Here is a 288,358-nt window from a genome sequence, read left to right as displayed (position 1 = left end):
TCAGAAGAGGATCTGGTTGCCCGGATAGTAGCAGCAGCAGGAACAATTCAGGATACTCCTGGGGTTTTTGCAAGTGTCAGACAGAACATGATTCGACGGTGTAACCTTTGTTTGCATGTCAATGGAGGCATTTTTGAAAATCTACTGTAATTGAAATTTGGTTGTGTTAATGTGTTGTCTCTTGGTCATAAAAAAATGGAAAAGTGTTTGTTGGTTTAATTAATTTGCCGCCAGATAAATCTTCCTCTACCGGTTTAAATAATCCTCATAGGAAAAAATGACATTAGGGAAAAATATTTGGTTTTATGTCCCCTACAACCTCCCAGAGTTTGTCGGTTTAAATACTTTTCACCCTGTAGAGATCCCTCTGACTGGGTATTACTGTCGTATTGGAGTGCTTACGGCATGAACATGGCTTAAATGATAGGCAGAAACCGGTTGCCAGCCAAAATAAACATTTGTTGTGGTAAACCACGTGGGTCAACTGAAACGATGCCCAGGCGACAAACGAAGACCGGGAAAACCGGGGGTGAATGAGCGGGACTTGTTCCAGAGGGGGTGAGTCGAGGAATCGTTAGTGCTAGGATTTCACCCAGAACAAGTCCCGCCCACTCACCCCCGGTTTTCCCGGTCTTTGTTCGGCGCCTGGGCATCGTATCAGTTGATCCACACGGTTTACCGCGTTCGGCTGCACTTGGAGAGAATGTTACATTAATATCTTGCTATGTCTTAAATTTTGCCAGATAGTTAAAAGACACGTTACAAAAAACGTGCCCAATTGGCCTCAGCTGTGCCAGTTACTTCTACAACAAACATAAGAGAAAACAATTTAGTAGTGAATTCTTTAAATACGAGAACTCAGTATTGAGATGCATAGCCTATGAAGAAGCATACTTCTATGTGAGAAAAAGTACCCAATCCTACAACAGGAAAAACCTACCCTGAAAGAATAATTTGCTTGGAGAAAGAGGAACCACAGTATACTTGACACTTAAGTTTCAGAACTCAGAGAGTATATGTGAAACAAGCTCCAATGTTCACTACACTTCCAGATGGCATCAAAATTACTTTGTTCTTGCTAGATCGATCCAAGCTGTTTTTGCGTGTTATTCACTGAATAGTTTTGCAGAAAAGTGTTAGGGGTGGAAGAAGAACTAGCACAACGTGAAGGACATTTTACAGCTGTGAAACACTGCAGCATTTATTTCCTCGACAACTGCTCTGTCACAAACGTACACCTCATCATTATTATTTAAAAAAATGGTTTGAATGATATTTACGCAATTAATAAATCTTTTGGTTAAAAACAGATATGACAAACAATAACGACAGGTTATTTTCCTGAGACGCTTGCAACAGCATATAGGACACTAATCACACAGAAACGCCACAATTCTTTATAACCTCGTTTATAATGCGCAGGTATGGCATTGGAAGAATTTACAACTTAAAATTCCACCCATTACTCATGCAAATACAAACGAAACATGGCATATAAGCAAATATCTTACTGCTTTCATTAGGCATTTCTACTTTATGGCACTCTTACATTCTTTAATTTTCGTGAGCCACTATGAGAGCCTACATAAACAAAACGACTTTCACTTATCCCCATATAACGTTGATTTTAGACAACAAAGTTAGTCGACTGCATCTGTGGCTTTACTACCGACATAACAGATTCGAGAGCATTGTTTTCGCACTGTATGTTTGCTATGCTGTTTCTGTCAAATAAACGTGTTATAAAAAGTGAATTAGTTAATGAAAATTTGTCCTTATTGCCCTTAAATAGCATCACGTTATTTTTTGTTTTCTGTTACTGGCGATGCTTTCAATTGTCTTTAAATACTTTTATTTCTTTAATAATGCACATTCATATTACATTACTATCCAGAAAAACTTAAATTTCTTATCATTACTGAATCTCATCACAGTGTAACATGTGTTGGACTGTGACGATAACAACTTTGATGTAGCTTCCAGTCTGTGGAACTGGCGGCTGTTTAGGGGAGGGCCTTACACTACGGATAGGTGTGGAGGGGGGTGAATGGGCGGGACTTGTTCCGGGTAAAATCCTAGCGCTAAGGGCAGGTGGTGAGTCGGCGGGACTTGTTCCGGGTGAAATCCTAGCGCTAACGATTCCTCATGAGAGGCAGTCTGCTGGCCAGCCGAGTGGAGAAAGCAGGGCCGCTACGAACAAGAACAATGCAGGCGCCTCGCTGCGCCGCAAACATTCCAGGAAGGAGAAAGCTCGGGACTGCCTAGGGCCGACTGCCACGGTCACTGCGCCGCCTTTAATAACGCTGTGTTTTGTACAGGAAAAATACTAAAACTAAAATCAAGACACACACATCATGTTCCGCATCTTGATTTCACGAGTTCGTTACAGCACTGCACTTAGCTATACGACCTCTAGGTCGGGAACAACATATCTTTTCGTACTAAGCCCCGTCCGAACAGCCGATGAAGGTCCAACGACACCGACCGACCGCCGTGTCATCCTTAGCCCACAGGCGTCACTGAAAGCGGATATGGAGGGGTCATTTAGTCAGCGCACCACTCTCATGGCCGCTGTCAGTTTTCGTGATCGGAGCCCCTACTTCCCCATCAAGTAGGTCCTCAATTGGCATCACAAGGGCTGAGTGCACCCCGCTTGCCCACACCGCTCGGCAGACCGGACGGTCACCCAGCCAAGTGCTGGCCCAGCCCGACAGCGCTTAACTTCGGTGATCTGATGGGAACCGGTGTTACCACTGCGGCAAGGCCGTTCTCTATATCTTTTTATAAGCTATGATTAATGAGAGGCACCCACTTGCCTTACTCATACTGTGGCATCAAGCAGTCAGGCCTGCAAGATGAGTGGTCTGCCAAGCGAGTGGATTCTTTCTTAATTTATCGAGTAACATGAACTCTAGTACTCACACTTAGTTACAAGTTATCCTCCTATATGATTACTACGCAACGGAAACGCATATCTGACTATCAGTGATTTACAGGACTCTGACTGTACACTACGCACTGGCAATACCACATTTTCTTTTTGTCTTTTATGTAACGGCTTTTATTAACACGTGGCCACCGCACTGAACATGAATGGCGCACACATTATAAATTCGGGACATTATGACAACATACAATTTGAAGGAATAGTCTACCAATCTCTTTCTTTTCACTATCTGATTTATTCCTATAAATTCTCTAACCTAAACACACAAATTCTATGACCTACAACAATATCACATCCGAAATTCCGCCCAGTGGGCATGGCTTTACATTAGTGAATCTCTATATTATGGTCTCGTAAATTATTTAACGCTACAGTGCACTTTCTGGATAGGATGGTGGATCCTTTATTATCTCTCACACTTTGACTCTCACAATCATCATCACTAAACTTTCCTCCAGACCGAGCGGTACCGAAGGAACATGCATAACCCGCTAATCTTTTGAAACTACCTTGCTACTCTCCCATGTAAACCACACATACCCAAATTACATAACATACACCACACAACAATATGAAATACAAAACACAAAATAGTCACAACATTATCACTTTCAACTTTCCCACTTCAATTTATATTTATCCCAGTTTCACACGACACTGCCCCATTTTGTAATTCTACTTTCCTATTGTGAACTCTGGAGATATTTGGACGTCTTCCTGTGCAATGCAAGCCATGTGGCGTTGCTGGATAGACGGCCGACTCACCTTGATTCTCTCTCAGAGTTTAAATCTAGCGTCACACGGAATCAAAGTAATATTAAGCACACACACGAGTCCTCAACTGATACCATGGACGAGTACTTCTCTTTATCCTTTGTCTCATACACAGATTGAGACTCACACAGTACTCACCACGTGGAAGTACTCGTCTCTAATTTCAAGTTCTGCACACGCCATTTCTTAAATATTTCAGCTTATGGTACACACGCTATTTCTCAAATATTTCAACTTATCGTACACACGCTAGTAATTCAGCTTAACTTAAGCACACGGAAGTATTTCAACTTATTGCTACACGTGGTTTCGTTGTGACCGTTGGTTACTTTCGAAGATTACTACAGTCCCACTAATACTACCTGCCTGACATTTAATTCTCCCCACAAAAGTTCCTGAGATAGAGAAATTATTAGTTCAAACTACTCTTAAATATTCCACATACATACCATGCCTCCACTCTTTCGTCATTACGGAGCACACTTAAAACAGTTCTTAACAGCACAAGATCCAGCGGCAGAGTGCTGAAACATGGCCGTTCTTTAGGTTCTCTCACACCTTTGCTGAAGTGGGGTGGCACCTTGCTACCCTATTGGTCAGCCACATTTCAGGCGCTCAAAGCTCTGGTAAAATTTTCATCTCTTTGGTCTCACGAAAGGTGGCCAAAGGATCGACTCAAAGATGATCATATATTCACATTCACTATCTGCGGTTAGCAGACGACCATACATTCATTCATTCCACAGATCTCACCAAACTGGATGTAGGGATTTACTTTGCGGGAGTGCACATGTGATCAATTAAATAAATACATTGTCATTCTTTCCCACATTGGTATTGGTATCCGGCTTCGCTGTATTAATTGAAATTGAGTTATTTTACAAAAAAAAATGTGTTGTTCTGACAAAAATAATGAAGTATTTCGTACCTATTTTCAATGTCTGGCGGTACTGTACCCTTTCATTAAAATTAACATTTTAGGTAGAACTGCCGATAAACGAATGCTACGACACTCAAGGGAAATTGTAGCACTCAGGTGCTGTAAACACACAATAACTTGGTTGATTTGAAACTCGAATAATACCGGAGTATCGACTGCTTTAATTAATACGATTCAGTCAGAGGAACTACAACTCAAAGTTATTCACAGAAGCTCGCAGTATGACTTCATCTACATTTTTTCCCCAAAATATGGTTAATGTTGGTTCTAAATGACATTTATCCACCAAGTTATGTATGACTTTGTTAGAGTGAAATAAAACATTTTGTAAATGACTCATAATTCAAATCGCGTGTGTGTTACCTACGAACTGAGTGCAGCACTAGAAAGTATAACAGCATGTTTCATTTACCTGCATATATTTACTTATGTTTCATCCATTCTAGAGTAGTACATGACGGCACATCTCAATGCTTTTATTGATAAATCACGTTAGAGTGATTTGGAAAGTGGTGGTGGGGTGGGGTGGGGGGGGGGGTAATCAGTGTAAGAAGACGCTTACCTGAGTATGTTCTATGGACATGAAATCTATGTAATTGTTGTAGACGGTAATTTTAACGACAGTTTTGTAACAAGCCGTGGTCTGATTTTCGAAGCTTGGAATAGACAGCGCTGGTGAATCTCATGGTCTGTCTTTTGATTGGTCGGAAGGCGACGGAGAGTGAGAACGCTGATTGGCAGTCAGGACGGAGTTTGAACAGGGTTGGGACTTGGTTTTTCTGATCGAGAGCACAGCCGCACCGTCAGAACATAGGATGGAGGAGTTGCCACATTTTCGAGTGTTGGGTTTTATCTCTCGAATGAAGGAAATTACATTTGGCGCATGTGATTGTACATCGTGATGAACCTTTTTCGAATAGTAGTGTAGATAACTGAGGAGGTTTCTCTGTCCTGTTTAGTCGGAATTTGGGCATTGAGATTATAAGTGGATCAGCTGAATGTATGGGGCACTCTGAAAATAGTTAGCTACCTTATGTAACGTGACTGCACTTGCTAAAATTTTCAGCATTCAACTAGAGGTGGAACAGACACGCTTGTAATAACCTTTTGTTGGGCCATATTATGTTTGAGTGAAATTTTCTGATAATACAGTGTTCCAGTTTTAATCAATCTCATCAATATGTTGTCTCCATCAGTCAATCATCTGTTGCTTAAAAACTTCAGTTTTATTTGAAACGTATTATCTATTAATTATTTATTTGCATTATTGCCTCACTTTATTTTTGCGTGACCAGTGTTTGCCTATAAAATCTTTCCATTAAACAATAGGTACTGATACTACGGTAAAAATTGTAGTGAAGTTCGTCCCCCCCCCCTCCCCCACACACCTCACAGACTTAGAACCAAATAAGTCTACTAGAGCAGCGTGCAATGACATCAGGGCATTTTTCCAGAGAGACTGAAATATGGCATTGTGAAATCCCACAGGAGGAAAGGTCTTAGATGTCAGGAACTACCGACCCATTTCACCACTGACATTTTCTACATTGTTTGTATTCTAGAATAGTATCCTACTTGAGCAACAATAATAGCCATAACAAATCACAGTTAGGATTTGAGAAGAGTTGTCCAACTGAGAATGTCGCTTACACGTTCAAAAAAATGTTCAGATGTGTGTGAATTCCTAAGGGACCAAACTGCTGAGGTCATCGTTCCCTAGACTTACACACTACTTAAACTAACACACGCAAATGACAACACACACACCCATGCCCTAGGGAGGACTCAAACTTCCGGCAGGAGGGGCGGCGCAATCTGTGATACGGCGTCTCAAACCGAGCGGCCACTCCGCGCTTCTTACACGTTCACTTACGAAATTTTACAAGCATTAAACAACAAAACAGCACTAGTACGTTTCTCCTGCGACTTATGTAATGCATTTGACTGTATGAATCACAATATTCTTCTAATAAACTTAGGTTTTTTGGAGGAGGAGGAGATTAGTGTTTAACGTCCCGTCGACAACGAGGTCATTAGAGACGGGGTGCAAGCTCGGGTGAGGGAAGGATGGGGAAGGAAATCGGCCGTGCCCTTTCAAAGGAACCATCCCGGCCTTTGCCTGAAGCGATTTAGGGAAATCACGGAAAACCTAAATCAGGATGGCCGGAGACGGGATTGAACCGTCGTCCTCCCGAATGCGAGTCCAGTGTGCTAACCACTGCGCCACCTCGCTCGGTTAGGTTTTTTTTTTTTAATTGTTGGTGTAGCCAACCAATGGATAATGTCATATCCAACCAAAATAATGTAGGAAGGTAACCGAAATCTAGCAATTTATATCTGTATCTGCATGACTACTCTGCTATTCACAGTTAGGTGCCCGGCAGAGGATTCATCGAACCACCTTCAGACTGTTTCTCTACCTCTCTACCATTCCACTCTCTAACAACTCTTCGGAAAAATGAGCTCTTAAGTCTTTCCGTACGAGCTCTGATTTCTCTTATTTTATTGCAATGATCATTTCTCTCTATGTAGGTTGGCGTCAAAAAAATATATTCGCATTCAGAAGAGAAAGTTGGTGTTTGAAATTTCGTGAAAATATCTCGCAGCGTTTTTTAACGATTGCAGACCCAATTCGCTTGTCATATCTGTGACACGCTCTCCGCTATTTCGCGGTGATACAAAAAAGGCTGCCCTTCTTTGGACTTTTTCGATATCTTCCGGCAATCCTGTCTGGTGAGGATCCCATACTGCACGGCAGCACTCTAGCAGCTTTAGTGTAGGCAGTCTCTTTAGTAAATCTGTTGCATGTTCTAAGCGTTCTGCCAATAAAACACAATCTTTGCTTCGCCCTCGCTACAACATGTTCTATGTGATCGTTCCAGTTTAAGTTGTTCGTAATTATAATACCAAGGTATTGAGTTGAACTGAGAGCCTTTACATTTGTGTGATTTGTCGTGTAACCGCAATTTAACTGATTCCTTTTTATTGGGTAGAGTCAACTACCATCATTCGCACCGTACACATTTCCTTTTGGTCATCAGTCTACTACCTGGTTTGACGCGGCCCGCCACGAATTCCTTTCCTTTGCTAACCTCTTCATCTCAGAGTAGCACTTGCAACCTACGTCCTCAATTATTTGCTTGACGTATTCCAATCTCTGTCTTCCTCTACAGTTTTTGCCCTCTACAGCTCCCTCTAGTACCATGGAAGTCATTCCCTCATGTCTTAGCAGATGTCCTATCATCCTGTCCCTTCTCCTTATGTGTTTTCCACATATTCCTTTCCTCTCCGATTCTGCGTAGAACCTCCTCATTCCTTACCTTATCAGTCCACCTAATTTTCAACATTCGTCTATAGCACCACATCTCAAATGCTTCGATTCTCTGCTGTTCCGGTTTTCCCACAGTCCATGTTTCACTACCATACAATGCTGTACTCCAGACGTACATCCTCAGAAATTTCTTCCTCAAATTAAGGCCGTTATTTGATATTAGTAGACTTCTCTTGGCCAGAAATGCCTTTTTTGCCATAGCGAGTCTGCTTTTGATGTCCTCCTTGCTCCGTCCGTCATTGGTTATTTTACTGCCTAGGTAGCAGAATTCCTTAACTTCATTGACTTCGTGACCATCAATCCTGATGTTAAGTTTCTCGCTGTTCTCATTTCTACTACTTCTCATTACCTTCGTCTTTCTCCGATTTACTCTCAAACCATACTGTGTACTCATTAGACTGTTCATTCCGTTCAGCAGATCATTTAATTCTTCTTCACTTTCACTCAGGATAGCAATGTCATCAGCGAATCGTATCATTGATATCCTTTCACCCTGTATTTTAATTCCACTCCTGAACCTGTCTTTTATTTCCATCATTGCTTCCTCGATGTACAGATTGAAGAGTAGGGATGAAAGGATACAGCCTTGTCTTACACCCTTCTTAATACGAGCACTTCGTTCTTGATCGTCCACTCTTATTATTCCCTCTTGGTTGTTGCACATATTGTATATGACCTGTCTCTCCCTATAGCTTACCCCTACTTTTTTCAGAATCTTGAACAGCTTGCACCATTTTATATTGTCGAACGCTTTTTCCAGGTAGACAAATCCTATGAAAGTGTCTTGATTTTTCTTTAGCCTTGCTTCCATTATTAGCCGTAACGTCTGAATTGCCTCTCTCGTCCCTTTAGTTTTCCTAAAGCCAAACTGATCGTCACCTAGCGCATTCTCAATTTTCTTTTCCATTCTTCTGTATATTATTCTTGTAAGCAGCTTCGATGCATGAGCTGTTAAGCCGATTGTGCGATAATTCTCGCACTTGTCAGCTCTTGCCGTCTTCGGAATTGTGTGGATGATGCTATTCCGAAAGTCAGATGGTATATCGCCAGACTCATATATTCTACACACCAACGTGAATAGTCGTTTTGTTGCCACTTCCCCCAATGATTTTAGAAATTCTAATGGAATGTTATCTATCCCTTCTGCCTTATTTGACCGTAAGTCCTCCAAAGCTCTTTTAAATTCCGACTCTAATACTGGATCCCCTATCTCTTCTAAATCGACTCCTGTTTCTTCTTCTATCACATCAGACAAATCTTCACCCTCATAGAGGCTTTCAATGTATTCTTTCCACCTATCTGCTCTCTCCTCTGCATTTAACAGTGGAATTCCCGTTGCACTCTTAATGTTACCACCGTTGCTTTTAATGTCACCAAAGGTTGTTTTGACTTTCCTGTATGCTGAGTCTGTCCTTCCGACAATCATATCTTTTTCGATGTCTTACACATACAGGATCACAATTATTGAACTATATGAAACAAAATCGTCATACATAACTTCTGAATGGATTTTGTTAGGATGTTCAAACTGCACAGTTGGCCATGGGGCATGATGGGAATCAGTATGCGCATGCCCATGTTTTGGTTTAGTGACGAAGCCCACTTTCATTTGGATGGGTTTGTCAGTAAGAAAAATTGGTGCATTTTGGGGACTGAGAATCCGCATTTTGCAATCAAGAAGTCTCTTCACCCTCAGTAGACGAATGTGTGGTGTGCAATGTCCAGTCACGAACTAGTCGATGCGATATTCCTTGATGGCACAGTGACTACCGAAGGGTACGTGAAGGTTTTGCAAGACGATTTCACCCCCGTTATCCAGAATGGCCCTGATTTCAACTATTTGTTGCTCATGCAAGAGGAAGCTCGACCTCGTCGAAGCAGGAGAGTGTTTGATGTCCTGGAGGAGCACTTTGTGGGCCGCGTTCTGGCTCTGGGGTACCCAGAGGCCACTGGAATTGGCCTCGATTGGCCATCGTATTCTCTGGATCTGAACACATGCGACTCCTTTTTGTGGTGCTGTATTAAAGATAAAGTGTACAGCAATAACCCCAAAACCATTGCTGAGCTGAAAATAGCCATTCTGGAGGTCATCGACAGCATCGATGTTCCGACACTTCAGCGGGTCGTACAGAATGTCGCTATTCCTCTGCGCCACGCCATCGTCATTGATGGCAGGCGTATCGAACACGTCATAACCTAAATCCTAATACGTGTATTGACGTTTACACGTTAAGTAAAGAGTGTGCACGCCGTAGTTGGTAACTAATTTACGTTTCCTTTTTTCATGTAATTCAATAAATGTCACCCTGTATCTTATCTAAATAGTTTTGCAATTGATTTTGATGTTCTGATTAGACCGTAAAGGACAGCATCGTCTGCAAACAATCTTAGAGGGCTGCTCAGATTGTCTCCAGAACCATTTGCATACACTCCTGGAAATGGAAAAAAGAACACATTGACACCGGTATGTCAGACCCACCATACTTGCTCCGGACACTGCGAGAGGGCTGTACAAGCAATGATCACACGCACGGCACAGCGGACACACCAGGAACCGCGGTGTTGGCCGTCGAATGGCGCTAGCTGCGCAGCATTTGTGCACCGCCGCCGTCAGTGTCAGCGAGTTTGCCGTGGCATACGGAGCTCCATCGCAGTCTTTAACACTGGTAGCATGCCGCGACAGCGTGGACGTGAACCGTATGTGCAGTTGACGGACTTTGAGCGAGGGCGTATAGTGGGCATGCGGGAGGCCGGGTGGACGTACCGCCGAATTGCTCAACACGTGGGGCGTGAGGTCTCCACAGTACATCGATGTTGTCGCCAGTGGTCGGCGGAAGGTGCACGTGCCCGTCGACCTGGGACCGGACCGCAGCGACGCACGGATGCACGCCAAGACCGTAGGATCCTACGCAGTGCCGTAGGGGACCGCACCGCCACTTCCCAGCAAATTAGGGACACTGTTGCTCCTGGGGTATCGGCGAGGACCATTCGCAACCGTCTCCATGAAGCTGGGCTACGGTCCCGCACACCGTTAGGCCGTCTTCCGCTCACGCCCCAACATCGTGCAGCCCGCCTCCAGTGGTGTCGCGACAGGCGTGAATGGACGGACGAATGGAGACGTGTCGTCTTCAGCGATGAGAGTCGCTTCTGCCTTGGTGCCAATGATGGTCGTATGCGTGTTTGGCGCCGTGCAGGTGAGCGCCACAATCAGGACTGCATACGACCGAGGCACACAGGGCCAACACCCGGCATCATGGTGTGGGGAGCGATCTCCTACACTGGCCGTACACCACTGGTGATCGTCGAGGGGACACTGAATAGCGCACGGTACATCCAAACCGTCATCGAACCCATCGTTCTACCATTCCTAGACCGGCAAGGGAACTTGCTGTTCCAACAGGACAATGCACGTCCGCATGTATCCCGTGCCACCCAACGTGCTCTAGAAGGTGTAAGTCAACTGCCCTGGCCAGCAAGATCTCCGGATCTGTCCCCCATTGAGCATGTTTGGGACTGGATGAAGCGTCGTCTCACGCGGTCTGCACGTCCAGCACGAACGCTGGTCCAACTGAGGCGCCAGGTGGAAATGGCATGGCAAGCCCTTCCACAGGACTACATCCGGCATCTCTACGATCGTCTCCATGGGAGAATAGCAGCCTGCATTGCTGCGAAAGGTGGATATACACTGTACTAGTGCCGACATTGTGCATGCTCTGTTGCCTGTGTCTATGTGCCTGTGGTTCTGTCAGTGTGATCATGTGATGTATCTGACCCCAGGAATGTGTCAATAAAGTTTCCCCTACCTGGGACAATGAATTCACGGTGTTCTTATTTCAATTTCCAGGAGTGTAGATTAGGAGCAGCAGAAGGCCTATAACACTTGCTTGGGGAACGTCAGATATCACTTCTCTTCTAAATGATGACTCTCCGTCACTTACTACGAACTGCGGACTTTCTGGCGGGAAATCACGAATTTAGTTGCACATACGCGGACAGTTTGATTACAAGTCTCTTGTGAGAAACGTAATCAAAAACTTCTGGAAATCTAGAAATACGCAATCAATTTGAGATCCTCTATCGACAGCACTTATTACTTTGTAACAGCCAATATTTTTCTTAATTTATGGCAAATTCTGAGCTTATATCCTGCAATATATGTTAACAACATAAAGTCAATCACTTGAAAATGGCATAATACGCCGAAAGTTGGGTCGCAATTAAATAAACAACAATACAATCAAATGGCGGTGTGTTCATTTAAAAATTATTGTATGAATGTTGCTCAGCAACATCACAAACTGAGAATAAAGAGTTGTGTTCCAAGACAACGATATTTTCTGAATCCGAGCTATGTGTCAATAGATAGGTTTCTTCGAGGTAATTCGTATTGTTCGAGCACAGTATATGTTCCAAAACCGTACTGCGAAAGGGCGCCAGTGATACTGGGCTGTAAATAACCCGATTACTCATGTTTCATTTCTTGGGTAAATGTGTGACATGTGCAGCGTTCAGGTCTTCAGGCACGGATCTTTCGTCGAGTGAGCGGTTGAATATGACTGCTCACTGTGGAGGTATTGTATCATCAAACTCTGAAAAGAACGAAACTGGTAAACAATCTGACCGGAAGACTTGCCTTTATTAAGTGATTTAAGCTGCAGTGTTACACCGAGGATATCTACTCATGTTGGTAGCTTTTCTTGATTCCAGTTCTGGAATGTTTACTTCGTCTTCGTTGGTGAAGGAGTTTCGGAAAAACGTGTTTAGTAACTCCGCTTTAGTGACCTGTTATTGATAATATTAGCATTGGTGCAGCGCACGGTATGTATTCAAAATGGTTCAAATGGCTCTGAGCACAATGGGACTTAACATCTGAGGTCATCAGTCCCCTAGAACTTACAACTACTTCAACCTAACTAACCTAAGGACATCACACACATCCATGCCCGAGGCAGGATTCGAACCAGCGACCGTATCAGTCGCGTGGTTCCGGACTACAGCGCCTAGAACCGCATGGCCACCGCGGCCGGCGGTATGTATTGATTGTGTGTCTTGGCGCTGGTGTACTTTACGTATAACCACAATCTCTTCAGATTATCTACCAGATTTCCTGACACAGTTTCGTTACAGAAGCTCTCAAAAGCACCTCACATTGAAGTCAATGTTAAATTTCCAGATGTAGCAAAACGTCGCCAACCTTGGAGTTTTTGCGTTCTTTTAAATTTGCCACGTGTTTTTCGTTGCTTCTGCAATCACTCGAAAGGAAGCTGTTAAGGAATGTGGGAATAATCAGAGTGTAGGCGTGACCAAGACAAACCGAGAATATGAGGAGAAGCAGAAGACCGTAAGTCCCCTCTGCAAACTCAAAGTTCCTGGTTTTGTTCGTCATCTCACAACCCCTGCCAGAGCGCTGAAATTGTGTGTCATGTCTTGACACTGGCTGGCCAAATATTAGCGCCAGCCAGTAGGAGATACCTACTCGGGGCTCCCCTTTTCCTCTCGATTCCCAGTTCCAAGAAGTTTAATTTCCGTACCCTGAAAGAAGTTTGCAACTGGTCACTAAGCAATGAACTGACATTGAACTTAAAGAAAACTAATGCCACGAATTTCAGTCTGAAGTGGGAAAATGACAGTGTTACATTACATTAGATTGCGCCTCTGTGTACTGTGTAACAAAACCAAAGTTTCTAGGAATGTATATCGATTCTCAGTTGAAGTGATGCGCACACACAAAGATACTTGCAAACAGCAGCATGTTGTACCCTTACAGTCCTGTCATCATTGTGCAACAGCCAGCATCTTTTAGTTACACACTGTTCATATACACACTCTATTCTTAACTACCGCATTCTTTTATGAGGATCAAATGTACAAAATATGAACACAGATATCAAACTGTAGAAAAGGACCATAAGAATAATAAAGAAAAATACTACTGGAGCTCAGTGTAAAGATGTGTTCAAGACACTAGGAAGCTACCTCCAAGTTCCCCTTCGCTTTCGTGAGGCGACAAGCAAAAAAACTACCTGCTAAACTCGGAATTTTATTTATTACCCAAGATTATCAATTAAATTTATGTATCTGGTAACATTCAATCAGAATCGCTGAAATCAGAGTTCATTACTCTGCCCAAAAAGCCAAATTAAAACATTGCGTAGATTATCGTAATATGAGCATAATGAGCCATATCTTGCAATTGTGCTTGAGGGTGACACACAGAAGGATATATAGACTATATGAGGAACAAAGAGCCCCTAATCAGTTTGGGTTTGTTAATGCCATTGGTACGAGAGAAACCTCGTTCAGTGTACAAGTATTGTTTCAGAGACGTAGAGATGCAAATAAAAATGTATTTGCTTGCTTAATAGATTACCAGAAGGCTTTTGACAGAGTAAAAAACGACAATTTGATGGAAATTTTGTGAAATATTGGTACGGACGAAAGAGATCTGCGAATCATCAAGAATCTGTACTGGAATCAAACAGCGGTGTTGCGTATTGATGGAGAACACAAAGAAGCAGTCAAAATTGTCAGGGGAGTAAGACAGGGATGTATCTTGTCACCCATACTATTTAATCTATACTCAGAATACATAGTTAGAGAATCCATGGAAGAAGTAACATAAGGGATTTTGGTAAATCGAATAAGATTAAACAACATTCGATATTCTGACGATGCTATTGTATTTTCTGACACTGTTCAAGCATGAATTATTGGCCGTGCGGTTCTAGGCGCTTCAGTCCGGAACCGCAGACTGCTTCGGTCGCAGGTTCGAATCCTGCCTCGGGCATGGATGTGTGTGATGTCCTTAGGTTAGTTAGGTTTAAGTAGTTCTAACTTCTAGGGGACTGATGACCTCAGATGTTAAGTCCCATAGTGCTCAGAGCCATTTGAACCATGAATTATTAATGGATAGAATTGCAAGACTTAGCAGTCAGTATGGGCTTGAAATAAAAAACACAAAGACAAAACTTATTCTCGTAAGTAAGGAAAATATTACAGGAGTAAACTTAGACATAAACCAAAGAACTGTAGAAAGATTAAATCAATATACATACCTTGGAATTATAATAAATGAAAATTGGGATAACTCGAAAGAAATCAAGAATCGCACTGGGAAAGCAAGAAGTGTGTTTCAGAAAATGAGTGTTGTCTTCAAAAGCTACAACTTAACCGTATGAACAAAAATGAGATTTTTGCACTGCTACGTGTATTCTGTCTTCCTATACGAGGTACAGCCATGCACCTCAAATAAAAACACGAAGAAGAAGCTGGAGGGCTTTGAATTGTGGCTTTATATGCCTACCCTGAGAATACCTTGGACCCAGAGAGTGACAAACGGAAAAGATGCGAGAAGAGTGAACACAACACCTAAATTAATCAAGACAGTGAAATGCCGAAAGTTGTAATATCTAGGACATATGCGTAATACAAATAGATATGATTTGCTACAAAAAATACTTGAAGGGAAAGTCAAAGGCAAAAGAGATCCTGGAAGAAGACGAATGTTTTGGTTTGAGAACCTTAGATGCTGGTTCAGTATGTCTTCAACAGAACTATTCTGTGTTGTTACCAAGAAGAGAAGGATAGCCCTCACGATCGCCAACATCTGGATAGGCATCGAAAGAAGAAGAATTTTATTTCAAATTCCCCGAATGCGATTCTTTCAATATATGTAGTCCGAAATACCGGGAAAGATAATCGGATTTATGATATTTGACAATTTACGTACATTAAAAAATCGAATTAAAGGTGGTGCCTCTTGAGTGTGGACAATTTAACATCTTAATTTAAATTTATCCATATTTTGCAGCTTCAAACGTGACGTGACAGTACTCAATACACTCGAGGTATGAATTAAAAATCGCCTTCAGTCACAATTTTTCGTGTTTTATTCAGTACACGATGCATTTCGGACACTGTGGGTCCATCTTCAGGTGAAATTAATCTTAATACATGCTTTAGTTGTTCTCTTGAATGAGATGAAATGCATATTCCTGTCACCGAAAGGTTTGATGTTAGGTTACGAATTTCGTAAGTCAGACGCGGAAAATATGTGCGAAATAGTGGAAAAGATGAATAGTGTAAACTTACCAAATAATACAAGAAAAACGTTTTTAACGTTTTAGTAACAGGATAAGTTCTTTCTCCATCGTTTTCAAGCATATCATTTCATTCAAGAGGCACATCCGCAAACACATGTTCGTAAACACTTCGCCGCGCGGGATTAGCGGAGCGGTCTGGGGCGCTGCTGCAGTCATGGACTGTGCGGCTGGTGCCGGCGGAGGTTCGAGTCCTCCCTCGGGCATGGGTGTGTGTGTTTGTCCTTAGCATGATTTAGGTTAAGTAGTGGGTGAGCTTAGGGACTGATGACCTTAGCTGTTAAGTCCCATGTCCCATAAGCTTTCACACACATTTGAACAGTTTTTTTTTTTTGAACAAACACTTCACAGGTGTTTTTGTACATGGTGTGGTCAAAGATGAATTTTTCATAGTGCTAAAGATATAATTATTAAACAATTGGCATATGCAGGAAACAATTGACAGATACAGGACATAACTTTAGAACAGATCTTTAAAATTACTGAAATAGCTGTGCTTGCGAAATCTGTTCTTTTAACATCGATTCTGGTTTTTTTAATTTGTGGCGGTAGGCCTGCAGTTCTAACAGATTTAGGGTCTTACCATTGGCTTCATTATTTAATACTACCAAACTGTTTTCTACATTGTTGATGACATGTTTCGTTTCCAACATATGTTGTGCAATGACTGATTTTTCAAAGTGGTTGAGACTGAAAAACAGGTTTTGAAGTTTCTGCCTGTTTGCCCTACATAGTAGGCAGGAGAACTTGGCCATGATATCTCGTACACTCGCTGTTGTTGTATGTTTGCCTATTTGATTTTATGTTATGGATGAGTAAGTTTCCTAATTTATTATTAGTTGAGAATGAAACTGTTACATTTGTTTTTTTGAAAAGGTTAGCTATTTTTTGTTATATGGGGCCTAGTTATGGGATACTGGCGTATATTTTCTCTTCTTTCATAGTGTTGTCATTCATTGTCTTGCTTTTGTGTATCTGTCTGTCTAAATTGTCAATTGTTTTGGCTGTGTAGCCATTGCTTATAGCAATACCCTTTATTGTATGTATCTCATTCTTGAGGCTGTTTCCTTCTAGATCCAGAGAGTGTACTCTGTGTAGCATGGACCTAAATGCAGCATGTTTCTGTGTGGTGGGATGGCATGATGAGTTGTCCACTGTTGTCTGTGTATGTGTGTTTTCTGTGTATGCTGAACTTATGTTTTTGTTGATGGTTAGTGATTTTAAGATACAAGAAATTTATACTTTTGTTTTCCTCATGATCTATTGTGAATTTTATGTTTTTTGGAAAGAATTGAATACTGCTAGTATTCTTCGATCTCGTTTTTTGTTCCATCAAATAGAAGCAAGGTATTATTAGCTGCATATGTCAATTGTTTCCTGAATATGTCCATTGTTTAATAATTATATATTTAGCACTATGACAAATTCATCTTTGACCACAATCTGTACAAAAACATCTGTGTAGTGTTTGCAAACATGTGTTTGCGAATGTGCCTCTTGGATGAAATGATATGCTTGAAAACGATGGAGGAAAAAACTTATGCTGTTACTAAAACGTTAAAAACGCTTTTCTTGGATTATTTGGTAAGTGTACGCTACTCATCTTTTCCACTATTCCGCACATATTTTCCGCGTCTGACTTAACGATATTCGTGACCTAACATCAGACCTTTTCGTGACAGGAATATGCATTTCGTCTCATTCAAGAGAACAAATGAAGCATGTATTCAGACGAACCACACTTGAAGATGGACCCACAGGGTCCGAAATGCATCGTGTACTGAATAAAACACGAAAAATTGTGACTGAAGGCGTTTTTCTATAATTCATACCCCGATTGTTAATATCTTAAGAAAGAGAAAGGAGTACGATACAAATCCACAACTACATAACTTAGCAATGTGGATTGGCACTTCCCCTTAACTGGATGAGAGCACAAGATTCTAGGTCACGTTCTTTCCATCCGAATCTAATCACAGAACTAACTACGAGGATGTACTGCAGTGCTCAATGGGTCGATGGCCATTCGTGTGACTTCTATAAGCTGTAAGGCCGATCGTGCTAGGCCGGACCTGCGTGTATTTCCCATTCTGCTCTTCCGCTCACCGACAGGGTCCGCAGCTGGTGTGGATCAGGTGTGACGTCAGCGCAACCACTAACCCACGCGTTAACGAGACAGTTCCGTGATAAACGGAGTTCGAGATAAGCTAGACAGCTACAGTGCAATTACTCCATATCGCACGGTACAGAGTACTGCGCGTCGACGAACAGATGCCGAAACGCGAGTTTCGGACCAGGTAAAATCGTGGAAAATGTCCGCACAACGCTCGAAACGGCCCTGGCGAGGCCAGCGCCCTCTGGGTTGCTGCTGTAGGTTGTAAAACTCGACCTTCGGGCTAACGTGTGGCCTGGCTTGGCGCATTTGTTACGTCTCCCTGAGTAAAATCTCTGACGAAACTCTGTCTGAAAAATTATGTGCACTTAACGCAACGCAGTGCGTTCTCGTTCCTCACGTCTGCTGGCCCAGCTTGAGGAACTATAAATTTGTTCACATCTGTGCTGCTCCTTTCATTACTGCCCAAATTACTGATTCAAAAATGCAAAGTGGTGATTGAAGTGGGCCTTGCACTTCCAATGCACAGCCCATATAGACTGCCGCTACGCAACATCGGGGATTTTAACTCGCTGTGTGAGTATTTGCCAACCAGTTGTGTATTACATTTACCAATAAACAATAAACATAAAATTCAAAACAGTATTTGCTACCAAGGAATAAAACTGTACAATATATTGCCAAAAGAGATTAAATAATTCGCTAAAACTAACTTACTTAAAAAAAAGGTTGTTGAAGAGTACTTGTAAAGCAGTACACTCTCTGCACTGAAGGATTACTCAGATAACACAGGGGAGGGGTTGAGTAAAAACTGTAGAACAAATGGAAATGAGCGTTTGGCGTCATTGGCCGGGAGGCCCCTTCAGGGGCAGGTCCGGCCGCCTTGGTGCAGGTCTTATTACAGTCGACGCCACATTGGGCGACCTGCGGGCCGAAAGAGGATGAAATGATGATTAAGACAACACAACAGCCAGTCCCTGAGCGGAGAAAATCACCGACCCAGCCGGGAATCGAACCCGGGCCCGTAGGACGGCAATCCGTCACGCTGACCACTCAGCTATCTTTTTTTTTTCTTTTTTTACTTTTACGCTCTATCCATCATTTTTTTAAAGAAATAAAACAAAATCGTAGCCATCCCTATGGGGCACCGCCTCTTGTGTCCCTTCCAAACAAAAATGAACTCTTGCCTCTTCAGGCTTTGCCTTCCCAACTATACGTAACCATCCCCCCATCTAAAATGTGAAGAAACTATACTACGAGGGCAGTTCAATAAGTAATGCAACACATTTTTTTTCTCGGCCAATTTTGGTTGAAAAAACCGGAAATTTCTAGTGGGATATTCTCAAACATTCCCGCTTCGTCTCGTATAGTTTCATTGACTTCTGACAGGTGGCAGCGCTGTACGGAGCTGTTAAAATGGCGTCTGTAACGGATGTGCGTTGCAAACAACAGGCAGTGATCGAGTTTCTTTTGGCGGAAAACCAGGGCATCTCAGATATTCATAGGCGCTTGCAGAATGTCTACGGTGATCTGGCAGTGGACAAAAGCACGGTGAGTCGTTGGGCAAAGCGTGTGTCATCATCGCCGCAAGGTCAAGCAAGACTGTCTGATCTCCCGTGTGCGGGACGGCCGTGCACAGCTGTGACTCCTGCAATGGCGGAGCGTGCGAACACACTCGTTCGAGATGATCGACGGATCACCATCAAACAACTCAGTGCTCAACTTGACATCTCTGTTGGTAGTGCTGTCACAATTCTTCACCAGTTGGGATATTCAAAGGTTTGTTCCCGCTGGGTCCCTCGTTGTCTAACCGAACACCATAAAGAGCAAAGGAGATCCATCTGTGCGGAATTGCTTGCTCGTCATGTGGCTGAGGGTGACAATTTCTTGTCAAAGATTGTTACAGGCGATGAAACATGGGTTCATCACTTCGAACCTGAAACAAAACGGCAATCAATGGAGTGGCGCCACACCCACTCCCCTACCAAGAAAAAGTTTAAAGCCATACCCTCAGCCGGTAAAGTCATGGTTACAGTCTTCTGGGACGCTGAAGGGGTTATTCTGTTCGATGTCCTTCCCCATGGTCAAACGATCAACTCTGAAGTGTATTGTGCTACTCTTCAGAAATTGAAGAAACGACTTCAGCGTGTTCGTAGGCACAAAAATCTGAACGAACTTCTCCTTCTTCGTGACAACGCAAGACCTCACACAAGTCTTCGCACCCGAGAGGAGCTCACAAAACTTCAGTGGACTGTTCTTCCTCATGCACCCTACAGCCCCGATCTCGCACCGTCGGATTTCCATATGTTTGGCCCAATGAAGGACGCAATCCGTGGGAGGCACTACGCGGATGATGAAGAAGTTATTGATGCAGTACGACGTTAGCTCCGACATCGACCAGTGGAATGGTACCGTGCAGGCATACAGGCCCTCATTTCAAGGTGGCGTAAGGCCGTAGCATTGAATGGAGATTACGTTGAAAAATAGTGTTGTGTAGCTAAAAGATTGGGGAATAACCTGGTGTATTTCAATGCTGAATAAAACAACCCCTGTTTCAGAAAAAAAAAATGTTGCATTACTTATTGAACTGCCCTCGTATATGGGACTAACGCGTGTGCGCCAATCTACAAAAACACGATGAAAGGAAGGGGGGAAGGGTATTTCTAGTAGGGTGCGGAACGAATTTTTTGTATATATTTTTTTAATTTTTTTATTTTTTATTTATATAGATATCAATGTGAGAACAGTCATAGTTAATCAAGCCTGGAGAACTAAAACAGAATGAAGACACCATCGAAAATAATAAACATAAATAACATGAAAATAAAGCCACCACTTCGTAGTTAGGCTTCCCAACGACTGCGCCCACTGATAAAGATAGTTCAATGTATGATCGTTTGCAGTTCGTTCTGACCTCATCTACCACTGCCTGGGACATTCCAACTACGGCGGCGGGTTGTGAAAGGCACTCCACTGGTAGTTTGCGAAGCATTGTCGATATCTGGTATGCCCGGCAAAAGCATGATGTCTTTCTTCCAAATAGAGCCGGAAGTCAAGTAAATTCTTGGGTCCGTCACGATAGAGGTAATGGACCGCATATCCACGTATCCAGGTGACGGAGTTGGTCCGAGTCTTGGGGCAAAATGTCTCATCCGGAAACAATAACGTGTGAGCAGATATATGCTCCGGCATAACTCGTAAGAGATAAGCCAGCATCTGCATCGCTAGGTGCCAAACCAGCTCCGCCTCTCCTCAGCTGAGGCGGTGCTCGTCAGAATCTACTGTATTACAACCTACACAGTTGGGAGATTCTGCCATGTGGATACTGTAGAGAAGCTATCGGGGCGGACTTGTAGAACAAATAAGTAACAATAACGATATTAAAACATCTATCATTCCATACAACACTTTCACACTATACTTTACCTTCTTTTCATCTTTTATGGAATAACGTACTCCCAAAGCTATGCAATGTATGATACCAAGTCCTCATCCTCTTCCTGAGCTCAATATCTCACTCGTTATAGAGGAGTGCTGACTCAGCTTCTCAGGCCAGCGGATGGGAAGCTGCAGAACACAAAATGGTCCTGATAACAGCTGATAGTGTGTGTACTGTGTGCAGCGGCTGGGGAAGAGAAATGAATAAACAGCGTAGCATCAGCTTCTCATCATTATTAAATAACTTATTTGTGAAAGAGAATTGTAGACTACGGGAATACTGAATGAGGTAGCACTGCTTTAGACAGAGTGACCTTGTTTTCAGGAGGGTGGAGGCTCCAATCTTCATCCAGCCAGCCCGCAACTCGTGGTGTAGTGGCCAGCACTGCACCGTCTGGATCACGGCGTCCCATGTTCGATTCCCGGCCAGGTTGGGATTTTCTCTGCCCGGGGACTGGGTGTTTGCGTTATTCTCATCATTTCAACATCGCCATGATCATTCGTGACAGTGGCTAGATTGGACTGTGCAAAAATTGGACTGTGAAAAAATTGGGACTTCGTACAGGCACTGATGACCGCGCAGTTGAGGGCACAACAAACCAAACATCATCATCATCTTCACCCAGACACGATGATTTAGGTTATCTGTTCTTTTCCTAAATTACTTCAGGCAAATGCCGGTAAGGTTCCTACTATGAGACCACGGCTGATTAACTATTCCATCGCTGACATACCGCAGGCCGAAGTGGCCGAGCGGCTCTAGGCGCTACAGTCTGGAACCGCGCGACCGAATCCTGCCTCGGGCATGGATGTGTGTGATGTCCTTATGTTAGTTAGGTTTAAGTAGCTCTAAGTTCTAGGGGACTGATGACCTCAGAAGTTAAGTCCCATAGTGCTCAGAGCCATTTGGACCATTTTTTTGCTGACATACCAGACCTACCCCTATAAGTATGTAAACGTCTGTGCACGTAAATAGCTTTATTTCTGTTGTTTTTAAATTGAAACTGTAATACCAAGACAAACCCAATATCCTTGTAAAAGAAATCTACAGATTAATTAAATTAGTACTTTCATGAGTTATGTTCCATCTCTACAGCTAAATCCTAGGCAGTTTGTTTTTTTGCGATACGCGTTTCACTTTTTTTATTTATGAAGCATCTTCAGTGGCCTATAGTACATGTTTGTTTTTGTATGTATAGTAAATGCAATCTGTAGTATTTACAACTATGTTATTATGTAACGTTTTCTCATGTTTATCACAACTTCTGTAGCCCACGTTTCGTGAGATTTAACTGTCATTTGGCGTTATTTACGATTTCAATTGTTGCTAGTCTATTTGTGTGCTCTTGGAGATGTGTTTACTCTGTCCCCATTCTCTAGATGGCCGATTCCCGGCGTTTTTCCACATACGTTTATTACAATACTTCACTTCCACTTTCCATTCTATATTGAACATATATGTACTGTAGGCAAACGAAGTTTGGAAGGTAGGAGACGAGGTACTGGCAGAAGTGAAGCTGTGAGGACGGGGCGTGAGTCGTGCTTAGGTAGCTCAGATGGTAGAGCATTTGCCCGCGAAAGGTAAAGGTCCCGAGTTCGAGTCTCGGTCCGGCACACAGTTTTAATCTGCCAGGAAGTTTCAACTTTCATTATGTCTATATCTTTCATCTTTTGCTTGTGTTGTGTCTGTGGTGTGATATTTGTCCGTTCGTTTTATATATATATATATATATATATATATATATATATGTGTGTGTGTGTGTGTGTGTGTGTGTGTGTGTGTGTGTGTGTGTGTGTGTGTGTTATTCTTTGTGTGACTGGATTGTGTGTGTGAGAGACAGAACAGAGAGAGAGAGAGAGAGAGAGAGAGAGAGAGAGAGAGAGAGAGAGAGAGACAGAGAGAGACAGAGAGAGAGAGGTAGAGGGTGGAAATTCATTAATTATTTACTCTGGTTATGTGTCGCATTTTTGTTCGTTATCGTTTCAGTGACTAAAAAACAAATCAACTCGCAGAAAGAATAACACATTGACACATAGCAAAACACACACATACACACGGAAAAATGAACAAACATCAAACCATACATATGGAAATGAAGTCCCATGCTTCTTGACAGAGTAGGGGAACGATGCGGGAGACCAGCACCGCCCTACTAGGCAAGATCCTAATGGAGGTGGTTTGCCGTTGCCTTCCTCCGACCCTAATGGGGAGGAATGATGATGATGAAGACGACACAGCAACACCCAGTCATCTCGGGACAGGTGAAAATCCCTGACCCCGCCGGGAATGGAACCCGGTACCCCGTGCTCGGGAAGCGAGAACGCTACCGCGAGACCACGAGCTGCTGACAACCATACGTCAGCATAAACATAAGCATAAACAGAAGACACACAGTGACAGCTGGCAACACTATTCCCTGATCACACACACGTTCAGCACACAGTGAAAAGTGAAACTAAAGTGTTGTAATAACTGTCTGAGCATGAGCATGTCTGCAGCATGAGCATCGACCAAACACTTCTCCAGGACCACACACATGGACTAGCAGAAAAGGAAATCGTAATAGCAAACGATAATTTAGTTCACGAAACTTGTTCTGCAATATAGAGATCACTGAAGGTGTTTCATAAATAAAAGAAGCGAAACGCGTATGGCAAAAAAAAAAAAAAAAAAAAAAACAAGTTGCCTTACCGTTATTTGCCGGCCGGGGTGGCCGAGCGGTTCTAGGCGCTACAACTGGAACCGCGCGACCTGCCTCGGGCATTGATGTCTGTGATGTCCTTAGGTTAGTTAGGTTTAAGTAGTTCTAAGTTCTAGGGGACTGATGACCTCAGAAGTTAAATCCCACAGTGCTCACAAGGGAACCTCCCCATCGCACCCACCTCAGATTTAGTTATAAGTTGGCACAGTGGATAGGCCTTGAAAAACTGAACACAGATCAATCGAGAAAACAGGAAGAAGTTGTGTGGAACTATGAAAAAAAATAAACAAAATATACAAACTGAGTAGTCGATGCGCAAGATATACAGCATCAAGGATAATGTTAGTTCAGGAGCACCGTGGTCCTGTGGTTAGCGTGAGTAGCTGAGGTCCTTGGTTCAAGTCTTCCCTCGACTGCAAATTTTACTTTCTTTATGTTCGCAAAGTTATAATCTGTCCGTTCGTTCATTGACGTCTCTGTTCACTGTAATAAGTTTAGTGTCTGTGTTTTGCGACCGCACCGCAGAACCGTGCGATTAGTAGACGAAAGGACGTGCCTCTTCAATGGGAACCGAAAACATTTGATCGCAAGGTCATAGGTCAACCGATTCCTCCACAGGAAAACACGACTGATATATTCTATACGACACTGGTGACGGCATGTGCGTCACATGACAGGAATATGTTGTCGGCCCACCTAACTTGCACACTTGGCGAATGGGTAAAAAGATTCTTATACCTTGCCCGATTTAGGTTTTCTTGTGGATGTGATAATCACTCCCAAAAAATTGATGAAAATATAAGCGTTTGTTACGTAAAATGAAAATAAGAAAAACTTTTCACTCGATGGAAGACTTGAATCTAGGACCCCTCGTTCCGTAGCTGCTCTCGCTAACCTCGGGACCACGGCGCTCCTTGACTCCCAATGTCCTTGATGTGGCCTATCTTTGCATGGACTACTCAGTTTGTATATTTTACTAATTTTTTTCATAGTTCCACACAACTTCATCCTGTTTTCTCGATTGATCTGTGTTCAGTTTTTCAAGGCCTATCCACTGTGCCAACTTATAACTAAATCTGAGGGGGTTGCGTTGGGGAGGTTCCCTTGTCAGAGCCATTTGAACCTTACCGTTATTTGCAAAGACGGAACATACCTCCATGAATTATGAAGCAACTACGCAACAAAATGGCTCTGAGCACTATGGGACTTGACTGCTGAGGTCATCAGTCACGCAACAACAGAAAGCGGTAAACAATGAAGTAAAGTACAGCTACTAACGCTACTGTGCAGGCGACCAGGCATTATTCTCAGTCTCGCAAGGTAGCAGCTCGCGGCGTGTTTGTAAACAAGTTCAGCTTTTCGGAGAAAACTCGGGGTGCGTCCCCATTCGCAGCTGCCAGCGCTGCCGACGTTTTTGTCTCCCGTTGTTTGTCTCCTGCCGAAGGTGCGGCCGTCCGCCTATCTCTGCTACTAACTGTGAGCCATTGACAACAAATACTAGCGGAATGCGCCGTTCCGCACGCTTCGTCTGCGCCGTGCTTTTCAGGAGTTACGAAGAACCTGAACAGCGCCGATATTCCTTTTATAGGTGGGAAGACTGCGTCCCAGCGGCGACGCCTCAGGCTGTTTCGTTCGATGTGGTGAAAATTACATAAACTATTACCAACGTTACCATCCTAACGAACGCCTGTTCTCGTACGTTTTTCACTTGTGAACTGAGGCAGATGGCGCGAAGATACAGGGTGATTATAGTTAAACTTACAAACCACTGTGGAAATAACACCACTGGTCAGAATGACGTCAAATTGCAACGGAATATTATCGGAAAAGGGAGAAAACTGAGGCAGAAGAAAAATAAATAGTTACAAAACGTAGCAATAGATGGCACTGCAAGCATCATAATTTATTAGTGGTCGACTACAAATGACAAATGAATGATACAACAATGCCTAAGGTGTATGTTGACAAACTGTACTACTCTGTGTGCATGGGTGTACAGGTGTGATGCTGTTCGTTACGTAAGCCCATCCACCATGGCAAGGTCTTATCACAGCGTATGGGAAAAATCAGTTTTTAATTGTCCTGAGGCCAGAAACCGCATAAAAGCATCAATCACATCAGTTTTTAATCGTCCTGAGGCCAAAAACAGCATAAAAAGCATCAATCACATCGGTTTTTTAACTAAGGCCAAAACCGTATAAAAAGAACCATTCAAAATCAAATCGGATTATTGATTTCCGCGTGACTGGCGCAAAAGTTGGAAATTTGTGGTAAAGTCTTATGGGACCAAACTGCAGAGGTCATCGGTCCCTATGCTTACACACTATTTAATATAACTTAAACTACTTTACGCTAAGGACGACACGCACACCCATGCCCGAGGGAGGACTCGAACCGCCGACGGGGGGAGCCGCGTGGACCGTGGCAAGACGCCTCAGACCACGCGGCTACCCCGCGCTGGGGCAAACCGTGCTCAATATGCTGTCCTCCGTTCTCTGCAACAAGTTGAGATCGAGGAACATCATGTTCCACAAGTGATAGAAGTGCTTCTGGGGTCACGTTCAGAAGGTGTTGCGCAATGCGTGCCTTCAATGCAGCTAAGTTTGCAATCGGAACACTGAACACAACATCTTACAGCCCCACAGCCAGAAGTCACACGGATTAAGATCGGGACGGCCAGGCTGTAGGGAAATGGCGGCTGATAATTCCAGCATTTCCGAAATAGCGCTTCAGCAGCTGCTTAACTGGATTTTCAATGTGCGGAGGTGCGCCATCTTGCAAAACAATGATCCCACGCACATATCCACACTGTTGGAGAGCTGGAATGCCGTGGTTGCGCAAAAGACACTCATAGCGCTTACCAGTGACGGTACAGGTAACAGGACCGGAAGCACCTGTTTCTTCGAAAAAATATGGCCCTATTTTAAATGATGCTGGTGAAACCGCACCACACAGTCACCTTTTCAGGATGAAGTGGTACTGGTTGATTTGTGTGTGGATTTTCCGTTGCCCATATTCGACAGTTTTGTGTGTTGACGATTCCTGTCAGATGGGAGTGGGCTTCATCTGTCCAAAAAATCTTCCACGGCCAGTCATTGTCCACGTCAATGCGATCAAGAAATTCTAAAGCAATGGTCTCTCTTGTTGGCAGGTCAACAGGAAGCAACTCGTGCACATGGGTAGTTTTGAATGGACGGCAAAGAAGGATGTTTCGTAGGATTTTACGCACGTGCTTGCGGGTATGTCCAATGTTGGGGCATTTCTCCGTGCACTACACGTTTGCACACCACCGCTCATCTCCTGCTGTATTGCTGTGGCCACTGCTTCCACTGATGTCGAATCAATTCGTTTCTTCCCTCTGCCAGGCTGCACACCAAGAGAACCAGTGGTTTCGAATTTCTGAATGATTTTCTCCAGATCTACGGCAGACATCGGACCAATGCCTTTTTTTTCAAACCCTACACTATCCGGAACTTCTGCAGAGAGACGTGTGCACAGTCATCATCCTTGTAATACATCTTCACAAGCAGAGCCCGATCCTGCATTGAGACAGTCATGGCATACGTCGCAGACGCGACAGGAAGGAAAGCCAGCTACCCTGCGTGTTTCTACCAACTTCAGTGGGTTGTGTGCATGACAGGTGTTTGGATTTACGTGTTCTGGCACATACAGCGCCATCTATTGATCAATTTTCACACTATTTTTGTTCTTCTGCCATACTTTTTTCCCTTCTCCTTTTCAATATCCTCATATAGTTTCTGTATCTCTTCATCTTCAGCGCCGGCCGATGTGGCCGAGCGGTTGTAGGCGCTACAGTCTGGAACCGCGCGATCGCTACGGTGGCAGGTTCGAAAACTGCCTCGGGCATGAATGTGTGTGATGTCCTTAGGTAAGTTAGGTTTAAGTAAGTTCTAGGGGACTGATGACCTCAGATGTTAAGTCCCATAGTGCTCAGAGCCATTTCAACCATTTCATTTTACATCTTCAGCTTGCGACGTCGGCATGTATACCTGAACTATCGTTGTCAGTGTTGGTTTGCTGTCGATTCTGACAAGAACAACCCTATTACTGAACTGTTGACAGTAACACATTCTCTGCCCTACCTTCCTGTTCGTAACGCATCCTATTACCATTATCCATTTTCTGCTGCTGTTGATATTACCCTATACTCATCTGACCAGAAATCCTTCTTTTTTCCACTTCACTGACCCCTACTATATCCAGATTGAGCCTTTTCAGATTTTCTAGTTTCCCCACCACGTTCAAGCTTCTGACATTCCACGCCCCGAGTCGTAAACGTTATCCTTTCGTTGATTATTCAATCTTTTTCTCGTGGTAACCTCCCCCATGGCAGTCCCCGCCCGGTGATCCGAATGGGGGACTATTCAGGAATCTTTTGACAATGAAGAGATCACCTACTACATCTACATCTACATCCATACTCCGCAAGCCACCTGACGATGTGTGGCGGAGGGTACCTTGAGTACCTCTATCGGTTCTCCCTTCTATTCCAGTCTCGTATTGTTCGTGGAAGGAAAGATTGTCGGTATGCCTCTGTGTGGGCTCTAATCTTTCTGTTTTTATCCTCATGGTCTCTTCGCGAGATATAAGTAGAAGGGAGCAATATAGTTCTTGACTCCTCGGTGAAGGTATGTTCTCGAATCTTCAACAAAAGCCCTTACCGAGCTACTGAGCGTCTCTCCTGCAGAGTCTTCCACTGGAGTTTATCTATCATCTCCGTAACACTTTCGCGATTACTAAATGATCCTGTAACGAGGCGCTCTCCAAGCGCTCATCATGACACTTCTTCAATTACAGGCCACATGTCCTGTGGATACACGTTACGTGTCTTTAATGCAGTGGTTTCCATTGCCTTCTGCATCCTCATGCCGTTGATCATTGCTGATTCTTCCGCAGTTTCCCACCCCTAGGACAAGAGAGTGCCCTTAACCTGTGTCCGCTCCTCCGCCCTCTTTGACAAGGCCGTTGGCAGAATGAGGGTAACTTCTTATGCCGGAAGTCTTCGGCTGCCAATGCTGATTATTAATTAAAACTTCAGTAGCGGCGGGTTTCAAACCTGGGACTGAGGAAGTTTTGATCAGTAATCAAAGACGCTACCGCTAGACCACTCGTGCCTGCTGTTGATATAATACGCCGGACAAAAGAAGGCAAGACACAATATTTATACTAAAAAATCATCCATAGAATACTTCAAAATGGCCTAAGGCCGAAATTGTACAATCGTACATGAAATGAAGGAAATGGAAGCGGAAGATATCACGAAATCTTTCAAAAAATGCATCGCAGCAGGAGACCCTATTGCACTGAAAATTGTACAGTATTAGGAGATATCGCATGACTTTTGTCACGCCGGCCACGGTGGCCGAGCGGTTCTAGGCGCTTCAGCCCGGCACCGCGCGACCGCTACGGTCGCAGGTTCGAATCCTGCCTCGGGCATGGATGTGTGTGATGTTCTTAGGTTAGTTATGTTTAAGTAGTTCTAAGTTCTAGGGGACTGATGACCTCAGATGTTAAGTCCCATAGTGCTCAGAGCCATTTTTGAACTTTTATCACCCCATTTACATTGAATGACATCCTTTGAAGGTTAGCTGGTATGTAGCTGCTTTGTTGAATTTGTCTACGGTGGTGTTTGCTATTTTCAATTTTGTCTGCAGTCTGGGTGTTAAAGGAAAACAATAGATGCTGTAATATTATTGGATTTCAGATACTTTGCGTATGAGATATTTGTCATAAAAGAAAAGGACAGCCAACGAGCTGTAGTTCGTAAAGATGCTAAGCCTCACAGCGCTAAAGTAAAGAGTCGAAATATTTTTTTTTTAATGTACGCCTATAGCAAAACGAGCGTCCAGCGTTTAAATACTCTAAATAAACGTTGTATTTAAAATCATTGCCGCAGCGCTTGATAGCAAGAAGCTGCGAAACAGAAGAAAGAACAATCTATCTTTTGTTAAGAAATATTCCAGAGACTTCATTATCACTTGTACTTTTGGTCGCCGACATGTTAAGACGTACTATATAGCATTGCTACAAGTTGTATTTTTATTTTGTCTAAAAACTATGTGAAACGCCGAACAAACATTTCGGTGACTCGGGTGAGGATACAATGTACTTACGCACATGCAAGGACATTTAATTTTAGGAAGGAACGGACTGACAGAGCAGCGATTATTCGACTGCGCCATTCACAAAGAAAACATGTAAGTCATGCATTTATTGTGTATTTGTCAGTGTCTAGAAGTTTAAAGCCAATTTGTTCAATATATATTAATATTTCACGATGCAGTAATTTTCTTCTTATTCTTTTCTTTCACTAACCAAAAATGATGTTCAAATTGTATATGAGCTTTGTTACTGGTTCGCTCTTTATCGCGGTGTCTCGCTTGTATTTGGGAGACGACTAATGTGTTCAACTTCCGATCTGTTAATCTTTCTCTTACGAAATTCCACTAATTTGCTTTCATTTCCATTTTTACATTCAAATAGGTCCCTTAGGTATTTTCATCGAAGATTCTGATTGCGTGAAGGCAATGCGGGTGAAAAGGTCAGTTAAGAAAACCTATTCGTGTAATCAATCCGTACGTCTCCTGAACAAAATCGAGAAGCGACGCATCGGTGACCAATTAATAATCTCTCTCTCTTTTTAAGTCGTACTAAAAAACGGCCACACAGGATAGCCGTAAGTACGCAATCTAGCGTTAGGTTGCATTTTGTTAGTAAATAACACCAACCAACAGTTACAGCATCACTATTATTATTTACTACTATTTCTTATACAGAATAAGCAAGTTCCTAACGCCAGAAAGCGTACTTGGAAAAAGGTGGACCCACTTTAATTTCGTAAAAATAATCTAGTGTTTACTGGGAGTGCCAGCAACTTCAATAAAAAGGGCCTTCGATCCTCAAGTACACAGAAATGTACGGGTGACGTCTGCTGTGAAGTCGCCTCTGCACTGCAGAATGCACAAGTCTGCTAACGTACGAGCAGCGCAAGCCAGGCGCGAAGCGATCAACTACCGGAAGTGATAACAGCACGCCAGACTAGCGCTGAGTGGAACTTCCGGCCACTTCGCAGACCCCATCGTCCGCCAAGCGCGCTTACCACCGATAGTGAAACCGCAACTAGCTGCGGCGCTGGCCACGTATAGTGACCGACGCTATGTAGTATCACTAAGGTCTTTCACGCCATAAGACGCGATTAAAAAGTTGTGCCTGAAAGATGAACCAAACAATAAAATTAACCAGTTAAACAAAGACGTAAATTCTGTTCATGATAAGATACACTACTGGCCATTAAAATTACTACACCAAGAAGAAATGCAGATGACAAACGGGTATTCATTCGACAAATATATTATACTAGAACTGACATGCAATTACATTTTCACGCAATTTGGGTGCATAGATCCTGAAAAATCAGTACCCAGAACAATCATCTCTGGCCTTAATAACGGCCTTGATGCGCCTGGGCATTGAGTCAAACAGAGCTCTGATGGCGTGTACAGGTACAGCTGCCCATGCAGCTTCAACACGGTACCACACAGTTCATCAAGAGTAGTGACTGCCGCATTGTGACGAGCCAGTTGCTCGGCCACCATTGACCAGACGTTTTCAATTGGTGAGATATCTGGAGAATGTGCTGGCCAGGGCAGCAGTTGAACATTTTCTGTATCCAGGAAAACCCGTACAGGACCTGCAACATGCGATAGTGCATTATCCTGCTGAAATGTAGGGTTTCGCAGGGATCGAATGAAGGGTAGAGCCACGGGTCGTAACACATCTGAAATGTAACGTCCACTGTTCAAAGTGCCGCCAATGCGAACAAGAGGTGACCGAGATATGTAACCAATGGCACCCCATACCATCACACCGGGTGATACGCCAGTATGGCGATGACGGATACACGCTTCCAATGCACGTTCACCGCGATGTCGCCAAACACGGATGCGACCACCATGATGCTGTAAACAGAACCTGGATGCATCCGAAAAAATGACGTTTTGCCATTCGTGCACCCAGGTTCGTCGTTGAGTACACCATCGCAGGCGCTCCTGTCTGCGATACAGCGTCAAGCGTAACCGCTGCCACGGTCTCCGAGCTGATAGTCCATGCTGCTGCAAACGTCGTAGAACTGTTCGTGCAGATAGCTGTTGTCTTGCAAACGGTCCCATCTGTTGACTCAGGGATCGAGACGTGGCTGCAGGATCAGTTACAGCCATGAGGATAAGATGCCTGCCATCTCGACTGCTAGTGATACGAGGCCGTTGGTATCCAGCACGGCGTTCCGTATTACCCTCCTGAACCCCCCGATTCCATATTCTGCTAACAGTCATTGGATCTCGACCAAAGCGATAAACCACAATCGCGATAGGCTACAATCCGACCTTTATCAAAGTCGGAAACGTGATGGTACGTATTTCTCCTCCTTACACGAGGCATCACAACAACGTTTCACTAGGCAGCGCCGGTCAACTGTTGTTTGTGTATGAGAAATCGATTGGAAACTTTCCTCATGTCAGCACGTTGAATGTGTCGCCACCAGCGCCAACCTTGTGTGAATGCTCTGAAAAGCTAATCATTTGCGTATCACAGCATCTTCTTCCTGTCGGTTAAATTTCACGTCTGTATCACGTCATCTTCATGGTGTAGCAATTTTAGAGGCCAGTAGTGTAAATTATACAATAGGGAAAGAGCAAAATAGACATTTCAATTTCTTGGACATCACCATAAAGATTCAAAACAACTAACACACATTTGCCATATACCGAAAACCGACAACAACAGACACAATTATACACGAGACATCACAACACCCCAATTCTCAAAAGCAGGTAGCACTTAAATACATGCTCCGCAGACTAAACATAGTACTACTAGATACAGACAAGTAGAAAAAAGAAGTCCACAGCTCGTGGTCGTGCGGTAGTGTTCTCGCTTCCCGCGCCCGGGTTCCCGGGTTCGATTCCCGGCGGTGTCAGGGATTTTCTCTGCCTTGTGATGACTGGGTGTTGTGTGTGTCCTTAGGTTAGTTACGTTTAAGTAGTTCTAAGTTCTAGGGGACTGATTACCATAGATGTTAAGTCCCATAGTGCTCAGAGCCATTTGAACCATTTGAGAAAAAAGAAATGAATACTATAATACAAATAGCCACAAACAATGGATACAAAGAGAACTTAGTAACAAAGCTGAACAATAAAATCAAGAAACAGAAAAGAAGAAACACCCAACTGTCACCAACACAAGGACAAAATCACACACAAAATACAAGAATAGAAACAGCATAAAGTGTGAAAGAAGCAGAAAGTAAAAGAAGGTATACAATTACATACAACCACAAATACACACACAGAATATCCAATATTTTCAAAAAACAAGGCATAAAAATAGCACACCAAACCAAACAACTTAATTCAGAAATGCTTCCCAGAAACATTAGGAAAAACCGATCTGTACCAGCAATCACGAATATACCAACTGAAATGCAATACACGTGATGGAAGATAGATAGGTCAAACCAGGAGGACATCTGACACCAGATAAAAAGAATATGTAAGAGCGTGTAAGTATAGGACAAATCATTCAACTTTTGCAGAACAGTTACACCAACACCAGCATAAAATTACAACCAGAGACACAGACATGGAAATCACAAGGATAAACAACAACAAAAAACACCTCCTCACCTTACAAGAAGACTACCACATGGCCCAAACTCATGACAAATTTAGCTTATTTCTGTCTTCATTGCAGTGAGTATTCATTAATAGGAACACTCCCTCTACGCTACACTCTGCGGCTTGAAAGAGACAAGCAGAACAAGTCTATTTTCGGCAGTTTGGAGCATTACTCTTCTGACAAACAGTTTTTGAAGAACAGTGCCCACTTTTTGATGGATAACAAACCACTGAATTCTGCGTCTGACTTATTTTTCTTCACAAAAAGACTTAAATTTCATTACCTGATCAAACAAAAGACAGTCATTCAGTGTTTACAAGGTGTACAACTTCGCTTCCGCCGTTTGCCGATAGGTGGCGACAACGGTAAGTAGTAGAGCAGAGATACAGAACGCGGACGTCAGGCAGTTAGCTTGGACCTCGGTCAACAAAACCTCCTTCAAACATTAGGCGATTTGTGTTTGCATCGTAAAGTTGTTCTTGACTGAAAATGTCAATTTACGAGCCTTTTGCGGGAGGTGTTACTGTTTTGTTTCAGTATGAAGCAAACAGCGGCTGAGTCTCATCGAATGCTCTCAAGTACGTACGGCAAGGACGCTATTAGTGAAAGAACGTGTCGGGAGTGGTTTCGGCACTTCAAGAACGGTGATTTCAACGTCGTAGACCGCCATAATGGTGGAAGAGGGAATTTTTTCGAAGATGCAGAATTGGAGACACTGCTGAGTGAAGACTCGCGTCAAACTCAAGAAGAATTGGCACGATTAGTGGAGTGACACAGCGAGCCATTTCAAAACTTCTCAAGGCTATGGGCATGATTCAGAAAGAAGGAACTTGGGTCCCTTGTGAGATGAAACCGAGAGACGTTGAACGGCGTTTCTGTGTTTGTGAACAGTTGCTTCAGAGGCAAAAACGGAAGGGATTTCTGCACAGCATTGTGACCGGGAACGAAAAATGGGTTCATTAAGATAACCCTAAATGCAAAAAAATCATGGGGATATCCCGGCCATGCTTGCACGTCGACGGCCAAACCGAATATTCACGGCTCCAAGATCATGCTCTGCATTTGGTGGGACCAGCTCGGCGTCGTGTACTACGAGGTGTTAAAACCAAGCGAAACAATCACAGGTGCTCGTTATCGAACGCAATTAATGTGTCTGAGCAAGACAAACGGCCGCAATACAGCGAGAGGAACGATAAAGTGAGTTTGCAGTACGACAACGCTCGACCCCACGTTGCAAAAAAGGTCTAAACGTACAAGGAAACCTTAAAATGGGAAGTCCTATCCCACCCGCCGTATTCTCCAGACATTGCTCCTTCTATCACCTGTTTAGATCAATGGCGCATGACCTGGCTGACCAACACTTCCGATCTCATGAAGAAGTCACAAATTGGATCGATTCGTGAATCGCTTCAAAAGACGAACATTTTTCCACGCGGGATTCGTACACTGCCCGACAGATGGGAGAAAGTAGTGGCCAGCGATGTAAAATACTTTGAATGATACATGTGTAACCAGTTTGTTTCATGAAAGCCTCAAATGTTGGGGAAAAAACGGCGGAAGCGAAGTTTTACACCTTGTAATTGCTATACTCATCCAGCCATTTGAAAGAATATACAACCTGATCCCATGTAACTATCATGTGCAGAAGTAATCAATCAACATATTGCAGTTGTAAAAGAGAGTCACTTCATTTCGACAGGTAGTCGACAGATGTTTCATAAAATGATATTCATTATCTCGAAACTTCACATATTGTGTATGTTGTGTTGGCAGAAGAGCCATCACCGTGTTACAACTGGAGGCCGAAATGCACGCGTTTTAGCTCACGCAGGCTGGCGTGAGGAGGGAAGAACTGTACTGACGTGAGGTCTGGAACATGACAAGGAATGAGAATTCAGAAAGCGGACGTAATTAGTTTGATACTTAACTTTAATCCATTAATGATGAACTTCGCTCTTGACGGTACATGAGTCACAATATTATCTGTTCAGAATACATTCATGAAGAATATGGCGCCTTGCTAGGTCGTAGCAAATGACGTAGCTGAAGGCTATGCTAAACTGTCGTCTCTGCAAATGAGAGCGTATGTAGACAGTGAACCGTCGCTAGCAAAGTCGGCTGTACAACTGGGGCAAGTGCTAGGGAGTCTCTCTAGACTGGACCTGCCGTGTGGCGGCGCTCGGTCTGCAATCACTGATAGTGGCGATACGCGGGTCCGATGTATACTAACGGACCGCGGCCGATTTAAAGGCCAGCACCTAGAAAGTGTGGTGTCTGGCGGTGACACCACAGTGTGCTTTTAGCAAGTCAGCTAGCAAGTCCTTCACTTTTATACTAATAAAGCCAGACTTCAGTCTTTCTATTAAAGTGTCATGTGGCACCACCCTAACCTACTCATCGGTGCCATGAGAAACCACAAATAAGCTTCGCAAACTTCACGTCAGAAGTAAAGGCTTCGGGACAACCGGACATTTGTCTACTGACACGAAATAAGATTTTAATATCCCAGACATATGTAAAAGCAGAGTATCAGACTGAATTCGCCGTTTGCAAATGGTTCAAATGGCTCTGAGCACTATGGGACTTAACATCTGAGGTCATCAGTCCCCTAGAACTTAGAACTACTTAAATCTAACTAACCTAAAGACATCACACACATCCATACCCGAGGCACGATTCGAACCTTGCGACCGTAGCAGTCGCACGGTTCCAGACTGAAGCGTCTAGAACCGCTCGGCTACAGCGGCCGGCCACCGTTTACAGTCTCATACAATTGTTAACATTCTGTAGAACACCGATGGGGTGGATTATCGAATTTTCATTCCCTTGAACTTTCCCCTTGTAGGTGGAGGAACAGGTGAAAGAGAGTTCAAGGGCTCGAGATCATTCACAACTCGAAAGCATGAAAATCCCTTGAGAGCCGAAGCTTACTAGTTCGAATGCGCCGTAATTTTCTAAGCATTTCCGTCTAAGTTTAGTAACTAACCTGGTTCCTGCTCACTCATTCTTTGTCTGTAGCGGGAGGGGAAACAGGCAGCCGCGGCGAAGGCCGCAGCTGCCGCAGGTGAGCGGGGTCGGTGACCTCGGACACGCCGGCTGGTTCCTCTTCACTGCCGCCTCCCTACGGCAGCATCGACATCGGCAAAACCGCCATCTGCCGTAAATGGCTAGCGCGCGCGGCCATAAAAGGTAGTACGCATAGCTGATTTTTGCAGTGTTTAATTTCTAAAATTTTAGGTGCCGGAACGTATCTTTTTCAAAACTTATGATAAAACTTACAATGGGAAGCCATTTTTCACAAAACATTGTCTTCAAATTAATATTTTTAAAACATTATTTCTTATATCTAATCAGGGATTTAGAAGCATATACCACTAGAGGGAAGATAGATACCGCGTACAGGAAAATTAAAGAGGCCCTTGGAGAAAAGAAAGCTGTATGAATATCAATAACTCAGATGAAAAACCAGTCCTAAGCAAAAAAGGGAAAGTTGAAAGGTTGAAGGTATACAGACACATCAAAAAAAGTTTTGCATCACCCCAACTCCCAGACGTTGACTGTGGATATTGTATCACACTGATTGTTCAGAGATGTCGCTAAACCCGCCCAGAGATGTATGAGCAGCGCCTATTAGACGGAGGGGGTCCGACAGCCGATCAGTTCCAGTCGTTCCACCAGGGAGGAGGTACACGGCTCGTGTTGTCTGTAGTTCAACCATGCCCACACGGTCAAAACCGCGATTCGATCGCGTCCGCATTGTTACTCTGTGCCACAAAGGGCTCTCAACAAGAGAAGTGTCCCGGCGTCTCGGAGTAAACCAAAGCTATGTTGTTCATGTGGTGTCACTGCCAGACACCACACTTGCTAGGTGGTAGCTTAAATCGGCCGCGGTCCATTAGTACATGTCGGACCCGCGTGTCGCCACTGTGTGATCGCAGACCGAGCGCCACCACACGGCAGGTCTCGAGAGACGTACGAGAACTCGCCCCAGTTGTACGACGACGTTGCTAGCGACTATACGGACGAAGCCTTTGCTCTCATTTGCCGAGAGACAGTTAGAATAGCCTTCCGCTAAGTCCATGTCTACTACCTAGCAAGGCGCAATTAGCCTTAGATAGCTTGTATCTAAAGAGTCGCACTTGTATCGCCACAATCTCCAGATGTCTCATCAAGAACGATGTATACAAAGGAAGGATTAAAAGTTAAGTAGTCCAGACGTTACGTATTTTCTTTATAGCATTCATTAAGTCTCCTGTTTCAGACCTCACTCCATCCTTCGTGAGTTAGCGCGTGCATCTTGGCCGCCTCTTTCAATTAGTGTACGTAGTGTTGGCAAGTCTGCCGACACTACAGTTCAAACATGGAGAAGATACAGAGAGAGACAGAAACTGTCGATGACATGCCTCGCTCAGGCCCCCAAGGGCTACTACTGCAGTGGATGACCGCTACCTACGGATTATGGCTCGGAGGAACCCTGACAGCAACGCCACCATGTTGAATAATGCTTTTCGTGCACCCTAGGACGTCGTGTTACGACTCAAACTGTGCACAATAGGCTGCATGATGCATAACTTCAGTCCTGACGTCCATGGCGAGGTCCATCTCTGCAACCACGACACCATGCAGCGCAGTACAGATGGGCCCAACAACACGCCGAATGGACCGCTCAGGACTGGCATCACGTTGTCTTCAGCGATCAGTGTCGCATATGCCGTCAACCAGACAATCGTCGGAGACGTGTGTGGAGGCAACCTGGTCAGGCTGAACGCCTTAGACACACTATCCAGAGAGTGCAGCAAGGTGGAGGTTCCCTGTTGTTTTGGGGTGGCATTATGAGGGGGCCGACGTACGCCGCTGGTGGTCATGGAAGGCGCCGTAACGGCTGTACGATACGTGAATGCCATCCTCCGACCGATAGTGCAATCATATCGGCAGCATATTGGCGAGGCATTCGTCTTCACGGAATACAATTCACGCCCCCATCGTGTATCCTCCAGGATAACGACATCGCCCGACTAGAATGGCCAACATGTTCTCCAGAAATGAACCCTATTGAACATTCGTGGGATGGACTGAATAGGGCTATTTATAGACGACGTGACCCACCAACAACTTTGAGGGATCTACGCCGAATCGCCGACGAGGAGTGAGACAATGTGGACCAACAGTGTCTTGATGAACTTGTGGATAGTATGCCACGACGAATACAGGCATCCATCAATGCAAGAGGACGTGCTACTAGGTATTAGAGGTGTGGTGTCACCGCCAGACACCACACTTGCTAGGTGGTAGCCTTTAAATCGGCCGCGGTCCATTAGTATACGTCGGACCCGCGCGTCGCCACTATCAGTGATTGCAGGCCGAACGCCGCCACACGGCAGGTCTAGAGAGACTCCCTAGCACTCGCCCCAGTTGTACAACCGACTTTGCTAGCGATGGTTCACTGACTACATACGTTCTCATTTGCCGAGACGATAGTTTAACATAGCCTTCAGCTACGTCATTTGCTACGACCTAGCAAGGCGCCATTATCAGTTACTATTGATATAGTGAATCATGTACCGTCAAGACCGACGTTCTTCATTAACGGATTAAAGTTAAGTATTCCACCAACTACGTCCGTTTTTCTAAATTCTAATTTCCTTGTCCTGTTCCAGACCTCACGCCAGCCTGCGTGAGCTAAAACGAGTGCCTTTCGGCCTCCTCTAGTAACACGGTGTTGGCTCTCCTGCCAACCAGAACAAGAGGTACTTTGGTGTGTACAGAAATCTGGACCGCCACCTCTGAAGGTCCTGCTGCATGGTGGTACAACATGCAATGTGTGGTTTTCATGAGCAATAAAAAGAGCGGAAACGATGCTTATGTTGATCTCTATCCCAATAGTCCCATTTTCTGTACAGGTTCAGGACGTCTCGGAAGCGAAGTGATGCAAAACTTTTTTTTATATGTATGTACAAGGGAGATGTACTTGAGGGCAATATTATAAAAGTGGAAGAGAACGTAGATGGAGATGAGATGGGAGATATGATACTGCGAGAAGCATCTGACAGACCAAAGAAAGAGTTATATTGAAACAAGGCCCTGTGAGCAGGCAACATTCCATTAGAACTACTGATAGCCTTGGGAGAAGCAGCTATGACAAAACTCTTCCATTTGGTAGGCAAGACGTATGAGGCAGGCGAAATACCATCAGACTTAAGGAAGAATATAATAATTCAGATTCCGAAGAAACTAAGTGCCGTCAGGTATGAATATTGCCGACTACCAGTTTAATAAATCTCGATTGTAAAATACTATCACGAATTCTTTACAGAAGAATGCATAAACTGCTAGAAACCGACCTCAGGGAAGATCAGTTTAGATTCTGGAGAAATGTAGGAACACGCGAGGCAATACGGACCCTACGACTTCTATTAGAAGTTGGGTTAACGAAAGGCAAGCACACATTTACCGTATTTGACAATGTTGAGTGGAGTACTCTCTTCGAAATTCCGAAGGTAGCAGGGGTGAAATACAAGGCGTGAAAGGCTGTTTACAACTTGTACAGAAACCAGACGGCAGGGAAGAGTCGAGGGGCATGAAAGGGAAGCAGTGGTTGAGAAGGGAGTGAGACAGGGTTATAGCCTATCGCTAATGTCATTTAATCTGTACACTGAGACTTTCGGAGAAAACAGAATTACCTGTACGAATATCAAGAACTCAAATGGAAAACCAGTCCTAAGCAACGAAGAGAAAGCTGAAAGGTGGAAGGAGTATACAGAGGGTCTATACAGAGGAGATGTACATCAAGGCACTATTACAGAAGTGGAAGAGGAAGTAGATGAAGATGAAATGGGAAATATGATACTGCGTGAGAAATTTGACAGAGCTCTGAATGACCTAAGTCGAAACAAGGCCCCTAGAGCAGACAAAATTCCGTTAGAACTACTGATAGCCTTGCGAGAGCCAGCCATGATAAAACTCTTCCACGTCGTGAGCAATACGTACAAGACAGACGAAATACCCTCAGACTTCAAGAAGGATGTAATAATTCCAGTTCCAAAGGAAGCAGGGGCTGCCAGGTGTGAAAATTACCATACTGTCAGTTTAATAAGTCATAGTTACAAAATACTAAAACGAATTCCTTAGAGAAGAATGGAAAAACTGGTAGAAGCCGACGTTGGGGAAGATCAGTTTGGATTCTGGAGAAATGTAGGAACACACGAGGCAATATTGACCCAACGACTTTTCAAAGAAGATAGGTTAACGAAAGATAAACCTATGTTTACAGCATTTGTAGACATAGAAAAGCTTTTGACAATGTTGACTGGAATACTCTCTTTCAAATTGTAATGGTGGCAAGAGTAAAATAAAAGGAGCTAAAGATTATTTACAATTTGTACAGAACCCAGATGACAGTTACAAGAGTCTAGGGGCACCAAAGGGAAGCAGTGATTGAGAAGGGAGTGAGAAAGGGTCTTAGCCTATCCCTGATGTTATTCAATCTGTATATATGAGCAAGCAGTAAAGGAAACAAAAGAAAAATTTGGAGTAGGAATTAAAGGACAGGGAGAAGAAATAAAAACTTCGAGGTTTCCCAATGACATTGTAATTCTGTCAGAAACAGCTAAGCACTTGGAATGCAACTGAATGGAATGGACAGTGCCATGAAAGGAGAATATGAGATGAACAACAAGAAAATCAAAATGAGGATAATGGAATGTAGTTGAACTAAGTCAGATGAAGTTGGTGGAATTAGATTAGGAAATAAGACAATTGAAATAGTAGTTGAGTTTTGCTATTTGGGCAGCAAAATAACTGTTATGGCCGAAGTAGAGAGGATATAAAATGTAGACTGGCAATGGCAAGGAAAGCATTTGTGAAAAAGGGAAGTTTGTTAACATCAAATATTGGTTTATGTGTCTGGAAGTCTTTTCTGAAAGTATTTGTATGGAGTGTGGCCATGTATGGAAGTGAAACATGGACGATAAGCAGTTTAGACAAGAATAGAATAGAAGCTTTTGAGAGGTGGTGCTACAGAATAACGCTGAAGATTAGATGGGTAGACCACGTAACTGATCAGGAGGTACTGAATAGAACTGCGGGAAAAGAAATATGTGGCAGAACATGACTAAAAGTAGCCATCTTTTGAGAGACCACTTTCTGAGACATCAAGGCATCACCAACTTATTACTGGAGGGAAGAGTGGGGGTAAAAACCGTATAGGGAGACCAAAAGATGAATACAGTAAACAGATTCAGAAGGATGTGGGTTGCAGTAGTTATTTGGAGATGGAGAGGCTCCCACAGGATAGAGTAGCATGGAGAGCTGCAGTGAACCAGTCTTCGGACTGGAGATCACTGCAACACTCTATAAACAATAAAACCACAAGATTTAATATAAACAACAGATGCTACCATGTCTGTCGCTATAGCAGTGTCGCTTTGCTTCCCATTTCTGCTCGATACATATCGGCATTAGTTGGTAGTGTTCATGAGTATGACGTCATGTTGTCAACTGGTGCCAGCTGCAGCGTTCAAGGAGCTCCAGTGTAGCAGCACAGTCAAGGTGTGTCCAATATTAACACTTAGCTTTGCAGGTCTTTTTTTGTCACAGTTTCCCACTATTTTTAAATAGCCATAAAAACTGCAGTTTGAGTGAAACATCACTGTTTTTTATGTAAAAGGTTGCATCAGTACCACACAGATAAATTTTAAAGTTTATTTTTAAGAAAAAACTCATTTAAACCAAAAAGTGCGCAAAATGAACATGAAAAAAAAAGATCGTATGGCATTGTTGGCCGGGAGGCCCGATGCGGGGCAGTTCAACCACCGTATCACAAGTTCTTAAAAAGTTGACACCACTTCGGCGACTCGCTTTCGTCATTGATAGTGGACACACAAGACCCAGTCATCACGAGGCAGAGAAAATCCCTGCCCCCGCCGGGAATCGAACCCGGGACTCGGTGCGCGGGAAGCGAGAACGCTACCGCAAGACCACGAGCGGCGGACAAAACGCTATGAAAACTCAAATACCCTGCACTCTAATTTTTACTTTCTGCTATATTTTTATTGTTTATTATACACGTAATAATAAAAACATAAAAAACTCCCATAAAACATTCAAAGTAAATGAAAATTCTGCTAGTAATTGGCTAAAGATTCAGTCTCTACAATTCTGTCTTCATCGCTTTGGTCACTTTTTTCAGTCAAGGATTTCACACGTGGCGAAACCAATCCGTTCCTATTCAGAATTATGTTCACTTTCAATTTCGTTGTCACTATGTAATCCAACATCTCTTCCTGAACTGTTCTCAAACAATTTTAAAAAAGTATCCTCAAAGTTACGGTCCGTAACATTGTAAGTTGGCTGATTAAATTAATGTTAATTTAGCACCTTGCATGAGAGATTTTATACATCGTAACGAGAAGATGAATATGTCACCTGACATACTTAAACGAATATGAGCAGATTTGCCTATTAAAAACTACAGTATGCAATGCAAAGGGATGACACTCAGTCGACGGTATTAACACAACGAACCTAAATGCTGCATATCAATGAGCAAGACGTGAAAAAAGCTTCTGGAGGAAATGTTTTAGTTTGGGGGCGGACGCGAGTAGCGCCGTCACGGCCCGAGTACAACGGAATGCTTTTAAGGCGACCCCTCGCGATGGACAACGAACGCGCCGGGCGACGCATGGGGGAGAAAAGGTAGCGGGCCAGTGATGCGGGCTACGGAAAGAATCTTTAGAAAACTGCGCTGGGGAATTTCCAGGCGGATACAAACAGACCAGCGACGCAGCTGATCACGTGAGAGGCGCCTGGTAGCCTCGTGGTGTACGCATGTAACTTTTAGGCGTCTGGAGCGGGCACAAACTGTTCGATTGGCTTAAGTGAACTAGGAAGGAGTAAAGTGCCGAAATTGCGACGCAGTTTGTAAAATATGAGGAATGTTGTGGGTACTTCACTCTGGTTTTAACGGTGGCACGGCGCGATCGCAAATGAGTGTGCTACGTCACATGAATTTTCTCGAGATTGGTGACGGATTGAGACCTCCACTCAAGACTAAGGAAAAATTCGATCATTATCATCATCTTGGACAGTTTCCAGCCACTGGCTGGGTCTGTCGGGAACACAAGCCTCTCCATCGTGTTCTGTCTTTCCACCATTCCCCCTCTTCCACCTTCGTCCAGTTCTCTCCTCTTCTCGTCACACATTCCTTCACTCCCTTCACCCATCTATCTATTGGTCTTCCTCTGGGCCTCTTCCCCTCCAGTTGCAGATCAAACATCCTCTTTGGAATTCTTCCCTCATCCATTCTCTTCATGTGTCCATACCACTGCAGTCTTGATTTTTCTATTCGATATGTTAGCTAAACTTCATATGCAGCAACATATTATGTAATATGCACCGAACACAAAGTCATAAGGACCCCTATTTTTCCAGAATGAGATTTTCACTCTGCAGTGGGGTGTGCGCTGATATGAAACTTCCTGGCACATTAAAACTGTGTGCCCGACCGAGACTCGAACTCGGGACCTTTGCCTTTCGTGGGCAAGTCCTCTACCAACTGAGCTACCCGGCTCACGCCCCGTCCTCACAACTTTACTTCTGCCAGTACCTCGTCTCCTACCTTCCAAACTTGACAGAAGCTCTCCTGCGAACCTTGCAGAACTAGCACTCCTGAAAGAAAGGATATTACGGAGACATGGCTTAGCCACAGCCTGGGGGATGTTTCCAGAATGAGATTTTCACTCTCCAGCGGAGTGTGCGCTGATATGAAACTTCCTGGCACATTAAAACTGTGTGCCCGACCGAGACTCGAACTCGGGACCTTTGCCTTTCGTGGGCAAGTGCTCTACCAACTGAGCTACCCGAGCACGGCTCACGCCCCGTCCTCACAACTTTACTTCTACCAGTACCTCGTCTCCTACTTTCCAAACTTTACAGGAGCTCTCCTGCGAACCCTGCAGAACTAGCACTCCTGAAAGAAAGGATACTGCGGAGACATGGCTTAGCCACAGCCTGGGGGATGTTTCCAGAATGAGATTTTCACTCTCCAGCGGAGGGTGCGCTGTTATGAAACTTCCTGGCGGATTAAAACTGTATTGTAGAGCACTTGCCCACGAAAGGCAAAGGTCCCCAGTTCGACTCTCGGTCCAGCCCACAGTTTTAATCTGCCAGGAAGTTTCATATCAGCGCACACTCCGCTGGAGAGTGAAAACCTCATTCTGGAAACATACCCCAGGCTGTGGCTAAGCCATGTCTCCGCAATATCCTTTCTTTCAGGAGTGCTAGTTCTGCAGGGTTCGCAGGAGAGCTTCTGTAAAGTTTGGAAGGTAGGAGACGAGATACTGGCAGACGTAAAGCTGTGAGGACGGGGCTTGAGTCGTGCTTCGGTAGCTCAGATGGTAGAGCACTTGCCCGCGAAAGGCAAAGGTCCCGAGTTCGACTCTCGGTCCAGCACACAGTTTTAATCTGCCAGGAAGTTTCATATCAGCGCACACTCCGCTGGAGAGTGAAAATCTCATTCTGGAAACATACCCCAGGCTGTGGCTAAGCCATGTGTCCGCAATATCCTTTCTTTCAGGAGTGCTAGTTCTGCAGGGTTCGCAGGAGAGCTTCTGTAAAGTTTGGAAGGTAGGAGACGAAATACTGGCAGAAGTAAAGCTGTGAGGACGGGGCGTGAGTCGTGCTTCGGTAGCTCAGATGGTAGAGCACTTGCCCGCGAGAGGCAAAGGTCCCAAGTTCGAGTCTCGGTCTGGCACACAGTTTTAATCTGCCAGGGAGTTTCGCCCCTATTTTTCATTCCAAACTTTTTAGAATTTCTCGCAGTGTCTTACTTCCATGTCAGCATCACAATAACTATGACCATAAACAAAACGATGGTCACATCATGATGAACCTGACATTTAAAGCTATAAGTAACGCAGAAATGATTTTTTTACCGAAATCGTCTGGGAAAGACTGTAGGGCGAACGCCTCGATTCCGTCATCGCCGATCGACCGAAAGGTGGCAGTCACAGTCGGCCTCCCCTTCTGAACAAACGAATGAACTCGTCCAGCTCTTTGAACGAAAATTCGTCACTGCGCATCGGCGGCTGTATCCTATGCGGACTCTCGCGCTCCTACCCTACGTCTTTAATTATTTGTTGGATAGATTGAAATCTCTACCTTCCCTGACAGTTTTTACCCTCTGAAGCACTCTCTAGTACCATGGAGGTTATTCCCTGATGTTGTACGATGGTCACTCCAAAAGAAATTCACTCTATTTTTTTTTTAATCCATCTTTTATTCTACATGTTTGAAAGTTTTACGGCGTGTGGATACATCCTTTAGCAAGAATATTTCCATTTCTCCACGTAATTTCCATCCCTCTCAACTGCCTTACGCCATCTTTGAACCAGCGTCTGTAAACATGCACGGTAAAATTCTGGACCAACCTGTTGGAGCCACTGTTTGGCAGCGTGCACAAGGCAGTCATCTTCAAACCTTGTTCCACGAAGAGAGTCTTTCAGGTTCCCAAAGAGATGATAGTCACATGGAGCCAGGTCAGGACTGAAAGGCGGGTGTTTCAGTGTTGTCCATCCGAGTGTTGTGATCGCTTCGGTGGTTTTTCGACTGACATGTGGCCGCGCATTGTCTTGCAACAGCGAAACATCCTGCTTTTGCCGATGTGATCGAACACGACTCAGTCGAGCTTGAAGTTTCTTCAGTGTCGTCACATATGCATCAGAATTTATGGTAGTTCCACTTGGCATGATGTCCACAAGCAAGAGTCCTTCGGAATCGAAAAACCCATAGCCATAACTTTTCCAGCAGAAGGTGTGGTTTTCAATTTTTTTTTTTCTTGGGTGAACTTGCATGATGCCACTCCATTGATTGCCTCTTCGTCTCTGGTGAAAAATGATGGAGCCACGTTTCATCACCTGTCACAATTCTTCCAAGAAATTCATCTCCACCATTCTCGTACTGTTCCAAAAGTTCGCTGCATACCGTTTTTCTTGTTTCTTTGGAGCCACTGTCAACATCCTGGGAACCCACGCCAACACTTTTAGCATTCTGCAAACACTTCCTTCTCCTATCCCAACGTAGCGTGACAATTCGTTCACTGTGATGCGTCTGTCAGCAGTCACCAATTCGTTACCTCTCTGCACATTGTCTGGAGTGTGTGCAGTACGAGGCCTGCCGCTTCGAGGACAATCCTCAATATTGCCGCCCGCTTTATCACGTAACCTGCTTGTCCACCGACTAACTGTACTGCGATCGACAGCAGCATCTCCATACACCTTTTTCAACCTCTTGTGGATGTTTCCCACTGTCTCGTTTTCACAGCACAGGAATTCTATGACAGCACGTAGCTTCTGACGAACGTCAAGTGTAGCCGCTATCTTGAAGACATGCTGTGACGGCGCCACTCACGGGAACAGGTTGAACTAAGTTTGAAAACAAGCGGGAAGGATGTATCTACACACTGTAAAACTTTCACGCATGCAGATTTAAAACCGTATTTTTACAAAAATAGTGTGCATTTCTTTTGGGGTGACCCTCGTAATACATGTCTTGTCATCCTGCCCCTCTTCTTATCAGTGTTTTCCATACGTTCCTTTCTTCGCCGATTGTGTGGAGAACCTCCTCATTCTTTATTTTACAGTCCACCTAATTCTCAACATTCGTCTGTAGCACCACATCTCATATACTTCGATTCTCTTCTCTTCTGTTTTTCTCACTGTCAGTGATTCAGTAACATACAATGATGTGCTCCAAAAGCACATCTTGGGATATTTCTTCGTCAAATTATGGCCTGTGTTTGATACCAATAGACTTGTCTCGGCCTGAAATGCCCACTTTGCCTGTACTAGTCTGCTCTTAGGTTTTCTTTGCTTCGTCTGTCATGGATAATTTTGCATCCAAGGCAGCAAAATTCCTTGACTTCGTCTAATAAGTGATCACCATCTTTGGTGCTAAATTTCTCGCTTTTCTCATTTCTGCTGCATCTCATTACCCTTGCCTTCTTTCGGTTTACTCTAAATCTGTATTCTGTACTCATTAGACTTTTAATTCCATTCAGAACATCCTGTAATTCTTCTTCACATTCACTGAGGGTAGCAATGTGATCAGTGAATCTTATCGCTGATATCCTCTCTCCCTAGATTTTAATCCCACTCTTGAAGCATTATTTTATTTCAGTCATTGCTTCTTCCATGTACAGACTTAAGAGTACTGGTGAAAGACTGCATCCCTGTCTTACACGAGCAGTTCGTTGGGTTGGGTTCTTGTGGGGGAGGAGACTAGACAGCGAGGTCATCGGTCTCATCGGATTAGGGAAGGACGGGGAAGGAAGTCGGCCGTGCCCTGTCGAAGGAACCATTCCGGCATTTGCCTGGAGCGATTTAGGCGAATCGCGGAAAACCTAAATCAGGATGGCCGGACGCGGGATTGAACAGTCGTCCTCCCGAATGCGAGTCCAGTGTGCTAACCACTGCGCACCTCGCTCGGTACGAGCAGTTCGTCGGTGGCCTTGCAATCTTATCGTTCTCTTGGTTATCACACATGTATATTACTCGCCTTTCCCGACAGCTTACTCCTATTTTTCTCAGAATCTCGAAAATCTTGCACAATTTTGCACTGTCGAACGCTTTTTCTAGGCTGGAGATTCCTATGAGTGTGTCTTAATTTTTCTTTAGTCTTGCTTCCATTATCAAGCATAACGTCTGAACTGGCTCCCTGGGGCATTTACCTTTCCTAAATCCAAACTGATTGCCATCTAATAGATCCTCAATTTTCTTTTCCAATGTTCGATATATTATTTTTGTCAGCAGCTTGGATGCATGAGCTGTTTTTCGCACTTATCTGCCCTTACCATCTTTGGAATCCTGTAAATAATATTTTTCCGGAAGTCTGACAGTACGTTGCCCGTCTCATGTATTCTACCCACTGACCAAAATAGTCGTTTGGTTGCCACTTCCCCCACTGACTTCAGAAATTCCGATGTAATGTAATCTATTCCTTCTGCCTTATATGATATCAAGTCTTCCACAGTTTTAAATTCCGACTCTAATACTGTATTCCCTATCTCTTCCATACAGACTCCAATGTTTTTTCTTAATTCACATCATCAGACAAGTACTTCCTTTCATAGAGGCCTTGAATGATACTTTTACATCTTCATCTACACATATATATCTGCTCTGAAAATCACACATAAGTGCCTGTCAGAGGGTAAATCGAACCACCTTCACAATAATTCCCTGTTATTCCACTCTCGAAAAGCATGCGGAAAAAGAACACTTAAATCTTTCAGTGCGCGCTCTGATCTCCGTTATTTTGTTATGACGATCATTTCTCCCTGTCTAGGTCGATGTCAACAAAATATTTTCGGATACAGAGGAGAAATTTGGTGATTGAAATTTCGCGAGATCTTGCGACAGCGAAGAATGCCTTTGTTTTAATGACGACCACTCCAAATTCTGTATCATGTCCGTGACACATTCTCCCTTGTTTCTCGATAGAACAAAACCTGCTGCCCTTCCTTGAACTTTCTCGACGCACTCCGGCAATTCTGTACGGTAAAGATCCCACACCAAGCAGCAGTTCTAAAAAAGAGGGTAGACAAGCGTAGTGCAGGCAATCTCTTCAGTATATCTGTTGCATCTCCTAAGTGTTCTGCCAGTAAAACGCAGTCTTTGGTTTATCTTCCCCCGCAACATTTTCTGTGTGTTCTTTCCAATTTAAGTTGTTGATGACTGCAATTCCCAGCTATGCAGTTGAATTTACGGCCTTTAGATTAGATTGATTTATCGTGTGACCGAAATTTAACGGATTCCTTGTAGCAAGCATGTGGATGACCCCACACCTAGCTGGCAGTGGAGCTTATGGCAATATACACATGAAGTGTTGAGTGCTATTGACAAAGGATTTCAGATCGATTCCGTATTTCTGGATTTCCGGAAGGCTTTTGACACTGTACCACACAAGCGGCCTGTAGTGGAATTGCGTGCGTATGGGATATCGTCTCAGTTATGTGACTGGATTTGTGATATCCGCCGGCCGGGGTGGCCAAGCGGTTAAAGGCGCTACAGTCTGGAACCGCGCGACCGCTGCGGTCGCAGGTTCGAATCCTGCCTCGGGCATGGATGTGTGTGATGTCCTTAGGTTAGTTAGGTTTAAGTAGTTCTAAGTTCTAGGGGACTGATGACCTTAGAAGTTAAGTCCCATAGTGCTCAGAGCCATTTGTGATATCCTGTCAGAGCGGCCACATTCCATAGTAATAGACGGAAAGTCATCTAGTAAAACAGAAGTGGTTTATGGCGTTCCCCAAGGTAGTGTTATAGACCCTTTGCTGTTCCTTATCTATATAAACGATTTGGGAGACAATCTGAGCAGTCGTCTTAGGTTGTTTGCAGATGACGCTGTAGTTTATCGACTAATAAAGTCATCATAAGATCAAATTGCAATGCTTATAATTATTTCGACAACGAAACTCAGACTCGGAATCTGGCAGAAATCCCAAAGAGATTCTGGTCATACATAAAGCACACCAGTGGTAAGACGCAATCAATACCGTCAACTGCGCGATGGAGGAGGAGGAGGAGGAGGAGATATGTGTTTAACGTCCCGTCGACAACGAGGTCATTAGAGACTAAGCACAAGCTCGGATTAGGGAAGGATGTGGAAGGAAATCGGCCGTGCCCTTTCGAAGGAACCATCCCGGCATTTGCCTGAAGTGATTTAGGGAAATCACGGAAAACCTAAATCAGGATGGCCGGACGCGGGATTGAACCGTCGTCCTCCCGAATGCGAGTCCAGTGTGCTAACCACTGCGCCACCTCGCTCGGTAACTGCGCGATAACAACAGTGAAGTCACTGATGACAGTGCCACTAAAGCAGAGTTATTAAACACGGTTTTCCGAAACTCCTTCACCAAAGAAAACGAAGTAAATATTCCCGAATTCCAATCAAGAACAACTGCCAAGATGAGAAACATACAAGCAGATCCCCTCGGTGTAGCAAAGCAGCTTAAATCACTAAATAAAGGCAAGGTCTCCGGTCCAGATTGTATACCAATCAAGTTCCTTTCAGAGTATGCTGATACAATAGCTCCATATTTAGCAGTTATATACAACAGCTCGCCCACAGAAAGATCCGCACCCGAAAGACTGGAAAATTGCTCAAGTCACACCAATACCCAAAAAGGGAAATAGGAGTAATTTGCTGAATTACATGCTCATATGACGCTATCGTTTATCGACTAATAAAGTCATCGGAAGTTCAAAAACTGCAAAACGATTTAGAAAAGATATCTGAATGGTGCGAAAGTTGGCAATTGACCCTAAATAACGAAAGTTTGAGGCCATCCACATGAGTGCTAAAACGCATTCGTTAAACTTCGGTTACACGATAAATCAGTCTAATCTAAAAGCCGTAAATTCAACTAAATACCTAGGTATTACAATTACGAACAACTTAAATTGGAAGGAGCTCATAGAAAATGTTGTGGGGAACGCTAACCATATACTGCGTTTTATTGGCAGGACTCTTAAGAAATGTAACAGATCTACTAAAGAGACTGCCTACACTACGCTTGTCCGTCCTCTTTCAGAATACTGCTGCGTGATGTGGGATCCTTACCAGATAGGACTGACGGAGAACATCGAAAAAGTTCAAAGACGGGCAGCACGTTTTGTATTATCGCGAAATATGGGAGAGATTGTCACAGAAATGATACAGGATTTGGGCTGGACATCATTAAAAGAAACGGGTTTTTTGTTGCGACGGAATCTTCTCACGAAATTCCAATGACCAACTTTCTCCTCCGAATGCGAAAATATTTTGTTGACACCGACATACACAGGGAGAAACGATCACGGAAATCAGAGCTCGTACAGAAAGGTATAGGTGTTCGTTCTTTCCGCGCGCTATACGAGATTGGAATAATAGAGAATTGTGAATGTGGTTCGATGAACCCTCAGCCAGGCACTTAAATGTGATTTGCAGAGTATTCATGTAGATCCAGATGTAGATGTATATTATAGGCCATAGTGACGTTATCTTCCAACAAGATAACAGAAGACCGCATGTTGTCCTTGCTGCCCTGACGTACCGCAATACAGACGGTGTAGTAGTGTTTGGCCTGGTGAGAACGCTACCCAGATACCTTACCAAGTGGAGACATCTGTTCATGGTTTCTTGAGATACTGGCACGACAACATTCAGCAGGCACGACAATTGATGAAATGTGGCATACGGTTGAAGCAGAAGGGAATCAGGGACCTGTATTTATCATCCAAGCTCAGTTAGACTCGATGTCCTACTGGGTTAGACTCGTTTTTGCTGCCAGAAGTAGCAGTTCGGCGTACTAAATTTGGCGTTCCATATACACTGAAGTAACAAATGCGATATACACATATACAGATGGCAGTAGTATCGCGTACACAAGTTACAAAAGGGTAGTGCATTGTCGGAGCTGTCATTTCTACTCAGGTGATCCATGTGAAAAGTATTCACAGCGTCAAGAGTGGCCAAGAATACCAAATATCAGGCATTACCTCTCACCATGGACAACGCAGTAGCAGGCGGCCTTCACTTGACCGAGAGGAGAGACAACTGCGTAGACTTATCAGTGCTAACAGACAAGCAACACTGCGGGAAATACCAGCAGAAATCTATGTGGGACGTACGACGCTTGTATTAGTTAGGACAATGCGGCGAAATTTGGCGTTAATGGGCTACGATAGCAACGATCAACCCAAGGGCCATTGCTAACAGCACTTGACATCGCCTGGAGCGCCTTTTCTGGGCTCGCGACCTTACCAGTTGGACCCTAGACGACTGGAAAACCGTGGCCTGGTCAGATGAGTTCCAATTTCAGTTGGTAAGAGCTTATGGTAGGGGCAGAATGTGGCGCAGATTCCAAGAAACCGTGGACCCACGATGTCAACGAGGGAATTTGCAAGCTGTTGGTGGCAGCATACGAGGGGCGTTTGAAAAGTCCGTGCAAAAATAAAAACTATTTACGTGTTTGGGGTAAACCTTTTTTATTTTTCGACATAGTGTCCTTTTAGACTTATACACTTCGTCCAACGCTGTTCTAATTTGTTGCCCGCGAAAGGCAAAGGTCCCGAGTTCGAGTCTCGGTCCGGCACACAGTTTTAATCTGCCAGGAAGCTTTTTTTTTCAAAGGAGTTTCCATTAAAAGTAGGGATACATCAAGGGTCTGCGCTTAGTCCCTACCTCTTTGACCTGATTATGGATGTGCTGGTGAAAGATGTGAAGAAGGAAGCACCGGGGAATATGATGTTTGCGGATGATGTGGTTCTTTGTGAGCAGAGCATCGACAGACTTGAGGAAAAGCCGGAGGATTGGAGGAAGGCACTAGAAGAAAGAGGGATGAAAATTAGCAGGACAAAGTCAGAGTATTTATCATTGAAGGATTTGCAGATGAGGTCTTGCAAGACCCAGGATGATGAGCTGAAATCGGTCTGCAAATTTAAATACCCGGGGTCGTACATACACGGGGATGGAGGACTGGAAAGCGAGATACAACACCGAATAAATTGCGGTTGGAACAACGGAGGAAAATGAGTGGAGTGTTGTATGACAAGAAGGTGAGCATTGGGTTGAAAGGGAAAGTGTACAAGTCGGTGGTAAGGCCTGCTATGATATACGGGGCAGAGACATGGCCAATCACAGTAGCCCAGGAAAGGAAGATGGAAGTGGCGGAAATGAGGATGCTGAAGTGGATGTGTGGGAAAACAAGGAAGGACAGGATTAGAAATAAATTTGTTAGAAGAGCTGTGAAAGTGGGACCCATGGGGAGAAAGATACAAGAGAGCAGACTAAGGTGGTACGGACACTTACAGAGAAAAGGGGAAGAGTGTATTGGAAACAGAGTTGAAGATATAAAGATTGAAGGAGCGAAAATGAGAGGAAGACCGAAGATGAGGTGGAAGGATAAGATATCCGGGGACCTAAGGGAGAAAGGATGGAAGAAGAAAGAGGCCATGGGTAGAGAACTATGGAGGAGAAGGATCCAGAAGAGCAACGCCGACCCTACATGACGTGGGACAAGGCGACGATAAAGAAGAAGAAGAAGAAGAATGGCATCTACCAGCAGGACAAAGCAACATGTCACTGAGATCACAGTGTATGTGCGTGTTTCAAAGACTAATAGTTTACAGTATTCCCCTGGCACCAAACTCCTTCGATTTAAACTGAATCGAGAATCTTTGGGACCACCTCAGTTGGGATTTTCGTGCCATGGATCCTCAACCGAGAAACCTGATGAAGCTGGCCCGGCGCTGGAGTCGGCATGGCTCCACATCCCCATCAGTACCTTCTTGCACGTCTCGCAGTGCTCCGCACTACAAATATCGATCATTCAGGCTTTTCACTGGTGGTCACGTTAATGTGACTGGACAGTGTAATTCCAAGATTATTAAAGAAGTCTTCTCTTCAATGTGTTTGGTTCCCTACTTAATACGATGTTCCCTTATAGAAGACATGAAATTGTTGACAAACAGGAAATGTGAGGAATGTAGGACAAGATCTAATGCTATAAGCCAACAGGAAGTTTCCCATAGAGAATTTACAACAGCAATGGACACGCTAAATAACGAAACACCGTCCCAGTCCACAGGGCAAACACATTTTCAGACAAGCAGCACAGGATGGATTATGCCTCGACTGCCTCATAAAGTAACAAACAACACAAAAGTGAATAGTTATCTTGATCTTTGTAAATCCCTGAACATGAGAATAGATACTGAGCTCTAACCCATGTAAACAATGACAGTGATCATCAAGTGACAGTCCAAAGAAGACATACCCCAGACAAAACTGTGATAAATCTCATCAAACGAACACAAAGGTACTACGAAAAAATAAACACTAAAAGTTTTCTCAGACAGTTTCGGAAGAGGGTTAGCTATAAAACTGAAAACAGATGATGCAGCAGGAAGGTTCAAAATTCGGGGACTGGTAAAACCTAATGCAAGATTAAGCCAAGTTGTTGACAGTGTTGAAGAAGAATGCAAGAATCCATCACCAAACGACTATGCAGTAATTATAGGAGGTGCTAATGATGTGTATCACAATGAAACAGTTCCACCAATAAAAGCACTGAAAGAGTCACTGCGTAAGCTAACACATACCAATGTAATAGTGGCTATAATACCTCACTGTTATGATCTAATAGAACAATCATGCGTGAACAACGAAATTGAAAAAGCAAATAACCTCTATGATTCATGTAAACATTTCAAAAATGTAACAGTGATTGACATGAATGATATTTCAGACTGCTGCCACACCACAATTGTCCCCCTTTGCAAACATTGTCACTGTAAGAGAGCTTGTCATACAAGTCATGGTCAGCATCTAAATGGCTTAGGAAAGTCACTTCTAAGCAAAAACTACTTGGGATTGTAAGAGAAAACTTAAGATCTGTTAATAAATCAATTTATAGGCTTCAGTTCAAAGATATGATACAGGGAAATTCTGAGTAGTGACCAAATCTAACACAAGTTGGATTTGGTCATAACAGTTTGCAAGGGACAGTAAAGATAATGCAACTGAAAAAGCAACAAGTATTTCTCCCAGTAACAAAAACGATTTAATATTAGTTCATGTTAATGTACAATCCCTAAGACATAAGGTTAATGAGTTACAGTACTTGGCATGCAAAATTAACTGTAGCATACTGTGTATTAATGAGCATTGGTTGCATGACTCAGAAATAGATTTGTGTGTACCTTATGGCTACATATTAGCCACAAAATATTGTAGGACAAATATTGCACATGGTGGAGTTGCAATCTACATCAAAGAAAACTTAAATCTACAGCATTCAGTGATAGACCTACACAAACATTGCATTGAAGATGTATTTGAAGTAGCAGCCCTAGTATTGCATACCCAAAAAACTATTATTGCTTCTGTGTACCGTGCACCAGCCTCTGATGAGGAAGTTCTTACAGATAAACTAAATTCACTAATCAAATTATTCACTAAACACAAAAACTACAACATTTTTATTGCAGATGACTTCAATATAGATATAACGAAAAGTAGAAAAAACGTAAATGACATGGTTTACAGCCTAAAGGCACTAAACTGCTACTGTATAAGTGAAAAACCTACTAGACTAGATGCATGCCTGGACAATGTAATTAGTAATGTAAATCAGCATGAACTAAAGCATGATGTGATTAAGTTAGAGTTATCTGATCATGATGGGATACGGGTCAGAATAGGCAGTATGAGCCCAGACAGAACTAAACAGCTAGTCACTTTCAGAATACTAAAAGAGAGCAATATTCTACAATTGAAACATGAACTAAAGGTGGTAGATTCGCCAAATACACTACACAATTTAAAAAGTCTTGGTGAATGTTTCTCCATGTTTTTATATATCATTAAAAATGCAGTAGATAGTCACTGTCCTCTTATCACAAAAAGATGCACCCCTAACAACAGAAAAAATCCTCAGCACTCTAACAAGTGGTACACTCCAGAGCTCAAGGAAATGACGACACTGCTACTTCTGCTAAAAGATAACAGTGATAAAAACGAGATAGCCAGGAAACATTATGTGACCCTTAAGAAGTTGTACAAATATGAAATAAAATCAGCTAAATGTAAAGTAAATGATGAATATATTGCAGGCTCAAAAAATGCCTGCCAAGGAGCTTGGAATATAATAAGAAATGAAATCAATATGGGCAAACAGGAAGTCACAGTGCCTATAGATCGCAACAATATTTTATAAATTGTACCAGTTCTCATTCTTCTTCTTCTTCTTCTTCTTCTTTTGGTAAAAATTATTCTGATAATATTTCAGCTGCTGAAACCCTTCTTAAACAACAAGCACCAGCAACCAAGAAATTCTCTTGGTCAAAAATCACCTCCGGCCACATTATCAAATCTATAAAGAAACTTAAAAAATCGAAAACAGAGGACTATTACGGGCTTAGTAACAGTACTGTTAAACACATAGCCACTGCTATCTTAATGCCAGTAACATATCTGACGAATCACATACTTGAAGAAGGAGTATTCCCTGAATGTCTGAAAATGACAGTTACACTCCCAATCTTTAAAAAGGTGACAGAAAAATGCCAAACAATTATAGACCTATATCAATAGTTCCCATTATATCAAAAATAATAGAAAACTGCATACATATCCAAATTTACAATTATTTTGAAAGCAATAAATTATTGAGTAAGAACCAGTTGAATGCCTCCTTAGTAATCTATACGAAGGATATGAAAACAAGGAACTCACTTGTGCTACACTGTTAGATTTAACAAAAGCTTTCGACTCAGTCACACATGAAATAATGATAAAAAACTAGAACATTATGGTATTGTAGATAAACCATTACAATTTTTTCAATCATACTTAAGCAATAGGTTACAATTAGTAAAAACAAACTATCAAAAGTCAACACCCATCAAAGAAAAGAGAGGAATTCCACAGGGCTCAGTGCTTGGCCCTTTTCTGTTCCTGTTTACATCAATGACTTCTCAAATTATATGCCATGCAACAATGTTCTGTAAGCTGATGATATGACACTAATAACAGATGGAGAAAATCTGCAAGATGTCATAGAATACAACAAAGTAGTAACTGAAATGAGCAGTGACTGGTGTAGAGCCAACCTTTTATCAATAAACAAACTGGAAACTGAAGAAATTTACTTCACCCTGAAACCAAATGAACAGAATACAAAAAATGTCAAGTTACTAGGTTACATACAGATCAAAAACTTACATAGGACAGGCACACAAATTATCTATGTGGCAAATTTGCTCGAACTCTCTTTCTATTACACAAGGTGAGACACGTTATCAGTAAAAATCTGCTAATCTCCACATACTTTGCTTTTTTTCATTCACAACTGCAATATGGGGTACTTCTTTGGGGTAACTCAGTGGGTTCAAGCACTATCATCAAGTGGCAGAAGAAAGCAGTTAGGTGCATTTTAGGACTAGCACCAAGACAAAATTGCAAAAATCATTTTAAAGAACTAAGCATAATGACACTACCAAGTATATACATTAATAATTGTTTAATATATGCTAAAGAGAACGTAAAGAACTTTAATTTAAGATCTGAAGTGCACGTTCATAATACTCGAAATAATAGTAACATAGACCTTCCATACACAAGGCTGAAATTATCACAAAAGAGCCATAAACACCTTAGCTTGAAATTTTATAACAATCTCTCAAAGGCTCTGAGTGAACTACTGATGAATGTACGCCGTGTTACTCACTTGATGAGTTTGTAATTAGTGACATGAAAGAGATATGCTACACGAAACAAAAAACTGCCAGATGAATTATACCTGTATGTTTGTGACAGTAATGTACCAACAAAGAGTTGTTACATGGATACACAAGATGTACCATAAATATATCTTGATACTATTGTATATTTAACTGTTATGATGTATTATTATTATTATTATTATTATTATTATTATTACTATTGAGAATGAATAATTGTTGTATTATCAATATTACTTTAGCATGTGTATCTACTTGCCCTGCACAGGCACAATTATATACGATAATAATTATTGTAATTTAAAAAAAAAATGTATTGAACACACTGACGATGCCAATTGTATGGAAAACATACTGAAGGGCAAATAAAGATTCCATTCTATTCTATTCTATTCTTACTAAACATATGTTTTTGGGTGGGGTCCGCCTTTAGCAATACACAATTTTGTTTTTTGTCCCAGACATGTTTCACTGCTGTTGCAGCATCATCAGTGAGTTTTTTATTTTATGGCTGTTAAACATAAGCAATGTTCTTTACTATATTACAGATTGTTGAAGAGCACATAAAATTATGTAATCATACCGTCTCACCACATGGTGTGGTTTTCTTGCTGTATTACGTTTTTATAGTGTCTGTTTTTCTTCATAGTTTGTCATCTGCAACCATACACTACTTAATGTAGATAGAGTATTTACGCAAAAATTACGGCTTCTAAACTGTTCTGACTATTCCTGCAATGAATTAGATTTATGTGTAAGGTTTTGTGTTTGTGTGTGTGTGTATGAGTGTGTGTGTGTCTGTGTGTATGTGTGTGTGTGTGTGTGTGTGTGTGTGTGTGTGTGTGTGTGTGTGTGTGTGTGAGTGAGTGTGTCTATTTACATTATGTTTCACTAACATTTTCTTTTTTCTCATGTTCTTTACTATCAAGTTATACGTATTGAGTTTTCACTTACATTTTCTTTTTTCTTATTTTCTTCACTATCAAGTTATATGTATTGAGTTATCACTGTCACTGTTCACCAGATGTGAAAACAAGATGGCGAAGGTGGAACAGTTGAAGGTGTGAAAAGAAGATGGCGGGCAGTGTAACAGTTGAAGACGTCATTGGTGGTTGTTTTGAACCTCTCAGAGGTGTGTGTGTGTGTGTGTGTGTGTGTGTGTGTGTGTGTGTGTGTGTCTGTGGTGTGTGTGTGTTTGTGTGTGAGTGAGAAAGAGAGAGAGAGAGAGAGAGAGAGAGAGAGAGAGAGAGAGAGTAGGTTTGAGAATTTATCATTATTATTATAATTATACATGTATATTTTAGAGAGTGGCATCTGTTCGAAGTCCCTCAAATTTCACATGTCAAACTGCAGTAGGGACTGCCACTCTCGAGTGGGACATTTTAGCCACAGTAGACGCTGCAGACTCTGAACCAAGAATGTTACATCATCATCCCTCAAGGATGGATGGATGCCATTATACATATATATTTATTGATTTTTAGTTTTATGTGTGTGTATGTATGTATGTATGTGTCTGTATGGGGAGGGGGGAGTGGGGTCTATAGGTTAGTATTATCTAATCATTATTTGAGGGCAGAGAACTAATTGATTTCAGGAATAGCCATAACAGTTTAGTAGTCGTAATTTCTGCATAAATATTTTGTAAAAAAGTAATAGAGCAAGAAAACCACACCATGTGGTAGGAAGGTATGATTACATAATTTTATGTGTTCTTCAAAAATCTGTAATTACGATTTAAAAACTAATATTTACATATTTATAAACAGTAAAGAACATTTCTTTTGTTTAACAGCCAAAAAATAAAAAACCCTCTGATGATGTAGCTACAGCAGTGAAACACGTCTGGGACAAAATACACAATTGTGTTTTGCTAAAGGTGGACCCCACCCAAAAACATATGTATTGTTAAAGCAAACAGAGACAAAAGAGCTTCAACCTCAAAAATGTTCTTACTGTTAACTTCTGCTGAATAAACATCTTCTTTACTCTGCTTGCACTGCTCCAGAGGATAATTACATAAGGCGACAAGGACAAAAAATGTGCAAGCTAAACCAATACTCTCACCTTGAAATCAGCACTAGACAGATGCTTCCGAGGGCAAAACATGCTGAGTTGAAGTTGTTGTTTAGTTTATCTATGTGCCGACTCCATTTTAATTTGTTATCCAAATGGAGCCTGAAGAAATTGACACATTCTGCATTATTTAATATGTGATTATTAATGTCTACTTGCGTGACTACAAGTTGTTTGAAACTGAATATGAATCTTTGTGAGATTAAGACTTAAAATTTTAAGCTTGCACCACTTATAGGGAATGATGGTGTACTCATGTAATTCGGGCCACTGGAAGACCTTTGTGTGGGAAAGATCTGTAGATCAACTACATATTCGGTCGTTTTGTGAGCCCTACCATGGAATGACTCAGATGGCAGTATGGAGAATTTCGGTGAGAGACACTTCTGGAGTTATGAGAAGCTGAACTTACAAATCCTTGAGAAACCAAAGCAATAGCTTGGTTACCTATCATCTGCTAAGACTGCATTTGTTTATGTCATTATTACATCTCTTGAACGATACTCTAAAATCATTGTAACATCATGTAGGTTAAGGATAAGAGTGAGCCAATTACCCCATGTGTCATGTTTCCTCTTTCCGAGTTTAGTTTCATGCTTGTACAATACACATTACATGGCTGAAGCAAGAAATAAAGAGCATGGATGTAAGTAGAGTGGGGTAGAAATAGTTTTCTTCTAAGGTAACTTCCCCTAAGAACAGTTTGCAAATTTGAGACTATGCAGATCACTAAGTTAACGCATTTTCATTCAATGATAATCTCAAGAAAAATATTTTTGAGAAACTTTTAAATTAAGTTAAATCTTACATATTACACCACAAGATACAAAAACTGTTTAAGCAGTTGAGATATTAACTACAGCTGCACTGCAGATTTATTGACTGATGAAATTCGTTGTGGGAAAGACTAACAGTAGGCCTAACAGATTGCTCCACTAATAGAATAATGGAAGGAAAAATTATTTGCATCACCCTCTGGGGCAGTGGCTCCCAACCTTTCTCAGGCCATTATGTCAGGTGTAAACAGACATTAGCCGGGACACTCTTGTCCCCAGCATCAACAGTAGCGCGTAAGATTTAAAATGAAAAAAAATTTTCTTTGAACATTTTTGTTTTTAAAGTGACAAAAGGTAAATGAAATTTAGATTTTTGCAGCTTCCTCCCCTTCTTAGAAAAGAAACCTAACTATCCAGTTTGAGGGCAGACATTTGCTACAAAATATGCTTCCTCTGCATGAATCCTCTACACAGCAACACTTGCTTCACCGATATCCTGCATTCCCATTTAAAAATAACCATGTTAAAATGTTTGCACAACACTTATTGTGTGTGAATCACTCGTTTGCTGGACTCCTTACTTCTGACCTAGCGGAAACTGGAAGACTTCAGACTGCCAATGATTTGGACTGACAACTGCTGTTCTTGGTTATAATAATGACAATAATAAATAATGTTGTGTAGGTCCTACAGCAATGTAGTACGCATTAAATGGTTACTGTTGTGCTGTCTATTAGTACAGTGAAAAATGAAGCAATTTGTGGTCCATTGCGGGAGCTACCTATAACTTGAAGGAGACATTTTCATGAGATATTTAAGCATATGTGACATTTATGTCTCAGTTTTACTGTCATAGATGCATGCTACAAAATACAATGAGTGGGGTGGGTGGGTTATATAAAGAAGATATTGTTCATACTTCAATTTCACAAAAAGTAGCCTCCATCACATAGTGTCATGTGTTAATGCCTTGTATTTGGAAAAATGTAATTGTTGGTAACTTACATAATCAGTATTATAGTCTTACAAAATAGTGATAATAGTAATGATTTTTAAAACATAATTTAATTTCAGGGTGGAAACACGGTAAAACACTTTTGTTTTTACCACTCAGAGAATCCCATTTAACCCTCAGGGCTGCAATTACCCCGATGTTGGAAATCGCTGCTCTACGGTATCTAGTTTTGCCACAAATTCTCTTGGACAATCAACTTACTGAAATTAAATGTCTGCAGATAGCACCAGTGCTGTGAAGTGCAGAATACAGTTGCTTCCCCTTGGAAACTTTTTTTGTAGTGTATAAGAATTCTTATACAAATTATAGAAGTTAATTACGAAACCGTACAATGAAGCCATATATCTTGAACATCCCAGTTATTTTATAAAAAAACAAAGAAATTAAATACTTTAACTGCCAGTGGGCATTGCCTTATATCCATGGAGCAAGTTAAAAAATTGTGTTGAACCGGGATTCGAACCCAGATCTCATGCTTACTAGACAGATGCACTGACTACTACACTATCCAGATACACTGGTCACCATCACATGGACTACCCTAGTACGCCTCCCACCAGACCCAAAACTCAAGTCACCACGCACTACTGATGTAGTGCCCCCGCAAATTAACCTTCAAGAGAACACACACCACAGATATACAATTAAGGCAATGGTGGCCATTGATCCCTTCAATGAAGATGCACAGCAAGTTGAAACTCGTGTTGGAATTGGCGAGATGCTGCAAGTAATGAGGCTAATGAACAGGGGCACTACATCAGTAGTGCGTGGTATAAGTTGAGAATTTGGATCTGACAGGAATGTGCTAGGGTAATATGCCAAAAATCCGCCTCAGCTGCGAAATTTTGCTGGTCTCTACCCAGGTTTTGCCTAGAGTAATCTAGCCTTCTTCAGAAGCACAAAATAAACTAATACATGCCAGAATAAGGCACGGTCAATGTAGCGTCCGCGGCTAACTGACCGCATTCCATGGAGTGGGGCTGGGGCTGTTCCTCAGCTAAGTAACGTAGCTTGACATGGTACCACGGTACTTTAGTTTTTTAAGTTTTACTGTGCCTTATTCTGGCATGTATTAGTTTATTTTATGCTTCTGAAGAAGGCTAGATTACTCTAGCTGAAAACTGAGTAAAGACCAGTAACATTTCGCAACTGAGGCGGATTTTTGACATATTAATTTTTCACAGTTTCTGACAGGGCTGCAACATGTTAAAAATTCTTATATGTGCTAGGGTAGTCTGTGTGGTTATGTTGACCACTGTGTCTGGATGGAACAGACGTCAGTGTGTCTGCCTAAAAAGTACAAGATGCAAGTTCAAATCCCAACGTGGTGCAAATTTTCAACTTACCCCACTGATATAAATCAGTGCCCACGGGCAGATAATATCTTTGATTCCTTTGTGTCTTGACTCATAGAAGCTGCAGGATAAAAAATGGTGCTCATCCATTTGGACATGTCTTTTTAACCACATTCAAAACCTCTTGGAATAAGTTCAAAATCTGCAGCGAAATTTTTGCAAAAATAGCTGGGTAATTTTTTGAACAGAAGTGCATAGATATATGGCAAAATGTGTTTATCCTGTGTTGAAATAGTCTCAGACCAGTGATAGAAATGGGACTTCGCAGGTTAGAGATTTTTAAAAATATGTATTTCAAGCAGTTTTCATTTTTCAATTACAAGCTAAGGACAGAGCAGATGGAATCCCAGCTAGAAATATTTGAGAGAGTATTTCCAGTTCTTACATTTGCCACACAACTGTGGAAAACCAAGGGATTTGAACTATTTTTAATTTATTTCTTGGATGATAAATCTTATACAAAAAAACAGAAGACTTTGTGAGTATCCATATATGTGTTTAAGACAGGACTTGCTTGTCATGTGCATTGATCTGATGAGGGACTTATTTTTCTCTATTGTTATTACAACTCCCCGTGAGGGCATGACTTGACACTGGATAAAATTGCTCTTCTGCTAAAGGTTTTACATGTTAAACAAAAGTTTCAATTACAGTGCCTGACAAAAAAATTGAAGTACCAAGAAGACACAGACAGATGTCAATACATGTGCAGTTCATTGGGACATATGTAAATAGTTAGAGTTGTAGTTCTCTGTGACAGGTAGAATGGCCACTGGAGCATTGTTAATCTTTAGCGTTCTTACCAGCCCTGGAAGGGTATACGGGAATTGAACAGTGTCAGATCTTGAGTGATCACAGTGTAGGAAACTGTGATGTTATTTACTCCTGTGAGACAGTATATCACAGAGTTTGAAAGGGGCCTCATTGTTTATCTCCATTTGACTGTCTGGTTGAATGGTACAGTATCTACATTAATCTGGCATTGAAATGGGACAGTGGCCCAATATTGGAGAGCATGAGAATGTGAGGACAAACATATTTGTCATCAAGTTTCCGATCATGTCTGAGAACTAGAAGGGACTCGCCACATTGTGCATGAAGCATATCACAACCCCTTCACATCTGTGCCAATCGACCAAGAACAATTAATGGACTCCCTGCAACATTTTGTATCATCCTGCACGACTGGTTGTTGACTAGCAGCAGCCGTACTAGCAAACTAATGTCCCATGGCGTAGCCTGCCATTAACATAACAACACAAATGACTGTGTTTGAAGTAGATATTGACTGGGAAGCATGTTGGTGAACGGCATCACATTGTGTTCAGGAATGAAACATAATTCTGCACTATCCCAGATGACTACTGTTGGCAAGTATTTACATGGTCTGTGGGGAGGTCCCATTTTACAGTATTTCAGAGAGGTACTGTGGTGTACTCCTGGCATCATGGTGCAAGGAGCCATTGGGTATGCTTTCAGGTCATGGCTGGTAATGACTGAGGGAACAGCACAACAGTACATCACAGACATCCTGCATCCTTATGTGTTAACTCTCATGAGACAGAACCACAGCACCATTTTTCAAAAGGATCATGCCCATTCACACATGGTATGGTCTCTACGGACTGTCTTCATGATGTTGAAGTACTCTCATGGCCAGCAAGATCACCAGGTCTATCCCCGATAGAATACCTGTGGGACCAGCTCGGACACCAATTCCATACCAGTGCCAGCATTGAGGATATCAAGGATCAGTAGCAACAGCTGTGTGACAGCCTGCCTCAGGAGATGATACAATATCTTTATTATAGCATTCGTGAGCAAATTCGTGTGTGTGCCCAGACCAGAGGGGGTGTAACATGATACTGATGAGCAGACTCATACTGCAAAGTTTTTTGTAAATATCATTAAGTTTTTTTAAATCACTGAAATAACATCACATATCCTTTCAATCAGTGCTTTTTTTAAAAAAAAAATTTGAGGGTACTCCGACATTGGCTATAATGCAGCGAAAATTACTTCTAACTGAGGCATGGGATACCACCCATCTGCTTTTAGCCATGACGTCATCAACATGTCGAACTACAAAAAACTGGTATTGGACTCTTCAGCTGACTTTACTACAGCTCAAATGAAGCAGGCGATACCGAGAAACACCCAAACATACAAGAGAATGTGGTACCGAACGCTTCAGTTTACATCACCTCAAATGAACCATTCGATTCCCGTCAACACCTGAACAATAAAAGAAAATGGTATCGTATACTTCAATTGACCTATAATACAACTCAAATGAAACAGGTGAGTCCAATCAATCAGTGCTCAGGTCTACAGTTTCACTTTCATCATCCACTGATGAACTTCCTGGCTTTTCACTCGCACACGAATTACTGACAGTTTTTGGTTTTTTATATGCAGGAGAACAAGTAAAATAGTTTGTTGGTTTTCTGCTCATCTCTCACCTCCAACTTAACTTTCAAGTTGCAACGAAAGACAGGACATATTGTAAAACTTTGCACAACCGACAAGCATGGAACAGCAAACGCAAATGAATAAAGAACAACAAAACAAAGAAGGCAATGAGTCGAGCAGGATCATGGTAGTGGGACCATAGAGACCTTTATCGGTAGCTCGGCATTTGAGCGCACGCATATCCGTTTAGCACTACCATCACCCACTATTAGCGGGTGAGGGCACTACATGCTTGTCGAACTGGCTGCCAGCGATTCAGTTGTCGAGAATGGTTGCCGCAGCTTCGAAATGCTTGAAACAGTCAATGACATCGCTTTTCCCACCAAAAACTGCACTAGTATCGTTCGTATTGCAATTACCAACACGAAAAAATGAAATAAAATATTTACGTCCGTGAAATGGCACTCGTCTAAGTTCTCAACATCGTAAAAAAATTACTTTGTCGACGAAAACGTTTAGGGGCACGCATCCCCCAGCGTTCCCCCAGAAAAACAGCACTGCTTTCAATCCACAAACTTTCATTTCATTTCCTCCTCCCCTTCTGCATGCTTCACTTTTTTGTCATGCAGGGTATACAAAAAATATGAAATAAATTCTTTTTGTGAAGACATAGATTGGTGAACATTGTTACAGTTTTCAATTCTTAGATGATTTTACATATCACTTAAAATGATGAAGGAGATGATGATAGTGACACTACTATGATATAACGGTGCTGAATGAAAATGATAACGTTGGTGTCACAAGGATGTGACAATTGTGTGAAATCAGTAGTGGGGAAGGCAAATAGAAGATTTAGATTTATTGGGGAAATGCAATCAATCTTTAAAGAAGTCTCATACAAGACTCCACCGCAACAAATTTTAGAGAATTTATCCAGTATTTGGAGTCACTATCAAGTAGACTACACAAGAGGTAGCCAACAAATTTAGAGACAAGCTATTAGGAGCGTCACGGAGTGGGACAGCACACACAAAAGTGTAATAGAAATGCCAGAGAACTTAAATGGTAATCCTTTAAAATGTGAAATTCTGCACTGCAAAAACAAGAAAGCATGGTATTCTTGTCTACGATATCAAAGAGTCTAAATTGGAATTAGTCAAGTCATACAAACTCCTGACTGTAAAAATTTCTAGACTTGCTCAAGTGTGTAGGACCCATGCCAAATGGGACTAACAGGGAATACTGGACATATGTAAAGAAGAGCAGATATGGAAGGTACTGAAAATTAAACATGGCAAACACTTGAAAATGGACATAAACAAGAGACAGTGAAAGCGTAATTATAAAGTTTCAAGAATCAGTTTTAAGAGACGAACTTAGGAATATACTAAAACCCCCTAACCTTCTATTTATCACTCCCAAACAGATCGTGAAGACAAGCTTAATTTAATTAAGGTGTGCATGCAGATGTTTAAGTAATAATTCTTCCTGCACTCCCTATGTGAAGGGAATGGAAAGAAGCCTTAATAAATTGTACAATAGGAAGTACTCTCTCTTGTGCAATTTACAGTGGTTTGCAGAGTATATATGTAGATGTAATGTGCCAATCTCAATGCTATTTAGCTTGCAAGTAATTGTAAACTTGTTACTGGAGCTGTTGGTGGCATGTGAGAGTGTCTGTCCTGTATATAATGATATTCCTCTGTAGAGACAATGGGATTCTTGGAAGACATAAAGAGCACTTGGAGAAGCAGGAGATGATCATGATAGGTAGTTCAGAATGGGATATGATTGGTAATTGATTTGTGATGATGTATTGTTGGAAAGCAGCCTTAGACTAAAATCATGCCTTTCAATTAGGTTGCAGATTTGAGCACGTTAGGTAATCCGGTCAGCATGTGTATGTCGCTGATTAGTCAGATTGGATAATTAAGTGGAGGTTCTGTCTTATCTCATACATGGGTGGGATCTGGAGAGGGACAGATAGGTGATCACTCCAAGTAGGATCCTGGTCTTGTGTTTTGCATGAAGAGGTTTACTATCAGGAGTGGTATGTACATCAGGTATGGTGTGGGCATGGATTTGGATTTCATAGCCAGTGAGGATATCAGTCAACTGATACCACCATTGTTTCGCAGCAGGGGGCTGAGAGAGCAGGCCAAGATCAGTATCAATAATGAACGTGAAGGTATGTTCCGGAGAGTGGGTTTGTGTTATCCGAGGGTTTTGCTAAGGAGACATTTGTTGAAGAGACCGATGTTTTGGTATAAGATGTCGTCTGTCTGTTGCGCCATTTTCAGTCAACGAGCAGGTTTTTGAATGTTAGATTTCAGTTTGTACTTTGAGATGGTTCAATAAGTGGGCTTGATTTTGACGCAGATGGCGAGGGTTTTTTGCTGTTGGGTGTGCGATTTTTTGAATGGATGGATACTCTGGAGAACTATGATTGTGAAATGGGTGTTATCTTCTTTGGTAGATGGAACAAAAAGGTTACTGGTACGAAATGACATGTCTACTGTAGTACCGTAAAATGGGATTACTTAAAACACTTTCGAATTTGTAATGTTTAAAGCTTTCCCGGCGTACTGATTGTTCCATAAAAACACGGGAGAACTGCCGGATATCAGTAACGTCCTGCCACAAAGTGTTTCAGAGTTACTGATATCCGGCAGTTCTCCTGTGTTTTTATGGAACTTTCGAATTTCCTCAACATCTTGCTTTTTCAATTTTACAAACATAATGAGTTAATCAACTTTAAAGTGCAGGTGACATTGCAGTGAAGATCTTGCTGCCAGAAAAAAACTATTTCTTAAATTTCTTTATGCTGATTTTTTACAAAAATGTTGGTGTTTCAAGTTCCCCCATAGGAGGGTGTTACTAGAAACACCACTAATTTCATACTGAAAACTTGCAGTTTGAACTACTGTGGGGTACTTGCAACAGTGAACTAACTACAAAAGAAGATATGTGACATATTTTCATATATCAAAAATACAAAACTGGGTACAAATTGTAAACATTAATGAAAAGTCTTATTGATGTAAATTTCAACTGGAATACATGAGGGTGAAATGAAGTACAAAATGCAAAATAATGATAGAAGTACCTCCAAATTAAAGTACAAAGTTATATTTCCAATGGAAAACAGTAACGTCCTCTTCCTTCAAATAACCACATGGATAGCGCTTTTTATGGTAATGGAGCCTATATCCTCTTCTTGAGGAAAAATATAGATATGTATGTTTGATGCGTTTGTTTATTTTCTCAAGAATTTCACATTATATTTGTCACCATTAATGCTCTGTATTTGAGCCGCAAAGTGTTTCAGAGTCTGTTTTTTTGTCCCTTCATCATATATAAGACACATTAAGATGAAATCATTTTGCTTTAGCTGTCTGTGGTCAATATTTCCAGGGCCTGCAGTTGCATGTGTTGTATGCTGATGAAACTTTTTATCATACTTTCATGTTCAGGAGAACTACCAGCAAGGTCTATGTCACTGTTAGAGTCATGCACAGAATAATCAACAGCATCACTGCTGCCGCCACTGACAGTACAATTCACCTTTGGTCTATTATGTTCCCTCGTTTTATTAGTGTTCTTGACCTGATGTTGTCCAGATTGCATTTGTTGCTCCTCAGATGGGTTATTCAGTCTTCTTTCTTCTGTTTGCCAGTACTGGAACCAGAAGGCTGCAAGTTTTTCATGTCAGTGTGCTGTAGCTACTCGGGTAGCAGAGTACTTGTGGCGGTGCACATGGGGTTTTTTTAGGCTAGGCAGTAGTGCAAGGTGTCCTGATGAACAATCACCAGTCGACATGCAGGCAGGGAAATCAGGACGTGCTCAGTGTAAAGATACTTCAGCTATCAAGATATCAGCAGTAAATTTTCAGAGTGTTCGGAATAAAGTTCCTGAATTTACTGCCCTCCAGGAAGCGAGTGGCGCGCAAATTATTCTCGGGACTGAGACCTGGCTGAACCATGAGATAGGAAGTTCTGAAATATTTAGTGAGGGTTGGAACGTGTATCGGAAAGACAGATTAAACACCATATGAGGTGGTGTCTTCATTACAGTAGACAAAAATATTTTGTCTACTGAGGTCGAAGTAGAGTGTGATTGTGAAGTTATCTTGACACGTTTAACAGGGCTAGTAGAAATAAAGTTAATTGTTCGGTGTTATTACCGGCCACCAGGTTCCACCGTGACAGTTCTATAATCATTCAAAGGGAGTCTACACTCTATATCGCAGAAGTACCCAGATCATGCTATATTAGTCGGAGGCGACTTCAACCTAGCTAGTATAGACTGGGATGTCTATGGATTCATTACAGGCGGTACAGACAAGCCGTCGTGTGAATTACTTTTGAACACATTATCCGAAAACTGCCTTGAGCAGCTAAATCGACAGCCAACGCGTAATGGAAATATTTTAGATCTGGTAGCCACGAACAGACCAGCCCTCATCGACTGTGTCAGTGTTGAGGCAGGGATTAGTGATCATGATGTTTTCATTAGGAGTATGGTTACGAAAGTTAAAAAGTCGGTCAAGAAAATTGGGAGAGTATTCTTACTAGAAAGAGCAGATAACCAGTTGTTAGCATCCCACTCAGTAAATGAATCGACTACATTTACTTCCGGTACGATGGACGTGGAAGAATTATGGGCAAATATTAAACACATTGTAAATCACGTATTGGACGAGTATCTGCCGAAAAAGTGGGTTACGGACGGAAAAGACCCACCGTGGTTTAACAGCGCAATTCGGAGAATGCTCAGGAAGCAAAGACAGTTGCACTCGCGGTACAAGAAAGATCGGGAGAATGAGGACAGGCAAAAGATAGCAGAGATTCGTGCTGCTGTAAAAGGATCGATGCGTGAAGCATACAACCACTACCACTATCACACCTTAGCAAAAGATCTTGCTGAAAACCCAAGGAAATTCTGGTCTTACGTAAAATCGGTAAGCGGGTCGAAGGCTTCCATCCAGTCACTCACTGATTAGTCTGGCCTGGCAACGGAAGACAGCAAAACGAATGGTGAAATTTTAAATTTAGCATTTGAGAAATCTTTCACGCAGGAGGATCGTACAAACATACCGCTGTTTGAGTCTCGTACAGATTCCCGTATGGAGGACATAGTGATAGACATCCCTGGGGCTGAGAAGCAGCTGAATGGGTTGAAAATAAATAAATCGCCAGGTCCTGATGGGATTGCAATTCGGTTTTACAGAGAGTACTCTACTGCATTGGCTCCTTACTTAGCTTGCATTTATCGCGAATCTCTTGCCCAACGTAAAGTCCCGAGCGACTGAGAAAAAGCGCAGGTGACGCCTGTATATAGGAAGGGTACAAGGACGGATCCTTAAAATTACAGACCAATATCCTTAACATCGGTTTGTTGCAGAATTCACGAACATATTCTCAGTTCGAATGTAATGAATTTCCTTGAGGCCGAGAAGTTGCTGTCCATGCATCAGCATGGCTTTAGAAAGCATCGCTCCTGCGAAACGCAACCCACCCTTTTTCACATGATATCTTGCGAACCATGGATGAAGGGTATCAGACGGATGCCATATTCCTTGACTTCCGGAAAGCGTTTGACTCGGTGCCCCACTACAGACTCCTAATTAAGGTACGAGCATATGGGATTGGTGCGAGTGGCTCGAAGACTTCTTAAGTAATAGAACCCAGTACGTTGTCCTCGATGGTGAGTGTTCATAGGATGTGAGGGTATCATCTGGAGTGCCCTAGGGAAGTGTGGTAGGTCCGCTGTTGTTTTCTGTCTGCATAAATGACCTTTGGATAGGGTGGATAGCAATGTGCGGCTGTTTGCTGATGATGCTGTGGTGTATGGGAAGGTGTCGTCGTTGAGTGACTTTAGGAGGATACAAGATGACTTGGACAGGATTTGTGATTGGTGTAAAGAATGGCAGCTAACTCTAAATATAGATAAATGTAAATTAATACAGATGCATAGGAAAAAGAATCCCGTAATGTCTGAATACTCCATTAGTAGTGTAAACTTGACACAGTCACGTCGATTAAATATTTGGGCGTAATATTGCAGAGCGATATGAAGTGGGACAAGTATGTAATGGCAGTTGTGGGGAAGGTTCATTGGCAGAATGTTGGGAAGATGTGGTTCATCTGTAAAGGAGACCACTTATAAAACACTAATACGACCTATTCTTGAGTACTGATCGAGCGTTTGGGATCCCTATCAGGTCAGATTGAGGGAGGACATAGAAGCAATTCAGAGGCGGGCTGCTATATTTGTTACTGGTAGGTTTGATCATCACGCGAGTGTTACGGAAATGCTTCAGGAACTCGGATGGGAGTCTCTAGAAGAAAGGAGGCGTTCTTTTCGTGAATCACTACTGAGGAAATTTAGAAAACCAGCATTTGAGGCTGACTGCAGTACAATTTCACTGCCGCCAACTTATATTTCGTGGAAAGACCACAAAGATAAGATAAGAGAGATTAGGGCTCGTACAGAGTCATATAGGCAGTCATTTTTCCCTCGTTCTGTTTGGGAGTGGAAAAGGGAGAGAAGATGCTAGTTGTGGTACGAGGTACCCTCCGCCTCGCACTGTATGGTGGATTGCGGAGTATGTATGTGGATGTAGATGTAGTTTCTGAACATCATCCACCGAAACACTTCTTCCTGGTGTTATAGCAAGGCACTTCTTCTTCCTGGACTGGGGTTTGGAGCACTGGCTGACTGAAGGTTTAGCACTGGTTTGTGAGGTTTCAGATTTCTTAAATTCCTCCCAAAACTCTTTTAAGCTGTCAGACCAAGATTCAACATCTTCAGTTTCTTCATTTACTTTTGGTACGTTTTTCAGAACCTAATCTTTAGTCAAAGGCATGACGCCTGTGGCCTCAAACCCTGCCATCAGGTTTTGCTTAGATGAACCATCTTTTTCTAATTGAGTCAAACACTTCTTCAGCAGATGAGGGAAACAATCTTTTGGAATGGGTCCTCTGTGCTTTGTCTTATATCCATCGAGAACCTTCCACCAAGACCTCTTAAGAGGCCTGAAATATGCTACATCAAGAGGTTGACACAAATGGGTAGTGTTTGGGGGAAGAAGAACAAAACGAATGTTGTTCTCTTTGCACTCACTGATAACTGTCAAAGAAATGTGGCTGCTGAGATTATCTCCAGTGAGTACTTTAGGAGAGACTTTATCAAACTTCTTGAAGCATGGCAAGGCAACACTTTGAAACCAGTCCTCAAAAACAAACCCATTTTTAGATCCGCTGTATCGAGAGCCAGCAGGGCCCCCTTCAGTCCATGACTCATACATGTGTTCAGCTTTGTAACAAACGTAGATTGCTAGAAAACTCCTGAGGCTGAAGCACTAAACATTACAGACACACTAGACTTTGAGTGATCAATTATTCGGTCTGGATGCTTATATCCCCTGTGAGTAGTAACTATTTTTCTTTGTGGGTCATCAGTCATGTTGCTCTCACCATAATTTACAATTGCATCTTGAGCCACCCCACCCAGTGATTTTCTCAGTCCCTCAAAATACTCTACAATCATTTCTGCAGTGAGAGCTGCTCTTGCTTGAGTTATATTCTGGCACAAGCGCTATGACAGTACTGATCGATGTCTATCAAGGAACTCTCTGACCTAATCAACGCCAGGCATATTTTTTGTTGTGTCTAGACCATACAGCCTAGACACAATGCTGTAGCCGATAGGGCACGCAATGCTAACGCAGACGGGCGTGAAGTCTGGAACATGAGACTTATAAATGAATAAGAAGAAAAGTACGTAGATGCTTGTTACTTAACTTTTCTTTAGTCCTTGGAATACATCTCTCTTGAATATTAGTAAGCTATAGGCACTGATACAAATGGCGCCTTGCTAGGTGGTCGCCAGTTAACTTAGCAGAGGGCTATTCTACTGTCTATCTCTCGGCAAATGAGAGCAAGGCTTAGCACGTCCAATCGCTAGCTATGTTGTCCGTACAACTGGGGCTGAGGTCTCCTCAGTCTCTCGAGACCTGCCTTGTGGTGGCGCTAGGTTTGCGATCCCACAGTGGCGACACGCGGGTCCGACATGTACTACAGGACCGCGGCCGATTTAAGTTACCACCTAGCAAGTGTGGTGTCTAGCGGTGACACCACATTCCTCCCCCGCAAATCGGCGAACGGTCATGAGATAAGGCTTCTGCCCGCCGTGGGGAGGACCGCATGTTGACGTATGCGATGAGGTGGGGAGCCTAACAACAGGCGAGGCTGTGCCACCCGCACCCGGCCATTCGGTCCGAGGGGAGCTAGGAAACGCCTGAAAACCTAGTCCAGGGTGCACGTCAACATGTGGTGTATGCGCACGTAATGAGACAGGAGGGGCCGAAAGGTCAACCTCCATTGCGTCGGGGAATCCGACGCGCGATGACGACATCTGGTCCGGAGCGGGCAAGAGGTCCATGGCGGAGGACGGCTGGTCACGGGAAGCGAGCGGCGGTGCGTGACCCTGGGAGGCGCCGGGCGGTTGCAGCGAAGCGTCCACTGCGGGCGGCGCCGGCGGCGGCTGCGGCGGCGGCGCGACGCCATGAGGCAAAAGGGAAGGCAGCGTCGGTAACACCTGGGGATGAGACGAGCCAGTAGATGGGTCCCCAAGGCGCTGACCGGACGGCTCCGTCGCTGAAAGGAGACGGGGAGTGGCAGAACCCAGGCGACGACAGAGGCGCAACTGATTGAGATGCCGACGCACCTCACCAGAGGCCCCCAAAACCAAATACATCGCGCGGCCGAGGCAGCGAAGAATGTGCCCTGCGAGCCAACGCCGTGAACCGCGATAATAGACAACGTCGCCAGGAGCAAAAGCAGGAGTCTGCCGCTGCACAGAAACCTGATGTGGCGGATGCAGCAAAGACATCAAGGTGCGATGAGAACGACCATGGAGCAATTCAGCCGGCGAGCGACCATCGCGGGGCTGAGAGCGATACGAAGACAAAAAGAGCAACAAAGCGTCCTCCCGAGAATGCGACTCTTTCAATTTCAACATCTGTGACTTGAAAGTCCGGACCAATCGTTCAGCGGCACCGTTTGACTGAGGCGAAAACGGCGCGGATGTCAGATGTTGAATACCATTGGCCTCGCAGAAGGACTGAAATTCTGCGGACATGAATTGTGGGCCATTGTCGGAAACAATAGTCTGCGGAAGACCTTCAATGCAAAAGATAGCAGACAAGGCTTGGATTGTGGCAGAAGACGTCGTAGAAGACATCCGGACAACAAAAGGAAAATTACTGAAAGCATCGACCACAACCAACCATCGAGCATTCCAGAATGGACCAGCAAAATCGATGTGCAAGCGTTGCCAAGGGGAAGTGGCTTTCGGCCATGCAAAGAATTTCCGCGGCGGTGCGGATTGTTGTTCGGCACACGCCACGCAAGAAGAGCACATATTCGTAATCGCCGCATCGATTCCGAACCAAGTACAGTGCTGACGAGCAAGTTGTTTCGTACGCACTATACCCCAATGTCCTTGGTGAAGAAGCTTTAAGACAGAGGACTGTAACGAACGTGGGACCACGACTCTGGACTGATCATTATCGGAACGCAACAACAAAACACCACGTCGGACAAAAAGTCTCTCCTTGTGAGCAAAAAAACGACGAACCAAAGGATCCTCGATCCGTGACTTTGACAAGGGCCATTGCGTAGCAACAAAACGCAAAACAGTAGCAAGGACAGGGTCAGCAGCTGTGGCTGTAGCTACACGACGAAAATCAATCGGAAACGATTCGACCACGTCATCGGTTTCCGAATCAATGAACATGCAAGCAAGTTCGGAAGAATCGAATGCTTTATCCTCAGCAACAGGCAAACGGGACAACGCATCAGCGTTTCCGTGCTTAGCAGTGGACCGATACAAGATATCGTAGCGGTACTGCGAGAGAAAAAGTGACCAGCGAATGAATTTCTGCGCTGTACGTGGAGGTACAGGCTTGGTCGGATGAAAAAGCGATGTCAACGGTTGGTGGTCCGTGATGAGTGTAAAGTGACGACCATACAAGAAATCGTGAAACTTTGTAACACCAAACACGAGAGCTAAAGCTTCTTTCTCTATCTGGGAATAATTTCTTTGCGCAGATGAGAGCAATTTGGACGCAAAGGCAATAGGGCGATCATGCGAGCCATCCTTTTGCGCAAGCACAGCACCGATCCCGAAATCCGATGCATCCACCATCAACAAAAGGGGTTTCTGGGGATCGAATGGCGTAAGGCACGTATTTGAAAGTAACGCCGATTTCAACTGGCGAAAGGCGCGTTCGCATTCCGTCGTCCAGACGAACGGAACACCTTTACGGCGTAAGCGATGAAGCGGAGCTGAAATGGAAGAAGCATTGCGCACAAACTTTGCATAATAAGTAATTTTACCCAGCACACTCTGTAGTTGTTTAACATCCCGTGGCGAAGGCAACTCCTGTATGGCACGGAGGTGCTCTGGACTCGGATGTATACCTTGGGCATTTATGACATGCCCCAGGTAGGGTAAGTCCCGAGCAAAAAACACACATTTGTCCTTCCTCAAGCGAAGACCATTCTGACGCAAGACCTGAAATAATGTTCGGAGATTTTGCAAATGTTCGGCTTCTGTCTTTCCTGAGATCACAATATCGTCCAGATAGTTCGCAGCAGTAGGGACCGACGCACAAACAGTTTGTAAATATTGCTGAAACAAAGCAGGGGCGGATGCACACCCGAACGGCAGTCTTTTGAAGCGATACAAGCCAAGATGCGTGTTTACCACTAAGACGCGCTGGGATTCTTCGTCCACAGGTATTTGCAAGTACGCATCTGCTAGGTCCAATTTTGAAAAATATTTTCCCGGGCACAGTTTTTCAAAAAGATCTTCCGGGCGGGGCAAAGGAAAAGTTGCAGTCACAAGTTGTGGATTCACTGTTGCTTTGAAGTCCACACAAAGTCTCAGTTTTCCGGAAGGTTTTGGCAAAATTACTAAGGGTGAGGCCCAGAGAGAAGCCTGCACACGTTCAATTACACCTTGAGATTCTAAATCGGCTAATGTTCTGGCGACCTCATCACGCAATGCGTGGGGAACATTGCGCGCTCTGAAAAATTTCGGTTGCGCGTTTTCTTGCAGTTCCAAATGCGCTTCATAGTTCTTAGCGCAACCAAGGCCCGGTGCAAAAATGTCTGCAAATTCTTCACAAAGACTAGAAACACTGGCGGAAGGCACAGTCTGATTCACTGATAGGACCTGATTTACTATAGACATATTAAACAATTTAAATAAATCTAAACCAAACAAGTTCACTGCAGAAGTAGAACGAAGAACGTAAAATGATACAAGTTTTGTCTGTCCCTTGTATGTGGCAAGAAGGCTGCACTGTCCTAACACAGGTATATGCTGTCCAGAGTAACTATGTAACTTAACATTTGCGGCACGCAATGGCGGTTTGCCCAGTTGTTTGTACGTGTCGTGATTGAGCAATGAAACTGCAGCTCCGGTATCGAGCTGGAATGGTATCACTTTGCCTTCAAAGTTTAAGTCCACAAAAAGTTTATTGTCCTGCTGACGACAAGAGCGACTGTCACGTGCAATTTGAACTGATACAGATACAGAAGCACTTGCGACTTCACGGGATTTTCGGCGACGTCGACGCACACTGTTTGTGGGACGAACACAGTCACCGTTAGCTAAAGTGTCACTGGACGGGTGGGAATGAACTACATGAATGTCCATGGGCGAAGGTCCACGAGCCTGATTGTCCTGGGTTCGATTCCGGCGCGAAGCAAAAGGCCTGGAAATATTGTGATTGTCTGATCTAAGCTTTTTCTGGCAAACACTTTGAACATGTCCTTTCTTTTGACAGTAAAAGCAAATAGCTTGGCGTGACGGGCAATTTTCACGCGAATGTCTAGTTGCACACCGCGGGCATGATTTCACTGCAGTTGCTTGCTTACGCGGCGCACGTGTTGGCAAGGGAGGCTGCCGCTGCTGTGACGGGCGCGAGGGCCGCGTAGCGTCCCGTGCAGCGGGCCCGGCGGGCCGGTTAATGTGACACACTGCTGGCGAAATTTCAAACGAGTCCTGAGCAAAGTCAAGTGTGTCTTGCCTATCCAATATGTCTATCACTTGTTGTAGGGAGGGATTAACGAGTTTCAAAATCTGTTCCCTTATGCGAACATCAGAAACGTTCTGTGCTATTGCATCACGCACCATTGTATCTGAATAAGGAAGTCCACAGTCACATTCAAATGCACACTCCCTAGTAAGTCCTTGCAAAGTTGCAACCCACTCCCTATTAGTCTGACCGGCCGTACGTTTTGTACGAAAGAACGATACCTTTTTGCAACGACATTCACTGTTTCTTTGAAATAGGCATCTAAAGCAGACAAAATTTCTTCGTAGGCCAGAGTTGCTACGTCGCGTCGGGGAAACAATTTCACTATCACACGGTAGGTGCACACACCGACACAAGAAAGCAAAAACGGCTGCCGCTCGTTACCTTGAATTCTGTAGGCTGTTAGATGAAACTGGAACTGGCGGGACCGTTCTTGCCATGTTTCTTCGGCCGCCACGTATGGCCTAAAGGGAGGTGCAACAGCGTTTTGTGGCAGCGGTAGCGAAGAAGCGGCGGCTGCCGCATCGGGTTGCAGCGCACGTTGACCCTGGACGAGCTGTCCAAGTGCATCCAATAACGCCTGCGTCTGCTGATTCTGCAAGCAATAAAATTCGGACAGTACATCCGGAGAATGTGGCGAAGCCATGACACAAACGAATTAATACAAACTCTTTTTCTCGTCGCCAATAATGTTGTGTCTAGACCATACAGCCTAGACACAATGCTGTAGCCGATAGGGCACGCAATGCTAACGCAGACGGTCGTGAAGTCTGGAACATGAGACTTATAAATGAATAAGAAGAAAAGTACGTAGATGCTTGTTACTTAACTTTTATTTAGTCCTTGGAATACATCTCTCTTGAATATTAGTAAGCTATAGGCACTGATACAAATGGCGCCTTGCTAGGTGGTCGCCAGTTAACTTAGCAGAGGGCTATTCTACTGTCTATCTCTCGGCAAATGAGAGCAAGGCTTAGCACGTCCAATCGCTAGCTATGTTGTCCGTACAACTGGGGCTGAGGTCTCCTCAGTCTCTCGAGACCTGCCTTGTGGTGGCGCTAGGTTTGCGATCCCACAGTGGCGACACGCGGGTCCGACATGTACTACAGGACCGCGGCCGATTTAAGTTACCACCTAGCAAGTGTGGTGCCTAGCGGTGACACCACATTTTTTGTTAAGCGATTCTCTACAATGCCTCTTCCATCTAAAAACCCTTTCACAATGAGACGAACGTCTAAATGAATCAACAGAAACCTCAATTCACTTGCCAGACTCTCGGCAAGACCTTTTTCATCCTCAGGTGTCAATATTGTTGGTTGGCCAACATTTTATTGTATGTTTTCCACATAACTTTTTGCTAATAAGAGTTCCTGCAGAGATTCTGTACTGCCTTATTCAATGAAATAACACCACTCTGTATTTCCTTCAAAGCCTCCTGTAAGGTTTCTTCTGAATAATTTCTGTATTTTCGAGAACCAGGGGTAGTTTTATACACTCTTGACATCTTGGACTGAAATAAACCAAAAGAAAAATATAAAATCACCATATTCTGTCTATCTAGCTATGTAATTACAGTGTGAAATGGTATTTATATTTCAGCCTGGGGGAACTTGAAATGTATAGGGGTACTTGAAACACCCATTCAAGTTACCCCACTCCTGTCATTAAAAATTAAAATGAAATATATATCAAAAAGATGGAGAGCTATTGCAAGATTGATACTGTAGCCATTTTGACAATAAGTGAGGTTAGACAGCTTCAGAGTTTCAATAATCTTACTTCTCTGTATTTCGTTTTACAGAAGAAGTTTACAGAGGTCTATTTTTAGGTTAAGAAATGTCCCTGTGATTAAAATTTCTTAAAAAGTACTTAATGTAGTAATTTATGAGAAATTTATTCCAGAAATCACATACAAAACTTCCTTCAACTGTCTGAACACACAACAAATGAAATACACTACAAATCAGAGTTGCCAAGAATGTAGAAGCAAGATATGACACAAGTATTTCAAGTAACCCCATTATTTCAAGTGACACCATTTGACGATATATGATTCAAGCTTTTGGGGACGGCGTTTGGATTTTAACTTGTGGGAGTAGCTATGTAGCAGGTAGGTGAGAATTTTTAGGTTTGGGCATTATTTATGAAGGTGATGTTGCTTCAGGAGAAAATAAGTATGCACCTTTGGCATTTGCAATTAGTCCCTGCGTCTACCCGCTTATATGCGGGCAGCCGTAATACACTTCTTGATTCCTACCATACAAGAAACCGCGAAGGATAGAAAACTGTGAAGAAATAAATATACGCTTCACATCTGTTTGCATCATTATTTCAACAACGTTTTAGTTATCGCAATATTTTCACAGAATACCACAACATAGCATCGGAAATACTACTTCCTAAAACAAAAATTTATGTTAACTAAAGCATTAATAATAGCGCTGTTGACACAAATGATCACCACTTTAAAGACTAAAGACGAAGTGTTGTTCGGCTTGGCTACTTTACTTTACAAACAATGCGATATACAAAATTATTGGTTATGAAATCAAGTACGTTTCTCTTTCTCAAGAAAAAACTCTGAAATATAATCTAATAACTGTCATGCTCCACTCATAATCCGGTACCAACTACATGCACCTCTTGCGTGTGCAATGAAAATAAATAAATATGAGGGCAGGTTTCTTAAATCCATAAACGTACACAAACGTTGGCAGTACTGTTGTAGTCACCATGTAGTTTCTACCTTTTTTTTGTGCTACTTGAGAACAATTGACGTCTAGCTTGTAAACATAATTTTATACGATGTTTGTGAAAGTTAGAGGACCTGGTAAACGAGTCGAAACTGTAACAACCACTTTGTCGATGCAGATAAAAGAATTGAAAGAAAAACTTGCCAATATTTTCTCTGTGGATCCAGAAGATCAACGACTGACACATAGACGGAAACAGGTACAATGTAATTCTTTTGTGTGTGTGCGTATATACGTGTTCTCGTTTGACAGGTGTGTGGTTTTTTTTCTAGTTAAAATAACATACCATTGTCCATTCCAGTTAGAAGACCAATATCAATTATTCGATTATGGTGTGAAAATTGGTGACCTGGTGTTGTTAACTGTAAACCGAATAGTAATTCAGAAAGAAGCTGTGACAGAAACCAAAGAACCTCTCAGTATAGAGAAACGTGTAAGTATAGCTTTTAACAGAACGTTGCTTTCGCTTTATTTCATTTGGCAGCGGCAGTTGCGAAACAGCAAGAGAAATCATAAGCGTTAAAATAAGCCTTCACAGGAAGTAAACCCCCCCCCCCCCCCCCCACCCCCGCCAGTAGCAATTGTTATTTTTCGCTGCCATTACCCTATATTTTGTGCACTGTATATTCAAAAAACTGCAGAAAGATATAAATGTTATTGTATGGAACAGTGATATGGTATAAGTACGGTTGACTGTTCTTGTATTATTAACTATTTGAACAAAAGCATGGACATTTGCTGCTGAGGATCGAAATGTTGAAGATGTTTGGTTGGATTTCATTTTTGTATCTAGTTTATTGATGGGCTATAAGCACTGTTGTAGCCTATGTTTTTAAAGTGTTAAGTTCTTTGTATTTTGTAGTTGGTTCAGCTAGAATTTTATATATACTAGACTTTGCTCAGACTTCACTGTTTTTCAATGGCATCAATGGTGATAATTTGTGGGAACATGAAAATAAGGAATTATTCAAACGTTACTGACTGTAATGCCCAATGTACCTTGGAGTGAGTGAATGTTGTTTGTCATGTTTCATAGGTTTTTACGTTTATCAGGACCTTTTTTTTAAGCACATGTTATAATTGTAAAATAATATAACAACAGTTGTGTTCATAGGCTAGGCATACAGCCAAAGGAAAGCATATAGTGACTTTCTGGTAAGCAAAATTCTTTTATTTAATTATGTACACACACATTTTTGTATAGCACAAAGCTGGCCAGAAGAAATTACATTCACATTGAGAAATTATGTATAGCACTGACATGTACTAACTACCACCTGTCAGTTTATGCTGGAAATAATTCTTTTTTGAATATTTTGCAGAAACGATTCTGTCAGTATGTATGTATATTCCCAGATGACACAGTATGTTTTGTGCAAATGAAATACATCTCTGTTGCTTACACGCCATGTTTTATGCAAAATAAATACATTTTTGTTGCTTATAAATCCTCTCCAATAGTGACTGTATGGGAGTAGTTAGTTGCTAGGTGGTTTCTATAGCTTAGCGATGGATATGCAGACAGACCACACAGGCAACCTCTGGATTGACTTGAGACGATGTAAGAATTTTACCTCGAGAGACAGAATCATTGCTATACTTGCCTGTATCTGCATTGCACAACATGAGATATTCTTCAATTACGATTGTGTTCTCTTAATTTCCCACATTGGAGATGACAGTATTGTGGCTAGATATGGAAGTGTGTTAGCTGAAATGCACTTAGAGTGCCAGCAACTCTTGTGTAACATGTTGAATCGGGTGATAGTATAGGTAACCGACTAGAACCACTGGTGCTAGTGATTTCTTTCAACAGATGATACAAATTGATTACATTTGTTTTTAATATGAGGAGCAGCAGAGTAGCTTTTACTGACCTGGCTGTTATGAATTTTGAAGTTGGTTACCGATTTTCATGTTTATTTGATGAAGGCGAAAGCAGGATGTGCTGAGAGACTGATCTGTATTGACGCTCAAGGCCTAGGTGAGGCTGGAATGTGAAAATTTGCATTAGAGTTGGTGAAGGCAATGAATCTGAACATGACAATAAGAGTGCCTGAATAGATTGCTGTGTAGAGTAGTCTGAGATATATGTTTGACTTCGAAATTACCTACTTGAATGCCTTATTTCCGATTTTGTTGAAAATTGTGACTCTGGGATTAAATTCTAACATGAAAGAACAAAATATATCTACACTTACATGACTGTTCTGTATGTCACCTGAAGTTTTTAGCAGAGGGTTCAGTAAGGACCTTCTTGATATTCCTATACCATCCAACTCTTAGTCTGCAGGAAAAATGAATGCTTAAGTATTTCTGTCCTACTCCTGATTTTTCTTATCTTATTATGATTATCATTTCTTCCTATGTAGCTGGGAATCAGAAAAATATCTTTGCATTTGCAGGTGATTGAAATTTCATGAAAAGACCTTGCTGCAACAAAAAACACCTTTTTATTAGCGATAACCACCCCAGCTCACTTATTGTATCTATGACCCTCTCTCCTACTTCATAATAATACAAAAGGAGCAGCCCTTCTTTGAATTTTTACAATGCCCTCCAGCTAACTTGATTTAAGGACTGCAGAAACTTACAAACGAATGTTTTGATTCTCTACTGACTGCCTTGTTCAGTTCCCATTGTTCATCACACAAATTGTTATCAACATTGACATGAAACACAACAGCTGCCAACCCCGTAAATGCTCTTTCACCAATTGTGTCGCAAACGGTGGCAACTTCTGTAAGGCATAATGCAACCTTTCGAAACTCAGAGGCTACAACTTCTGCTTATCCGTGTGGTAGTTTTCTGATGGGTAGATACTGCCTTCAACAAGCAATGTGACAATATTGATGAACAATGACAATATTTCTTTCCTGCCCATAATAGTTTCTGAAATGTAGGTTGCAGTGACAGACTGATCTGTAGACTAGCCCGAGGACTAAGTTAGGTTGGAAGGGGACAGTTTGATTGTGAGTAGGTGAAACCAACAAATGTGAGTATGAAATTTCAGATGTGACAACTTACTGAAGTGTAGCATTGTCAGAGGTCTAGGTTAGATTGAAAGGTGACAGTTTGGTTGTGAGTTGGCATACCGGTATCGGATTCTGCTGTTAATTCTTCATTTCAGTGCTGCACATCAGAAAAAATTCCTTCAAAATCTCTATAGATGGGAATGGACTACATTTTGTTGTGAGATATATCATAGCTCTATATATTGTAGGAAGACCTTAGTTTTACACTCTTAATTGTGTGTCAAATGGTTGGTGACCAGTTTTAGTTATATGTAATAATCACCTTTAGATTGAGTGTCCGCCATTGTTGATTGTTGGGAATCTTGTTGTAAGTACCTTGTTTGGACCTGCAATATGAATTGATTGTAATAATGTATAATATATTTACCAAGGATGTGATGTATTAGACTTATTTCTTGCATAATTTTGGGCTGATTATTTTTACCAGAAGATTTTGACCAGTTGCCAGTGATGAGTGCTCAAATCTGAAGATCAGTCTTTCGTTTATGATATACAACTGTAAAAATAAGCATTTCTTATCATTTGTACAGAATGTCCAGTACCTGTACTGATATGACATGATTTTTTTTGCAGTAATATGTTGTGTAAAATGCTTTACTCACATTTGAGCGTTTTTACTTTCCATTAGTGCCATCCAATAAATCATTAGTTAAATGACTATAAGCACAACATGTGCATACGTAACTTAGAAATAGATAACCGTGATGTAACCAAGCAACTTAAGTGACTCAGTAAAGATAGATCTTCCGGTCCTGATTTTGTACCATTTGATTCCTTTCGGGGTATTCTTATGAAACAGTTCTATTTTTAGCAACCATGTGCGACCACTGGCTCAGTGAATGAGCTGTACCTAAAGACATAGGAATAAGCTGCTGAATTATTGACCCTCATCACTGACATTGATTTGTAGTAGGATTTTTGAACGTATACTGTATTCAAACATTACAACATACACCTCCCGCCCCCCCCCCCCACCAAAAAAAAAAAAAAAAAAAAAAATCTATTGACATAACCGGGATGGTTTTAGAAAATTTCATTCTTGTGAAACTCGGCAGGCTCTTTATTCACACAAATTAATGAGGGCTATCAACCGGGGATCTCAAGTTGATTCAATATTTCTATACTTGCAGAAGACTTTTCCTCAAAAGTGACTTCTAATGACTTCTAATTGTATTGCTTGCCTATGGGGTATCATCTCAGTTGTCGACTGTATTTGTCATTTCCTGTCATCTGGTGGGATGGATGTGATGAATGCAGGCCACAACAATGTATTGACTGTCATATATGCATTACAGTTAATGTTTACTCACTCTGTGCAATGTTAGCCATGTTATGTATTTTACATACGCCTTCATATCACGTAATACGATGATAAATGTTATTTCAATTATGATAATGTGTCATGAGGGTAGGTCGGGCATTTTGACATTTCATCTTGCGCTTGAGAAAGGCTATAAAGATGAAATCATGATTGCATGAAAGAAATGAATTTGAATTTACAGTCAAATGTCGAAAATTTATTTCAAAATGGAAGGTCACAGTTCGTAGTAATCAACAGGAAGTCATAGAGTGAAAAAATGATGATATCTGGGGGTTCACAAGGAAGTGTTACAGGTGCTCTGCTGTTCTTAATCTATGTCAAAGACTTAGGGGACGATCTGAGCGGTCCTCTTACATTGTTTTCAGATGATGCTGTCAAGTACAATCTACTAAAGTCATAAGAAGATCAAAAGAAATTGCAAAATGATATAAACGAAATATCTTTATGGTGTGAACATTGGCAGTTGACCTGGAAGTAATAAAAAGTGCCAGGTCCTACACGTGAGTACTAAACAGGACCCATTAAATTTCAGTTATATGAGAAATCACAAAAATTTAAAATTTGTTGATTGAATTAAATGTTTAGGGATTAAACTGATGAACAACTTAAATTAGCCAGAATGAGATTTTCACTCTGCAGCGGAGTGTGCGCTGATATGAAACTTCCTGGCAGATTAAAACTGTGTGCCGGGCCGAGACTCGAACTCGGGACCTTTGCCTTTTGCGGGCGAGTGCTCTACCAACTGAGCTACCCAAGCACGACTCACGCCCCGCCCCACCCTCACAGGAGACGAGATACTGGCAGAAGTAAAGCTGTGAGGGCAGAGCATGAGTCATGCTTGGGTAGTTCAGTTGGTAGAGCACTTGGCCGCGAAAGGCAAAGGTCCCGAGTTCGAGTCTCGGTCCGGCACACAGTTTTAATCTGCCAGGAAGTTTCAACTTAAATTAGAACGATCATGTAGATAAAGTGGGGAAGGTGAACCACTGACTGTGTTTTATTGGTAGAATGCTTAGAAAATGCAACAGATCAACTAAAGAGAGTGCCTTCACTGTGCTTGTCCATCTTTTGGAATATCGCTATGCCGTATGGGATCCTTACCAGACAGGAATGACACAGGGGGAAGTTAAAAAAAGGGCGCAATATTTTGTATGTTGCGAGATGGGAGGGAGTGCGTCACAGATGTGATAAGCGAGTTGGTGTGGCACTCAGTAAAACAATGGCATTTTTTGTTGTGGCAAGATTTTCAATCACAAGCATTATCCTCTGACTAGTATGTCAAAATATTTTATCGACTCCCACCTCCATAGGGCAAAATGACAGTTGTAATAAGAAAAATCAGAGCTTGCACAGAAGAATTTGTGTGTTCATTTTTCCCACGTGCTGTTAGAAAATGGAGTGGTCGAAAAACAATCTGGAAGTTGTTCGATGAATCTGCTGCCAAGCTGTTAAGTGTGGATTGTGGAGTAGTTGTGTAGATATAGATGTAGACACAATAGTTAGCATTCTGTGTGGATGCAGATACTTGTGGATATATCAGCAGTAGTAATTACTTTGCAGATAAAATCCAACACAGATGTGGATATCCATAGATATGTTTGTGAATATCTGCAGTGATAATTACTATGTGGTTTTTGGAATGGACAGTTTGTTGGTAAACATAGATGTGGTGTTATATATGCAGTGTCTAAACATGGTGACATGCTCTTCTTCCTGCTTTTCCACACCTTTACACATGAAGGTAAATCTTATTATCCGCTATAGTTTTGTTCCACAGAATATCCGTACATATAGAGTTCACGTCAATCAAGAGCAATTTTATATATAAAATATGCTCTTAGGTTCTTGTTTACTGACATATTAACTTTAAGATAGCACAGTTTCTAAGTATTTCTTGTCAAAAATAAACCTTGCTATCTTCCTGGAACATATTTTAAAGCAAAATATAGACACTTTAATAAATTTATCACTGAAACAAACAATAATACGCTCTTATCAGAACCCTTCATTACCCTAGGATTTTCACAGATCATAAAGGGTTTTAATTTGCCATACCCTGCAGCGTTTCCTTCAAAAAGATATGTGCATCTGTCCTTGGTAGTCTTAAACCCAAGTGCTGTGTTTTCTTCAATAGAGCAATAGAAATGAGCATGTGGCTAGGCATTGGATTCCAAAATAAGCCTCTTCTTCAATTCCTTGGCTCCAACTTCATTTGCCACAGCTGCCTCTCTTGTCATTTTAATGTTGTAGAAGTCAGAACTATGCATCAATCAATCAGTCCAATCCAACCTGAACTGGCCGAGAAAGGTGCTGGATTGTCTTTTTTCATCATATCTGCATATGAGCTCGTGGCTTTAGTTTGAATAGCAGCCCCAGAGAGAGGCATATGCTTTTGTTGTGGTGCTCAGTCCAATGGCTTACATTTTTTCCATTCTACTCACCGCCTCCGAGTGAGATTTGCTGTCTCTAGTCACACTTCATTTAGTTGAGATTGAGCATTTTTTCGAACTGATACCACATTATCGTGACTAGTTGTTACAGTGGAGTCACTAAGTCCTAAAGCATGCTGGAATGTGAATATGCTCATATTTTTCATACTGGTCCAGAAGTTCTATCTTCGTTTCTAATGAATAGGACCTTCGTACATGCTTTTTTTTCTCTTGGCAAGCACACTTTCTTTCCTTTTATGTGACATTTTAAGTATAGGCCCTGTCAAGTGCAACTTCACAGCACTACTGACCTGAACTAGTAATTTACATTTCATCAAACACGACAGAAGATGCGCATCAAGACGCGCTAATGCATTATTGCTTCCACATGTTGTTAACGGATTGCAGCACTGGACTTAAATCTAAAATCACATATATGCCAAAATGTGGTTGACAAATCCACACAATGCAGTCTGCCTGTACCTACTGTTTCTGTAGTATTAGTATCTCACATAATACTAGGTACAGAAAGCTGGCTGAAACCTGAAATTGATAACAGTAAGATTTTTGGGTAAAATTTAAGTGTACATCAAAGGGGTAGGCAAATGGGAAATGAGGTGGTGTTTTTGTCATAGTAGACAAGAAACTCGAATCCACAGTGATAGAAATTGAAGCTGCATGTCAGGCTGATTGGGCAAGGCTCAGTATCAGTGGTGGGCATAAAATAATAATTGGATCCTTCTGTCACCCATCAGGTTCATCTCCTGATGTAACTGAAATTTTTAAAGAAAACCTCAGTTCACTTGAATGTTAAGTTCCCCAATCATACTGTAATCATCGATGGAGACTTTCATCATCCAACAATTAGTTAGAAAAATTACAGTTTTGTTGGTGGTGGGCATCCTGTGAAACTTTACTAAATGCCTTCTCTGAAAACAACCTGGAACAGATAGTTGGGAACCTCACTCATAGTGCAAATATATTGGGTCTAAAAGCAGCATCCCTTTGAGGATGTCCAAATCGAAACTAGTATCAGTGACCACGAAGCGGTTGTGGGAACAATTACACTAGACTCTCGCTAATCCGGCCATTTCTTGCACGTACGGGTGCCGGATTAGCGGCAGTGCCGTATTATTCAGTGTGTCTTAAATTTAGTGTAAAATAGGTGTAATACTGATCCAGAGACACATTCATTTTTGTAGAAAACAAAGTTATTGAGAATGTTCTTATATGGTAATATCCCTCACTATGAAACATGCCCCAAATTTTATTTGTCACAATGAAGACACTCGACGGCAGTATGCTTTACCACACAATGACTTTACAAGCATTACATCAGTATTGGACATTGGTAATCGAGGAAGATGTCTGCAGCTTTAGCTCCAGCAGTGTGAGATTTCTTCATGGCCTCTCCTCCTGCGTCCCCTCCTTCATCACTTTCATCATAACTTTTCTGCACGCTTTTTATCTTTTTAGTTTTGTCGCAAATAGTTGCATCGCAACATTGTACCCAGCAACAGTGGCTTCCTGTGAAGAACCTCAGTTCACCTTATGTCTGATTTCGAGTTTCTATTTGACATCTAACATAAGGTGCTTTTTTTCAGAAGCTTTGAATGAACAGTAAAAAAGTGACAATTTCAAACATGTGTAGTATTGTTTAACATTGTATTTAATAATAATGTTGTTACACATTAGAACTCAGTATTGTATGCGTCATCATTTCTGCTTGAGCAACTAGAAGCTGGATGTGAGCCGGATTACTGAGAGGCTGGACTACTGAGGGCCGCATTAGCGAGAGTCTAGGTTATTACCAAAGTACAAAGGACAACTAAAACAAACTGAAACTATATATGTTCAGTAAATTAAATAAAAATATCAAAAGTGTCGTATCTCAATGAGGAACTTGAAACTATCAGCACAAGTCAGGAGCATTTTGAGCAACTTTGGCTCAACTTTAAAAGAGTAGTTGACTCTACTCTGGCTAGATATATACCCAGTAGAACAGTTCACAATGGAAGGGAACCTCCATGTTATACAGTCACTATAAAGAAACTTTTAAAGAAACAGACATTATTGTATAATATGTGTAAAACAAAGTGTTGAACTATAGATACAGAAATGCTGGATGAAACTTGTTTAGCTGTCAAGAGAGCAATGTGTGATGCCTTCAATGACCAGTCTAGCAGTAAATTGCCGAATGACATTTCACAATATCCAAAACAATTCTGGTCTGTGTAAAGGCTGTTAGTGGTACCAAATTTAGTGTCCAGTCCCTAACGAACGAGGCAGGAACTGAAATTGAGGGTAGCAAAGCAAGAAATGAGATGCTAAACTCTTGTTTTCAATCATTCCATTACAAAGGAAAACCCAGAAGAATTGCCCCAATTAAATCCTCATGACACTGAAATGATGACTGAAATAAGTATTAGTGTCATGGTGTTGAAAACAGCTGAAATCGTTAAAATAGAGTAAAGCTCCAGGCCTGAATAAAACCAACATACTTTCAGAAAAAAATGTGTTGCGTTATTTATTGAACATACCTCATAAGTATTGTAGTGTATATACTTCTGCAGGTACATTCTGCCTGATACATAGATACTGTCTACAAACTGCATTGTGAATAAACTTAGCAGTATAGAAGTGATAAATTAAAAATCATGTCTGATGCAGTAGTTTTACTGTGTGAAGAGCAAAAATGTAGCATGTTATAAACATTTTTCCTTTCATCAATTTGTGTGTGTGTGTGTGGGGGGGGGGGGGGGGGACTGACAATGACAAAAAGTTTTGAAAAGGTTTGAAATTATGTCTTAAATTTGTTGGGCATCAGTAAGTGCTCTCATTCTCAACTACAGCTGTTTACTTACTGCTGCTTAGGCCTAATTTTTCGAGTGTGCATATTTAGCGTTATACCACAGTTGTAATTGCATTTGCTATAACTGATTAAATATGTCCATTAGGGTGCTTTTGAAGCTCACCATTAAAAGTTTTTCTTTTATTTGCGTATTGTTCCAGTAATCGCGAAAAGTTCTTTTCTTTACATTTCGCGGCTTTGCCTTACTTTCAGAGTATACGTACTTAGCGTTATACCGCAATCTTAAGTGCATTTGCTATAGATTAACTGATTAAATACGTTCATTAATGTGCTCTTCAAGCTTGCCATTAAACGTTTTTCTTTTATTTTCATATTCTTCCAGTAATTGCAAAAAGTTCATTTTGGTTACATTCAGCTGTTTAGGCCTAGTTTTTGAACATGCTTATTTAGCATTATACCACAAATTTAAGTGCATTTGCTAATAGTTTACTTACATATTAGTTTCCAAAACATATTTAGTGTCCTTTTACATCCATATTTAATATATTACCGTTATCACTTAGTAAATCTCTTAACTAATTTCCAAACTACCATGGATACTAAATGTGTGAGCTGCAGTAGGAAAGTTAGTTCAGGGGTTTTGTGCACTTATTGTGACAGGTGGTTTCATTGGGGAAATTGTAGCGGCATGGGAATTGGGGAAGCAAACGAGACTCTTCCATTATTTTGCAGGGTTTGCTAAAGAGATAGGATTATAGCTGAACAAGAGGAGAAAATTAGAGCCCTCCAGGCTGATTTGGACAGTGTGTGGGAGGAACTGAAGAGGTTAAGGGGGGGAGGAGGGTAAACAGTGGTGGGAAGTGGTAGCTGGGAACAGGGGCCACAGAAAGAGAACAGTGTCTCACAGTTTCCCAATTGGCACAGCCAATAGATTTACCTTGCTACCACGGTTAAGTAAGAAAGAGGCTCCAGTAGAAGTAGATGATGTTAAGATGCAACAAAATCTCACTAGGAAACCAACTGTATCAAAAAGAGTAGAAAGTAAGAGGAAAACTCTGTTGCTAGGTAGCAGCCATGGAAGAGGTGTGGGCCAGATTTTGCAGGAAAAATTAGGTGACAGGTACCAGGTCACAAACTTTTTCAAGCCAAGTGCATGTCTTACCCGGGTGGTAGAGAATATAGGTTCCTTGTGCAAGGGTTTCTCAAAGCAGGATCATGTGATGACAGTGGGTGGCGTGGTAAACAGTATTGATAGGGATCAGGGCTGCAGTATTGAGTGTGACCTGGTGAAAATAGCCTCGGCAACGACCCATACCAATGTTGGGCTGGTGCCTGCTTTCGTGCGGCATGATCAGCCCCAGTTGAACCACTCTGTTAGGAGGGTAAATATGGAGTTGGATCAGTTGTGTAGGGCGGCTACTCTGTCAGACATTGGATCGGTTCCTTTCGAGGCTATTGATAGGGCGGATTTCACAAGGCATGGCCTAAACCTCAGTAGAAAAGGGAAGGGTAAACTGGCAGGGTTGTTAGCGAAATCCATAAGGGGGGACACTGTTACTCATGGATATACCTCTTTTTTAGACTAATATCAGTGTCCAATGAGAAGTTCAGGCAGGCAGGTGCTAAAGAGGTCCATATCTCACAGTAAAGTAAATAATAATGTTACCATATTTAACCAAAATATTTGTAGATTAAAGAAAAAGTAGATTCTCACAAAAGTAAAGTAAAAAATAATGTTACCATTTTTCACCAAAATATTCCGGGGTTGAAGAATAAGGTAGATGAGCTCCTGGTTTGTTTAGATGACATTGAATCTGATAATGTAATAGATATACTATGCCTGTCTGAGCATCACATTGTGTCTGATATGGAAAAGGTAAATATCAGTGGTTAGAAACTAGCTGCACGTATGTGTAGAGAGAATAGTGAGAGGAGGAGTTGCCATGTATGTCAAAAGTTATCACTGTGTAAAAAGCTTAGATGCAAAAAAGTTTTGTCTACAGCAACATATGTAAGCATGTGCCTGTCAACTTAAACTGAAGGAGGGCTCTTTGATAAATGTAACAGTATATAGGTCCCCTCGGGAAACTTTCATTTATTCCTGGAAAACTTGGATGCCTTGTTGTGCTATTTGTCAGATAGGGGAAAGCAAATTATTATTTGTGGGGACTTCATTGTTGATTCACTGAAAGAGTGTAATGGGAAGAATGACCTGCAAGTCTTGCTCGGTTCTTTCAATTTGACATCTGTCTTGATTTTCCTACTCGGGTAGTAAAGGACAGCAGCACATTGGTAGATAACACTTTTATAGACCAAGATAAGTTTTAAAACATAAATTCGTGTCCTGTTGAGGATGGCCTTCCTGATCATGGTACTCATCTAGTTACAGTATATGACATAGCTCCATTCAGTAATTCAAAACTACTCTCCAAAGTTGTGCTTTCAATTAATGACTCGACAATTAGAAATTTCAGGCAAAATCTTCAGCAGTTAGACTGGGATGAGGTGTACAAGGAACCCGATGCTAATTTAAAATATAACTTATTTCAAGATACACTTGTAAGAGAATTTGAAAACTGTTTCCCCAAGAAAGTAGTCGAATCTAATTATAAGAAACCATGCAAAAAACCTTGGCTTACTAAAGAAATAAAAATATCTTGTAACCACAAAAGGGAACTCTATCTAACAACAAGAAAGAGTAATGACCCAGAACCAGCCAAATATTATAAAAACTACTGTGCTACATAAAGAAAGGTTATTAAAAAGTCCAGAAGCACGTGAATCATGTCTGAGATTAATACCCCTGATAACAAAATCAAAACAATTTGGAATATTATTACAAGGGAGACAGGGCAACCAAGAGTACAGGATGACGGCATTACCATCAAAGCGAATGGAAACTTGACAGACAACAAAACGGAAGTCAAAAACATTTTGAATAATCCTCTTTTAAATGTTGTAGAGAAAATAGGATCTAAATATTCATTAGAAGATGCAAGACAGTTAATGGAAGACGCCTTACCCACACCATTTGATACAGTTGAAATTCCACCCACCTTTTCTTGTGAAATTAGGAAGATCATAAACTCTCTCAAGAATAAGAGCCCACATGGAATTGATGGCATTTCCAGCAGGATAATAAAAGCTTGTTCCCAAGAAATAAGTGGGATTCTTAGCCACATATGTAATAGCTCTCTGAAGCAGGGTATTTTCCCAGGTAGACTGAAGTATGCCATTGTTCAACCACTGCATAAAATAGGGGATATGTCTGATGTCAACAACTATAGTCCAATCTCTCTTCTGGCTGCCTTATCCAAAATTCTTGAAAAAGCTTCACACCTTTGTAAAAATAAAGTTTTAACAAAATGTCAGTTTGGTTTCCAGAAAGGTTTTTCAATGGAAAATGCTATATATATTTTCGCTAATGAAATATTAAATGCTCTGAGTAACTGGAAGTCACCTGTTGGCATTTTTTTGTGATCTCTCAAAAGCTTTTGATTGTGTAAATCATGGAATACTTCTAGATAAGCTCAAGTACTATGATATGAATGGGACAGTGGTCAAATGGTTTAAATCATACCAAACTGGAAGAGTGCAGAAAGTTCACATAATATGCAAAAAACTGGTGATTTCTCAATCTGGGGAACAATCAAGAATGGGGTGCCGCAGGGTTCGGTCTTGGGTCCTCTGCTGTTTTTAATATATATTAATGACTTGCCATTCTATGTTCACAAACATGCAAAGCTGGTACTTTTTGCCAATGATAAAAGTATAGCTATCACACCCAACAGATCCGGGGATTAGAATAGGCCCGAGGTATTCCTGCCTGTCGTAAGAGGCGACTAAAAGGAGACCATCCCCCTCACGGGGGTAGTTAGCGCCTGCGTCCGGAGACGGACGGTTTCCCGACCTATAATCGTGGTCTTTTTGGTTTTTCACTTCTCGTTTCTTCATTCCTTTTGTTGGTTCCTTTTTTTTTGCTCTTCTCCACTTCACTGTCTTCCTTACTCTTTCCCTTGACTTCTCCTTGCCTTCTCATTGCCTTCTTCTCCTTGCCTTCTCATTGCCTTTTTCTCCTTGCCTTCTCATTGCCTTTTTCTCCTTGCCTTCTCATTGCCTTTTTCTCCTTGCCTTCTCATTGCCTTTTTCTCCTTGCCTTCTCATTGCCTTTTTCTCCTTGCCTTCTCATTGCCTTCCTCTCCTTGCCTTCTCCTTGCCTCCTTCTCCTTGCTTTCTCATTGCCTTCTTCTCCTTGCCTTCTCTGGTCTCCGCCTCGGCGTTTGAGACAGACTGTCCTCTTTCTCCCTCTCTCTTCTTTTTCCTCTTCTTCCTTCCTCCCTGTGCGTGTCTGAAGGCCGACCCACGCGTTCGCACGCGTAGCCGGTGACGGGGTAACGCGTAAGTCCCCGCCCTGGGTAGACATGTAAGGCACGCGCGTACCCCCTGGTAAAGGCCAGGCCCGGGGAGGGGTGATTGCCTGAGCTGATACCTCCTGACCATGCCGATTGGTCCCTCCGTCTGTTTCTCGGGAGGTGTGACCTGAGGTGTAAACATTCACCTAAGGCGGGAGTGCCCTCTGAGAGGGTCCCCACAAGGAAGGAGCGCGCCATCGGAGACGCTGGCAATCATGGGGGATTCCTCCGCAATGGATTCTACTCCATCGCTTTCGACTTCGACCCACAAACGGAAACGTGACCAGCCAACAGTGACAAAAATACTACCGCCTGCCCCACAGTTCCTCGTCGTTTCTCGATCTGAGGAAGGAAAGGATTTTTCCTCTGTCAACCCTTTCGTTATCCAGAAGGGCGTCGATGCCATAGCTGGATCTGTCAAATCTTGTACCAGATTGCGTAACGGTACCCTATTACTCGAAACTGAGAGCGCCTTTCAGGCACAAAAACTGCTTCGGGCCACACTCCTTCACACATTCCCTGTCCGGGTGGAGGCTCACCGAACTTTGAATTCGTCTCGTGGTGTGGTCTATACTAGATCCCTCGACGGCTTGACTGACGAGGAGATTCAATCTTTCCTCGCTGAGCAGGGCGTGACGGCTGTCCATAGGGTCATGAAAAAGGTCAACAATGACCTTGTACCGACCCGGACACTTTTCTTAACCTTCGATAGTGTTAAGCTGCCATCGCGCATCAAGGCGGGCTACGAGGTCATTTCAGTTCGCCCCTATGTCCCGACACCTACGCGCTGCTACCAGTGTCAGCGTTTCAATCACACTCGACAGTCTTGTTCCAATGCGGCTAATTGTGTCACTTGTGGCAGGGATGCCCATGAGGGTGACTGTCCACCTCCGTCTCCTCGTTGTGTGAACTGTCAGGGTGACCATGCCGCATCCTCCCGCGACTGTCCTGTCTATAAGGAAGAACGCTGTATCCAGGAAATTCGAGTCAAAGAGAAAGTGTCCACCTCGGCTGCTCGCAAGCTATTGGCTAGTAGGAAGCCCACGCTGCTCCCAGCGGGGAAATACAGCACTGTACTCGCCTCTCCTCGGACTACCCGGGAGGTAGCAACCCAGACATGCGATCTGACCTTCAGCACCACGGTCGTCCGTTCGGCCAGTGCTAAGATCGCGCGGTCGACGTCTCCTCTTCCTCCCATCACCCCACAGACACCAGCCACTTCCTCAGCTTCTGCTCAGTCGAAGACCCCGAAGTCAGATGCACGGGCCTTCAAGAAGGAACCATCCCGTGCAGACTTCCTCCGTTCCTCGACCTCCCAGCCTTCGACCGGTACTTCCACCAAACGTCCTTCTAAAAAGGCGCATAGGAAGCACAGTTCTCCTTCTCCGCCGCGGCGCCTTTCTTCTCCTGCGCCACCCAGCGGTTGCCGCCCCAGGCCGTCATCCGTTTCGCCTGGCCGCACCGCTGGTAGCCGAACATCTGGCCGTTCACCGGCGGAGGACGCTCCCCCTCCCGGCCATCCTCCTGCGATGGCCGATGACCCTATAGACCCCATGGACGATGACTGTCTGCCTCCTGCTAGCGGCGGCAGTGCTCGCTCGAAGCCAGGCCCTAAGCGGCCTTCGAGGTGACCCCTTCTCTCATCTTCCTTTTCTTACGATGGCACTTATTAACTGGAATATTCGCAGCATTCGCTCCAACCGAGAGGACTTGAAGTTGCTGCTCCGCTCGCATCGTCCGCTCGTCGTAGCCCTCCAGGAAACGAAGCTACGCCCATGCGATCACATTGCCTTGGCACACTACACCTCTGTGCGTTTTGACCTACCCCCTGTGGTAGGTATCCCAGCTCATGGAGGGGTTATGTTGCTGGTCCGGGATGATATTTACTATGATCCCATCACGTTGCACACCGGCCTGCAGGCAGTAGCCATCCGCATTACTCTCCCCACTTTCACGTTTTCCTTTTGTACCGTTTACGCTCCATCGTCATCTGCCGTTACCAGGGCAGACATGACGCAACTTATTACTCAGCTACCTGCACCATTTTTGTTAACTGGAGACTTCAATGCCCACCATCCTCTTTGGGGCTCTCCAGCATCCTGCCCGAGGGGCTCCTTGTTAGCAGACCTTTTCAACCAGCTCAATCTTGTCTGCCTCAATACTGGCGCCCCTACTTTTCTTTCGGACACATCTCATACCTATTCCCATTTAGACCTCTCTATATGTACTCCCCAACTTGCACGCCGGTTTGAGTGGTATGCACTTGCTGATGCATATTCGAGCGACCACTTCCCGTGTGTTATCCATCTCCTGCAGCATACTCCCTCTCCGTGCTCCTCTCGTTGGACCATCTCCAAGGCAGACTGGGGGCTCTTCTCTTCCAGGGCGACCTTTCAGGATCAAACCTTCACAAGCTGCGATCGTCAGGTCGCACACCTCACGGAAGTCATTCTCGCTGCTGCTGAATATTCCATCCCTCACCCTACTTCTTCTCCACGTCGCGTACCGGTCCCCTGGTGGACCGCAGCATGTAGGGACGCTTTACGTGCTCGTCGACGTGCTTTACGCACCTTTAAACGCCACCCTACAGTGGCGAATTGCATTAATTATAAACGATTACGTGCTCAGTGTCGTCGTATTATTAAAGAAAGCAAGAAAGCCAGCTGGGCTGCTTTCACCAGCACCTTCAACAGTTCTACTCCTTCTTCTGTTGTCTGGGGTAGCCTGCGCCGGCTATCTGGCACTAAGGTCCACTCCCCAGTTTCTGGCTTGAAGGTCGCGAATGAAGTCCTTGTGGCCCCTGAGGCTGTCTCCAATGCCTTCGGCCGCTTTTTCGCCGAGGTTTCGAGCTCCGCTCGTTACCACCCTGCCTTCCTCCCCCGCAAACAGGCAGAGGAGGCGAGGCCACCTAACTTCCGCTCCTCGAATCGTGAAGGTTATAATGCCCCATTCACCATGCGGGAACTGGAAAACGCACTTGGACGATCACGGTCCTCCGCTCCAGGGCCTGATTCTATTCATATCCAGATGCTGAAGAACCTTTCTCCTGCGGGTAAAGGTTTTCTTCTTCGTACTTACAATCGCATCTGGATTGAGGGACATGTTCCCGCATGCTGGCGCGAGTCTATTGTTGTCCCGATTCCTAAGCCGGGGAAGGACAAGCACTTGCCTTCCAGTTATCGACCTATCTCGCTTACCAGCTGTGTCTGTAAAGTGATGGAGCGAATGGTTAACTCTCGATTGGTTTGGCTGCTCGAGTCTCGACGCCTACTTACCAATGTACAATGTGGATTTCGAAGGCGCCGCTCTGCTGTCGACCATCTGGTTACCTTGTCGACCTTCATCATGAATAACTTCTTGCGAAAGCGCCCGACCGCGGCTGTGTTCTTTGATTTGGAGAAGGCTTACGACACCTGTTGGAGGGCGGGCATTCTCCGCACCATGCATACGTGGGGCTTTCGCGGTCGCCTCCCTCTTTTTATTCGTTCCTTTTTAATGGATCGACAGTTTCGGGTACGTGTGGGTTCTGTCCTGTCAGACACCTTTCGCCAGGAGAATGGGGTGCCACAGGGCTCAGTTTTGAGCGTCGCTCTCTTCGCCATCGCTATCAATCCAATAATGGATTGCCTCCCAGCTGATGTATCAGGCTCCCTTTTCGTGGACGATTTTACCATCTATTGCAGCGCGCAGTGTCCACGTGTCTTGGAGCGCTGTCTTCAGCGTTCTCTTGACCGTCTTTACTCCTGGAGTGTCGCCAATGGCTTCCGTTTTTCTGCCGAGAAGACGGTCTGTATTAACTTCTGGCGCTACAAAGAGTTTCTCCCACCGTCCTTACGACTCGGTCCCGTTGCTCTCCCACTCGTGGAGACAATCAAATTTTTAGGCCTTACCTTTGACAGGAAACTTAGCTGGTCTCCACATGTGTCATATTTGGCCGCCCGTTGTACCCGTTCTTTAAATGTCCTCCGTGTTCTCAGTGGTATGTCGTGGGGAGCGGATCGAACCGTCCTCCTTCGCCTATATCGGTCGATCGTCCGCTCCAAGCTGGATTATGGGAGCTTCGTATACTCCTCTGCACGGCCATCCATCTTACGCCGCCTCAACTCCATACAACATCGGGGTTTACGACTTGCGATCGGAGCATTTTATACCAGTCCCGTAGAGAGTCTTCATGCTGACGCTGGCGAATTGCCACTCACCTACCGGCGCGATATACTGCTTTGTCGGTATGCCTGTCGGCTACTGTCAATGCCCGACCATCCTTCTTATCGTTCCTTTTTTGACGACTCTCTTGACCTTCAATACGGGTTGTATGTCTCTGCCTTGCTACCCCCTGGAGTTCGCTTTCGTCGCCTCCTTCAACACCTTGATTTTTCACTCCCTGCAACCTTCCGAGTGGGCGAGAGCCGCACGCCACCTTGGCTCCAGGCTCAGGTCCGCGTTCACCTCGACCTCAGCTCGCTCCCAAAAGAGGTCACCTCCGGTTCGGTCTACCACTCCCGTTTTTTGGAACTTCGCTCGAAGTTCAACAACATGACTTTCATTTATACAGATGGCTCTAAGACCAATGACGGGGTCGGGTGTTCCTTTATTGTCGGGGCACAAAGTTTCCAATACCGGCTCCATGGCCATTGTTCGGTCTTCACAGCTGAGCTCTTTGCCCTCTACCAGGCTGTTCTGTACATCTGCCGCCACCGACATTCTGCTTATGTCATCTGCTCAGATTCCCTGAGCGCCATCCAGAGCCTCAGTGATCCGTACCCGGTTCACCCTTTCGTACACCGGATCCAACGCTCTCTTCGGCAGCTGGTGGACGTCGGTACGCCGGTTAGCTTTATGTGGGTTCCTGGCCATGTCGGTATCCCTGGGAACGAAGCTGCAGATGCCGCGGCCAAGGCTGCGGTCCTCCAGCCTCGGACAGCTTCTTGTTGTGTCCCTTCGTCCGATTTTAGCAGGGTCATTTGTCGGCGCGTTGTGTCGCTGTGGCATGCCGATTGGGCTGCACTTACCGACAACAAGCTTCGGGCCTTAAAACCTCTTCCCGTGGCTTGGACGTCCTCCTCACGCCCTTCTCGGCGGGAGGAGGTCGTTTTAGCAAGGTTACGAATTGGACACTGCCGGTTCAGCCATCGCCATCTGCTGACGGCTGCGCCGGCGCCGTTCTGCCCATGTGGGCACTTGCTGACGGTTAGTCACATTTTAATGTCCTGTCCCGATCTTAAAACACTGCGCCTCGATCTTAACCTGCCTACTACTTTAGATGCCATTTTAGCGGATGACCCACGAGCAGCTGCTCGTGTTCTTTGTTTTATCAATTTGACAAACCTCGCTAAGGACATTTGATGATGTTTTTTAATCCTATGCCTGTCAGTCTGTCTTTTATTGTGTTTTCCCTTTTAGTTGTTGTTGTCAACTTGTGCCTCGCGGTGCATTCTTAGAGTAGTCAGGGCGCTAATGACCATTGAAGTTGTGCGCCCGAAAACCACAAAAAAAAAAAAAAAAAAAAAAAAAAAAAACACCCAACAGACAAGAATTAACTGATGAAATTGTAAATGATGTTTTTCAGAAAATCATTAAGTGGTTCTCTGCAAATGGGCTCTCATTAAACTTTGACAAAACACAGTATATACATTTCCACACAGTAAATGGAATGACACCATTGATAAATATAGACTTCGATCAGAAATCGGTAGCTAAGGTAGAATATTCAAAATTTCTCGGTGTATGCATTGATGAGGGGTTGAACTGGAAAAAACACACTGAAGATCTGCTGAAACGTCTGAGTTCAGCTACTTACGTTATTAGGGTCATTGCAAATTTTGGCAATATACAGCTCAGTAAATTAGCTTACCACACCTATTTTCATTCTCTGCTTTCGTGTGGCATCATATTCTGGGATAACTCATCATTGAGTAAAAGAGTGTTCATTGCACAAGAGCGAGTAATCAGAGTAATTGCTGGAGCTCATCCAAGATCATCCTTATTTAAAGAGCTAGAAATCTTCACTATAGCCTCACAATATATATATATTCACTTATGAAATTTGTTATTAACAATCTAAACGAATTCAAAAGTAATAGGAGTGTACATGGCTACAACACTAAGAGAAAGGATGATCTTCACTACTCAAGGTTAAATCTAACTTTGGCTCAGAAGGGGGAAAATTATGCTGCCACAAAAGTCTTTGTTCACTTACCTAATAGCATCAAAAGTGCGACAGATAGCCATATAACATTTAAAAGGAAATTGAAAGAATTTCTGAATGGCAACTCCTTTCCTTCTACTCATTAGATGAATTTTTTGATATAGTAAGTGGGTAATCCCCCCCCCCCCCCCCAAAAAAAAAAAAAAAAAAAAATTAAAAAATATTAAGTGTCATGTAATATTTTGTGTAATGTAATATCTTGTATAGACACCTTTTATTAACCTGACACGTTTCACAACATTACGAAGTGTTGTATTCATGATCTATGGAACAAGTACTAATCTAATCTAATCTACTGGATATATCAGGTTTGCCACAAAACAAACACAGTTTCAAACTGTGATATTTGCCTTTTTGTGTTAAACTTTTAATACAAGATTATAGCTGTTAAGGAGTAGATTATAACAGCATTTTTAAATTTGGTCAGTAATCATATGAAATATTGAAAATCAAATTTTTGTTGCCAGTGGAAGCCATTAGATAGATGCCCAGCAACTGGCACTAGATTCTGGGTTCTAGGGCAGTCGCTTAGTAACTACACTGAAGTGCCAAAGAAACTGGTGTAGACATGTGTTTTCAAATACAGAGAGATGAAAACAAGCAGAATACAGCATTCCGGTCAGCAACACCTATATAAGAAAATAAGTGTCTGGAGCAGTTGTTAGATCAGTTACTGCTGCAGCAATGGCAGGTTAATCAAGATTTAAGTGAGTTTCAGTGTGATGTTACAGTAGGTGCACGAGCGATAGGACACATCTTCGAGGTACTGATGAAGTGGGGATTTTTCCGTGTGACCATTTCACGAGTGTATAGGGAATATCAGGAATCTGGAAAACATCTAATCTCTGATATCGCTATGGCTGGAAAAAGATCCCGCAAGAATGGGACCGACAATGATCGAAGAATCGTTGAATGTGACAGAAGTGCAACCCTTCCGTAAATTGCTGCAGATTTCAATGCTGGGCCACCAGCAAGTGTCAGCGCCCGAACCATTCAACGAAACATCATCGATATGGGCTTTCGGAGTCGAAGGCCCACTCGTGTACCCTTGATGACTGCGCGACACGAAGCTTTACACCTCACCTGGACCCATCAACATCGGCATTAGACTATTGATAACATGAAACATGTTGCCTGCTTGGACAAGTCTTGTTTCAAATTGTGTGGGTGTGGAGACAACCTCATGAATTTGAGGACCCTGCATGTCAGCAGGGGATTGTTCAAGCTTGTGGAGGCACTGTAATGGTAATGGTGTGGGGAATGTGTAGTTGGAGTGATCTGGGACCCCTGACATGTCTAGATGAGACTCTGACAAGTGACACATATGTAAGCATCATGCCTGATCCCCTACATCCATTCATGTCCATTGTACATTCAGATGGACTTGGGCAATCCTAGCAGTTTGATGTGACACACCATATGTTCAGAATTGCTACAGAGTGGCTTCAAGAACACTCTTCTGAGTTTAAACACTTCTGCTCGCCACCAAACTCCCAAGACATGACCATTATTGAGTATACCTGGGATCCCTTGCAACATGCTGTTCAGAGGAGATCTCCACTCATTCGTACGCTTACAGATTTGTGGACAGCCCTGCAGGATTCATGGTGTCAGTTCCCTCCAGCACTACTTCAGACGCCGGCCGGAGTGGCCGAGCGGTTCTAGGCGCTACAGTCTGGAACCGCGCGACTGCTACGCTCGCCGGTTTGAATCCTGCCTCGGGCGTGGATGTGTGTGCTGTCCTTCGGTTAGTTAGGTTTAAGTAGTTCTAAGTTCTAGGGGACTGATGACCTCTGAAGTTGAGTCCCATAGTGCTCAGAGCCAACCAACCAACTACTTCAGACATTAAGTCGAGTCCATGCCACATCGTGTTGCAGCACTTCTATGTGCTAGCTAGGGCCCTATGTGATATTAGGCAGGTGTACCAGTTTCTTTGGCTCTTAAGTGTATATGTGATTGATTTAACATTTCCAGCTTTAATAATACAAATTTACACGAGATATCATTCATTTTTGACAAGGTTTATATTTCAGAATAAAAACAGCCTTGGTTGCAAAATGATTTAATATAAGTGACATGGTTCACCCTTTTGGGCATCATCATATTGTGTAAAAATAGCTGGATATGTAACTCATCCATCATAAAGTCATATAAAATGGAGAATGGATGTAACAGTATGTGGATATGTAATCCATCTATCGTGAAATACAAGGTCGACCTTGACTACACTGACTGACTCCACCATAGCAGTACAAAATAGGGCCACACTTACAAAGCACATGCAGTATGAATTGCATGCAGCACAATGTCCATTTATATTACTGAATTTATTGCTTAATTATAAATAAAATTTTTTATATGAGATATCAAAGCTGTCGCGTATTATTAATTTTTGTGTACCACTTTTAATTCTTACCGTACTTGTTTTGTTGCAGTTGAGGGATTTGCCTCAGATATCAGAGAGTAAACACTTCAAGGTGAGTGCTGTTACTTGACTTTTGCTAGAATGTATTTTTCTTGTTGTTGCTGTAATTGGTGGTGGTGGTGGTGCAGGTCTGTACATTAATCTGTTCTGTGGAACAGATCCAATTCATCAGTAACTCGAAGATGATGTGTCCTATCACTCGTGCGCCTACTATAACATCACGCTCAAACTTGCTTAAATCTTGATAACCTGCCATTGCTGCAGCAGTAACCGATCTAACAACTGCGCCAGACACTTACTGTCTTATATAGGTGTAGCTGACCGCAGTGCCGTCCTATTAACAGCTTCCTTCTTTTAGTCAAGTGTGCCGTAACACTCCTTTTCCCCCAATTTGATTTAGTACCTTTTCATTAGTTACATGATGTACTCATCTAATTTTCAGCTTTCTTCTATAGCGCCACATATCAAAAGCATCTGTTCTATTCTTGCCCGAATTACTGACTGTCTGTGTTTCACTTCCATGCAATCCTACACTCCTAACAAATACCTACAGAAAAGACTTACAAACACTTAAATTTATAGTAGATGTTAAAAATTTTATAGTTTCCACAAATCAAACAATGGAAACTCCAGGGTGGAATATCAGCGGTGTAAGGAAAAGATTGCTGCTTACCATAAAAATGACACAGTAAGTTGGAGACAGACACAACTAAACGACACATGCATTCATAAAAGCAACCACATCTCACACACATGTGACTGTCGTCTCCATCAGCTCACTCTGGAGTTAGGTAAGAGCGTAGGGAAGGAGATAGGACAGACAGGTACACTGGAACAGAATGGAACACAAAAAGAGGATGAGGTAATGTGGAAGGTGTAGGGACAATAGGTTGCAGTGGGTTGAGGCCAGGATAATTTCAAGGGTGGAGAATTTATTCTTAGGACAACTTCCATCTGTGCAGTTCAGGAAAGCTTGTGGTGGAAGGGGGCCATCTGGATCTTCTCCTCCACCACCAGCTTTTCTGAAATGCATAGATGCGAGTTATCCTAACAAAACATTCTCCACTCCTGATATTATCCCTACCTCAACCCACGGTAATCTACTGCCCCCACACCCTCCACCCAACAGTTTCTGCCCCTTTGTCATATCACCTCCTCCCGTCTTGCATTCCCTCATCCTCTTTGTGTGTCACCCTCCTCTCCTTTTCTGCTCCAGTCCACTCCACTCCCTGCCCTTCCCCTCCTTTTCCGCTGTCCCCTCCTTTTCCGCTGTCCCCTCCTTTTCCGCTGTCCCCTCCTTTTCCGCTGTCCCCCTCTTTCGCTCCCTGTTCCTTTGTCTTTTTCTTAAATGCTTTTCTTGCTATTGTGAGTCTGCATTCTATATCTACTTCAGTCATCATCTCTTATTTTGCTTCCAAATTTGTAAAAACTGTTATTTTAGTGATTAAATTATATATCCTGATATAATGTGACTGTATACTGTTACCTTTCTCACATTTTATGAGCATTTCATATCCTCTTCTAACTGTTCTTCCAAGTCATTTCCCACATCTGATAAAATTACAATGTTGTTTGCAAATTTTAAGTCGTCCCCCCCTCTACCTACCCCAGTTTATCCTAGGTTTCTTTCACAGCTTGTCCATTGTAAAGATTGAATAACACCAAGGACTGTCTACAAACCTGTGTCATTCCCCCTCCACTACTGCTTCCCTTTCATGTCCTTGACCCCTTATAACTGTAGTCTTGTTTGTGTACAAGTTGTAAATAATGTTTGACTCCCTGTATTTTATCCATGCTACCTTTACAATTTCAATTAGAATATTCCAATAAACAATGTTAAAAGCTTTCTCTTAACATACAAATGCTATGCGCATTTGTTTGCATAGAATGCTGCATGCATAACATCTGCACTGGACAACAACAAAAGAGTGGAATACACTGAAGGGAAGGAGGAAACTAAATTCAACTTCCAGGGTTGAGAGGGTATGGGATGTTATTTCAGTGGTTACAAAATTGAGTCAGTTTGACAGTGAGCTAGGCAGTATGAGCCCATTTATTAATATAATGTCGCACCCCTCTGTCCTGGATGCACAGGTTGGTTTGGTTGTGAAGGGTGTCATGACGCCATTTTAGCCTCTCGTGAGGCAAGCTGGCCCACAACTGTTGTAACTTTTCCACAATGTCCTGGGGATACTGGTACAGGGATGGAGTTGATGTCCAAGCTGGTCCCACCTCAACATCAAGGAAACAGTCCAAGGCAAAACTTGTCATATGTGGATGAGCATTGTCCTATTGAAAAATACATCACGATACTGTCACACGAGAGGTAAGACGTGGTGATGCAGGATGTACTCGACATACTGCTGTGTCATCATAGTTCCCTCACTGACTACCAGCCGTGACCTGAGGTCATACCCGATGGCTCCCTACACTGTGATGCCAGGTGCGACTCTGCAAATCACTGGAACACTGGGACCTCTGCCCGGTGTCACTGTCATACTCACCAACGATGCCGATCTGGGGTAGTGCAGAACCACAATTTCTCACTTGACACAATGTGACACCATTCACTAGCAGTCCTCACTTCCCATACTTCCCGGTCATGACACCGCTCCAAACTCCAGCCATTTGTGTTATGGTGCAACGGGACCTATGCTAGGGATAGTAATTACCTAGTCTGCTAGTATCTAATGGTGGTGTGGAGTGACACAGAATGTTGTGTGAAGCCTCCAATGACTACCATAGTAGAATATTACCAAATGATCATTCACAAAATCCAAAGAAATTCTAGCCATAGTTAGTGGCTGTTAGTGGCATCAAAGTTAGTGTCCAGTCACTCAAAAAGTTCCTTTACAAAGGATAGATATTAGTGTCAGCTGTGTTGAGAAACAGCTGAAAGTGTTAAAATTGAACAAAGTCCCAGGGCCTGATAGAATCCCTATCATATTCTACACCCAATTTGCGGCTGAGTTAGCCCCTGTCTTAACTGTAATCTATTGTAGATGTGTCGAACGAGAATTTGTGCACAGCAGCTGGAAGAAATGATAGGTTACAATAGGTTAGAAGTGTAGCAGAAGTGATCCGCAAAACTAACGCCCAATATCCTTGACAGCTTTGTTGCAGAATCTTAGAACATTTTTAAGGTCAAACACAATGGCCTCATACATGCCAACATAGATCGTGCGAAACCCAACTCTCACTTTTCGCACCTGGCATTCTGAAAGCTGTTGGTCAGAGCAGTCGGGTAGATGCAGTATTTCTTGATTTCCAAAAGGCATTTGACTCAGTATCACATCTATGCTTATTATCAAAAGTATGATGATGTGGGTTATCAGATGAAATATGTGAGTGGATTAAGGATTTCTTGGTAGGAAGGACACAGCACGTTATCTAGGATGGAGAGTCATTGACAGATGTAGAAGTAATTTCAGCTGTACCCCAGCGAAACATGTCGAGCCCCTTGCTGTTTGTGTTATACATAATGATCTTGCCAACAGTATTAATAGTCACTTCAGACTTTTTGCACATGATGCAGTTATCTAGAATGAAGTGCAGTCAGAATGAAGCTGTACAAATATTCAGTCAAACCTTGATAAGGTTTCAAAGTGGTGTAGTGATTAGCAATTTGCTTTAAATGTTCAAAAATGTAAAACTGGGCACTTCGCAAAATGATAACATACAGTAGCCAATGAATATAATATTAATGAGTCAAAGTTGGAATCTGTAAACTCATACCTCATTGTAACACTTGGTAGGGACATGAAGTAGAATGATCACATAGGCTCAGTTGTGGGTTTATTGGTAGGTTACTGGGGAAGTGAAATCAGTCTACAAAGGAGATTGCTTACAAATCAGTTGTGCCACACATTCTAGGATATTGCTCAAGCATGTGGGACCTGTACTAGGACTAGCAAGGCATATTGAGTGTATACAGAGAAGGGCAGCATGAATGGTCACAAGTCTGTTTGACCCATGTGAGAGTGTCACTGAGATGTTGAAAGAACTGAACTTGTATACTCTTGAAAATAGACAGAAACTATACCAAGAAAGTGTGCCAACAAAGTTTTGGGCTCCAGCTTTAAATGTTGAGTCCAGGAATATTCTAGAAGTTCAACATATGGCTTCCATAGGGATCATGAGGGTGAGATTAGATTAATTACAACATGCACAGAAGCATTTAAACCATCATTTTTCCTGCCCTCCAAATGTGAATGGAACAAGAAAAAGCCCTAATAACTGGTACAGTGGGCTGTACCTTGTGCCATGCACTTCACAGTAGGTCATAGAGCATGGATGTGGATGTGGACATAGATGTAGAGGTAGATGTTGTTGTGGTCTTCAGTCCTGAGACTGGTTTGATGCAGCTCTCCATGCTACTCTATCCTGTGCAAGCTTCTTCATCTCCCAGTACCTACTGCAACCTACATCCTTCTGAATCTGCTTAGTGTATTGATCTCTTGGTCTCCCTCTACGATTTTTACCCTCCACACTGCCCTCCAATGCTAAATTTGTGATCCCTTGATGCCTCAAAACATGTCCTACCAACCGATCCCTTCTTCTAGTCAAGTTGTGCCACAAACTTCTCTTCTCCCCAATCCTATTCAATACCTCCTCATTAGTTACGTGATCTACCCACCTTCTCTTCAGCATTCTTCTGTAGCACCACATTTCGAAAGCTTCTATTCTCTTCTTGTCCAAACTGGTTATCGTCCATGTTTCACTTCCATACATGGCTACACTCCATACAAATACTTTCAGAAACGACTTCCTGACACTTAAATCTATACTCGATGTTAACAAATTTCTCTTCTTCAGAAACTATTTCCTTGCCATTGCCAGTCTACATTTTATATCCTCTCTACTTCGACCATCATCAGTTATTTTACTCCCTAAATAGCAAAACTCCTTTACTACTTCAAGTGTCTCATTTCCTAATCTAATCCCCTCAGCATCACCCGATTTAATTTGACTACATTCCATTATGCTCGTTTTGCTTTTGTTGATGTTCATCTTATATCCTCCTTTCAAGACACTGTCCATTCCGTTCAACTGCTCTTCCAAGTCCTTTGCTGTCTCTGACAGAATTACAATCTCATCGGCGAACCTCAAAAGTTTTTACTTCTTCTCCATGAATTTTAATACCTACTCCGAATTTTTCTTTTGTATCCTTTACTGCTTGCTCAATATACAGATTGAATAACATCGGGGAGAGGCTACAACCCTGTCTCACTCCTTTCCCAACCACTGCTTCCCTTTCATGCCCCTCGACTCTTATAACTGCCATCTGGTTTCTGTACAAATTGTAAATAGCCTTTCGCTCCCTGTATTTTACCCCTGCCTCCTTCAGAATTTGAAAGAGAGTATTCCAGTTAACATTGTCAAAAGCTTTCTCTAAGTCTACAAATGCTAGAAACGTAGGTTTGCCTTTTCTTAATCTTTCTTCTAAGATAAGTCGTAAGGTTAGTATTGCCTCACGTGTTCCAACATTTCTACGGAATCCAAACTGATCTTCCCCGAGGTCCGCTTCTACCAGTTTTTCCATTCGTCTGTAAAGAATTCGTGTTAGTATTTTGCAGCTGTGAGTTATTAAACTGATAGTTCGGTAATTTTGACATCTGTCAACACCTGCTTTCTTTGGTATTGGAATTATTATATTCTTCTTGAAGTCTGTGGGTATTTCGCCTGTCTCATACATCTTGCTCACCAGATGGTAGAGTTTTGTCATGACTGGCTCTCCCAAGGCCATCAGTAGTTCTAATGGAATGTTGTCTACTCCCGGGACCTTGTTTCGATTCAGGTCTTTCAGTGCTCTGTCAAACTCTTCACGCAGTATCTTATCTCCCATTTCATCTTCATCTACATCCTCTTCCATTTCCATAATATTGTCCTCAAGTACATCGCCCTTGTATAAACCCTCTATATACTCCTTCCACCTTTCTGCCTTCCCTTCTTTGCTTAGAACTGGGTTGCCATCTGAGCTCTTGATATTCATACAAGTGGTTCTCTTCTCTCCAAAGGTCTCTTTAATTTTCCTGTAGGCAGTATCTATCTTACCCCTAGTGAGACAAGCCTCTACATCCTTACATTTGTCCTCTAGCCATCCCTGCTTAGCCATTTTGCACTTTCTGTCGATCTCATTTTTGAGACGTTTGTATTCCCTTTTGCCTGTTTCATTTACTGCATTTTTATATTTTCTCCTTTCATCAATTAAATTCAATATTTCTTCTGTTACCCAAGGATTTCTATTAGCCCTCGTCTTTTTACCTACTTGATCCTCTGCTGCCTTCACTACTTCATCCCTCAGAGCTACCCATTCTTCTTCTACTGTATTTCTTTCCCCCATTCCTGTCAATTGTTCCCTTATGCTCTCCCTGAAACCCTCTACAACTTCTGGTTCTTTCAGTTTATCCAGGTCCCATCTCCTTAAATTCCCACCTTTTTGCAGTTTCTTCAGTTTCAATCTGCAGTTCATAACCAATAGATTGTGGTCAGAATCCACACCTGCCCCTGGAAATGTCTTACAATTTAAAACCTGGTTCCTAAGTCTCTGTCTTACCATTATATAATCTATCTGATACCTATTAGTATCTCCAGGATTCTTCCAGGTATACAACCTTCTTTTATGATTCTTGAACCAAGTGTAGAGGTAGATATAGATTCCATTACCGGCTCATGGATGGCAAGCAGATTTGGAGGGGTTACCATGTGCTCAGTGCATAATACAGTGATCTTCCCTTGTGGTGGTCAGAGGTATTCTACTGGAACCTCAACGATGAATTTTCCTGCTGTCAATATCCCACACAATATATCTTAAAGCCACTGTCACATCTGAATCCCCCACAAATCTGAATATTGCACAGTTAAACCTGCCAGCCAAATGGAGGCCCGCAATGAGGTCCTTTTCAAGCTACATTGCAGTTCTGTCTCACAAGAGTACACGAAATCTCTGTCTCTCTCACAGTAATCACTCGAGGCCTGATGCTGTTCACACCCTGTATATACCCTTATGGGCCTGGTATCAACACTAAACATGAACACCACTAATATACTCCGATGCTCGTTTTACGTGTTACGGAAAATTGCACTATTTATGGGCATTGGTTGGCTTTACTAGATATACAGGGAGCAGTACCTCACAATAAACTTAGTTTCGGTGCGGGCAGTGGCAGGTTAGACCTAAGCTGTTTTAGCTTCCCTGTTAAAATCAAATCACCGTTCTAGACGGGTCAAGTCCACTTGTACCAGACAACAGACTCAAGTGGCAAGTTTTCCATTACAATGGGGAGGGGAGAGATTCATGAGTCAAGGCTCCGAGCACCCGAGTTCAGAGATAATGTCACAGGACTCTCTGGTAAGTATATGGATCTCACTTATGTATTTATGATTTAAACACACACACACACACACACACACACACAGACAGACAGACAGACAGACAGACAGACAGACACACACACACACACACACACACACACACACACACACACACCTACTGTCATCTCCGGATGTTGAAGTGCAAATGTGGTGCACAGCTGTCAGGTTTGGGGTGAGTAGTATAGGGTACAGAACAGAGTTGGGGCGGGGAGGGATAGCAGGTAGAGGTTTGGGAAGGCACTGTAGGGCTTTCCTGTAGTAGAGTGCTTGGACATGACAGGGATCTGTGAGAGAGGAGACAACTGGAGAAGAGGTAAGGGCTGTGCAGGTGAGTCAGGGTGATAGCAGGTGTGGGTGAGGCTGGATTGGGAGCAGGGAAGGAGATAGAGGCAGTTGGGGACCGGATCTGGCGAAGTTTGAAGCCAGGAAGGTTACTCGAATGAATGGTGTGTTTTACGGAGAGTTACAACTGGTGCAGTTCAGAAAAGGTAATGATAGTGGGAAGAATCCTGATGGCATACAGGCTGTGTAGCAATTGTCGAAGTCGTGCCCACCGTGCTGTGCAACATACGTCTACATATATACTCCGCAAGCCACTGTGCAGTGCGTGGCGGAGGGTACCCTGTACCACTACAAATAAAAAGAATGTTGGCAGCCGTGGAATTGTTCTGCAGTCAGCTTCAAATGCCAGTTCTCTAAATATTCTAAACAGTGTTTCTCAAAAAGAAAGTCACCTTCCCACCCATTTGAGTTCCCGGAGCATCTCCGTAATACTTACGTGTTGTTCGAACCTACTGGTAACAAATCTAGCAGCCTGTCTCTGAATTGCTTTCATGTGTACCTTTACGAGGTGGCATCCAAAATTTTCGGGACTGGTGCTGCCATCTGGAAAGTAGGAGTAGTAGATCTTTTCACTGCTAAATGGCGCGAGCTGCATATCTGATGGGTCAGTGTGTGGAGTGGTATTCAGCTGGGAGGACGTGTTGCATGTCCACAGTGATTTCCGTAATAATCTGTGTTTGGTGTGTGCGATTTTACAATGGATCTGTGTACAGAACAGCGTGTGTGTATCAAATTCTGTGCGAATCTCGGGAAAAGTGCTACGGAGACCCTTGCAATGACTCAACAAGTGTTTGGGAGACAGAGCATGAGCTGTACGCGTGTGTTTGAGTGGCATGCTCAGTTCAGGCCGGCAGTACAGATGTCAAAGATGATGCTCACACTGGAGGGCCCGTTATCCACACAACTCCAGACATTGTTGCCAAATTTCTACAATTGGTTCGTGCGGATCGACGTCGAACGATTCGAGACCTTGCGGATGAAGTGGGTATTGCTTATGGGACATGTCAACGAATGTTGACTGATGAATTGGGTGTGCATCGTGTTGCTGTTTGTGCCAAGGATCTTAACTGCCGATCAGAAGGCACAGCATGCTGGAGTGTGCACGGACCTTCGTCAGACCACATCTGATGATCCAACCTTCTTGTCATGGGTTATCACCAGTGACAGGAGCTGGATTTACAGTTATGACCCAGAGACAAAGCAACACCTGGGATCAGTGGAAGAGCCTGGGCTCTCTAAGACCCAAAAAAGTGAGACAGGTGAAGAGCAAAGTGAAGAGCATGATCATAGTTTTCTTTGGTACCAAGGGAATCGTGCACAAAGAATTCATTCCATCCAACCAAACGGTGAATTCCGCGTACTACTGTGGTGTTTTGCAACGGCTCTGTGAAAATGTGTGGCAACGACGGCTCGAACTTTGGCGTCAAAGGAACTGGCCGCTGCATCACGACAGTGTACCCTGTCACAGGTCCTTGCTCACCAGGACCTTTTTGGCAAAAAACAACATGGCGGTTGTACCTCACTCATCGTACTTGCCAGATTTGGCACCTTGCGACTTCGCGCTATTCCCAAAACTGAAACTCAAGTTGAAAGGCCGTCGGTTTGACACTCTAGAGAGGATTCGAGAAGCATCACTGGCAGTGATAAACACCCTCAAAGAACAGGACTTCCAGAAAATGTTTGGCCAGTGACAGAAGCGCTGGGACCAATGTGTACGTGCGGATGGGAACTTCTTAAAGGTGATGGTGACCATTAGTCCAAAGGTAATGTTTTCAACAAATGGCAGCACCAGTCCCGAAAATTTTGGATAGCACTTCGTAATTCTATTGGGCACTGATCCTAAATGCTTGAGCAGTACTCACAAATAGGTTGTAGTAGTGTCCTATGTGCTGTCTTCTTTATAGATGAACCACACTTTCCCAAAATTCTCCCAGTAAACCCAAGATCATAAACCATTAGCCTTCCCTACCACAATCCTCACGTGCTCGTTTCATTTGATATTGCTTTCCAACGTTATGCCCAACTTTGTAAATGTCATGAATGTGTCAAGCAGCACACTGACAGTGTTGTATTCGATCATTACAGGATTGTTTTCCCTACTCATCTGTATTAACTTACATTTTTATAGGTTTAGAGCTAGGTGCCATTCGTGACACAAACTAGAAATTTTGTCAAGTCATCTAGTATCCTCCTACAGTCACCCAACTACTAAACGTTCGTGTACACCACAGCATCATCAGCAAACCGCTCCAGATTGCTGCTCACCCTGTCCAGCAGATCATTTATGTATACAGAAAATAATAGCAGTCCTTTGACATTTCCCTGAAGCACTCCTGATGATAACCTTGTCTCTGATGAACACTTGCCGTTGAGGACAACATTCGAATGACTCACACATCTGGGAACCTAATCCATACACTCACACCTTTGTTAACAGTCTGCAGTTGGGCACTGTATCAAATACGTTTCGGAAGTCTAAAAATATGGGATCTGCCTGTAGCCCTTCATCCATAGTTCGCAGGATATTGTAAGAGAAAAGGATAAGCTGTTGGTGGTGGCCATTCTTAAGGACAGATAGGTCGTCGGTGGTTGTGCCCACATAGAATTTCGCACACTGTTTACTGATAAGTTGGTAATGTCGTAGCTTTCACAGGCAGTCTTGCCTTTGATGGCAGTTGTGGAGTTGGTGGTAATGGGAAGATGGATGGGACAGGCCTTGTATGTAGGTCTCTTGGAGGGATATTAACTGTAGGGGCAGGGTTGAAATAGAGACAGACATGGATATTATTTGGGTTTGGTTTGTGGTGGAATGCCACAATCGAAGGAGTGAGCAGGATATTTCTCATTTCAGGGCATGACGAGAGGTGGTCAAAATGATGCCAGAGACCATGTTTAATTTACTCCGGTCCCAGATTGTACTGAATCGCAGCAAAGGAGTGGGGCTGGGGGCTTCTTTGTGATTTGTGGCTAGAAGAGACAAAGCATGAGAGTTCTGTTTCTGGATGAGGTAGGGAGGATAATTGTGGCCTGTGAAGGCCTCAAGGAGACCCCCAAAATTTGTACTGCGTAACACATAGGCTAGCATTGACGATGATCTCAAATCAGCGAATACACGAGTTCACAAGCTTCTCAAGATGTACGACATCCAGCCTGAGCCAATCATTATTCTTAGATTGCTTAGGGCCCCACCACACTGGGAACATTACAGCAGCACTGCAGTCTGGTGTTACAAGACACCTGAGGAATTTATAAGTTTGTGCACAGTTCAAGATCTAGTAGCTTTGTGTGTGACTTGGTTCAGCCATTAATTGCTGATCATGACGTAAATTGGTTATTTCACACTCTACAATTATTTAAGAAATTACAGTGTTAGATTCTTCATTTTCGTGAGTGTGTCAGTATATTAATTTGACAAATTAGTGGAGATCTCCCAAAATGAACTGAAGAAAAAGGACGCTGTTTTAAGGAAAGTCATCTAATTATTTGTTGTTTGCAGTAATATTTACAGTTTCAGCTGTAGCTGAAAGTTATAGTTAGAAGTGACGTTTCAGTTTTTATTTGAAAAGAACCTTGTTATAAACTCAAATTCAGTTTACATATGTTTTAAACCAAAAGTAGGAAGCCTGCTTCAGATGTTTATTTCTTAAAACAATGCTACCATATTGGACTCATTAACATCACTTGCTGCAGCAGGAGATGTAGCTGTGTTGTTTCAGTGTGAGAGTAGGTTTTGAGGAAAAATTTCCTGTCCCTGATAGGAAAGTGCTTCATCTGTGTTATAAAGTTCTTGTGACTGGAGTGGATCACCCAACCAACTAGTGTCCTGAAAATGCATTATTATAAGTATTTAGAATGCGATAGTAATGTGGAGGGACATGTTCTTGATACTGGATTTCATTTATATGGTACTCATGATTCCTACTGCATATTACCCCCCCCCCCCCCCCCCCATTTGCAATTTGAATAGATGGGAGATGAACTGTCACAAATTTCTAGTCTCATCTCAATCTCACAAATAAAAGATTCAGTGTCAAAACTATCCATAGCAAAAATGCAGAATTGGCTTTTGAAAGTGAGATTTTATCAAGGGCACAAGTGTTTCATTGGTAAAAAATGTTTTCTGGAGACAGAGCCAATGTCTAAGATGAACATCGCAGTGGACAACTGTCAAAAGCATGATTGGATGACAGCAGAACCGGGGCAAGTGAAGCTGTACGAGCTGATCAAATGTTAACCATGAAAATCGTTGCCCCGAGATTAAAAGTAAAAGTTGGCAGTGATGTTTGAAGGAATTGTGGAGACCAAAGAAAGCGTGCATGTTCAAGTCGAAGGTGAAATGTGTGATTGTGTGTTTCTTTGAATCCATGGGCGTTGTGCCCAAAGAGAGGCTACCTCATCTCCAGATAGTAAACCAATACTACAATTGAGAAATTCTCAACAGACTTTGAAAATGGGTCTATTGTGTTCGTCGACACATGACTAATGACTGGAACCCACTTCATGATAATGAACTGTCCTATACTGCATTATCTATTGGGCAGTTTTTGACATCAGAGTCCATTGCAGTGCTACCATGGCCCCATGTCATACTTTATTTGTTCCCGAAAGACGGTCGTTAAAGGGCAACATTTTTTGCCAGAAGATGAGTTCTAGGGATGCTACCGACAATGGAAGCATTGTGGAATAAGTGTTTGCAGACACAAGGGAATTGCTTTGAAGGTGATAGAAATGTAGTTGGTTGAAAATGTAAGTAAAGGTGTGTTGTGTGTTTTCCTAGCCAGTCTAGTTACTATATTGTTGCATGCCATTCCTCTGTGGTCATTATTGACTCAAATTCAAGTGACAACCTGATGCCAGTTCTGTACCATCTAAACTACCAGTCAAAAGTTTTTGATCACCTATCACAACTATGGATTTGTGCTTAAAAGAGGGATTTCGTTTTGAAAATTACATCATACCTGCATTCTGATAATAAAATAAGTATAAACATGTAAAGACTAAGCACCCCTGTTGTGTATTTGATGGGCTTTTGCCTAGAGGGGTACTAAAGAGTACCCAGAACAACACTGACGTATCTCTATGTAAGTCGGTTCAATTGAAACAGGCCTCATTCATTATACTTTATAAATCAGTTTGCTTTAGTTTACAGTACATTGTATGCATCTGACAGTGTTCGTATACCTGATCAGAATCCTACCATATTACGTCCTAACAGGAGACTGTAACTGAAAAACGTGCTGTAATTGTATATTGGCATCAGGAAGGCTATTCTAGTAAGACAATAGGAACAAAAGTTGGCATAGCCCAATCTGCAACCAAATGAGGTGGCTCAGTAGTTGGCACACTGGACTCGCTTTCGGGAAGACGATTATTTAAATCCTCACCTGACCATCCTGGTTTAGGTTTTTTGTGATTTCCCTAAATTGCTTCAGACAAATGCTGGGATAGTTCCTTTGAAAGGGCATGGCCAACTTCCTTCCCCATCCTTCCCTAATTTGATGGGATCAATGACTGCGCTGTTTGGTCCCTCCACCCGAATCGACCAACCATCCAAATCTGCAGGGGTGTGTACATTGCAGCAGTTCAGGCAAACTGGTGCCAATGCAAGTGTTTCATGATTTGAAGACCGCGAGTAACACCGTACAATGAACACCGGTTCATATGTATACAGAGTAAATGTCAGAGGACTTGCACTGCACCTGAAATTCATGAGGAAGTAAGTAGTATGCAAGCAGTTTCAGTCTCTGTCTCAACAATGCAATGCTGTCTCTGTGAGCAAGGTTTAAAGGGGTGGATATTGGGGAAAAAACCTTTGTTATTCAAACAAAATAAGATGAAACAATTGCATTGGCACAGCAACATAAAAACTGGAGTGTTCAGCAGTGGCCTAAGGCGTTATTCATGGACAAATTTAGGTTAGATATTTGGAAGCCGTCATCAAATGTATGTCTGTTGACTTTGCAGAGAACGCGTGAAGAATCAGTGTGTGACACCAATGGTGAAGGACGGTGGAGGGCTAGTCACGGTTTAGCAATGTTTTGTGGGTGACAAAGTTGGTGATCTAGTGAGAATTAATGGAACATTAAAGAAGGAAGGGTATCACGACACTGATCAACAATGCTTTTCCATCTGGTAAGAGAATTATTAGTCATGAGTTTGTTCTGCTTCAGAACAGTGATCCCAAACATGCTTCTAAATTGTACAGTGTGTATGTTGATGGAAAAGGGTCCAAAGAATAGGATTTGGCCAGGTCAGTCACCCGACTTAAATCCCATTGAACTCTTGTGGGCTGAACTTACCAGGAAGGTCGGAAAACTAAGGTCATCTGATATTTGAAGATCCATGGAATAATTCATTGGCGTGTTCGGTTGAAATAGCTACAAAAAATGCTACACAATCATGTATCCAGAATGCCAAGAGTTCGTGCAGCCATATTGTACTAGATGTAGAGGGGGAAAATATTTATTTTGTTGGTCTATTTAATTTGTATGATGTGTTTGTATATTGAAATAAAATATACAGTTTTCTTTCATGGGTGATCGAAAACTTTTGACCAGTAGTGCGTGATGCTGCAATATGATCTTTGTGCTCATTTAGGGAAGTGACTCATATTTTGTCCAGTGAGATTTTATTGTTATTTACTAAGACAAGTAATAGCCATACTAATGAAAGGGTAGTATGCAGAGAAATAGGGGAGCCTAAGGTTAGTTGCTGAAATTTTTTTTCTGATAATGTTTTTGTACAAGAAGGTTTTAGAGGATTTTTTTTTTTTTTTTATGCTCGGCTATCAAGAATATCACTGACTTGATATTATTTTTGGTCATGCACTCTGTAACAGTTTAGACACAGTGGGACATGGTGGTACAGTGTGTGGGGTAATTTGTTATACATTGTGTAGCCCATTAAGTATTGAAAAAAGTATTATATAGTTGTTATTTTCTCTTACAAATAATTTATCAATATCAATGTTTTGTTTTTAGAAATTACTGATGCAGAAAGTTAAAAATTTTCCTTAATAAATTTTTTAATAGCCAATATTGGAATTAAATATTATTATTTACATACTGTTATCAATATAATAGAGGGAAACATTCCACGTGGGAAAAATATATCTAAAAACAAAGATGATGTGACTTACCGAACAAAAGCGCTGGCAGGTCGATAGACACACAAACAAACACAAACACACACACAAAATTCAAGCTTTCGCAACAAACTGTTGCCTCATCAGGAAAGAGGGGAAGGAGAGGGAAAGACGAAAGGATGTGGGTTTTAAGGGAGAGGGTAAGGAGTCATTCCAATCCCGGGAGTGGAAAGACTTACCTAAGGTAAGTCTTAGTTTTAAGGGAGAGGGTAAGGAGTCATTCCAATCCCGGGAGTGGAAAGACTTACCCTTAAAACCCACATCCTTTCGTCTTTCCCTCTCCTTCCCCTCTTTCCTGGTGAGGAAAGCTTGAATTTTGTGTGTGTGTTTGTGTTTGTTTGTGTGTCTATCGACCTGCCAGCGCTTTCGTTTGGTAAGTCACATCATCTTTGTTTTTAGATATATTTACATACTGTTGTTTACTTGTGATCTTGACTATTAAAAGATTTTAAGGACAATTTTTTTAAACTTTTTGTAAAATATTTAGATCATTTGTCCCCATCTTGACTATTTCAGGAATCAACAAGTTACTGATAATCTCAAATGTTCAAGATCGCTTTTTCTGATACACTAACATAAATTTCATTATCACATCGCAACTGCAGTTCTTGCAAATGCAATACTTATCAATATTTGCACAATAATCATGATCCCATTCTTCACTTGTCGTACACTGAAACCATTTTGTTGGTTGCACTGATTTAGTATAAGGCTCAACCAACGAGTTTAAATTTCATAGAGTGAGTATATATGTCTGCCATGTTTGAAGCAAATCAAATACTCATTCACCACTTTTATCTGTAGTCAGGTATGTCATTTGCTATGTCACCCCCCGCCCCCATTGAAATTGACTTTAACTAACTTCATATAGCTCATGCTAGCTTTATTTTTTTCTGAAAAAATAGTAAAGGGTCATGATTTGTGTGTACACGGCAGCAACGAGAAATGTTAGTAAAAATATGAATAAACTTTTCGATGTAGATAAAACTGCAAGACGACTGAAAACATTTTCGTCCATCCACGATAACTTCTTGTTGCTCACATACTGAATGTAAAGCAATGCAAAATGAGCAGCTACCACCTAAAGATTACATAGTAAACTTCGATATGTTTTGGTTAACTAATAGAATTGGTATTTTTTTTTTTAATGAAAATATGTATAGCGCTGTAATTATTGAATTACCGGCTTACAGTGCGCTACTGCTGATTGATTAAGAGTATTATTGATCAAATTGTTGACAGTTCATTTTCTGGTGGGTTGGTTGGTTTTTGGGGAAGGAGACCAGACAGCATGGTCATTGGTCTCATCGGATTAGGGAAGGATGGGGAAGGAAGTCGGCCGCGCCCTTTCAGAGGAACCATCCTGGCATTTGCATGGAGTGATTTAGGGAAATCACAGAAAACGTAAATCATGATGGCCGGACGTGGGATTTAACAGTCGTCCTCCCGAATGCGAGTCCAGTGTCTAACCACTGCGCCACCTCGCTCGGTTCATTTTCTGGGCTGTGGTTGTGTGATCATTGTAGTCTGGTCTCACCTAATATCACTTTGTAGTTCTGTATTCTGAACTTGTTTTCCTCTTTTTGTTTGCAGGTTGGCGAGTACGTTGACTTTCTGGACACACATTTTGGAGCGTGGTTTCAAGGCAAAGTTAAAGTTATTTATGTGGAGGACCAGGCACGTTTAGATGCTATTAGTGAGGAAACTATCCCACCGACCCAGAGGAATGGGGAACGGGAAGCTGACTACAGCAACAAAGGTGTTGGTGACAAAACCGAAGATGCACCAGCTCCAAGTACCTTACATAGAGACTCACCTGTGGAAATCTCTGATGATGAAGTAGTAGATGTTGTGACAGTTCGATCGAGTAGCCCCGAATCGGTAATTTACATCCCATCAGAAGAAGAACCAGTAATTTACCTTCCCCCAGAAGATCCAGATGTTCAGGTAATATATGAACCAGAAATTTACGTGCCTCCAGCAATCTATGTTGCTCCATACCCACGTGGTGTAGAAACAGTTGACTTGGTTGCAAATACACCAATGTCAAATGTAAATAAACAGGTAGAACTGCAAGAAATCACTTGTGACCAGTCTTCGCATAAAATATGTGCAGTGAGTGATACAGGTGGTAAAAGAACAGTTGACTCCATTGGTAATACACAGAGGACGAATGGAAGTAAAAACGGTGTGCCGCAGAAAAGGACGTGTGGCCGACCTTCAAATAAAAAAAAATCAGTGAGTGATACAAATAGTAAGATAACAGGTGACACCATTGGAAATAGTCCGAGGCCAAATGAGACTAGACACGAAGCGCTGCAGAGAGCGCTGCATGAAGCACTGCAAGAAATGACTTATGACCTATCTTCCGATAGAATGAATGGAGTGAGTGATACAGATCATTCTGAAAGTGGTGACAGTGGACATTCTTCTCATATGTCACTCAAGAACACTTCACAAAGCAATGGATGGGCAGAATGTGAGGAAGCTTCCAATCAGCAAGCACTGCCAGATGATGGTTGTTTGTATGAGATAATTAATCTGAAGTTAGTATGAATTATTTTTATTATTATTATTGTTGTTGTTGTTGTTGTTGTTGTTATTATAATCTTTACTTTCATAATGATTAATTACTCACTACACTGTTTGAAATTCTGAAGTTGCAAGGGATGAAATACAGTGAGCAAAAGCTTACCTACTGCTTGTATAGAAATCATACTGCAGTTGCAACAGTTGAAGTAAATGCAAAAGAAGCAGTAATTGAGAGACTAGTGGGTTAGAGTACCAGCCTATGCCTATGTTATTCAATAAGTACAGAGAGCAAGTAGTACTGGAAACCAAGGAGAAATTAGGAAGAGGAATTAAAGTTCACCGAGAAGAAATAGAAGCTTTGAGGTTTGGCAGTGACATTGTAGTTCTGTCAGAGACAGCAAAGGACATGGAAAAGCAGTTGGTCAGAACAGGTAGTATCTTGATAAAGAGGCTACAATATGAAAATGAAATTTATGGCCTGTAGTCAAATTAAGTAATGCTCTGGGGAGGGGGGGGGGGGGGAGTAGCAGCTGGATTTTGCTATTTGGGTAGAAAAGGAAGTAATGATAGAAGAAATAAAGGCCAATTTGCACTGGTCTTCACTTCATGTCACATCACCTCTAACCATTCCAGAATGCATTTCAAATGACAGTTTTCACACAATCAGTCAGCCAACATTCATTTCACATCAAGGTTCCTCCGGAAGAAAGTTTGAGCTTTTAGCCCAAAGGCCTTCTTGTAAAGTAGAAAGCGCACACGCACACAGCCACACGACAGCTGTCTCTGGCTGCAGAGGCCGGGTTGCATACAGCAACTGCATTCGATGGAAGAAGCAATGAGTGGTGGGGATTAGTGGCTGGGGCAGGGAGGGGGCAGGAGGGAGGGGGGTCGGTGTAGTTCTGACTGTGGGAGCATGCAGGGACATGGTGGCGATGGGGTAGCACTGCTAGGTGCAGTTGAGTGGCTTGGGGGGGGGGGGGTGCAGAAAGGGAGGAAGAGGAAAAGGTTAGTAGGTGTGTTGGTGGAATAGAAGGGGGTGTAATTGAGTAGGGGCAGGGAAAGGGATAGGTGGCTGAAGGACAGGGACTAATGAAGCTGGATTAAGTACTAAGAAGGTGGATGCCAAGGTCGTTCCAGGAACATAGCATATATTTCGGTAGAATTCCCACCTGTGCAGTTCAGAAAAGGTGGTGTCGTTGAGAAGGATCCATATTGTGCAGGCAGTGATGAAACTGTAGCACACTGTCTAGGGCAGCATGTTCAGCTGCTGGGTGGTTCAGCTGTCCCTTGGCCACAGTTTGTCAGTGGCCATTCATGCAGATGGACAGCTTGTTGGTTGCCATGTCCACAGAAAATGCAACACAGTGGTTGCAGCTTGGTTTATAGATCACATGATTGCTTTCACATGTAGCCTTTGATGGAATAGATGATGCCTGTGACTGGACTGGAGCAGGTGATGGGAGGATGCATGGGGCAGTCTTGCATGTAGGTCTGTTATGGGAATATGAAACATGAGAAAAGGGGTTGGGAGTGGGGGTGGAGTGGGGATGGACTAGGATATTGCGTAGATTCAGTGGACAGCAGAATACCACTACGGGAAGAGTGGGAATGATAGTTGGTTGGATATATCTCATTTCAGGGCATGATGAGAGGTGTTTGAAATCCTAGCGAATAATGTGATTCCTTTGCTCCAGTCCTGGGTGGAACTTAGTCATGAGTAGAGTGCACCTTTGTGGGCAGACAGTGGGTGTGTGAGAGGTGGTAGGGGACTGGAGGGAAAGCCACAGGAGATCTGTTTTTGTATATGGTTGTGAGGTAATTTCAGTCAGTGAGAGGGGAACTACTCTTTACTACAATTGCTACAGTCACTAGTGGCTATGCTGTATGGAAGGGATGGGTGGCAGCTGTTAAACTGGAGGTATTGCTGGTGTTTGGTTGGTTTTATATGGATTGAGGTACTGATATAGCCTTCTTTGAGGTGGAGGTCAGCATCAAGGAAGGTGGCTTGTTGCAATTGAGTGGGACCAGGGGACAAGCAATGATATTGGGGTTCCGGAGGAATGTCGAGAGGGTGTCAGCACCCCCAGCCCAAATCACGAAGCCGTCATCAATGAATCTGAAACTGTTGAGAGTTTTGGGATTCTGAGTGTTTACGAAGGATTCCTCTAGATGGCCCTCGAATAGGTTTGCGCAGGATGCTGCCGTGCGGGCGGCCTTTGCTGCACCGTGGATTTGTTTGTAGGTAATGCCTTCAAAGGTGAAGTAAAAAAAAGTACGTGGAGATATAGTTGGTCACGGTGACCAGGAAATAGGTTGTAAGTTTGAAATCAGTCAGGCGTTGGGAAAGGTAGTGTCTAATAAGGGCAAGGCTGTTGACATTAAGGATGTAGTGTAGAGGAAGATGGCATCAGTAGTTGTGAACAAGGCACCATATGGTAAAAGAACAGGAATTGTGGAGAGGCAGTGGAGAAAATGGTAGTTGTATTTTATGTAGGAGGGTAGGCTACAGGGAAATAAGCTGAAGGTGCTGCCCCCACAAGAGCAGAGATTCTCTTAGAGGGGGCACAATAACTGGACACAATAGGTTATTCTGGGCAGTTGGGTTTATGAATTTCAGAAAGCATGTAGAAGTTAAGATTGCTGAGAGTGGTATGGGTGAGGAGAGAGATACTTGGGAGAGGTTCTGTGGTGGGACTAAAGATTTAAGGAGAAACTGGGAATGCTGTTGGATTTTGGAATGGGGTCACTATGACAAGGTTTGTAGGAATCTGATAGCTGACAGAGTCCCTCTGCCAGGTAATCCTTGTGGTTCAAAACCACAGTGGTGGAGTCTTTACTGGCAGGTGGGATTGCCATGAGCAATGTGGCCCCAGCAGCCAGAGACAGTGGTCATGTGTGTGTGAGTTGTGCTTGTGTGAATGTGTGTGTTTTCTACTTTAGAAGAAGACCTTTTGGCGGGAAGCTGAAATGTATGACAAGTCTTTCTACTGTTTACAAAATGGTTGTAGGTTGCACAGTGCTTTTATTAACTTAAGAACAATGCATTTTGCCTGGATAAGGCATCATCAGGTTGTGTTAAAAAATCAGAAATTTTCTGCCAAAAAGCATCTGTCAAGGAGGCAAGATACTAGATAAAATGTATTGAAAGGCAACTTCATGGATACAATGACAGGCTTTTAGTATGTTTTATTTGGTGTCTTATCTTCTTGATGGATGCTTTTTGGCAGAGAATTTTCTGGTTTTATAATGACCTGATGATGCCCTATCTGGGTGAAATGCATTGTTCCTAACTTAATAAAGAATACTGTGCAACCTACAATTGTGTTTTTTTTTTTTTTTTTTTTTTTTTTTTTTTTTTTTTTTTTTAATAATAATAATAGCCATAGAAGGTTGCTGTACCACTACACAAGATGTAATGGATAATTTTTATAACAATCTTTTTGTTGTGCCTGTGTGTGACTCAATGTCTCCTTCACACTGAGGTGACAAAAGTCATGGGATGGCAATATGCACGACTTGACATTTGTACTCGGGTGATTCGTGTGGAGAGGTTTCTGATGTGATTATGGCCACACAACGGGAATTAACAGACTTTGAATGCAGAATGGTTGTTGGATCCAGATGCGTGGGACATTCAATTTCAGAAATTTTTAGGGAATTTAGTATTCCAAGATCTGCAGTGTCAAGAGTGTTTCGAGAATACGAAATTTCGGGCATTACCTCTCACTGCAGACAACTCTGTGGCCGATGGTCTTCACTTGATGACAGAGCAGTGGTGTTTGCATATAGTTGTCAGTGCTAACGGACAAGCAGGACTGCAAGAAATAACCACAGAAATACAACAAATGTATCCATTAGGATATTGCAACAAAATTTGATGTTAATGGGCTATGACAACAGATGACTGACGTGAGTGCCTGCAGTGGCTCTCCTTGGCTCTTGACCGATACAGTTGGCCTGGTCAGATGAGTCCCAATTTCAGTTGGCTAGAGCTGATGGTAGAGTTCAGGTGTGGCCAGACCTCACGAAGCTGTGGACCCAAGTTGTGAGAGAGGCACTGTGCAAGCTGGTGGTGGTTCCGTAATGGTGTGTGCTGTGTTTACGTGGAGTGAACTGAGTCCAATATTTGACTGGAAATGTTTACGTTTGGCTACTTGGAGACCATTTCCAGCTGTTTGTGGACTTTATATCCCCAAACAATGATGGAATTTTTACAAATGACAGTTTGCCATTTCACTGAGCCACAATTGTTTGATTGGTTTCAAGAACATTCTGGATGGTTTGAGCAAATGATCTGACCACCCAGATCTCCTTACATAAATCCCATCGAACATTCGTGGGACGTAATCGAGACATCGGTTTGTGTGCAAAATCCTGCACTGACAACACTTCCACAATCGTGGACGGCTGTAAAGGCAGCAGGGGATTTCCAACAACTTGTCAGAGTCCATCCCACGTCGAGTTGCTGCACTGTACTGGACTAAAGGAGGTCCGACACAATATTAGGAGATAACCCGTGGCTTTTGTTTCCTCAACATGTATGATGAGTAGCAATCTGTCCTTTTTATAATATTATTGTTATTCCATCCTGGATTTTACATTGTTTGAAAAATTATTTAGCTTTTCCAATAACAAACATATCTGACATCCATACTGTATACAAATAAGAACACAAGTTAATGAAGCAATTGTCATTGAATAACATTATAAGTGAAAAAGTCAGCACAAGTGAAGGAGAAAAATACAGTCGTTTGTGACATTATTAGTTATCTAAGGAAGAAAAAGATGTGGATGAGGTAAACAGGCTCTGTTTATTCCCTCATAAGTATTGTTTGTATAAGTTTTTGCCTGCAAATAAATGTTGATGTATTGAAAAGTTGTTTCAATTCTCAGCACTTTACTACGCAAAAAGTTATGGAGGACATATGTTATGAGATTTGCTTTGGTGATTAATAAACTTAATTGTTGTTAGTTCCTCAATTCCGAAACTATACTCTGACGTCGTGTGTCACAGATAATAACTCGTAACAACACTTTCACTGTTCAGTAATGGGGTAAGAGAATTAATGTGATTTGACATGACGGACAGTGTGAACACACCGCGATGTGACTGCCAGTGTGAATTGGCGTTAAGGAGTGGCAGGGGTGGAATGGGGGGGGGGGGGGGGGGGATTGGGAGTAACGCAGCCCGTGAAGGCCCAAGGGATATCTACCAGCTGCCGTGTCATCCTCTGCATTGCGGCGTCGTGGATGAGGTATGGAGGGGTAGGTGCTCAGTACACCACTCTCTTGGCTGTTTCTCAGATTGTGAGCAGCTGCTACTCAGTCAAGTAGCTCCAGAATTGGTATCACAAGGCCGAGACCAGCAAAATAAGCTCGTCTGAAAAAAAGAAATATGTTAACAGTAAATATAAATTTAAGTGTTAGGAAGTCTTTTCAGAAGCAGTTTGTCTGGAGTGTAACCTTATAAAGTGAAAGATGGATTATAAGCACTACGTACGAAAGGAGAATAGAAGTTTTTGAAGTGTGGTGGGACAAAGAATGATGGAGGTAGGTGGATAGGCTGGGTAACGAATGAAGAGGTATTGAAACAAATTGGGGAGGAAATAAATTTGTGGCATAGCTGAAATGAATGAAGGGGTAGGTGCAGAGAACACTACCTGAGGCATCAAGGTATAGTTATGTTGGCGAGGGGAGACCAGGGCTCAAATACAATAAGCAGCTTGGAATAGTTATTTACAAATGAAAAGCGTAGGCTGGCAGGGTTAGCTGCATCAAACCAGTCTTCGCACTCATTTGGACGGGGGAGGGGGGGGGGTGGTTTAGGTCCCAACCCCTGGAAAGATTATTTGATCTGATGACAGCATATGCTACCTGGGGGATAGTAGATATACCAATAATGGTTTCAGTGTCATCTGCAAGTGGGCGGCATTTAGCATAATTTTCAAAACATCACCTTCGTCTCTTCCTTGCGGATTAAAATTGTGTGCCACACGGAGACTCGAACCTGGGACTTTTGCCTTTTGTGAGCAAGTGTTTTACCAATTGAGCTATGTGAGCATAATGCGTGACGTGCCCTCACAGCTTTACTTCCACCTATACCTTATCTCCTATTTCAAAAAACTTCACATAAGTCCTCCAGCATACCTTGTGGGACTAGCACTCCTCAAAGAAAGGGTATTGTGGGGACATGGCTTAGCCACAGCCTGAGGTATTGTTTCCAGAATGAGTTTTCACTCAGCAGTGGAGTGTGCAGTGATTTGAAACTTCCTGGCAGATTAAAACAGTGCGGTGGAGCTGGACTTGTACACGGCACATTTGCCTTTGCGGGCAGGTGCTTCCTTCCAGGAGTGCTAGTCCCGTGAGGCAGGCCAGAGAACTTCCGCGAAGTATGGAAGGCTGGAGATGAGGTGCTGGCAGAAGTAATGATGTGGGGGCGGGTAACGAATAGTGCATATTTTGCTGTATAATGAAAATTCCTTTTGCTAGAGGTATAGCCCGAAAATGTTCTATGCACCCTCTGCTGCACACTTAAGGGTGAATTGTAAAGTGATTGTATAAATGTAGAAGTAAACAGAACGTTTCTCACAGAGTGGATACAAGCATTGTGGCCCAAGAAATGTCAACACAAACCATTGGAAACAGGTTACTAGTGGTGGGACTAAGGGCTTGTCCATCTGCAGCATGTTTTCTGCTCTTGCATGCACGGTTCTACTGGTGCATCAGAGGATCACTCACACAGTCAGGGTGGCTGATGTCTCACAGTGCTCTCACCCCAAGCCTTCCAGTGTAACCAGCCCTCAGTATGTGCATTGTTGTTAGACTAGCTCTTCTGCTGTTTTTACAAGGCAATGTGCAGTTCCAGTAGTATGATACCTACCCACTGCCTGTGAAACTCTGCAAGAAGTGCAACAGTCTCCATGTCCAGTATGATTGTCAGACATGTTTCCAATGTAGAGAGAGAGGTCTGCATCTTGCCTATATGTGTGCTCAAGTTGCTTGACCCATGTAATTCTGCAAACATCCACCAGATATGTAGCCACTTTCGGTGCTGGCAGCAGCTGCATTTGCCTTTGTTTCCAGTCATTTGGACGTCTTGTGCTCAAATGGTCCAGCTGTCTAATCACCTGATAACCATTCAGTTGCGCTGTGCAGGATTGTGGCACGACATTGTGCGACTAAAGTATGAAAGCTAAGCCTGTCTCCAAAGAGAGTATCCTGAATACGAAATATAGCACTCGTAGCAATATTATGGAAAGATTTACACTAGTGACTAATCTGGATAGAAGTGAGGTTTTTTGTGTGTTCTGTGCAGGTGCTGTGCTCTCCTCCCATTCAATTTCATTACACCACATCTGAAGTAAAATGTCTGCAGAACAAGCTAAAGTGTGAGCTATGCAGTATTGCCAGCTTCAGTGGAAGGTATTATAACTACATGGCCCAGCCACATTAATGTGACCACCACTGTATGTAAAGTGCCTCAAAGGGGACTCTGAAACATTAGTTGTCATAATGCAAAAGGGCATAACCATTGGCCTTCATGTCAAAGGTGGAAGCATTTCCAAAATGGCTAATTTTGTAAACTGTTGGTGTGCTGCTGTGGTTAAAGTATATCGTGCATAGCAAAGTGGCGCTATCCAAAACCGGCACCGAGACAACTGTATTGCAACGTGGGCCATAGATGACAGTTATGAACAATGGCTGCATGCACAGGCATTTGTGGAACTGTTTAGCAACTGACCACCCAGATGAACCAAGGAGCTACAAAGTGTCTCTTTGACAACCATTCAGGCGTTGTTGCGTATGGGCCTCAGCAGCAGGCACCCGAGTCGTGCACTTATGCTGACTGCTGTTCGTTAGCGAGGAAGGCTGGAACTTGTGTGTCAATACCACAACCAGAAGTCCAGTGAGAGGCAACAGGTGGCCTTTTCATATGAATCATCTTTTATGCCCATCAGACATAAGGTTGTGTACAGCGCTTCAACAATCATTGGAAGGGTCCAGGTCGGAGGAGGGAGGATTATGATCGCAGAATCGTTTTTGTGGCATTCCCTGAGTGATCTCGTACAAAGGTGTTTACCAATAGGACAATGCAATGTGTCACATAGCTCACAGTGTATGTGCATGGTGTGAAGCCCACTATAATGAACTTACACTACTCCCCAGGCCGTCAAATGCCATCATTTAAATTCATTCGAGAATCTATGGGACCACCACATTCAGGCTATTTGGGCCATGGATCCTCAGTCGAAAACCTAGCTCAGCTGACCACGGCACTGAAGTTAGAATGGCTCCACATCCACTTCAGTACCTTCCAAAACCTCGTTAACTCTCTTTCTTCGTGACCAGCTGCAAAACGTGGTTATCAAGGCTTTTAACAGGTGGTCTCATTAATGTGACTGGACTAAATAAAAAGTACATAAAAAAGTGCATCATAAATCTACGTCCATTTGCATAGATAGCAGATTGAGGGTTTCACACTTGATGTCAGGACCTTGTAGACATCAGTTCATGATTTGGACGAAAGGATATCTGTAACAATCTGCCTCATATTACAGCAGTGTCACACAACATAGGAAGCCAGACCAATAAAGTACGAGTGAAAATGAAACCCAGCATTTTAGGCTAATGGCGAGAATACCAGTTCAAGTATTGCAGATTCGTGAGCCCGTCCATATCAGAAATACGTTTCCCGTCTGTAATGGCACATTTTTTTCACAAAAATTTGAAGTTGTTGGTGACAACACACTTTGTGGAGATGTAAAAGTGTGTGTGTGTGTGGGGGGGGGGGGGGGGGGGAATAATTAAGAATCATATTGTGGAAATGTTTTTTTGTAAATCCACGTAAATCATAGAATTCAAAGTCTCTGTCACATTTTATTCTGTTTTAACACACACCTGATTTTGGCGTCACAACCATTCTCAAATCTATAAGAAAAAATAAAAAAATAACATTATTTCTCAGTTTAGGAAAGATGAATGTGCAAATAGCTTTTTAACTTGTAAAGCAGTAACAAAGGGAACACAGTAATGTGACTGAATTGACAATAATGTACACGATACTTCAGTAATGGGTAACAGTTCCAAATCTTGGCACTGGCAGTACCAGCTGTGACAGATCTTTAATACATTGTCTGATCAAAAGCTTTTGAACACCCCTATGTATCGTGGAATTGAGCACTAGATGTCACGAGAAGCGGACCTGCCAGTATAAAACGAGGCAGGGAGTGTTGTGTTGTCAGCAGAGTAGCAGTAACAACAGAATAGGTCAGTCAGGAGAGCTTCGCGAGTTCAATTTGGACTAGTCGCTGGATGTCACCTGAGTAATAAATCCATCAGGAGCATTATAACACTTCTAAAGCTGTGCAGGTTGACTGTTGGTAATGTGATTGTGAAGTGGATAGATGAAGAAACAACACAGCCAAAACAAAAGTCAGGCAGACATTCCAAAGAGTGGGTGTGTAAAGTCAGATGAAACCAGCCACCAGCAGTCCAGTTAGCATAATGACTGTCTACAGGGAGTTAAAAAGAATGGGATACAGTGGACGAACAACTTCTTGTAAGCCACACATTTCTGAAGTAAGTGCTAAGCAGTGCTGGAGGTGGTGTGAAGAGGGATGTCTCGGGACAGTGAATGAATCGCGGTATAACTTGTGGCAATCCGATGGAAGGGTTTGGGTTTGGCAAATGCCTGGAGAACATTAGCTGCCATAATTTGTAGTGCCAACAGTGAGGTGCAGAGGAGGTGGTGTTAGGCTATTGAGGTGTTTTTTTGTGGTTAGGGTGTTGTCCCCTGTTTGCGCTTGAAAAACCACTAAATGGGAAAGGATACGAGCACATTTGACAGCATCATGTACTGCATACAGTACGGGAACGATTTGGGGACTAAGATTGAATCGGCTTGACAATGCACCCTGTTATAATGCAGCATTGTGAGGCAATGGTTTGTGGACAATAACATTTCTGAAACAGACTGACCTGCCCAGTGTCCCAATCTGGAACCCAATGGAACACCTTTGGGATAATGGGATGAGTTACAAAGTCAACCTGGCTTCAGAACCTAGTGGCCAGGCCAACATCCCTAGCTTCTTTGGTTTCAGCTGTTGAGAGAGGATGTGCTGCTGTTCATGTACAGACATTGGAAATCTATCAAAAGTGTCGTCAACAGAGTTTAGGCAATCATAAAAGTGAAGGGTGGACATACTCCTCATTAATGGCCACTAATGGGTGTCCGGATACTTTTGATCAGATAGTATAGAGTCCAAATGAGTTAATTTTGCTTGCCCTATAAGAGCATGGAGTACCTGAAGAGCTCGTTCGGTGAGTCAGACTGCTCTGCCAGAACACAAAGAGCCGGATACAGTCAGCTGCTGGACCATCTTACGGGAAGTATTTCCGTGGGAGTTCATCGGGGATCTGCTCTCCACTCCTATTCATCACTGTCATGGATACCGTCACTAGAAACCTGCAGGAAACCTCACCCTGGACATTACTGTATCCTGATGATGTGCTACTGGCCAGTGAAGATAAGAATGATCTACAACTTTAAATCCAAGCCAGGGATGACCGCTTTGTAGATGCAGGGCTGCGACTCAATGTGTTCAAAACATATTACCTTTCCACAGATTTGAATGACTCTGTAACCATCAGAAACAATGATGTTGACTTCCCAACAGCAAGGACTTTTAAGTACCTGGGCTTGACAATTGTTGCCAATGGAAATCTCCAGCCACCTTAGCAGCGTGTGGTTCAAATGGTGTTCTTTTACTGGAGTAGTATGCAACAAGAAAATTCCAAACAGGCTCAAATCAAAAGTAAACTGATCGGTAATCCATCCAGTTGCACTGTATGGTGCTTCAACAAAGGAAGCAGAGCAAAGACTTGCTGTTACGGAGACGAAAATGTTAGGTGGACATCAGGATTAACATTGCGCAACCATGTCACAAATAATGTTCACAGGCTGTACGGTATTGCACCAATAGTAGACAAAATGAGAGAAAGCAGCCTATGTTGATACGGGCATGTCCTTAGAACAGACGAGACAACAGTGGCAAAGACTAGTTTCAATCTAAATGTAAATGAGAAACAGCCAGCACGGCGGCCAAGGCAGAGATTGCTTGACACCCTGCTTGAAGACCTCACAGTCTAAGGCCTTCGCCCTGATCAGGCACAAGATTGCAAGAAGTGGTGACAACGAGTGAAAACAGTGGACCCAGCCAGCACGTGGGACAAACGCTGAGGAGGAGGAGGAGGAGGAGGAGGAGGAGGAGGAGGAAGAGGAAGGAGAAGAAGAAGAAGTAGTATGGTAAATACACAGTTGGAAAAAGATCACAACATCAAAATACAATTAATGGAAAGTAATGAAGTTTCAGGAATACATTTGTCTAGGTACCATATTTTAGTGATTGACATTGCAAGGTCACAGGCTAGTGCAGGCGTGAGATAGGCCATTGCAAAAGTGAGATGCTTGTACATTAATAATCGGTGTAACTTCCAGAATATAAAGTGTTAATCATGCCAACTTATATGCATTGTGTTGTACATCTGCCAGATATCAGTTTGTGGGATGGAATTCCACGCCTGTTGCATTTGGTCAGTTCAGTTTGTGGATGATGCTGGAGACATCATCTGATGATGTCCCATACGTGCTCAATTAAGACAGATGTGGTGTTCCAGCGGGCCAAGGCAACCTGCAGACACCTTGTAGAGCACATTGTGTTACAACAGCAGTCTTTGAGCAAGTGTTATCCTGTTGGAAAACAACTGATTGTATGCTATTTACGAATGGCAGCAAAACAGGTCAAGTCACCATATTCATGTACAGTTTCATAGTCAGGGTGCATGGGATGATAACCACGAGGGTGCACCCCGGACCATCGGACCATAACTCCAGGTGTAGGTCCTGTGTGTCTAGCACACCGACAGTTGGGTTGCAGGCCCTCAACTGGCCCCCTAACCGACACATGGCCATCATTGGCATCAACTTTCATCAGAATTCCACCCTGCCCTCCATTGATCTCTTGCTTGACACCTCTGAAGTTGCAAATGGTGGTGGTTTGGGGTCAGTGGAATGCACGCTGCAGGGCATCTGACTCGGAGCTGTCCTTGAAATTAACAGTTTGTCTTCTCTCTCAGTAGTACCACACGGCCATCCAGAATCCGGTCTTCTTGCGACTGTACATTCCTGTGACCACTGCAGCCAGCAGTTGTGTACAGTGGCTACATCCCTGCCAAGTCTTTCTCCAGTATCACAGGAGGATCATTCAGCTTCTTGTAGCCCAATTACACGACCTTGTTCAAACCCAACAAAGTGTTGATAATGGTGTTTTTCTCACTGAAAGGCTTTCATGACTAACATCATCTCACCACATCCGGTCATAAAGGTAACTAACGTTAAAGGCCTTTACAGCATGTCTTAAAAGCAAACCTGATTTGCATCCTCATAGTGGCACTACTAGAGGCACTCTCGTGTGACTGCTGTGAAATTTGAACAGACATCATCTTTCAGATGTTAGAAACACGCAGTCGTGTCACACAGCTCCTTCTTGGAATTTTTTTCTGTCAGTGTATTTATTGATAGTAATTAAAGTCAGAAAAAGTAGTCAAAAGAGAGTTTCTTAACATTTACGGATCATTTTAGTAAAATTAAATAAGGAAGTGTGGTCCAATGGTCAACATCTGGATGTAATAGTCTGAATTAATAACACTTAAAACAAACTGATATGCAATAGCGGTAGCAGTACTGTAAAATGAACCTGAAAGTGCAAAGGATATGAACTAAAACATGTACAAAAGAAAACACAGTTTTGAGGATTTGGCCATCTATGTAAGTATCGTGTACATTATTAATCCATCCAGTTACTGACTACCTGTCCTCTGTGTTGCTGCCTTTATAAGGTAACAAGCTTAAGAAATTTTTCTGTTTGTGTATAACAGAACTACCTTCATGTTTCAAAAATCCTGAAACACTTTAATCTTTCATTTTACTCTAATAGATCTGATGGTGGCTGTACAACGAAAACTGGTTAATTGTAGAAATAATAAAATGTGACCCAGATTATGAGTTCTATGATTTATTAAATTTTCATTTATTATTGACTGAGAAGCTAATATATAAAACATTGACAGTCATTTTAGCATTATGGATTACACATTTAAATGCAATCTTCATGCATGTTTCAGATGATAATTATCTGAAAAATGAACCTGCAATGGTTTTTTCTATGATTCATGTCGCTTAAAATGCTGGTTTTATTGCAAAGAAAACTGGTTACTTACAATCATTAGGGACAAACATGAAACAAGAAACTGAGATTCCATGAGAGCGCCTTTTTACAATTCGAGAGCGTGTGTTTAGATAGTACATTTGAGTCTTGAAAATACTTAAAGAGAAGATGCTCACCGAAAACTTCATTGTTGCAACACCACTGCAAGACGCACAGTAATATTTTTGATGGCATTCAGAGATACAGTAGAATGCCTCAAAAGGGAGAAATATTCAACTGTAAACTGAAAGGTCATTATATCACAGGTCTCACCTACATAGACGATCATTTGTTTGAATTAGTCTTTTATATAGGCTACATGCCTAACATGTGAAACAGATGTTAAACTTAATAGTTTTTTGCCTTGCAAAAAAGGCAGTGCCCATTCCTATAGGATGATGATGTCCCACTCAATGCCTGTGAAATTCGACAGTAATGTGCAAAATTCATATTGCTGTCTGTGTATTTTTTAGGCAATGAGAGTGCTGAAAGAGTTTTTTTCATCTGGTGGAGGAGAAAGGTGAAATTCAGGTGCCTCACTAAACCACATATGCTCATTCAAGTACTCGCATTTGGACATGTGGTGTGTCAGAGTGGATGCAACCGAGTGAGTATGAGGAGGAAAATCTCATGTTGGTAGACTTCTACTTCAAAGAGAAGTGTGTGGGCACTGTGGGATGACAAGTAGCTTGTGTGTCTTGTCCACCCACAACTCTTAACAGAGCTACACAAACACATCTACATCTACATCCTTACTCTGCAAACCACTGCAAAGTGCATAGCAGAGGGTATGTTCCATTGTACCACTTATTAGGGTTTCTTCCCATTCTATTCATGTAAGGAGCACATGAAGAAAGATTGACTGAATGCCTCTGTGTATGCTGCAATTATTCTGACCTTGTCCTCTTAATCTCTATGTGAGTGATACATAGGGGGTTGTAGTGTATTCCTAGAATCATCGTTTAAAGTCAGTTCTTGAAACTTCGTTAGTAGGCTTTCTCAGGATAGTTTAAATGTATCTTCGAGAGACTGCCAGCTCAGTTCCTTCAGCATCACTGTAACACACTCCCATGGTCAAACAAACCATTGACCATTCGTGGTACTCTTATCTGTATAGATTGAACATCCCCTGTTAATCCTGTTTGGTACAAGTTCAGAACACTTGAGCAAAATTCTAGGATGGCTCTTAAGAGTGATTTATTAGTTTATTAGCAGTCTCCTAAGACTGAATGCAGTTCCCTAAAATTTTAGCAATGAACTGGAGTCTACCACCTGCTTTACCCACAACTGTGCCTATATGATCATTTCATTTAATATCCGTACAAAGTGTTACACCCAGGTATTCACATGTGTTGGCCAATTCCAGCTGTGACTCATTGATATTAGATTTATAGGATACAATATTTTTTCATTTTGCAATGTGTGCAATTTTAAATTTGTGAACACTTAAAACAAGTTGCCAATCTTTGCACCAATTTGAAAGTTTACCAAGATGTGACTGAATATTTACACAGTTTCTTTCAGACAGTAGTTCATTATAGATAACTGCATCATCCGCAAAAGTCTGAGTTTACTGATATTGTCTGCAAGCTCATTAATATACACATGAACAGCAAGGGTTCCAACATACTTTACCTGGGGCACACCTGAAGTTACTTCTACATCAGACGATGACTCTCCATCTTAGCTAACATGCTGTGTCCTCCCTATCAGAAAGTCCTCAATCCAGTCACAAATTTTGCATGATACCCCTTATGATTGAACTTTTGACAATAAGCATAGATGTGATACTGAGTCAGATACTTTTCCGAAATCCAGAAATACTGCATTTACCTGACTGCCTCGAGCCAAAGGTATCAGTACGTCGTGCGAGAAAAGTGCGAGTTGCGTTTCACGTGATCCAAGTTTCTGGGATTCGTGCTAGTTGACATTGAGAAGATCGTTCTGTTCCAGATATCTCATTGTGTGTGAACTCAGAATATTCTGTAGTAAATCAGTGTCAAAGATACTGGACAGTAGTTTTGTGGATCACTTCTACTACCCTTCTTGTAGACAGATGTTACTTGCACTTTCATCCAACTACTGGTCACGGTTTTTGCTCTACGGACCTACAATTGATTATAGTTAGAAGAGGGGCTAACTTAACTGCAAATCCAATATACAGGGTGTTTCAAAAATGACCGGTATATTTGAAACGGCAATAAAAACTAAACGAGCAGCGATAGAAATACACCATTTGTTGCAATATGCTTGGGACAACAGTACATTTTCAGGCGGACAAACTTTCGAAATTACAGTAGTTACAATTTTCAACAACAGATGGCGCTGCAAGTGATGTGAAAGATATAGAAGACAACGCAGTCTGTTGGTGCGCCATTCTGTACGTCGTCTTTCTGCTGTAAGCGTGTGCTGTTCACAACGTGCAAGTGTGCTGTAGACAACATGGTTTATTCCTTAGAACAGAGGATTTTTCTGGTGTTGGAATTCCACCGCCTAGAACACAGTGTTGTTGCAACAAGACAAAGTTTTCAACGGAGGTTTAATGTAACCAAAGGACCGAAAAGCGATACAATAAAGGATCTGTTTGCAAAATTTCAACGGACTGGGAACGTGACGGATGAACGTGCTGGAAAGGTAGGGCGACCGCGTACGGCAACCACAGAGGGCAACGCGCAGCTAGTGCAGCAGGTGATCCAACAGCGGCCTCGGGTTTCCGTTCGCCGTGTTGCAGCTGCGGTCCAAATGACTCCAACGTCCACGTATCGTCTCATGCGCCAGAGTTTACACCTCTATCCATACAAAATTCAAACGCGGCAACCCCTCGGCGCCGCTACCATTGCTGCACGAGAGACATTCGCTAACGATATAGTGCACAGGATTGATGACGGCGATATGCATGTGGGCAGCATTTGGTTTACTGACGAAGCTTATTTTTACCTGGACAGCTGAAGCAGTACATCTCATCTGCATGTGAAGCCATTCTGCCAGACACGCTGTCAAAGGTTTCGGGTAATTTCATTCAGAGACTACGCCATATTATTGCTACGCATGGTGGATATGTGAAAAATATCGTACTATAGAGTTTCCCAGACCGCAGCGCCATCTGTTGTTGACAATTGTAACTACTGTAATTTCGAAAGTTTGTCTGCCTGAAAATGTACTGTTGTCCCAAGCATATTGCAACAAACGGTGTATTTCTATCGCTGCTCGTTTAGTTTGTATTGCCGTTTCAAATATACCGGTCATTTTTGAAACACCCTGTATAATCTGATAGGCGTTCCATCAGGCCCTGGAGCTTTGTTCAGTTGTAACAATTTCAGCTATTGCTCAATGCCATTGGTACTAATCCTGATTTCACTCTTCTTTTCAGTGGTACGACTATTAAATTGTGGCAGTTCTTGTGGGTTTTCCTTTTTAAAGGAACATTTGAAAACACATTTAAGCATTTCATCTTTTGCTTTGCTACCCTCAATTTCAGTTCCTGTCTCATTCGTTAGTGACTGGAAACTAATGTTGGTAGCACTAACAGCCTTTACATATGACCAGAATTTATGTGGGTTTTGTGAGAGATCATTTGATAGTATTCTGCTGTAATAATCACTGAAGTCTGCTACAATAATCACTTAAGGCTTCACACATTGCCCTCATGACAGTCAAATGTGTTTCATTCAGCACCTCTCTATCTATGGTTTAAGCTCTGTTTTACACCTATTATGCGGTACTCTGTTTCCTTAGAAGTTTCTGTACAGTGATTGTATACCACGACCAGTGATTGTTACCATGGAGGGTCCGTGCCATTACTGTTCTACTTGCTACATATTTATCCAGTGCATGGTCAACTATTCTTTTAAACTTGTCATAGTTCTTCTACATGCTCCTGTCCTGTGCTGAAAGTTTCCTCATTGAGATATGATACTACTGATTTTCTGCCCAGTTTACTGAACATGTATAACTTTCTGCTTGTTTTAGTTGCTATTTTGTTCTTTGGTAATCATTGTTGCCACAACTGCGTCATGAACGCTGATACCAATTTGCGTGTGGACGTCCTCAAAGAGATCAGGTCTGTTTTTTTGCCATTAGATAGATTCCCCTGCAAGTCAGAGATTTTTTCCACTCGGAGAGTGAGTTTCGTGTCGCTGTCATCATTTCGTCACCGCAGATACACAAGTCTCCGAATTAGTGTAATATAAAAAGACTTGCACAAGGCAGCCAAACTCCCTGAAAGTGGACTCCCTGCCAAATATGCCATACACACATTTCAGTTATTCTCTTCTTATCAGTACTGTTTATTGTCCATGCGTCACTTCCATAAAATGGTACACTGCAGACAGACATCTACAGGAAAGACTTCCTAACACTTAAACTTGTATTCAGTGTTAACAGATTCTTGTTTTTTTATATTATTTTATTGCTAATCTCAGCCTGCATTTTGTCCTTTCTTTTTCGACCTTTAGAATTTCAAAGTGTGTATTGCAGTCAACACTAGTTTCTGTAAATCTGAATAAATTGGTCTTTCTTTTATTTACTTTTTTATTTTCTGTGTGAAATCACTGTAATGACATTATCTTACATACAATCAGTATTTTGTTTTTGTAAATTGTCATTTGTTGGGCAGGACTTGTACATTTTTTATGTAATCTTTTAAAGAAATTTGCTTCCTTAAACAACATGTTACCCCCTTTACAGCACCATCGATCAGATAGACATGTTGTGTAAGCTGTCACAAGTTCGGCCAATGTCGCGTAAACTTCTGGACATGACAGAGATTGAATGTGGCCAGACTGTTTTGGTTAATTACAGTCTGGATGGAACAGATAAATTGGGTCACTGGTTTGACTTCAAGGTTTCGAAAGTTGTGAACGGTAGTAAAAAGAAGTGGCTCGAAGGTATCATTCACGTGCTTAACTGGAATCCTTACGAGGTGACTGGTGTGAAGATTACGAAAGTGGACATGATATGGCAGATTGAGAAACTAACATTGCGGAAGCAAAGAGAAGATTTGTGCAGTGCTCATAATGTACAGAAACGTAAGTACCTATGTTCAGTGTTTGTAACTTTAGTTAAAATATTTATGTTACATACTTTCATTCCTCATAGACATATCTTTTGGGATAGTGCATATAAAGAAAATAAAGTATCTGCTTTGGAATGTATAGTGTGTTCTAGCCTCTTCCCCACTACAGTATCTCTCTCAGCCTAGGACAGCTGAGTGACCTAACCTTTGTTTTTAACCTTCCACCCAATATATCCCATTCCCCTTCCGAAAACTAGTCGGTAGGCACCTTACCCTTTTACACACTATCTGATAAAAATAGATTGGTGAGCATTAATATGAGATGTGTCCACCATTCACCTATATGATGTCTCGAACTCTGCTGGGGACACTTTCAGTAGGCGTCTAAATGTCTGTACAGGAATGGCAGCCCATTCTTCCTCAAGTGTCAAAACAAGAAAAGGTAATGGTGTTGGAAGGTGAGATCTGGAGTGAAGCCAACATTTTAACACCCTCCCAAAGATGTTCTGTTGGCTTCAGGTTGGGCCTTTGAGCAGACCAGTCCATTTCAGGTCTGTTATTGTCTACAAACCATTGTGTTACAGATGCTGCTTTATGGTACGATGCAGTCACACTCAAGCAATCAGTTTTTGCCTCTGAAGTGTTCCTCTACTGTAAACAGTACACAATGCTGTATAATGTTTTCATATCATTCTTGTGTTTAGCATTTTCTTTACTGCAATAAGGGAACCACACCCTAACCTTGAAAAACACTCCATACCATAACATCATGTTCTGGTACTTCACTGTTTGCACTACATATGATGATAGTTCACATCTTCAAGTATTCACCAAATCCTTCCATCAGACTGCCACAGCATATAGCACGACCCATCACTCCAAATCACTCATTTCCATTCATCCACTGCCCAGTGCCATCACTATTTACATCAACTCGAGCATCACTTAGCATCGACGACAGAAATGTGCAGCTTACAATGATTTCCTCGACCGTTGTTCCCCCCCCCTTTTTTTAGCTCCTTACGCACAGTCACTCTGTTAGCAGAAGTGTCGGTAGCATTTCAGAACTCGTGAGTGATTCCTTCTGCTGATTTCATGTGTTTTCTTGCAGGCACTCTCTGCATTGCTTGACGGCCTGTATCCGTCAGTTGGTAACATCTGCTTGGTCTTCCTTTAACTGTGGATGTTCTTTTGCATTTCCAGTCCACAGTCACATCACTAACACTCAACTTGGGCAGCTGTGAAAGGTCTGAAATGTCCCTGATGTAGACGTTATACAGGTGACATGCAATGAGTGATGTAGACGTTATACAGGTGACAAACCTGCAGGGTGATTATAATTAAAGTTAAACTTTTAGCCCACTGTAGAAACACCACCACTGGTCAGAATGATGTCAAATTGCAACGGAATGTTATCGGATAAGTGGGAAAACGTATGGCAGTAGAAAAATAAATAGTTATCAAATTTAGCAATAGATTGGCACTGTAATCTTTATATTTTAATAGTGGTGAACTGCAAATGATAACTGAATCGTACAGCAATGCCTATGATGTATGTGTGATGTTAAAGTAACTTACTACTCAGTGTGCATGGGTGTACAGGTGTGATACTGTTAGTTACGTAAGCCCATCCATCACAGCAAGGTCATATCATGTCGGATGGGAAAAATCGCTTTTTAATTGTTCTGAGGCCAAAAACCGCATAAAAAGCATCAGTGGCATCGGTTTTAAATTGTCCTGAGACCAAGAACCGCATAAAAAGCATAAATCAAAATCAAATTGGATTATTAATTTCTGTGTGACTGGTGCAAAACGTGTTTAATATGCTGTCCACCATTTTCTGCAACAAGTTGAAATCGAGAAACAGCATGATCCGTGACTGATCAAAGTGTTTCCAGGGTTACATTCGGATTGTGTTGCGCAATGCCTTCCTTCGATGCAGCCAAGTTTGCAATCGGAACACTGAATGCAACATCTTACAGCCCCACAGCCAGAAGTCACACGGATTAAGATCAGGTGATCGGGATGGCCAGACTGTAGGGAAATGGGGGCTGATAATTCTAGGATTTCTGAAATGGCGCTTCACCAGCTGCTTAACTGGTTTTGCAGTGTGCGGAGATACGCCATCTTGCATAAAAATGATCCCATCCACGCTGTCTGAGAGCTGAAATGATGTGGTTGCGGAAAAGACACTCGTAGCGCTTGCCAGTGACAGTACAGGTAACAGTACCAGAAGTACCTGTCTCTTCGAAAAAAATATGGCCCTATGATAAATGATGCAGTAAACCCACACCACACAGTGACCTTTCCAGGATGAAGTGGTACTGGTTGATCCTATCAGATGGAAGTGGGCTTCGTCTGCCCACAAAATCTTCCACGGCCAATCATTGTCCAGTTCCATGCAACCAAGAAATTCTAAAGCAAGGGTCTCTCTAGCTGGCAGGTCAAAAGGAAGCAACTCGTGCACATGGGTAATTTTGAATGGATAGCAAAGAAGGATGTTTCATATGATTTTACGCACCGTGTTCACAGGTGTGTCTAATGGTCGGGCAATTCTCTGTGCACTACACATTTGCACACTACTACTAATCTCCTTCAGCATTGCTGTGGCCACTGCTTCCACTAATTTTGAATGAATTTGTTTCCTTCTCCTACCAGGTTGCACACCAAAAGAACCCTTCTTTTCGAATTTCTGAATCATTTTCTCCAGAACCACAGCAGTCATAGGACTAACACCTTTTTTCAAACTCTTCAGTGTCTGAACTTCTGCAGAGCGATGCGGCACAGTCATAATTCTTGTAATACAGCTCTACAAGCAGAGCCGGAGCCTGTATTGAGGCAGCCATGGCGAATGTTGCAGACACGAAAGGAGGAAAAGCTGTGTATATGGCGTATTTATACCAACTTTAATGGGTCATGTGCATGACAGGTGGTTTCATTTACGTTTTCTGACACATTCAGCATCATCTGTTAATCAATTTTCACACTGTTTTTTTCTTCTGCTATATGTTTTCCCCCTTCTCCGATAATATTACATTGCAATTTGATGTCATTGTGACCAGTGGTGTTATTTCTACAGTGTTTTGAAAGTTTAACTTTAATTATAATCACCCTGTACATTCAAAGTCACTGCACTCTCCTGACACACATTCTGCTGTTATTGTTTCTCAACTGAGAATACAGTACTGCTCACTGCCTTTTGTACTGATGGGTCCTCCTCTTGTGATATCCAGTGGTCAATTCCACATTACACAGGGGTGTCTGAATACTCTTGATCAAATAGTGTGTGTGTAGATCAGTAGTAGTACTCATTTCACCTACTGAAGGTAAGTGGCAGCCAGCAATTCTGCCTACCAATTTATTAGTTTTCTCAACTGAATTTTCCTCCGATAAATTTACTCTGTTCCAACATTATGGAAGAAGATATCTTCCTAGTGAAACAGAACTAGCTCTTTATTCTCATGGTTTAATCAGTGCTGTTGCTGTGGGATCTTGAGTCAGTTACAGATTTCTACATTTCCACAAGACTTTTGACACCATTCCTCATAAAAGCAGGTTCTAATCAGATTGTGGGTGTATGCAATATTGTCTCAGTTCTGTGACATCTTGAGATTCCTGTCAGAAGAGTGACAGTTTTTAGTAATTGATGGGCAGTCACCTAGTGAATCCAGCTGAATGTGGGGTGTCCAAAGGCAGAGGTCTAGGCCCTCTGCAGTTCGTATTCTTTACAAATGATTTAGAGTACAGTGTGAGCAGCTCACTTATATTCTTTTCAGGTGATGCCATGTGTGAAGCCACAGCCAGTCTAGGGGATACCAGGATTATTTTATTGTTAATTCAAAATTTTTCTACACTGAAATTATCTCCTCCAGTATTTATGCATTAACTCTTGCATCATAAGTGCTGGATTAATTCATTACCTTATCAAAACGGCATTTCTCTCTGGAAAAGGGTGCTGACAAACAGAGTTCTCCCACATTGCATTGGTCTGTCTCATATAGTGTGCAAGGATGTGACCAGAAGTGTCAGTTGTGAGGCACTCGTTCTCTCTGGTTGGAGCTCTCAGCAAACCACAAGATGTCACCCCCCCCCCTCCCCCCCATAATGATCATTCAGATTGGCTGCTGGCGTTTGTTCACCGACTCTATGATGCACCCAGCTATATTCCAAACTGAAGAGTATAGCTTAATTTTCCCTATTACTACTCCTTTTTTTTATTGCTGTTGGCCTGGGATATCCACAAATCCTGAAAACCACACTGATACCAGCACATATTATTTAATATCTAGTAAAGTCATGAGATTATCAAATCAAATTACAAAATGTTTTAGACAAGATAGCTACTGGATGATAAAGCTATAGTGCTTCCTGAACAAAAACTATGTGATATCACCTCACAGTTTTTTTTAGAAAGTAGGTATTGTGCAATTCGTTTAAATTTCACAAATTGAAAGGTTAATGATTGACCTAATTACCTAGGGACTACAAGTATGAACGACTTAAACTGGAACAATCTCGAAGAAAATGTTGTGGGTCAAGGGAAACCAAAGACTGTATTCTGTTGACAGAATACTCGGAAAATATTTCTCGGCATCATAATTACCATCCCTGACTGGTACCAAAATAGTGAAGTGTTGTATCAAAACTTCCTCGAAAATGGTGATCAAGAAACATCAGATGAATTCCTACACAGGCTAGGTGCAGCAAAATGGCAAAAGTGAATGGACACAGCAGGAAGTCTGAATTTTGAGACCACAATGTAGATGAGCCTGAACTTTGTTAAGGGAACTAGGAATTGGTGTCCCCATACCAAGGAATAAGACAACAGTTAAACCAAATGCCATTGTTTCACATCTAGTAGTGACATCCAGAGCACCAAAAGACAAAGCACCTACATCAAAGCGAAAAGAGGACCCAGAACCCGAAAAGCCTAAGCCATAAAACCAAACAATCCTATTCCTTCACTCGTGAAGTTGTCTCAACGGCACTAAAACACGTTAAGCCAGAAAAAGCTACAGGTTTTTACAGTATCCATGCTGAATACCTAATAAACTGTGGCAGATACACAAAATAAGCATGACTCATTTCTTCGTAGATATTATGCAAACCAGCAATATAACACGAGAATTAAAAATACTCTAAGGTAATCGCTGTATTAAAACATGCCAAACCAGCTGATACCCCTAAAAGCTATAGACCAATACACCTACTATCTGTGGGCTACAAGCTGCTAGAACAGCTCATCCATAATAGAATAAGTACAAGGTTACTTGAAGCAGTCCCGCTCGAAGAAGCATGTTTCCAAGCAAAACAAAGCTGCACAAATCAAGTTCTGTCACTCACCACTTACATCAAGGCAGGATTTTAAAGAACTCTTAAAACTGCAGCTGCAATCATTGAGTTATTAGTGGCCTATGATAGTGTCGGGAGACGGCACAATTCCTTGCAGACCAGTCACTTGCCTGATTGACAATATGTTAAATGACCAGGTGTTTGGATCCAACATCAGCTCCCCACGAAAACTGATTAATGGTCTACCACAGGGATCAGTCCTTGTTCCTCTTCTTTTCAGCTCGTACATACCATAAACAGAATCGAGGAAGTTTGGTTACACTCTTGATTGGGTACTTGCAACAAGATGTAGCTCAATTGAAAAGTCAGAAGAAATTGTAATGGAGACCTAGTTGTAGCGAGAAAATAGTTCCTTAAATGCAGACTCCAACCAAACACCACCAAAACTGGGGTTTCCTGCTGCCGTGTAAATAATAAAACTTTCCAGGAGAAAACGCAACATACAGTTTGGAACTACTTCATTCATAATAAAACACCAAGGTACCTAGAGATAAAGCTAGACAGAATTCTGTCTTTCAGAAGGCATCTAACAAAAACAGCTACAAAATTGGAATGAGACACATAATCATTCAAAAGCTATATGGAATAACATGGTGAGCATCAGAGCATCATTATCCACCATACGTTCTTTTGCTCTGGGTCTTATCTTCTCAACTGCTGAATATTGTGCTAGTTTGGCTAAACAGTCAATTTGCACAAAAGATAGATGTCAAACAAAATAACTCGAGAATGATTGCTGATGTTATCAAATCAACATCTACCAAATGACTAAGAGTACTGGGCCCTATTACACCTTGCCATCTCACGAATGAGTACAAAAAGATCGTGGGTAATAAAAATCTACCAGTTCATCAAGGTGTTGATGATGAAAATGATAACTGACTCCACTCTACATCAGCAACAACAAAAGTGATAGTTGCTGCGGAAGCGGAGTTTAGTATTGCTAGAGCATGATAATAGTGTCCCATGTATCACCCAAAACCCGCTGGGTTTTGACTTGCCATTCTAAACATGGTCAGTACTAAAAGAAATGTGCACACAAATGGGATAAATAACCATCCCCACATTGTGAATGTGGATGAACCACAGACCATCAGACAAATCACAGAAGAATGCCCCCACAAGATCATACGATGCTAGGCAAGGAGACTTCATGCTGCTGACTCCAAGTTGATAGGTTACATAAATGCTCTAGATGTTTGTTTATAAGATTTTGTGTTATAAATATTATGCACAAAAAATTTGTTTCTAATGTGTCACAATGCAATACAGTAAATAAATAATTTAGAAAGTGCAACAAATCCACCAAAGAGAATGCGTCCACTATGCATGCTTTTCTGTGATCAACTGAACCTACCAACACCAGATGTCGGCTTTGTCCTGTAACATAAGTGTTGCAGCATATCATTGTTATAACTTCAAGTTGAACAAATATACACCCCTGGAAATTGAAATAAGAACACCGTGAATTCATTGTCCCAGGAAGGGGAAACTTTATTGACACATTCCTGGGGTCAGATACATCACATGATCACACTGACAGAACCACAGGCACATAGACACAGGCAACAGAGCATGCACAATGTCGGCACTAGTACAGTGTATATCCACCTTTCGCAGCAATGCAGGCTGCTATTCTCCCATGGAGACGATTGTAGAGATGCTGGCTGTAGTCCTGTGGAACGGCTTGCCATGCCACTTCCACCTGGCGCCTCAGTTGGACCAGCGTTCGTGCTGGACGTGCAGACCGCGTGAGACGACGCTTCATCCAGTCCCAAACATGCTCAATGGGGGACAGATCCGGAGATCTTGCTGGCCAGGGTAGTTGACTTACACCTTCTAGAGCACGTTGGGTGGCACGGGATACATGCGGACGTGCATTGTCCTGTTGGAACAGCAAGTTCCCTTGCCGGTCTAGGAATGGTAGAACGATGGATTCGATGACGGTTTGGATGTACCGTGCACTATTCAGTGTCCCCTCGACGATCACCAGTGGTGTACGGCCAGTGTAGGAGATCGCTCCCCACACCATGATGCCGGGTGTTGGCCCTGTGTGCCTCGGTCGTATGCAGTCCTGATTGTGGCGCTCACCTGCACGGCGCCAAACACGCATACGACCATCATTGGCACCAAGGCAGAAGCGACTCTCATCGCTGAAGATGACACGTCTCCATTCGTCCCTCCATTCACGCCTGTCGCGACACCACTGGAGGCGGGCTGCACGATGTTGGGGCGTGAGCGGAAGACGGCCTAACGGTGTGCGGGACCGTAGCCCAGCTTCATGGAGACGGTTGCGAATGGTCCTCGCCGATACCCCAGGAGCAACAGTGTCCCTAATTTGCTGGGAAGTGGCGGTGCGGTCCCCTACGGCACTGCGTAGGATCCTACGGTCTTGGCGTGCATCTGTGCGTCGCTGCGGTCCGGTCCCAGGTCGACGGGCACGTGCACCTTCCGCCGACCACTGGCGACAACATCGATGTACTGTGGAGACATCACGCCCCACGTGTTGAGCAATTCGGCGGTACGTCCACCCGGCCTCCCGCATGCCCACTATACGCCCTCGCTCAAAGTCCGTCAACTGCACATACGGTTCACGTCCACGCTGTCGCGGCATGCTACCAGTGTTAAAGACTGCGATGGAGCTCCGTATGCCACGGCAAACTGGCTGACACTGACGGCGGCGGTGCACAAATGCTGCGCAGCTAGCACCATTCGACGGCCAACACCGCGGGTCCTGGTGTGTCCGCTGTGCCGTGCGTGTGATCATTGCTTGTACAGCCCTCTCGCAGTGTCCGGAGCAAGTATGGTGGGTCTGACACACCGGTGTCAATGTGTTCTTTTTTCCATTTCCAGGAGTTTATTTCAAGGACGACACAATACACGAAAGTCACAGATCAAGTAAACAGAGTAAGACGTGTGTCACTTTAACAGTCCAATCATAACTGAGTCCGAGTCTAGCGGCCACTGGCTGGCTGGCTGGATGGCTGGCTGGCTGGCCGCTTAGGTGTCACTGCTGCTGCTGCATGGGTGGCAGACAGCGCCGCATGTAGAGGACGCGCGTAACTGCGTGGCGGCACTTTGAAAGATCGGCAAGTCACAACACTTTTCCCCCCTTTGAAGTTTTTTCACAGGTCTAGATGGAGGTGGCCTGTAGATTGCTAATGTCCATAGGTGTTGTTTGACTGGCCGTAAAGTCTCAAGGAGGCGGCTTCCCGTACGGACGGAAGTGTTCTCGATGATAACGGGTCGAGATGACTGGAGACGTGGGGGTCGAATCTGCTGGGGCCCCGTGCACCAATCTGCCCGTTGCGGCAAGTCCGGTTGTTATAACAGGAGACATGGGCGATGTGTCCGCGCCCGTAGGAGAAGGCGAGTAGAGTTGCTCCGACAGACAATGGTCATCTGGTTCCTGCATGGGAACGTCTCCTATTGGCGTCAGTTCTTGTGCTGGCACCGATATGATGGTGAGAGGACTGCATTGTGAGTAATGAGAGATTCCAGGATCCCGAGCGTCAGGTAGAGCCGAAGGTGGTGTAGCGGCATCCGGAGCAGGCGTTGTCAGCACAAGAGCCCAAAGCTGGTCCGAAAGACGCACTGCAACACCCGTGTCCGTCTGGATTTCATACAGGCGTCGACCACGGTGTCGTAAGATGCGGCCAGGACTTCATTTTGGCCGCCTGCCATATCCCCGTACCCATACAAGGTCATCAGCGGTGAACCGGCCAAGCGAAGGCACCCTCGGCCGTGAGGTGGAAGGCCGCAGAAGATGAAGTAGCGTGCGGGGCTGTCGGCCATGTAAGAGCTCAGCCGGGCTGTGGTCGCCCATGGGGGTGAAACGGTAGGAAGCCAGAAACTGGAGAAGCACAGCAGCAGCAGAAGAAGTCAGGAGTTTCCTCATCTGAGCCTTAAATGTGCGGACCAATCGTTCAGCTTCACTGTTTGACGCCATGATGGGCACAAAAATCTGCAAAATCGGAAGAGGCAAATTGTGGACCATTATCAGTAACAAGAGTAGAGGGAAGGCCCTCCAAAGACAAAATGCGAGCTAGAGCATTGGTGGTTGCCGCGGTGGTAGGCGACATGCAACGGACAATGAAAGGAAAGTTAGAGTAGGCGTCAATTACGAGTAGCCAATAAGTACCTAAAAAGGTCCCGCGAAGTCAGCATGAATACGCTCCCAGGGCTTCTCAGGTGAAGGCCACGGTGACAAAGATGACTTCGGGGCGGCGGCCTGTGACGCACAAGGGCCGCGGGCAGTGACCATATGTGCGATTTCAGAGTTGATGCTGGGCCAGTACACGTGACAGCACGCCAGAGATTTTGTGCGAGAGACACCCCTGTGCCCTTGGTGAAGGAGGCGCAAGACTGAAGCATGCAAAGATGCAGGTGCCACAACACGTGGTGAACCATTTTTGGTGGAAAGGAGGATAACACCATCCCTAGCCGTAAGGCGGTAACGCAAAGCATAGTAGTTCCACAATGGATCAGAAGTCTTAGCGGACGGACGATCCGACCAACCCTTCTGAACACAGCGTTTAACCCGGGAGAGGGTAGGGTCAAAACCTGCAGCAGCTGCCAGCCGGTCCCTGGTGGTGGGGAACCCGTCCACAACCCACTGCTCGGCAACATCCAGGTGGAAACACGAAAGTTCGTCCCTGTCAAATGCCAGATCAGGACCCATGGGAAGGCGAGACAGTGCATCAGTATTCGCACATTGAACCGTCAGCTGGAAATGAATCTCATAATTGAAACGAGACAAGTAAAGAGCCCAATGCTGGAGGTGGTGTGCAGCCTTGTCGGGAAGTGACGTTGATGGATGAAACAAGGAAACAAGTGGTTTGTGATCCGTAACCGGATGAAATTTTGAGCCATAGAGGAAAACACCAAACTTATGAAGAGCATAAATAATGACCAAAGCTTCTTTTTCAATTTGAGAATACTTTTTTTGGGTATCCGTGAGCGTTTTGGAGGCATAAGCAATGGGTTGTTCAGAACCGTCAGAAAAACAGTGCGCAAGGACAGCACCGACCCCGTATTGAGAGGCGTCCGTGGCAAGAACAAGATGTTGGCCAGGTGGATATGTAGCCAGGCACGGGGCCTGTTTCAGCATAGTCTTCAGTTTCTGGAAAGCCGCATCGCATGACGCGGACCAGTGAAAAGGCACGTTTTTATGCAACAGGCGATGCAACGGCTGAGCCACCGAAGCAGCAGATGGTAAAAACATGTGATAGTATGCTATTTTCCCCAAGAAGGCCTGCAGTTCCTTAGCAGATGTAGGGCGAGGAAGGGCATTGATCGCAGCGACAGTTTGCTGAAGTGGACGAATACCATCCCGAGATAGTTGAAACCCCAAGTACGTGATAGATGCCTGAAAAATTGATTTCTGAAGATTACACTTGACACCGGCAGTCTGTAACACATGTCAAAGTGTGCGGAGATTCTGAAGATGTTCTTCAGTGGTGGAGCCAGTGACAACAATGTCATCCTGGTAAGTTATACACCCAGGGACAGTGAGCAATAATTGTTGCAAGAATCGCTGAAAGAGAGCTGGGGCACTGGCAACCCCGAATGACAATCGTTGGTATTGATAGAGGTCGAAAGGCATGTTAAGGACCAGAAACTGCCGGGAAGCAGCGTCAAGAGGAAGTTGTTGATAAGCTTCTTACAGGTCAAGTTTAGAAAAATACTGTCCTCCAGCAAGTTTAGTGAACAATTCTTTGCCGGCCGGAGTGGCCGTGCGGTTCTAGGCGCTACAGTCTGGAGCCGAGCGTCCGCTACGGTCGCAGGTTCGAATCCTGCCTTGGGCATGGATGTGTGTGATGTCCTTAGGATAGTTAGGTTTAATTAGTTCTAAGTTCTAGGCGACTGATGACCTCAGAAGTTAAGTCGCATAGTGCTCAGAGCCATTTGAACCATTTTGAACAATTCTTCAGGTCGAGGCATAGGGTAAGTGTCGATAAGCCATTGAGCATTTACAGTGGCCTTGAAATCGCCACAGAGACGAATAGCACCATTTGGCTTAGCAATGACAACGACAGGAGAGGACCACTCACTGGAAGTGACAGGGAGCAGTGAGACGATCCAGCTCCCGTTTGACCTGATCACGAAGGGCCACAGGAATGGGCCGCGCCCGAAAAAACTTAGACCGAGCACTGGGTTTGAGAGTGATATGAGCTTCTAAGTCGTTTGCACGGCCTAACCCAGGAGAAAAAAGGGACGAAAATGTCGTCAACAAGGAATCCAGTTCAGCATAATGAATAGCATCAGAGACTATATTAACAGGGTCATCTATGGAGAACCCAAAAACGCGAAAGGCATTGAAACCAAAAAGATTATCCGCGTTACTATGGTCAACCACAAATATGGGAACAGTGTGAATGACAGATTTGTAAGATACCTCAGCATCAAATTGTCCCAAGAGAGAAATCTTCTGTTTATTGTACGTCCGTAATTGCCTAGTGACAGGTGACAGGATTGGAGAACCCAACTGAAGATACGTCTGAGAATTGATGATAGTGGCAGCAGAACCATATCCACTTGCATGCGAACATCTCGACCAAGTATTTGGACAGTGAGGAATAACTTCCCTCAAAGGGAAGAAGTACAATTGACAGACAACACAGAATCAGAATCAGTGGCGTGTTCATGAACATAATGTATGTGGTCGGATTTGCAAACGGATGACACATGACCCTTTTTTTTTGCATTTGTGACACACAGCCTAATGTTGTGGAAAATCTTCTCGTGAATGTTTCGTAAAACACCGCGGACATGAAGGAAGTTGCCGTGGGTTTTGCTGCAGTTTCTTAGAGGTTTGTTTATGGTTAGGCCGAGGCTGTGCTTGGGAGCGTACTGCAGCCACGTTGGCCGGCGGGGACACGCCACACGCTTCGTCAGCAGCACACACAGGTTGTATTTCCCCGACGTCACCCCATGCCTCTATATGCGCTCCAATGGCGCGAGAAATTTCAAAAGACTGAGCGATGGATAGGATTTCATCTAGAGTCGGATTTGCCAACTGAAGGGCACGTTGCCTAACTTCTCTGTCGGGCGCCGACCGGATAACAGCATCCCGTACCATGGAATCGATGTAGGATTCTTTGTGAACTTCAGTAACAAATTGACACTTTGTACTGAGGCCGTGAAGTTCAGCAGCCCAAGTGCGATAGGATTGATTCGGTTGTTTTTTACAATGATAAAAGGCAACACGAGAGGCTACCACATGTGTTTGCTTTTGAAAATATATGGACAGAAGGGAGCACATTTCAGCAAAGGGCAAAGATGCAGGATCTTTCAAAGGAGCCAATTGCGACAACAACTGATACATTTGAGATGAAATCCATGAAAGGAACAGAGACTTACATGTTTGGTCGTCCACAACATGAAATGCCAAGAAGTGCTGTCGAAGACGTTTTTCATAATCAGACCAGTCTTCTGCCATCTCGTCATAAGGAGGAAAAGGAGGGAGAGACAATGACGAGAGACGCTCCGCGTTTGATGCCGCGACGAAATCACGAATCGCATTTGTGAGAAGTGTTCCCTGTTCTATGAGACCTTGCAAAAGTTGCTCAGTAGCCATGGAAACACGTGGGTAAACAATGAAAAAGAAAAATTCACTACCTCTTCACCAATTGTTATAACTTCAAGTTGAACAAATATATTTCAAGGACGAAGCAATACATGAAAGTCACAGATCAAGTAAACAGAGTAAGACATGTCGCTTTAACAGTCAAATCATAACTGAGTCCAAGTCTAACTGCCGCTGGCTGGCTGGCTGGCTGGCTGGCCGCTTAGGTGGCGCTGCTGCTGCATGGGTGGCAGACAACGCCGCATGTAGAGGACGTGCATAACTGCGCGGCGGCACTTTGAAAGATTGGCGAGTCACAACCATGATGTCAAATATGTGCAGACGAGAAGAGAAGAGAACAGAACAGTAACAGTACTTGTTAGGAATGTAGGTAGTGGTGTCTTAAGAATCTGTAGTCTTCCACAATGTCTAGGTTATTTTGAAAGGTGAGTTTGCAAAGCGGTATTGAAGAAATCACTTAATACCTTTTCCATTCTCTTCTAGTGCATTGCAGGATGATGTGGGATTCACCACAAAGCATTGCTAACAGACACTGAAATGGTTCAAACATGGTCAGCTCATTTTGTATTGGTGCAATATAGGGGAGAGAGAGTCACCGATATAATTAGCAAATAGGTGTAGAATTGTTAAAATGAAGGTATTTTTAACTGTGGTGAGACCTTTCCACAAAATTTCTCTCCCAAATGCCAAAACATTTTGTTAACTCCCACGCACATATGGAGGAATGACCATCATAATAAAAGGAATCAGCGCCTGAATGGAAAGATTTAGCTGTTCATTTTTCCCACATGCTATTGGAGAGTGGAAATCATTCATTCATTCCTACATGAAAAATAGAAAAATAGTTTGAGAGTGGATGTATAAGTCGTCAGCCAAACACTTAAATGTCAAATGCAAGATTAATCAATAATGAAATTTCCTCGTTGGAGCAGTATGTAAAATAAGGAAATGCAACCATCACCTACAGCAGATCAATGCGTGGGGTACAGAAACCCATAACATAAAACAGCATTCACAGTAGCTATCACGGACTAGCTCTTTTCCTAGTAATAACCGCCCCCCCCCCCCCCCCCCCCCACACACACACACACAATGAAATGCACCCGTGGTATGGCAAAACTCAAAGTCTTGCCGTGAAATCTGGCAGCTGAAGACTTGCTATCAGTACGTACCTTATAAATAATGTGGAAATTTAGCATGCATGTGTCTAAGGAGTTAAAACAGAGGTGTTTTTTTTTATAACTATTCCAGGGTTTTGCAAACACATTCAGTAGAGCTAAGTAGGATGCTGCATTTGTCCACTACATCCATAGACTTCTAGTAATCCAGCACACACATTTGTTTCAGTTTTTTCCCCACTGATTTAATTTCAGTTCTGTGGCATCATGCATATATCCCTTTTGTCATGCCATTTTAAAGCCTCCAATGTTTTTGTTGATCTAAATTCCATTTGGCCTCTTTGTAGTTTGACTTCAAGTTTTGGCATACCTTTCCAGTTCATGCATATTGTACTACTGTGTTTGTTCCTCTTTCATGCAAGTAGAGGAAGAGAACAACTTGTGTACCGTAGTGTGTGCCTCTCCCCACATAAGGTGCAAGAGTGAATATTGCTTGTAATTCCCTAATAGTCCTCACTGACTGCTATGTCACAATTTGCACAAGTATAGACCAATAAGTCAAATATAAATCCCATTTCACAATCACGCAGAACAAATATTTTTATACCAAAATGACTTGTTTTTGATGGAATGTACTGTTTGAAAGGCAATAGTCCCTTCAACAGTAGGAGACTTTTGTGTATATAAACCTTCTGGAACAGAGTGAATGCTATTTCGAACTTCGCTTTGAGGTATGAAACAACTGATCTTATTTTGTATAGCCTATCATCATTAGCTAGAGCACTGTCACTGCAAAAAATGCGGCCTTCGAAGTAAGAAAAAATATCTTCCATTAGACATTATTTCCTTATTCGGAGTTTTAAGGAGAGGATCACATGAGCAGTTTTCAAAATATGTCAGATTTTTACTAATTTCCATGAGAAGTGTTACTGCCAAGCAACAGTACATTTCTGCTGTATCCGTGTCCTTCCTTGCCGTCAAATGGTTTTCCTCATAAATAGCAGTATTCTGAACTGTGTATACTAAATATTAGTCTTGTCTACAATAATTGAGACCAACTGCTCTGTGAACAATGTCTAAAAAAACATATAGGGAAGAGTAAGATTCATACTCGAGTGTGCTGTATCAAGATCACGAACCCTAAAATTCAGTTTTTTTTTTTTTTTCTATACCACTGAAATTTGTCGACAAAATGGCCTTTCTTCACTGTGGGCATGCCATCTTTGCCATCAGTATAACTGTCGGTCATTCTCCTGGAAGGGGCAGATATGCAACAAATTGTTGAAGGACAGGGATGGAGAGGCCCAATGTCCTCAGATTCGGGTAAAGAAAGATAAATCTCTCTCTCATTATTACTTTCCATAAGAACATGTTCTATTTCATCTGGGTCCGCAGCTCGTGGTCGTGCGGTAGCGTTCTCACTTCCCGCGCCCGGGTTCCCGGGTTCGATTCCCGGCGGGGTCAGGAATTTTCTCTGCCTCGTGATGACTGGGTGTTGTGTGATGTCCTCAGGTTAGTTAGGTTTAAGTAGTTCTAAGTTCTAGGGGACTGATGACCATAGATGTTAAGTCCCATAGTGCTCAGAGCCATTTTCTATTTCATCGCCGTACGGCACGTGCTTATACATTTTCAAACACAATGAAACGAAAGAAAGGAAGCCACGAGGCGAACAAATTGCCACTTCTCCATCTGAGTTACACCGAGGAACCATCAGTAACTGTACAAACTGCTTGGGACTCGACAAGTTATGCCATGTTACCGTGTCACTAGCATTCACTAAGAGAGCCTTGTAACATATGTATGCGACGTTAATGCTCCTGCCACACTCGGGTCCTGTCCCGCGTTTATGAGGGTGTACTGAAAAGGAATACCTCCAAATGTTTTATGTGAAAACTCTTCAAGCTTTTTAAATAAAACAAATGCTGTTAACATAATACATCTTTATTCTCAAGGCCAAATACTTGCAGGTCTCTGCTGCTAGAGGATTCCAAGTTGCAGCCGCACGGTCCGAGGCTCCTTGCCACGGTTCGTGCAGCTCACCCCGTCGGAGGTTCGAGTCCTCCCTCGGGCATCTGTGTGTGTGTGTGTGTGTGTTGTGTGTGTGTGTGTGTGTGTGTGTGTGTGTGTGTGTTGTCTTTAGCATAAGTTAAATTAAGTACTGTGTAAGCCTTGGGGCCAATGACCTCAGCAGTTTGGTCCCATAGGAACTTACCACAAATTTCCAAGTTGCAGCGTACAACATGGAGGTGTGTTACATAACTATGTCGGTACACGAGAAACAACATGCTGTAATTGAGTTTCGAATTACAAGAGTTTGTCCACCCGTGGGGAACACTCTCTTTCGGCATGACAATGGGACCACACACAAGTGCTGTGACACCTGCAGCAATCTGATGCCTTGGATTCACTGTCATCAATCATCCTACATACAATCCTGATTTGGCCCTATCTGATTGTCATCTGTTTCCAAAACTTGAAGGTCACCTTTCTGGACTTCACATTGAAAGTGCCGAAGCAGTGCAACCGGAAGTTACAGTGTGGCCCCGTCGACAGGGTCGAACATTTTACAGTGGCGGTACCGACAAACTGGTCTCTTGTTGGGAGAAATGTTTGTCACCAGTGTGATTACGTTGTGAAATAAATATGTAGACATGACAAATAAAGATATTAAGCATAAAAAATTTGGAGACATTACTTTTCAGCACACGGTCAGTAGCAGTGAGGGGTTAACCGACACAAATTCCAAGATTCGGGGAAGAAATTTCGAAAGATTTCACAGTAAAAAAAATTGTCTTAGACCAATGTGTTCCTCAAGTACATAATGAGAATTTGGCAAAAAGAATATCTACTTAAAACCAAATTTGGAGCAAAACCCTTAATAAAAACAGCCTACCTCGGGTTTGTGGATGACATGGAAAAGGTTCGTGCCCAGATCACCCATCTGCAAAACATTGCCTTAAAAATAGGATTACAGGTATCCTTTGAGAAAGCTGAGATTGTGCCCATGAAACCATTGTATCATTATTCATAGTCAGTCAGAAAACAAACATAATAAAAAATTGAAAATTAATCAAACAATGGGAAATCTAGGAAAGAATGTAACAATATTATGAAAAGGACTGTGTTCGTGGGTGTGTGAGTTGCTATTGCGTTTGCACACACGTGCATGCGAGTGTGTGTGTGTGTGTGTGTGTGTGTGTGTGTGTGTGTGTGTGTGTGTGTTGTTTGTGTGTTTTTTGTGTGTTGTGTGTTTTTGACAAAGACCTTGCTGGCTGAAAGCTTATTTTGTGACAGAAAATTAACATAGTTCTACAATTTAAATATCGTGGAGAACTCAACAAGCACAACTTATGTGAAAAATAAATGTGGATAAACAGAAGCAGCAAAATGAAAAAAAACTCAGTTTGTAACATGGTCAGTGTACAATAGAAATGATTGTGTATAATAGAAATGATTGTTAATAGACACTAATTTCTAACACGATAAAATTGTAGTTCTCTTGGAAGCCACTTATTCTAGCAAAATCCAGTTCCAAATCAAAAATGAAAGAACTAATCAAGTCCTTGAAACTGAAAGAAGAGTAAAAACTACCAGGGTGAAGGAGTCTGGAGGATCTTGCCCAGTGAGACTTTCTGTTGAGAGATTGACCCAGTCACCAGGATAGTGAAGGAGAAAACCACCTCTGATTTCTGTCATACCAAGCGAATACAAGGAAACAGCATTTCACTATAACTCATGAAGATAAATCTTAGAAATACCACATTTCTAAAAGCGATTGTAATCCCGAAAACAGATGGAGAGCAAAAAAGATAGAATTATTAATCTTCTTGAGAACCACAAATTTTCAGCAAAAATGACACACAGAAGGGTTTCAGACAGATTGAGAAAATTAAAAAATTATGACTGGAAAGAATGAAATGGTATTGAGCGGATGGCAAGAACCAAACAGTACGAACTTCAAAGAGAAATTGAGTGTGGAATGTCTTAGGTGGTCTAATGTAACCAATAAACTTAGTAATAATAATGTTATTAGCAGTAATAATAATAATCTTAATAATGATGATGTAGGTTTTATCCGTCTGATACCTTTGTTGTATGTTAATGTATACTTTATCTCATTCCACATCGAAGAGGGTTCTCCTTCTTGATGAGATCTGTTTAACACAATGAATGAATGAGTGTAGTTCATTAATTTGTAAGTTATTTGTATGCTCCATGGATTGTGTTACATATCACCATGGAGGAGAGATGTATACCCGTATGTATTCCCATAGTTATTGTATTTGCATGTGGAAAAACGTGCTGAGGGATGACACGTGTCTTCAGGATGGGATGGCGATTGTAGTAACTTCGTGCCAAGAAGTACCTCCCTGGATGCAAACATAGAAGCTCCTACCATCACTGGCCTTCTTTGGAGAAGTGCAGACTTCTCTTAGAATATATATTTTTTACAGTAGTTACGATGTTGGTCAGACAAATGAAATGTGATGTTCATATTCATTCTTTCTTTGGATAGTCTTCTATATAGAGGTTTTGTGCTGGACGTTATGATTTGACAGAAATTTGATTTTATCCAGTTGATGTTGTATATGTTTATTGACATTATGCAGATTATAAATATGAAAGGTGTTTGTATTAAACAGTGGAAAGCCCACATTGGAATGTCAACAATATTATGAAAAGGATAGATTGCTACTTACCATGAAGATGAAAAGTTGAGTTTGCAGATAGGCACAATGAAAAATCTGTTAGGTGTTGGCTTTTGTCCAGAGCCTTCTTCAGAAGAGAAAAATGAGCACACTCATGCCTCATGGACACATGACCACTATGCATGTCACATTGAATGTTAGCAGCAACCCTTGGTAGGACAGGGAACGGGGAGGGATAGCAGGATACGGGTGGGGAGAGAAATTAGCTCTGTTTGGCAGAATGTTTGGAGACATGTGGTCTGGGGGTAGCATCTTTGACTAGTAATCAAAATATCCTTGGTCTTGGGTTTGAAACCTGCCACTGCTTAAATTTTGATTGATAATCAGCATTTGAATCCAAAGGCTCCCAGCATAAGAAGTCACTCTCTTTCTGCCAATGGCCTGGGTGAAGGAGCAGACACAGGTTCAGGGCACTCTCTTGTCCTTGGGGTGGGAAACTGCCCCTAAAGGCAGAAGAATTAGCAACAATTAATGGTATGACAATGCAAAAGGCAATGGAACCATCACATTAAAGATACATAACGTGTATCCACAGGACAAGTGGCCTGTAATTGAAAGAAGTGTCACGAAGACCTTTCCATTGGTGGAAGATTCCAGAATAGTCCCCCCTTCGGGACTGCCAAGGGGGGTTGACCATGAGAAAAAGATTGAATAACCAACAAAAGGATAACGTTCTACGAGTTGGGGCATGGAATTTCAGAAGCTTGACTGTTGTAGAGAAGATAGAAAATCTGAAAAGGGAAATGCAAAGGCTCAATCTAGATATAGTAGGGGTCAGTGAAGGGAAATGGAAAGAAGACAAGGATTTCTGGTCAGATGAGTAATGGGTAACCTCAACAGAAGATTCATAATGAATTGTATTGCATAAGGGGAGTGGGATTGATTATGAGAAAGAAGGTACAACAGAGAGTGTGTTTCTGTGAACAGTTCAGTGATAGGGTTTTTCTTATCAGAATCAACAGCCAAGCAACACCGACAACAATAGTCCAGCTTGTGGCAACATCGTAAGCTGAAGATGAAGAAACAGAGAAAGTATATGGGTATATGAAAAGGGTAATACAGCATGTATAGGGAGATGAGAACCTTATAGTCATGGGCGACTGGAATGCAGTTGCAGGGAAAGGAGTAGAAGATAAGGTCACAGGAGAATATGGGCTTGGGACAAGGAATGAGAGAGGAGTAAGGCTAATTGCGTTCTGTAATAAATTTCAACTTGTAATAGCACATACTCTTTTCAAGAATCACAACAGATGGAGGTATACTTGGAAGAAGCTGGTTGATACGTGAAGATTTCAGTTGGATTACATCATGGTAAGACAGAGATTCCAAAATCAGGTACTGGATTGTAAGGCATACTCAGGAGCAGATATAGACTCAGATCAAAATGTAGTTGCATTAACACGATTCACGTTGTCCGTCGCACTTCACCTAATGTAGACCGGGACCTTTCTGCTAGGCATGCCCGATGTAAAACTGACTGGGCACGGCCCGTGCTGCCTGTCGATGTGCGTCTCCCACGATCTTTCTAGTGGCTACTGCACTCCTCCTCCTTCGGGGAGGGGGGGGGGGGGGTGAAGCCACTGCGATCCACTGCGTCGGAAGGTGGAGCGTCACGCAGTAGCAATGACCTCCACGTCCATCGGAATGCTGGAGTCGGGGGGGATCTGCCAACCCTCGAGCTGGAACCTTCGAATACAGTTGGAAGTGACCCACACGAAGAGGCCCCCGTTGTCCCACCACCGGAACCCGGGACAGAACGGGCAACAAGCTGACGAACTCCGGATCCCGTTCCACCTCGGGAGGGGCAAGACCCAGCGGCGGGGACGACGGGGAAGGCACGACCACAGATGAACCAGCCTCCTGAGAAACAAGGCCTGCGAGGGGGGCCGGCTCTTGCCAGGGCATCTCTAACGATGGCGATGCCGGTGCTGGAGCTACTGGAGGCCGCCAAGGCTGAGAACCACCGCAGTGTGGCAGAGTCACAGGTGGGAGGGGCGGTAGTGTCCCCTGAGAAAACAACACAGGTGCCGGCAATGGGGAAGCCGGTGCCTGAGGGGCGGAGGGTGGGTGCCCAAACGTGGACGTAGCTGATTTTGGTGACGATGTACCTCCCGGTCCCCCGCCTGCAAGGTATACAGCCGGCGGCCATTGCGGCGCAGGACCACCGTTGGTAACCAACGTGGATTGCGACCAAACCCACGTGCCCAGACTGACATACCTGGTGGAAAGCCAGGTACCTCGTTTGGCGAGGACCAGGCCGGAGGAGCTGCAGCAGAGTCCTAGGTTGGCACCCATGGAGGAGCTCTGCGGGGCTGCGTTCTCCCATCAGTGTGGTCCGGTATGCTGTCAGGAAAAAACATCAACACCACCTCCGCAGGAAATTCGTGCACATACTTTTTCATCTGCGTCTTAAATGTGCGCACCATGCACTCAGCTTCCCCATTCGATTGTCGATGAAAGGGGGGAGAGCAGACGTGCTGAATACCGAAGCGCCAACAAAAATCGTGGAAGGTCTGCGAAATAAACTGAGGTCCATTGTCCGATACCAGGGTGACTGGCAGACCTTCCATAGAAAAGATTTTTGCGAGTGCCTTAATGGCAACTTCTGAAGTGATTGAGGAGCAGCGAACCACATATTGGAATCGGGAATAAGCATCAATGACAATGAGCCAAAAGCCATTGAGAAACGGGCCCGCAAAATCCGTGAACATGTTCCCATGCCTGGGTTGCAGGCGGCCATGAAGAGAACGCTGACCTGGGAGACGCCTGTTGGCTCGCGCACTGGGAACAGGCGACCACCAAGTGCTCAATTTCTCTGTCAATACCACGTCAGTACACATGTCTGCGAGCCAAGGTTTTAGTACGGGAAACACCCCAGTGCCCCGCATGTAATAACGTGAGGACCTCCCTTCGCAAACTTGCAGGAACAACCACGCGAGGAGCTGTATCATCAGTAGCCAGAAGGAGAACTATTTCCAAGACTGAGAGGCGGTCTCGTAGAAGAAAATAATTATGAAGAGGGTCTGGCCCGGAGGTCGGGACGACCACCCCTGCTGAACGAGGCGAACTACTTGCCGGAGAACCGGGTCAGCTGCTGTTTCCCTGGCGACTCTAGAACTAGTGATCGGGAAGCCATCAACCACTTGGCGGGACGCCACATCCAAATGAAAACACACAATCTCCTCCCTATTGAACTTAGGATCCGGTCCCACCGGAAGACAGGAAAGAGCGTCGGCGTTGGCATGCTGTCCGGTAGGGCGAAAATGAATGTCATAATGGTACTTAGAGAGGAACAAGGCCCAGCGCTGCAGTCTGTGGGCCGCCCTATCTGGAATCTGAGAGGTGGGGCCAAATAATGATATTAACGGCTTATGGTCAGTGATTAACTGAAACTTTGTGCCGTACAAGAATGGGTGAAACTTGGTAACAGCATAGACAATGGCCAAAGCCTCTTTTTCCACCTGGGAGTAATGGGCCTGCGCAGGACTAAGAGTTTGACGCGAACGCCAGTGGCTGCTCGGAGCCATCCGCGTTGCGATGGGCCAGGACCGCCACACCCCATACTGCGAAGCATCTGTAGCCAAGACCAACGGCTTATTGGGGTCAAATGTAGCCAAACGAGGCGCTGACGTGAGGAGGCCCTTGAACGAGGTGAACGTGCGCTCGCATGCAGGCGACCAATCAAAAGGAACACCCTTGTGCAGAAGGCAGTACAGGGGGTGGGCTATGGTGGAAGCCCGTGGAATGAACCTGTGGTAATCGGCAATCTTGCCTAAAAAAGCTTGTAACTCCTTCAGCAAAGCGGGCCGCGGAAGGTCGACGTTACCTTGGACCAAACTTCCTAGCGGCTGGACGCCGTACTGAGAGATGGTGTAGCCCACATACTCAATGGACGGTTGCAAGAAGTTCGACTTATGCAGGTTGCAACGCAGGCCCACGGACCTGAATTTGAGAAAGGGGGTTTGAAGGTTGTGCAAGTGTTCTTTCGTGCTGTGGCCTGCGACAATTATGTCATTCAGGTAATTAATACAATGAGGATTGTGACGTGCTCAAGATAACGCTGAAATATCGCCGGGGCACCGGATATTCCGAAGGCCAACCGCTGGTATTGGTAAAGGCCAAACGGGGTGTTGACGACCGCCAGTCGTTTGGAGTCCTCATCAAGTGGTATCTGATGATAAGCCTCCGAAAGATCGATTTTCGAAAAATATTGGCCTTCCGCCATGTCAGAGAAAAATTCATCAGAACGAGGTAAGGGATAGGTGCCCACCACCAATTGGGAATTAATGTTGGCCTTGAAATCGCCACAAAGACGTAATTTTCCCCAGGGTTTTCTGACCATAACGAGGGGCGAAGCCCACTCACTAGAAGAAATGGGAAGGACGACCCCGAGGGCTGTCAGCCAGTCTAGCTCTGCTTCTCCTGAGGGCGGAGAGCCAAGGGGATGTGCCTCGCGCGTAGAAAACGCGGGCGAGCCGACGCCGTCAACGTTAAGTGAGCTTTAAAGTCGGAAACACGCCCCAGGCCCTCCTCAAAGATATCCTTAAAGTCAGAGGTCAAAGATTCCAATGATTGATAGGGAATGTCTTTGGAGACCAGCTGTATGGTGTCTGTGATAGAAAAACCAAAGGCTTGAAAGGCATCCAATCCAAAAAGGTTAGCAGAGCTCGCATCACTGACTACAATAAAAGTAAGAGGCCGAGTGACTGATTTGTTAGTAACATCGGTAGTGAATTGACCCAGTAGGGGAATGAACTGTTTACCATAACCACGGAGACGCTGGTAAACTGGCGCCAACGGGGGTGACCCAAGGTTAGAGTAAGTTTGTGCATTCAACAAGGAAACTGCCACGCCCGAATCTACTTGCAGTTGTAATCGGCGCGACCGAACCGACACATCGATAAAGAGTTTGTGTGCCGATGTGTCAGGAGCCCGGCCTGATGAAACTTCCTGAATGTCAAGATCCATGTCCTCTGTAACTGCTTCCTTCGATTCTTTTGAGGCTGAGCGGCAAACTTGAGCTATGTGCCCTTTTTTTATTACATGTGCGACAAACGGCCCTACGCTGGGGGCACTCTGACTGATCATGATGTATATAGCACGACGCACAGGATGGTAACGGGCTGGCGGCCGGAATTTTGTTTACGCGCCGTGCGGGAGCGACCGTAACGGTCGGATTGTACCGCTCCCATGTCGTCCACCCCAGACGCGGCCGCGCCGCCCTGAACTGCCGCGACGTTGCACCACGCTTCCAACTGTCGACCAGCGGCGTGAGAGACTTCATACAATTGATCAATGAACAGGACTTCCTCAAGGGAAGGGTCTTCCAACTGCAGGGCCCGTTGCCGGACCTCCCTATCAGGGGCCGAACGAACAATGACGTCGCGCACCATAACGTTGGCATACGATTCTCGCGACTGCTCTGTGACAAAATGACACTTGCGACTAAGACTGTGCAGGGTAACGGCCCACGCCCAGTAAGACTGATGGGGCTGTTTCTTGCATTGATATAACTCGACCCTAGCCGCCACAACATGCGTGCAGGGGCGATAATATGAAGAGAGCAATGAACACAATGCGTCAAAAGACAAGGACGAGGGTTCCTGCAATGGTGCTAGCTGCCGCAAAACTTGATACAGTGAGGGAGATATCCAAGACAAGAAAAGAACACGACATACCTTTGCATCGGCAACATGAAATGCCTGGAAATGCTGCCGAAGGCGATGTTCATATGCGTCCCAATCCTCCGCCGTCTCATCATACGGGAGAAAGGGAGGAGGGAACGGCGCTGGAGCAGACGGTGTGGAGAGCAATGCCGGAAGCACTTGTTTCGTGGTGGCCATGAGCTCCATCTGGTGCTCAACCAAAACCCGCACTAAATCCTCCATGCTGTGGATAAGCTGCGAAACCGGAACGACGACGCAACACGTGAAAGAACGACCCTACTCGTCGCCAATTGTGTATTAACACGATTCACGTTGTCCGTCGCACTACACCTAGTGTAGACCAGGAACTGTCTGCTAGGCATACCCGATGTAAAACTGACTGCGCACGACCCGTGCTGCCTAAGTTGTTGTTGTTGTTCCGCTGGCAGAGGGCGCGGCCGAATTCTCGCGTGCCCTCTGGTGGACGGGACTTACTTGTGGCAACTACCGTCCGTGACGCGCCGTGCCGATGTGCGCCTCCCGCAATCTTTCTGGTGGCTACTGCAGTAGTAGTGATGAAGAATAGGCTGAAGTTTAAGAGATTAGTCAGCAAGAATCGTTACATAAAGAAGTGGGATGCGGAAGTACTAAGAAATGACAAGATATGCTTAAAGTTCTTTAAGGCTTTAGGTTCGGCCAATATTCTCATGCGACCTTTTCTTCTACTCCTTCCCCAGCAACTGCTTTCCAGTCGCCCATGACTATTAGGTTTTCATCTCCCTATGCATGCTGTATTACGCTTTTAATATCCTCATATACTTTCTCTGTCTCTTCACCTTCAGCTTGCGATGTTGGCATGTATACCTGCCCAGTAGGCAGTACAGTTGAAGAGGAATGGACATCTGTAAAAAAGGCAATCATGGAAGTTGGAAAGAAAAAGAACGTAACTGAAGAAACCGTGGGTAACAGAAGCAATACTTCAGTTTATCGATGAAAGAAGGGACAAAACTGTTCAGGGAAATTCAGGAATACAGAAATACAAGTTGCTGAGGAATGAAATAAATAGGAAGTGCTGGGAAGCTAAGACGAAATGGCTTCATGAAAAATGTGAAGAAATCGAAAAAGAAATTATTTTCGGAAGGACAGACTCAGTGTATAGGAAAGTCAAAACAACCTTCGGTGAAATCAAGAGCAAAGGTGGTGACATTGAGAGTGCAATGGGAAATCCACTGTTACCCCTCTATGAAGGGGAAGATTTGTCTGATGTGATAGAAGAAGAAACGGGAGTAGATTTAGAAGAGATAAGGGATCCAATATTAGAATCAGAATCAGAATTTAACAGAACTTAGGAGGACTTAAGAACAAATAAGGCAGAATGGATAGATAACGTTCCATTAGAATTTCTGGAATCATTGGGGGAAGTGGCAACAAAACAACTATTCACGTTGGTGTGTAGAATGTGTGTGTCTGGCGACATACCATCTGACTTTCAGGAAATATCACTCACACAATTCTGCAGGCTTCAAGAGCTGACAAGTGTGAGAAGTATCGCACAATCAGCTTAATAGCTCATGCATCCAAGTTGCTGACAAGAATAATATACAGAAGAACAGAAATGGAAACTGAGGATATGTTAGATGACGATCAGTTTGGCTTTAGGAAAGGTAAAAGCACCAGAGGCAATTCTGACAGTGCAATTGATAATGGAAGCAAGACTGAAGAAAAATCAAACATGTTCATAGGATTTGTTGACCTGGAAAAGGCGTACAACAATGGCGCAAGACTTTCAAAATTCTGAGAAAAATAGGAATAAGCTGTAGGGAGAGACGGGTAATATACAATATGTACAAGAGCCAAGGGGGAATGATAAGACTGGATGACCAAGAATGTAGTGCTCAGATTAAAAAGGGTGTAAGACAGGTATGTACTCTGTCGCCGCTACTTTTGAATCTGTACATTGAAGAAGCAACAGTGGAAATAAAAGAAAGATTCAGGAGTGGAATTAAAATTCGAGGTGAAAGGATATCAATGATGTGATTCACTAATGACATTGCTATCCTTAGTGAAAGTGAATAAGAATTTCGTGACCTGCTGAATGGAATGAACAATCTAATGAATATAGAATTCAGATTGAGAGTAAATCGAAGAAAGACAAAAGTAATGAGAAGTGGCAGAAACGGTAACTGCGAGAAATTTATCATCAGGATTGATGGTCACAGTTAAGGAATTCTGCTATCTAGGCAGCAAAATAACCAGTGATGGATGGAGCAAGGACGACATAAAAAGCAAGCCAGCACTGGCAAAAAGGGCATTCCTGACCAAGAAATGTCTACTAGTATCAAACATAGGCCGTAATCTGATGAAGAAATCTCTGAGAATGTATGTTTGCACCACAGCATTGTACGGTAGTGAAACATGAACTGTGGTTAAAAGTGGAACAGAAGAGAATCAAAGCATTTGGAATGTGGTACTGCAGATGAATGTTGAAAACTAGGTGGACTCAGAAGTTAAAGAATGAGGTGGTTCTGTGCAATATCAGAGAGGAAAGAAATATGTGGAAAACACTGACACGGAAAAGGGACAGGATGATAGGACGTTTGATAAGACTTAAAGGAATGACTTCCGTGTTATTAGAGGGAGGGCAAGGACTGAAGAGGAAGACAGAGTTTGGAATATGTCCATCAAATGATTGAGGACGTTGGTTGCGAGTGCTACTCTGGTATGAAGAGGTTAGCACAGGAAAGGAATTCATGGCGGGCTGCATCAAACCAGTTAGAAGACTGATGACTCAAAAATATTCAGAGAGTAGATGGTGGCAGGACAAGACTGCCAGATGCAGCATCGGGAGGCTGTGGGAGAGACGGGGGAAGGGGAATGGGGAATGGAAAAGGAGAGGAGCAGAGAAAGGTAAAAGACCAGTTGGTGCATTGGCAGTGAGGGCTAGAAGACTGGGTTGACTGTTGCTGAACTACAGTCTACCAAGCGAGGTGGCACAGTGGTTAGTACACTGGACTTGCATTCGGGAGGACGACGGTTGAATCCTGCATCTGGCCATCCTGATCTAGGTTTTCTGTGATTTCCCTAAATCACTCCAGACAAATGCGAGGATGATTCCTTTGAAAGGGCACGGCTGACTTCCTTCCCCATCCTTCCCTAATCCGATGAGACCAATGACCTCCCTGTTTGGTCTCTTCTGCCAAAACAACCCAAACAACTAAAGTCTTGAACGGGACAGGAACTATACCCAAATGAGAAGATAGGCCAAACCAGTGCTGATTTAAAGGCTCAAAGCATTAAATTTCAAATAGTTCTTTCTGAAGCAACTACTGAATTACGTGCCAAATTAGATACAACTAATGCTAAAAAACAGACCAGCAAGTCAATAAATCAGAGGAACATACTGTTGAATCTCAAAAGGAAAAGATTCAAATAAATCAAAAGATATCAGATTTAAAAACAACCATACTTAATTTACAGGCTGAATTATATTCTAAAATAATTAAACAGTATGATCTAGTGAGGAACAAAGTATATTAATAATTTAGAGATGTGAATGAAGGTGTAAAAGAGATTAAGGCGTTTACTGAGCAAGGATTTACTGAAGCACATAAACAAATCTCAAGACCTGATGGTGAGATGTAATGTTTTAGGACAAGGCAAAGAGTCGTCAGATGCAGCAGTCTTATGTTCTACTTTCACAACTTTGGAGGAACAAGTAAGTGATTTAATTGATCAAAAGGTCCAAGAAAAGAGAGATTCATCTGTCAGTGAACCTAAGTTGTCAGTTGGCAGTAAGAAAAAATGAAATATATGCCTCTGGCAGGCACTTAAATGTGATTTGCAGAGTATCCATGTAGATGTAAGTTTAAAAGCAGAAAATAATTTTAATGACATTGTACATGAGGAATCAGTATGGGAAAAATTATGTAAATTTAGTACACAGCTGCAACTGAACTGTTGGAAGATGTACACAGGGAAGTTCACGGATAATTTAGAACTAATTAAAATAAATTTGGTTGACAAATAGTATTTGATGTCTGTTTACATGAATTGTTTGATTTTGATATAAAATTACATGAAATTAGGAGATAAAATTACTGATGCAAGGCAAGAAGAGATGGGAGCAATAACTGAAATATCGCTAAGAAAATAAATACAATTGATAGAATGACATGCATTCACTATCAGAAATGTTTCCTTTGCTATTATTTCTGCTATCTTTCATATTATCGTCTCGTAACCATACTGCAGTTTTTTCTCCAATGTTGTAAACACAGGTATCATTGTTTCATTGTGCACTGTAGTAAGATTTCTTTTTTTGGATATTAGCAATGGTGAGAAAGTTAGGTGCTAAGTCTACCTCAATTTAACTGAGGTTAGTAATGTCATCAACGAATCTTCTCATCACTGTCCTTTCACCCTCAGTTTTAATATCTGTCTTGCACATTGGTTCTTTGGTGTACAGGTTGAACTGCATGGGAGGCAGACTGCATTCCTGTCTTAAACTTTTTATAAGCTGAGTACTTCCCTGTTGGTCTTCCATTCTTATTTTTTCCTCACAAGTCTTATGTGTACCATACATTACTTGCCTCTCTCTGTAGCTTACCCATATTTTTATGAGAACTTCAAATATCTTGCACCATTTTACACTGTCGAATACATTTTCTACATCAGAACTGCCTCTGTGGTGCCTTTACCTTACCTGAATGTGAACTAATTTTGTTGTAACAGACCATCAGTTTCCTTTTCCAGTCCATATACTAACATCTGAAAAATCATCTACTGCAATTCATCCTTTTGTGTCAGACATTGTAAGGCTCGGCATCTATTCTGTGACGATAACAGAGGCAGTGCGTGGTACTTGTACTTCCGTATGTCACAAAAGCTGGCACTGCCGGCTGTGTTTTTTTTTCACACGTGTTGTTTCTTTTCTGTCCACTCCTGATACTGACTCATTAAAGGCATAAACAGAACCAAAGTCATCATGAGCTGGACCCAAATAGACACTGATAGTGGGAGGAAGAAAGTCATTGACCAAAGCAGGTTCATTATCCAAATAGCAGCAAAGTGTGACTGGTAGTAAGTCACGGAACATTCTGTGTGTAGCTGTTCTGGTGCCTGCTTGCCTGACCTTGTTCCCACAAGACTGTGTGATATTTTGTATGTGCCTCTAGCACGATCAGTGCCTCTGAGCTGCGATCGATTTCTACAGTTGGCATAGATATTTTATCCCCCCCTCCCTTGAAATCAGCATGCAGGGCCGAAACTGTACAGGGATATGCTGGTGAAGGCAAGGGGGTTGCAGGAGGTGCAGCAGAACTCCCTGCCAACAGATAGAGTTACACGGGCTCGGGTCCGTCTTACTCGAACAGCCCAGTCAGCGAATACCGGTGTGGCAGAGGTGGCAGCGTGCCAGAGGTGACAGTGTGCCACAGGCAGCAGGCTGCACCACTACAATATGGGTGAGGGAATGCTGAGGCGGAAGGAGTGGTTCCATCCTCACACGTTCACACACCGTGAGTGGGTGTATAGGTTGCATTGCGGTGTAGGTAGTGCAGTGGTCGGTGGCCCCGGCAGCCTGGCATCCGACTGGGCAGTGGAAGGCGGCGGCGGGTGCGAGAATGCCACTTGCAACTGTGGTTGCTGCTGGAGCAGATTGCGGTGGCGAGTCGGAAGTCTCAGCTTTCTGCGATGTCGACGAGCTGATGGCCCCTGCGGCCTACGGTGGCCCCACAGGTTCATCTTTGACGCCAGCCAAACTAGTGTACTCACATGTTGCCATCTGCTTGTAGGTATACGCAGGCTGGGTGTGCTGCACAGGACACGTGTGGTCTAACGGGGAACAGTCACAGCACTCGTGCCGAGGGTGGACCGATACATCGTACGGGAGCCGTGTAATGTTTCCTCATTAGGCAATGTCAGCAAGACCTTCTGCACCTGTTTTTAAATAAGTATGAACCATCCTTTCAGCCTCTATATTGAGGGTGAAGTAAATTGGGGTGGTGGTCAGTTGTCCATTGGGGAAAGCCTGTGACTGTGATGGTGAGAATTCAGGACTGTGCCCGACACTAGGTCGTACGGCCCTCCCTCTGTGGTGAATACCGAGAGGGCACGAATGGCAGCAAGCGTGGTAGTGGACGACACCTGCACCGTGTAAGGGAAGTTTGAGAGACTGTCCACGACCAGCTGACGCATAGCTCCCTCAAGTGGTCCAGCGTAATTGACACGGACCCTCTCCTACGGATGGTCAGGGTTGGGTCTTGGCGAGAAACGTTGCGCAGTAGCCGCCCGATTGAGGGAACAGGCGTGACCCATCAGTGAGGCTTTTGCAGTGAAGGTGAGCTGAATTGCCGATATGTATCCTCATTGGTTAATGACGTGGCAGATGTGCTGTCCAGCTGGAACTCTACTGACTGTGTGGCAATAGGAAAGGCCAGTGTCAGTTTCTGTGGTGCTGGTGGAATTGCCTGGTCAGCTGCCATAACTGCGCAGAGCTGTGCGCTGTCACTGGGCCTTCTCGGCACGGGATGTCAGTGAGTAGCTTGTTCACACACAGCTGCGAGGTGCTCGTGTTTGCCCCACACCCGACACTGCACAGTGAGGTGTGAGCGACGACATTGAGAATGGTGGCTGCCGCAGTCCGATCGTGACTGGAACGTCGTCAGCTTGCGTGACGGATGTTTCATTGTTTATAAGAAAAGGCGTTTGTGACCTGCCCATTTAGTATTAAAATAAGTTACACTTGATACAGTGGGGGGAGCATTTAGATTAACATACTGAAATCTCTCAGAATACATTGGCAATTCAGATGACCATGCATTTGGCTGAGTCTTAAGGCATGAAAAGATGATGATGTATTAGAATCATAAGCTGGCTGTCACTTCTGATGGCGACTGAAAGTTTGCTGAGCATCGGAAGCAAACCTTGAAAGATAGCAATGTTAAAAACTTCACTCAAACTGGGATCAGATGCGGCCAACGGTTTGGCCTTCATGTCCCTATCTGAGGCTAGGTGCATTCTCACAGCACGAATCAATCATTCTGCTTAGGAAACTTTACAGTTCTTATAAGTGGAACTGCACTACTATAGAAGATCCCGCAACTTGGAAGTTCACACTGTGTAAGTGTGTTCAAGTTGTTTATTACACTAATTAAATTGGAGCCTAGCTGCAGCAGGGTAAATTAAGTACAATTGTAGCATTTAGTTAACAGAGCACATAGTTCATCGAAATACAAATTGCTGGGGTTCAAAAGTGATCGTAACTTTTGTGCCGCTTTGCACTAGCGACTGCTAGAACACGAGAATAAAGATTATGCTGCTTACCAGAAGTTCTATAAGCAAAACAGTGTAGTGCTCTCTGAAGCTTCATCAAAACAGACAATTGGCAGTGTGGACTTAGCGGTGATCACTGACATTGTTACTGCTATTGAGACAAGAGTTGCAGGAGGGCAGCATGCTGTTCTCGCTGTTGTGGCTGCTGTTCTGGTGCTACTGCCGTTGTGGTGACAGTTGTTGCTTTTAGTTGCTGCCATTGCTGGTGTTGCAGTGACAGTTCCAGAAACTTAAGATTCATTACACCGACACTGAGTATGAGTGGTTCGCTGAAAGCCCAGTACGGTAAGACCTCGTTGCCACTTTTCTGTCCGCTTCCGATACTAACATGTAATCCGTAAACAAAGCCAAATTCGTCCTAAGCTAGAAGCAAGAAAATCAGTGTCCAAAACAGAGTTCTCATTGTGAACGGCAGCGAGGTCTGCTGGTAAAACTCGTGCATTGTTGGCTATGACAGTGAAGTAGCAGCTGCTTGCCAGGCCTCATTCCTGCATGAGCGGACTGTCCCGCACGATGTGTCACGTATGCTTCTTGCAGCGATCGTCGTCAGTCACAAGATGAAGCACCTCTTGAGCTGCAATCGATATCTGCCATTGACGTGAATACTAAAGTTTTTCAAAATCGATTTAGACGTATGTTAGTTTTGTTCCATTGACAAGTCCTTTCGCATTCTGAGCTGACGCTCCATCTCTTGTAACAGGATGGTAACCCCTAAGCTTTCTTTTCTTTAGGACTGAATAGCCACTGCTTTGTGTGATCCTTGTCACAGCTACAGTGTTCCGTATCAGTTCCACAGAGTAATGTGTAATCTTGTGTCTACCTAGCCAGCGAATGATGATTGTGATCGTTAAACCACATAATAATTTAGTGGTTAAAAATTGGTAGCCATTGTCAGGTTTTTGTTACCTGTTTCGCATGTGATGCATATTCAGATGACCACTGTGCGCCTTCAAGTTGGAACGGCGATTGCAGTATTACCGTGAGTTGCTCTACCTGTGAGGGCTTTGTGCTTTCTCCTTGAGTCATAGTTCCATACTTGGAGTAGCACAGTGTACCACCAAGTAAAATCACATGCCATAACAATGCAATGTGGCATCGGGGTACAACATAAGAAGTCATTTGTAATGTAAAAAGTGTTTTTCTTTTTCTAATGTCAGATCTTGAGTCATATACTTGTGTAATGTTCCCTGTGTTATAAAATACTGTATGGAAGATTTCAGTGCATGTTCAGAAGATAGTATAAAAAGTTGTTACAGAATATAAAGTTAAATGCTTTTTAAATTTTGTCAGTTTGATCATAAGCAAAACTGCAAAGGTGATGAAGTCCACGAAATCTGCCTTTGAAAGAGAATTTGATTTTCTAGGTGCAGATGTTCAGAATGAAGAGGAGACAAACTTGAATCTGAACACGCTTACATTAAAAAGGAGAACATTGCACAGCCTATTTCTAATGCCTTTTTAAAGTAACGTGCAGTTGAATGAACTTTTAGTGTTTCTGCACGAGTAAGGAGGTCACCTTTCAAGTTTTAACAGACAATCACTAAATATTGCTATTCACATAACATTAATGTTGTTTAACATTTGCTGTTAAACAGCAGTAGCTCCAAAATAGGCAGAGTCATTTGTTTGCAGTGAATGTGTAAAGGAACAGGGTTATAAAAAAAGGAAATGTTCATTGAAGGTTTGCATTGGATGACTATTGTATGGTTTTTGTAAAGACCTAATTTAACAATAACATGTTGAACATTTTGTTCAACTTTTGGTAATCAGTTGTCTTCAGAAACGTGATCTCCAATCGGTTTGTAGAATCTCGTCAGGACCGTTGAGGCGTGGCAACTTATATTGCCCCTCTCTAAAGCCTGTGTACCAAGAGAATGACTCATGCGAGCACAGTGACAGATGGTCTGAAGCAGGTTCAGTCAAGTGCATAGCTCAAAATGGTTCAAATGGCTCGGAGCACTATGGAGCTTAACGTCTGAGGTCATCAGTCCCTTAGAACAACTTAAACCTAACTAACCTAAAGGACGTCACATACATCCATGCCCGAGGCAGGATTCGAACCTGTGACTGTAGCGGTTGTGCGGTTCCCGACTGTAGCACCTAGAACTGCTCGGCCACTCCAGCCAGCAGTACATAGCTCTAATTTTTATCTGCTAGAGGACAGTAGTGCACAGACACATTCAAGAGACAAGTAAAGAGAATGTGATTCTTCAGTTTCTCCCAGCGTATTTTTTGCCTGAACCGTCCACGGGTGTACTGCCTGTCCATAGTGTCCAACAGGCACAATATTTTGGTGATCAGACATGTCGCCATCGTCAAATGTGCTGACAAACTGAGCTCCTGTGGGCAGGCAGCCGTATTAAATCCCCTCCCCTCGTGAGGTGTTCTCTCCACGGTCCGCTCCCGTGCATCAGCGGTCGCTGAGATGCTGGCGTCAGCATCTGTGGTGGCCCATTCGTTTCCTTTGCTGAGCGTCTTTTTAATTAGACTCGGTGCTGGTTCCCATGCCCTGCTGAGGTTGTAGCTGTAATCTCGGTTGATGAGTCCGTCCCTGGTACAAATTTCGGTAGCCTCTCTAACGGTGCTCTCCCAGTATTTAGATGTCTGTGCCAAGACCCTGGTATGTTGGTAGTCCATTTCGTGATTTTTGGACAAACAGAGCTCTGCGACTGCCGACTTGTTGGGGTACCCAAGTTGAGTGTGCCTCTGATGTTCTCGCAACGATCTTCGATGGTGCGCACTCTCTGTCCAGTATAAGTCTTCCCACATTGACATGGAATCTGGAATATGCCTGCCTTCCACAAACCGAGATCGTCTTTGACACTTCCTAATAATGCTCGTGTTTTATTTGGTGAGCAAAAGTCAGTTTCTACTCGTGGTTTCCTCAATATTCGTCGTATTTTCCCCGATAGTGTGCCAGTATATGGTATATAGGCAGTGGCTATCTCTTTCTCTGTGGCTCTTCCATCTCCAGATGCTGTACTGTAGAGGTGGGACGGAGGGCGCATCTGATCTGCCATTTTGAGTACCCGTTTTTCCGGAATACAGTTTTGAGGTGTTCCAGCTGTTGGGGCAGACTCTCTGCGTCAGAGATGGTGCGCGCCCTGTGCCCCAGTGTTTTTAGCACCCCATTCCTCTTCACGGGATGGTGGCAGCTATCTGCTTGCAAATACAGGTCGGTGTCCGTTTTCTTCCTGTACTCCCCGTGGTCCAGGGTGCCATCTGCTCTTCTTTTGACCATGACATCCAGGAATGGTAATCTTCCCTCCATAGTGATTTTGATATTCGGATGTATGGAGTTCAGGTGTGTAAGGAAGTCTAGGAGCTTGCCCCGTCCATAGGGCCAGATCACGAAAGTGTCATCCCCATAATGTAGAAAACAAGTAGGTTTCCATTTGGATCAAGTCAAGCTCCTAGTCTTCCTTAAACACCTAAAATCCATACATCCGAACATCAAATTCACTATGGAGACTGAAGCAGAACAAAGGTTACCATTCCTGGACGTCATGGTCGAAAGAAGAGCAGATGGCACCCTGGGCCATGAGGTACACAGGAAGAAAACGCACATTGACCTGTCTTTGCATGCGGATAGCTGCCACCATCCCGTGAAGAGGAATGGGGTGCTAAAAACACTGGGGCACAGGGCGCGCACCACCTCTGACACAGAGAGCCTGCCCCAAGAGCTGGAACATTGAGGAAACCTTGAGTAGAAACTGTCTTTTGCCCACCAAATAAAACACGAGCATTATTGGGAAGTGTCAAAGACGATCTCGGTTTGCGGAAGGCCGGCGTATACCAGATTCCGTGTGAATTGGACGGAGAGTGCACACCATCTAAGATCGTTGCAGAGAACATCAGAGGCACACTCGACTTGGGTACCCCAACAAGTAGCCAGTCGCAGAGCTCTGTTTGTCTGAATATCACAAAATGGACTACCAACATACCAGGGTCTTTGCACAGACATCTAACTACTGGGACAGCATCGAACCGAAATTTGTACCAGGGATGGACTCATCAACCGAGATTACAGCTACAACCTCAGCAGGGCATGGGAACCAGCACCGAGTCTAATTAAAAAGACGCTCAGCAAAGGAAATGAACGGGCGACTAGGGCAGACGAGACAATTACACCGACACCACCACAGATGCTGACGCCAGCATCTCAGCGACCGCTGAGACACGAGCGTGGACCACGGAGAGAATGCCTCGCAAGGGGACGGGATTTAATACGGCCGCTCACCCTCAGGAGCTGAGTTTGTTAGTGCATCTGACAATGGCAACATGTCTGATGACCGAAATATTGTGCCCGTTGGACACTATGAACCAGCAGTACACCCGTGGACTGTTTGAGCAGGTGAAGATAATGTTACTGTGAATTGTTCTGTTTATTTCTAGAAGTGTTTTTGTTTATTTATATTTGTACAGTTTTGTATATGCTTTTAGTAGTGTGAATGATGCGTGAATGTGGTCTAAAGCAAATATGTAGATCATTGTTCTTCTAATGAACGCTGTAGTGTGAAAAAGTTTTTAAGACAGTGTGAATGCAGATGACAGGGAAATTCATAATATGTTAAGTAAGTTTATGGTAAAAGGGAAGCTCATTCAAGTGCAAATGAAAATAGTTAATAATGTAAAGTATAAACAAAATATCAGAATGTTAAATATTTATTTCAGGAAAAAGTACAGTTCGGAAGATTGTTATTTGTTGATGGGTTAGTCATGAAAGGCGCAGACTAACACAGGAGAATAATGTTTTTCTATTGGCCTTAAAGAAAACCGACCAATCGGAATGGAGTATTCTTCGCCCGTCTTTTCTCTTGGAGATGTAGAATGCTTACAACAGTCTAAAGAGTTAGAGCCGAGCCTTTCAGTGGTACGTCCGTGTTTAGTATGAGCTCCGAAAGAAGTTATAATTTGCCAGTTTTCGTTGTGCTGCATGTTTCAGAAGTGTTCTAAAGTGAGGACATATTTATTTGTTGATGAGAAAAGACAGTAATTCCAAGTTGCGTATTGAGCAGATCAGTGACTAAAAACTTGAGTGCATTGGACACTGATGAACTTAATAGTATGGTATGCATTTTCATGTTAGAACAATCCGTGCTTAGTAGCTGTTCAGATTTTGGGAAATACATTACCATAAACTTGCTAATGTGAATGAAAGGGTTTGTACATGACTGTGTTAAAATTAGCACGGGCGTGGCAGTGAACGTGTACTTTATCAAGGTTCAGAATATAGTAAAGTTTTGCCAGTATTTCCACCTTTCATTCAAAATTAAGACGTTTTCCCCATTCTTGGAAATGTTATGTTGTACCCAGCATAGTGTGAGATGCAGTACAGGTACAATAGGTTTCTGCTCGGCTTTCCTACTGGCGATCTGCTCCAATGAGTTCGCAGGTAGGTGCAGGTGATGGACGAAAGAAACCGTGCCGCCACACTGTGCTTCCATCAGCAGTGAAATTTGTGAATGTTTATGTAAACATGTTGTTCCAAAAACCAGCAATGCTGAGCCCGATTTAATGACACAGGCCACAGCCAGAGGCCAGTGCCTTATACAGACCACTTACCAGAGCTAGCAGTTGCGGCATTTTGACATACCGTCCACTTCCTGAATTGCAACCCAGATCTGCAGACAGTGACTGACCTTCAGCAAGTGTCAACGGCACTCAAATTATGTGGCAGTGGTTGCCTTCCACATTGCTGAGCTCATTTTTGGCGGCATATATATCTTCGGACTAACAGCGTGGGTCGTGCACGACACCCTCCACACGTCAGCCTCTGCTGCAGAGTGGACGATGTCCTCCTGATGCAGCTACCCTTGCTGCACCTGTGTTGCGAAATGATGTCCGCTGCCTTATGGCCGTGTCATTGGGCCACTTCATCCTGTTGCTGCCCCGTGATCTGAGGCGCAAAGAGAGATCCTGCCAGCTTCACACTGTGAATGTCAGTCGTCATCTGTTGCGGTTCCGCAACTTCCGGGACCCTTAGATATATTCGTACAAGCTGGTAACTATGCCGCAGTTGATTGTCTAGGTGTTCCGAGCTGAATCGGAACCGTTGGAAGGAGTTCGTTTTTGTGTCATTACCAAAAAAGATGATTATCTGTTTCTTTGGTTGCCCTGGGCATATCATGACCATTACTTTAGAGGATCAAATAGCAGTTCGTGATAAATGATAGATGGCTTGTTTGCGACAAGACATCGACAAAATGAGGAAAAATGGCTAAAGTGCACTTGTGCTGTCAGCAGCTCTCGCTTTGCATGATGATGTTTGCAATTCATTGACATCGATCATAGCTAATCGCGTGGTGGTATATGATAGCCAATGAGAATCAATGACTCTAATGATTTCGTTCAGCAGAAGATATGAACTGATGTCATTTGTTTTCGATCTGATGTTGTTGTTATGAATTTTAAGCTTGGGTACTGAGTGTTGTATATGCTACATCACAGTCTGACAGCATATAACTCAGATTTTGCTGTCCTCTCACAGTGCATCTGACAGCCATTTTATCATCACTGGCAGCAGGCTATAGTTCTTCAGAGTACGGTTTAGGAGTTTCTGTACCCTGTGTGATGTCTTTTGTGTGTGTTAACTGCACAGTTTGCTTTTAGGTCCGGTTCGTGCCATCTGTGACAATTGCAATGACAACCCAGCTGCACAGTGTAGAGCTTGTAGCTGTCGAGTGTGTGGCCTGAAGAGCGAACCGTCCAAGCAAATCATGTGTGACGAATGTGACTCGCCGTACCACGTGTGGTGTCTTACGCCTCCACTGGCAGAAGTTCCGGATGTGGATCAGTGGTGAGCAAATATAGTTCTTCTTATATTAATGTTATCAAATGAAAAAGTCAGTCATCCAAGCAGTATTACCAGTTGAGACATTTATCCCACTAGTGGAAAAGATGTTCAATCCCTTACCTGTAAAACTCTTTAGGTCTCCAGTTAAACCTCAGTTACATTAGGGCAAATGGAAAATTTAATGGCCCAATGTAGAGATTGCATCAATACAAATGCAATGAAATTGATTTCAATATCTTGTTACATGTTTTAAAATATCGTGGTCATTGTCATCATCATCATCATCATCATCATCATCATCACCATCACCACCACCGAGTGATGTGGCGCAGTGGTTAGCACACTGGACTCGCATTCTGGAGGGCGATGGTTCAATTCCACGTCCGGCCATCCTGATTTAGGTTTTCTGTGATTTCCCTAAATCACTCCAGGCAAATGCCGGGATGGTTCCTTTGAAAGGGTACGGCCGGCTTCCTTCCCCATCCTTCCCTAATCCGATGAGACCGATGACCTCGCAGTTTGGTCTCTTCCCCCAAACAACCAACCAACCAACCATCATCATCATCATCATCATCATCATCATCATCATCATAATATTTGGAATAGCCTTGCTTATAAAGCTGTATGTAGTATTTCAAACAATGGAAACTCCAGGATGGAATGTAACAGTATCATGAAAAGGAAAGTTGCTACTCACCATGCTGCGGAGATGCTGAGTCGCAGATAGGCACAACGAAAAAGACTCAAAATGTAAGCTTTCAGCCAACAATGTCTTTGAAAAAAATAGACAACAGACACATACACACAAATGTAACTCACACACGACTGCAGCCTCTGGCAGCGGAAGCCACGCTGCGAGCAACAGTAGCAGTTCATGATGGGAGTGGCAACGGAGCTGGGATAAGGAGGCGGCTTAGGGGGGACAGTGAAGTGCTGCTGGGAGCACGCAAGGACGAGGTGGAGAGAGGGTAGGGCAGCAAGGTGCAGATGGAGAGCAGTGAAAAGGTGTGTGTATATGTGTGTGTGTGTGTGTGGGGGGGGGGGGGGGCTGTGCGGAAAAAGGAGAGAAAATGACTGGGTGTGTTGGTGGAATGATGGCTGTGTAGTGCTGGAATGGGAACAGGGAAGGGGCCGGGTGGGTGAGAAAAATGATTAACGAAGGTTAGGCCAGGAGGATTACGGGAACATAGGATATATTGCAAGGATAGTTCCCACCCTTGCAATTCAGAAAAGCTGTACGCTCTAGAGATGGACAGTTATCGCCCAATAAATCTCACCAGTGTTCTTTGCAAGTTGCTTGAATGCATAGCGAGCCAGCAGCTGTGTTGGCAACTTGAGACTTGGGGTCCGCTGGTTCCATCCCAGGGTGGTTTTTGCCAAGACCATTCCACTACTGGTAATGTGGTTTACCTTGTGTCTGCCATCCAAACGGCTTTTGCCCGACATCAACAGCTTATATGTGTCTTTTTCTGACCTGCAACAGGATTATAACACCATATGGCGATGCCACATCCTTGCTACCTTACATGAGGTGGGTCTCTAGGGTCCGCTCCCGATTTTCATCAAGAACTTCCTGCTGTTGCACAGGTTCGAGTTGGTGCTTTGCACAGAACCCCCACCCCCCACCCCACCCCCTCCCGCCCCACCACCACCACCACCACCACCACCACCACCACCACCACACCCTTCATCGCAGAGAATGGTATCCCGCAGTGTGCTGTCCTGAGTGTACCTCTCTTTCTAGTAGCCATTGATGGTCTAGCAGCAGATGTAGGGCCCTCAGAATCACCCTCCTTATATTCTGATGAGTTTTGCCTCTATTATTCCTCCTCTGGTGCAGGTGTGTTGCTGAATGTTGACTGCGAGGTGCCATACGAAAAGCGCAGTCATGATCCCTCATCGACAGCTTTCAATTTTCCACTGCCAAGACAAGTCGTGCACTTTTGTCGATATCGTACTATTCACCCACAACCAGAACTTTACTTCAATGACCAGCTACTTTATGTGGTGGAGACTTGTCGCTGTTTAGGGCTGGTCTTCGATTCTCGGTTGACGTGGGTTCCACATCTTTGCCCGGTTAAGCGAAAGTGCTGGCTACACCTAAATACACTTCGCTGTCTGAGTAACACCAGCTGGGGTGCAGATCACACTACCCTTCTGCAGCTTTACAAAGTCCTGATACAATTCTGCCTTGATTATGGGAGTCTGGCATTTGGTCTGGAATTGCATTGCAGGTACTGAATCCGATACTTAGTGTGGGATTCGACTTGTGACAGTAGCCTTTCGAACTAGCCGTGTAAACAGGTTATTCGTGAAGGTTGTGGTCCCTCTGTTGCAGATCAGGCACCAACAACAGCTTGTCAATTATGCTACCCATGTTTGCAGCTCCCCTAAGCATCCGAACTTCCGTGTCCTCTTTCCGAACACTGTAATCCATCTCTTGCAATGGCGGCTCCTATCAAGGATTATGATCGCAATCTGCATCTAGTCTATCCTCTCTGAACTTCAGTTGTTTCCTCTTCCACCTCTCCTCTGGACCCGTCCAAGACACCTCCTTGGTGTCTTCGTCTTGACCTGTCGTGAAGTCTGAAAGACTCAGCTCATCCCGAGGCCCTCTGCCACCAATTTTTCTCCATCCTTGGTGCATCTTAGGGTTCAGAAGTAGTATAAACTGATAGCTCGATGGTTGCAGGTCGTGTAGACTTTGCTTATACTCGTGCGGGACATACTGAACTGCTCTCCTTACCAGATGGCTGCAGTGTTTTCACTGCAGAGTTTGTAGCCACCCTCGAGCTCTTGAGCATATCCATTACTGCTATTGTGGGTTGTTTCTCACTTGCAGTGACTCCTTGAGCAGGTTGCAAGCTCTCGGCTAGTGCTACCCTTGCCATCCCTTGGCCATTGCTATCCAGGATTCCTGTATCCCCTTGAACAGAGTGTATGCTCCGTGATCTTTGTCTGAACCTTGGGCCACATTGGGAACCCGGGGAATGAACCCGCTGATTGCCTGGCCAGACAGACTACTTGTAAACTGACTTGAGATTGACATTCCAGAAACAGGACTGCAATTGGTATTACACTATCAAGTTTTAGGTGCCTGGAATATGGAGTGGTTCACTCTGACTTCACCAAACAAACTACGGGTGGTAAAGGAGACTATTAACCTGTGGAGGTCCTCCATGCAGGCCTCTCGCAATGACTCTGTCATCCTTTGCTGTACTTGGCTGACTCATGGTCATCTCCTCCATGGTGTTGTTGTTGTGGTACCCATTTGATAGTGGTCCATATTTTACTGGACTGTCCCAACCAAGCCACCCTGTGGCAGACTCTTAATCTCCCTGACTCGCTACCCTTGGTGTTAGGAGACGATGCCTCAGTGGCTGAAGCAATTTGATGTTTCATTTGTGAAACAAGGTTTTACCAGTCTCTTGAAGGGAGGACTGTTTAACCTTATTGGCCCGTTGAGGGGTTGGCAGCACACACTGTTGCCTCCTGTGCCCAAATTGGGCTGCAGTTGGCTGGGCATGGTGGTTCAGCCAGGTCCTCACCCTACCTGCTCTTTTATTCTTCCCCCCCCCCCCCCCCCCCCCATTCCCCCGCAACTCCCCTCTCATGTGGGCAGTTCGACTTGTTCCTCTTTTGTATATCTCTGCTTCTCTTGTCCTGTCTGTGTTGCTAGTCTTTCAAAGACAATCTCGGAGCAGAAAACCTCTGGTAAATGGGTGGGACTGGGGGATGTATGTCCCCTCATTGCTGTCTGGTTTCAAGGGCTTCCGACTGCTCCCTAGATGGGACACCTTGCTTGCCTTTCTTTCTCTGCCTCCCTTTCTTCTTTTTGTCCCTTGCCTCAGCTTCACTGACATTGGTAGATTTTGGGGTTTTCTTCCCCTGAGCTTTGGGCGGTAGGCTACCTCTGATCTACAGTCATGTAGACCTGACTGTTCATGGGCAGAGGGACTGATGACCTAGTAGTTTGATCCCTTTCTGCATCCAACCAACTATCCTATTGTTGTTTTACAGTTGTGAGCCTGTACCTATTTCTTCATTATTGCTACAGCTAATATAGTGGTAAATTGAGCTGTCATACATCCAACTGAGCAGCAGTAATAAAAAAAGCAGTGAGCTAGATGAGAAAAAATGTACAATCTGCACAAGAAAATGTCCCTGGTTCATTGAGGCTGTTGTCTACAATATAATTAGTAATAAGTTAAGTGGTTGGAAGTGGTTGGCTGGAATCTGATGCAGCTGCAGTGTTTAATACATCAAGTGGGTCATTACTAGAGATCTGCGCGGATAAGAAAAGTGCAATCCGCATCCGCAAGGTCTTAATCCGCATCCGCAAGTTCCTTATCCGCATCCGCATATATTTAAGTTTTTAATGAGTAATTAATAGTAATAGACATTAGTACTTAGAATTATGGTGTGTAATGACATAGTTATTGTTAGGGTGACATTTCTGCGACAACTTAACTACTTTTGACTTCTTAAATAACAGGAAATGCTCTATACCTACTCAAAGCAGACCATTCCAAACAGGAAAGCATTTGCGCTCCGGGGCACACACAGTAGCGGCTCGGATCTCATGAGATTGGAAACGCTATTTAAAAAAATAAAATTCAATGTAATAGTATTAAATGATGTAAATACGTGTATAGAAACAATTATATTTCGCTGCTCTTGTGCCAAGGCAGCTGAAAATGACGATGGTTTCAAACTGTTACTAGCACATTGCATCATGTACCGACAGTTTTTTTGTACTCACTGCTTGGATGTGTCAAATTTTGAAGCCATTCATGTCAGCTGATGATTATATAATAGCTTACGCGTTCAGTCCTCGTCATTTTCAAGTGAAAATATTTACAGTATTAGGCCTACACTGCAAAACGCTGGCGCACCTGTGAAAAAGTTAAACTGCCAGCAATAATTGACGTTGTCTGGAAGAAATAACTCGTCTTCTGAAGAGTGACAACAAAATCAGTGGTTATAGAAATTAGGAGTCCATTTAGCTTTAGCTAAAAATACGATTGAAATCTCGAACCTCACCTTTTGGCTGATTTATCGAATTAAGACCTAGCGATAAATGAAATGTCTGTTTCATTCTCAACTAAACAAAGTTTTTCACACTTTAAAACATCCTCAAGGTTGGTCTAAATTACTTAGACAAAATTTGCAGTAGATTTCGCAGTTAATACTTTCAATGTTAAAAAATAATTTTTTTCAGAGTTTAATGGAACTGCAAACGATTTCAAGATTTCTATACAAAAACCACTGTCCCATAACTTCAAATGTTAGGCACTGTTCCCTGTTAAGCAATACCGATTTACAGTTAAAATGTTCAATTTTGTTACGAATTTCAGCCCTTATCTTTACTAATTGGCTGGTAAATTAAAAGACACATAGATGATTTGAATATTTTGTAAGTTTTCAATGTGATCAGAATAATCTTTCACGGGCTATCGCAGTCACAGCGTGTTGGTGGTCGTGAGCCGTAGTTTGAAGTCCCACTTGTAATTAATTTACAAGGCCCGCCGTGCCACCGCTCCGGCCGGGCTGTTTCACTGTTCACAAAGAGCGACAATGCTCGGCAGCTGCAAATGTTACTGTAGTGCACGCTAAAATTTAGGTAGGCACTTACAAGATCATCATTACCTAGTTTAATAATATTGACATGTTGGCTGTTGATGTTATTGTTGCGAAGAGTAAAAACTTAAAATTGAGCTCTTTAATATGAAAATTACAACAAAACAAATTGCTTGTTAAATATTTCCTTCTTTTACCTACCTAATGCTACTTAAATATTCTTGTTGGGAATAGTAAAAATACTAACAATATGTCGAGGAAATTCTTTACTATAAATATTACAATAAAAACTCACAGGCTTCAGATGAAATATTTTCATCTTCTGCTTGCTTCTGATTCAAATTCTGTAAAAGAAAGAATCAGCTGCAAAAAAATTGTAAGTAATTCAGATAAGCCCAAAAAATACAGTGAATTAAGAGAAGCTGTACAAGTATCTTTTTACTTTGGAAGATTACTATGCATGAACATGATGTCATCAATCGTTTGTGGCTTCAAAAACGCGCGTCGGTCCTGCATTATTTGTCCCGCAGTAGGGAAGCTTCTCTCAGATGGCGTGCTTGACGCCGGAATGCAGTGCACGAAGTATGCGAGTTTGGAAAGCTGCAGATAGACGTTTTCACGTCCATGCCACCAAGCTATCAGGTCGATGCCTTCCGAAAATTGGACTTTATCATTCGTGTATCTGAGAATTTTGTCTGACGCAAAGTCAAGATCTCTCGTCGATTCATCTTCTGAGGAATCTTCACATTCATTAAGAAGTACGTCAGACTTCTGTTTTTTTTTTTTTTTTTTTTTTTTTTTTTTTTTTTTTTTTTTTTTTTTTTTTTTTTTTTTTTTTGCAGGAATTCCAGATGTTGTTTCCTCCTTATCTTTTAACTGTGGACAATTTCTCGCAACATAATTTTTCGCTTCCTTTATATCTTCATCTGTTTTGGTACTGCTAAGAAATTTTAGGTTTTTATATTTTGGATTCAAAAACGTTGCAAGTTTATGGGTTACTGTTATGTCCCATTTTCTGATTAAAATAGATTTGGCTGTACTCTTTAAATCTATCAGAAACGGGCTGTCGCCATAATTTTTTTCAAGGAAGGAGAGAAGTTTTAACTTCCACAACACACATAAATAAAGCGTAGGGGTTTTGGAGGCTTCGATATCACAAGAAGCTATTTTAAATGGTGTCTGAAAGGTTATTATATCTTCCAACATCCTCTTGTCTATAGAATCAATCAAATTATCTTGATTTTTCTCAGACGAAATTGACAGAAGTTCAAACCATTGTGAATTAATAGACTCAAACATAGCCAGTTTACTGTTCCATCGTGTGTCTATATCTCCTTTCAATGACTTCTGAAGGCGATTCTGAAGACCAGATCTTTTAAAGAAAGTTGTGATAGCTCGACAGGAATTTATTAGTCGCTGCACGTCACTCTTCTCATCATTCGCGTCTCCTCGAGTCGTGTGCTCCGACACGGTATTAAGAATGTGTGCTGAGCACGAGAGCCTCTTGTATTGGCGAAGTGCTGCCAGAATATTTGGACCTCTATCCGTAACGAACACGATGTTATTCACAGCACTGAATAAATTGAACGACCGTAGTATCTTAATTAATTCACGTTTAATGTTTTCTCCTGTTTTTTTTTTTTTTTTTTTTTTTTTTTTTTTTTTTTTTTTTTTTTTTAATCTCACTCTCAAAATTTCTGGTGCACAACACTCGATCCTCAAGTTTCACTTCTTCATAATTAACATAATGTGCAGTCAATCCCATAGAGTTTATTTTACGGTACGAATCAGTCCATAAATCGACAGTTAATGCTCCACCTATATCTCTGAATATATTCTTCACTTATGCGGAGACAGTTTCACGCAGACAATCGGCCGTTTCCTTCAAATTTCTGGATATGGTGGTTGGATGAGGTAGCAGTTCCTTAGCACTCATTGCACCGTACTTCGCCCCCACATCAATAAGAAACTGTGCCGTCTCGAGAAACCCAGATCCACAGGCAACTTCGAATGGTAAAATGTCTTTGCTGACAAGATTGATAAGTTTTTCTGTTGCAGCTGTCTTCAAATTTGGCGGAACATCAGGAACTATCAGGTCTCTCTTGGTATTTAAATAAGTAATTATGCTACTTTGTGCAGCTTCACACGAAAGTTTTAGCAAATTTGAAGTTCCACTTTTGTGTCCAGTGTAGGAATATACTTTTTACATGCAAAACAAGCCACTATATCTTTTATCTTTTCGTTGCCATCAAATAAGTATCCGAATTTTTTCCAAATTGGCGATTTAAATTTGTTTTCCTTCACTAATGTAAAATCACCTTTTTTCACCTTACACGAAATTGTATCCATCAATATGGTGTTCATTTGAAGAAAGAACTCTCACTGATATTTGCTACGATGCACGTTGTCACTCTGTCACTACAAAGCGCTAACTGAAGGCAGCGGAAAATTGCAACGGGCACCTGTCTGGTAGACAGAGGGCAGGTTTGCCACCCAGAGAGCACTTCACAGGCCACACAAAAGACACGGTCGCGGAAACGGATTAGACGCAGGTCTCTTGGGTACAGCTACATCGGTCGTAGCTAGGGGCAGAGGACAACAGACATCCGTTCTACCCGGGCCCTGCAAGATTCCAAGAATATCAACAGACTTGAAGTTGTCAACTGAAATTGCAATATACGTACTGGGCAGATGCCTTGTTCATTATCCGCAGATGACCTGCGGATATCCGCGCCGGTCGGGATTTTATCCGCCAAGTTACAAATACCGCGGATATATCCGCATCCGCGCAGACCTCTAGTCATTACTGTAGGATACCACTTGTATGCAGCAACAGAATGATATAATGAAAGTTTTTTTACTACAGTGATTTAGCTCATATAATGTAAGTTTATTTTATCATTGTTTAATTAAACTAAGAGTAAACTGTGATTTTGCTCATAAATGTTTACCTTGATAACATAAAGACAGCTATTCTTTACACGTGGACAAAGTATGCCACACGCCCACTCGTGTTGTTAAAAAAGGGCAAACCCGCTCAAGGGTTAAATTTAGATTTTTGAAGATAGTCAGTCCTTGGTGGAAACTTGCCACAATTAAAAGTGTGTTACTGTGGTTGTGTAGGAGAAAGAAGAATAAAAAAAAGTATTTAACTCATGTTAGCCATCTTTCTCCACACTATCTGATCAAAAGTATTTGGGCATTCCTATGTAATATGGAACTGGCCACTACATATGAGGGGTGGCAGACCCACAAGTATAAAAGGAAGCAAGGACTATTACGTTGTCAGTAGCGAAGCATTAACAGTATAACAAGTCTGTCAGGAGAACTCGGTAACTTCAAACCTGAATTTGTCACTAGTTGCCACCTGAGAAACAAAAACATCAGGGAGATTTCAACCTCTCTAATGCTGCCCGAGTTGACTGTTGGTGATATGATCCTAAATCAAGATTAGGCAAACCATATGTTTTAAGAATAGAAATAATCAGTCATCAGCTGCACATCTTTTTCTTTTTTTTTATAAATTAACTTCTTGACTAGTTTCGGCAAATTAATTTGGCATCCTCAAATCATCATACATTTAAGCTTACATTAAAAAGTGGTCAAGCAAACTCTGGTGTCCTAAAAAAATGGACATAGAGTAATAACGTAGTGATTACCGAGATTGGATCACAATTAACAGCAGATTAATAACAATAATCGTACAGTAATAAACAAATTAGAAACGTATCTTCATTAAAAATTTTACACAGTGGTGTCAAGCAGTTAAAAAGTAACGTAAAAAATGCGAAGATACGGCGATAAAAAAATTTTTGCTTCATAATTAAAATATTGAAAAACCACAATGCATATGATGATTAGCACTGGCAGACTGATAGTTCGACTATAAAAGGTTTCAATTGTATAAGAAGCCTGTACTGAGCCTAAAAACTTACGAAGATAAGCATAATGAGGTGACTCACATCTATTACATAAGTCAAATGAAACTGAACCTCAATCATAAAAAATGAAACACCATTAAGACCTTATGTGACATTCTAAGGAAGTGTATAAATTTTTACACAAAAATGATATAGCTTGTAAAAAGGGCTGAAGAATGGGTACAATGGTCAGGTTAATTTAATAATCAGCTGCTGATGGTGCTGTGGGCTGCTGGAGAAGTGGTGCTGTGTTGAACTTTCCAGTATTGTGACATAGAGGCCGGCCGCTGGATGTGAGTTTTCAGCAAGGCAAGTAAGTGGGCCCATCCCAGCTGAGACATCCGACTTGATGGTGAGTGCGAGGTCTTAGTGCGTATGTACAAGTTATCTTTCTGTATAGGGCCTCTGCGTATAGCTCTTATAAGTGCTAGCTGTGGCACAGCACATCTATGTTAATAACTTAAAACCTTAACCAGATAACAGCGTAACGTAGAAAAATGCAGTAGGCACACAGACTGCTATACAAATTGGTGGCCCGCGACTCTGGCTAGCCATCACAGTTAAAACATATAAAAAATAAATTACATTAAAAATCGCTATGACATCTTGACTAGATAACAAAGTTGAGGAAAAATATGAGCAAACAATGGATGCAAATGGTCATTCTTAACCTGCAATAAAAAGTATTAAGCAAATAAGGAAGTTACAAGTCATTTGAATCAACACAAATGGTTATTTTTACTGTGTGATGTAAACCATTGGTTAAGCAAATAGGCAGGTTAAAAATCATTTGAGAAGAGAGGAAATACAATCGAGAAACAACCTGTTTGTAAGTGAGAGCTGATCATTCGGCAGATCTTTGGAGCTGAGACGGGAATGATTATAAATTTCTATCTCTTCTAAAGATTTATTTTGCAAATTGATTTGCTGAAACTAGTCAAGAAGTTAATTTAATAAAAAATTGTACAGCTGATGACTGATTATTTCTATTCATACCATGTGCTTCACAGCTGCCGATTGACAGCTGTGAACAAAATTTTCAGACTGGCAGACAGGGACTGTCAAGCAGTGATGAGGATGGTTCTAAAAGATCATGTCAAGTCAATGGAGGGAATAACTTGTGAGCTCCAAAGTGCTACCACAGACCAGCTGGCACAGTAACTGTGCATACACTGTCTAAAAAGTATGGGATACAGTGTTTGAGAAGCTCCTCATAAGCCGCACATTTTTGTAGCGAGTGCTAAGCAATGCCAGAAGTGGTCAGAACAGTGATGCCGATAGTGGACGGCAGGAAATGAACACTTTAGATTGATGACTCACACTATCCCCTGTGGCAACCCGATGGAAGAATTTGGGTTTGGTGAATGCCTGGAGAACATTAATGGCCATCATGTGTAGTGTCTACAGTGAAGTATGCAGGTGATGGTATTATGCTATGGGAGTGTTTTTCGTGGTTAGAGTGTGGTCCTCTTGCTGTGCTCATGAAAATGCTAAATGTGTAAGCATTATACAGCACTGTGTACTGCCTATAGTTGAACAACAGTTTAGATCCAATAATTAATTGTATCAGCATGACAGTACACTGTACAATAGAACCTCGATTATCTGACCTTCAGTTAACCAATGCATCAATATCCAACCACGTGTCTAACCGTCCGTCTGCACGCTGCATTAAAAAGCGTGCCAGCGTCATTGGCCGATTTTACTCCTGTCGCAACAGGTCCAAAGCTATCAGTCACTTTCCTTCAAAAGCATAAACATGTCAGCACTTCCTGTTTATAACAAAGGTTAAAAAATTCCTTGGATGAATGGTCTATTTGTTTAAAGAATTGTTTTGTGGTGCATTTCTTCCCATTGTTAAAGAATGCTTGATCAAATAAATCTACGACCCTGTGCTATTGCATTGTTAGACAGTAACTCAAGCTACCCCTCTGAATCAGAACTTCAACAAGGTGACGTAAAAGCTATGTTTTTGGATCTCCCCCTCCCATCCTGACCTGCCCTACCCCACCCCACCCCATGTGACTTCAGTAATCCAACCAATGGACAAGGGTGTTACTGGCTGATTAGAGTGATATTACAGGAGGAAATATATCAGTGCTTTGTTAGAGAAAATGAAGAGTGTTGTGATCTTTGTCAGACAATGAAAAGCCTCAACGTAAAAGATGCAATTTACACAGTTGCTCAAGCTTAGGAAGAAGTTTAAAAAAACACTCTACAAAACCCACGGAAAAAGGTTTCTCCTAGCCTAAACCAAGAGCTCAAACTTCCAGAAACTAATGAGCCAGTGAATATTTAGTGACTGATTTGCAAACACTTCAGAGTAATATTGAGCCTGCTGATGTAAAGGAATGCTTAGTAGGAGGTAATGTTAGTGCTGTCACCTACGAAGAATTTGAAGGGTATCAGATCATCGATCTTTGTTTGCAGCAGTGTAGTGTTGACAAAGAGAGTCAAGTGATGAAGAAAACGCACACGACAGAAAGATCAGCCACTCCGCAGCAAAGGCAGCATTCGAGACTGCCTCAAATATTTGGAAAACAGCCAGCCCACTACAGCTATGCACATATTGTGGGGAAAGAAGTACCGTGATGCAGCTGCAAAGTTGAGGTTTAATAAATAGAAGCAAAAACCATTTTACACTTTTTAAAACAGGTTTTCAATGTCTAAAATTTTGTGTTTTCTTTTTCTCTTTATTAGAAATGTATCTGTTTTAACTTAACTTTAATATACCACATAACATTGTAAATGACTTGTTTCATTCCACTCTGATTATCTGACCTTTTTAGCATTCCGTCCACTGCCTGGTCCCAAAAGTGACAGTTTATCGAGGTTCTGCTGTATTATAAAATAGCATCTATGAGAACAATAACATTCCTGTCCGGAGTCCCAACTTGAAGCCAAGGAACACCTTTGGGATTAGTCAGAACATCGACTTCATTCCAGGCCCGAACGTGCAGCATCACTATCTTCTCCAGTTTCGGTTCTTGAAGTAGGTTGGGCTGCCATTCCTCCACTGACATTCAGACACCTTGTTAAGAATATTCCCAGCAGAGATCAAGCTGTCATAAAGGCAAAGGGTATATGCAAATAGTAAAGATAACATCTTGCCATGTCGTTGAGGTGTTGTTGTTGTTACGCATGTAAACAAGACAGAATATTGCCAGCTTTCAGACAAATCCTTCTTCAGAACTAATAGGATTTTTTAAAATAAATTATGAGTTGAACAACAGACCGTCCTAAGTTGAAGAAAAGGAAAATGGTCATTAATCATGGGATATTCGTCTAATCATGATCTGTGTATCCATATCAGCTTTATACATTAACTGCATCAAATTGATAGAACATGGGAAAGTACCCAATTTGTAGAAACTGAGTCTGGCCTTTTGTTTTGCCCTGTTAATATACTGTCTAATATATAAATTGAGTGCTTTACTGGTTTTACAGATTTGATGCAGATAATGTGTAAAGTTGATCTGGATAGAAATGATCATGACTGGATGCCTGTTCTGGAGTCAGTGTTGTTTTTTAATGCCTGAGCCCATTGTTTCAGGGAAACTGGTTGTCTTAATAAAGTGACATGCAGCTATTGTGCCATATCATGATTTTTCAAAAATACTTAAAAGTGTAAATCATTTCCTCCCCAAAATGATGCTCATAGAATACACAAACTCCCCTTTCCTCTCTTACACATACAAATTCTTTTATAAATTAATGTTAATAGAATTAGAGTATTAACTTCTTTGTTTTATTTTCATTGTAAGTGTATACTTTCAAACTTGCATTTTATTAGAAAAAAAGTGTTCACAGAAAATGTGTAAAAACACCCTTTTCATGCACTCAGTTCACAACATCAGCATGCTTATTACTTACTCCCTCTTGTAGCTCACGACCGTGTCAGCAAAATGTGAGATTTCTCAATTATATAGAGGCTTGGAGACTGTCATTCTTCCCCTTCATACAGTGTGTGAATCTTTTTATTGTGCCTATCGCGGCTCAGCATCTCCGCTATGTGGTGAGTAGCAACTTTCCTTCTCTCGTATGGTTACATTCTTCCCTTTCACTGTTTTGTGGATGGAACAGAAGAGGAGGAAGGTTCTAGGGTCGTGCATTCTATCCCCTGGCACTTTCAGTAATGTGTGCACATGTAGATGTACAATTGAGGATGCTGTCCTCTTCTCTCCCCATACAACATACCACATCCAACGAGACTGAACTGTGGCCTTGAAAAACGGATTACACAGCAAGCAGATGGAGGCGAATAGTGAACTGCAATTAAGATACAGCTTGCTCTACTGCTTGAGTTACTGAAATGTCAGTCATATAGTTATTTTGATTGATGCACGGAACCCCATCAGCAGGTTAGAGACTCAAGTCCAAACAAGGTGACTGCTTTGTCCTCTAGAGTGATAAATGTCTCAACTGATACATTGGTAACCATTGTTTTAAATCTTAAGTAACATTATCTGACTGACTGATTGTCATTTGATTACACTGATGTCCTAACTGTTTCATGACATGTTCCATTTTATTTCTTATAATAGAATAAGATGATATTTGGATAGGTTTTGTCACAACTGCAACGCCATCGCAAATGAGATTCTCAAAGCTGGTGAAGAGCCGAAAGTCGGCAAGAAGAGGGGACGCAAGCCCGCAGTGACGAATATCTCTAGTGAAGTGCTGAGCACTTCTCCTGAGGCGATCAGCACTTCTCCTAAGGTGAAGACGAGCACTTCTCCTAAAGTGAAGGGCACCTCTCCTAAGGTGAAGACGAGCACCTCTTCTAAGGCGATGAGTATCTCTCATAAGGTGAAAAGCCCATCTCCAAAGAAGTCGGATATCTTTCCTCGAGTTAAGAGAGTCCACACCATTAGGCGGAGCATGGCGAATGCCTCGAGGACAAAAATGTGTACAGTAGTGCCTTCTAGCCACTTTGGACCTATACCGGGGGTGGAAGTAGGAACAACGTGGAGATTCCGGATACAGGTTAGTACAGCATATGTTAAATCTCTTTGTAGTAGTAATCTATTTTATTCTTTATTTTTGTTGTTGTTGTTGGTGGTGGTGGTGGTGGTGTTGTCTTCAGTCTAACATTGGTCTGATACACACTAATCTTTTTTTGTGAAAGCCTCTTCATCTCTGCATAACTGCTAATGCCTACATCCATTTTAACCTACTTGCTGTACTTAAGCCATAGTCTCCCTCTACAATTTTTACTCCACACAATTCCCCCTGTTACCAAACTGGCAGTTCCTTGATGCCTCTGGATGTGTCCTTTCAACCGATTTCTTCTTTTAGCCAGGTTGTGCCATAAATTTCTATTTCCTCAGTTTCATTCAGTCTCTCCTAATTAGTTATAAAATCTGCTCATCTGTTTTCTGTGTTCTATTGTAGCATTAAATTTAAAAATCATCAGTCCTCTTCGTGTCTGAACTGTGAATCATTCGTGTTTCACTTTGGTACACGGCTACATTTCAGACAAACACATTTAAAAAACTTCTTTCTAGCACTGAAATTTGTGTTCAGTATTAGCAAATTCCTATTTTTCAGAAATACTTCTGATGCAGTTGCCAGTCTGCATTTTGATTACTCTTTACTTTGGCCATAATCAGATGCTTTGCTGCCTAAGTTGCAAAACTCATCTACTATTTCCGTGTCTCATTTCCTAATATATTAGGTTGGTGCATAAGTTGGTAGCATTTTTCTTTTGCATATTAGTATTCCAGTTGCTATGGGTTTATTTGTTGGTTGTCATTTTTATTTGTATTCACTTTTGCTATTTGAGATAGTGAATGGAGCTGTGGATACTATAAAATTGAGTGCCAAGTGGAGAAATCAAAACATTTCCGACTTATTCTTCTGTTGGAGTTCAGTAGAGGGGAGACAGGAGCAGAGGCATCCAGAAACATATGCACTGTGTATAGAGATAATGCTATTGGGAAGAGCAAGGCAAGAAAATTGTTTTCTCATTTTAAGGAGAATTGTTTTGACATTAGCGATTCTCCACATTCGGCAAGACCTTTAGGAGGATCGTTTTTACATTAGTGAGTCTCCACATTTAGGGTTTGATGAAGGTTATTTAAACACATTAGCCCACAATGATCCTTGTCAGTGTGCTCGAGAACCCTCAAATGTGATGAACTGTGATAATTCCACCATTGTGTGACTTTGGTATACAATGGGAAACATTCAGAACTCCGGCGTATGGGTACCGCATGCTCTGTGCCATGGATGGCTATATGTGTGCATCTCTGCTTGCTCGTCAGCAATCTTCTCATGAACACCACCATACATTCCTACCCTGCATTGTTACTGGTGACGAGAAATATTGTCTTTACGCTAACGTAAGGAAAAGAAAGGAACGGTTAAGTCCAAACAAAGCAGCAACTCCCCGTACAAAGACCCGTGCACATCCACAAAACGAAATGTTATGCATCTAGTAGAACAGTGACGGTGTGGTGTACTATGAATTGCTTCCCTCAGGTGTAACAATCACTGGTGACATTTATTTTCAATGACTGAGATGTCTCGCAGATGCAGCCGAAGAACAATGGCCAGGAACACTGTAGGAAGTGATACTATCCCATTGATGCCACTCCATGAAAACACTTCCCCACATTCTGACAGACTGGCAAAAAATATTATATAGTCTGGTTGGGAAATCATCCCACACCCGTCTATTCACCTGACCTTACGCCTTCAGAAGTTCTCACCTTTTCTGCTCTCTGTTGAATAACCTTCAAGGAGCTTCCTCTCCGATTGAAAATGCACTCCAAATGTGGCTTCATGAATTCTTTGCTCTTAAACCATGTGATTTCTCCGGTTGCAGAATTGAAAAGTTTCCCAGCATTGGCGGACTGTTGTAAATAGTGAAGGAGAGAATATACAGGGTGATTCAAAAAGAATACCACAACTTCAGGAATTCAAAACTCTGCAACGACAAAAGGCAGAGCTAAGCACTATCTGTCGGCGAATTAAGGGAGCTATAAAGTTTCATTTAGTTGTACATTTGTTCGCATGAGGCACTGTTGACTAGGCGTCAGCGTCAGTTGATGCTAAGATGGCGACCGCTCAACAGAAAGCTTTTTGTGTTATTGAGTACGGCAGAAGTGAATCGACGACAGTTGTTCAGCGTGCATTTCGAACGAAGTATGGTATTAAACCTCCTGATAAGTGGTGTATTAAGCGTTGGTATAAACAGTTTACAGAGAATGGGTGTTTGTGCAAAGGGAAAAGTTCTGGACGGCCGAGAATGAGTGATGAAAATGTAGCATGCATCCAGCAAGCATATGTTCGCAGCCCAGGAAAATCGACTCGCAGAGCTAGCAGAGAGCTGCAAATTCCACAATCAACTGTATGGAGAGTCCTACGAAAAAGGTTAGTTATGAAACCTTATCGTCTGAAATTGGTTCAAGCACTGTCTGCAGCTGATAAGATTAAAAGAATCGATTTCTGTGATTTTATCCTTGCTCAAATGGAAACAGCTGAATCTTTCATTTCAAAGATTGTGTTTAGTGATGAAGCAATTTTCCACACTAACGGGAAAGTCAACCATCACAATGTCTGTATATGGGGCACTGAGAATCCGCGGGAAACAACTCAGTATGAACGTGACTCGCCTAAGGTGAACGTTTTCTGTGCCATTTCAGCCAATAAAGTTTTTGGTCCCTTTTTCTTCGAAGGTGCTACTGTAACTGGACTACAGTATCTGGAGATGTTAGAGAATTGGCTGTTCCCTCAGCTCGAACAAGAAGCACAACAATTCATATTTCAGCAGGATGGAGCGCCACCACATTGGCACTTATCTGTCCGTAACTACCTGAACGTCAACTACCCGAGGCGATGGATCGGCCGCCAGGCAGCCCGTGACAGAGCACTTCATCACTGGCCTCCAAGAAGCCCTGATCTTACCCCCTGCGATTTTTTCTTATGGGGGCATGTTAAGGATATGGTGTTTCGGCCACCTCTCCCAGCCACCATTGATGATTTGAAACGAGAAATAACAGCAGCTATCCAAACTGTCACACCTGATATGCTACAGAGAGTGTGGAACGAGTTGGAGTATCGGGTTGATATTGCTCGTGTGTCTGGAGGGGGCCATATTGAACATCTCTGAACTTGTTTTTGAGTGAAAAAAAAACCTTTTTTAAATACTCTTTGTAATGATGTATAACAGAAGGTTATATTATGTTTCTTTCATTAAATACACATTTTTAAAGTTGTGGTATTCTTTTTGAATCACCCTGTATTATGATGACTAAAGTCTCTGTTATGTCTATCTGTTGTGTTTATTAAGCATATGGAAAAATGCTATTAACTTGTGCACCAATCCAATAATTCCCTCAGAATCACCTAACTTAATGTGATTAAATTTTGTTACTCTTAGTTTACTTTTGTTTGTGTTCATCTCATAACTTCTTTTAAAGAGAACAATGTGTCTACAATTGTGAATACAATTAGGCTTCATCTTCACAATTTATTAGCGAAATATGGAAATTTTTTGCTAGAACAGGACTTGAACTTAGCTTTTTTGCTTTACATGAGCTGTCACCTAAACCACTTCAGCTATCTGAGCACAACTCCCAGACAGGCCCAAACCTCCATACATCACCATGTGTCCACACCCTGCACTTGCACAGTTGATGTGTTTCCCACACATAGAGTTACCATCATTGTGATACAAACTAACATACAGTCCCTCCTTAAAATCTCAGACCCTTTACAAGAGCTAACACCGCAGTTCACAGAACTTTGTACCCCATTCAAACCACGCACTTCCACCTTTTACCTTCTTTCTAACATCCACAAACCCAATCACCTTTGACGTCCCATAGTAGCCGACTTCAGAGCACCCACTGAATGTATATCTACCTTAGTTGATCAACACCTGCAACCTGTACTACAAGGACTCTCCTCCTATATTAAAGACACCTACCACTTCCTAACTCATCTGAAATATGTGCCCGTTGCACTCCCATTACACACCTCGGTTGTCAATATTGATGGCACCTCACTCTGTACCAATGTTCCCCATGTACAACGTCTGTCCGCTGCTGAACATTACCTCAACCAGCACCCACCTGATTCCAAACCTACGACATCCTTCCTGCTCACCCTAATCAACTTTATACTTACGAACAACTTTTTTATCTTTGAGCAGCAAACTTACAAACACATCAGGGGTCAACCATGAGAACTAGAATAACTCCTTCCTATGCCAAATATTTCATGAGTCATTTGGAACGGTTTCCCTGGGATCCATAATCTTTCACCCACTGGTTTGTTGTAGATACATTGATGACATATTTGCCATGTGGAATCATGGTGAGGCTGACCTGTTAACATTTTTGGAATATCTAAATACATTCTTCCAATTAGATTCCATGTGGTCCTGTTCTGAATCTCGTGTCACTTTACCTGATGTTGACCACATCCTCACTGAGTGTCAGCTGCATACTTTCGTTTACAGTAAACATACTAACAAACAACAATACTTACTTTTTGACAGTTGCCATCCTTTCTTTATCAAATGTTCCCTTACTGTACAGCCTTGGCATTCAAGGCAAACGTAGTTCTTCAGATGTAGACTCTTTAGAGCAATACACCACCACTCTCACGTCAGCCTTCACTGGGTGTAATTACCCCATCAGCCTAGTTCAAAAGTGTATTTCCTGCTCATCACTTCTTATACTGGTACTGCTGACCCCTCCAAAAAAAAACTTCATAGCACACCACTTATAACTTAGTATTATCCTGGTCTTGAATGTACTAAACAGCTACTTTGAAAAGAACATGACTTCCTAAAATCATGCCCTGAAATGGGGTCCATTCTGTCTGACATTTTGCTCACCACACCTAGAAAAGCTTTTTGTGACTCCCCAATCTCCGCAGTATACTGGTCACACCTTTTGCTCCTTCTCCACCCATTTCCCTACCCATATGCACCATCCTACCCCCACCTATACCAGCCCTATAACTGGCAAAACATATACTATCAAAGGGAGAGCCGCCTGTGAAATGACATGTTGTGTACCACTTGTTTTGTCAACACTATTCAGCTTTCCACATTGGTGTGACTTCCACCAATTGTCGGTTAGGATGTACGGGCAAAGGCAGATGATGTATACAGGCACCACACAGTATCCTTTTGCAGAGCATGCTCTACAATGTGACAGTCATGACGTCAGTGTCTGTTTCACCAAACATGCTTCGGGATTTCCCCCCCCCCCCCCCTCAGTCCCCCCCTCCCCTCCTGTATCCATACCCTGTACCCCCTGCCCCCCACCCTGACACCAGTTTCTCAGAACTCTGCAGGTAGGAACTGGCATCACAGCATGTCATTGGTCCTTGTCATCCACCTGGACTAAACGTACATTAATTTCTTTTCAGCAGCTATTCCTTTTCTTCACTCCCTTTAGTTTTCTATGTCTTCAGTTTCTGATGTGTATTTTGCATCAGCCACCCTATTTCCCCTGTCTGTCACGTATAATGCAATTAGCTTTCCGCTTTTCTTAACTCTTGCTCGATGTTTTTTCAGTAATCTCTGTCATGCTTATTACCCTTATCTTCCACTTTTAAGCTCTGAGGTTCTCAAATCTCATCCAGTGCAGTTCCCCAACAATCAGTCCTTCCTTCTCATCTCATATCGTAAGTCTCCCCTGATTCAGTTGCAGAAAAATCACCGAGAACTCTGTCTCCATTTCCCTTTTTTCTTTTATCCCTCTTCCTTCCTCTTCAACCCTTGTGTCTGAAGAAGGAGCTACTGGCCCCGAAAGCTTGCACATTTCCGTAACTTCTGTGAGTTTCCTCCTGCTACTACTTGGTGAGTAGATATTTTATCCATCCAATCATACTACATTTTCAGAAATTGATTATTTTAATTGAAGACAGTGTTTGATGTATTTCTGTAACTTTGTCAGTTTTTCATCATATATTGCCTGTTTGGTTTTCAAACAGTTGAGTGCTCTCAATTTTTGGACGTGTCAGTTTTATTGTACCTCAGTTTTGTTTGTGGTTTAAAGTCAAATAGTTTTGTCCCACACTTACAACATACTCAGTATGTAGGGAATGATAACTATAGTAGTTCAGTTCCTTAAAACTACATAATCTATCCTTATATTCACACTCTTACTGGATGTGGACACTGACACTCGCGTGTCACATCGTGACACTGGTTTCCTCACTATCAGAGCCTGTGACATTTATTTGCAACTGTAGTGATAATTTCTGTGTATATTGGAATTATTTTTCGAACAGTTGTGGTGTTATTTTTACTAATTCTGTCACTAACTGCACTGAAGGCATCTGAAGCAGGAGTTCATAGGCCACCTGTGGGCGGAATGCACGGACGCGAGGACATTGGTGCCTTCAGCATCGTGCTGAGCGGAGGCTACGAAGACGATGAGGACTTCGGAGACTGGTTTTGGTACACGGGTGCCGGCGGTCGGGACCTCTCCGGCAACAGGCGTACGACTAATAGGCAGACGTGTGATCAGACGTTCACACATACTAACAAGTAAGTCTTACTTTTCTTACATGTCACTTTTGCTGTTTGTGAGACAATTCTCTGCATTTTAAAATTTTCGTGTGTGGCTTTCTTTTATTACCTATTCCCTCGTGGTCCTGTAAGAGCTTGTACAATCAAAGTAGTTTCTATTCGAGAAACTTCATTGGATGTCTACACAGCTGTACCTTAACAACCAATTTCCATTCATATTTATGACCATCTTCAGGTTATCTGTATCCACAGAAAATACTATTACAAAGAATGCTTTCATGTGTGCTACTGCTATGGCCGGAGGAGTACTTATATACTCTGCCAGCCACTGAAATTGCAACACGATGAAGACAGCATGCAACAAATGTCAAATTGGCACAGAGTGTACTACATGTTTGGATATGCAAATGATTAGCATTTTCAGTGCAACTGCACGAACTAGGGCAATGCCATCTACATTCTGTATTGTAATGAATTAAATGGTGCCTTTAACCTTGTGCTGCATCCCTGACAACGCCCCTGCAGCACGTGACCCCTGCCAACACAGCACCCGTGGCTGTGAGCTGCTTTCATGCTCCTACCTGCTTCCTCATGGAAGTGACAGTCCTCAGATGCTGACCATCCTTCGAGAATCTTCCAACTTCCATGTGATGGAATAATGTGGCAGGGCTACTTCTTCTGCTTAATCAGCTACCTGACAGCAGTATTTGTCCACCCTCTATCCTCCACCTCCCAATGGGGCCAGCCTGCCCCGTATTGGACTATGCCATTAGACGACAACGTGCCGATGACGTAGTAGAGCCGACACTGTCGATGGTTTGCCTGACTGCTCGGGCCCTTAGCACCCCTGCATTCTCGGGCACTAATGACCGTAGCAGTTTTGCGCCCTAAAACCATAAAAAAAACCACCCTGCATTCTCACTCCACCACAGGGCTACTTGCTGGGGCCCAGCCACTTTTCCACACTTCAGTGCTCGCATTAAGGTGCCCCAAGTCACTGAGGCCTGACACAGCCATCCATTCATCCATCCTCTGGTTCAGAGTTTGGGACACTGAGTCACCTGCCATAAATTGGTCGTCTTTGCTGGGACAACAGAAGCCACCACAGATGTCCGCCGGGCCTCACACATCGTCAGCACGCACTTACTACGTGTAACTGCTGACACGGATGACACTGCAAGGACAGCTATATCGGCACATGCTGCATGCTGCAACGGTTTATTTTCTGCTCTCTCCGAGGTTGCAGAGACCAACACCTGTGGTCAAGAAGACTGAATAGTTATAAATACACAGTCAAGTCACATAAATGCGACCATCTTGTATGTTTGACATCAGTATGCAATAAGCACTCACAGACAGCAGGTGGCCGCACTAGCAGTAGATGACACACAAAGTATATCTGGTGAGGGGGAGATGAGGAAAACAGTGCAGTTGTTGTCATAATGTGGAAACAGAGCAATTTATCTGGTGCCCAAAAGGGCACAATCACTAGCTATTTGGCCAAGGATGGGAGTATTTCTGAAACAGTCAAGTTTGTAAACTGTTTGCATTCCGCAGTGATTAAAGCATATCGTGCACGGCAAAAAGGTGCTATACGAAACTGGCTGTGAGGCAACTGCGGTTCACCGTGGGCCATAGATAATAGGGACGAATAACAACTGCGGAGGTGTGTACAGGCAAATAGATGTGCAACTGCTGAGCATCTCGTCATCCAAATGAACCAAGGGGCTACCGAGAGTATTTCCTCAATGACCGTTCTGCGAACATTGGTGCGTATGGGTCTCTGCAGGAGGCATCTAGTTCGTGCACCCTTTCTGACTGCTCCTCATTGGCAACAAAGGCTGGAGTTTTCACACCATTACTGCAACTGGATGTCCACCGAGTGGCGAAAGAAGGCCCTTCCAGATGAATGACTTTTTATGCTCCATCAGACAGATGGCCGTCGGCATGTACCGGGTGAAGTGTCAGAAAGCAAATTCCCTGCAAGACTCATTGGAAGAGTTCAGGCCAGAAGAGGAAGTGTGATGGTCTGGGAAATATTTTATGTGGCATTCCTTGAGTATTGTTGCCAATCTGGAAGACACTATGGGTCGACACAAATATACATCTCTTCTTGGGGAGCATGTACACCAACAGCTGCTAGCTACCCTAAAGCTTTATAATATTTTTAAAACTGTTATACAATCTTTCGTAAGTTAGCATCCATTTGGTCCAATGACTTTGATATATTTTTCTTGTGAAAGAATACTTTGCAGTTCGTCGATTTTTTTGGTTTTATCCTGACTTTGCAAATTGTTTCGGTAATCAGCAGTAGCAGTAGTAGTAGTAGTAGTAGTAGTAGTAGTAGTATAGTAATAATTGACAAAGTAACCAGTTGTATTAATTGACACAAAATATGCACGGCAGATTTCAAATAACAATATATATATATATCAATTTTTATATGGACATTTTTGTATAGGAATGTGGGTGTCATGTAAATAACATCAGCATTGTACATACAGATGTAAAAAAAAGGCTATTGTGTGAAAGATTTTATTGGATTGTTATGTTTATGAGTGCTGTGTATCGTGTCTTCAATAGGGAATCATTGGCTAGTTTCATTACACACTTCTGCACATCTCCACATCTTGCTCATGTAACAAAAGCTTGCGCCCACACACGTGCTCATCAATCAGACTGTGAAGGTGAAAATCACTTGGAGCTAGGTCAGTCAGTACTCCATCAGTTTGGGTTGTTTTCCCAGCCATATGAGAGCAGGCATTACCCCGATGCACAGTTACACTTTTTAAATCTTCCCTGTCCTTGTCTCGATTTTGGGCTTCAGTGCACGCAGTAGCTGTCATTATTCGCAATTAGACGTTTAGGAGAGTAACGAATCAGCAGTGGACCTTTCGTACCCCGAAACACAGTCAGCTGTCCTGAAGAAGCTTGCCTGCTGAGCCTTATTGCTGTAGGTGAAGGTGATGTTTCCTCATCACACTCTGCCGCCTGCCTTATGTTAACGTATCACTTCACAATAGTGATAAGTTTCTACCTGTACATGTACCAGTTTCTGGCAAATGATGATCATTATCTGCACATAGAAATTGTGTTAAGTGGGTAATAAATATGGATGTGCATTTGTGCAAAAATTTATTTATGTATGCATGAAATCAGAAAGCTGGATGCTACATTTCTATGAGACAGAGCAGCTTTGACTGGTGTTTTACAGCGATTTTGTCACTTGCTGGCTCAGTGGTTGTTCTGTGGAGGTGCGTCCCCAATGCTTCAGAGAATGCTTAAGCTTGTGACAATAGAAGGATGAGATGTCAAGAGCACAACAGAAGAGTCACTCTGTCTCCATCCCTCGAAGTGGGAAGACTGTTCAGTGTAATGAATGTTAATGTTTATCAACAGAAATGTGTTGAAAGAAGTGTTTCCTGTGGTAATATTCAGTTAATATTTTACAGTGTTTCATGAAAAAACTGTATCTCTTATTTTGTGGATTCGAGAGACAGTTTGGACTGAAGTTTTGAGACTCAAAATTTCAGTCCATGGAGATGAAGTCAGCAACAAGTATAAGCATAGTACATACATACGGCAAACCAAAAGGGGATCTCAGGTGGTCATATTATGGTTTCTGTACCCTTCTAACTACAAATTATGTGAGGCAAAACACAGGTAACACCTCACTTATGGTCTGAAGTGATGGACCCACCTCTCATCGATGGCTGTTATGCCAACAAGGAAGTCTTCATCTTCGTCTTGAAAACTCTGTAAATGTGATTCTCATTTTTCCAAACGTTCCTATTTCTTTGCTTGCATGTTTGTATGAACAGACATTACTGAAGAAAGACAGCCATCCGAAATAACTTTTAAATAAATTCGCTGAACGCAAATAATTTGGCTTCATTTGTGTTAGGTATAGATGTACCACATACAAGTGATGTGAAAATTCGTGCTGGATCAAGATTTGAACCTGGATTTCCCCACTTTCACAAGCAGTCACCTTAATCATTAGGCTATCCGTGCATGCCTCCTGTTTGTTTCTGAGAAACACATTTCCCAAAAGTTTACCTATGAGGTCTGTTTTGTTTAGGTGCTTGTCTATCACTCAAAGCCTCAAATATAGAGTGAGTGGCTACTTTTGTACCCTCTGTGGTTTGCATTACTTATAACTGTGTATTTCAGGGCTCTCGCACTTAATTGTAATACTGAACTGAGTGAAGAAGGAGGGAAAGCTGTCGACTGGCGAGCAGGGAAACCAGTACGTGTACTTCGAAGCTACAAGTTCAGGAAACGCTCCATATATGCTCCTGAGGAAGGCTTGCGGTAAGACATCTTCACATATTTATTTTAGCATTTTGTGTAGTTTGAGTTCTTTGGAACTGCTACTAAGTACTGTGCTATAGAGCATGTGTAATGATCAATTGAAGCCAATAACTTCTAACACTTCATCTTTCTTATAAAATTACTTGTGATATTCCGTTCTCTACGAATCCATCTCTTTGTGTTTCTATGTTCAGATTACTTTATACGCATATTTAGGATAGAATCCCCCTCTAATAAATATTAGAGCAGGCAGTTCTGAGATTTAGGGCACCAAAGATGATTTCAGTATATTTTCGTAGGTTATGTAAAAGTGGAATGTAGGGCTTGCTCCAAATGTTGTTGTTGTTGATGTTGTTTGTTTGTGTGTTAAACATTAGTATTTCACTAAATCTGTGACATGTACGACATGAAAATGATAGTAATCTGTACATCTTGTGAACTTCGACCACAATTGTAACCGATTGTCTAGAATACTGGCATAGTTATGAGAGACTGGGATTAGTATAATAGGTATTAAATGTGGGAGCAAGGCTGTGTACAAGACAACAAAGGGAACAATTCAAAACCATTAGAAAAAATTTGCGTGTTCCCCAAAATGTGATTATTCTAAGTGTGTAGTGGGACTGTATTATAAGGAAGTACCATAGCATTGTGCACATGCCTGTGCGACCACAGGCATAAGATAGAACGTAGACTGTCTGACTCTGGATCACGGGGTCCCGGGTTCAATTCCCGGCCGGATTGGGGATTTTCTCTGTCCAGGGACTGTGTGTTTGTGTTGTCCTCATCATTTCATCATCATAATCATCATCATCATCATCATCATTCGTGACAGTGGCTAAATTGACCTGTGCAAAAGAAATTGGGACTTTGTATGGGCGCTGATGACTGCACGGTTCAGTGCCCCACAAACCGAACATAGACTGTCTGACAAAAATAGTGAAGAACCCAGAAGGGAGGATGAAATGAAATAAAACTGCACAGGTTGAGAAGGTATGTGATTTTATTTTGTTGATTACAAACTCAATTAAAATATACAAAGAAATTACCAGTATGAAACCACTTTTTAGTATGACATTGCACCTCCTATGACCCGGATGGACGCACTGATTCAGTTGGAAAGGGTGTCGTGCTGCTTTTGTGTCCTCTCCTGAGGCAAGCTGGCCCACAACTGTCATAACTGGTCGTCCATATCATGAATATTGGCACTGGGGTATAGTTGAAATCCGAGCTGGACTCTCACGTTTTCTATTTGGGATAGATAAGAGGATCTTACCAGCTATGGGAGCACGCTCACATCATGGAGACAGTTCGTAGAGACATGTTTCCTATATGGATGAGCATTGTCCTGTTGAAAAATGGCACCATGATACTGTCACATGAGACATAACTCATCAGAACACAGGATACCCTTGTGTAAAGCTTTTGTGCCGTCAGAGTTCCTTTGGTCGTTGCATTACCACCTGTGAACTAAAGTAAACCACAATGCAGGCAGTAACAATGATGTGCTTCTCAAAAAACCTTGGAGAAATCTGAAATTTTCCCAGGTCGTCAGCATAGTTGCGGACGATGGCCGTCTGGAGTAGTGCGGAATCACGACTCGTCGCTGAATACAATGCGACACCGTCGATCACCGATCCGTGTTTCCTGGTCGTGACACCAGACGCAGCCGTTTGATGTGCGGTGTTAACGGCAGCTTATGCTTGGGACGACAGTTCCCTAGTCCCGCTGCTGCTGTTCATCTCCGGCCAGTGGTGTGTGTTGATATAGAATGTTGCAGGGATTCAGTCACTCGTTCTCAGAGGGCATATGCAGAGGTGAAGGTTTTACGATGTGTGGTACGCTTGGTGCACAATACGGTATTCCTGCCTTGTGGCAGTGAGACATGGTCGACCGAAAATTTGATCACAATTATGCCTGCCCTCACACTTTTATGCAGGCTGACATCGGTCCACTACTACATCTAAATGCCCCACACATCTGCATCTTCTGTTATTCGACCAGCTGGCCAAATGGAGACCTACAGTGAGGCCCCTTTCAGACTCTACCAGGTGCTGATAATGCTGTCTCATATGAGTACATGACATCTTTGTAGCCTTTCACAGTGATCACTCACAATATAATGCTGTTCGTGACCATTATACACCCTACCAGCCTGATAACAACACTAAACACGAACAACACTAATGTACTCCGTTGGCCCTTCTGTCTGTCTGAGAGAGAACTGCAGCTCTAATCATTTACGTACCTGCCGACGGCATCTGAAAGTACAAAATTACTTTGACATCTTACTCTTCGATGCTTCACTTGTTTTGTCTGGCAGTGTATAAAAAAAACTTAACAATGAAAAAGGGAGACACTGGACTCTCATTCTGGAGGGCCGCAATTCAAAACTTCAAACAGTCATCAGGAATTGGGTTTCCATATCTCCCTATATTAAGGTGAATACTATGATGATTAGTTTGCAAAGAATATTCCTCCTTAACCACCTCCAGTCTGAATTTGTGCTTTGTGTCAAAGTTGTCAGTAACTCACAGTACAAAAAGTAGCAGAAAACAGAGGCTGGCTTACGTACGGGAGACATGGGAAATTGCCTCTTGTGGAAAAATCATGAGGTGGAACAGTAAGGTTTAAAAATTTTTTGCTTGCATTGTTGCCTAAACACGCAATTTGTCTCTGTATAGACAAAGCAATATCTAAAAATTCCATAAATGAAGCAGGCAAAAGGAAATGTTTTTGAGCCAACACACTTTCTTCCATTACCAAATCAAAACCAACTCTTGTGTGTAGTGGAATTGTGCCATAACCCGTAGCCTAGTTAATAATATTATCAGATAATCAAATGTCACAGATTCTCTTGGAACACATTCACAGTAGTGCGAAGAAAGTGCGATCATTTGGCTCTAATTCTGCAACATCTTATGTCCCTCGCTAAGATAGGAGTCTGCCACTGCGCATTTCTCTGGCTGGAGCAAAGAAGTGTGATGATGGTGTTCTACACATGAATAGTACAGATAGTTTGACCTATAAGCCATCCCGCAGTGACAGCAGATTTTGTTTTCTCCATGTTTTCTTGGTCTGAAGTCATCCTGTACTGATCCAAGGACAGCCCTAATCTTAACAAGTGCCATGAATACACTTTTGACGTCATATATTCTTAAAATTCTTGAAATTTTCGAGGCTGTACTCACAACAAAAGGTAGAAAAGCATCAGGTTTATGATTATCCTCTGGTGATTTCACTGTCAGTCTGAACTGAACACTATCATCACATTCGTTTTCTCCAGCCAGAGTAATCCACAGTGGCAGAATACTGTATTAATGAGGGAAACAAGATGTTGTATAATGAGATGAAAAGATCGTTCCTGCTTCTGCAACTGGGAATGTGTTCATAAGGAATCTGTTGAGACTCAATTATCTTATAATATTATTAATGGGAATAAGGGTGTCCCTTTAAGTAAGACATTGAATCCAATTTGTCCAATATTAAAGAACAGTCTTCATTTCGACCAGAATATTCTTTTAATTAGTGTTCTGCCAGCAACATATCATTTTGTCTATTTCTACTAGATCACAGCGATGCTGCATGTGCGTGCTTGGTGTGCCAGCCGCGGTCTATAAAGGAACTGCTGATTCCGTTAGAAACTCAGTTCCGGTGAGATTTTGCATCAGCATACTTGCCTGAAGATGGCAGACAGTTGGTCCATTGAAATATCGTGTCGAGATGGCTACAATATCCGGCTGTGTACCTGAGAAATGCGTCCTCAGTCATTATGTCGGAAAGTCTACATAATCAATAACATCTTAGTTTCAAAATATTCATCTAGGCAGTATTTTTATATGTCTCACAAGCTGCTTATGATGTTACAAGTAAGGAGTAGAACTCATTAACACTCCAAGATCAATACTATACTTCAGGTGGTAGCCAGCTAAAAACTTCGCACGGAACAGTCGCTCGATCTCTGACTCTCCAACTGAAGAGTGTAATTTCATATGCATTACTTGCAAAAAGTATACTTATTGAAAATGGTGTCTTGGGTGAGATATGTTGTGGAATCTGAGCAGTGAGTGGTGAGGGTTTGCAGCTAACTGATTGATTCATTGATTGCCTCAATGGCGTGTCCAGCTGCTGCCGTCCCAAAGGTGCAGTCCATTGGCCCTTCAGGTTGCCACAGTAAATGGCCCAGGCTACAAATTTATTGTTGGCTCCAGAAGAGTAGTACTTGCATAAAAATTACAAAGAAATACAAACACAAAAAGAAAATAAGATGAAATCGTAAACAGAAAGAAGTAAAATCCTGAGTAAAAATTAGCTTTTAAGCTGCTTATAAAGTAACTGTCAGCGAGACTCGTCATGTCAGTTCTTGCCCTCATGGATGACTTGTTACATCTAGATACAGTGCATACCTACTTCTAGTCATTCCTTTGCTGTGCCACTTGCGTATATAGTGAGGGGAAAAATATCTGTATGAGCCCTAATTTCTTGCATCTTAGCTTTGTGGTCCTTATGCGAAATGGACATTGGCAACAGTAGAATCATTGTGTAGTTGGTTTCAAATGCCAGTTCTATAAATTTACAAAATATTGCCTTGTGAAAAGCGCATTGTCTTCTTTCCAGGAATTCCCATTTGAGTTGACTAAAAGCATCTCCGTAATACTTGCGTGCTTATCAAACCTACTGGTAACAAATCTAGCAGCATGCCTTTGAATTGCTTTTATGTCTTCATTTAATTCGACCTACTGAGGATCCCAAATACTCAAACAATGCCCACAAATGGGTTGCACTAGCAATCTGTACACTGTCTCCTTTATGGATGTGTTACACTTCCCCAAAATTCTTCCAATAAAACGACGTCGAGTGTATGCCTTTCCTACTACCAACTTGATGTGCTCGTCCAGTTTCATATATCTTTTTGCTTCTTTATGCCTAGATATTTAATGGATGTGACTGTTTCAGAAAGCTCCTACTAATGCTGTATTCGAACTGTGCACGATTGTTTTCCCTACTCGTCCACATTAACTTATATTTTTACAAAAGTGACACTTTGGGTATCGGTTCAACTGTACTTTGCACAGTCAAGAACAATAGTTGAGGAATCTTTTCATCGTATCACTGCCGGTTGTTTTCTATGGTGACAACAGTTGCCAATTTGTGACTTCCTGTTGTCTTTCTGACCACACTACATACAGGAGATAAACCCCCCCCCCCCTTTTTCACTTCTTCCTCTGTGTTATTGTCAGTTAATTATTGAGATCGTTTTTTTCTTACCTCTAATGGTGTTGTGTTTCAGATACGATGGCATATACAAAGTCGTCGAATATCTCCCACATAGAGGATGTTCTGGATTTATTGTCTGGCGATACTTACTGCGTCGAGATGATCCCACACCCGCCCCGTGGACAGAGGAAGGAAAGAGGTTAATAGAGTCTCTCGGCCTTCAAATTGAGGTCAGTAAATACAATTGGCTCTGAGCTGAATCAGTTCCAGTGACTTTACCATTTATCCTATTCATTTGTTTCTTCATTATAATTTTGAGAGAGCAGTCTTATCATGTCAACCCCAAACTAACAGGTGTCTCAGAAAGAATGCAACTTTGGAGTGCACAATAACATACAAATTGAAGAAATCAAGTAATTTACATATTACTGCAGTGTATGCTACCTGTGGTTATGTGTGAAGTATGATACTACTCAAATGACCATGACGACTCTGCAGTCACACATTCGTTTGATTGATCAAGTTCTCCATAATGTTTTGGCATACTTGCATCTCTAGTTCTGATATTACATGCTGCATCTCGCCGTTGAGCTGTGGAAGGGATCCTCATTTGTTGGTGTACACATGAAATTTCAAGTACAACCACAGAAGTAAATCACACGTTGTCAACTCAGAAGAGCTGAGGAATCACCCAGCCAAGGAACCTCTCATAACAAGTCCTTTGTTGTAATTGAGGTGTGACAGGCTGCCCAACTTTTTGAAACCAAACTACTTCAGCTCTCACATAGTCAGAGATCAGACCAGAAAAGCTTTAACATTTTACGGTAGCATTCACCATCCACTGTTAATGCATGTCCAGTGCCATCTTAAAAGACGTATGGTCCAATTGCACCATCAGCCCAATTGCCACACCACACAGTCACTTCTACAAGTAACGACATCTCCATAATTACTTGAATGTTTTCTGTGTCCCAAAGCCTGCAATTGTGTTTGTTCATGAACCTATTCAACTCGAATGTGTGCTTCATCAGTAATTGTTATTTTCTGGATGAAATTTTTGTCCATTATTCATTTTGGAAACACCTAATGGACAAATGCTCGGTGCTTTACATGATTGTTTGGATTCAATTCATGTATCAGTTGGATTTTATAGGTCCAAAGGTGCAGATTTTCTTCAGTATTTGTTGCATGCTGGTTCTGCAAATATATAATTTTTTTGAATTTTGTTGTATAGAGTTCACTAGACTAACAGCAACATTATCACTCCCGACAGTGACATTTTACACTTAACAACTAACACGAGCACGCCCAAGTGTTTAATGTCCACAAACAAACCACTTTTTTCAAATTTAACAATCAGTCTCATCACAGACAACTTACTCAATAAATTACGTTGACCAAACATTCTACAGAGTTTGTGAACACGTTCTGTGCAATGTTCACTGTAAGTAGAGCCCGCATTTTTTTCCCCCCAACATGTGAAATATATTGGTATTTATTTAAGGAAAATAGTAGAAGTATGTACAAAAAATGTAATATCATGAAAGTATTTTGTTTAATATTTAACATAAACTGTAATTTCAACTGAAATCAAATTCTCAATTACACTATGCACTCAAAATACCAGTAACATGAAAAATACATTAAGAAGGTACATTTTACATTACTTAATCTTTTATTTTGAAAATCTGCACTGTGCTATTAAAATAAAGTTACATTCAATCACATAACTTTACTAGAACGTCTATCTACATTGAAATTACTGAGTTACTCTACCTTACCACTCATTCTGAAGTGCAATGAACAGCCAGGTACTTCTCCATATTCTCTGACAACCACATAGAAATGTTTTGCAGGAGGAAAATGATCCTTGCATATTACAGGACAATGTTGCAAATTTTAAGATATTAAATATTCCTGAAGAGATGTGCATTAGAGTGCCTTCATCTCCGCCACTGAGGATATTTCAAATAGTAGTAAAAGTCGAGTAGCGTGGAGACCTTGCCAAAGTAGCATCAAACTTATTTTTCTTTGCCCAATATCATCTCTAATGTCAGCCCACATTTGACAGTGTTAACAGTTCCTAAAAATACAATGTAATTGTTTAGACAGAAAATCTACTCACCAAGCAGCAGCAGGAGAACACACATAAAAAGGCATAATATACACAAGGGTTGAAGGGGAAGGAAGAGGGCTGAAGGAAAAGGGCTGGTGATGTTTAGGAAAAGCGATATAGTTCAGAAAAGTCACCCAGAACCTGGGTCAGGGGTGACTTACTGGGTGGGATGAGAAGGAAAGGCTGTCCTGTAAGTCTCCTCTGACCCAGAGTTCTAGGTGACTTTTCAGAACTATACTCCTTTTCCTAAATCTCACCAGTCCTTTTTCTTCACACCTCCTTCCTTCCTGTCCGCAGCTCGTGGCCTAGTGGCTAGCATTGCTGCCTCTGGATCATGGGGTCCCAGGTTTGATTGCTAGCTGAGTTGGGGATTTTCTTTGTCTGGGCGTTTGTGTTGTTGTTGTCGTCGTCGTCGTCCTCCTCCTCTTCCTCCTCCTCCTCCTCCTCATCATCATCATCATTATCATCATCATTCGTGACAGTGGCTATATTGGTCTGTGAAAAAATTGGGACTTGGTACGGCTGCTTATGACCACACAGATGAGCGGCCCACAAACCAGTCATCATCATCATCCTTCCTCTTCAACCCTTCCATCAGAAGAAAGAGCCACTGGCTCTGAAAGCTTGTATACATCATACTTCTTTTAATGTGCTGCTGCTTGGTGAGTAGATTTTTTTTATGTACCCCATTACATTATATTTTCATAAATTGATTATTTTTGTTCACATGTTAACAATTTGTAATGATTTCTGCAGAGGCAACTGACAAATTCTTATTCTTTAACACTTCTGGCAAATAAGTCGAAGTTGCTGTGGATGTATGCCAGAGAATTTTCAATTTTAGATTCAGTGGAAGCATTTTATGCTTTTTGTACTGATACTGGAGACACTTTTCGAAATTGATTAATCACAGATTTAATGGCTCGAAAAATGTTCATTATAAAATCTGACAGCTACAATCCAGGTGCTGCATCTCATTAGGACAGGCCCAGCTGGCAACACTAGGTTCAGCAGCAGTTCTCTAGAAAGTGACACGAGGTGCACCTTTCAGAGACACCTTGTTATATGAAATTATTTTATTTAGTTTGGGTTAGCTGCTGCACACTTCTTTGGAAATACGTTGCAGCGCACAGAGCAAACAAGTGAAGGGCGTTAAATGTGGATGGAATATGCAGAGGGCAGTTGCTGCTTTTGGCATTTATGCTTCAGCATCCAAATACATAATAGGAACGTCTCTGCTTGAATTCTCTCAGGCCACAGCAATTGAAGACTGTCTGGCATTTACAAAATGAGCTACTGTTGAATGAGTCATGCGTCCCAGTCCTTTACAAGAATCAGTAATGGCTTTGAGGGTTTTTCTCTGTTCAGATTGCAACAGTGGGATTGCCAGTCGAATGTCCACATACTTCCTTTGTTTTGTCAATGGCTGTCCACCTGTGGTGGTTACTTGTATAATGTCTGCCCCCTAAGCCTAGCGCTCAGTGTGTCCGACAGCCATACAGCGAGCCCGGATTTGATTCCCAGCCAGGTCGGAGATTTTCTCCTCTCGGGGACTGCGTGTTGCATTGTCTTCCTCATCATTTTATTGTCATTGAACCGTGAGTCACACAATGTTGTGTCAACTGAAAAGACTTGTAACTCAGCAGCTGAACTGCCGCAGGTGGGGTCTCCCGACCACCTACGCCATACGATCATTTTATTTTCACCTGTATACTGCCGCACACTGTTCAGAGCCCACCAATAAGAAAAATCGTATTAATTTTTCCTTAATGTGGACTTATCAGAAATCTGTTGCCCACACCACTTTTGTAGAAACGTGCAATATTCAGGCAAATGAAGTTTGCACCACAAAATGTTCTCAGCCACCCTGGAAGAGTACATATAATAGAAAAATTCACTTGTTGAATTCTGGAATATTTTGCATCTGTGTCAATAACATTTTCATCCCAGAAAATTGCACTGCTTTTTGTTTTTGGTGTGCTCATCAATACAAACAAACTGAGGTGACAAGAGTCACGGGATAGCAATATGCGCATATACAGATGGTGCTAGTATCACCTAAACAAGATAGAAAAGTGCAATGCATTAGCGGAGCTGTGGTTTGTACTTAAGTGATACACGTTAAGAGGTTTTTGACATGATAATGGCTGCAGGAATTAACAGACTTGGATGTGGAATGATAGCTTGAGCTAGTTGCATGGAACATTCCATTTTGGAAATCATTAAGAAATTAAAGATTCTGAGAATATCCACAGTATCGAGAGTGAGCCCATAATACCAGATTTCAGGCATTACCTCTGACCACGGATAATGCATTCGCCAGCGGCCGCCACTTAATGGCCAAGAGCAGTGGCTTTTGTGAAGACTTTTCAGTGATAACAGACAACTTTCCCTCCACGCAATAACCACAGAAATCTGTGGGACGTACAACGAACATAGAACGTATCTGTTAGGAAAGTGCAGTGAAATTGGGCATTAATGAGCTGCGACAGCAGACAGCTGACATGGTAAGTTTACTAATAGCATAACTTTGTCTGCAGCACCTCTCTGGGCTTGTGACGATATTGGTCGGACTCTAGACAACTGGAAAATGGTGGCCTGGTCAGATGAATCCCAATTTCAGTTGGTAAGAGCTGATGGTAGGGTTCAAGTATTGTGCACGCCCCATGAATCTGTGGACCGAAGTTGTCAACGAGGCACTTTGCAAGTTGTTGGTGGCTCCATAATGGTACGGGCCATGTCTACACAGAATGGACTGGGTCCTCTGGTCTAACTGAACCAATACTATGCAAGTTGTTGTTGGCTCCATAATAGTACGGGCCATGTCTACACGGAGTGGACTGGGTTCTCTGGTCTAACCGAACCAATACTGTGCAAGTTGTTGTTGGCTCCATAATGGTACGGGCCATGTCTACACAGAATGGACTGGGTCCTCTGGTCTAACTGAACCAATGCTGTGCAAGTTGTTGTTGGCTCCATAATAGTACGGGCCATGTCTACACGGAGTGGACTGGGTTCTCTGGTCTAACTGAACCAATACTGTGCAAGTTGTTGTTGGCTCCATAATGGTACGGGCCATGTCTACACAGAATGGACTGGGTCCTCTGGTCTAACTGAACCAATGCTGTGCAAGTTGTTGTTGGCTCCATAATAGTACGGGCCATGTCTACACGGAGTGGACTGGGTTCTCTGGTCTAACTGAACCAATACTGTGCAAGTTGTTGTTGGCTCCATAATGGTACGGGCCATGTCTACACAGAATGGACTGGGTCCTCTGGTCTAACTGAACCAATACTATGCAAGTTGTTGTTGGCTCCATAATAGTACGGGCCATGTCTACACGGAGTGGACTGGGTTCTCTGGTCTAACTGAACCAATACTGTGCAAGTTGTTGTTGGCTCCATAATAGTACGGGCCATGTCTACACGGAGTGGACTGGGTCCTCTGGTCTAACTGAACCAATGCTGTGCAAGTTGTTGTTGGCTCCATAATAGTACGGGCCATGTCTACACGGAGTGGACTGGGTTCTCTGGTCTAACTGAACCAATACTGTGCAAGTTGTTGTTGGCTCCATAATGGTACGGGCCATGTCTACACAGAATGGACTGGGTCCTCTGGTCTAACTGAACCAATACTATGCAAGTTGTTGTTGGCTCCATAATAGTACGGGCCATGTCTACACGGAGTGGACTGGGTTCTCTGGTCTAACCGAACCAATACTGTGCAAGTTGTTGTTGGCTCCATAATAGTACGGGCCATGTCTACACGGAGTGGACTGGGTTCTCTGGTCTAACTGAACCAATACTGTGCAAGTTGTTGTTGGCTCCATAATGGTACGGGCCATGTCTACACAGAATGGACTGGGTCCTCTGGTCTAACTGAACCAATGCTGTGCAAGTTGTTGTTGGCTCCATAATAGTACGGGCCATGTCTACACGGAGTGGACTGGGTTCTCTGGTCTAACTGAACCAATACTGTGCAAGTTGTTGTTGGCTCCATAATGGTACGGGCCATGTCTACACAGAATGGACTGGGTCCTCTGGTCTAACTGAACCAATGCTGTGCAAGTTGTTGTTGGCTCCATAATAGTACGGGCCATGTCTACACGGAGTGGACTGGGTTCTCTGGTCTAACTGAACCAATACTGTGCAAGTTGTTGTTGGCTCCATAATGGTACGGGCCATGTCTACACAGAATGGACTGGGTCCTCTGGTCTAACTGAACCAATACTATGCAAGTTGTTGTTGGCTCCATAATAGTACGGGCCATGTCTACACGGAGTGGACTGGGTTCTCTGGTCTAACTGAACCAATACTGTGCAAGTTGTTGTTGGCTCCATAATAGTACGGGCCATGTCTACACGGAGTGGACTGGGTTCTCTGGTCTAACCGAACCAATCATTGACTGGAAATGGGTATGTCCAGCTACTTGGAGACCATTTGCAGCCAACAATGATGGAATTTTTAGTTGACAGTACACCATATCACCAGGCCACATTTGTTTGTGATGGTTTGAAGAACGTTTGGACAATTTGAGCTAATGATTTGGCCACCCAGACTGTCGTGCATGAATCCTGTCGAACATTTGTGGGCCATAAATGAGAGGTCAGTTTGTGCATAAAATCCTACAACAGCAACACTTCCGCAGTTACGGATGGTTATAGAAGCAGCGTGGCTCAGTATTCCTGCAGGGGATTTCCAATGGCTTTGAGTCCGTGCCACCTTGAGTTGCTGCCCTATGCTGAGCAAAAAGAGCACCAACATGATAGTGGGAAGTATCACATGACTTTTGTCACCTCAGTGTGGGCCATCTGCTGTGTTTATTGCATGCCCAGTGTGGAGCAATGACACCACCAGTAGCGAAAGGACCACCCATCATAACGCAAGATCTTAGTTTAGATAAAAACATTGATGCAGCAGGGAGCAACAATAACACAAACACTTGTGAAGTCTGGACATGGGTGTGAGTGTTATTCTTAGCATAAGTTAGTTTAAATAGTAAGTCTAGGGACCACTGACCTCAGTAGTTTGGTCCGTTAGGAATTCACGCACATTTCAGTATTTGAACTTGTGAATTCTTTAGTAATATTTGGCATTCTTTTATTGGTACACACACACTGTGGTTGAGAATCAGTGGCAGTTGCTAGTAGTTGGAAACATTTCGGGCCAAAAGTCTTTTGTATGCCCCGCTTTCAGTCCTGAAAGCACTTGAAGCCCTGTAATGCACATAATAATGGATTTAACAGTGATACATACAATATTGTTATTGTAACTGCTTTGCTTTTGGGAACTAAAATCCTCTATCGTAAGAAAATAGTCAGAAACATGTCCTTAATGATCCAGCTCAAAGTGCAATTAAGCACAGTTCATTCCATTAGGACTGACTGTTACGGTAGATTAGATTCAGATATTTTTCAGGGGAGAGGCTTTGAAAAAGGGTGAAAAAGCAATAACTTGTAATTTTATGTAGCATAAAGTTAAAAAAAATGTAATTATAGTGAAATGTTTAAAAAAATATGTAATGGTAAATTGAAATATATCGTAGTTGATGACACAATTCATAAACATTTACATTTTTCACATGCACAGGAGTGAAGGAAGAAAATACATAATTACATAAAAATCTAGCTTCTAGTAATAAATTTTGACTATGATAACACACTGTTCTGTAGTAATGAAGCACTCCATTACTTACCACACAGAAACAGATGAAAAATTTACCAAAAATCAGAAGTTGTGGGTATTTCAAAAGTTTCATTTTTTATGGGATACTTTTCATATTTAATTCCTAGTACACAGGCTACCTTTGTTAAAACACCTTTAATATTTAAAGGCAATTTACAGTTAATGTATCATTTTACAAGCACAAAATAAAATATCAGTAATAAGATTCTGGGTCCACTATATGGTCAGTAGCAACTTTCCTTTTCATAATATTGTTACATTCTGGAATTTTCATTGTTTGACGTCAGTAGTGTGCGTGTGTTGATGGCTGATGATCCCTTCAGTGCCGGTGCACCCTAAGCTGGAACTCTTACTGGAATTGGCTAGATACTGTGAGTAACGAAGCTAACGATCAGGGGCACTATGTCTGTAGTTTGTGGTGTAAGTTGAGAGTAGTTTGGGTTTGATGGGAGGTGTGATAGGGTAGTCTGTGCGGGTGAAGTGACTACATTGTCTGGATGGTGTAGTGGTGAGCACAAGTGCCTAATAAGCAAGAGATCCAGATTTGAATCCTGGTCTTGCATAAATTTTCAATTTGCCTCATAGATATAAATCAATGCACATAGGCAGCTAATGTATTTAATTCTTTTTGTCTTGCTCAGTAGTCAGTATTTTTTCATTTGCTGTTTCCTCCTCAAAGCATTTTACTTTGTAATTCACTTCCCATTCAATAAGCTGATGTTCTATGGAATTTACAACACAGCTGACAGATGTCTCATATAATACTTTATGAAAAGAATACAAGTAGGTGTGTTTCGTCACTCAACAAAGGCAGAGAAGATATTGCTATCTGGAAAGTGAAAGAAATCGTTACTGGAGTTACACAAAGTTCACACACTGCTCAACCACTCTTTCTCATATGTTATGACCTCCCATTCAATATGCAACAAGCAGAGATAATGTTTTTTTGCAAGTGATAGAAGACTGATATGTCATCAGGTGCGTATATTGTATAGTAAGGTGTCTTTGTTTCGGACATGTATGTCTGAAAGAACAGACACCATACCTGTATACCTGACAGCATACAGTGCAAATGTACAGAAATGTCTGATGTATCACATAAAGACAGTAGGGCTGCAAACAAAGAGGAAGAGTAGATGTGGACTCTACTTTCTAGTGTGCGGCATTTGGAAATTTGGGGCGGACAGGAGACGAGCTCAGGTAGCTGAAGCAGTAAAGGCAAATGCTTGTATAAAGCTGGAAATCCAGGTTCAAATCCTGCTCCAGCACAAATTTTCATCTGTTGCTAGTGATTTATTTCAGTGCTCCAGTGTAGCTATAGCCAGAAATTTCTTTCATCAAATGTGTGTTAAATAAAAAGCAAGGTTATTCAGTTGTGGCCCCACATAGGTTGTTGCTGAACAGAATATAGATTAAAAACAGAATAAAATAATTGATTATTGCAGTGCAAGCAGAGTATTTGCAGGCATTAAAAAATGTCAACTAAAGACGTGTTGAGCAGCAGTGATGATGTTAATTGGAGGTAAGTGTCAATGAAGTAAGTTAAAAGAAATTTGTAAAAGAGATGACAGAGAAATGAAAGAAACATGTTGACATAAAAACAAAAATTAGAATTAATTAGAAGATTTGAGGAGAGGGAAACTACTGCAAGATTTGGAATGCAGGTTGTTGGAACATTAAAAAGAATAAGCAGAAAATCCAGAATTTTACCAGGAAGTGTAATTCTAGTTGTGGACCATCTGCATGGAAAAGAATGAAGAGATCTACATTTGATGAATCAGATGCTGATCTCTTGCAATATTTTAGCCAAAAGCAAACATAAGGTGTCATTGTTTCGGGCACAGGCAGGTGTGCCAAAAAAGCTGAATTTTTTCATGGAGCTCTAGGATTAGAGGCAGAATTTAATGCCGCATCTTGATGGTTAACCAGACGGAAACAATGGGACTCACGAACTTACTGTGCAAGGAGAGTGGCTTAGTTCAAATGCTGTGGCAGCTGGTTCCTTCTGGGAAGAGTTCCAGGAATTTGTGAAAGGAAATAATTTCACATCAGATCACGTTTATAATGCAGACAAAAGTGGTCTATATTGGAAATGTTTAACAAACAGCACAGATGATTTAAGAGTGAAGTTGGTGCTCCCAGATATGTCATCTAAAGAATGCCTAATAGTTTTGTGCACTGCTAATGCTTCTGGGAATCATAAAATGAAGCTACCAGTAATTGTAAAATAAAAAAAAAAAATGCCTGAACATGCAAGGATATCAGAGCTAATGGTCTTTCTGTGCACTATTGCAACCAAAAAGGAGCATGGGTGAACAGTGAAATTTTCAAAAACTGGTTCTACAAACATTTTGTATCATAAGTTTGGTGATTTCTAGAAGAGGAAGGTTTTTCACAGGAGGATGTTCTATTGCTTGATAATGCTCCTTCACACTCTATGAGAAGATTCTCATAATTGATGGTGGTCTCATTCTAACAAAGTTTTTCCCTCCCAGCATGACTGCCACTGTGCAGCCAGTGGACCATGGCGTAACTGCAGCGGTAAAGCAATAGCCTACTGATAATGCTAGTGGGTGAAGATGATTTGGTGCTGTTCTAGAAGAAGTTGACAATTCTAGATGCCATTTGTGGAAATTTTGATGTCTGGCAGGAAGTCAGACAACATAATACTAGTTCAGTCATGGAGGAAAATTCTTCCAGATATTGAAGGAAGTGATTTGCAAGATTTCCATGATGAAGAAATAACAAATGCACAAGTAATGGATCTGGCAGCATTTTTAAATGGTTTTGATGAAGAAAACTTGAATGATTGAATATCAACACATGTGAATCCAGCTTCCAGTACATGAGTGATGCCAAAATTGTGACTGCTGCTTCAGAAAAAAAAATAAAATAAATAAATAAATAAATAAAAGAGAAAAGAATGAGTGTGGAAGAGATGATGAAGAAGTGACCTTGTCAGTCATTGTACTGCATTTCAGTATGTTGATACTCTTCTAGATTATATGGACCAGAGGAAGTCTCTGTAGAGTGGTATTATTGTTGCAAGAAAAATTCAAAACACCTTGCAAGAAAATGTCGACTTCTGTCAGAGGCAGACCAACATCACAGACTATTTTAAGAAATAAACAGGCCTGCAGTATCTACGCACAGAAGTTGGATTAACTTTTGAACAAAGAATATATGTGTGAAAATAACTAAATTAAACTAAACTAAATTAAATAAATAATTAATAAATAATAATTATTATTATTATAAATAAATAAATTAATTAATTAATTTTAAATAGAAAATTAACTAAATTAAAATAACTAAATCTTAGATATATTTTTCCCACGTGGAATGTTTCCCTCTATTATATTCATATAACTAAATTATTTGTGTCTTTTCAATTATTTGTGCATATTCGTCCCCTGATTATCCCGAACAATCAGCTGTGTACGGTGTATAGCAAATACTCATGGTTGATTAGCAACTCCATATCACATTATTCAATGTTAAACGTAGCATAACTGGCTTTATTCAATTTTTATTTGCCACAAATGGAACTGCGATAAAACTAGTCAACATAGGAACTTTATAAAGCTTATCATTGCAGTCCTAACATTAGTGAAGTTACAATCTTGCATTTATTAAGTTACCAAAATCTTTTTTAAAAAACATGTACATGAATAGGACATCGGAGAAACTCTCGTGCTGGCAGTACTTGCGGAATAATCTTTGGTTTGGCCTCATTATTCAATAAATAATTTGTAATTATTTATTTGACAATAATAGAAATATACAATATTATGAAAAGGATATAGTGGAGATGCTGAGTCGCAGATACGCACAAGAAAGAGACTGTTAGAAAATGAGCTTTTGACCAACAAGGCCTTTGTCAGAGTTAGGACACACACACACACACACACACACACACACACACACACACACACACACTGCTGCAGAGTGAAACTTTAATTCTGGAAACATCCCCCAGGCTGTGGCTAAGCCATGTTTCTGCAATATCCTTTCTTCCACGGGTGCTAGTTCTGCAAGGTCTGCAATAGAGCTTCTGAAGTTTGGAAGGTAGGAGATGAGGTACTGGTGCAATTGAAGCTGTGAGGATGGGTTGTGAGTCGCATTTGGGTTGCTCAGATGGAAGAGTACTTGCCCGCAAATGGCAAAGATCCCGAGTTTGAGGCTAGCTTTGGCACACATTTTTAATCTGCCAGGAAGTTTCTAGTTTCAATAGAAATACAGTTATTCACTAGCTGACGTCAGACGTGATACAATAGTGTCTCGTGTGAAAATACTTGTCTGTATAGTGACAATGTTAATAACTTAATTAATAATAATGTTGTGCACATGTAATAATTTTAGTGAGATCATTTCGCTTCTTTGTTTTCGACACTGTCTTTAGATTTTTGTAGGGTATCTATAAACATTTTTAGTAAATATATTAGGTTTCATTTTTAACACTGTTTCTGTCAATTCTGCCCCGTTCCCACAACTACCGTGACAGCACATTCTCCTTCTTTTCTCTTTGGGATTTACAAATCACTGAGCCACTGTAACCTGCTGTGTGGCCCTCTCCAACTGTTCACAGCTTGCTGCAGTAGCCCGGTTACTCTACCCGGCCCCATGTGTGACTTGCCTGGCTCATCCACATCTCGGCAACTAGCCAGCCATACACCGATTGACCAAAAAATCTGTATTTACATGCGAATCTTAGCGGACATGCCGGTTGTAAAGTCACACCTGATACCAAAATACTTAGAAAATATTTATAGACAACTTCCGAAATTTTATCAGGGATGTACTTTTTCACTCTGTATGTGATTTAAATCACCATCTGCTGTGGTGGTGGTGGGGGGGGGGGGGGAGGGGGGGGGACGCGAGTCTGGAGTAACCCTTTATACGTGTAATGTAATAAACTTGAATTTACTTTCTGTTGCAGTATCCAGAAAATTACAATCCGACACTGTCCGAGAAGAAGTCGGAGAAAAGTTCCAAGAAGTTAGAAAAAAGTTCCAAGAAGCCGATAGAAAAACCCGTGACGAATGAGAATGAAGAAAACAGTTTGCATATGAGTGTTAGAACTGAAACCGTGATGAATGAGACTGAAGAAAACAGTTTGCATATAAGTATTAAAACTGAACTGTCTGAAAATTATGCAACCATGGAAGAAAGTCACATGATGGATGAGAATGAAGAAGACAGTTTGAATAAAAGGATTAAACCTGAACCGTATGAAATTGATCCGAGAATAGAAGACATCATTGCTAAAGATGAGCAAAATAAGGAGCTGTGGCAGTACTGCAGCTTTTATCTTAGAGATGGGAAGATGGTAAGGTCTAGTGTAGCACTCTGTCACATCATTTGTTAACATTGATTGAAAATTACCGATGCCACGTGCCACTGAACTGCCTTCACTGTATACAGTTTTTGTAATCATATAAATTGTAATAAAACTGCTCTTGTTCTGTGAATCTATTTAGGTAAGAGGTGCTGAAATTGTAAGTACACTAGTGAAAATGGAAAGCGTTACAGTTGAAGCAGCAGTCTGATATTTCTGAGATTTTGTGGAGTTGTTCATCACACGGCAGGTGTTGCATGATTAAATTGACTGAATTCAATGTGGCATGAAAGCAGGCAGCTTTCAAATGTCATCTTGAGGAATCTCTTGTCATTTCTGAAACACTTGTTGTATAGATTCATAAAAATTGCTGGCTGGAGGCTAGTATGAACTTGTCTTCCCATTGCATTCCAGATGTAGTCTTCTTCTTCATCTTCTTCTTCTTCTTCGTCTTCATCTTCAGCGTTTCCTGTAGGAGTTAGCCATTTTCGATCTCCACAGGCCTCTTTTGTTCCAACCACCTGGTTCTAGATTTCAGTGTTCCATTGATTCCCTGTGTGTATTTTCGCTGTCTTCTCTCCTCATTATTCTGGGTGCCACCCAGTTTAAAATCTTCTGTGGGAATTCTCTCTACCTGCTGTTAATGCTGAAGCATTCTTCTTCTCCAAAGGTTTTGTTACGCAGCATGTTATCTCTGTTTGTCTCCACACTTCTTTGTTTCATATCCTATCTTGTCTCAGTAACTGTGGACATCTTCTCATTTCGTCCATTTCCACTGTTCTAATTTTCTCCCTAACTTTCCTTGTTTGAGGCCATTCCCTACAGTACTAATTTCTCCACCACACTGAATTATCCTTTTATGTAAAGGAAAGTTGACCCTCACCATATAGCGGAGATGCTGAGTCGCAGATAAGCCCAATAAAACGACTGTCACAAATAAAGCTTTTGGCCTTCATCAAAAATAGATCTCACACACACACACACGCACGCACGCACGCACGCACGCACGCACGCACAAGCTCACCTCATACATACGACTGCAGTCTCAGGCAACTGTAGCCACACACACACACACACACACACACACACACACACACACACACACACACACAGAGGGAGGGAGAGAGAGAGAGAGAGAGAGAGAGAGAGAGAGAGAGTTGTCTGTTTTTGACGAAGGCCTTATGGGCCGAAAGCTTTATTTGTGACAATCCTTTTGTTACGCCTATCTGCAACTCAGCACCTCCACTATATGATGAGCAGCAATTTTCCTTTTCATAATATTGTTGCATTCCATCCTGGATTTTCCATTGTTTGAATTATTATTTTCTTAGTGTCTTGCCAAATATTATTATTCCATGTTACATCATGCAAAGCTTTGGTAACACACTTACCTGTTGCTACTCTGAAACTAATATCCTCATCCATGCACCAGAGTTTCCTGTTATTGCTCCCAAATATTTGTAGCTTCTGCAGGGTTCTGTTTCCCTTCCTCCATATCAATTTTCACCAAATCATGTCCCAAACACACAAACTCTGTCTTCTCCTGAATTATCCCCAAATCCCATTTGCTATACTCTTCAAGCTTTCTGGGCATTTATTTCATATCCTCTTCATCTTGGAAGAATATTACCTGCGACCCTCAAATAAAAGAGAGTGGAGAGTATTGTTACTGATCTTTATTCCCACTGCTGAGTATTTGCTATACCAGCCATTCATTACCTGTTGCAAATAAATGCTAAACAAAATAGGTGACAATCCACAATCTTGTTTTAGGCTTCTGTCAACAAAGATGTTTTGAGATAAAGTTGTTTCGCATTATAAACATTACTTTTGTGTTATTGTGTAACTTTTTAACAGATTAATTCATTCTTCTCTCACATTAACCTTTTAATTGCTTCCCATAATTTCATTCTGTGGACATTGCCATACACTTAGGTCCTCAACGAAAAGCAGAAGCGTTGAGTTGTCAACAGGCAACTCGCACACACATAGGTGTGCATGCGCACACACTTAGGCGCCCCCCCCCCCACACACACACACACCTCTGTTCCCCCATGTAGGGGGTTAGGTGTACGTATACTTTTTTTTTTTAGCTCGTCAGAGAATAATTCTGAAAACTAGCAAGTTTTCTTTCTTTTGTGTGTGCCTATTATTCCTTACTTATCACTGGTGTCTGGAATTTTTTGAAGCTGTGCATGCTTTCTCTATGGAGGGAGCATTGTCTCGCTGTCAACAATGCCCCAATGCTATTGGTCACGCACTGAGTTAGTGTGAGAGAGCCATTGGGCTTCACCATGCAGTGGTTACGCACAGCTGCATCTCAGGTAAATAGTATGAAGCACTTCTTACAAAGTTTAAGTAAGAGTTGAAGTGTTATTTTGGTTTTTAGGGGAAAACTGTTCGAATAGTTCAGTTATTTTGTGGAAAGGCTTGCAGTATCACTTAAAGCGTTTGTTAATGATTCTATCAACAGTGCACTATTTATACGGTTGTTGTGGTCTTCAGTCCTGAGACTGGTTTGATGCAGCTCTCCATGCTACTCTATCCTGTGCAAGCTTCTTCATCTCCCAGTACCTACTGCAACCTACATCCTTCTGAATCTGCTTAGTGTATTGATCTCTTGGTCTCCCTCTACGATTTTTACCCTCCACGCTGCCCTCCAATGCTAAATTTGTGATCCCTTGATGCCTCAAAACATGTCCTACCAACCGATCCCTTCTTCTAGTCAAGTTGTGCCACAAACTTCTCTTCTCCCCAATCCTATTCAACACCTCCTCATTAGTTACATGATCTACCCACCTTATCTTCAGCATTCTTCTGTAGCACCACATTTCGAAAGCTTCTATTCTCTTCTTGTCCAAACTGGTTATCGTCCATGTTTCACTTCCATACATGGCTACACTCCATACAAATACTTTCAGAAACGACTTCCTGACACTTAAATCTATATTTGATGTTAACAATTTCTCTTCTTCAGAAACGATTTCCTTGCCATTGCCAGTCTACATTTTATATCCTCTCTACTTCGACCATCATCAGTTATTTTACTCCCTAAATAGCAAAACTCCTTTACTACTTTAAGTGTCTCATTTCCTAATCTAATTCCCTCAGCATCACCTGATTTAATTTGACTACATTCCATTATCCTCGTTTTGCTTTTGTTGATGTTCATCTTATATCCTCCTTTCAAGACACTGTCCATTCCGTTCAACTGCTCTTCCAAGTCCTTTGCTGTCTCTGACAGAATTACAATGTCATCGGCGAACCTCAAAGTTTTTACTTCTTCTCCATGAATTTTAATACCTACTCCGAATTTTTCTTTTGTTTCCTTTACTGCTTGCTCAATATACAGATTGAATAACATCGGGGAGAGGCTACAACCCTGTCTCACTCCTTTCCCAACCACTGCTTCCCTTTCATGCCCCTCGACTCTTATAACTGCCATCTGGTTTCTGTACAAATTGTAAATAGCCTTTCGCTCCCTGTATTTTACCCCTGCCACCTTCAGAATTTGAAAGAGAGTATTCCAGTTAACGTTGTCAAAAGCTTTCTCTAAGTCTACAAATGCTAGAAACGTAGGTTTGCCTTTTCTTAATCTTTCTTCTAAGATAAGTCGTAAGGTTAGTATTGCCTCACGTGTTCCAACATTTCTACGGAATCCAAACTGATCTTCCCCGAGGTCCGCTTCTACCAGTTTTTCCATTCGTCTGTAAAGAATTCGTGTTAGTATTTTGCAGCTGTGGCTTATTAAACTGATAGTTCGGTAATTTTCACATCTGTCAACACCTGCTTTCTTTGGTATTGGAATTATTATATTCTTCTTGAAGTCTGTGGGTATTTCGCCTGTCTCATACATCTTGCTCACCAGATGGTAGAGTTTTGTCATGACTGGCTCTCCCAAGGCCATCAGTAGTTCTAATGGAATGTTGTCTACTCCCGGGGCCTTGTTTCGACTCAGGTCTTTAAGTGCTCTGTCAAACTCTTCACGCAGTATCTTATCTCCCATTTCATCTTCATCTACATCCTCTTCCATTTCCATAATACTGTCCTCAAGTACATCGTCCTTGTATAAACCCTCTATATACTCCTTCCACCTTTCTGCCTTCCCTTCTTTGCTTAGAACTGGGTTGCCATCTGAGCTCTTGATATTCATACAAGTGGTTCTCTTCTCTCCAAAGGTCTCTTTAATTTTCCTGTAGGCAGTATCTATCTTACCCCTAGTGAGACAAGCCTCTACATCCTTACATTTGTCCTCTAGCCATCGCTGCTTAGCCATTTTGCACTTTCTGTCGATCTCATTTTTGAGACGTTTGTATTCCCTTTTGCCTGTTTCATTTACTGCATTTTTATATTTTCTCCTTTCATCAATTAAATTCAATATTTCTTCTGTTACCCAAGGATTTCTATTAGCCCTCGTCTTTTTACCTACTTGATCCTCTGCTGCCTTCACTACTTCATCCCTCAGAGCTACCCATTCTTCTTCTACTGTATTTCTTTCCCCCATTCCTGTCAATTGTTCCCTTATGCTCTCCCTGAAACTCTCTACAACCTCTGGTTCTTTCAGTTTATCCAGGTGCCATCTCCTTAAATTCCCACCTTTTTGCAGTTTCTTCAGTTTCAATCTGCAGTTCATAACCAATAGATTGTGGTCAGAATCCACATCTGCCCCTGGAAATGTCTTACAATTTATAACCTGGTTCCTAAATCTCTGTCTTACCATTATATAATCTATCTGATACCTATTAGTATCTCCAGGATTCTTCCAGGTATACAACCTTCTTTTATGATTCTTGAACCAAGTATTAGCTATGATTAAGTTATGCTCTGTGCAAAATTCTACAAGGCGGCTTCCTCTTTCATTTCTTCCCCCCAATCCATATTCACCTACAATGTTTCCTTCTCTCCCTTTTCCTACTGACGAATTCCAGTCACCCATGACTATTAAATTTTCGTCTCCCTTCACTACCTGAATAATTTCTTTTATCTCGTCATACATTTCATCAATTTCTTCATCATCTGCAGAGCTAGTTGGCATATAAACTTGTACTACTGTAGTAGGCATGGGCTTTGTGTCTATCTTGGCCACAATAATGCGTTCACTATGCTGTTTGTAGTAGCTAACCCGCAATCCTATTTTTTTATTCATTATTAAACCTACTCCTGCATTACCCCTATTTGATTTTGTATTTATAACCCTGTAATCACCTGACCAAAAATCTTGTTCCTCCTGCCACCGAACTTCACTAATTCCCACTATATCTAACTTTAACCTATCCATTTCCCTTTTTAAATTTTCTAACCTACCTGCCCGATTAAGGGATCTGACATTCCACGCTCCGATCCGTAGAATGCCAGTTTTCTTTCTCCTGATAACGACGTCCTCTTGAGTAGTCCCCGCCCGGAGATCCGAATGGGGGACTATTTTACCTCCGGAATATTTTACCCAAGAGGACGCCATCATCATTTAATCATATAGTAAAGCTGCATGTCCTCGGGAAAAATTACGGCTGTAGTTTCCCCTTGCTTTCAGCCGTTATTTATACGGGGTATTCAAAAAGTGTGTCTGCAGTGCTGTGTGATTGTTTGTCGCACGTGCCATATGCTGCAGTGAATATACCGAAATGAAACTCGGTGAAATACAAGTTATTAATTTATTGAATATTCATTTTTACTGAGGTAAACGAAAAAGTGGAATGTTGGGAGAGTCCATTTGTAGGGAAGTAATCCAGGCAGGCGAACAATCATACGGCACGCGCAGCTAACAGTCATACGGCACTGTGGAGAGACTTTTGAACACCCCATATTAGGTGACTAGTTTCGAATCTTACATATTCATTTTCAAGCCTGGCTTGCTAGTCGCCCAATATAAATACTGCAGCTGTTGACAGAATTGTTAATAATCACTTTAAGAAGTTTAATAACGTTGCTGGTTCCTGTCAACAAAATGTTGAAACTGAAGGAATATGCTGGATTAGTTATGAAATTTATGATGGAAGAAATATTGTGTTTCTTAATAAATAACTTTTGTGGAGGAACATATTGATAGTAAAATGTAAATGAAAAGGCTTCCATGATCAGTGATTATCTCTTTAATTAATGTGGAAACAATATAGAAATTCTTACTTCTGTGTGAATTTGAAACGAGCTTAACTATTAAGAGAAGACTGGATGAATTTAGCCATTGAACGGGAAGTGTGTGGCATACAAAATGGACAGTAAAACAATGTAATTTCACCCGTAGTTTGAAATTCTCCATCTTCAACTAAAAAAACGTAATATTTGAAAAGTAGGACACAGGTTTGTATAAGGCAAATGGTCAGGTTTGTTTCGTAACCTAGTGTGTTATCTCAGTAAAGCCACTGAACTCTTGTCGAATAGCTTCAGGAAATGCTGTACAACCTCAGTCTTTTTTCCTTCTTTCATTTCCAAAATGACAGCCACTAGGAGGTGGTGTGTTTTCTCGAGTGTTTGGTCTCCTGATAGGTTGTGGCACTCATAGAATATCTAGATAATTTTTGCTGTGGCCGCAATGTTGTAGAGTTTTCAGTGACACCAGGAGAATTTTTTCATTATAATATAAATAATAGTAACAGTAAATCATGTCAGGATATTACATACTCATAACACAGCTTGCCTAGTGTTGTATGTAATCACTGGCTAACTGCAACTTACCTAAAAACATGATTATAATTGTAATGAAAACACTGGCCAATGATGGAAAACTTTTTATAATAATGTGATTAATTCTTTTATATATCTAAAACAAAGATGATGTGACTTACCGAACGAAAGCGCTGGCAGGTCGATAGACACACAAACAAACACACAAAATTCAAGCTTTCGTAACAAACTGTTGCCTCATCAGGAAAGAGGGAAGGAGAGGGAAAGATGAAAGGATGTGGGTTTTAAGGGAGAGGGTAAGGAGTCATTCCAATCCCGGGAGCGGAATGACTTACCTTAGGGGGAAAAAAGGACGGGTATATACGTGCGCGCGCGCGCACACACACACACACACACACACACACACACACACACACACACACACACACACACACACACACACACACACACACACACAAGCAGACATCTCACAAGCAGACATGTCTGCTTGTGAGATGTCTGCTTGTGTCTGTATATGTGTGGATGGATATGTGTGTGTGTGTGTGTGCGCGCGAGTGTATACCCGTCCTTTTTTCCCCCTAAGGTAAGTCTTTCCGCTCCCGGGATTGGAATGACTCCTTACCCTCTCCCTTAAAACCCACATCCTTTCGTCTTTCCCTCTCCTTCCCTCTTTCCTGATGAGGCAACAGTTTGTTGCGAAAGCTTGAATTTTGTGCGTGTGTTTGTGTTTGTTTGTGTGTCTATCGACCTGCCAGCACTTTCGTTCGGTAAGTCACATCATCTTTGTTTCAGATATATTTTCCCACGTGGAATGTTTCCCTCTATTATATTGATTAATTCTTTTGGTTTATAGTGTGTTGAATGCTAGTAGTTGTTGTTGTTGTTGTGGTCTTCAGTTCAGAGACTACTTTGATGCAGCTCTCCATGCTGCTCTTGGTGTGCAAGCTTCATCATCTCCGAGTACCTACTGCAACCTACATCCTTCTGAATCTACTTAGTGTATTGATCTCTTGGTATCCCTCACCAATTTTTACCCTCTGCGCTGCCCTCCAATACTAAATTGGTGATCCCTTGATGCCTCAGAACATGTCCTACCAACTGATCCCCTCTTCTAGTCAAGTTTTGCCAAAAATTCCTCTTCTCCACAATTGTATTCAGTATCTCCTCTTTAGTTACGTGATCTACCCATCTAATCTTCAGCATTCTTCTGTAGCACTACATTTTGAATGTTTCTATTCACTTCTTGTCTAAACTGTTTATCATCATTACTTCACTTCCATACATGGCTACACTCCCTACAAATACTTTCAGAAAGATTTCCTGACACTTAAATCTATACTCGATGTTAACAAATTTCTCTTCTTCAGAAACACTTTCCTTGCCATTGCCAGTCTACATTTTATATCCTCTTTACTTCGACCATCATCAGTTACTCTGCTCCCCAAATAGCAAAACTCACCTACTGCTTTAAGTGTCCCATTTCCTAACGTAATTCCCTCAGCATCACCTGATTTAATTTGACTACATTCCATTATCCTCATTTTTCTTTTTTTGATGTTCATCTTATATCCTCCTTTCAAGACACTATCCATTCCGTTCAACTGTTCTTCCAGGTCCCTTGCTGTCTCTGACACAGTTACAATGCCATGGGAAAACCTCAAAGTTTTTATTTCTTCTCCATGAATTTTAATTCCTACTCCAAATTTTTCTTTTGTTTCATTTAGTGCTTGCTCAGTACATAGATTGAATAACATTGGGGATAGGATACGACCCAGTCTCACTCCCTTCCCAACCACTGCTTCCCTTTCGTGCCCCTTGACTCTTATAACTGCCATCTGGTTTCTGTACAAATTATAATAGCCTTACGCTCCCTGTTTTTTACCCCTGCCACCTTCAGAATTTGAAAGAGGGTATTCCAGTCAACATTGTCAGAAACTTTCTCTAAGTCTACAAATGCTAGAAACATAGGTTTGCCTTTCCTGAGGTAAGAGTCGTATGGTCAGTATTGCCTCACATGGTCCAACATTTCTAAAGAATATAAACTGATCTTTCCCGAGGTCGGCTTCTACCAGTTTTTCCATTAGTCTGTAAAGAATTCGTGTTTAGTATTTTGCAACTGTGACTTTTAAACTAATAGTGCGATAATTTTCACCTCTGTCAACACCTGCTTTCTTTGGGATTGGAAGTGTTCTTCTTGAGGTCTGAGGCTATTTCACTTGTCTCACACATCTTGCTCGCCAGATGGTAGAGTCTTGTAAGGGCTGGCTCTCCCAAGGTTATCATTAGTTCTAAAGGAGTGTTGTCTATTCCTGGGCCCTTGTTTTGTCTTAGCTCTTTCAGTGCTTTGTCAAACTCTTCACGCAGTATCATATCTCCCATTTCATCTTTATCTACATCCTCTTCCATCTCCATAATATTGCCCTCAACTAAATCGCCCTTGTATAGACACTCTGTATACCTACTTCCACCTTTCTACCTTCCTTTCTTTGCTTAGAACTTGTTTTCCATCTGAGTTCTTGATGTTCATATAAGTGGTTCTAGTTTCTCATAAGGTCTCCTTAATTTTCCTGTAGGCAGCATCTATCTTACCCCTAGTGATATAAGCCTCTACATCCTGACGTTTGTCTTGTAACCATCCTTGCTTAGCCATTTTTGCACTTCCTGTTGATCTCGTTTTTGAGATGTTTGTATTCCTTTTTGCCTGCTTCATTCACTGCATTTTTACATTTTCTCCTTCCATCAATTAAATTCAATATCTCTTCTGTTACCCAAGGATTTCTACTAGCCCATGTCTTTTTACCTACTTGATCCTCTGCTGCCTTCACTATTTCATCTCTCAAAGCTACCAATTCTTATTCTACTGTGTTTCTTTCCCCCATTCTTGTCAGACGTTCCCTAATTCTCTCTCTGAAACTCTCTACAACCTCTGGTTCTTTGAGTTTATCCAGGTCCCATCTCTTTACATTTCCACCTTTTTGCAGTTTCTTCAATTTTAATCTACAGTTCATAACCAATAAATTGTGGTCAGAATCCACATCTGCCCCTGGAAATGTCTTAAAATTTAAAACCTGGTTCTTAAATCTCTCTGTCTTACCATTAAATAATGTAGCTAGTATGATAGCAAAAACCTATTTCACCCACCATTTTATATAATAAAGACTCAATATAGTATTTTAAAAACTTCATTTTTAGTGATTTCAATTTAATCACATGCTAGTGGTTATTATGCACCATTGGCATTGCTGAGGTGATGTGGCTTGCAGGTCTCAACAGTACAAATAGCTGCACTGTATCTGCAACCACAACTGAGGGATATCTGTGAATGGGCCAGACTAACCAGTCATTCCTGAAGAGTGGCAGCAGCCTTTACAGTATTTCCAGTGATATGAGATGATAATGCCTCTTGTTTTGTCAATTATACTATTTCTCCAGATCCACACATGTCCTGGTACCCAGCAAAACCCCACCCCATCTGCCTTGGTTTTGGATCTGCTGTAAGGCATCTTTGATGCTCCAAATCATGTTTCCTACTGGATATATTTGTTGTACCATTTGCAGGCCACTGAGAGGGTCAGTGTAGATGAGAAACTTCGTACTGCGAAGGTGTCCCGCTGTACCATTGCCTGTAGGACTCTCTATGCTTTGGCATCGTAATTTGTTAGTTGTTCTGGGAGGCAAACTCTGAAGACCCTACCGAGGAAAACTGCTTAACGAGCAGATGTATTACCCTGTGTAGATCCATCTGTAGCTTTCTCTATAATAGCCTTATAACATTCTCTCAGAATACACCAAATGTTACTTTTACATCTGACAACTTTACACCATTAAGAATGACATGATACATTCTGCCTTGTAGGACATTTTGGATCCACTCACAAAGCTAGTCTAGTATTCCGTAAGCTAATATTTGGTTCACTGCAGAATACTATTTAAAGCCTTCTGGGTTTGAAGGAATAGAATATCAACCTGAATGCTGTTGTCTGCATGTCTCCGGATCTTGTGGACGAATAGAGCAAACTTTTTTCTAAGATCTCCATTTTTGGAATCCTTGTTAATACTTGTAGAGAAGTTTTTCTTTCCCTCTGTCATTTGGTTTTATACTTTTCCAACGTATACTTCCTCCGCCTTTGTGGTTCTTCTCTCCAGTTCCATGAAAACTGCCCTCTTCCTTTACCACATCGTGCCTCAATTGTTTCATGTTTAGTAATCTCCTCCAGGAATATAGACCTCACTGCAATTTTATTTCTTGAATCTACATTTGTGCTTTATTTTGCAGAAATACCTCAAAGCTATTCAGGAGAATTTTACATGCATCTGTTGCCAAGAATTGTTGTACCTGCCAATAACGACACCGTGCAGCCACAATGTATGTTTGGTAAGTGACAAAAAGACTATGGTTGATCAGTTAATTCTTTTCATTTTCTGTCTATGGATTCTCTTCACAATAGTTATTTATGGTGTGGTGCAAATCAGTTGATTTACAAAAATTTTTCATTTTTCTCATTGAGTTTTAGAAATTATATTTAACTTAAGACTTTATATGCAAGGAGTGTATGGAAATCAAACAACGGAAAATCTAGGATGGAATGTAACAGTATTAGAGAAGGAAAGTTGCTACTCACCATATAGCGAAGATGCTGAGTTGCGATAGGCACAACAAAAAGATACACACAATTAGAGCTTACGGCCATTAAGACCTTTGCAGACACACACACACACACACACACACACACACTTTGCACACATGTCTGCAGTCTCAGACAACTGAAATCACACTGTGAGCAGCAGCACCAGTGCATGATGGGAGTGGCGACTGGGTAGGGGTAAGGAAGAGGCTGGGGTGGGAAGGGGGAGGGATAGTATGGTGGGGGTGGCGGACAGTGAAATGCTGCAGTTTAGGCAGAGGGGAGGAGAGAAGGTGTTGGGGGGGGGGGGGGTTAAGTATCAGAAAGGAGAGAAATAAAGACTGGGTGTGGCGGTGAAATGAAGGCTGTGTAGTGCTGGAGTGGGGACAGGGAGGGGGCTGGATGAGTTAGGACAGTGACTAACGAAGATTGAGGCCAGGAGGGTTACAGGAACATAGGTTGTATTGCAGGGAAAGTTCCACCTGCACAATTCAGAAAAGCTTGTGTTGGAGGGAAGTATCCATATGGCAAAGGCTGTGAATCATTTGCTTCAACTGGTCCTACAAGCCACCTTCCTAGATGTTGACCCCCACCCCAGAGATGACTACATCAGAACCTCCGTCCATATCAAACCAACTAACCACCAGCAATACCTCCACTTAGACAGCTGCCACCCATTCCATACCAAGAAGTCCCTTCTGTACAGCCTACCTACCTGTGGTTGTCACATCTGCAGTGACAAGTAGTCCCTCTCAAAATATATTGAGGGTCTCACTAAAGTCTTCACGGACCATAATTATCCTCCCATCCTTGTACAAAAGCAAATCTCCCGTGCCTTATCTTTCCTGTCTTCCACCACCTCCCAAAGTCCCATAGTCCGGCCACAGAGGAGCATTCCCCTAGTAACTCAGTACCATCCAGGACTGCAGCAACTGAATTACATTCTCCGCCAGGGCTTCGATTACCTCTCGTCGTGCCCTGAAATGAGAAATGTCCTACCCACTATACTTCCCACCCTTCCCACAGTGGTATTCCTCTGTCCACCGAACCTACACAATATACTCGTCCATCCTTACACAACCACTGTTCCCAATCCCTTACCTCATGGCTCATACCCCTGTAATAGACCTAGATGCAAGACCTGTCCCATACATCCTCCTACCACCACCTACTCCAGTCAGGTCACTAACATCACCTATCACATCAAAGGCAGGGCTACCTGTGAAACCAGTCATGTGATCTACAAGCTAAGCTGCAACCACTGTACTGCATTCTATGTAAGCTTGACAACCAACAAGCTGTCTGTCCGGATGAATGGCCACCGACAAACTATGGCCAAAAAAAAAAAAAAAAACAAGTGGACCACCGTGTTGCTGAACATGCTGCCAAACATGATATCCCTCATCTCAGTGACCGCTTCACAGTGACTACTTCACAGCCTGTGCCATATGGATCCTTCCCTCCAACACCAGCTTTTCTGAATTGTGCAGGTGGAACTTTCCCTGCAATACATCCTACGTTCCTGTAACCCTCCTGGCCTCAACCTTCATTAGTCACTGTCCTCACCCATCCAGCCCCCTCCCTGTTCCCAGCACTGCACAGCTGTCATTTCACCACCACATCCAGTCTTTTAATTTCTCACCTTTCTGCTATTCCCCCTCCCTCCCCCCCCCCCCCCCACGTGCCTTCACCTTCTCTCCTGCCCTCGATCTAAACTGCAGCACTACATTGTCCACCACCCCCACCAAACTATTTCTTTCCCTCCCCGCCCCAGCCTCTTCCTTTCCCCCTCCCAGTACTGGTGCTGCAGCTCGCAGTGTGGTTTCAGTTGTCCGAGACTGCAGACATGTGTGCAAGTTGCGTTTGTGTGTGTGTGTGTGTGTGTGTGTGTGTGTGTGTGTGTGTTGCTGACAAAGGCCTTAATGGCCGAAAGTTATAATTGTGTGAATCTTTTCATTGTGCCTATCGCGACTCAGCATCTCCTCTATACGGTGAGTGTTTGAAAATATTGTACAATTGCATTGTTTTACAAATACTGCCCTGACTGCCGGCACATCCTCTTGTAGGATGGTGAATTGATTCTAGTACTCTGCACAGACTCTATAGACGTGAACAGTGCTTATGAAAAGCAGTGCTCGTTTGTAGTACGTAGAGAAAGATATGGGAAAGATGGAAAGTGACTGTCACGGACAAAGGTGGACCATATGATTTTTGTCGAATGATGGAATCAAAACAACAGATACTCATAAACATTTAACTGTGGTTACTGATCAAGAAACTCCCGCACAGAGGACTGTTTACAACTGGATAACTGAGTTCACTAGTGGAAGGGGATCTGTATGCAAAAATGTGAATACTGGTCATCCATCAACATTGTTGTCTCTGTGAAATATTAAGGTCATGTTTCAGTTGATTATGGTTGATAGGCACATAACCTTTGTTGAACTGGAATGGCAAACAGACCTGAACTGCCCATCACCACACACTGTTATTCGTGACAAATTAGATGTGAAAAAGTTGTGTGCACATTTGATTCCGTGGGACTTGATGCAGGCCCAGTAGGAGCACAGAATTGAAGTTTGTTGTCAACTATTGGAAATGAAGAAGGAAGATCAAATCCAAATTTTTTTGAGAAACTGGTGACTGGTGACGAATCATGGTGTCGCTACCATAGACCTGAGGAGAAAGTCCAATCCATGCAATGGAAACACCCTGGGTGTTCTCGGCCCAAGAAATTTCGTGCTGTTGTGTCTGCAGGTGTGCAAATGGTCTCCGTCCTTTGACACACTTGTGGCATACTACTAATGGACTGGCTTCCACAAGAACAACTGTCAGCAGCAGGGTGTACTATGACACCCTCACACAACTCAGAGACAGAATTTAGGGAAGGTGACAGGGAAAGTGGTTGAAGCGAGTACTCCTGCAGCACAACAGTGCACAACCCCACATCAACAATGCCATGGCTCCAGATTTGACATCACTGGGGTTCATTGTTGTGCCATGTCCCCCATATTCATCAGATCTCGCTCCATCTGATTATGCCGTATTCGATAATACAAAGCGTGTGCTACGAGGTAAGAGATTTGTTATCAATAAAGATTTGCAGGCAGCTGTGTACGTGTGGGTGCATAGTACCTCCAAACAATATTTCTGTGATGCAATAGTGAAGTTGCAAGGGAAGTGGCAGCAGTGTATTGGTTTTGATGAGGAGCACAGGGTGTCTCAAAAGAGTGTTTATATTTGATGTGCCAAATAAAGTAGAGGTTGAAGTCTATTGACATAATCTTTATTTATTATTGAAATATACAGTTTAGGAATTTACTTTTGAAAAGTAATGTCATTTAAATGCATTCCATGATGCCGTGTTGCTCGAACTCAATTTGAATCGCGCGCCAAAAACACAACAACCAATCAGAGACTGTGCTCGACATCTATTGAGCATCCCAGAGTGCCCCAGAGAGCATCCCAGAGTGCCCCAGAGAGCTAAAACACTAAGAAGAATCGCTTCTCCGCTTTTGGCAAGATCAGTGTGTAGTATTTGTGGCCCTTAAAAGGGCCGTTTTTGAGAACTGCATTCAATGATTATATGAAGTACAATCACCGACAATGCGACAATCTTCCAATGACGAAGGACCACTAGCCTTCACCCATGAACGCTGCAATCAGAATTTATCTTACAACGTCTACGACAAGACAAAGACAAACTCTCATTTAAACGATGAACAAAATTTGGCATAACAGCTTTGCGTGTGGACACTGGGATGGCTGCCACTTTGCTACAGATATTTTCTTTCAGTTGCTCCAGAGAAGTCAGATTATTGGCAAACACTTTAGATTTGCCATATCCCCAGAAGAACAAATCCACAGGGGTCAAATCTGGACAGCAAGGAGGCCAATTTATGTCACCCTCCTATAGATCAATCTGCCCAGAAAAATTTTGTCAACTTGCAGTATAGACACATTGGACGTGTGTACTATGGCTCTCTCTTGCTCGAACCATGTCCTTAGGTTATAACTAGGAAAGTTTTGCGATTCAGGCACCAAAAACAAACAGTGGAAAATCCAGGCGTGCAGGCAAGCATCTGCCAACAGCAAAATATGTCAAAGACTTTAGGATGAAGACTATGGAGTACTTTTTAACAACAAACTGCTTTCGATGAGCGCTACTTAAGAGTGATTTTGCTCTTGGATGACTGCATCGCGCGTCATATGCTCTGGGTATTTGCTGACACTGGCTGGCGAGGTCACGTGACATGAGCTGTGATTGACTGACAGAAATGCATCATGCAGGGCAGTCTTGATTTCAGTGCTTCGTAAGTTACTGTGCTGTGTTCGGTGGAATTTTTATTTATAGCTTCCTAATACGAAAATATGCAGTGTACATGTTGCTGTGCATGAAATACTTTCCAAAACACGTTATTTTTTGCTGTATTTTTTTCCTAAAATGCCATAAAGTTCTACACTGGTGTATAAAACCCTTAACATTCAAAGGATTGATAAGTTTTACAGTTCCAGGGAATGTATATTGTCATATGACATGGAAAAGAATGTGCTTTCACATGGGGCATAGTGTATTTTCACCTGGGAAAAAAGTGTGTGAGATGATGTGACTTACCAAATGAAAGTGCTGGCAGGTCGACAGACACACAAATGAACACAAACATACACACAAAATTCAAGCTTTCGCAACAAACTGTTGCCTCATCAGGAAAGAGGGAAGGAGAGGGAAAGACGAAAGGATGTGGGTTTAAAGGGAGAAGGTAAGGAGTCATTCCAATCCCGGAAGCGGAAAGACTTACCTTAGGGGGAAAAAAGGACGGGTATACACTCGCGCGCGCGCACACACACACACACACACACACACACACACACACACACACACACATATCCATCCACACATATACAGACACAAGCAGACCAAGACATGGTCTGCTTGTGTCTGTATATGTGTGGATCGATATGTGTGTGTGTGTGCGACCAAGACATGGTCTGCTTGTGTCTGTATATGTGTGGATGGATATGTGTGTGTGTGTGTGTGTGTGTGTGCGCGAGTGTATACCCATCCTTTTTTCCCCCTAAGGTAAGTCTTTCTGCTCCCGGGATTGGAATGACGCCTTACCTTCTCCCTTTAAACCCACATCCTTTCGTCTTTCCCTCTCCTTGCCTCTTTCCTGATGAGGCAACAGTTTGTTGTGAAAGCTTGAATTTTGTGTGTATGTTTGTGTTCGTTTGTGTGTCTGTCGACCTGCCAGCACTTTCATTTGGTAAGTCACATCATCTTTGTTTTTAGATATATTTTTCCTACGTGGAATGTTTCCCTCTAATAGAGGGAAACATTCCACGTGGGAAAAATATATCTAAAAACAAAGATGATGTGACTTACCAAACGAAAGCGCTGGCACGTCGATAGACACACAAACAAACACAAACATACACACAAAATTCAAGCTTTCGCAACAAACTGTTGCCTCATCAGGAAAGAGGCCCGAAAATGTCTTCATCTTCTATTCTCCCCAGTACATTCACCCAAATTACCTACACTCTTCCTTTTCTTCCAAGAAGACTAATCAAGTATATTCTTGAAAATTTCATTTACTTTGTATTTTGTTGGTGAAATTTTGGGCTTGACTGTCATGCTTGTAAGAAAAGAGAGTTGATACCACTTTATTAGTATGCTGTTATTATTGTGTTTGTTTGTGTGTCTATCGACCTGCCAGCGCTTTTGTTTGGTAAGTCTCATCACTTTCTTTCTTTTTAGATATTTTTTCCACGTGGAATGTTTCCCTCTGTTATATATATATATATATATATATATATATATATATATATATATATATATATATATATATATATATATATATACAAACCAAAAGAATTAATCAATATAATAGAGGGAAACATTCCACATGGGAAAAATATATCTAAAAACAATGATGATGTGACTTACCGAACGAAAGCGCTGGCAGGTCGATAGACACACAAACACACACACAAAATTCAAGCTTTCGCAACAAACTGTTGCCTCATCAGGAAAGAGGCCCGAAAATGTCTTCATCTTCTATTCTCCCCAGTACATTCACCCAAATTACCTACACTCTTCCTTTTCTTCCAAGAAGACTAATCAATTATATTCTTGAAAATTTCATTTACTTTGTATTTTGTTGGTGAAATTTTGGGCTTGACTGTCATGCTTGTAAGAAAAGAGAGTTGATACCACTTTATTAGTATGCTGTTATTATTATAATAAAGCTGAGTCATTGCGGATTTATTGAAAAAACAGTAAACTGACATGATAATTATTGGTGTTGATCATTTTGCATTTATTTCTTTTCAGGGATGTCTGCAGAACTCTTTCCAGGCAGAAGTGTACAAGTGCCCAACATGCAAGGAAGACTTGCCTGACAGTTTCCCATTTGTTGTGAATGAACACTTGTTTGAAGCCCTGAAAGCATTCTTTCCGGGATACAGACCCAGCAAGTAGGTGTTTGTTGTACAGGCTCTGTGCGGAGCTAAAAAAACTCATTCCACACTTGGAAACTAAAATGTGACCATATTTTTAAAACTATTTAATTATCTTTTCCCCTCTCTTTTCCTCATACACATTCATTTGACACCTTAAATGGTAGAAATATTTAGTCCAACCTATAAAAGGCATTTCTTACACTTAATTCTGATTCCACATATTCTGTGTGTTTCTTTGTTTGTTCAGTGTTATTTCAGTTCCTTTTGTCCTTATAAGGTGAAACAGAAGGACTTTTCAACTGTGGAACAATAAACAAATCTATTGAGCTGACTTACAGAATTGGTAGATGTCTCATTTTGTAGCAAACAATCTCAAGTTTCACATAAAAATATCAAGTGTCATTTTAGTTCAATGTAATTACCATTTGTGATGCAGCAGACATCCCACTGGTAATTAATTTCCTCCCACACTTGTAGCAGCAAATTGGCCATAACTTGTGCAATGGCAGTGTAAATTCTGTTTTTCAGGTTGTCTAAGTTGTTTGTTAGGGAAGGAACATACACATGGTCTTTAATGAAACCCCAAAGAAAGAAATCCAGTGGTGTCAAGTCTGGGGAGCGAGGTAGCCATGCGATTGGCCCTTCTCGGCCAATACAGCAAGCTGGGAAGTGATTGTTGAGAGACATCAAATTTCCATGAGTAAAAGAGGTGGTGCACCGTCTCAGTCATTGATCTGTAAAATTAAAATGTTTCCAAGCATATCTAGATGCACAATACGCCCTGTACGAGAACTGCCACCTATAACTTCACGTAACTAGCCCTGTTGCTAGCAGACACAACCCAGCCCCGATAAGAGGAAAAATTGAGGAAAAAAAATAAATTTGTAAATAGTCTTAAAAATAATGATTTATAACTTGAAGGAAAGCAGTGGTAACTCTCTCGCTACACAAAAGCTCAGGTTCTGGGAAATTACAATCAAGCACACAAATGGCTGTTATTTACGTAGATTGTGATTGATGTAGTTTTTAAATACTTTTTCCATTCAGTGTTGTTATTATGTTAAGGTCAATAGTAGTGACTTTTAACGTGTAGTTCTTCCTATGTTGAAGTCACCACACTAACGGAAAAATGCAATTATGTCTTGTATTTCTGTCCAGCAATACCTAAGATTAAATACAATAAATTGATCGAAATTAATCTGAAATTATTTTGTCTAAACATGTATGTAAGAGGTTGCACTCTAGAACTGTTCCTGTAACAGAAAAAAATTAATTTTTTTACTTGTAATCTTTTAGAGTAGCCAAGAATCACTACTAACAAAACACAACTCAGATCACTTGTTAACATAAGTCGCAGACCTTCAGTGCACTCACCTCCCTATTGAGCTTTTAGTAAAATCACAGTAAAGGTAGTTATATTTTGCTACCTTCTTGTTTACGCATAATACCTTCACCAAAAATCCAAAGTATTTTAGATGTATGAATTTTGATAGATACAGTTGGTGATCTATTTTGTTGCTATGGCATCGCCTGTCCGTAATATAAATAATGTCTCTGTCTTTATGATACAAAACTGCATTTGTAAACTATCAACTTTGGAACAAAAAGAAACCAGTCCTTCGTATTTTCTGTATCTTTAAATAGATAACTGACTCTTACATCCTTACTGGTAAATACTTTGGATCGCCTATCTTGCATTCATTTGTCTCTCGGGAATCACTTACTTTGACAGGTCTTTTCTACTTGTTAATATTACACACTTTAAGACCTCGCTTGTTTCTGCTGTAAGTTATTATTTCTCTCAAATAACAATTATTTAGTAACTTTGGGCTAAATGAGAATGCGGGGCTTTTGACTTTTGAACAAAATAACAGTTAATTCTTTTCTTTTTGCTAACTCTGTACAGACAAAACTAACCCCACTGTAAGTGAAATGAAGTAATAAAAAAAATCAAACAAAAATTGTTGGTGCTACCACCTCAATTTAAAACACATTTTACAGAATTCTCAGCCACTTCAGGTGTTAGCAATCCTTGATCCTACTAACAAAACCTCAATGAAAATGTCACTCATCTCTATTTATTACAAGAATAATGGTTGCAATGGAATTCCACTTAAATATGGTTCAACTAGTGTCTGGATCACCATGAAATGTTACAATCACAACTCTGAGTCAGGTAAACTTTAAAGAAAAAACTACCGGTCTGGGTGTTCCAGTAACAACCTTCAAATCTCTTCAAAAATTGAGAACTCCTCTCGACAATAAAATAATTCAGTATCCACAAAATCCTACTCACCTATCACCTCAAATACCAAATCCATCCAATACATTTATGACTGTTACTCTATGCCTCAGAGAATGCCTTCATAAACTTTTACATTTAATCACAGCATCTAATTTATAGGCATGCTACAAATACACCATAACTGGAACCCCCAACTCAAATAAGTTCAGTCGACTCGCTGAAATAAAATAATATTTCGTCGATTCATGACTCTCAGTCCTTAAATAGTTCATAACTGTATTACAAGTACAAACTTAAAACCCCATTCAGCTAATTGAAGAATATGTCACTGTGATAATTCTTCAAATCAAGGAGCATAGTAAAATTAGATTATTTCCAATCTTTAATATCCATCCCTATGTCAGATGCTGCAATCTTTCACTAAAGTGCAGGCACTTTCAGTCATATTTCTAAAATTGTGGAAACTTTCCAATTGTGGAAACTTTCCACTTGCACCATAAATTGATACAACTGTCCAATTAAATAATATTGATAGCTAACCACATCAGCTCAAGTTAACAAACAAACAGCAACTACATGACTGGTCCTTCTGACCCTCTACACATAATCTTAATTCCTCGTGTCTTTCCCTGTTCCTCAATAGTAACTGCCTTTCCTCAGGCATAAAACCATAGCTGAACCATTGACAAATGTACAGCATCACCATTATTCCTCAACAATTACCAATAAGCAATAAATGGCCATCGATTGTTTTTGTAGCAGCTAGCTGGTGCACAATGGTCTCTAGCTCCACTGCTCTACAGTTTTCTTGGGGTTCACAGATGATCTTTGCTGCAATTTCCTGAACATGCTGTACAAGGTACTCGACTATCTGCACAAATACACAAGACATACATTACATACAGAAAGGTAAAACTTTTTTACACAGAGGAAGCTGTTTCAATACAGTGAAAGGAAGCTTAAAAAACTTAAATCACAAAAATGTGCGAAAGTATTCCATCCCGGCACAAATACTGGTGATAGTTTTCTCTGTAAAGAAGAAAGCGCCATAGCTGGTGATCTAACATGTCACGGTGAACGACCCATCTGAACAAAGTTCTTGTGCCAAGGGTAAATTGTAGGCCTGCTTGGAGGTACTGTGAAATTCACACTGAACAGCTGTTGCAGAGATCATTGTATGAAATCGAAACACACAGAGAGCACATTCCTCACCAGTGAAAGTAGACATCTTAACTGTGCATTACGCTGACACTCCTGGTGGCAGAATGGGGTACGGATGTACTACATGAATCAAACTTGAGACTGTAGCTACAAAATGATGAATATACGGATTCTGTAAGTTATTTCTATATCATTCCAAAGTTGTAAAGTACTTTTTGTTTCACCTTGTATTTATCTTTAATTTATTATTATTATTATTATATTATTATTATCTTTATTTATTTATTTTATTTTATTTATTATTTTTTTTAAGTGGAACAGTGCTGCACTACAGTTGAGCTTCAAAGAAGGCCACGAGCAGGGTAGAATCATCAAGTATTAAAAGGGCTGTGTTGTATAGCTTAGGAGTTTTTGTGCTTGACTATACATTTAGTTGTAAGCATTTCGTGTCATTTATATTGAATTTTAAAACAAATATAAAACCAAATGTCCCTTTGAATGTGTTGCAAGTGCTGAGATTTTCTTTCTCATGTTGTGTACTATTACTGGAGTGATTTCACTTCTCAGATTTTTAATGATTTTAGTTCAGATTTGCTATGTTTGTATGTGTTACTGTCCAGTTATATGTATACTTGGCTATCCATTGTACCAAGAAATGCCCTGTTCTGTACAGGCAGTTCTATATTGAACAGTGTAGACACTAATTACCAGTACATTGCTTATTTTATAGTTGGTGGTTTTTTGACTTACGTACCAACTGTTTCTATTTTTCATTACTTAGTTCTACTGTGCTCATGTCAGGACTGCTTTAATAATTAGTTATGAAGAGATCAGTGTGTTATCCTTCATTAATATTCTGTTTTGTAATGAATTTATTGCTAAAGAAGCTTGAATCAAATGTTACATTGTTTTTAATGTATACATCTTAATTATCACTGTTCATATAACACACGTATTTTTGGTTAATATTGTGACTGTGATGATAAGTATATTGTTAATGCTATATTGCTGTATGAAAGGCATTGTATGCACCATAAATTTTGGAAATGGTGGTACAAAATAGCTAGTGTGTTTCCATGGATCCTTTTAACTTCCTTGGTAATATAAATAATTTATATGTATAGAGTTTTGTGTAGCATTGTGAAATTTAAAAAAATCTCTTAAATAAAATATTACTTGATAGTATGTGTGTAGCAATAATTGTAACTACATACTATTTTAATTGATATTACTGATGTATATTCATTTTTCTTTATGAAATATTGAGTAGCCATTCTTTCAGTATGCTTCATTCTGAAGAATTACGTTTTATTCTTCCATTTTGATGTATCAGTAACTATGATTTGTAATCAAATTTTAGCACCTTTCTTGCCATAGTTTTCCTTTGGTCTGTAAAAATAGAGTGGCAGCTATATCTACCACCTCTCATATTCCAGGACTGATTTTGAAAGCATACTTTTTAACAGACTAAGTTGTCACCTACTTAACTTTCAATTTATCCCTATTTGTACTCACTACTCTACATAAATATATTATGGTTGTGCCAACCAGGAGCATATTTTCCCTACATATGTTTATAAATATGATAAAAATATTGCTAATTTCATACAGAAATCTCTCTCTTCCCCGTCTCCCCCTTCTCTCTTCCCCCCCCCCTCTCCCCCTCTCTCTTTTCACCCCCCCCCCCACTGTGTGTGTGTGTGTGTGTGTGTGTGTGTGTGTGTGTGTGTGTGTGTCCCTCCCTTTCTCTTTTTCTTTGGATAAAAATTGTGCTGGTAATAGAAAACAGTGCTACATACAATGTTTCAAAAGTGTTATATTTATTCGTGTAGTAGCACAGTTGCAGACACTGAAATGATATTTATTACATAGCTGCAAGATCTTATATACACAGTGATTTAACAGAGATCTGATATTATTGATTTTTTTATTCTTTGATTTATATTGTAGGTTATTTAAGAAATGTATTGACACGACAATGAGTTATCTTAAATATTCACATGTGCTAACTCAATTGCACAAGGGAAGGGACTTAGTACTTAATATTTTTGATAGAGAGAATAATTTTAGCATATATGTTATGATAAGAAACATATTCCGTAGAATGAAACTTGTAGATGGCTCAATTACAAGGTGTACTGCTCTGAATGTTGACACATGGGACTGACTGCTGTTATTTTTGGTATATATTATATTTCCATGGTTACATATATTTGTTTGAAATATATTGGCAACAGTGTGGTAATTTACATCTGCTAGTGTAAAAGAATCAGGCAGATTTCAAGTAAAAATACTGAAATATGAATTTAAATTCAGAGTATGCAATTAAAGATGAATAGTTCCACAAAACAGAATAGTGTATCAACCTACTAATTTCTGAGATAGGAATGACTGGAATAAGGCCAACGTACATGTAAATTTAAAAACACATAAACTCTAGCTTTTGAAACTTCTGAAAATTGCCCTACTCCAGTTGTTCCTGTCAGTGTGCAGAGACAGTTTCTCTGTTCCATACTGTGATGCTGACTTTTACCTGTGCAGAAGATACTGACTTAAGTAAGATGAACTGCTGCATCAATTGTTCGTCATCTACTGTATATAATGCTCAGACTGTACCATTTACGAAGGGTAGTCAGAAAGTGAGTTACACTTGCATATTATCGGCCTATAACAGTTTATTGGTAAGAGCATTATACCACAGATGGTAAAATTTGGCACTAGTCTCTAAGTTCAGGAGGCAAAATTCTTAGTATGGCCATAAACACGCACAAAAGTTAAGAAACTATCACAGCTTTCAGAAATATGTGTCTGTAGGGAGTGCTAAGAATTTCTTTCCTTGAATGCAAGGACTAGTCCAAAATTCTATCCTGAAATTTTGTGTTTCTCTATGTAATCACGCAGGTTCAGTAACTGTATTAAATGTGTGCCGGAATGCAGCACTGAGCATTCCGTGCCCTCCCAATAGAAATCTGTGCAATATTGTAGGTGGCAATAGGGTCCACATCCACCGTAAACCATGTAAATGGTAACATTCTCCTGCACTGGCATTGGTTGGAGTAAAATAGCTCTCTACCTTGATTTCATTGCTCCACATTTTCTGTCATCGAGGCATTTTGAAATTTTTGTGTAGTGAAACACATGAAAATGGTCACACTCCGGTTTGAGCCCAAGCACCCACGAAACAAAATGGTGCTAAAAACATAGGAGGCTCACTGGAGCTCACAAATGTAGGCATGGCACCAAGTGTATGTAGAGCTAAAGTGAAAGAGTATGCCACTCACGAATGTAAGAACTGATCGGACTGCATACAGGGATGTCTTGCAAATCGGGATGCCCTTGATGTCACGTCCTTAATTGTGAAGTCTGGCGGACCCTTGTGCTTTTACCATTGTGAGATTTTATGGTAATTATGTTCATCTTGATGAGTTGTACTGTACAAAAATTTGAAAATGGCTTCACAGCTGAAAGTTTGCAGCAACTAAACCAAAATAAAGTGACATGCATCTTCGTGTTTCCTTGGTGCATTGACTGATCCTTAGATCGTGGGCGTCACCTGCAAAAAGCTCCGTTTCTTCAACTGGGATTTCAGCCTTTTGGTCATCTTTTGTGTGAGCCAAATGAATAAAGCTAAAGCACTTGCACCCATCCTTTTAAAGCCGAGTGCCATACCACTGCGCTTACAGTCACAGATACGTCGAGATCAGATGTATTGCTCGCCAGCAAAGAACTTTTTACGAATAGAATCTGTGGGTAGACACTCAATCTGCCAATAGTACCTGAGCTGTAGCCACATCCTAATTAAATCCTTTGGCAAGCTAAATTCCACTGCTTAATTGACCACAGAGTCCCAGAATGGTGAAGTTTGTGCTAGAATTTTTACTTTGTGAAATGGTATAGAATGGCCAGTATCAATACAATCATCTGCCACATGTGATTCGGTGGGTTGTAAGAGCTGGGTGTACCTACAGTTTTCTGAGCATCTCTCTCTCACGGGCTGTATGCATCAGCTGCTCGATGTATCAAAATGGGCTATACGTTTCGTCTGCCCAAAGTATGAATGGATGTGGCAGAACAATGCAACAACACTGAGCACTCTACACTGTTTGACAGTGTCAAAATTCTAGTGTTGACTTCACTGTCCAGGAACCCAGTGGTGAAGGAAGCAATGGAAATTCATTTGGTGGAGAATTTAGTTTTTAGCGCCTGGGCAATGTGTGGAACGCAGTACTTCATTTGATTAACTCACAGAATTGTTGCTACAGTGGAAGTTCTATTGGTGCATTGGTATCCAAGCATGGATCGAGTGTCTAGCCATATCGTCAGCTTGTACAAAGCTTTTTGCCACCAAATGGTATATCTGGCCCTCGTGTATCTGTGATCGCATACATAGTGATCCGGAAGTTGGGTTTAAATAGACGGAGGTGTGTGCAATGACTTCAGATGGCGGCACACTCGAAAGGTGGCCAAAAGATATACAGCCGAAAAATTGGTTGAAAAAAAAGAAGTTCATACATATGAATGTCCTCTGTAAACCTTCCAGTAACAGGGAGAATGGCAGAATATTATCATTCAGAAATCTGTACCTCGATTATGGAGTTAGCTAAGAAGATAGATTGCTACTGACAAATTGGTGACCATGCACCTATGTATTATTTCAATTTACTCCTGCAAGTGGGAAATCACACCTATCAAAGCCTGTGCTATGCTTGGCCTTATAAGGAGGTGCTGCACTGTCTTTGTAAGAGAGCGATGCTTCTGTTTGTCTTTCTACACACCTTGTTCCACAGAAGTGTGCACATAGCCTTTAGTATATCACATTATATACACAATTAATGAGTTCCCCTTTCAGGATTAACTCACTGTACGTAACACTTTCACAGTCGTAGAAAACTATTCCCTGTGGGGAGTGGGACAACTTAAAATTTTATTTCTATTGGTAGTGAAATGTGTGTGTCTCTCTCCCATGGCACTGTCTCCCTACGGTTATGATGCAGCTTAAGAACACATTATCATCCACAGCATATTGTCCCAGGAAATGCATGGTAGGCTCAGACCTTCTCAACTTGGCACATCTGTCCACCACTTTTTTATGGTGGTGACTGTTTCACTACAGCAGAACCTCATATTTTTACATATTATGTAATACACTTTTGGCACCACTATGAGACAGGTGTGACTCACTTTCCAGACACTCTACGTATCTGTTTTTATACTGTACGTGTTTTAATTGTTATGTTAGTAATCAGCATCATCATCATATGTATATCAGCTGAATAAAACATGTTTTTGTACATCAGCATTCCTTCTGTATGTCTGTGTGAGATATATGTCTGTTCAATGTATGTCATAATAAGAAGTTACCCTACATTTTCACTTTGAATAAAAAAAGAGAGGAACAGAAACGTTTATCACTTTGTTGAACTGGATCCATATGTAGAAGAATGCTAAAGACATAAACACCTGTGGTAGCTACTGTTGTTTCCTTTTTCTACCTTAAGTGTACTGGTAATTAAAATTGGTTACCTTCAGAAGTGTTTCACTTTATGGTAAAGCAACATCAACAAGAGTTCTGTAAACATTTTGCAAGCTTAATCCTTTTTAACATTTTGAGTGTTAAAAACAGTTTTGTTTGTGTATATGTTTTGTGCACAAGACTTGTGTTTATTGCTCCTTTTCACATGTGTTTTGATTACTACTGGAATTTCTCTTACCTTTTTTATTTTGCAGTTGTCATGAGACATATATTGTTGGCAGTAGTATCATACTGCGTCTTGGCACTAATGACAATTCTCTGAACATTCTCACTAGTGTTTTGCAAAAAACGTATTCTTCCCTCCAGGAGTTACCATTTTATTTCAAGGAGCTTTTCTGTAGTACTCGTGTGTTGATAGAAGTTACTGATAACAAACCTAGCACCATACCTCTGAATTTCTTTTAATCCCATGTGATGGGGAATCTGAACACTCAAGTAGTAGTAAAAAATGTCCCATATACAGTATCCTTTATAGATGAGCTGCACTGTCCTAGAATTATCCCAACAAACTCAAGTCGACCTTACACTCTCATTCCATCTTATGTCACATTACAGCATTACGCGTAGATATTTACTTGCCATAGCTGTGTCAATGAGCACATTACTAGTACTTTATTTGTGTATTACACTATTGTTTTCCCTTCTCATCTTCATCAGCTTTGATTTCCACACGTTTAGAGGAAGTTGACATTCATCATGTCACATAAAAAGTCTGATCAGGTTGTGCTGTATCCTCGTACAGGCACTCAAAGATGACACTTTCCCATACACTGCTGTGTCATTAACCAACAGTCACAGATTGCTGCTCAACCTGTCCATCAGTTCTTTTATTGGAATAGGAAACAATAGCAGTTCTGTTGCACTTTCGTATGGCTCTCCTGATGATACCCTTTGTCACCAAGGAAGACTTGATGTTCAAGAGAACTTACTGGTTTCTGTTGCTTAAAAAGTTCACTGTATGCGCGCGGGCGTGTGTGTGTGTGGGGGGGGGGGGGAGGGGGGGCACATCTTATTTTAATATGTGTGAAAATTACAGCAGTTGTTTTAGCAATGACAGTAGGTATGCTCCAAACTGGGAGGCTTGCAGGAAGAAAGGAGTGCATGAAAGGGTGAATGAGCCTGTGACAAGGAAAAGAGTATGTGTTTGATTTTTTTAATATGCACTTCACTTGAATTTCATAAAACTTTGTGCTATAGGGGCTTCATACTAATGCTACTGTATCGGATTAAACTCTGTACTAATCAAAATGTAAAAAAAAAAAAAAAAAAAAAAAGTGATATGGATGCAAAATGTTAACAGTGTCACCTCTTGTGATGGTTTACCTATAGCAAAGACACATCTGGTGAATAGCCTTCTTAACCTGTAATGTGCCTAAGAAATAAAAAGCCAAACAAAACTTGTTGTATAACAGCTGCTGTGAAAGATGACCATTTAATCAAATGTAATGTTTAGTAACATTTATGATTAAAGTCAATAAAAATACATGCGTGCCTGTCCGAAATTTCATTTGTTGGTGGGTCAAACAGATTGAGGGTTAGGAACAGCATCACATGATATGCAGATGTACTGATTTTAATTTTGAAAATCAATTTCAGTCAACGCTGACTATTCTCAGATAATAAAAGACATCTAGGTATTGCTATTGTCCAATGCACAGTTAAATGTCTTTCGTGCCATGAGAACACTTAGAGTGTAACTGAAATTGATTGTCAAAATAAAAATAAGTTCATCTGTGTATTATGCTACAGTTCCTACTATATATGTTTTTAAGAAAACAGAACTAATAATTTTTCACCTCCCAGGAGGCTTACCACTCTTTGCCAAGTTCATGCTTGGCTACCACAGGGCCCCAGCATTTGCAGCATCTCCTCACTTTCCAAGTTCCATTTCTGTCGTCCTGCTATTTATTTTCCCCTCTCTTGGGGAAAATGTCACATCTGGGAATGTGTTTTGAAGTTTCGATAGCCTGACATCGGAACAGTCCCTAATCTATTTTTTTTTCTTTCCTTCTTTCTTCATTCTCCATCTCCTACCCTTCCTCCACTTTAGCATTTGAGGTTTCTTTGTTTCTTCTTTGTCCCTGTGTGCTCCTGATGGCCGACCCACACGTTTGACGTGTAACAGGTGGCTAGGTAATGCCTAATTCCCATTCGTGTGTCAACAGTTAGGGTTCACACATGGAGTCTGTGCAGGATATGGCAGCTGATGCGCAGTGACCCATTTTTGCCCAAAGTGCTGGGCGAGTTCATTTGTTTGTTCAGAAGGGAAGGCCAACAGTGTTTGCCACTTTTCCGCTGGTCAGCAATGACAGAATTGAGGTGCATGCCCTGCACTCTCTCTCAAACAATTTTACAGAATCCTACCATTTTGTCAATGGTTGTAGTTATTATAATATTTACATGGAAGTAACACTGCACGAAATTTGAAAAAGTTTCCAATGAAAAATAGGAGTCACTATGATTTTGAGTTTGATACATGTTACGTAATGTGTTATTGTGTAGGAAATTAATTAACATATCAAATTTTTCTTTTGACTTGAGTGGATGTTTCAGTCCGTCACCAATATCGAGAAAACTGATATAGCACATTCATTTGCAATCATGCTGCACCTGCGATAAAGACAAAGTGAAATACCCACAACATTTCTTGTATTTCATGAATGGTTTGAGATATCCAAATGAGATTTTGACAAATGATAGCATGCAAAGAGGAGAGTATTTTGCCATATGGTTATTATGGAAAAATTCATTATGTACAGTGTTATTCCTCCAACTACAGTCTTTTTTATGGAAGAATGTAATTTTTAGGGACTATTGATGGCTGGTGAAATGAGAAATGCTACGATTTTTGAAACAACTTAAGTGAAGACATCACACATTTATTTTGTACTGAGGATATGCTTTTCCTTCAGTTCCTCTATTAATAAACTTATCAAATCACTGTTTCAGAATTCTTTTGCGATTGCATCTGCACAACATGTTAGTGAGGTGACACTGTGTAAACCCCACTGTGTTTTGCAAAATAAGCAAATTTTAATATGTCAACAAAAGAAATGTGTAGCTTGTACTCAAAATTCACCATTTATGATGCTTCTTTGAAAGCTACAAATGGTTAACAAGCCAAGTGAAAATGAATCGCTACATTTTCAGTGGAATCCTTTTTAGATACTAACCAAAGCAAAGGTGACAGACCTTTTTGAATGGTCACCGCACGAGTGTGAGTGTGGAGTGGCTCTACTTAATTTTTACAACTTGAGCACAGTCTTCAGTTTAGAATGGCACTTCCCCTCAAGCGCTTGGCATTTCTATTACGGTATCTGACCATAAGCCCCACCACTGCCACTCTCCCCACACGATCCATGCTGACTGTGAATCTACCGGCCACAGTATTCCATTCAGACTCTACCCCCTGGTACAGGCCAGGCCCAGGGAGGAGTGATTGTCTGAGCTGTTACCTTCCCACATTGCCAATTGTCTCTATGTCAGGAGTCCAGGGGGGTGTGTCCTGAGGTGTGAACAATCAATCACCACCTTTGAGGGGCCACCAGTTCGAAGGAGTGTGCCATTGGAGATGCTGGCAGTCATGGGGGACTACTACTTTTTTTTTGTGCTGAACCAATCATCTTCATCTCAGTCTACATCTATTAAACATAATGGGACTAAAGATTCTCTTCCAGCTGCACTTCAGTTCCTCAAAGTATCACGTACTGAAGTTCAGTCCCTTGCTATGGTTAATCTGTTTATTATTCAGAAAGTTGTTAATGCAGTTGCAGGCCCCATGAAACCCTGCTGTCATTTATGTAATGGGACTTTGTTTCTGGAGACCAGTTGTGGTTTTCAAGCCCAACAGCTGCTTACAACTTCGCTCCTCCATGGCTATCCTGTTCGTGTCAAGCCCTACCGAATGCTAATGCTGAATTATTTGCATGATGTTGTTTACATTTGGCTGCTTGATGGTCATATGGAGGGAGAAATCCAAACGTCTCTCTGCTCAGGACGTCACTGCTATCGATTGTATAATGAAAAGGCTGATGCAACTTTAGTTCACACACACACACACACACACACACACACACACACACACTCGTTTTCTCACTTTTGACCAAGTAGTGCTCCCATTGAAGACCAAAGCAGGCTATGAAGTCTTCACAGTCTGATGAGTGTCAATGCACAACTACACTTGCATGCTCTGTCAAAACACGGTCAAATGTGTTGCTTGTAGTAGGGGTGCTCATGAGAATGATTGCCCACACCCTCTTCATCAATCCATCAGTTATAATGGTGACCATGCTGCCACAACCTAAGAATGTCCTATGACCTGTGTATCTCGATAAACGGCCGTCCAGGAGATCCGGGTGAAGGAGAAAGTACCTTACTCTGTCACTCACAAATTGTCGGCTAGTCAAAAGCCCTGCGTCTTACTCTCCGGCACTTGCAGTACTGTTCTTGCTACACCTTGCTTCATGGAGGACATGGCCACACAGATGTGACCTCCATTTCAGCACTGCAGTTGTAAAATTGCCCAGTATCATGGTAGTGTCCCTGTCTCCCCCTCCTACAGCTGTGCTACAAGACAGCCTGATGATGATGATAACTGCTACACAAATGGCAGGCCAGTAAGGACAAAAGGAATACTACTGCAAATACTTTTTATGTCCCTCCAGCCAACGAATGTGAGTATTCATCTGCCAACTGCAAGGGCTCTAAGAAATCAAACAAAACCAAACGGTCTTCTTCCCCGAATTGGAGATCCTCGTGAAGGGTGTTGCCGTGTAATACCCACAGCTGGCCAACCTCCACTTTGCCAGTGCATACCACATACTGTTTTTCTGCCCTGGAATCTGCAGGCTGACCCAGGGAGAATGCCGACATCTCGTGGGAAAGCATCCTCCGGCCTCTAGGCCCTGTAGCAGTGAGTCTTTGAAGGCTGGCACTTGGCATCTGCCAAGGTGACTACCCGTAATTTGTTCCCTCTTTCTCATTTCCCATTATGACTCTTCACCAGTGGAACATTCATGGCATTAGAACCAACACAAAGGAATTACGGCATCTCTCAGATTTGCAGCATCCACTTGCTTTCTGCCTTTCTGAAACAAAATTGTGTTCTCGCAACTGCTTTGACCTCGTGCATTTCCTTCTGGGCTGCTTTGATCTTCCCCCGGAGAACAGCATTCCATCTCGTGGGGGAGTCATGCTGCTCATCTGGGATGATGTTCACAGCCACTGAATGCTCAGCTGGAAACTGTTGCAATCTGCCTTTTCCTTCCTCACTTCACCTTTCCTCTTTGCAACATCTACATCCCTCCATTCACTGTCACCAGGACAGATTTCCTCCAGCTTATTGGTCAACTCCCTCAGCCCTTTTTGCTGCTCGGTGACTTTAATGAGCTCAATCCTCGTTGGGGCTCTTCGAGAACCTTTCTGAGAAGTGCCCTCTTGGCTGACCACAATCAACTTAACCTCTTATGTCTTAACATGTTCCTTTCAGACTCTGAGCACATTTATTCCCATTTGGACCTCTCATTGTGCACTATCCAGCTTTCCTGTCATCTCGAGTTGTCTGTCCTCTCTGACTTTGTACTTGAGCTACCATTTCCTGTACACTATCTGTTTGATTAATTATATCCCACCTATGTGGAAACCCAATTGGCAGCTTTCTAAGGCTGACTGGAGTTGTGATGACCAGGTAGGTACCTTACAAACTTGAATAGTGCCACAGAATGTTCCATATCTCACACTTCATCTTTACCGTGCTTTGTCCTAGACACGCCCCCCCCCCCCTCTCCTACTGGACTGAGGTGTGCCATGGCACGATTTGCGAGCAGAAACGCGTGCTCTCCGTGTTTTTGACAGTCATCCTGTGATGGTGAACTGTATTCTGTATAAACAGTTGCGTGCACAGTGTTGTCGCATTCTTTGGGATACAAAAGAGCTAGCTGGATCTTATTTACTATTCCTTTCAATAGTTTCACTCTCTCTTCTGTCACATGGGGCAATCTCCATTGGACTGAGGTTCATTCATCGATTTCCAACCTGACTGTAGTAGATGACGTCATTGTGGACCCTATTGCTATCTCCCACACCTTAAGCCGCTAGTTTGGTGGGTTTTTGAACTCTACCTACTACCACCCTGCCTTATTCACTCGGGAACGAGTGGAGGAGGCTCAGGCGATATCCTACTACTCTCAGAATAGTGAATCCTACGTCGACTTTACTGTGAGGAAGCTCGATCGTGTTCGTGTTCATCCAGCCAGGCTGTCAAATGTTCACATTCGGATGTTGCAGCACCTTTCTCTTGCAGGCAAGCAATTTCTCCTTCACGTGTACAATCACATTTGGGCAGGTGGTACATTTCCCAGATGCTGGTGTGAAGCCAGTGTGATAGCCATACCTAAGCCTGGTGAGGACAAACACTTTCCTTCTACCTACTGCCCCATTTCTTTCACCAGCTGTGTTTGCAAGGTGATGGAACATACGGTTCATAGCTGACTGGTATGATGGCTTGAATCTCACAATCTACTAACCACTGCACAGTGCGAATTTCGAGCATGCTCGTCACTTTTTCAACCAATGTCATGAACAGTTTTCTGTGGAAATAACGGACTGTGGCCATCTTTTTTTAGTTGGAGAAAGCTTATTACACCTGCTGGAGGACTGGTATCCCTGTACTTCGTACACATCGGGCTTCTGAGGCCACCTGCCCCATTTCCTTCAGGAATTTTTAAAAGACAGTTTTCAGCGTCCATGTCGGTTCTGCCTTGTCGGACACCTGGATGCCTTGTCGGACACCTTTATCCAGGAACACAGGGTGCCTCAGGGTTCTTCCTGTTCATCATCCTCTTGCTATAGCCGTTAACCCTATTATGGCCTGTGTCCCACCAGCCATCTCTGGCTCACTTTTCATTGATGACTTTTTGATCTACTGTAGTTCTCCACACAATTCTCCTCGAGCAGCTTCTTCAGCAATGTCTCGACAGTCTTTGCTCTTGGAGCATCGACTATGGCTTTTGCTTTTCCACTGACAAAACCGTTTGAATGAATTTCTGGTGGTGCCGTGGGCTTCTTCCACCATATCTACATTTTTGGTCTATTGCTCTTCTATTTGCTGGAACTACAAAATTCCTGGGGCTCATGCTTGATAGAAAACTTTCTCGATCCTCCCATGGGTCTTGCCTGGCCACATGCTATACACAGTCCCTCATTGTCATACATTTTCTAAGCGGTACTTCCTGGACAGTGGATCGGGCCACCCTCCTCAGTTTGTATTGATCCCTTGTCCGTTTGAAACTACACTACTAGCCATTAAACTTGCTACACCAAGAAGAAATGCAGATGGTGAACGGGTATTCATTGGACAGATATATTATACTAGAACTGACATGTGATTACATTTTCATGCAATTTGGGTGCATAAATCCTGAGAAATCAGTACCCAGAACAACCACCTCTGCCTGTAATAATGGCCTTGATCTGCCTGGGCATTGAGTGAAACAGAGCTTGGATGGCGTGTACAGGTATAGCTGTCCATTCAGCTTCAACACAATACCACAGTTCATCAAGAGCAGTGACAGGCGTATTGTGACGAGCCAGTTGCTCACCCACCATTGACGAGACTTTTCAATTGGTGAGATATCTGGAGAATGTGCTGGCCAGGGCAGCAGTCGAACATTTTCTGTATCCAGAAAGGCACATACAGGGCCTGCAACATGCGGTCGTGCATTATCCTGCTGAAATGTAGGGTTTCACAGGGATCGCATGAAGGGTAGAGCCACAGGTCGTAACACATCAGAAATGTAATGTCCACTGTTCAAAGTGCCATCAGTGTGAACAAGAGGTGACAGAGACGTGTAACCAATGGCACCACATACCATCACGTCGGGTGATACGCCAGTACGGCGATTACGCATACACGCTTCCAATGTGCATTCACCGCAATGTAGCGAAACATGGATGCGACCATCATGATGCTGAAAACAGAACCTGGATTCACCGAAAAAATAATGTTTTGCCATTCGTGCACCCAGGTTCGTCGTTGAGTACACCCTCGCAGGCACTCCTGTCTGTGATGCAGCGTCAAGAGTCTCCGAACTGATAGTCCATGCTGCTGCAAACGTCGTCGAACTGTTCGTGCGGATGGCTGTTGTCTTGCAAACGTCCCCATCTGTTGACTCAGGGATTGAGGCGTGGTTGCACAGTCCGTTACAGCCATGCGGATAAGATGCCTGTCATCTCGACTGCTAGTGATACAAGGCTGTCAGGGTCCAGCACGGCGTTCCGTATTACCCTCCCGAACCCACCGATTCCATATTCTGCTTACAGTCACCGGATCTCGACCAATGCGAGCAGCAATGTCGCGATACGATAAACCACAATCGCGATAGGCTACAATCCGACCTTTATCAAAGTCGGAAACGTGATGGTACGCATTTCTCCTCCTTATACGAGGCATCACAGCAACGTTTCACCAGGCAATGCCGGTCAACTGCTGTTTGTGTATGAGAAATCGATTGGAAACTTTCCTCATGTCGGCACGTTGTAGGTGTCGCCACTGGTGCGAACCTTGTGTGAATGCTCTGAAAAGCTAATCACTTGCATATCACGGCATCTTCTTCCTGTCGGTTAAATTTCGTGTCTGTAGCATGTCATCTTAATGGTGTAGCAATTTTAATGGCCAGTAGTGTAGATTATGGGTGTTTCATTTATCATCTGCACATCTGTCCATCATATGCCATCTTAATACAACTGACCATCATGGAATCCGTTTGGTCACTGGTGCCTTTTACACTAGCCCAGTTGAGAGTCTCTATACAGAAGCTGCTGAACAGCCAGTCATACTGTCGTATGTTCTCCTCAGAGGATATCCGTGCTGTTTATCTGCCATGTCCGGCCACCCATCCAATGCTTCCTTTTTTGATGACTCCCTTGACTGCCAGTATGTGGTTCGCCCTTCTTCTCTTCGCTTTCAGCTGCTGCTCTGGTAGCTTAACTGCACACTGCCTGTCGTGTTCCCATTGGGTGTGAACCCTTCACCACCTTGGCTTCATGTGGCAGCCTCTGTCCATCTCAAACTTAATTCACTTCCTAAAGAAACTGCTCTGGATCTGATCTATCACTGCGTGTTTCTCGACCTTCACACACAACTTAGTAATAGCACCGTTGTGCGTACTGATGGTTCTAGGACTGACTGTAGTGTCAGGTGTGCCTTCATCATTGGCACTATCCTTTCAGAACACTGCTCAATACTTACAGCAGAGCTCTTCGCCCTCTATGAGGCCACCCAGCACATTTGGTAACAGAGGCTTTTTGATAGTGTCATGTGCTCTGAATGTGTCAGTGCCCTTCAGAGCCTCTGTGTGCTGTACACGGTCCATCCCTTAGTGCAACAGTTCCAAGAAAGCTTCCACTTGCACACTGTTGAGGGAACCACTGTGATGTTCATGTAGGTCCCTGATCACATTGGCCTGATGGGAAATAAGGCTGCTGATGCTGCTGCCCAGGTTGCAGTCCTCCTACCTAGGCCCACTAGCTCTTCTATTCCTTCGTATCATTTCCATGTTGCCATCTGTCAGCAGGTGGTGTCACTTTGGCATCACCACTGGTCTTCTCTTCATGGTAACAAACACTAGGAAATTAAATTTCTCCCAGTGGTTTGGCTGGCCACCTCTCAGCCCTCTCACTGTGAGGAGATCATTTGAGCTACATTGCGTATTGGGCACTGTCTTTTTTAGCCATCGTCATTTGTTTAGTGGTGATCCCCCACCACTTTGTGATCATTGTTGTGAAACCTTGACGGTTCACTATTTCTTGTCCGAATGCTCTTTTTTTGACTGCTTACATTCTAGTGTATTTTTGCAACCTGAGTTATTGGCCCAATTAACTGATGACAGGTGGGCTGTCAAGTGCATTTCACTTTTTATGTGTTGTAGCAATATTGCAAAGGGCATTTAATCTTTGATTCGTGACCTCTGCTCTCTCTGCGGCATATTTTGTGGACATTTCTCCTTATCTCTCTTTCCTTCCGTCAAGTGGGCGTAGCAGATAGTCATTTTCAACTTCTTCTTCATATTAGTGTTCTAAGGTTGTGACATGGGTGATTATGACCTCAGTTGTCTTTGTGCCCTAAAACAAAACAAAAAGAAAAATTTGGTTCATAAGTTCCTTCATAAATGCAAAAAAACAAGGAAATGAAGGAATGCAGGTCACTTAGAACCCTATTTAAGAGGGACCCATGACGTATAAGGAGGAAAGAAGGCAATGAGGAAATGTTAATGGGTCAGAGGGATCTAAGTTACTACATCAGTAAACAGAGGACCTGCATAAACTGAAATATTACAAATACAGGGCAGCCCAAGAGGAATGATCAGTATTCAAGGATATGACAAAAACAATCATTTGAAGGAAAAAGGTCTGGTAAACATTGGCTCTAAAATAGAGATATGAATAAGTCAATCATATCTGTGGCAAGGGGGTGTCATCCCCCCTCCCCACAATGCCCTCCATCTCTCAGGGAAAGGAAAAAATATAGTGTAGTCATGTGTTTTTCTTTCAAGAAAATGATTTAAAAGTAGTTGTTATGCATGGTTTTGACAGGCTGAACTAGATCAGTTTTATGCCTGCTTGTAAGTCGCCATTCATCTTCCAAAATATTAGAAATGCTCTATACCCTCAGGTCTAGAGCACCCCATAGATTATCTTATGGGCATCCTCAACAATGAGCACTTATTAATCTTCACTACTATGAAATATGTCTCTTCTACTGAACAAGTGAGCTCTTAAGGTATTCATTTTAGAGCCCATGTTTAGAAGACCTTTTGCTTCAAATGGTTGTTTCTGTTATATCCCTGAATATTGACCATTTGTCCTGAGGATCTTGCATAAGGGATAGACCTTCAAGTGAAGATGAATAGAGACAAATACAGGAGCAGTCAATGAAATAAAGTACAGCAGTAAATCAATGTTCAGCGTATCTGTGCATAGTTTGGTGATTTTTGAAAAAATAAGAAGGAAACCTGAACTGATTTGATGTAATTAGAAAGAACATTTTCATTCAGAATGCACTATTATGCATATGATTCTTGTTTTACTGCTGGAAGATGATACAGACCACAGTCAGATGTACTTAAAATATTTTTCCATTGTTTCCAATTTCATCTTCGGCTAAATGTTGGAATTTTGTAAATAAGTTGTCAGATTTTGACTAGAAACAATATTGTTGCAAATTGTGTATCTAACAGCTTCCAATGGCAACAAAAGGTTGATTTTTTATATTTCATATACCGGTAACTACTGTCCAAATTTAAAATTCTATCATAATAATCTTCTGCTGTGTATGTGCAGATGGATATGTGTGTGTATGCGAGTGTATACCTGTCCTTTTTTCCCCCTAAGGTAAGTTTTTCCGCTCCGGGGATTGGAATGACTCCTTCCCCTCTCCCTTAAAAACCCACATCCTTTCGTCTTTCCCTCTTCTTCCCTCTTTCCTGATGAAGCAACCGTTGGTTGCGAAAGCTTGAATTTTGTGTGTATGTTTGTGTTTGTTTGTGTGTCTATCAACCTGCCAGCACTTTCGTTTGGTAAGTCACATCTTCTTTGTTTTTAGATATATTTTTCCCACGTGGAATGTTTCCCTCTATTATCTTCCCATTAAGAGGTATATATTATCTTATGTTAAAGGTTTGACACAGTGAAACAAGTTTTACATTCCTAAAATTTTGTGATGCAAAATTTATGCAGCCTGTAATGATCCAATACTTGAGAATGAGAGCAATCTGAGACTTGCAATAGACATTACACATAATTTGAAACTTTTTCACATTGGCACCCCGAGAAAATAATGAAAGGAAAAAGAAATTATCACTTGCTACATTTTCATTGTTTGTGCGGCGAAACATCAGTGTCAAACATAACAGTATCACTTCTGCAGTGACTGGGTTGTTGGCCCTCAAGATGGGTGGCAGTGATGGGAAGATTGAAGGTGGGAGGTCGAAGCACCACCACCCACAGGGCGAGGGTGAGCAGTGGTGAGGCGAATGGGTGCCTGTTATACACCCAGTGACACATCAGGGCAATGCTATTGACTACATAAACATTTATTATTCAGAGTACAAAAGCAGTTGGGTTGTTGCTCCAGGCAGGCAGGCAGCCAGCCAGCTAGCTCTCACAGGCCAGAGCAACACATGCCCAACCATAGGGTTGTCAGTGGGAGGCCAGCATTGTCACAGTTGCCCACTGCACTTCTGCTGCACTGCCTAGTGGTGGCCAAACCTCTCAGCAAAGCGTGTGTCGAGAAACACCTGATCACGCTGTGGCCCACCAATGCAGGAGACGCAATGTTCAGCTGTGGAATGTGCCCACAGGAGCAGAAGTGGACAGCAGAGAGTCGATTCACCCTTATGATGGCAGACGAGTGCCTGCATGTCTCCAGGTTCATATACAGCCACTTTGAAGTCCGCTGGTTATAAGTCAGTAAATTCACTGCATCGGATGAGGGGTACTGCTTTCTGCATTCGTGGCATTTGATAAGCTGTATGTGACCCCCCCCCCCCCCCCCCCCCCACACACACACACAGGCTAACAGGCTAAATAGTAAGCACCTCAGGGAATTCGGCGTTACTTTGCTGGGTACTGAACCCAAGTATCCTGAGCTGGGGACTGGTAAGCACCACCAGTCCCTTTCACTGTAAGCTCTGGATATGCTCCAGCGACCACCATATGGCGAACGGTGGAATGTTGAGTCTCACGAGGAATGGGTATCTTGACACGGCCAGTGAGGATCGTATGGATGGTAACAAAGTCTATAGTAACACCTCAGTCCCAAAGTGTGCTGTGTGCTGATGAGATACATGGCTGTTGAGGCAGAATAGTTCTTAGTGGGCAACTGTTGGGGAAACTGCTGCACCTCAGTTGTGTAAGGCTTAACCAGGCTAACAGAACTCTGGCTGGACCCTTTTGTCCCTAACTACTCTTGGGAAGATTATGACAAATCTAATCAACACTTCACTCCCAATTTAGTGTGTGTACCATCTGGGAATATTCCCATTCACTCACATAGATGAATTAGGGAGGCTAGTCCTCTTGATAATCAGTTTGTCTTCAATAACGAGGCTCAAGGACTTCCGCAAGGCGTTCGATACAGTTCCCTGCAGTCGTTTAATGAACAAAGTAAGAGCATATGGACTATCAGACCAATTGTGTGATTGGATTGAAGAGCTCTTAGATAACAGAACACAGCATGTCATTCTCAATGGAGAGAAGTCTTCCGAAGTAAGAGTGATTTCAGTTGTGCCACAGGGGAGTGTCTTAGGACCGTTGCTATTCACAATATATGACCTTGTGGATAACATCGGAAGTTCACTGGGGCTTTTTGCGGACGATGCTGTAGTATATCGAGAGATTGTAACAATGGAAAATTGTGCTGAAATGCAGGAGGATCTGCAACGAAGTGACGCATGGTGCGGGGAATGGCAATTGAATCTCAATGTCAACAAGTGTAATGTGCTGCGAATACATAGAAAGAAAGATCATTTATCACCTAGCTACAATATAACAGGTCAGCAACTGGAAGCAGTTAATTCCATAAATTATCTGGGAGTAAGCATTAGGAGTGATTTAAAATGGAATGGTCATGTAAAGTTGATAGTCCGTAAAGCAGATGCCACACTGAGATTCATTGGAAGAATCCTAAGGAAATGCAATCCGAAAACAAAGGAAGTAGGTTACAGTACGCTTGTTCGCCCACTGCTTGAATACTGCTCAGCAGTGTGGGATCCGTACCAGATAGGGTTGATAGAAGAGATAGAGAAGATCCAATGGAGAGCAGTGCGCATCATTACAGGATCATTTAGTAATCGCGAAAGCGTTACGGAGATGATAGATAAACTCCAGTGGAAGACTCTGCAGGAGAGACGCTCAGTAGCTCGGTACGGGCCTTTGTTGAAGTTTTGAGAACATACCTTCACCGAGGAGTCAAGCAGTATATTGCTCCCTCCTACGTATATCTCATGAAGAGACCATGAGAATAAAATCAGAGAGATTAGAGCCCACACAAAGGCATACTGACAATCTTTCTTTCCACGAACAATACGAGACTGGAATAGAAGGGAGAATTGATAGAGGTACTCAAGGTACCCTCCACCACACACTGTCAGGTGGCTTGCGGAGTATGGATGTAGATGTAGATGTAGATGAATCAGTTTGTTTCTCTAGAGATCAAGAGAAAGGAGGGGACATTTGAAAAATTGTCCTCTTTTTCATATCCGTAAAGGATTAGAAGGGCTTGCTGGTACCTTAAAGTCTATCAAACAGTTACAAAATGGTTCATTGTTGGTTGTAACTAACAGGTCAAAGCAGTTGGGACTGCATGGGAATTGTAAAAAAACTGGGTGGCTATGACAAAGTTGTTGCATTGCACAACTTCTACAGCATGAGCACGAGTGTGGTTGCATGCTGCGATATTATGGATATAAACATCTCAGAACTGAAATGAGAATGGGTATCTCACTGTGTAGTTGACGTGGAACAAATGACAAGAAGGTATAATGGAGAGATTGAGAAGGCTGCCACCTTCATTGCAATCTCAAATTCTCCAAGCCTGACGGAATATATAATGCCAGGGTTCCTCCGACTTAGAGTTAAGTCTTATCTATGTCTAACTCTACAAGGTGCTTCAGATGCCAGCAATTTGGCAACACAATGCTGTGTTGCGGTGGTGCAGCACCTTGCAGGAAATGAGGAAAAGTGGCACTTGAATCTGACACCGTGTGCACTTTTCCAGCAATAGGCACCAACTGTTCTGATAGCCACCCAATCTGGAACCAAGGCTGTCCATTTTTTGCTAAGGAAAAAAAAATTCAGGAAGTGAAACTAACCAAGTGGATCTCCTATGCAGAAGCTTGTAGCTACATTCGTTGAACTAAACATTTTAATAAAAATACTTTGTTGACCACCTGTACACCATAGAATAAATATTCATCTTGCCGAAATGTCATGCTGAACGTAAGCGCTTAAGTGTAGCTACTTGCAGTACACACTGTCGACTTATTGCAATGCAATTTCATACACACATAAATGAAATAAACAATTTACTAACAACAATTTGGTAACCACCCAAATCACATGACATAAATTTTGTCTTCCAAAAACATAACTTTATCCTTTATTTAAGCATGTGTTCAAACTGTTGAGCATGGACTGAAAGGCACATTAGCAATCGCCGTTCGAAAGAAGGATGAACAGACATAATTAAAGTGGATGGATGATATGGTTGAGCATGTGTGGCGACTTGACGACACATATCATCTGGCGTAGTTGGGACTTCGTCATAGACTGCTCCCCAAGAAAGAAATCAAGAGGAGTCAGATTGAGGGACCTCACAGGCCATTTGACAACAGAATTTCATCCTATCCATTGCTGAAGAAAGTTCTTATTCAGTATTTGCGTTGCAACATGGACGAGTGATCTGGACAACCGTAGTGTTACAGTCATGTACACTGTTGAATAGCCAGTGGTGCCTCTTCTAGAAGAACCCGCAGAATATTCATCAGAAAGTTTGTGTACCTGTTCATTTGGAACACTTGAGATGAAGTAAGGTTCCACAATGCAATTTCCTATGATGCCGCACCATACGTTTACCCTCCGCTGCCGTTGATGTCACATCTGATGAAGCCAGTGTGGATTTTTGGATACCCAATAGCGCACGTTATGCAAATTTACATTAGCGTGGCTAATAAATGTCGCTTCAGCAGTAAAGAGCACACACTGGGCAAATGTAGGGTTGCCTCTCAGTTACTAAAGGGCAAAGCAACAAAATGCTGTATGATGTTTGAAATCATGATCGAGTGCCTGATGTACTGACAGACGATAGGGATGCAGGAAGTGAATGACACTTGTCTGGCTGATTCCACTTTCCTTGGTAATACATACCACTAAGCGGTTTCATTAGCGTCTTAACCCAAACAGCTTCTTCATGTTCTCTGTCAGTTGCTGTCTTCTTTCTTGTCCTCTTTTTGATATTCAAACAGCCTGTCTGCACTAGAGTCTTAATAATTTGTGCAATTTCTTCCTGGCACGTCAGACATTGGTGATCCAGATGGATAGCCTTACACTGGTGTATTGCTTTTTAATGGCATTTCTTTTACAGTCACCATATATAAGCAGTATATCCAACTTATTAGTGGTGTACATTTCTGCACACAACAAATTTTGAAGCAGAAATTTGCAGCCCACAGTGCAGACAAGTAAAACAGGCGAATGTGCTGGCATTCTGACACAGTGTAGCACGAGAGTTCTGCTTGGTGGTGTTAGCGCCACTAATACTGATTCCAGCCTCTGCACTCTCACGTTCTACGGCATTACTCAATTTTTTTATAGCAGGTTTCAACGTCAACATTAACAAATACTATATCACTGTAACTGTCTTCTCAAGAGCTATCGAATACAGTTATAAAATGTATAAGGTTCTATTTGAAAATAAGGTAATTGCTTCAATATCTCAATTCATACCAGCACTGAAAACATTAACCGAACAAAAAATACCTGCCCATCGACGCTCTAACATTTTCCGAAGAGTGCATTTTGATATATGTGATGGTTGATGACATAAAAAGGGTGTTACATCTTACACGACTAACTGTGTGTGTGTGTGTGTGTGTGTGTGTGTGTGTGTGTGTGTGTGTGATCTTTCCTCCCCCTTTTTTTGTGGAGAAACCTGCCCCAAGGTAGGCCGTTGCAAACTATGTTCAGCGAACTGTTTCCCAAGACAAGTACCTCTACTTGCACTGTCACCTGCCAAACACTAAAAGCAGAGTGCCTCTCAATTTACCCATTACCCTTGAAGGGGAAGGATGATGATGATGATGACACTTTATTCAACATCGAATGATTCATTACATATGTATAAAAACAGGTTACAATCCTTGATACATACCGCAATAATACATTCTTCTGAATACGTCATTGATTAAAAAAATGATTAAATTACAAATAAAATGGTTTGCTTAACACTAGTTATATATTTTTTTTTTCGAAGCACTTCTTATCCTGCATGTAAGTATGGCATTCTTTTAATGTGTAATGTGGCCTTTGTAACAGGAATTTCTTTAGCTGAAATTTAAGCTTCATTGTGGGTAGGTTCATAACTTTACTAGGCAGTGCATTGGCTATCTTTAAACCTACACGTTGTGGACCCTATTCAGAGAGTGTTGTTCTGTTGATGCTGGTGTAAAATTTTTCTTTGTTTCTGGTATTGTACTGATACTAATTTGAACAAATGTTGGGCTGCAGTCTCTTAACAAGTAAAAAGGCTTTTAGAATGTACATCTTTACTATGATTAGTACACCAGGTTTTGGAAACAAGCCACAGTATGATTCCTTATACTTTGCTCCACAGATGATTCTTATATCCCTTTTCTGATTTAGCAAGTGCTTATTTAGATTTGCTTTGGTTGTTGCTCACCATATTTCTATTCTATAATTCAGCTGCAAGGAAAATAAAGCTAGGACAACATTGTCTTTGTAGAAATTGCTAACTGCTTTCTTCTGCCACTTGAAGATAGTACTTGAACCCACTGTGTTACCCCAAAGAAGTACCCCATATTGCAGTTGTGAATGGAAAAAAGCAAAGTATGTGGAGATTAACAGATTTTTACTGATAACATGTCTCAGCTTGTGTAATAGAAAGAGAGTTCGAGCAAGTTTGCCACATAGATAATTTGTGTGTCTGTCCCATGTAAGTTTTTGATCTATATGTAAACCTAGTAACTTGACATTTTTTGTATTCTGTTCAATTGGTTTCAGGGTGAAGTAAATTTCTTCAGTTTTCAATTTGTTTATTGATAAAAGGTTGGCTCTGCACCAGTCACTGCTCATTTCAGTTACTACGTTGTTGTATTCTATGACATCTTGCAGATTTTTTCCATCTGTTATTAGTGTCATATCATCAGCATACAGTACATTGTTGCATGGCATATAATTTGAGAAGTCATTGATGTAAACAATGAACAGGAAAGGGCTAAGCACTGAGCCTTGTGGAATTCCTCTCTTTACTTTCATGGGTGTTGACTTTTGATAGTTTTTTTTACTAATTGTACCCTACTGCTTAAGTATGATAGAAAAAATTATAATGGTTTATCTACAATACCATAATGTTCTAGTTTTTATCATTATTTCATGTGTGACTGAGTGGAAGGCTTTTGTTAAATCTAACAGTGTAGCACAAGTGAGTTTCTTGTTTTCATATCCTTCATATATATTACTAAGGAGGCATTCAACTGCTTTGGTTGTCGATAGTTCAGATGGAAAGCCAAACTGGTTCTTACTCAATAATTTATTATTTTCAAAATTATTGTTAATTTGGGTATGTATGCAGTTTTCTATTACTTTTGGTATAATGGGAATTATTGATATAGGTCTATAATTGTTTGGCATTTTTCTGCCACTTTTCTTATAGATTGGGAGTGTAACTGTCATTTTCAGACATGCAGGGAATACTCCTTCTTCAAGTATGCGATTCGTCAGATATATTAGTGGCATTAAGATTGCAGTGGCTATATGTTTAACAGTACTGTTACTAAGCCCATAATAGTCCTCTGTTTTTCATTTTTTAAGTTTCTTTATAGATTTGATAATGTGGCCAGAGGTGATTTTTGACCAAGAGAATTTCTTGGTTGCAGGTGCTTGTTGTTTAATAAGGGTTACAGCAACTGAAATATTATCAGAATTATTTATACCAAAAGAAGAAGAAGAAGAATGAGAGCTGGCACAATTTATAAAATATTCGTTAAGGATGTTGCAATCTATAGGCAGTGTGGCTACCTGGAGGCATAATATTTTGTTGCAGCTCTTCAATTGGAGTTTCCATCGACTTGTCTCCACATTCATACCATACTTCCCATCTAAAAGGTATTTTTGGTATGGGGTCAGAAACGTCTGACTGACCATTCTAAGCAGAAGGATAGCATCCCTCAAAAGAGTATTGTAAGTGAACAGCATCTGTTCAGATTCCCAAAGTACTCTTCTCACTGTTGGCCCAATATACCCAGAAGATCATGTGGTAGAGGAAGTACAGGATGCTCATCTTCTCTTGCACAGACAGAACAAGGAAACAATTTTCTGCTAGGTTCCAGGGCGCATAAACTGAACTTGCTAATGTGGCTGCCAAGGAGGATTACTCTCTTCCATCTCCTGCTCGCTGTTCAGTCCTCCTGCAGGCTGTTACCTCACTTGTGGCACAGAAGACCATGTGTTGGTGGGAGGCTGAGGGCAGATCTGGATCTCCTACAGGATCTGCCCTCTATTGTAACTGATAATTAGGCAAGTGTGATTTGGGTTTTAAGATTTTGTGTTATGTCCAGACTTCTTCTCAAAATATTAGGTGGAAGATTTTAATGTGTTGCAGACTGGCTCGATCACTCATTGCATCGAAGTAGTCACCCAGCCAAAGTCATCTGTCCCCTGTCTGTGTCTGTCCTATTCTTTTTTGTTTTTCTATAGCTGTTCTGCTGTGCTTTGTCTGACTTTTATGCTTGGTCTTATACGAATACTACAGCATCAGGGCTGTATTTTCAATACTTGTGTGAGGATCCAACTTGATTTGGAAATTTAATGTGGATGCTTAATAGATTTCCACCATTCTCATCTGTATTTATTTCAAACATGGACGCTGTTGACCTTGCCATTTAGTGGCCTAATTTACTAATCATCATTGGACTTGGCACAAAAGGATCCAACTTGATTTGGAAATTTAATGTGGATGCTTAATAGATTTCCACCATTCTCATCTGTATTTATTTCAAACATGGACGCTGTTGACCTTGCCATTTAGTGGCCTAATTTACTAATCATCATTGGACTTGGCACAAAAGGCAGTGCGCAGCAGCCATGTCCCAAGGGTGGGATTTGCTGGTCCATAGATGCTTGTAGACTGCTAGATGAGTAGGGGAGAGTGGGGCACATTGAACCATAAAAAATATTTCCCCGTGTTACTCATCCAATAATTTTATTACAGAGTAGTGATTTACAGATGTTACAGTGTAATCCTTCAAGTATCAAATGGCCTTATATGATTGCATTGTCATTAACTGCTTTTTAGCTGCATGCCTTTGAAGAAAATTTGGTAAATAGTTCAATGTGCCCCACATGTGGGGTACAATGAACCACTTTAAACAGGTTCATTGAAAGAACCTATTTAGCATAGAAAGTAAGAGTAAATGTACTTTAAACATAATGTTTACATATATTCCACGTGTGAATCATATAATTAAATCTGTTGGCACACAATCATGTAAATTATTTTGGAATTACCGAACATCAATGGACTCAAAGCTGATTCCAGATTTTAAATATGATTTTTGTCTCTTTCTCACACCATCAGTAGCAGGTCATAGGAGCATATAAAGTATGTTGCTAGCTGGAACAAAAGCTTCATCCTTTACCTGAGGAAAATAAAACTTTCCTCCCATTTTTTCACTTTTTCTCAAAAATGATACCTGATATTCTCCTGCGTCATCCTTCGGTTTCAAAATCTTCCCCACATAGTAAACTGGTGTTTTGTTTTCCAGTTCAAATTTGGTCAAAACAAATTCATCTGTTTCTGGAAATTTGTCCAAGTCTTCAAAGTTGTACTCAGATTCACCAGACACATCCACAAGCCTTAAATACCTACACATATATTTTTACCCTTGCTAAGGAAATAAAGTACAGAGTGCTTGTATAGGACAATTAAAAGAGTCTTGGGGCACAATGGACCACCCTGGGGCACAATGGACGATGGCTCATTGTGTCCTGGGAGAGCTTGGTTCAATGTGCCCCAACAGTACATATTTCAAATAAAGCTCATGTGAGGTTATGTATGAACATTGTTAATATTTGAAAATCTATATAATTAAAATATAGTATTGATATTGTTACAATGAGTTACTTTCTCTAAAATTTGGTGACAAAGGAGTGAACAAAATTTATGTCTCCAAAAATCACTTCACTGTCGCAAAACTAACGTATCACCAGCACAACACTAATGGCGGGAACTAGATCCTGCAGAAAACAAATGGCAGGCGGTAGAGCAGTACTGACAATATATGCCCAGAGAAAAAAATAATTTACCACGTGATACTGAAATTATGCTACCTGATTCGTTGTGCCCCATGGTTCAGAGTGCCCCACTCTCCCCTAGACAGCATGCCAACATAGGCTCCTCCTATGTCTTAAAAAACTGAAAAGGTTATTGGAAATGTTTAACTGTATTTGGAGTCTTCTCAGTTTTACTCGATGTTTGGCACTCGTTTTTAAGTTCTTTTCAGACGTGTTAAGACACTCTTTAGCAGCATTTTTTTGTCAGTGCCACACCTCTGGGTATATTTCTACACACACAAAGTGCCCATTGTATAGAGACAGCGCGTCCTTAAGTTTAGCGTTGAAAAAATGTTGACTAGAACCAGTCTGGTGCCCTCAGAAGCCTTACAATGATGCTATAACCCCTGCCATGTGTTCAGCATGTCAGTTAAAACTGCATTTACACCTCAGTCCGGATATTACATGTATAATTTACATGCATAAGTATGGTAACCTCTGGATCCCGATAATGGATAGAGACATCAAAAAATTTCAAGGTCCCTGGAGAATATCGTCTGAAGAACATATTGTATAAATTTCGATTTGCCATGAATGCAAATTATAGAAGTTATGGAGATTATAGAAGTGGAATTTTTGGTACCCTAAGAATGTATGGAAAAATTTCGATGAGGAGGGTAGAAGAGCAGATTGACAATGAGGTCATTGAAGACGGAGCACAAGCTCGCATTAGGGAAGGGTGGGAAAGGAAATCGACTGTATCCTTTCAAAGGAACCTTCCCAGTATTCGCCCGAAGTGATTTAGGGAAATTACGGGAAACTTAAATTAGGATGGTCAGATGCTGGTGTGAACCATCGTCCTCCTAAGTGGTAGTCCGGTGTGCTAAATTCCAACCATCTGCCATGAACAGAAACAGTACAAGTGGCCATCCCCATAACTGCTGCTTATCATTCCCAAAAATCATGGTTTTTCGGAGTTTTCTCAAGAAACCGCCTATGGAAAAATCGTGCTTTTACGAGATGTGATTGGAAAGTTGTAAGAAAGGATTCGCTAATGTTTACTGGTTTGACCGGCCAGTACACGGAGGGTGGGGAGTGAGTCATTGCCTTGTCCTTGAACGCCCTCTGACAGGAAACTGCATTTCCTTTATTCAGTTGGTTGTCGCAGCTGATTGAGTGTGGGCCTGTTACGACTTGTTGACGGATTCTATCTGTGTGGAAATGGACGTAAAAACGGAGCAACAACTTTGTGTGAAATTTTGTTTTAAAACCGGGAAATCAGCTTCCGAGACTTACGAACTATTAGAAACAGCTTTTGGAGATAATTGTATGATCCAGTCAAATGTTTTTGTCTGGTTCAACAGATTTTAAAATGGCCACGAATCATTTGAAGATGAACCATGGTCTGGCCGTCCTTCCACCTCAAAACCGAATGAAAATGTGAAAGTTCACAGCTTAGTGCCCTCTAATTGTAGACTTAGAATTAAGCAGATGGCTGATGAACTTAATTTAAGTTTCTGTAGAGTTCAGTGAATTTTAACTGAAGATCTGAACATACATCGAGTGTCCGCAAAATTCATTCCAAAAGTGTTGTCAAGTGACCAGAGACAATATCGACTTGAAATGTCTCAAGAACAGATTAATCGGACTAAAAATGACCCAGATTTGTGAAATAGGGTGATTACAGGTGACGAATCGTGGGTATATGGATATGAACCTGAAACAAAAATGCAGTCTTCGCAGTGGAAGACTCCAGGTTCACCACGACCGAAAAAAAGCATGGCAAAGTTGGTCGAAGGTGAAGACAATATTGGTGATTTTTTTCGATTGTGTATCATGAATTTACCCCTAGAGGACAGCCAATTAACCAGGGATACTACAAATGTGTCCTTGAGCGTTTTAGTGAAAAGGTGCGGAAGAAAAGGCCTGCACTGTGGAAAGACAGGAGGTGGGAGCTACATCACGACAATGCTCCAGCTCATTGTGCCTTCTCCATCTTTGAATTTTTGAACAAATTCAAAATTACTGTGCTTCCACAACCGCCACATTTCCCTGATTTGGCCCCTGTTTCCTAAACTGAAATTTTCACTAAAAGGGGAGCAATTTGACTCGATTGAAGACATCGAGGCACATACAGAGAGCGTCTTTAACACACGTCAGGAAAAATATTTCCATGAATGTTTCCAAAGTGGAAAGACCATTCTAGTTGGTGTGTTCAGTCAGAAGGGGACTATTTTGAAGGATATGCATCACAGTAGCATGTAAGTACCACCATTCTACAATTACAAGCCATTCTTACAACTTTTGAAACACACCTCATATAAGCTGCCTAAGATCCATCCAGGATCACACCTAATACAAAAGAACCAACGTATTTGCTCAGTTTGCTTGGGCTGGAGGAAATGCGTAATGTTTAAATTTTGACCCCACTGTAGGGTAACTACAGGCCCTTACAAAACATTTAACCTCTTATTTCTGTCATCAACAGGGATCTCCATTTGGCCAGCTGCTCGAACAGTACAACATCCATATTGCCTGAAAAATCGCATTTTCGAGTGCGGCTTTTGGGAACATACTGGTACCGTGCGCTGTCGTGCACGGACTGATACACAAGTGGAGTTTATTTATACTTCCGTAGTGTTCACTGTTCTTTCTAAAACTGTAAAGCGTATTTTAACTCGTCGTAAATGAGCTCACCGTACAAAATGTGTCACCCCTCTTAAAAACAACACGCTGGTCAGTTTGGAGTGCTGCAGATGATGTAAAACTGATACCAAACAGTTATGTGACTCTCTACCTCCATAGTACCGAAATGGTGTCAAGTGCCAGTCGGTTGTATGAAACCAGCGCAGTAACAAAGGTCGACGTGGAGACAGGAGTCATTGTGAAACTTCCTGGCAGATTAAAACTGTGTGTCGGACCGAGACTCGAACTCGGGACCTTTGCCTTTCGCGGGCAAGTGCTCTACCAACTGAGCTACTCAAACACGACTCACGCCCCGTCCTCACAGCTTCACTTCTGCCAATACCTCGTCTCCTACCTTCCAAACTTAACAGATGTTCTCCTGCGAACCTTGCAGAACTAGCACTCCTTTCTTTCAGGAGTGCTAGTTATGCAAGGTGCACATGAAATGTCATGGATTAGCCTCCATGGGCAGGAATGCAGGCACTCACTCGGGTATCCAGTTGATCGTACATATGTGGAACACTGTCCTGGATACGTTATGCCACCCCCGTTCGACCTGTTCCCGTAGGCAAAGGATGGTAATTACCATGTACAGGTGCTAGTCTCTGACCAACAATGTGGGGCGATACAGAATGTTGGAGGGAATACATTACTTATTCCTGAATGGCAGATGTGAAGAAGTTACCATGTGCTTGGAGCACAAAACAGCAATATTCCCTTGTGGCCAGACGTGGGCGACGGCGACCTTGACAACTGGTAAGTATGCCTACCCTCACATTCCCTGGCAGCCCAACATACAACCACTGTCACATCCGAATGCTCCACAAATATGGACGTTGTACTGTTCGAGCAGCTGGCCAAATGGAGATCCCCAAAGAGGCCCCTTTCAAATGATCAAGTGCTGGTCCACTGTCTCACGTAAGTATGTAGCATGTCTCCATCTACATACATAATCCACAAGCCACTATTTCGTTCGTGCTGGAGGGGTCCTTCACACCGATAAGGCAACATCTGATACTGTTCACGTCCCTTATACAGGGTGAGTCACTCACTATTGCCACCAAGTATGATAGGAGCTGAGAAGTTTGTCGCACAAAAGTTGCATGGGACACAGGGGGCCATATTATGACGTTGGCTTTTGATGCTAGGTGGGGTCGCCTCAGAGATATGAAGCTCAACTTTATTTTTTTTTATATGGGATGCTACACTTCAGTGCTTATTTTCTAACAGCGGCTATCGAAACGAATACAACGATGTGTAACAGTAAAGTTCTTGAAAGTCAACGAAGGTCACAAAGGTGGCATGAACGTCCATTTACAGAAGGCGTTCGATGACCATTGGTATCAATGCAGTGCTGCAATCTTCTTATCATGGACTGATTGGTATTCCTTATCACTTCGGCACTTATCGTAGCACATGCTCTGACAATTCTCTCTCGTATATCGTGCAAATAGTAAATATTCGCCGAAAACGGCATATCTGTCTAACGTGCCATTGACATGTAAACACCATGTTATTTACATTAAAATCCGAATAAAGCAAATTTTTTTAAAATGAGTTTTCAGTTTTCTCGCAAGAATACATTTTCTCTTTATATGATTCACTTTAAACGGTGTCCGTGCTTTCAATTCGCGTGAGATTGGACTCCATGCGCTACATTTGTCTCGGTCTGAAACCATCGTATCCCGCCAACGGATAAAGATTATTGGACAAAAAAGCTCACTTTTGATCTTATCCGCTTGACCGCCTTCACGCAAAGTTTTTGCACTTAAAATATGATCGAGGGTGACTGTTTTTGCATGTAAAAACCGAACGGCGCACATTCAAATCGTGCCATTTGCTGAGCACTATTTCAGCCCAATTAAAATCCTCTGCAACAGGAATTAATGGATTCGCACAATTATCCTAGGCGCCAGCTCCGGTTCGTCGCTGAAACCTTGCTTAGTATGCTGTAACGCAGCTACAGTGAGACAGATATTCGAATGAGTATACAAGTGGCGGCTGGTCCAGGTTCCATATTTATATCTCAAACAGGAACCGAGCACCAAGACATTCCCCCCTCCCCCTGCCCAACAAACTGTGATTCTGCGTGCAACCTTTTCAGACTTATTTGTTACAGCGCTTCTGCGCTTTAACGATGAGACACCTGTGAGCTATCAAATAGGAAAACAGCCTCAAATTGACCTACACTACTGGACATTAAAATTGCTACATCACGAAGATGACGTGCTACAGACGCGAAATTTAACCGACAGGAAGAAGATACTGTGATATGCAAATGATTACCTTTTCAGAGCATTCACACAGGGTTGGCACCGGTGGCGACACCTACAACGTGCTGAGATGAGGAAAATTTCCAACCGATTTTTCATACACAAACAGCAGTTGACGAGCGTTGCCTGGTGGAACGTTGTTGTGATGCCTCGTGTAAGGAGGAGAAATGTGTACCATCACGTTTCCAACTTTGATAAAGGTCAGATCGTAGCCTATCGCGATTGCGGTTTATCGTATCGCGACATTGCTGCTCGCGTTTGTCGAGATCCAATGACTGTTAGCAGAATATGGAATCGGTGGGTTCAGGAGGGTAATACGGAACGCCGTGCTGGATCCCAACGGCCTCGTATCACTAGCAGTCGAGATGACAGGCATCTTATCCGCATGGCTGTAACGGATAGTGCAGCCACGTCTCGATCCCTGAGTCAAAAGATTGGGTCGTTTGCAAGACAACAACCACCTGCACGAACAGTTCAGGATAGACTATCAGCTCAGAGACCATGGCTGTGGTTACCCTTGATGCTGCATGACAGACAGGAGCGCCTGCGATGGTGTACTCAACGACGAACCTGGGTGCACGAATGGCAAAACGTCATTTTTTCGGATGAATCCAGGTTCTGTTTACGGAATCATGATGTTCGCATCCGAGTTTGGCGACATCGCGGTGAACGCACGTTGGAAGCGTGTATTCGTCATCGCCATAGCAATTTTAATGGTCAGTAGTGTATAAAAGAGCCACATACGCTACAGTGCGTTTTTATGTCCTCTCGTTTTGATAGCCTGTCGCCCTCCTACACCTCCGACTTAGTCCAGTACTTTCAAATCGTAAAACCGACGCCTGTGCAAATTGTACCTCACAATTTTGTGAATTTAACAGCGTGAAATTAACAATTAAATCGTCTTTTTCTTGTGGCCTTCTTACTACAACTCTGATTGCGAAGGTTAAATTTAGATCGAATTGGAAACTTAATTCAAAAGTTCAATATAATTAAATTTTCCTCAAGATATACTACCGGCCATTAAAATTGCTACACCAAGAAGAAATACGGATGATAAACGGGTATTCATTGGACAAATATATTATACTAGAACTGACATGTGATTACATTTTCACACAATTTGGGTGCATAGATCCTGAGAAGTCAGTACCCAGAACAACCACCTCTGGCCGTAATAACGGCCTTGATACCTGGGCATTGAGTCAAAAAGAGCTTGGATGGCGTGTACAGGTACAGCTGCCCATGCAGCTTCAATACGATACCACAGTTCATCAAGAGTAGTGGCTGGCGTATTGTGACGAGCCAGTTGCTCGGCCACCATTGACGAAACGTTTTCAATTGGTGAGAGATCTGGAGAATGTGCTGGCCAGGGCTGCAGTCGAACATTTTCTGTATCCAGTAAGTCCCGTACAGGACCTGCAACATGCGGTCGTTCATTATCCTGCTGAAATGTAGGGATTTGCAGGGATCGAATGAAGGGTAGAGCCATGGGTCGTAACACATCTGAAATGTAACGTCCACTGTTCAAAGTGCCGTCAATGCGAGCAAGAGGTGACCGAGACGTGTAACCAATGGCACCCCATACCATCACGCCAGGCGATACACCAGTATGGCGAAGACGAATACACGCTTCCGATGTGCGTTCACCGCGATATCGCCAAACACGGATGCGACCATGATGATGCTGTAAACAGAACCTGGATTCATCCGAAAAAATGACGTTTTGCCATTCGTGCACCCAGGTTCGTCATCGAGTACACCATCGCCGGCGCTCCTGTCTGTGATGCAGCGTCAAGGGTAACCGCAGCCACGGTCTCCGAGCTGATAGTCCATGCTCCTGCAAACATAGTCGAACTGTTCGTGCAGATGGTTGTTGTCTTGCAAACGTCCCCATCTGTTGACTCAGGGATCGAGACGTGGCTGCACGACCGTTTACAGCCATGTGGATAAGATGCCTGTCATCTCGACTGCTAGTGATACGAGGCCGTTGGGATCCAGTACGGCGTTCCATATGACCCTCCTGAACCCTCCGATTCCATATTCTGCTAACAGTCATTGGATCTCGACCAACGCGAACAGCAATGTCGTGATACGATAAATCGCAATCGCAATAGGCTACAATCCGACCTTTATTAAAGTTGGAAACGTGATGGTACACATTTCTCCTCCTTACACGAGGTATCACAACAACGTTTCACCAGGCAACACCGGTCAACTGCTACTTGTGTATGAGAAATCGGTTGGAAACTTTCCTTATGTCAGCACGTTGTAGGTGTCGCCACCGGCGCCAACCTTGTGTGAATGCTCTGAAAAGCTAATCATTTGCAGATCACAGCATCTTCTTCCTGTTGGTTAAATTGCGCGTCTGTAGCACGTATTCTTCGTGGTGTAGAAATTTTAATGGACTGTAGTGTATTTGAGTATCATCTTTATCTACGAAGCTGAAGTAATGAATTAAAATTCGTGCTATGGCTGGGACTTGAACCCTTGACTACTGGGCAGGTATGCTAGCCATTACACCAGCACAGCATTGTAGCTAACATAGCTGTACACACTACGCTAGTCCAACACCCTCCCTGTCAAACTTAATGTCTTCACCTTATTTTCCTCTTCTGAAGATCTGAGTTGAAGTTTGTGACAGGGAGGGCGTTGGATTGGATTGGATTGGATTGGATTGGATTGGATTGGATTGTTTGGGGAGGAGACCAGACAGCGAGGTCATCAGTCTCAGCGGATTAGGGAAGGTCGGGGAAGGAACTCGGCCGTGCCCTTTTAAAGGAACCATCCCGGCATTTGCCTGGAGCGATTTAGGGAAATCACGGAAAACCTAAATGAGGATGGTCGGACGCGGGATTGAGCCGTCGTCCTCCCGAATGCGAGTCCAGTGTGCTAACCACTGCGCCACCTCGCTCGGTCAGGAGGACGTTGGACTAGGGTAGTCTGTGCAGCTCTGTAAGCTACTCGTATAATGGTGTGGTGCTGCAATGGCTAGCATACGTACCCAGTAAACAAGGGTTCAAGTACCAGGTATAGCACGAATTTTAATTCATTTCTTCAGCTTCGTAGTTGTTCAAAAGCCTCTTCCTTTCAGAGGTAAGGTTAGCTTATTGATGTTAACGAAAGACAATGGCGTAAGAAGGCGAGAGGATACTACAAAACTAGTGTGGTGTGCATGTACTATAACGTGTTTTTTTGTAGGCGAATTTGAGGTTGTTTCCCAGCTTCACCGCCGTAGGTGGTCAAAAGGTAGAAGCCAGGTATACAATGAACACTATGTTTACTGAATTAAGAGGACTCAATTTTGACTTATGACCACAGCAGTTGAGTCCCATAGTGCTCAGAGCCATTTGAACCATTAATTTGACTCAATTTTCCTTCTTCGAAACAATAATTGAAATAGTCGCAAACAAATAAATTCTTCTGGTTTGGATACCAACAGTACTTGAAGCAGAGGGCCTATTAATATTAAATAAACAAAGAGTTCTAACTGAAGTCTTCGCACACAAAGTGTCAGGATTAGAGTCCAACAGGGACTAGCAAAAGCTGTCAAATCTGTGTTTCATGCAACTGGTGACAAGAAAGAATTGACATGAACATAATCCGCAGGCAGAAGGCCTCTACGAGGTATTTCTGTAAGAGAGTACAAAAATTTAACAGGTCATTGAGGATGCTCCACCGAACAATTTGTGGTGGGGAACCTGGGGTTGAAGAAGCCAGCTTAAGGAGATAATAGGAATAAAAACACGTTACTATGTGCTTTTTATATACATGAGTTACAGTTAACTGCATTAACACAACGAGCATACCATTTGTACTTTATCTGGCAAAATGTGCTGAAACTGATGGCTATCAACCTCAATGCAAGTCCAACATTTGGAATCAAGATTCTAACGCACCCTGAAAAATACGCCTGATGTGTTTCGAATCACATTACAGGCAGCTACAATTCTAGTAACTAATTCCATCTCTGTATTCATTCTGAGGGTGGCAGGGGTAAAATACAGGGAGCGAAATGCTATTTACGATTTGTCCAGAAACCAGAAGGCATGAAAGGGAAGCAGTGGTTGGGAAGGGTTGTAGCCTATCCCCGATGTTATTCAATCTGTATATTGAGCAAGCAGTAAAGGAAACAAAAGGAAAATTCGGAATAGGAATTAAAATCCATGGCGAAGAAATAAAAACTTTAAGGTTTGCCGATGACATTGCCATTTTGTCATAGACAGCAAGGACTTGGAAGAGCAGTTAAACGGAATGGACAGTGTCTTGAAAGGAGGATATAAGGTGAGCATCAACAAAAGCAAAACGAGGATAATGGAATGTAGTCGAATTAAGTCGGCTGATGCTGAGGGAATTAGATTAGGAAATGAGACACTTTATGTAGTAAAGGAGTTTTGCTATTTGGGGACAAAGGAGTTTTGCTATTTGGGGACAAAATAACTGATGATGGTCGAAGTAGAGAGGATAAAAAGTGTAGACTGGCAATGGCAAGGAAAGCGTTTCTGAAGAAGAGAAATTTGTTAACATCGAGTATTGATATAAGTGTCAGGAAGTCGTTTCTGAAAGTAATTGTATGGAGTGTAGCCATGTATGGAAGTGAAACATGGACGATAAATAGTTTAGACCTGAAGAGAGTAGAAGCTTTCGAAATGTGGTGCTACAGAAGAATGCTGAAGATTAGATGGGTAGATCACATAACTAATGAGGAGATATTGAATAGAATTGGGGAGAAGAGAAGTGGCACAATTTGACTAGAAGAAGGGATCGGTTGGTAGGGCATATTCTGAGGCATCAAGGGATCACCAATTTAGTATTGGAGGGCAGCGTGGAGGGTAAATACCGTGGAGGGTGACCAAGAGATGAATACACTAAACAGATTCAGAAGGATGTAGGTTGCATTAGGTACTGGGAGATGAAGCAGCTTGCACAGGATAGAGTAGCATGGAGAACTGCATCAAACCAGTCTCTGGACTGAAGACCACAACAACAACATCCATTGGTGCCTCAGACACAAGTGACTTTAGACATCCTGATAGGCAAGGCTTTTGGGACAAAGCTGTTATACTTTAAAGAAAACTCTCTTTCCTTATACCCAAGTTCTGTTAGTATCATATGCACAATTTTTTGCTGTATGTAATAGGAGTGGCAGTGGAGGTTTCTACTAGGCTAGCGTATTTCGTACACTTGTGTCTCTAGCCAACATATCACTAATCCTTTGCAATTTGTAACAGTAGCTCTTAATGATGAGTACGCTAAACTATCTCTGCATCCACAATGTGCTTTTAAAGCATTCTGCTTTCATAATTATGATGATTTTTTTTAAATTAAGCCTCAGAAACAGCTATAATGTGTTGACATGTCCAAACGGGACGAATGAGATGTGTGTATCATCATGTCGTTAAATACGATAAAAAATTGTTAGTCTGCACCATAAAAAAATTGTTTATAAAGAATAGGCCTATTGTGTTTCATGAGATTTTGACCTGTTAAATCGTGGCATATATTGTACAATCACCACTATTTATGTATTTGACTTCTTGGCTTCAACGTAATATTTTACGTAAATTAAGAACTTTGCACGTCTGACTTCCCACGCCAGATGGCGATTACTGCTGTATAACAAATTCTTTTATATGTGATGTCATGTTATTTGTATAGTTTTCTTTTCTACTAGCCCTATAATCTGACACCTTATAATTCGCCTGTTGATTTTTATTCTTTCATGTTTCTTTTTGAAGTTGTTTTGAAAATAAGACGCCAGTGTATGTTGGCAAGATGTGCATTTCTCCCTTCCTTTTTGCTATGCGTTTTTAATGTACAGCCGGCCGATGTGGCCGATCGGTTCTAGGCGCTACAGTCTGGAACCGCGCGACCGCTACGGTCGTAGGTTCGAATCCTGCCTCGGGCATGGATGTGTGTGTTGTCCTTAGGTTGGTTAGGTTTAAGTAGTTCTAAGTTCTAGGGGACTGATGGCCTAAGTCCCATAGTGCTCAGAGCCATTTTTTTTAATGTACAATTTCAGATTTGAAATATTCAGTTAATGGCCCAAATGGCTCTGAGCACTATGGGACTTAACTGCTGTGGTCATCAGTCCCCTAGAACTTAGAACTATTTAAACCTAACTAACCTAAGGACGTCACACACATCCATGCCCGAGGCAAGATTCGAACCTGCGACTAGCGGTGGCGCGGTTCCAGACTGCAGCGCCTAGAACAGCTCGACCTCTCCGGCCGGCTATTCAGTTAATGATTTGCAATTGCACATTTGGTATTTTGTGGTAATTCTCTAGCCAAATAAAGTAATGTTAAGTCTTCACGTGACACACGTCAGAGAGAGGGCGTTCCAAACCCCTGTCACACCGAGGTCTGTTTTATAGGTGAATGTAAACAGCGGCTTCAGTTCTTGTGATCGTTTCATAGCTTCTGTGACTGCAAATAACTAGACACCAGTGCCTACGAGCTCTACTTTGTACGCTACAGGTATGTTCTTACCGACAGTTGGTTTACACTCAGGTGTACTTGTGGCCTTTTGTTTCTTATTAACTGATCGCTGTGTGAAATGTTTAACTTCTAGTACTGAATATGATCATTATGTGATCGAAAATCGAATTTGCTGTTAATAAATCATAAAAATTACGGCCAATGCGACCTTCCTTCTAATTTTATTTATCATATGGCCGTTGTGCACACAGCACTCTATGGAGTCGCCAATCAATCCCCATAGGAAATAATCATGGGGATTCTGGTCAGGTAACCTCACAGGCCGTGGAATGGGACCACCCTTCCAATCAAGCGACCAGGAAATACAGCACTGAGATGGTTGCGGACAACCACAGTGAAGAGAGGCTTTGCCCTGTTTTGTTGTTGATTCGTAGCACATTCTGTCATGGGACAATATAAATACGATACAGCCACCTTATGGATAAGTAAAGTCAACAAAACCTGCATCATAGCGTCCTAGTAGTCAGGCTTGTCCTTGTTTCCTTGCAGGAAATAGGGAATGTACATGTAAATAAACTGCACAGTACGTGTAAATTTCTACGCATCTTAGTTGTAAATAAAATGGAAAATAGTAATGCTAGACAAAGCGGTAGACAAGTTTACTTCCATACCTCCATAAGCTGGCTTCCCGACCCCAGGTTGGCTACCTCAAATTGTTCAGTGAAGCATTCTCTATGTCCTCTTGCATTTTTGCACACTCTTAGGGAAATATCCTGCAGAACGAAAACACTGTTAGAAGAAATCACTAACTAGTAATTACACTAATCACTGCCCAACGAAAAAGTTGATGTCTCGGCAGGACAGTTACAAGTTGAAATACATTAAATGTTTTCGCAGTTGCAAATATAGACAATCGTTCTTCTAAACAACACAACCACTGCAATATTGTATCTCCAGTTAAGAGGCTGAGAATTCACACTCAGCTCAAGTTAAACTCCCCAGAGTTCCAGTATGAGGAAAACATACTCAAGTTTGGTGTACCTCAAATGGAAATTAAGTCCGGAAACCATACAGCTTTGCGTCGTCGTTGCGACAACTCCCAAGTGAGTTCCTGATTGAAGAAATGCATAAGCATTCAGCGCCTGGCCCAGGGAGCTCTCGCGGAACTGCCTCTCGCAGTACCCATGCGCCGGCCTAAGTACAGCCTTCGGCGCCAGGATACAGTCGATTTTGCCTCCTGTCACGTGACCGGCATAGGAGAAAGGTCAATGGGACCTGCAACTTCCGCTGGTGCTTCAATCGCCATCTGGTGGCCGTCCGTAGAATGGCAGCATTCAGGGGTTGTCTATGAGGATTTAGGCTTCCTGCATAACTTGGTTGTAATGTGGGTTGCTGGCAAAATAAGCATAAGCCCACAATACAGCAGATACACTGCAAGTGTCCTGTGTCAAATTGTTCGTCAAGACTTCCCCTACACCAAGTTTTCTTTAATTTACGTCTATCGTCACAAGCGTTTTGTTAACAGATTACCGATTACGGTCTGTAATGACCATCATCAGATCTGCAGCAAACAATGGGAAAAAACAAAAATACACTCGCAGATTGTCTACAGCTTAAAAACAATAAATAGACCATAGTGAAAAGTACTCCTGACATATACAGGGTGTCCCAGCTATCCTGTCCACCCAAAATATCTCTGGAACAATAACAGCTATTGGAAAACACATTTCACCGGTATCAATGTAGGTCTGGGGCCCATGAATGTACATATTTGGAAACATTCTAAAACGAAAGCATATGTGTTTTATAACACAAACTTATGTTTTTTTAAGTGGACCTCCTATATTTTTTCTTCGGCAATCCGTAGCATGACAAAGCACATACACAATGGCGTTGATTGCATCGCAATATTCCCATTACATCCCGAGATATTGAGACGCGAAGTTGACGCTTGGAACACCCGACATGCGCTGCTAGCGCACGTCCTGAGGCTCAGGCGTGAACCCCATGCTGCCCGTAATCGCGATGTGATTGACATGTGTAATCACACCTCCATACTTATCAAGAGGTCCGAAACGAATAATACGGTCTGCTGCCATCCTGCATTAACGTCGTACATTCCAGCAGGTATTTATCCCATAGGCTAGGGGTGATGCGGTTCTGTAACATATCTGTGTACCGCAACGTTAGTCACAAAGTTAACTTCGCTTATCGTTAATCCGTTACTAAAAAGGTAATGCCGTTCAACGTTAAAACTTTACTTTACTGCAGATCTAGAGCAAGTGACAGTTAATCATCCACTCGTAATAGTAAAATTCATGTTGATGGTTTTAGTGAAACGAGCAAGGGGACTAAACGTTTTATCGTTGTTTAGGTAAAAATGTTTTGATTTGGGAAGTTCAGGTAGGACATAGAAGATGAATGTAAACATGTTTAACCAATTAGTTTTATTATCACATAATTATCAATGTTATGTTTATCTAATGCGTTAAATGACAAATTGTTGCAAACAAATGTTTCTTAACATCACTGGGTAAAATGGCCCTTTGTAGAAACTTCCACTGTGATATCAGCACCATATACTAAACATAGCGTTCACACATGCTCAAAGTGATGCCCATTGGCTTGCATAAATAGGGTCACTCTGCGGATGAAGGATGCCCTACTTCGTGCTACTGTTTCCTCTTTGATGGCTGTACAAGCATCAATAATGCGTTGCTTCATGTCCTCTGGTGTTGTTGGTTCATGTTGGTAAACAGCATCCTTCACTGCTCCCCAAAGAAAATAATCCAGCGCTGTAAGGCCCGGAGATTGGGCAGGCCGCCTAACTGGGCCACCTCGTCCAATCCACTTACCAGGGAACTTACGGTTCAGAAGTCGTCGTGCTCGTAAGGCGTTATGTGCAGGGCATCCGTCATGCTGATACCACATGACCATTCTCCGGTTCAGAGGTACGGTGTCCAAGATTGTGTCGTATAAATCTGGAGTGTTGTCTGCCATTTTGGATGCCATTTATAAAGAAAGGTCCGATAATGGTATCTCCAATAATCCCACACCAAACATTAACTTTCCACGGACGTTGATGCTCTACCTGACGGAGCCATTTTGGATTGTTTGCGGACCAATAATGCATATTCCTCATATTGACAATTCCTTTGTTGGAGAATGATGTCTCGTCGGTAAAGAGAACATCTGCAAAACAATTTGGATTAGTCAGAAGTTTTTGCTGAGCCCACCGACAAAATGTTACCCTACTGCGGAAGTCATTTCCATGAAGATCCTGGTGTAAATGAACATGGTAAGGATGAAATTTATGACGTTAAAGAATACGCTGTGCACTTGATTTCGACACACCAACTTCACGTTCAATTTGACGTGTGCTGATTTGAGGATTCACAGCTATGGTAGCGAGCACAGCAACTTCAGCACGTTCATCCGTGCGTGGTCTAGGACGATGTCGAGTTCTTGGATTTAAGCTTCCCGTTTCACGTAGACGGGATGTGAGACGACCAAACATCCGGCGCGAAGGCGATGGCTTGTCAGGGAATCGTCTTGTGTACAGTCGTTCTGCCTGAACAGCATTTCGTCTACCTACAACAGGGTACAGTGCAGGTATGTAGAGTAGGGTAGAAAACAGACATATTAACTTAATAATCATAATGTTCGCTAACAGTACTACCAACAAACAAGCAATCTCATAACGTATTTCCCGTCAACGTACATTCTCCATAGATCAGCAGCATTTCTACCATATCTTCATGTGTGTACATTATACAGTACAGTATAAGTTCCACAACACAACGTTTATTCACAATGTGTACTACCTCCGTGCCGTCACTAGATTACTCTGATGCACGACTACACTGGCAAGCGGTGTACTGCACGCTAAAGCAACAATAAATGGGATGCTCGGAGGGTGGTGGAGTACAGGAGTTTGCATGCGTCGCAAATCATAAACAAGGCGAAGTGGTAACTGTGGCAGTAGTGGGAACTACGTTGGACACTTGACTAGGTAGAGCCAGGCCCTGCGCGACAGGCACAATGGGTCATGTAACGCATTAGATAAACCTTACTTTGGGTGTGCAGGATAAATAAGACAACCTGACGGGTGTACACCGATCGGTACTGGTTCATATTGTGTACGTAGATACGTAAAACGTGCAAGAGGGAAACCATTATGTGCTTATGAGAGTTGATGTCAGCAGACCGTATTATTCGTTTCGGATCTCTTGATAAGTATGGAGGTGTGATTACACATGTCAATCACATCGCGATTACGGGCAGCATGGGGTTCACACCTGAGCCTCAGGACGTGCGCTAGCAGCGCATGTCGGGTGTTCCAAGCGTCAACTTCGCGTCTCAATATCTCGGGATGTAATGGGAATATTGCGATGCAATCAACGCCATTGTGTATGTGCTTTGTCATGCTATGGATTGCTGAAGAAAAAATATAGGAGGTCCATTTAAAAAAACATAAGTTTGTGTTATAAAACACATATACTTTCGTTTTAGAATGTTTCCAAATATGTACATTCATGGGCCCCAGCCCTACATTGATACCGGTGAAAGGTGTTAACCAATAGCTGTTATTGTTCCTGAGATATTTTGGGTGGACAAGATAGCTGGGACACCCTGTATATGCATTTGTGCGCTTTAAGTATGAAGAGGCATATTTGTTTTTATAAAACAAAAGTCCTAATGTACTGCAGCCATAGTTAAATGCAAAATCAGCCCCAGTATCGTCAAATATATATAAATAACATCATATGCACAAGTCATGTTGTCAATAGCACTACTGTTCAAAACAAGTTGCCGTACAATAGCCACAAGATGTTTGTGTTGCAAGTTCACCAGATGTCACTAATGTAGGCATACACTAGTTTTCAATGATTAATTGAACAGCGTAAAATGGTTCAAATGGCTCTGAGCACTATGCGACTTAACTTCTGAGGTCATCAGTCGCCTAGAACTTAGCACTAATTAAACCTAACTAACCTAAGGACATCACACACATCCATGCCCGAGGCAGGATTCGAACCTGCGACTGTAGCGGTCGCTCGGTTCAAATGGCTCTGAGCATTATGGGAATTAACTTCTGAGGTCATCAGTCCCCTAGAACTTAGAACTACTTAAACCTAACTAAGCTAATGACGTCACACATATCCATGCCCGCGGCAGGATTCGAACCTGCGACCATAGCGGTCGTTCGGTTCCAGACCGTAGCGCCTAGAACCGCACGGCCACTCCGGCCGGCAACAACGTAAAATAAAGAGGGATACAATAGTTGAAGTCTGTAATGAGCTCGTAACGTATAAAAGGCATTGCAGTAATAAAAAGCGATGAAATAGAACACGACATAAGTCAGATTGTTAAAAAGAGGAAGAGTTAAGAGACAGAAGTTGACATATGGTCAAGTTCCAATAGTCTAGATAATGACATAAGTAATAAACACCTTTGATAGTGCACAGAATAACATTTAAAAAACTATAAAACAAATCGCTAAAAAAGCCACAATGAAAGAAAACGTAGTGCTGTACAAAATCAGCGGCCTCTGTTAGCGCTAACAATCTGCGAGTGTATTTATGTTTTTTCCGATTTTTTGCTGCAGATCTGATGATGGATATTACAGAACAAAACCGATAATCTGTTAACAAAAAGCTTGTGACCATAGACGTAAATTAAAGGAAATTTATTGTATATACCCTGTTTTATTCGCGACAATGTCGCAGCTTGTGGTTCCCCTACACCATTGTGGTACGCTGTAAACAGTTATCTTTTACATCATATAAAGTTCTGCATTTGAATTCTCGAGTTCAAATCCAAGAGAGGTGGTACTTTTTAATTTTATTTTCTAATTTCATTCTGTGTAAGGTGGTATCTGAGCCAACCGGCTTGCCGCAGTGGTAACACCGGATCCCGTCAGAGCACCAAAGTTACGTGTTGTCGGGTTTGTCTAGCACTTGGATGGATCACGGTATGGTCTGCCGGGTGCTGCTGGCAAGCAGGATGCACTCAATCACTGAGAGACCAATTGAGTAGCAGCGCCAGCCACAAAAGCTGAGCACGGCTGGGAGAGCTGTGTGCTGCTCGCGTGCCCCTCCCCATCCACGTTTGCTGATGCCTGCAGCTGAGGATAAAACGGCAGCTTGTCGTACCACTGTGTCTTCAGGGCCTGTTCAGACGGTGTTCGTTTGTTTGTTTTTGACGTGGCATCTGGCTTCTTATCGTTGCATCATTACACAGTACAGTGTTTTTCAAAAAGGACTTTACAACTACACATATATTTCACATAAATTAATCCATAGTGCCTACAGAGATGATTGTAGTGTTAATTTGCAGGGAAATACATCGAGGGGCATGAAAGGGAAGCAGCGGTTGGGAAGGGAGTGAGGCAGGGTTGTAGCCTGTCCCTGACGTTATGCAATCTGTATATTGAGCAACCAGTAAAGGAAACAAAAGAAAAATTCGGAGTAGGTATTAAAGTCCATGGAGAAGAATTAAAAACGTTGAGGTTCGCTGATGACATTGTAATTCTGTCAGAGACAGCAAAGGACTTGGAAGAGCAGTTGAACGGAATGAACAGTGTCTTGAAAGGAGGATATAAGATGAACATCAACAAAAGCAAAACGAGGATAATGGAATGTAATCGCTTTAAATCAGGTGGTCCCATGGGAATTAGATCAGGAAATGAGACACTTAAAGTCGGGTGATGCTGAGGGAATTATATTAGGAAATGAGACAAAGTAGTAAAGGAGTTTTGCTATTTGGGGAGCAAAATAACTGATGATGGTCGAAGTAGAGAGGATATAAAATGTAGACTGGCAATGGCAAGGAAAGCGTTTCTGAAGAAGAGAAATCCGTTAACATCGAGTATAGATTTAACTGTCAGGAAGTCGTTTCTGAAAGTATTTGTATGGAGTGTAGCCATGTATGGAAGTGAAACATGGTCGATAAATAGTTTAGACAAGAAGAGAATAGAAGCTTTCGAAATGTGGTGTACAGAAGAATGCTGAAGATTAGATGGGTAGATCACATAACTAATGAGGAGGTATTGAATAGAACTGGGGAGAAGAAGAGTTTGTGGCACAACTTGACAAGAAGAAGGGACCAATTGGTAGGACATGTTCTGAGGCATCAAGGGATCACAAATTTAGCATTGGAGGGCAGCGTGGAGGGTAAAAATCGTAGAGGGAGACCAGAAGATGAATACACTAAGCAGATGCAAAAGGATGTAGGTTGCAGTAAGTACTGGGAGATGAAGAAGCTTGCACAGGATAGAGTAGCATGGAGAGCTGCATCAAACCTGTCTCAGGACTGAAGACTACAACACAACTCACATCGAGTTTTTCCCGCGTTTTTCGCTAGTGCGAAATCGCACCGTAAGAAGCGCTAGCGGCAATTGCGTTTAAGATGGCTGCCTTGCTGTGTGTTTTGGTTTGAAGAATCAAAGTCGGCGACAACAGTTCAGCGTTATTTCTGTACCAAGTACGCTAAAGATCCACTTGGTAGGTCTACAGTTTATGGATGGCATAAGTGTTTTGTAGAAACAGGGTACTCGGTAAGACATGGGAAATCATCTGACGACGTCGTTGACGGAGTGAGACAACGTTTAGTCAACAGCCATACGAAATCGAGCAGGCGTGCAACTCGCGAATTGCAAATCCCACATATGACTGTTTGGCAGTGTTGAGAAACCATTTGCTTTTTAAAGAGTACAGGTTGACGATCGCACCAGCATTAAAAGATACTCATAAAATTGCTCGCAAGAATTTCTATGCGGACACATTAAATCGATAACATGTGGATGAACATTGCTTGGACAAAGTCATATTTTATGACGAGTCGACTTTTCACTTAAGTGGCAAGAGTAACACACATAACTGTAGGATTTGGGGCAGTGAAAACGCACATCAAACATTGCAACAT

At 42.3% G+C, this 288,358-nt stretch overlaps 1 protein-coding gene across 1 annotated transcript; it reads left to right on the top strand.

Moving 5' to 3' along the window:
• Positions 1 to 80,838: 80,838 nt before the first annotated feature.
• LOC126210499 (E3 ubiquitin-protein ligase UHRF1-like) lies at positions 80,839 to 243,323 on the top strand. Its single transcript, XM_049939743.1, has 14 exons — positions 80,839 to 81,013; positions 81,116 to 81,247; positions 103,461 to 103,502; positions 119,904 to 120,856; positions 138,794 to 139,134; positions 177,478 to 177,664; positions 191,727 to 192,147; positions 198,462 to 198,676; positions 202,832 to 202,972; positions 208,263 to 208,419; positions 220,929 to 221,318; positions 232,225 to 232,323; positions 238,908 to 239,050; positions 242,755 to 243,323. The coding sequence occupies exons 1-14, from the start codon at positions 80,867 to 80,869 to the stop codon at positions 242,777 to 242,779; spliced, it is 3,393 nt and encodes a 1,130-aa protein (XP_049795700.1). The 5' UTR covers positions 80,839 to 80,866; the 3' UTR covers positions 242,780 to 243,323.
• Positions 243,324 to 288,358: the final 45,035 nt, after the last annotated feature.

Source organism: Schistocerca nitens, chromosome 10 (genome assembly GCF_023898315.1).
Source record: "Schistocerca nitens isolate TAMUIC-IGC-003100 chromosome 10, iqSchNite1.1, whole genome shotgun sequence".
NCBI classification, from domain to species: domain Eukaryota; kingdom Metazoa; phylum Arthropoda; class Insecta; order Orthoptera; family Acrididae; genus Schistocerca; species Schistocerca nitens.
Note: the sequence above shows the minus strand (reverse complement) of the source record. Positions and strands in the feature narration are given on the sequence as shown.

Bases quoted from the DNA above. Each gene is read 5' to 3' on its own strand.
- LOC126210499 (XM_049939743.1), top strand. From the start codon at position 80,867: ATGTTTGTGAAAGTTAGAGGACCTGGTAAACGAGTCGAAACTGTAACA. The intron at 120,857-138,793 runs GTTAGTATGAAT...CCCCCTTTACAG, and splicing joins TATGAGATAATTAATCTGAA to CACCATCGATCAGATAGACA. The intron at 221,319-232,224 runs GTAAGGTCTAGT...TTTATTTTGCAG, and splicing joins ATCTTAGAGATGGGAAGATG to AAATACCTCAAAGCTATTCA.